Source organism: Lissotriton vulgaris, chromosome 12, assembly GCF_964263255.1.
Source record: "Lissotriton vulgaris chromosome 12, aLisVul1.2, whole genome shotgun sequence".
Classification (NCBI taxonomy): domain Eukaryota; kingdom Metazoa; phylum Chordata; class Amphibia; order Caudata; family Salamandridae; genus Lissotriton; species Lissotriton vulgaris.
The window spans coordinates 768,972,191-769,260,548 of record NC_141700.1 but is presented as its reverse complement, the minus strand read 5'-3'; the positions used below and the strand labels follow the sequence as shown (position 1 = coordinate 769,260,548).

General features: G+C 48.0%; 1 protein-coding gene across 1 annotated transcript; it reads left to right on the top strand.

Annotated features, from left to right (window-relative positions):
• The first annotated feature begins 72,398 nt into the window (after positions 1-72,398).
• On the top strand, positions 72,399-242,134 carry SLC2A4 (solute carrier family 2 member 4). Its single transcript, XM_086946096.1, has 11 exons — positions 72,399-72,872; positions 178,895-179,011; positions 195,526-195,695; positions 196,669-196,793; positions 212,957-213,072; positions 214,740-214,902; positions 216,345-216,532; positions 219,168-219,272; positions 220,970-221,071; positions 229,650-229,853; positions 240,564-242,134. The coding sequence occupies exons 1-11, from the start codon at positions 72,837-72,839 to the stop codon at positions 240,771-240,773; spliced, it is 1,536 nt and encodes a 511-aa protein (XP_086802222.1). The 5' UTR covers positions 72,399-72,836; the 3' UTR covers positions 240,774-242,134.
• Positions 242,135-288,358: the final 46,224 nt, after the last annotated feature.

Sequence of the window (288,358 nt, the reverse complement as noted above, 5' to 3'; positions counted from 1 at the left end):
TTTATTAGTTAAACATGTACTATTTCCTGCATAAAACAAAAAAATCGCTATATCTTGCAAATCCTAATTCTCAAAAACAATTTCCTACCCTTTCCCCTCCTTCTTTTGTTTTTTCATGGTATACAGATGAGAGGAAGGAGAAATAATGTTATGCTCTGTGTCATTAATCAAATCCTGATTCTCTACTCATATTACTCGTAGAATCGTCATTTCATTTCAAGACCGGAGGCTACCATTATACATGTTTTTTTCTTGTATTTTTGGGGGGAGTTTTGTATAGTGCAAACTTGAAGGTATCAGAATGCTTTGCATGAGCACCATTTGCATTACAGACTGGCACATTCATTTTTGTTGAGCACGGGGAGATTAAGTCATTTGCCCAGAATAACATGATGTTGAGCGTCCCTACGACTCGGACTGTGGGGCATATTATCAAGGATCGGGGTTAACATTATCGCCGTTTTATCGGCAGGAAACTGCGAATAAAACGGCGATAATGGGCTTGATAATACACCCTTGTTAATTCCCACTGACAATAAAGGTAGCTTATCTGTCGCAGGAGGAACATGCTACGTGGGATTACTTATAGGTTACTGCAGTTCTAGTTCTGGATTGTATTACTGTTGTAAAGTTATATTTCTTTAAAGGTGCTGCAGCAGTGGCAATTGACAGATATAATGCATAATGGTAACCTCCGGACTTCTAATTAAATCAGTCACGTGGGCACAGGCTCGGTCACGCTGTCCTCGTGACAGTGACAACAGCTGTAGATATCCCAATAGGAACGTGGCTACTTCACCCGTTGCACCACCCTCCCCCCCCCCCGCCCCCCTCACCCTCACATGGAAGGCGGCCTCCAGCTCCTGTGGGATGGGCCACCATATGATAAAGACTGTGGTGCAAGGCAGCATGGCTACCAGCACATGCCAGCTCGAAAGAGACTGCATGCAATGAGACACAGGGCTGTTGGTAGCAGCTCCGAAGAGACTGCGTGCAATGAGATACAGGGCTGTTGGTAGCAGCTCCGAAGAGACTGCATGCAATGAGATACAGGGCTGTCGGTAGCAGCTCCGAAGAGACTGCATGCAATGAGATACAGGGCTGTCGGTAGCAGCCCCGAAGAGACTGCATGCAATGGGATACAGGTCTGTCGGTCCCAGCCTCAGAGAAACTGCATGCAATAAGTTACAGGGCTACCAGCCTGTACCAACCTCTGAGAGAGTGCATGCAATGAGATATAGTTCTGTCGGTGCCAGCTCCGAAGAGACGGCCTCCAATGGGATACAGGGCTGTTGGTGCCAGCTCTGAAGAGACTGCATGCAATGATATACAGGGCTGTCAGTAGCAGCTCCGAAGAGACTGCATGCAATGAGATACAGGGCTGTCAGTAGCAGCTCCGAAGAGACGGCCTCCAATGGGATACAGGGCTGTTGGTGCCAGCTCCGAAGAGACTGCATGCAATGATATACAGGGCTGTCAGTAGCAGCTCCGAAGAGACTGCATGCAATGAGACACAGGGCTGTCGGTGCCAGCCCCGAAGAGACTGCATGCAATGAGATACAGGGCTGTCGGTGCCAGCTCCTGAGAGACTGCATGCAATGAGACACAGGGCTGTCGGTGCCAGCCCCGAAGAGACTGCATGCAATGGGATACAGGGATGTCCATGCCAGCTCCGAAGAGACTGCATGCAATGAAGTACAGGGCTGTCGGTAGCAGCTTCGAAAAGACTGCATGCAATGAGATACAGGGCTGTCGGTAGCAGCTCCAAAGAGACTGCATGCAATGAGATACAGGGCTGTCCGTGCCAGCTCCTTAGAGACTGCATGCAATGAGATACAGGGCTGTCGGTAGCAGCTTCGAAGAGACTGCATGAAATCAGATACAGGGCTGTCGGTGTCAGCTCCTGAGAGACTGCATGCAATGAGATACAGGGCTGTTGGTAGCAGCTCCGAAGAGACTGCATTCAATGAGATACAGGGCTGTCAGTAGCAGCTCCGAAGAGACTGCATGCAATGAGATACAGGGCTGTCCGTGCCAGCTCCTGAGAGACTGCATGCAATGAGATACAGGACTGTCGGTAGCAGCTTCGAAGAGACTGCATGCAATCGGATACAGGGCTGTCGGTGTCAGCTCCTGAGAGACTGCATGCAATGAGATACAGGGCTGTTGGTAGCAGCTCCGAAGAGACTGCATGCAATGAGATACAGGGCTGTCGGTAGCAGCTCCGAAGAGACTGCATGCAATGAGATACAGGGCTGTCAGTAGCAGCTCAGAAGAGACTGCTTGCAATGAGATACAGGGCTGTCGGTAGCAGCTCCAAAGAGACTGCATTCAATGAGATACAGGGCTGTCGGTAGCAGCTCCAAAGAGACTGCATGCAATGAGATACAGGGCTGTCGGTGCCAGCTCCTGAGAGACTGCATGCAATGAGATACAGGGCTGTCGGTAGCAGCTTCGAAGAGACTGCATGCAATCGGATACAGGGCTGTCGGTAGCAGCTCAGAAGAGACTGCATGCAATGAGATACAGGGCTGTTGGTAGCAGCTCCAAAGAGACTGCATGCAATGAGATACAGGGCTGTCGGTAGCAGCTCCGAAGAGACTGCATTCAATGAGATACAGGGCTGTCGGTAGCAGCTCCGAAGAGACTGCATGCAATGAGATACAGGGCTGTCGGTAGCAGCTCAGAAGAGACTGCATGCAATGAGATAGAGGGCTGTCGGTAGCAGCTCCAAAGAGACTGCATGCAATGAGATACAGGGCTGTCGGTAGCAGCTCCAAAGAGACTGCATGCAATGAGATACAGGGCTGTCGGTAGCAGCTCCAAAGAGACTGCATACAATGAGATACAGGGCTGTTGGTAGCAGCTCCGAAGAGACTGCATGCAATGAGATACAGGGCTGTCGGTAGCAGCTCCGAAGAGACTGCATGCAATGAGATACAGGGCGGTCGGTAGCAGCTCAGAAGAGACTGCATGCAATGAGATACAGGGCTGTCGGTAGCAGCTCCAAAGAGACTGCATGCAATGAGATACAGGGCTGTCGGTAGCAGCTCCGAAGAGACTGCATTCAATGAGATACAGGGCTGTCGGTAGCAGCTCCAAAGAGACTGCATGCAATGAGATACAGGGCTGTCGGTAGCAGCTTCGAAGAGACTGCATGCAATCGGATACAGGGCTGTCGGTAGCAGCTCAGAAGAGACTGCATGCAATGAGATACAGGGCTGTCGGTGCCAGCTCCTGAGAGACTGCATGCAATGAGATACAGGGCTGTCGGTAGCAGCTTCGAAGAGACTGCATGCAATGAGATACAGGGCTGTCGGTGCCAGCTCCTGAGAGACTGCATGCAATGAGATACAGGGCTGTCGGTAGCAGCTCAGAAGAGACTGCATGCAATGAGATACAGGGCTGTCGGTGCCAGCTCCTGAGAGACTGCATGCAATGAGATACAGGGCTGTCGGTAGCAGCTTCGAAGAGACTGCATGCAATCGGATACAGGGCTGTCGGTAGCAGCTCAGAAGAGACTGCATGCAATGAGATACAGGGCTGTCGGTGCCAGCTCCTGAGAGACTGCATGCAATGAGATACAGGGCTGTCGGTAGCAGCTTCGAAGAGACTGCATGCAATGAGATACAGGGCTGTCGGTGCCAGCTCCTGAGAGACTGCATGCAATGAGATACAGGGCTGTCGGTAGCAGCTCAGAAGAGACTGCATGCAATGAGATACAGGGCTGTCGGTGCCAGCTCCTGAGAGACTGCATGCAATGAGATACAGGGCTGTCGGTAGCAGCTTCGAAGAGACTGCATGCAATGAGATACAGGGCTGTCGGTGTCAGCTCCTGAGAGACTGCATGCAATGAGATACAGGGCTGTCGGTGCCAGCCCCGAAGAGACTGCATGCAATGGTGTTGGACAGGCCACATGAAGGGCCGCTCTCCCCCGGCCCGACCAGGCCCGAGCCCGGTCACGCAAGTACCACACACCACCATTGCACATCCTCCGTCCCCTCAGGGACCCCTGCCTTCGAACATATCGACCTCGTGGGCCCGATCCACTGCTGGCCCGCGCGCCCATCTGGGACGCCATCTTGGACACTCCACCACGAGGCCGCCTGGCCCCCGATCGACCTCAACCCTGGGCCTAGCCAGGCCTCAGACATCCCGGCACCACCATCCACCCAGGAGGTGAGCGGGCTACTTGGCAAGTCAATGGGAGAAAGAGGTGTCGATGGCTCTCCCCCGCCAAGTGCCGCCCGGCCATCGCCTCCCCGGGCGCTGGCTCCACCCCCCTGCTGGGTGTCGGGACACCCTCATCCCGGACCTCCCGACCTCCAGGTGCGAGGGTCCGGACATCAAAGAACATCAGCCCTATAACTGGGGCAGCTCCAGAGCAGGAGGGCAGTTGTATCTTGGAGTCGAGAGACGCAAAGAAGAACTCATCCTTGACGGACTACCGGCGCTGCCGTAGCTCTGCCTTGTGCACCTTTGTCTTGCCTGCTGGCGCTGCCGCAACCTTCGTAACCTTCCGATCCTTCATCGTCGTCGGGACCTGCTGGCGTGGCCGCGGACCGTTTGCAACCATCATCTCATCGGGACCTGCTGGCTCCGCCGCGGACCGTCGTTTCCTTCGTCCATCTCGGGACCTGCTGGCTCCGCCGCGGCCCGATCATCTAGAACGCCGAGCTCGAGGATTGAGAGCTATTTCCACCTTTTTGGTAACAAGACTGTCCCGCTACCCTTTTTCCCAAACCAGAGACCAGAATCGAGGGGACCCCTGAGTCCAGACCTCCTTGTACCATTCCATCGTACTTAGAGAATTGCCTATAAAGTCTCGTTGAACCTTACCCTTGTGTGGTGTCCGTCTGTGGGGGGGAAGTTACTTGTCTGTACGATCGCTGGAGACGGCTCTCCCCGGAGACCTCTCCCCGTATCCTCGGCCGACCCTCCCGGTCCGTCTAACATTGGTGGCCAGCGGCGCGATCCGAATCACCGCATAATCGTACAGAGAGTAGCTTACCCCACGACGAAATCACGATGACGACTAAAGAAAGCGGAGCCACCGAGAAATTCCAGATGGAGAAATTGGACGAGTACAGCCATCGTGAACTAAAACAATTCTGCATCGAACTAGGTATCGCTACCACCGGACTAAGTACCAAAGACGATTTTAAGCATGCCCTGGAATCTTGGGCAGAAACCGGGGCTGCCGGAACCCCTGATCAAAGCATCGCAGCAAAAATCACCACGGCCCCTGAAGAGCGAAGAACGGGTCTCTCGCAAGACGAGATCCAGGAACGAGAAAAAACCAGACTACACGAGCTGGAAATGGTCCGGCTCAAAATGGACATTGAACTTAAGTTGGCCGAACAAAAAATCAACTTAGAGCACCTGCGTCTCCGAGAAGAAAGAGAGGAGAAACAGAGACAAAGGGAGCTCGAGGAAAAGAGACTGGCATATGAACACGAGCGAAAACTAGCTGAGATCGACCTACGCAAGCAGAATAAAGAAATAGGGGTGTCCGAGCAACCCCACACCCCAGGGGCAACAGAGAAAAAAGTACACATCCCCAAGGATGTCGTTCGAGAATACTTCCGAGAGGACGACATCCAGCAATGGTTTAAGGCCTATGAAATCGCTATGACTGCACACCGGATCGATAGAAGCGATTGGGGAGCCGGTCTATGGGGGAGATTCCTCAATGAGGGCCGCGACGCCCTGCTACAGCTCCCGGACCACCAAATGACCTCCTATGACCATATGAAAGCTGCACTCCTCACTCGCTATGGCCTCACACCCGAGATGTACCGTCAGAGGTTCCGAGACTGCACCCGCATCCCGGGTACAACTTGGGTGGACTATGTAAACTATTTTAGCCGAGCCTTCGAGGGCTGGATCAAAGGAAGCAGGGTCACAACCTACGAACAACTGTTCAATCTTATGGTATGGGAGCACCTGTCGAACAATTGCTTCATTGAACTCCGCCAGCACCTCCTCGACAGCAAGTTAACGGATCCCCGACAGCTCGCAGCCGAAGCTGACCGGTGGGAAATCACCAGAGTGGGCCGGAATGGGTCCTACGAACAGAACCGGAACAACAATGGTCAGCACCGTCCCCGAGGAGGAGGAGGGGGCCAAGGACGAGGAAGAGACAACGCCCCGGTCGCCCCCGCTACCAGCACCATCCCCCCGGCCAACCGGGGCAGCACCCCGGCGCGACCGGGATACCGAGCCAATGTTACGTGCCATCGATGCCAACGAGTCGGCCACTATGCAAACGACCCAAACTGCCCCCAGTACCAGAGCCCAAGACCCCGCCAAGTAGCCGCTGCTGCTCTGGGGGAGGAACAGATCTCAGAGGAACAAGAGGAATATGAACAGGAACATCAAGAATGGGAGCCAGCCGCCATGGCTCTAGCCTGCTTAGGGGGGAAAGACATGGTCCCGCGGGTCCCCCTACCCGCTAACACCCAGAAGTACAGCCAATGGGTGAGCATCAATGGACGCCGGGCCGAAGCCCTTCGTGACACCGGGGCCAGTGTAACAGCCGTCCGCTGTCACCTGGTGACCCCAGAACAGTATCTACCAAACATTCTCTGCCCTGTGCGTTCCGCCGATAACTCGGAAAGTCTGTGCCGGATGGCCTGCGTCCCCTTCGAATGGGGAGGGGTCACCGGCATGTTGAAGGTAACGGTCCGAGACGATGCCCCCGTAGACTGCCTCCTGGGGAATGACCTTGAAAGCTCTCCGTGGGCAGCCGTAGAACGAAGAGAACACCTGGGGATGTTAGGCGTCCCGGACTGGGCGTGTGTCACCACCCGGTCCATGGCCGCCCGTGCCAACCCCCGCCCAGAGGAACCCGAATGGCCGGCGCCGCCGCCTCCGGTCGCCCCGGCCGAAACCACCGACCGTGACGTCCCCCCAGAACCAGCTCAACCTCCAAACCTCGCTAACCTCGACCAGTGGCCTCAAGAGGGGGGGCCCACGCAAGAACAATTTCGCCAAGAACAGAAGACCTGTCCCTCCCTCGAGGGACTCCGCCAGCAAGCACTCGCCCAAAGCGCAGGGGATACCTCCGGAACACACTGGATCTACTGGGACAATGATCTGCTGTACAGTGAGCAAAGAATCGCGGAGCTGGGGGCCAGACGAGTACTAGTGGTGCCCCTCCGTTTTAGAGACTTTCTGCTAAACCTGGCCCACGACGTCCCCCTGGCGGGACACCTGGGTCAAGATAAAACCTACAGTCGTCTGGTGACCCACTTCTTCTGGCCCAAAATGAGGAACGATGTACACCAGCATTGCCGATCTTGCCCCACGTGCCAAGCCAGTGGAAAGAGCGGCCGCAAACTAAAAGCCCCCCTGCAACCTTTTCCCGTGGTCACCACCCCGTTTGAGAGGGTCGGGATCGACATCGTGGGGCCCCTGGACCCGCGTACAAAACAAGGCCATCGATTCATCCTGGTGCTAGTGGACCACGCCACCCGCTACCCCGAGGCTGTTCCCCTGCGAACTGTGACAGCCCCGGTAGTCGGCCGGGCTCTAATGGGGATCTTCTCCCGTGTGGGCTTCCCCCGAGAAGTCGTCAGCGACAGAGGCACGAACTTTATTTCTAAATATATGAAGTCCCTCTGGCAACAGTGCGGGGTTACCTACCGGTTCACGACCCCCTATCACCCTCAAGGAAACGGACTCGTTGAGCGGTTCAACCGCACGCTCAACGAGTCAATGATCGGGGGGTTGGAAGAGCCCCTCCGTCGCCAGTGGGATGTGCTGCTGCCGTGCCTCCTCTTCGCATATCGAGAGGTCCCCCAGAAGTCCCTGGGCTTCAGCCCGTTTGAACTGCTGTATGGACACCCAGTACGGGGGCCGCTCAGCCTAGTCAAGGAAGGCTGGGAGATGCCCCCTCTCAAGAACCCACCAGATGTCTTCCGGTACCTCCTAACCCTCCGCAACCAGACCCGGCGGTTCAGAGAGCTGGCAAAAGCCAACCTAGAGGCCAGTCAAGAGGACATGAAAAAGTGGTATGACCGGAATGCCTCCTCCATCGAATTTGAACCTGGGCAACAGGTATGGGTGATGTCCCCCACCGAACCCTGCGCCCTGCAAGACAAGTGGACGGGGCCCTTCAAAGTAGTCGAGCGCAAGGGTCCTGCCACCTATCTCATCGACATGGAATCTTCCCGGAACCCCCTCCGGGTCCTCCACGCTAACAGACTGAAGCCCCACTTTGTGCGTTCAGAACTCAGCCTCCTGATGGCCACAGACGATGGGGCTGAAGAAGACTCCGAGCCCCTCCCTGACCTCCTACGGACTCGGGAGAAAGACGGCTCCGTGGATGGGGTCCGACTCTCAGAGGCCCTCACCCGAGAGCAACGCCAGGAGTGTCGAGTCCTCCTGTCACAGTTCGCCAGCCTGTTCTCCCTCACCCCAGGTGTCACTTCCTGGTGTGTGCACGATGTGGACACGGGGGACAGCCCCCCTATCCGCCACCGGGCCTACCGCGTGCCAGATCGGGTACGGGCCTGCGTCCAGGAAGAGGTAGCAAAAATGCTCACGCTCGGGGTCATCGAGCCCTCAGACAGCCCCTGGGCCAGCCCTGTAGTACTGGTCCCCAAAGCGGCCGCCCCAGGCACCACACCGGAACTCCGGTTCTGCGTTGACTACCGGGGCTTGAATGCGGTCACCCGAACAGACGCACATCCCATCCCCCGGGCAGATGAACTAATTGACCGCATGGGAGCTGCCCGCTACCTCAGTATTTTCGACCTGACGGCGGGCTACTGGCAAATCGGCCTCACACCCCGGGCCCAAGAACGTTCTGCCTTTTCCACCCCCGATGGCCATTACCATTTCAAGGTCATGCCCTTCGGCATGAAGAATGCTCCCGTAACATTTCAGCGGCTCGTCAATCAGGTCCTGGCGGGGCTCGAAGGGTTCAGCGCCGCCTACCTAGACGACATCGCTGTATACAGCCACCATTGGCCCGAGCACCTCCACCACCTCCAAGCAGTGCTACAAGCCCTTCAGCGAGCTGGCCTCACGATCAAGACCAGCAAATGTCAAATTGGTCAAGGGTCTGTAACCTACCTCGGACACCAGGTGGGAAGCGGCCTGGTGGCCCCTCTGCAGCTCAAAATTGCCGCCATCCAGTCCTGGCAGCCCCCCATCACCCAGACCGAGGTACGAGCCTTCCTGGGCCTCACGGGCTATTACCGAAGGTTTGTGAAAGACTATGGTACTATAGTGGGGCCCCTCACAGAACTCACGTCCAAAAATCAACCCAAGAAAGTCAACTGGACCGCGGATTGTCAAACAGCCTTCGAACAATTGAAAGCCGCCATGTGTTCCGCCCCTGTGCTCCAGGCCCCCGACTACAGCAGGGAGTTCGTCGTCCAGACGGATGCCTCCGACCATGGCATTGGGGCAGTCCTGTCTCAAGTGAACACCGAAGGCCTGGATCAGCCAGTGGCCTTCATCAGCAGACGACTCCTACCACGAGAACAACGATGGAGCACCATAGAGAGGGAGGCCTTCGCTGTGGTATGGGCCCTCAAGGAGCTCCGGCCCTACCTCTTTGGCACACACTTTCGGGTACAGACCGACCACCAACCCCTGCAGTGGCTGATGCAGATGCGGGGGGAAAACCCGAAGTTACTACGTTGGTCCATCTCCCTACAAGGGATGGACTTCACTGTCGAACACCGGCCTGGGCCAGATCACACCAACGCGGATGGCCTGTCCCGGTTTTTCCGCCTCGACGAGGAGAGTCCCCAAGAGGATGGGTAACTCTCCCCGCCTTCAGCTGGGGGGGACGCATGTTGGACAGGCCACATGAAGGGCCGCTCTCCCCCGGCCCGACCAGGCCCGAGCCCGGTCACGCAAGTACCACACACCACCATTGCACATCCTCCGTCCCCTCAGGGACCCCTGCCTTCGAACATATCGACCTCGTGGGCCCGATCCACTGCTGGCCCGCGCGCCCATCTGGGACGCCATCTTGGACACTCCACCACGAGGCCGCCTGGCCCCCGATCGACCTCAACCCTGGGCCTAGCCAGGCCTCAGACATCCCGGCACCACCATCCACCCAGGAGGTGAGCGGGCTACTTGGCAAGTCAATGGGAGAAAGAGGTGTCGATGGCTCTCCCCCGCCAAGTGCCGCCCGGCCATCGCCTCCCCGGGCGCTGGCTCCACCCCCCTGCTGGGTGTCGGGACACCCTCATCCCGGACCTCCCGACCTCCAGGTGCGAGGGTCCGGACATCAAAGAACATCAGCCCTATAACTGGGGCAGCTCCAGAGCAGGAGGGCAGTTGTATCTTGGAGTCGAGAGACGCAAAGAAGAACTCATCCTTGACGGACTACCGGCGCTGCCGTAGCTCTGCCTTGTGCACCTTTGTCTTGCCTGCTGGCGCTGCCGCAACCTTCGTAACCTTCCGATCCTTCATCGTCGTCGGGACCTGCTGGCGTGGCCGCGGACCGTTTGCAACCATCATCTCATCGGGACCTGCTGGCTCCGCCGCGGACCGTCGTTTCCTTCGTCCATCTCGGGACCTGCTGGCTCCGCCGCGGCCCGATCATCTAGAACGCCGAGCTCGAGGTTTGAGAGCTATTTCCACCTTTTTGGTAACAAGACTGTCCCGCTACCCTTTTTCCCAAACCAGAGACCAGAATCGAGGGGACCCCTGAGTCCAGACCTCCTTGTACCATTCCATCGTACTTAGAGAATTGCCTATAAAGTCTCGTTGAACCTTACCCTTGTGTGGTGTCCGTCTGTGGGGGGGAAGTTACTTGTCTGTACGATCGCTGGAGACGGCTCTCCCCGGAGACCTCTCCCCGTATCCTCGGCCGACCCTCCCGGTCCGTCTAACAAATGGGATACAGGGCTGCCAATGCCAGCTCCGAAGAGACTGCATGCAATGAGGTACAGGGCTGTCGGTAGCAGCTTCGAAGAGACTGCATGCAATGAGATACAGGGCTGTCGGTAGCAGCTCCAAAGAGACTGCATGCAATGAGATACAGGGCTGTCCGTGCCAGCTCCTGAGAGACTGCATGCAATGAGATACAGGGCTGTCGGTAGCAGCTTCGAAGAGACTGCATGCAATCGGATACAGGGCTGTCGGTGTCAGCTCCTGAGAGACTGCATGCAATGAGATACAGGGCTGTTGGTAGCAGCTCCGAAGAGACTGCATTCAATGAGATACAGGGCTGTCAGTAGCAGCTCCGAAGAGACTGCATGCAATGAGATACAGGGCTGTCCGTGCCAGCTCCTGAGAGACTGCATGCAATGAGATACAGGGCTGTCGGTAGCAGCTTCGAAGAGACTGCATGCAATCGGATACAGGGCTGTCGGTGTCAGCTCCTGAGAGACTGCATGCAATGAGATACAGGGCTGTTGGTAGCAGCTCCGAAGAGACTGCATGCAATGAGATACAGGGCTGTCGGTAGCAGCTCCGAAGAGACTGCATGCAATGAGATACAGGGCTGTCGGTAGCAGCTCAGAAGAGACTGCATGCAATGAGATACAGGGCTGTCGGTAGCAGCTCCAAAGAGACTGCATGCAATGAGATACAGGGCTGTCGGTAGCAGCTCCGAAGAGACTGCATTCAATGAGATACAGGGCTGTCGGTAGCAGCTCCAAAGAGACTGCATGCAATGAGATACAGGGCTGTCGGTGCCAGCTCCTGAGAGACTGCATGCAATGAGATACAGGGCTGTCGGTAGCAGCTTCGAAGAGACTGCATGCAATCGAATACAGGGCTGTCGGTAGCAGCTCAGAAGAGACTGCATGCAATGAGATACAGGGCTGTTGGTAGCAGCTCCAAAGAGACTGCATGCAATGAGATACAGGGCTGTCGGTAGCAGCTCCGAAGAGACTGCATTCAATGAGATACAGGGCTGTCGGTAGCAGCTCCGAAGAGACTGCATGCAATGAGATACAGGGCTGTCGGTAGCAGCTCAGAAGAGACTGCATGCAATGAGATACAGGGCTGTCGGTAGCAGCTCCAAAGAGACTGCATGCAATGAGATACAGGGCTGTCGGTAGCAGGTCCAAAGAGACTGCATGCAATGAGATACAGGGCTGTCGGGAGCAGCTCCAAAGAGACTGCATGCAATGAGATACAGGGCTGTCGGTGCCAGCTCCTGAGAGACTGCATGCAATGAGATACAGGGCTGTCGGTGCCAGCTCCTGAGAGACTGCATGCAATGAGATACAGGGCTGTCGGTAGCAGCTCCGAAGAGACTGCATGGAATGAGATACAGGGCTGTCGGTGCCAGCTCCTGAGAGACTGCATGCAATGAGATACAGGGCTGTCGGTAGCAGCTTCGAAGAGACTGCATTCAATGAGATACAGGGCTGTCGGTAGCAGCTCCAAAGATACTGCATGCAATGAGATACAGGGCTGTCGGTGCCAGCTCCTGAGAGACTGCATGCAATGAGATACAGGGCTGTCGGTAGCAGCTTCGAAGAGACTGCATGCAATGAGATACAGGGCTGTCGGTGCCAGCTCCTGAGAGACTGCATGCAATGAGATACAGGGCTGTCGGTAGCAGCTTCGAAGAGACTGCATGCAATCGGATACAGGGCTGTCGGTGTCAGCTCCTGAGAGACTGCATGCAATGAGATACAGGGCTGTCGGTGCCAGCCCCGAAGAGACTGCATGCAATGGCATACAGGGCTGTCCATGCCAGCTCCGAAGAGACTGCATGCAATGAGGTACAGGGCTGTCGGTAGCAGCTTCGAAGAGACTGCATGCAATGAGATACAGGGCTGTCGGTAGCAGCTCCAAAGAGACTGCATGCAATGAGATACAGGGCTGTCCGTGCCAGCTCCTGAGAGACTGCATGCAATGAGATACAGGGCTGTCGGTAGCAGCTTCGAAGAGACTGCATGCAATCGGATACAGGGCTGTCGGTGTCAGCTCCTGAGAGACTGCATGCAATGAGATACAGGGCTGTTGGTAGCAGCTCCGAAGAGACTGCATTCAATGAGATACAGGGCTGTCAGTAGCAGCTCCGAAGAGACTGCATGCAATGAGATACAGGGCTGTCCGTGCCAGCTCCTGAGAGACTGCATGCAATGAGATACAGGGCTGTCGGTAGCAGCTTCGAAGAGACTGCATGCAATCGGATACAGGGCTGTCGGTGTCAGCTCCTGAGAGACTGCATGCAATGAGATACAGGGCTGTTGGTAGCAGCTCCGAAGAGACTGCATGCAAGGAGATACAGGGCTGTCGGTAGCAGCTCCGAAGAGACTGCATGCAATGAGATACAGGGCTGTCGGTAGCAGCTCAGAAGAGACTGCATGCAATGAGATACAGGGCTGTCGGTAGCAGCTCCAAAGAGACTGCATGCAATGAGATACAGGGCTGTCGGTAGCAGCTCCGAAGAGACTGCATTCAATGAGATACAGGGCTGTCGGTAGCAGCTCCAAAGAGACTGCATGCAATGAGATACAGGGCTGTCGGTGCCAGCTCCTGAGAGACTGCATGCAATGAGATACAGGGCTGTCGGTAGCAGCTTCGAAGAGACTGCATGCAATCGGATACAGGGCTGTCGGTAGCAGCTCAGAAGAGACTGCATGCAATGAGATACAGGGCTGTTGGTAGCAGCTCCAAAGAGACTGCATGCAATGAGATACAGGGCTGTCGGTAGCAGCTCCGAAGAGACTGCATTCAATGAGATACAGGGCTGTCGGTAGCAGCTCCGAAGAGACTGCATGCAATGAGATACAGGGCTGTCGGTAGCAGCTCAGAAGAGACTGCATGCAATGAGATACAGGGCTGTCGGTAGCAGCTCCAAAGAGACTGCATGCAATGAGATACAGGGCTGTTGGTAGCAGCTCCAAAGAGACTGCATGCAATGAGATACAGGGCTGTCGGTGCCAGCTCCTGAGAGACTGCATGCAATGAGATACAGGGCTGTCGGTAGCAGCTCAGAAGAGACTGTATGCAATGATATACAGGGCTGTCGGTAGCAGCTCCGAAGAGACTGCATGGAATCGGATACAGGGCTGTCCATGCCAGCTCCGAAGAGACTGCATGCAATGAGATACAGGGCTGTCCGTGCCAGCTCCATAGAGATTGCATGCAGATACAGGGCTGTCGGTAGCAGCTCCAAAGAGACTGCATGCAATGAGATACAGGGCTGTCAGTAGCAGCTCCGACGAGACTGCATGCAATGAGATACAGGGCTGTCGGTAGCAGCTCCGAAGAGACTGCATGCAATGAGATACAGGGCTGTCGGTAGCAGCTCCGAAGAGACTGCATGCAATGAGATACAGGGCTGTCGGTAGCAGCTCCGAAGAGACTGCATGCAATGAGATACAGGGCTGTCGGTAGCAGCTCCGAAGAGACTGCATGCAATGAGATACAGGGCTGTCGGTAGCAGCTTCGAAGAGACTGCATGCAATGAGATACAGGGCTGTCGGTGCCAGCTCCTGAGATACTGCATGCAATGAGATACAGGGCTGTCGGTAGCAGCTTCGAAGAGACTGCATGCAATGAGATACAGGGCTGTCGGTGCCAGCTCCTGAGAGACTGCATGTAATGAGATACAGGGCTGTCGGTAGCAGCTCCAAAGAGACTGCATGCAATGATATACAGGGCTGTCGGTAGCAGCTCCGAAGAGACTGCATGGAATCGGATACAGGGCTGTCCATGCCAGCTCCGAAGAGACTGCATGCAATGAGATACAGGGCTGTCCGTGCCAGCTCCATAGAGATTGCATGCAGATACAGGGCTGTCGGTAGCAGCTCCAAAGAGACTGCATGCAATGAGATACAGGGCTGTCGGTAGCAGCTCCGAAGAGACTGCATGCAATGAGATACAGGGCTGTCGGTAGCAGCTTCGAAGAGACTGCATGCAATGAGATACAGGGCTGTCGGTGCCAGCTCCTGAGAGACTGCATGCAATGAGATACAGGGCTGTCTGTAGCAGCTTCGAAGAGACTGCATGCAATGAGATACAGGGCTGTCGGTGCCAGCTCCTGAGAGACTGCATGCAATGAGATACAGGGCTGTCGGTAGCAGCTCCAAAGAGACTGCATGCAATGATATACAGGGCTGTCGGTAGCAGCTCCGAAGAGACTGCATGGAATCGGATACAGGGCTGTCCATGCCAGCTCCGAAAAGACTGCATGCAATGAGATACAGGGCTGTCCGTGCCAGCTCCATAGAGATTGCATGCAGATACAGGGCTGTCGGTAGCAGCTCCAAAGAGACTGCATGCAATGAGATACAGGGCTGTCAGTAGCAGCTCCGAAGAGACTGCATGCAATGAGATACAGGGCTGTCGGTAGCAGCTCCGAAGAGACTGCATGCAATGAGATACAGGGCTGTCGGTAGCAGCTCCGAAGAGACTGCATGCAATGAGATACAGGGCTGTCGGTAGCAGCTCCGAAGAGACTGCATGCAATGAGATACAGGGCTGTCGGTAGCAGCTCCGAAGAGACTGCATGCAATGAGATACAGGGCTGTCGGTAGCAGCTCAGAAGAGACTGCATGCAATGAGATACAGGGCTGTCGGTAGCAGCTCCAAAGAGACTGCATGCAATGGGATACAGGGCTGTCGGTAGCAGCTCCAAAGAGACTGCATGCAATGAGATACAGGGCTGTCGGTGCCAGCTCCTGAGAGACTGCATGCAATGATATACAGGGCTGTCGGTAGCAGCTCCGAAGAGACTGCATGCAATGAGATACAGGGCTGTCGGTGCCAGCTCCTGAGAGACTGCATGCAATGATATACAGGGCTGTCGGTAGCAGCTCCGAAGAGACTGCATGGAATCAGATACAGGGCTGTCGGTGTCAGCTCCTGAGAGACTGCATGCAATGAGATACAGGGCTGTTGGTAGCAGCTCCGAAGAGACTGCATTCAATGAGATACAGGGCTGTCAGTAGCAGCTCCGAAGAGACTGCATGCAATGAGATACAGGGCTGTCGGTAGCAGCTCCGAAGAGACTGCATGCAATGAGATACAGGGCTGTCGGTAGCAGCTCAGAAGAGACTGCATGCAATGAGATACAGGGCTGTCGGTGCCAGCTCCTGAGAGACTGCATGCAATGATATACAGGGCTGTTGGTAGCAGCTCCGAAGAGACTGCATTCAATGAGATACAGGGCTGTCAGTAGCAGCTCCGAAGAGACTGCATGCAATGAGATACAGGGCTGTCCGTGCCAGCTCCATAGAGATTGCATGCAGATACAGGGCTGTCGGTAGCAGCTCCAAAGAGACTGCATGCAATGAGATACAGGGCTGTCAGTAGCAGCTCCAAAGAGACTGCATGCAATGAGATACAGGGCTGTCGGTAGCAGCTCCGAAGAGACTGCATGCAATGAGATACAGGGCTGTCGGTAGCAGCTCCGAAGAGACTGCATGCAGGGAGCATCTCTCAGGGAAGCCAGGAAGGGTTTCGCAGCGGTCGAAGCGCCTTGGGACCCTCCGGGTAAGTAGTGCGCTATATAAATGCCTATACAATGAGATACAGGGCTGTCGGTAGCAGCTCCGAAGAGACTGCATGCAATGAGATACAGGGCTGTCGGTAGCAGCTCAGAAGAGACTGCATGCAATGAGATACAGGGCTGTCGGTAGCAGCTCTAAAGAGACTGCATGCAATGGGATACAGGGCGGTCGGTAGCAGCTCCAAAGAGACTGCATGCAATGAGATACAGGGCTGTCGGTGCCAGCTCCTGAGAGACTGCATACAATGAGATACAGGGCTGTCGGTAGCAGCTCAGAAGAGACTGCATGCAATGAGATACAGGGCTGTCGGTAGCAGCTCTAAAGAGACTGCATGCAATGGGATACAGGGCTGTCGGTAGCAGCTCCGAAGAGACTGTATGCAATGAGATACAGGGCTGTCGGTAGCAGCTTCGAAGAGACTGCATGCAATCGGATACAGGGCTGTCGGTGTCAGCTCCTGAGAGACTGCATGCAATGAGATACAGGGCTGTCGGTAGCAGCTTCGAAGAGACTGCATGCAATTGGATACAGGGCTGTCGGTGTCAGCTCCTGAGAGACTGCATGCAATGAGATACAGGGCTGTGGGTAGCAGCTCCGAAGAGACTGCATTCAATGAGATACAGGGCTGTCAGTAGCAGCTCCGAAGAGACTGCATGCAATGAGATACAGGGCTGTCGGTAGCAGCTCCGAAGAGACTGCATGCAATGAGATACAGGGCTGTCGGTAGCAGCTCAGAAGAGACTGCATGCAATGAGATACAGGGCTGTCGGTAGCAGCTCCAAAGAGACTGCATGCATGGGATACAGGGCTGTCGGTAGCAGCTCCAAAGAGACTGCATGCAATGAGATACAGGGCTGTCGGTAGCAGCTCCAAAGAGACTGCATGCAATGAGATACAGGGCTGTCGGTAGCAGCTCCGAAGAAACTGCATGGAATGAGATACAGGGCTGTCGGTAGCAGCTCAGAAGAGACTGCATGCAATGAGATACAGGGCTGTCAGTAGCAGCTCCGAAGAGACTGCATGCAATGAGATACAGGGCTGTCGGTAGCAGCTCCAAAGAGACTGCATGCAATGAGATACAGGGCTGTCGGTGCCAGCTCCTGAGAGACTGCATGCAGATACAGGGCTGTCGGTAGCAGCTCCGAAGAGACTGCATGGAATCGGATACAGGGCTGTCCATGCCAGCTCCGAAGAGACTGCATGCAATGAGATACAGGGCTGTCAGTAGCAGCTCCGAAGAGACTGCATGCAATGAGATACAGGGCTGTCGGTAGCAGCTCCGAAGAGACTGCATGCAATGAGATACAGGGCTGTCGGTAGCAGCTCAGAAGAGACTGCATGCAATGAGATACAGGGCTGTCGGTAGCAGCTCCAAAGAGACTGCATGCAATGGGATACAGGGCTGTCGGTAGCAGCTCCAAAGAGACTGCATGCAATGAGATACAGGGCTGTCGGTGCCAGCTCCTGAGAGACTGCATGCAATGATATACAGGGCTATCGGTGCCAGCTCCTGAGAGACTGCATGCAATGAGATACAGGGCTGTCGGTAGCAGCTTCGAAGAGACTGCATGCAATCGGATACAGGGCTGTCGGTAGCAGCTCAGAAGAGACTGCATGCAATGAGATACAGGGCTGTCGGTGCCAGCTCCTGAGAGACTGCATGCAATGAGATACAGGGCTGTCGGTAGCAGCTTCGAAGAGACTGCATGCAATGAGATACAGGGCTGTCGGTGCCAGCTCCTGAGAGACTGCATGCAATGAGATACAGGGCTGTCGGTAGCAGCTCAGAAGAGACTGCATGCAATGAGATACAGGGCTGTCGGTGCCAGCTCCTGAGAGACTGCATGCAATGAGATACAGGGCTGTCGGTAGCAGCTTCGAAGAGACTGCATGCAATGAGATACAGGGCTGTCGGTGTCAGCTCCTGAGAGACTGCATGCAATGAGATACAGGGCTGTCGGTGCCAGCCCCGAAGAGACTGCATGCAATGGTGTTGGACAGGCCACATGAAGGGCCGCTCTCCCCCGGCCCGACCAGGCCCGAGCCCGGTCACGCAAGTACCACACACCACCATTGCACATCCTCCGTCCCCTCAGGGACCCCTGCCTTCGAACATATCGACCTCGTGGGCCCGATCCACTGCTGGCCCGCGCGCCCATCTGGGACGCCATCTTGGACACTCCACCACGAGGCCGCCTGGCCCCCGATCGACCTCAACCCTGGGCCTAGCCAGGCCTCAGACATCCCGGCACCACCATCCACCCAGGAGGTGAGCGGGCTACTTGGCAAGTCAATGGGAGAAAGAGGTGTCGATGGCTCTCCCCCGCCAAGTGCCGCCCGGCCATCGCCTCCCCGGGCGCTGGCTCCACCCCCCTGCTGGGTGTCGGGACACCCTCATCCCGGACCTCCCGACCTCCAGGTGCGAGGGTCCGGACATCAAAGAACATCAGCCCTATAACTGGGGCAGCTCCAGAGCAGGAGGGCAGTTGTATCTTGGAGTCGAGAGACGCAAAGAAGAACTCATCCTTGACGGACTACCGGCGCTGCCGTAGCTCTGCCTTGTGCACCTTTGTCTTGCCTGCTGGCGCTGCCGCAACCTTCGTAACCTTCCGATCCTTCATCGTCGTCGGGACCTGCTGGCGTGGCCGCGGACCGTTTGCAACCATCATCTCATCGGGACCTGCTGGCTCCGCCGCGGACCGTCGTTTCCTTCGTCCATCTCGGGACCTGCTGGCTCCGCCGCGGCCCGATCATCTAGAACGCCGAGCTCGAGGATTGAGAGCTATTTCCACCTTTTTGGTAACAAGACTGTCCCGCTACCCTTTTTCCCAAACCAGAGACCAGAATCGAGGGGACCCCTGAGTCCAGACCTCCTTGTACCATTCCATCGTACTTAGAGAATTGCCTATAAAGTCTCGTTGAACCTTACCCTTGTGTGGTGTCCGTCTGTGGGGGGGAAGTTACTTGTCTGTACGATCGCTGGAGACGGCTCTCCCCGGAGACCTCTCCCCGTATCCTCGGCCGACCCTCCCGGTCCGTCTAACATTGGTGGCCAGCGGCGCGATCCGAATCACCGCATAATCGTACAGAGAGTAGCTTACCCCACGACGAAATCACGATGACGACTAAAGAAAGCGGAGCCACCGAGAAATTCCAGATGGAGAAATTGGACGAGTACAGCCATCGTGAACTAAAACAATTCTGCATCGAACTAGGTATCGCTACCACCGGACTAAGTACCAAAGACGATTTTAAGCATGCCCTGGAATCTTGGGCAGAAACCGGGGCTGCCGGAACCCCTGATCAAAGCATCGCAGCAAAAATCACCACGGCCCCTGAAGAGCGAAGAACGGGTCTCTCGCAAGACGAGATCCAGGAACGAGAAAAAACCAGACTACACGAGCTGGAAATGGTCCGGCTCAAAATGGACATTGAACTTAAGTTGGCCGAACAAAAAATCAACTTAGAGCACCTGCGTCTCCGAGAAGAAAGAGAGGAGAAACAGAGACAAAGGGAGCTCGAGGAAAAGAGACTGGCATATGAACACGAGCGAAAACTAGCTGAGATCGACCTACGCAAGCAGAATAAAGAAATAGGGGTGTCCGAGCAACCCCACACCCCAGGGGCAACAGAGAAAAAAGTACACATCCCCAAGGATGTCGTTCGAGAATACTTCCGAGAGGACGACATCCAGCAATGGTTTAAGGCCTATGAAATCGCTATGACTGCACACCGGATCGATAGAAGCGATTGGGGAGCCGGTCTATGGGGGAGATTCCTCAATGAGGGCCGCGACGCCCTGCTACAGCTCCCGGACCACCAAATGACCTCCTATGACCATATGAAAGCTGCACTCCTCACTCGCTATGGCCTCACACCCGAGATGTACCGTCAGAGGTTCCGAGACTGCACCCGCATCCCGGGTACAACTTGGGTGGACTATGTAAACTATTTTAGCCGAGCCTTCGAGGGCTGGATCAAAGGAAGCAGGGTCACAACCTACGAACAACTGTTCAATCTTATGGTATGGGAGCACCTGTCGAACAATTGCTTCATTGAACTCCGCCAGCACCTCCTCGACAGCAAGTTAACGGATCCCCGACAGCTCGCAGCCGAAGCTGACCGGTGGGAAATCACCAGAGTGGGCCGGAATGGGTCCTACGAACAGAACCGGAACAACAATGGTCAGCACCGTCCCCGAGGAGGAGGAGGGGGCCAAGGACGAGGAAGAGACAACGCCCCGGTCGCCCCCGCTACCAGCACCATCCCCCCGGCCAACCGGGGCAGCACCCCGGCGCGACCGGGATACCGAGCCAATGTTACGTGCCATCGATGCCAACGAGTCGGCCACTATGCAAACGACCCAAACTGCCCCCAGTACCAGAGCCCAAGACCCCGCCAAGTAGCCGCTGCTGCTCTGGGGGAGGAACAGATCTCAGAGGAACAAGAGGAATATGAACAGGAACATCAAGAATGGGAGCCAGCCGCCATGGCTCTAGCCTGCTTAGGGGGGAAAGACATGGTCCCGCGGGTCCCCCTACCCGCTAACACCCAGAAGTACAGCCAATGGGTGAGCATCAATGGACGCCGGGCCGAAGCCCTTCGTGACACCGGGGCCAGTGTAACAGCCGTCCGCTGTCACCTGGTGACCCCAGAACAGTATCTACCAAACATTCTCTGCCCTGTGCGTTCCGCCGATAACTCGGAAAGTCTGTGCCGGATGGCCTGCGTCCCCTTCGAATGGGGAGGGGTCACCGGCATGTTGAAGGTAACGGTCCGAGACGATGCCCCCGTAGACTGCCTCCTGGGGAATGACCTTGAAAGCTCTCCGTGGGCAGCCGTAGAACGAAGAGAACACCTGGGGATGTTAGGCGTCCCGGACTGGGCGTGTGTCACCACCCGGTCCATGGCCGCCCGTGCCAACCCCCGCCCAGAGGAACCCGAATGGCCGGCGCCGCCGCCTCCGGTCGCCCCGGCCGAAACCACCGACCGTGACGTCCCCCCAGAACCAGCTCAACCTCCAAACCTCGCTAACCTCGACCAGTGGCCTCAAGAGGGGGGGCCCACGCAAGAACAATTTCGCCAAGAACAGAAGACCTGTCCCTCCCTCGAGGGACTCCGCCAGCAAGCACTCGCCCAAAGCGCAGGGGATACCTCCGGAACACACTGGATCTACTGGGACAATGATCTGCTGTACAGTGAGCAAAGAATCGCGGAGCTGGGGGCCAGACGAGTACTAGTGGTGCCCCTCCGTTTTAGAGACTTTCTGCTAAACCTGGCCCACGACGTCCCCCTGGCGGGACACCTGGGTCAAGATAAAACCTACAGTCGTCTGGTGACCCACTTCTTCTGGCCCAAAATGAGGAACGATGTACACCAGCATTGCCGATCTTGCCCCACGTGCCAAGCCAGTGGAAAGAGCGGCCGCAAACTAAAAGCCCCCCTGCAACCTTTTCCCGTGGTCACCACCCCGTTTGAGAGGGTCGGGATCGACATCGTGGGGCCCCTGGACCCGCGTACAAAACAAGGCCATCGATTCATCCTGGTGCTAGTGGACCACGCCACCCGCTACCCCGAGGCTGTTCCCCTGCGAACTGTGACAGCCCCGGTAGTCGGCCGGGCTCTAATGGGGATCTTCTCCCGTGTGGGCTTCCCCCGAGAAGTCGTCAGCGACAGAGGCACGAACTTTATTTCTAAATATATGAAGTCCCTCTGGCAACAGTGCGGGGTTACCTACCGGTTCACGACCCCCTATCACCCTCAAGGAAACGGACTCGTTGAGCGGTTCAACCGCACGCTCAACGAGTCAATGATCGGGGGGTTGGAAGAGCCCCTCCGTCGCCAGTGGGATGTGCTGCTGCCGTGCCTCCTCTTCGCATATCGAGAGGTCCCCCAGAAGTCCCTGGGCTTCAGCCCGTTTGAACTGCTGTATGGACACCCAGTACGGGGGCCGCTCAGCCTAGTCAAGGAAGGCTGGGAGATGCCCCCTCTCAAGAACCCACCAGATGTCTTCCGGTACCTCCTAACCCTCCGCAACCAGACCCGGCGGTTCAGAGAGCTGGCAAAAGCCAACCTAGAGGCCAGTCAAGAGGACATGAAAAAGTGGTATGACCGGAATGCCTCCTCCATCGAATTTGAACCTGGGCAACAGGTATGGGTGATGTCCCCCACCGAACCCTGCGCCCTGCAAGACAAGTGGACGGGGCCCTTCAAAGTAGTCGAGCGCAAGGGTCCTGCCACCTATCTCATCGACATGGAATCTTCCCGGAACCCCCTCCGGGTCCTCCACGCTAACAGACTGAAGCCCCACTTTGTGCGTTCAGAACTCAGCCTCCTGATGGCCACAGACGATGGGGCTGAAGAAGACTCCGAGCCCCTCCCTGACCTCCTACGGACTCGGGAGAAAGACGGCTCCGTGGATGGGGTCCGACTCTCAGAGGCCCTCACCCGAGAGCAACGCCAGGAGTGTCGAGTCCTCCTGTCACAGTTCGCCAGCCTGTTCTCCCTCACCCCAGGTGTCACTTCCTGGTGTGTGCACGATGTGGACACGGGGGACAGCCCCCCTATCCGCCACCGGGCCTACCGCGTGCCAGATCGGGTACGGGCCTGCGTCCAGGAAGAGGTAGCAAAAATGCTCACGCTCGGGGTCATCGAGCCCTCAGACAGCCCCTGGGCCAGCCCTGTAGTACTGGTCCCCAAAGCGGCCGCCCCAGGCACCACACCGGAACTCCGGTTCTGCGTTGACTACCGGGGCTTGAATGCGGTCACCCGAACAGACGCACATCCCATCCCCCGGGCAGATGAACTAATTGACCGCATGGGAGCTGCCCGCTACCTCAGTATTTTCGACCTGACGGCGGGCTACTGGCAAATCGGCCTCACACCCCGGGCCCAAGAACGTTCTGCCTTTTCCACCCCCGATGGCCATTACCATTTCAAGGTCATGCCCTTCGGCATGAAGAATGCTCCCGTAACATTTCAGCGGCTCGTCAATCAGGTCCTGGCGGGGCTCGAAGGGTTCAGCGCCGCCTACCTAGACGACATCGCTGTATACAGCCACCATTGGCCCGAGCACCTCCACCACCTCCAAGCAGTGCTACAAGCCCTTCAGCGAGCTGGCCTCACGATCAAGACCAGCAAATGTCAAATTGGTCAAGGGTCTGTAACCTACCTCGGACACCAGGTGGGAAGCGGCCTGGTGGCCCCTCTGCAGCTCAAAATTGCCGCCATCCAGTCCTGGCAGCCCCCCATCACCCAGACCGAGGTACGAGCCTTCCTGGGCCTCACGGGCTATTACCGAAGGTTTGTGAAAGACTATGGTACTATAGTGGGGCCCCTCACAGAACTCACGTCCAAAAATCAACCCAAGAAAGTCAACTGGACCGCGGATTGTCAAACAGCCTTCGAACAATTGAAAGCCGCCATGTGTTCCGCCCCTGTGCTCCAGGCCCCCGACTACAGCAGGGAGTTCGTCGTCCAGACGGATGCCTCCGACCATGGCATTGGGGCAGTCCTGTCTCAAGTGAACACCGAAGGCCTGGATCAGCCAGTGGCCTTCATCAGCAGACGACTCCTACCACGAGAACAACGATGGAGCACCATAGAGAGGGAGGCCTTCGCTGTGGTATGGGCCCTCAAGGAGCTCCGGCCCTACCTCTTTGGCACACACTTTCGGGTACAGACCGACCACCAACCCCTGCAGTGGCTGATGCAGATGCGGGGGGAAAACCCGAAGTTACTACGTTGGTCCATCTCCCTACAAGGGATGGACTTCACTGTCGAACACCGGCCTGGGCCAGATCACACCAACGCGGATGGCCTGTCCCGGTTTTTCCGCCTCGACGAGGAGAGTCCCCAAGAGGATGGGTAACTCTCCCCGCCTTCAGCTGGGGGGGACGCATGTTGGACAGGCCACATGAAGGGCCGCTCTCCCCCGGCCCGACCAGGCCCGAGCCCGGTCACGCAAGTACCACACACCACCATTGCACATCCTCCGTCCCCTCAGGGACCCCTGCCTTCGAACATATCGACCTCGTGGGCCCGATCCACTGCTGGCCCGCGCGCCCATCTGGGACGCCATCTTGGACACTCCACCACGAGGCCGCCTGGCCCCCGATCGACCTCAACCCTGGGCCTAGCCAGGCCTCAGACATCCCGGCACCACCATCCACCCAGGAGGTGAGCGGGCTACTTGGCAAGTCAATGGGAGAAAGAGGTGTCGATGGCTCTCCCCCGCCAAGTGCCGCCCGGCCATCGCCTCCCCGGGCGCTGGCTCCACCCCCCTGCTGGGTGTCGGGACACCCTCATCCCGGACCTCCCGACCTCCAGGTGCGAGGGTCCGGACATCAAAGAACATCAGCCCTATAACTGGGGCAGCTCCAGAGCAGGAGGGCAGTTGTATCTTGGAGTCGAGAGACGCAAAGAAGAACTCATCCTTGACGGACTACCGGCGCTGCCGTAGCTCTGCCTTGTGCACCTTTGTCTTGCCTGCTGGCGCTGCCGCAACCTTCGTAACCTTCCGATCCTTCATCGTCGTCGGGACCTGCTGGCGTGGCCGCGGACCGTTTGCAACCATCATCTCATCGGGACCTGCTGGCTCCGCCGCGGACCGTCGTTTCCTTCGTCCATCTCGGGACCTGCTGGCTCCGCCGCGGCCCGATCATCTAGAACGCCGAGCTCGAGGTTTGAGAGCTATTTCCACCTTTTTGGTAACAAGACTGTCCCGCTACCCTTTTTCCCAAACCAGAGACCAGAATCGAGGGGACCCCTGAGTCCAGACCTCCTTGTACCATTCCATCGTACTTAGAGAATTGCCTATAAAGTCTCGTTGAACCTTACCCTTGTGTGGTGTCCGTCTGTGGGGGGGAAGTTACTTGTCTGTACGATCGCTGGAGACGGCTCTCCCCGGAGACCTCTCCCCGTATCCTCGGCCGACCCTCCCGGTCCGTCTAACAAATGGGATACAGGGCTGCCAATGCCAGCTCCGAAGAGACTGCATGCAATGAGGTACAGGGCTGTCGGTAGCAGCTTCGAAGAGACTGCATGCAATGAGATACAGGGCTGTCGGTAGCAGCTCCAAAGAGACTGCATGCAATGAGATACAGGGCTGTCCGTGCCAGCTCCTGAGAGACTGCATGCAATGAGATACAGGGCTGTCGGTAGCAGCTTCGAAGAGACTGCATGCAATCGGATACAGGGCTGTCGGTGTCAGCTCCTGAGAGACTGCATGCAATGAGATACAGGGCTGTTGGTAGCAGCTCCGAAGAGACTGCATTCAATGAGATACAGGGCTGTCAGTAGCAGCTCCGAAGAGACTGCATGCAATGAGATACAGGGCTGTCCGTGCCAGCTCCTGAGAGACTGCATGCAATGAGATACAGGGCTGTCGGTAGCAGCTTCGAAGAGACTGCATGCAATCGGATACAGGGCTGTCGGTGTCAGCTCCTGAGAGACTGCATGCAATGAGATACAGGGCTGTTGGTAGCAGCTCCGAAGAGACTGCATGCAATGAGATACAGGGCTGTCGGTAGCAGCTCCGAAGAGACTGCATGCAATGAGATACAGGGCTGTCGGTAGCAGCTCAGAAGAGACTGCATGCAATGAGATACAGGGCTGTCGGTAGCAGCTCCAAAGAGACTGCATGCAATGAGATACAGGGCTGTCGGTAGCAGCTCCGAAGAGACTGCATTCAATGAGATACAGGGCTGTCGGTAGCAGCTCCAAAGAGACTGCATGCAATGAGATACAGGGCTGTCGGTGCCAGCTCCTGAGAGACTGCATGCAATGAGATACAGGGCTGTCGGTAGCAGCTTCGAAGAGACTGCATGCAATCGAATACAGGGCTGTCGGTAGCAGCTCAGAAGAGACTGCATGCAATGAGATACAGGGCTGTTGGTAGCAGCTCCAAAGAGACTGCATGCAATGAGATACAGGGCTGTCGGTAGCAGCTCCGAAGAGACTGCATTCAATGAGATACAGGGCTGTCGGTAGCAGCTCCGAAGAGACTGCATGCAATGAGATACAGGGCTGTCGGTAGCAGCTCAGAAGAGACTGCATGCAATGAGATACAGGGCTGTCGGTAGCAGCTCCAAAGAGACTGCATGCAATGAGATACAGGGCTGTCGGTAGCAGGTCCAAAGAGACTGCATGCAATGAGATACAGGGCTGTCGGGAGCAGCTCCAAAGAGACTGCATGCAATGAGATACAGGGCTGTCGGTGCCAGCTCCTGAGAGACTGCATGCAATGAGATACAGGGCTGTCGGTGCCAGCTCCTGAGAGACTGCATGCAATGAGATACAGGGCTGTCGGTAGCAGCTCCGAAGAGACTGCATGGAATGAGATACAGGGCTGTCGGTGCCAGCTCCTGAGAGACTGCATGCAATGAGATACAGGGCTGTCGGTAGCAGCTTCGAAGAGACTGCATTCAATGAGATACAGGGCTGTCGGTAGCAGCTCCAAAGATACTGCATGCAATGAGATACAGGGCTGTCGGTGCCAGCTCCTGAGAGACTGCATGCAATGAGATACAGGGCTGTCGGTAGCAGCTTCGAAGAGACTGCATGCAATGAGATACAGGGCTGTCGGTGCCAGCTCCTGAGAGACTGCATGCAATGAGATACAGGGCTGTCGGTAGCAGCTTCGAAGAGACTGCATGCAATCGGATACAGGGCTGTCGGTGTCAGCTCCTGAGAGACTGCATGCAATGAGATACAGGGCTGTCGGTGCCAGCCCCGAAGAGACTGCATGCAATGGCATACAGGGCTGTCCATGCCAGCTCCGAAGAGACTGCATGCAATGAGGTACAGGGCTGTCGGTAGCAGCTTCGAAGAGACTGCATGCAATGAGATACAGGGCTGTCGGTAGCAGCTCCAAAGAGACTGCATGCAATGAGATACAGGGCTGTCCGTGCCAGCTCCTGAGAGACTGCATGCAATGAGATACAGGGCTGTCGGTAGCAGCTTCGAAGAGACTGCATGCAATCGGATACAGGGCTGTCGGTGTCAGCTCCTGAGAGACTGCATGCAATGAGATACAGGGCTGTTGGTAGCAGCTCCGAAGAGACTGCATTCAATGAGATACAGGGCTGTCAGTAGCAGCTCCGAAGAGACTGCATGCAATGAGATACAGGGCTGTCCGTGCCAGCTCCTGAGAGACTGCATGCAATGAGATACAGGGCTGTCGGTAGCAGCTTCGAAGAGACTGCATGCAATCGGATACAGGGCTGTCGGTGTCAGCTCCTGAGAGACTGCATGCAATGAGATACAGGGCTGTTGGTAGCAGCTCCGAAGAGACTGCATGCAAGGAGATACAGGGCTGTCGGTAGCAGCTCCGAAGAGACTGCATGCAATGAGATACAGGGCTGTCGGTAGCAGCTCAGAAGAGACTGCATGCAATGAGATACAGGGCTGTCGGTAGCAGCTCCAAAGAGACTGCATGCAATGAGATACAGGGCTGTCGGTAGCAGCTCCGAAGAGACTGCATTCAATGAGATACAGGGCTGTCGGTAGCAGCTCCAAAGAGACTGCATGCAATGAGATACAGGGCTGTCGGTGCCAGCTCCTGAGAGACTGCATGCAATGAGATACAGGGCTGTCGGTAGCAGCTTCGAAGAGACTGCATGCAATCGGATACAGGGCTGTCGGTAGCAGCTCAGAAGAGACTGCATGCAATGAGATACAGGGCTGTTGGTAGCAGCTCCAAAGAGACTGCATGCAATGAGATACAGGGCTGTCGGTAGCAGCTCCGAAGAGACTGCATTCAATGAGATACAGGGCTGTCGGTAGCAGCTCCGAAGAGACTGCATGCAATGAGATACAGGGCTGTCGGTAGCAGCTCAGAAGAGACTGCATGCAATGAGATACAGGGCTGTCGGTAGCAGCTCCAAAGAGACTGCATGCAATGAGATACAGGGCTGTTGGTAGCAGCTCCAAAGAGACTGCATGCAATGAGATACAGGGCTGTCGGTGCCAGCTCCTGAGAGACTGCATGCAATGAGATACAGGGCTGTCGGTAGCAGCTCAGAAGAGACTGTATGCAATGATATACAGGGCTGTCGGTAGCAGCTCCGAAGAGACTGCATGGAATCGGATACAGGGCTGTCCATGCCAGCTCCGAAGAGACTGCATGCAATGAGATACAGGGCTGTCCGTGCCAGCTCCATAGAGATTGCATGCAGATACAGGGCTGTCGGTAGCAGCTCCAAAGAGACTGCATGCAATGAGATACAGGGCTGTCAGTAGCAGCTCCGACGAGACTGCATGCAATGAGATACAGGGCTGTCGGTAGCAGCTCCGAAGAGACTGCATGCAATGAGATACAGGGCTGTCGGTAGCAGCTCCGAAGAGACTGCATGCAATGAGATACAGGGCTGTCGGTAGCAGCTCCGAAGAGACTGCATGCAATGAGATACAGGGCTGTCGGTAGCAGCTCCGAAGAGACTGCATGCAATGAGATACAGGGCTGTCGGTAGCAGCTTCGAAGAGACTGCATGCAATGAGATACAGGGCTGTCGGTGCCAGCTCCTGAGATACTGCATGCAATGAGATACAGGGCTGTCGGTAGCAGCTTCGAAGAGACTGCATGCAATGAGATACAGGGCTGTCGGTGCCAGCTCCTGAGAGACTGCATGTAATGAGATACAGGGCTGTCGGTAGCAGCTCCAAAGAGACTGCATGCAATGATATACAGGGCTGTCGGTAGCAGCTCCGAAGAGACTGCATGGAATCGGATACAGGGCTGTCCATGCCAGCTCCGAAGAGACTGCATGCAATGAGATACAGGGCTGTCCGTGCCAGCTCCATAGAGATTGCATGCAGATACAGGGCTGTCGGTAGCAGCTCCAAAGAGACTGCATGCAATGAGATACAGGGCTGTCGGTAGCAGCTCCGAAGAGACTGCATGCAATGAGATACAGGGCTGTCGGTAGCAGCTTCGAAGAGACTGCATGCAATGAGATACAGGGCTGTCGGTGCCAGCTCCTGAGAGACTGCATGCAATGAGATACAGGGCTGTCTGTAGCAGCTTCGAAGAGACTGCATGCAATGAGATACAGGGCTGTCGGTGCCAGCTCCTGAGAGACTGCATGCAATGAGATACAGGGCTGTCGGTAGCAGCTCCAAAGAGACTGCATGCAATGATATACAGGGCTGTCGGTAGCAGCTCCGAAGAGACTGCATGGAATCGGATACAGGGCTGTCCATGCCAGCTCCGAAAAGACTGCATGCAATGAGATACAGGGCTGTCCGTGCCAGCTCCATAGAGATTGCATGCAGATACAGGGCTGTCGGTAGCAGCTCCAAAGAGACTGCATGCAATGAGATACAGGGCTGTCAGTAGCAGCTCCGAAGAGACTGCATGCAATGAGATACAGGGCTGTCGGTAGCAGCTCCGAAGAGACTGCATGCAATGAGATACAGGGCTGTCGGTAGCAGCTCCGAAGAGACTGCATGCAATGAGATACAGGGCTGTCGGTAGCAGCTCCGAAGAGACTGCATGCAATGAGATACAGGGCTGTCGGTAGCAGCTCCGAAGAGACTGCATGCAATGAGATACAGGGCTGTCGGTAGCAGCTCAGAAGAGACTGCATGCAATGAGATACAGGGCTGTCGGTAGCAGCTCCAAAGAGACTGCATGCAATGGGATACAGGGCTGTCGGTAGCAGCTCCAAAGAGACTGCATGCAATGAGATACAGGGCTGTCGGTGCCAGCTCCTGAGAGACTGCATGCAATGATATACAGGGCTGTCGGTAGCAGCTCCGAAGAGACTGCATGCAATGAGATACAGGGCTGTCGGTGCCAGCTCCTGAGAGACTGCATGCAATGATATACAGGGCTGTCGGTAGCAGCTCCGAAGAGACTGCATGGAATCAGATACAGGGCTGTCGGTGTCAGCTCCTGAGAGACTGCATGCAATGAGATACAGGGCTGTTGGTAGCAGCTCCGAAGAGACTGCATTCAATGAGATACAGGGCTGTCAGTAGCAGCTCCGAAGAGACTGCATGCAATGAGATACAGGGCTGTCGGTAGCAGCTCCGAAGAGACTGCATGCAATGAGATACAGGGCTGTCGGTAGCAGCTCAGAAGAGACTGCATGCAATGAGATACAGGGCTGTCGGTGCCAGCTCCTGAGAGACTGCATGCAATGATATACAGGGCTGTTGGTAGCAGCTCCGAAGAGACTGCATTCAATGAGATACAGGGCTGTCAGTAGCAGCTCCGAAGAGACTGCATGCAATGAGATACAGGGCTGTCCGTGCCAGCTCCATAGAGATTGCATGCAGATACAGGGCTGTCGGTAGCAGCTCCAAAGAGACTGCATGCAATGAGATACAGGGCTGTCAGTAGCAGCTCCAAAGAGACTGCATGCAATGAGATACAGGGCTGTCGGTAGCAGCTCCGAAGAGACTGCATGCAATGAGATACAGGGCTGTCGGTAGCAGCTCCGAAGAGACTGCATGCAGGGAGCATCTCTCAGGGAAGCCAGGAAGGGTTTCGCAGCGGTCGAAGCGCCTTGGGACCCTCCGGGTAAGTAGTGCGCTATATAAATGCCTATACAATGAGATACAGGGCTGTCGGTAGCAGCTCCGAAGAGACTGCATGCAATGAGATACAGGGCTGTCGGTAGCAGCTCAGAAGAGACTGCATGCAATGAGATACAGGGCTGTCGGTAGCAGCTCTAAAGAGACTGCATGCAATGGGATACAGGGCGGTCGGTAGCAGCTCCAAAGAGACTGCATGCAATGAGATACAGGGCTGTCGGTGCCAGCTCCTGAGAGACTGCATACAATGAGATACAGGGCTGTCGGTAGCAGCTCAGAAGAGACTGCATGCAATGAGATACAGGGCTGTCGGTAGCAGCTCTAAAGAGACTGCATGCAATGGGATACAGGGCTGTCGGTAGCAGCTCCGAAGAGACTGTATGCAATGAGATACAGGGCTGTCGGTAGCAGCTTCGAAGAGACTGCATGCAATCGGATACAGGGCTGTCGGTGTCAGCTCCTGAGAGACTGCATGCAATGAGATACAGGGCTGTCGGTAGCAGCTTCGAAGAGACTGCATGCAATTGGATACAGGGCTGTCGGTGTCAGCTCCTGAGAGACTGCATGCAATGAGATACAGGGCTGTTGGTAGCAGCTCCGAAGAGACTGCATTCAATGAGATACAGGGCTGTCAGTAGCAGCTCCGAAGAGACTGCATGCAATGAGATACAGGGCTGTCGGTAGCAGCTCCGAAGAGACTGCATGCAATGAGATACAGGGCTGTCGGTAGCAGCTCAGAAGAGACTGCATGCAATGAGATACAGGGCTGTCGGTAGCAGCTCCAAAGAGACTGCATGCAATGGGATACAGGGCTGTCGGTAGCAGCTCCAAAGAGACTGCATGCAATGAGATACAGGGCTGTCGGTAGCAGCTCCAAAGAGACTGCATGCAATGAGATACAGGGCTGTCGGTAGCAGCTCCGAAGAAACTGCATGGAATGAGATACAGGGCTGTCGGTAGCAGCTCAGAAGAGACTGCATGCAATGAGATACAGGGCTGTCAGTAGCAGCTCCGAAGAGACTGCATGCAATGAGATACAGGGCTGTCGGTAGCAGCTCCAAAGAGACTGCATGCAATGAGATACAGGGCTGTCGGTGCCAGCTCCTGAGAGACTGCATGCAGATACAGGGCTGTCGGTAGCAGCTCCGAAGAGACTGCATGGAATCGGATACAGGGCTGTCCATGCCAGCTCCGAAGAGACTGCATGCAATGAGATACAGGGCTGTCAGTAGCAGCTCCGAAGAGACTGCATGCAATGAGATACAGGGCTGTCGGTAGCAGCTCCGAAGAGACTGCATGCAATGAGATACAGGGCTGTCGGTAGCAGCTCAGAAGAGACTGCATGCAATGAGATACAGGGCTGTCGGTAGCAGCTCCAAAGAGACTGCATGCAATGGGATACAGGGCTGTCGGTAGCAGCTCCAAAGAGACTGCATGCAATGAGATACAGGGCTGTCGGTGCCAGCTCCTGAGAGACTGCATGCAATGATATACAGGGCTATCGGTAGCAGCTCCGAAGAGACTGCATGCAATGAGATACAGGGCTGTCGGTAGCAGCTCCGAAGAGACTGCATGGAATCGGATACAGGGCTGTCCATGCCAGCTCCGAAGAGACTGCATGCAATGAGATACAGGGCTGTCCGTGCCAGCACCATAGAGATTGCATGCAGATACAGGGCTGTCTGTGCCTGCACCAAACAGACTGCATGCAATAAGTTACAGGTCTACCAGCCCGTGCACCTCAGAGACACTGCATGCAATAAGTTACAGGGCTGCCAGTCTGTGCCAGCCTCAGAGAGAGTGCATGCAATATGTTCCAGGGTTGTCTGTGCCAGGCCCAGAGAGACTGCATGCAATAGCTCACAGGGCTGTCAGCTTGTTCATCCTTCTGTGAGAATACAGTGCCAGGGCTGATAGCCTGTGCCATCCTCAGTGAGTGACCGTGCATGAAGGTAGACAGCTGTCAGACTGTTCCATCTATGGAGTGGGACTGCAGTAACTTACAAGAATGCCAGCAAGTGTTTAATTTGTGTAATTCCCATAGTGTGCCACCCAAACAATAACTGTAGGAGGTCAATGTAAATGACAGGTCTACATGTTTCAGCCTATAGATAAAATCATCTAGGCTTTCGTCAGGACCTTAACAGATGGAACCGCTGCTGCAATCTATTGTGGATCAGTCCAGTCAGGGGTACCCACGGACAGAGCGGGGCCTCAAACACTGAGCAGGATGCCAGGTGAGGCGAGGAGCACTCCCGCATAAAGACGGGAATGGGTCCATTACTCCTGTGATACCAAACTACATTCAAGTTACGCAGGTGACCATAGGTTGTACTGTGCCAACCCTGTTTATTTAATTTTTTAAGACCTTATATTTAGTTGTTTCACACATTTTTCACAATAGATTGTAGTAGTGATTCCATCTGTTAAGGTCCTGACGAAAGCCTAGATGATTTTATCTATAGGCTGAAACATGTAGACCTGTCATTTACATTGACCTCCTACAGTTATTCTTTCAAAACTGTATACGCACTGTTTTTATCATTGGCATCAGGACAGCGTTTATTAAAATTGTTGAGTGCCCTGATAGTCAATTTTAATATTCACTTTTTCACAGCTTTATTCACTTGCACTGCAATTCCCATCATTTTTCCACTCAAAATTACAACTTGTGTTTCATCACACATAGGAACCTAGGGGTTGTAATCTTGAGCTACTCATAGTAGCTCCTTTCCACGTGCTGGGAAGATTATAACCTAGGACTGCGAAAAGTCTTGCAGTCAATAGGACATCCCAGATGATGATTCATACCACTAAGGTGGACTGATAGGACCTTGTCCTTCTGGTAGGGACCGTTTTGACCATCACTAATTCAGTTTTGAGGTTTCTGCTGTTGGAGTAGATTTGTTTTTGTTTCAGACCAATGGTTTCTGTTTGTTATGTACTGGTTTGCCCATACAGCCTGGAGCTGGACTGGAAACTGCTTTGGTGACAAGGTAACTTTTCTATAACTCCTTACTGGCCCCCTTGACCTACTCCCTGCTGGAGTTAGTCGCTCAAAGTGGGCCAGAGCAGCCAAACACAACTTTATGAAAGTTTTACAAAGTTGCCAAACTTTCAGCTTACCAATGCTTGTTAAACTTAGTTGTGCAAAGCTGTGATATACGATTTAGTTAAAAATGTATATTTCCGGAACCCTATAATCAATTCTGTTCACTTTGGAGTCTAAAAATTCATAAAAATGTAGATCTATATTTTATAAATTGGTGACTGATTTCTTTCGTCTTTTGTGACTTTCATATTTTGTTGTTTTGGTGCTTTTAAATGCTTTAAACGTGTTCCTTCTGACTGCACACAGCCACAGCTACCCAGGGTTGGACAACTGTTTAATAAACAAACATAACAAGAACCAAGCCAGTCTTGAGTGCATTACATTGTGAGTTCACACAACCGTGCCATATAATACACCACTTTCCTCACATGAGGTAACAGGAGTTACTGCACATGCCAGAATTATCTGAGACATTCATAATCGAATAGGCAAAATGTGATGGTCCTTGCAAATAGTCTATACCACGTCCAATCACTTTGGGTAGAATTCCAACCCACATATCAATGTGATCCCAATCACTGCAGGGTCCGAGGTAGTGGGAGAGGTTTTGCGTAAAGGGGGTGAACCTTCGTTCGTGCTCTCCTTTACAACACAGCTTCTAACAAAGAAACGAAGGGGCCCAACATATTTGCCCATTGTGCCAATCTAGACCGAGGTCCACCTCATGCAAACCAGTGCTAGGCCAGCTCTACCCCGAACTGCCTGACGAGGCCCTCTCCAGAAGAGAAGAAAACAACCAGAGACCAGTTGCAGCTTTATTAGGCCTTATCAGTAAAGTACAGCATGGATCTTGAGACAAGTGGAGCAAGGAAACCATGTTATATCAAACATACAAAAGGTGATGGGAGGAATGCTTGCAATTAGTCTAAACCACTGTCCATCGCTCTGGGCAGCATCACAACTCATTCATTCCCATCACTGTGCCGCTCTAGATAGAAGATGGCCTTATGCCAACCAGCACCAACCCGCTTCTCATGGGACCAATCCATCCCAAACTGGTAAGGCCTCCTCCAGAAGGGAAAGCAAGCAATCCCAGACCAGTTTCAGCTTTATGTGGCGTCATCAGTGAAGTATCGCTTCGGTCCTGTGGCGGAACAAGCAAGAGACTGAGTCCTGGCACACCATTGGCCACTTAGGGCATTACATCAAATACGCAAAAGCCGATGTGAGGAGTACTTACTATCAGTCTAGGCCGCTATCAGTCACTCAGACCATTACTACCCAGCGATGGAATGGAATGCGACCAAAAGCAATATCCAGTGGGTTAGACTCTTTGCAAGCATTTGTCTCATCGCCGTTTGTGTATTTGACGTAGTATTCATACTCGTAATCAGAGTTTAAGCCAGTTGTGGCTTTTGGGTGACCCACAGTCCATACACTGGCTGAATTTAAGATTTCTGTGTCTGATTGAACATCGCTTGGCCAAGCCCTGGGCTATGCGATATTGTCAGGGCGTGTACACAGCTTTCATCTCTTTTCTGAACCTATGGTGCTTTGTTAGTTCCCAAACTAGGGTGTCCACAGTAGGTCCAGGAGGGTATGATAAATGACAGATGTTTAGTATAACCACCAGCTCTGTAATGAGTTTCATTTGGCTTAATTCTATTTATATGGAGGTTAATTGGATATTCTGAAAGAATGAATGAATGATGAGTTCTTCTATAAACCACGGCCACTCAGAAAGAGTGCCCGGCGCTGATTAGGCTCTTTTGAACCTATGTTCAATATCCTCGTCCCAGAGAACTTGCCCCAGGTTGTTCCAGTGCTACATAGCTTGGGATTTAGAGTCACTCCTCTGTGTTCTTTCCACCTTGCATTGTGCCAGTTGGTCCAGTCTCAGTTCCTTCATTCCTAGTATTGAGTACCGAGCATCTGAATGTAGGTGAATGTAAATGTAAATGTAAATGTGTGTGTCTTGTAAAGCGCACTGCTACCCGGAGGCGTCCTGGCACTATAGACCGCTGGGGAACCCGTCCTGGCTTTCCCTGTGAGATGTTCCCTCCTGTGTATCTCCAAGGTGAAACCAGGCATCCCCGGCGTTTGTGGGGGGCCGTTGTGGAGATGAGGCAAGCTAATGCCTAGAGTTGCCGAGTGTGATCCCTGGTTAGAGTAGACACCGAGATGAGAATTATCGAGTCCGCTGACCCTGGTTCACGACCCTGCCGCGTCGGGAATTGAACCCTGGTCCCGGGCCGTCCTCTGCTTCCGGGTCTGCCGCCTATAACCAGTGAGCCACACCACTCCACACAGGGCAGGGAGTATGATTCTTTGATTGATAGGGTGTCAGGAACTGCATCCCATGGTTGAACCATATTTTGCTGTTCTGCCATCTCTGTAATTTCAGGGTCTGTGTTGCAGCTGAATCACATGGTCTTCCTACAACAGTTAGGGTCCATTTTGGCAGGAGGTAGGTTCTTTATGCCATGCTAGGCCCTTAGGTTACAGCCACAGCCTGATAGCCTCCTAGGGTTCCATCATACCTCCAGCTGTAATCCACTCCCAGGCCTCACCCAGCACAGACACCAGCACTTGATGCAACCTCACCTTCTCAGCATCCACACTGAGCATTATGCAGCATGACCACTCATCCCAGGCATACACAGACCCATCACCTCACGGCATCGTCCCCTTTCCTTACACACGGGACAGACCACGCATGCTATGTCGCTGCACCCTGTTTCTTGAGGACTCCAAACAGACTGTGCTGCAGTGTTAAGAGGTGGAATCATGACACTGATTGATAGGAATTGAAGTGCAGTAGTGGCGCGGTTTTCCTGAGCAGGGTGATGGCGGTGTATTCCCTTCACCGGTGCAATGACTTGCAGGCAGGGTGTATTTGAAAAAATTAGGCACACACTAGTTCTTGTCCAGAGCCAAGAAGCGCTCCACAGCCCTGTCCTTGGATGGTTGAATGGGATTTTATTAATCAATCAATCAGATTTGTAGAGTAGAAAACTGTGTCACCCGTGAGGGTTTCCAGGTGCTGAAAGACCCATCTGCCGGTTCTCCTGTTGATTGTACTTCCAGGTCATGAGGTCCTTCCTTCCTGAAATGCTGGAGGGATGGAGAGGCTCAGAAGTGCAGGGGGAGGTTGTTCCAGGTCTTGGCCGCCTGGTGGGAAAAGGAGCGGCCTCCGCTGTTCGTCCGGTGGATACGACGTGTGGCTGTTAAAAAGAGGGATTCGGGCGGAGTTTCCTTGTAGGTTGGTGGAAGTTCATTCGAGTGTTGAGGTACACTGGTCCTTCGTTGTGTAGTGCCTTGTAAGCGTGTTTGAGCAGCTTGAACTGACATCTCTTCGCGACCGGTAGCCAGTGGAGTTTCCTGAGGTGAGGGGTGATGTGAGTCCACCTGGGGAGGCCGAGGATGAGTCTGGCTGCTGTGTTCTGGATAGTCTGGAGTTTCGTCATGAGTTGGGCGGTTGTTCCGACTTAGAGGGAGTTACCTTAGTCTAGTGTTCTAGTGATGAGAGCTTGTGTGACTGTTCACCTGGTGTTGGGTGGAAGCCATCTGAAGAGCTTCCTGAGCATTCGGATGGTGACGAAGCAAGCGGAGGAGACGGCACTGACCTGCTTCTTCAATGAGACATCAAAACATCTGTAAATGTTACCCGGAATGGTGAAGTTCACATCAAGTTCTGGATCGGCATGGGTTGTACTAGACTAATCTAATCATCACACTTGCAACGCTCGATACCTGATAACGGGGCCCAACCAAACATGAGTGCAGCCTAACGACCAAGGGAGGATTCAGGTTGGTGAAACTTGATTTTAGTGAATTACCAAACTATGAAAAACAAATTTCCTCATGAAATGTTAGAAATTCGAGAAAAAATGCCAGACAAAGAGGGCACATGGGAAAACAAAATGGTACAAGAAAATAGTGATAAGAGGAAGAGGCAGGTATCATGGAGGTGATAGCAGGCAGGGACTGTTGGGGTATTGGTGGGGTATGGCTAATAAGCTATAGTCAATTGTAAAGTTACAAGGGCAAGAGAAAACAACTGACATGCTTTACCGCTAGGGTACAGCTTTAACTCCCAGTGCTGACAAGCAGGTCTCACTGTAAGAGAAGCGTTTTGTTAGACATTGCAGTGTGTGTGTTACCCCAGAAGCACTTCCAGTCCTGACCAGCAGGAGTCACTGGAAGAGCAGTATATGTCTATCTGTCCTTGCAGAGACTGTGTGTGACCCGACTAGCACCTCCTGTCCTGATCAGTGGAGTAAGGAAACTTGAGCCCCCCCCTGCAAAGTACATGGAGGGGGTCCCCCACACTCTCAGACCCGGTCAGGAGCTATCAGGCCAGGGGCCCGCCACCCGTGCATTGTGCCAGCTGTGCTGAGGGGGCCAACTGGAGCTCGGGCCCCCCATGCACCGCGGGGCTGCGGGCGCTAATGTTACACCACTCCTGATCAGCAGGTGTCGCTGAAAGAATAGTATTTGCCTCTACGTTCCTCCACAGTGTTACTCCTGTAGCACTCCCGATCCTGACCAGCAGGTGTCACTGTAAAGTAACAATTCAATGTTTCCAAATGCCCTGACCAGGATTCATTATGTGTCCACCAATTGGGTGAAATATTGTGCAGAACAAACAGAGCAATGTCTCGACTCCATCAGCCCTGAGGGCCACAGAAAACACACCATGGATAAGATATATGGCTCCATCTTTACTGAAAATCCTTACAATGGTATGTGCATTCTTTTATCACACAAATGACATTGCAGTTTATATCTTTTTGTTTTTCAGACATTGCAATTTGTTTCCATATATTTAAGAAAGAAAGGACAATTGCCTAAGCAGCACATGTTTCAGGCCTGCACCTGTATTATGAATGATTTGGGACTCTCTTCCGTCCCATATCCGAGGACTTGAAGACCTGTTCGCATTTGAAAAACGCCGTGCAGTTAACACAAGGACGGGCTGCCAGGAAGGAAGGAGCAGGGAGGCCGACTACATTGAGAACGGTATCACCCAACTGAAGAAGATTTCTCACGGGACAAGTACTGCAAGTGAGATCTTCTGTTACCCAATTGAAAAGGGTTACTCGGCATTATAATCTACACCCTGACTCCTATGGGAGGCCAGAGATAGAAGGTTCAAAACTTAGAACGGTGGCTCCTCCTGGCAGCTAAAGAAACGGTTAATACAGATCCGTATGAAGGCAGAAAATGAGAGTATCAAACCTCATACTGTAGAATTCTGGATACACTGGTCTGAAAGTCAAGGCAATTTAACGAACCAATGGCTTTGGAGATAGAACAGCTTTACGGATATTGAATAAGTAAAGCATCACGAGTCCAAATTGAAAGGCGACTCCTCATAGAACCAAGTAGTTCCATCCAGGGGGATAATAAAATTCAACTGGACCAACAAGAATCAGTCCTGATGAAGGCATACTAGAAAAAGCCGAAACGCCGCGTCGACCTTTTGATTCTGTGACCTTTTATTGTATTTTAAATTGTGATGATCATGTACACTGTGTAATGGTTTAAATTGTACCCTTTTTTATAACATTGTATTGTGTAATAAAACTTGTATTTTGTTACCTAACTTTAGTAGTGTTATGTTCTTAACTAGAAAAACACGGTTATTTGTTTGAAAATTTATTTAACAAATCTGTCTATTTTTGTTGCTAGCAATCCTACCTTGATAACGTTGATCCAATCTTCCAACAGTAGAACATTTACTTTTATATGTTATATCAGGAACAAGTATATAGTTTTTGCCTCCCTCTTGGTTAATATACCCCCTTAGATACAATTAATGATTCTAGTGTATCAAAGGAGAGACCCATTAGTCCTACACTAAAAACAAGACATTATCTAAACTGTCCAACGAACCTGGACGTTTTTTTTTTTTTCTCTCCTAAATTTTCCCCACCGTCCTCTACTTAACTAGAGTGGGGCCCTCCTTTTGGTTTACACATTCGCATTTAGGAGGGCCATTAAAACTTACTTGTTCCCTAATGTTTTTTAATCTCCCCTTTCTCGCTTCGGCCCTGCAGTTTGTGTGGTGTTATGTGTGTTTATCTGCCTGTTCAAAAGCGCCGGGACGCCCCTTCGCTGGGGCAGCTGTGCGCTATAAAAATCTGTATAACATAACATAACATAACAGATTTTGAATATTGAAACCTCGAGTCTTCCTGAGTGTTTTCCAGGCATGAGTCCTGCTCTGCTCACTATGTCAAAGGGCTCTAGCAGCACACATTGATGGCTCAAATACTCCGAAACCAGTCCTGGGTTGCTTGTGTTTCTGTTCAGAGGGCATCATGCCTGGTAGTTCAGGCTGGACTGTTCCTATTGGAGTGGAAGCAAAGCTGATTTGCATATGGCTAGTTCATGCCTGAGGTGGCACAGTGGGCAAAACAAAAAACAATGGACTGGATTGTGGCCCAGAGTAATTACCAGTGGATAAGATTAATTGAAGTAATCCATGCATCCCTTTTTTGTTTTCCTCAGTGTGACGGGTGTGCCCAGGCGTGGGGCTCATACTCAGGGTTCCATCTGACTCAAGCTGCTTATCACTGACCAGGCTCAAATAGGCCCAAACCAGTCTGGCTTGTATGTGCTCTCCTCCGAAGGGACCGGCTTAGCAGTTCAGGCTGGACTCAGAAGCAAAACTGATTACTTATGACTGGTTCCTGTCTGAGGTGCCATGATGGGTAAAAAGCACACCTGTATTACAGTCCTTCATAATTACTGGTGGCTGAGATGAATTCACATCATCAATCAAGCACTTTTTTGTTTGTCTCATCGTGGTTCCCTAGGTGAGAAGGGTATGCACAAATGTATGTTTCATGCACACTGTGAGAAAGGAGTATAGATGCACCCTACCAGCGTGGCTCAAATATGCCAAAACCAGTCTGCGGTCACTTGTGTTCTAAATATTGTATTGTCGTTTTTGGTGAAACACAACATCATAAGAATCAAAATAGTCGATGCACGGAGGTGTGTGTCGGACCTCAAGGAGCACCGCCATAGGGATACAGTAATAACGATTATGGAGTTGACGTCAGCGTATCATTTACTGGAATTGTTGCGTAAGGAGGTTGAGGTAAAGTTTTGGCACAAGATTAAATGCTGTGAATCCCAAATGAGATTGACATAATTCCAAAAGCAAACAGTGTAACAAAGGGTGTGCTCGCTAACCAACGACATGAGCGAACTAGAAGAACGCTCCAATATCGCTAAAGGAATAAAGTAGGTATATAGAGACGAGGGGAGGGAGGAGAGCTACCGGAGCTGTTGGTGGGGTGTCTAAATGGAGGTATAATACGAGTCATTGGACAGTGTAGTTGAGGTGAACGGGCCTCTTGTGGAAGCTGAAGATGGTGCATGAATGGGCATAGTGTTTACCATATGCGTTGCGAAGTAACCAGGTTAATTTTATAATGCGATTGGGATATGTGCATGCTTCTAAGGTAAGTAACCCACGCCCACCAGGTGTGGCAGGAAATCTTTTTGAAGGATTTACAATCAATTAGAATGGCTTTCAGGGCAATAGTGAGTAACATGTCAAGAAGATCAAGGTACGAGCCCAGGAGTTCGATAGATGGCGCGGCTGAGTGCAGACCAAGTGTTACCACTGAGAAGTTCAACGAGTTGGGAGTTTTGAAAGTTTTATTCAATTAGAAAGAGGCATTCACCAAGAAAGAGGCGAGGAAGGGGCATGAAAAGAACATATGTTCAATACCGCTAGTCAAGGTCCCACAGGACCAGCAAGCATCCAACTATGTAAGTTTTAGTTAAAAAAGCTTGGCAGGGGTCCAGTTGAGGAAGTGAGCTGCAAAGAACCTTGCCTGTATCAGTGAGGAGATTAGTTTGTTTTGAAGAAGCCAAGGGCAGATTTTCGACCAGGAATCCGCAGTTAGGGGTGGTGAGCCTTTAGAGGAGAGGTAAAAAGACCACGTGGTTAGTAGGGTAGGGTTTCGTGGGGATGAGGTTTTGCTAAGCATTTTATAGATCTTGTTTGCGACATTGCCTCCTGCTTGAAGCAGCTGGACCGTGGGGAGAGAAGTTGATTTCTGAAGAGGACATAACTTGGAGGAGATTTTTGCATTAATTTGTAGGAAGTCAGTGAAATCCAGGTTAGAAAGGTCTTTATTCTTTGGTAAAGTCGCAAAGGATAAGGGTTCAGAGCCCGTATACAGATCTGCTACCAGAGACACCCTTGGCAGCCCATATTGGACCGATGGGTGAGAAGTTAACAATCGCAGTTTCTTATCGTTCCATAGTGTCAAGGTGGTGGAGTAGATGAATGGACCTTATCTACAGATAGTAGGGCTGAGATTGTATCACTGAAGATCCTGATGGAGTGTGGAAAGGGCTCATGGGAAATAGTCAGAGTTGCTTCTAAAGAGAAAGGATGACTGATGGATTGTTCAACATTGAGCCACCCAGGTTTTTTGATGGGTTCAACTACAAACCAATGCACCCTTTGCACAGCCAAGTAAGCCGTTTGCTAGTGTACCCTGTTTGGGAAGTTACAACCACCCTCTTTGGGTGTCACTCTAATTTCTTAAGACTAATTCTAGTTTTTTCTTGTTCCAAAGGAAATCAGAGATGAGTTTAGCAACTTTATAGAAGTTCTGGGACAGTCGAACAGGGAGCATGCTAGATAAGATGTTATCAGTGGGGTCACCATCACTTTGACAGTTTCTAACCTGCCCCACCAAGAGATAGGAACAAGACGGAGAAGCAGCCCGGGAAAGAACAGCCTCACTACCTCGTCACAAATTATATACTGTACAAACACTTTGCCAACCTCAATGACCAGCTGCTCATTGATCAAAACTTAGACATCAATTATATACAATAAGAGAGGCAACCACAATCACCTAGTAAATATCATGAATTTAAGAGACGAGCAAGTAAACTGTTGCAAGTCCTGGTTGATGAGTTAATTTCTTTGCTGTAATTCATTAATGTTTTCTTCTTTTTTCTCACAATAGCGCAGCCAACGCGTTTCGCCTGTAAAAAGGCTTCATCAGGGCAAAAAGTATTAAAACACTCTGGAACGAGAAAGATTCTCTCCCATGTGCAGTAACGTGTAATCAACTCTTTCATGAATACTAGAGGTATTAGCTACACATTCTTCCAACAATATCAAACTTGCGAGGAAATAGGTCATATTGTGCCCTCGCACTTGTTGTCACATCCCCATACAATTCCATACAATATTGGTCACTTTCAAGTTAACGCACAGTAGTAAAGATAGTCTTGCATGCATTGCCAGTCGGGAAATATGTTTAAGAGTCCATGCAGACTCTAAGTTACTAATTATTTCGATACTCATTATGAGTAACTTATTTTGTGGTCATTACAAAAATAGATGCCCAGATATTTGAGGAATATGGATCTCCATTGGAAGTTTGAGTTAACAACACAGGTGGGGTCGCAATGAAAATGTAAAGGCAAGACTTCCATTTGATCTTTGTTTGAAGATTATCCAGAAAAGTGGGAGAACTTGTTGATAATATTCAGGAGCACTCAAATTGTTCGTTGGAGGATTCTGTAAAAGTTCAAATGTAATCTGCATATGCGGCTGTTTTATATGTCACTTCCCTGAATTATATAGCTGCAATTTTTGTGAATTCTTTTATCATTATTAGGAAGGGATAGATAGCCAAAAAATATAATACGGGAAACAGGGGGTAGTTTTGGCGAGTACCCTGTTTAGGGTCACAGGGTTGCGACAGGGCACCATTGATTTTAAGTCCAGCTGATGGATTAGAGTACAACGCCATGGCCATTTTGATGAAGGAGACCCCTGGGTTATATCTGGATAAGGCCGCTTCAAGGTACGGCCAAGAAACCTTGTTGAAGGCTTTCTCTGCATCCAGAGCTCCGACAGCTGCTGGAGCGGAGAGCGGGATAGAAGATTTCTCTAAAATATGTCAAAATAAGAAAATGTTCTCCCAGGCCAATGGTCCATTGATAGAGCCAGTCTGAGTTAGATAGATCATTTTAGTTATCACTATAGAAAGCCAGTTGGCCAGGATTTTAGCATTCATTTTTGCCTCCATATTTATTAGAAATAGGTCTAGAATTTGTAGGGTCAGAATGATCTTTCCCCTCCTTGGGGATGACCATAATATTAGCCTCAGAAGCGGTGCCGAACACTTTACTGGAGGTGGCAAAGTGGTTTAGGGCAGACTCCAAGGGGTCTATAAATGTGGGAACAAAGGTTTTATAAAATAAATTTGAGGCCCAGGGCTTTACAAGTAAGGGTAGATTTTATTGCAAGCAGAATCTCACGTCTATATATTGGTCTGTTTAAAGTTAGCTAATCATCTGGAGAAGTTAACTTTATTGGTAGGTTTCGGAGAAAGTCTCAGCAATCCTCCCCGGATGTGTTTGCGGTTGGGGTGTACGATTCAGTATAAACATTTTCAAAGACCTTAAGGATGTCACTAGTTGTTGATTGCAGTTTACCACAATGGTCTTTGAAGTTCTGGATTAGAAAGGAGTTACTTTTGAATTTCAGGTATGCAACTAAAACAATTTCTTGCCTTTTCCAGGCGTGTACCCATTGATGAGCACGCTTACTAATAATGGAATTATATTCAAATTTGAGACGTTTGACTGTGGTCATGTCTGGAGGGTCATTTGCTTGTCTCTATAGTAATTATTTTGCTTTAATTTCAGTAGTTTGTCCAGGGAGGCTTTTATAGTTTTATTTTTCTTAGACATGTGGCTTATCACTAGACCTCTGAAAAAGTACTCCAGTGTCTCTCAAAGTTTAATCAGGGAGAAGACAGAAGCTTTGTTTTGTTGCGTAAATCAGGCAAATGATTTATGTAAATCACGCACAGTTCCGTCATCATTTATTTATTTATTTATTTATTTATTTTTGAAGCTTATAAAGCGCACGGCTACCTCCGGCGGAGGTGTCCCAGCGCTGAGATTACCCGAATGCCACCCAGAGAAGGTACCAGAAGTAAATCCTACAGAAAGGAAATAAAAGAAACAGACATTATTATGAACAATTAGTAAACAGCCAAGTTTTGAGTTTTCGTCGAAAGACCGTCTCAGATTCAATGAACCTGAGTTCCACGGGTAGTCTGTTCCAGAGTTTGGCAGCAGTGACGGTGAAAGTTCTGCCGCCACATCTGGAAAGTCTGAATCTTGGGACGATCAGTAAACGAAGGCTGTTAGATCTGAGGTGCCTAACAGAAGATGAAATTTTAAGGCGTTTACTCAGGTAAGACGGGCCTGTTCCATGAGTAGCACGAAATGCCAAGGTCAAGATCTTAAACTCAATACGCCGAGCTATGGGGAGCCAGTGGAGCTTATCTCTGTACGCTCTGACTGAGGTACGAGCAGGAATATTGCCAATAAGCCGAGCCGCGGCATTTTGGACTATCTGCAGGCGATCAATCAAATACTGGGGGGCACCAGCATACAGGCTGTTAGCATAGTCCAAATGTGTGGTGATAAGTGCCTGGACCACCGTTTTGCGAGAAGATTGAGGAAGATACGGGAATATCTTCCTAATCATGCGCAATTTCGCAAAGCAAGCCCCCGCAACCTTGTTGACTTGGGATTTACCAGACCAGACATCACGAACCTCGGTATTCATGCGTTAAGTGCGACCTTTAGATTGAATGGGTAGTATTTAAAGAGTGATCAGGATGGCGGCGTGGTCTGAAATTGTGATGGGTTCGATGTGTGCAAATGTTGTGTTGTGAACGAGGGAGGGTTGACCAGAATGTAGTCAATTCTCAAGAAAGTGTTGTGTGGTGGAGAGAAAAAGGTGAAGCCATTTCCTGTGAGGATATTCAGTCTCCAGATGTTGGATAGGTGGTGCATTTTACAGAGAGAGTTCATTGCTTTATGAGCATTGAGTACTATGAACCTAAAGACAGAATATCTATCTAATACGATGTCCATCAGGAGGTTGAAGTCACCACCCAGGATGATTCAGGCTTTTGGGGGGGCGGGGGGGGGGGGGGGCGTGGGGAGTAGTGAAAGTTTCATGGATAAATTGTCCCAGAATGGTGAGTCGTCCAAAGTAGCAGCATAAATGTTTACCGCATATATTTCTGTTGTGTCGTTTTGGAGCCTTGGGATCAACCATTTGCCATTATTGTCATGTTTCGATGTTCTAGTTGAGAGACCAGAGTTCTTGGGGATCAAGGTAATCACTCCCTTCTTCTTAGAGACCGCTGCGGTGCAGGCTACGTGGGCGACCCATCCTGATCGCATGGACAGTGCCTCCTTGTAGCCAATCCTGGTTCCCTGGAGGAAAACTAGGTTGTCCTTAAGAAGGTGGCAGTAGTCAGTGAACTCCCTTCATTTCAGTGAGTGGTTGAGGCCTTTAGTGTTAAGGGAAACAACCTTGAGTAGTGGAGTATGCTGATTAGTCATCTGGGTTCAAGGTGATTATTGCGTGTGTGGTTTGAGGCGGGGCCAGATCACGTGGTGAAACAAAGGGTGTGATGTCGCAGACATATGGGTCAGAGGGAGAGAAAGTGACAGGTGGAGAAGGAGGAGTGAATTGCTTCGACTCTCTAAAACATGTCACATTTTGGCTATCGTCCTAATTGGCATATTTAACTTACCTATAAGTCCTATTATATGGTACTCCGTAGTGTCTGTAAGTTAAATGTCGCTGGTGGATTGGAATACACATTGTACCAGCACTTGAGTGACAGTGCAAACATACCTGCAGGCCTAATACTGTAGCATGTCTGTGCAGTTTTAAAACTGTAAATTCAATCTGTCAAAATACTGCTTTTGAGAGGTCTAAATCTTCTTTTCAGTATTAATACATCACCCCTAAATAGGCCTTAATGCCCAATAAGGCAGGGTACATTGTAATTAAAAGTAGGATGTGTAAAAGTTTATTGTAAAGCATATCATTACACTTACACAGTCCCAAATGTTATTTTCTCTGTAGCAGGGTTAGCTGTTCCATAGGAAAGCATTTTGATATAATAGAAAGATTAAATAATATTACCTTCACTTAGAAAACACCTACAAAGTTCATTCTTGGTCTTTTTAAAATATGTTTTATAAGCCCACTTCATTGGTAAAGTTGGATATGTACTAAATATTTTACAAAGGGTACTTTTGAAAAGTCACCCTTTTCTTTCCTATTTGTATGAACATCCAATTGTCTGAATCGCCCCTTGATGAGTTGTGAACTTGCTCCCAGAGCTGAGACAACCGCCTTGGGTTTGGGAAGGTGTCCTCTTCCTCTGACAGGTTGACTATCTAGGCTGTTCCCAGGAACTTTATTAACTTCAAAGAGACCTACCCTGTCACAGACAGATGTAGCTAATACCCGGGCCTGCCCCATCCTTGGTCCCCCTAGTCAGCCAGGCACCAATCCCAGTGGGAGAGGAGCTGCCCCCAGAATCACTTTTGAGTGGCCACAGAGAGGGATTGCTCATTTCCCTGACCACACCTCTATGATGGTCACAGAAACTCTGCATAGGGTTTAAAGGTTCTGCCATATTAGATTTATGTCAATTGTTTGCTGTAGAGCACACAGGAACTGCTGCAAAAGCATGTAGGGTTACCTCTGGGAATGTTTCACCTATTGGTTAGAAAGGGGCCAGTGCCAGGCATAAATGAAGCACCCCTGGGCACCCTCTTCAGAACACTACTGGAGCTGTGGAAAATAGAAGTAGGGCTGCACCTTCTGTTGAGACCTGTGAAGAAACCTAAAAGGCTAGACCTGCTCCCACCTGTACCTAGAACAAAGAAGTGGACTCCCAATATCACTTGGCTGATCTCCTGTCAAGCTATAGGTGCACAACAGGCTGCTGGAAGCCCTTTTACCTGAAGAGCCCAGCTGACTAGTTCCATCTGGACCTGCCCTTGATCCTGTTGGTGGTTTCTACTTGAGTGAGCCTTGTCCCCAAAGTCATGTTCCTGAGGTCCTGGGACCTTTGACTGTGTCAACATGTACTCCTCCTAACATCCTAAAAAACCTGGGGCCTCATTTATGAGGCTGTGCGTCACTTTTACGCCGCTGGTGCGTCACTTTTTGTGACGCACCAGAGGCGTAAAAAATGCGCCTTGTTGCGCCATATTTACAAAGTGACGCATCTAGGTAGGTGCGTCACTTTGTAAACCCCTGCGCCACATTATACCTGCGCCAGGTATTATGTATGCAAGGGGGGCGTATTGACGTTAGGAAGGGGCGTATTGACGTAAGGAAGGGTCGTAGAAGTGACGCAGTGAAATCTATGAGATTTCACTGCGTCACTTTTAGGATGCCGTTGCGTCAAAATCTTGCGCCTGCCTCACAGCAGGCGTAAGACTGACGCAGGCCCTTTCACATGGGGCTTGCCCCATGTGAAAGGACGCATTGCTGGAGTTGCGTCACTTTTGAGACACACTCCAGCAATGCGTCACTTTTGCGCTTACAGATACGTCAGAAATACTGACGTATCTGTAACTCCTTGCAACATGATGCGTCATACATTAAATATGACGCATCAGGAATGTCGCAAGGAGTGCGCACTGAGAAATGACGCATCGCTGCTTTCACGCAGCAATGCGTCATTTCTCATAAATGAGGCCCCTGAGACTTAAAAATGTTTTGGCTGCTAAGACCTCCAGGGGACCAGGACAAACAAACCAAGTTAATCCTATAAAGGTGCTTAGTCACTGGGGAAACGATTTAGTTTGTTCCTACTTGGAGCTTTTCTGCAGCAGCAAATCTGTTTCGCAGAGAGGCTATCTGGCCTCGTGGGGCAAAATCCAGCTACTGATTACAGTTCTGCCCCACTGCATCTGAGCTCCCAAAAACTGACTAGATCTGAATGCAAAAATCTTCACAAGGAGAAGGAGCCCAAAAGTATCCTGCCAGTGAGGGACCTTCCTTGGACAAGTATTTTGGATTTGTTCTGCTCGAAGCTTTTCCCCCAAAAGTCAACGGCTTCAAATTGACTTCTTTTGTCGGCTATGTGGCCTCATAGAGCCCTTCTCGGTCGCCACCTGCTGCCTTTCCCTGCTGAGGATTTTGGACTTTCATTTCAGAGGCTAAGTCCGAAGGTAAAACTTCTGATTCTAATGGACCTTGCTTCTGTATCCGGCACGCACTCCATGGCCATTGCGGTCTTGTTAAGAGTTCTCTGAAGTCACTTTCCCCCTACAGAACCAACCCTCTCCATACTGCATTTGTGTGGCTCCCCAGGCTCTTTTTTGATTGACATTTTCATGATGGTAGACTCCATTTTGCTGACCTCATGTTAGATTGGCCCTACCAGATAGGGACAAACTGAAGAGACCGCACAAAAGACAAGACACAAGAAAAACGCGGTGTGTCATACTGGAGCGGAACTTGTGCACCTTCTTTTTTTTTCAGGAATTTTTATATTGCGGAAACTTGACCTGAAGGCATCAGAGTGATTTACATGAGCACCAGTTGCACCACAGACGGACACATTAATTGTTTGTTAGACACAGGGAGAATACGTGATTTGCCCAGAATCACAGAATTTTGAGTGTCCCTGCCGAGACTCAAACCCGGTTCCCCATCTTCAAGAATTACCATTCTAGCTGTTAGGCCACATGCTTCCCACTTGTCTGGGTCTATATCTGCTTGAAGGCAGTTGCTTGATTGATCCTCGTTGGATTTGTGTTTTCAGCGGTCTCCACTCTCATGTTACGGCGCATCCGTCATAACTAGGTTTTTGTCTGTGAGTTCACCAAACTGAACCCTCAAGGACATGGATGCTCCTACAAGGGCAGGACTGTGTTTCTGAATTCCATTTTGCTGATTAAGGGCCTGATTTAGGATTTGGTGGACCGGGTTACCCCGTCTCAAACATTACGGATTACAGTGCATTTTATCCTATGGAACTTGTAATATGGTGGACGGGATATCCGACACATTTTTTATAGATTAACCCATCCCAAAACTTTAAATCAGGCCGTAATTCCCACTGGGTAGAACACCCAGGGTGGGGTGTAACACTAACAGCCCTTTCTCCTAAAAGACACTGGACTAAGATATTAGTTTTAGTCTTTAGGGCCATCCTATCAGTGCAGTCGATATCAGTCAAATTGGTGTCATATACCTGCATACACATTACACAGCTGGTGTTCCAAACATATGTAAACTATAGTGTCACGTGTTTCAGGAGAACTACAGCGGCTACAGAAAGAACATGTAGCTGTAGAGATTCTGTACTGCTACAAAGATACATCATCAGTGGCGGCTGCCTCGGAACGGGGGTGGTGGGGAATGGATCAAAAAAAGTAAACAAATAAACTTACCTTCGCCACTGCATGCCTCTTCTCCGTCCTCTTCAACTGCTGGTAGCTCCGGAAGCACCCAGGCTCCCCTACTCGACCAGCCAATCACAACGCTGCATGAGCACAGCCTAGTGGAGAACATGCTAAGTGCGCATGACGGCTTGGCCGCCACTGTACATCATAATGTTGTTAATTAATCTAGTAAGATTTCTGCACTAAGGGTGCCTTATATACATCTTTTAGGACCAAAGGTATTGAACCACAGATCAGGAAAAGAATGCATACCAGGGCCAGGTGAGTCTACTGAACCTGTGCTGCCCCCCCCCCTCCCACCCTAGCTCCTTGAGACCCTCACGGGTGAGTAGCGCACTTTATGAACCCCTGATTGAGTGATTGATTGGACAGACAGTGCTGCACTGAAGCCCTGACACCCTTGCAGCTAAAGAACGGGTCTGACACACAGGTTGTTCCACTTGACTTGCAGGTGTGCCTGTTAGAAGTACTTGCTTTTGCTGTGGGCTGTTACTTCAGCTGCAATCACAGCTCTGGCCAGCAGGTGTCGCTAAAAGACCATTGCTTTGATCTCTCAAGAGTTATGCAGTCAAAAAGTTGGCTTTTTGCAACATCGCTGCATCTTCTGGGTCTGGCCATGTGCTTGCTTGCAAGCACGAAGACTTGTTTTACACTGTACATTTCCACGTTCGTGAGGAACACACGTGCCTCTGTTCCTGAACATACACCTTTACCGTGAGTTGTACGAGGCAAAAAGGGCGCACGTTTCTACTGAACACGAGGAGTACTGGTGGGAACGCTCACGTTATGTTTATTTGCACAAGAATAGGACTCTTTTATGAGCACTGATTCTGGTGGTGCACTGTGCACAGACGGAAAACTGTGCACACAGGTTCTGTTGAAGTGCCTAAAAGAAGTACTTTTGTGCGCACTTAAGTTCTTTTCTGTGCACATGCAGAGTGAAATGTTGTGCTCATAATTTCTGCTTGAGTGGCAATGGGTTCTGCTGGTGGGCACGAGAAGTGCAATACAGGCGTTTGTACTCATTGTGATCGGTTTGTGTGCACACAAGGGTTGCAGTTTGGACTGAAACAAGACTCTCTCACGAGGGCAAAGCTTTGCACAGGGATTGCAGTTTGTGTGTACAGCGAATGCTGTGTGTGAACATCCTCAGCAGGGGAGGCAATGAGCTCCCTTTGTACGCACCAGGAAAGCCGTGTGTGTGCACTACAATTACTGCCTGAGTGCACATCCATTCTGTTTGTTTACAAGATGTGTTTGTATGCACTACAATTACTGCCTGAGTGCACATCCATTCTGTTTGTTTACAAGATGTGTTTGTATATGCACTACAATTACTGCCTGAGTGCGCATCCATTCTGTTTGTTTACAAGATGTGTTTGTATATGCACTACAATTACTGCCTGAGTGCGTATCCATTCTGTATGTTTACAAGATGTGTTTGTATGCACTACAATTACTGCCTGCGTGCGCATCCATTCTGCTTTATTACAAGATGTGTATGTACTACAATTACTGCCTGAGTGCGCATCCATTCTGTTTGTTTACAAGATGTGTTTGTATGCACTACAATTACTGCCTGAGTGCGTATCCATTCTGTATGTTTACAAGATGTGTTTGTATGTACTACAATTACTGCCTCATTGCGCATCCATTCTGCTTGTTTACAAGATGTGTTTGTATGCACTACAATTACTGCCGGCGTGCGCATCCATTCTGCTTTATTACAAGATGTGTTTGTATGCACTACAATTACTGCCTGAGTGCGCATCCATTCTGCTTTATTACAAGATGTGTTTGTATGCACTACAAATACTGCCTGAGTGCGTATCCATTCTGTTTGCTTACAAGATGTGTTTGTATGTGCTACAATTACTGCCTGAGTGCGTATCCATTCTGCTTTATTACAAGATGTGTTTGTATGTACTACAATTACTGCCTGCGTGCGCATCCATTCTGCTTTATTACAAGATGTGTTTGTATGTACTACAATTACTGCCTGAGTGCGTATCCATTCTGCTTTATTACAAGATGTGTTTGTATGTACTACAATTACTGCCTGAGTGCGTATCCATTCTGCTTTATTACAAGATGTGTTTGTATGTACTACAATTACTGCCTGAGTGCGCATCCATTCTGCTTTATTACAAGATGTGTTTGTATGTACTACAATTACTGCCTGCGTGCGCATCCATTCTGCTTTATTACAAGATGTGTTTGTATGTACTACAATTACTGCCTGAGTGCGTATCCATTCTGCTTTATTACAAGATGTGTTTGTATGCACTACAATTACTCCCTGAGTGCGTATCCATTCTGCTTTATTACAAGATGTGTTTGTATGTACTACAATTACTGCCTGCGTGCGCATCCATTCTGCTTTATTACAAGATGTGTTTGTATGTACTACAATTACTGCCTGAGTGCGCATCCATTCTGTTTGTTTACAAGATGTGTTTGTATGCACTACAATTACTGCCTGAGTGCGCATACAGTCTGTTTGCTTACAAGATGTGTTTGTATGCATTACAATTACTGCCTGAGTGCGTATCCATTCTGTTTGCTTACAAGATGTGTTTGTATGTACTACAATTACTGCCTGAGTGCGCATCCATTCTGCTTGTTTACAAGATGTGTTTGTATGCACTACAATTACTGCCTGAGTGCGTATCCATTCTGTATGTTTACAAGATGTGTTTGTATGTACTACAATTACTGCCTCAGTGCACATCCATTCTGCTTGTTTACAAGATGTTTAGGTATGCACTACAATTACTGCCTGCGTGCGCATCCATTCTGCTTTATTACAAGATGTGTTTGTATGCACTACAATTACTGCCTGAGTGCGTATCCATTCTGTTTGCTTACAAGATGTGTTTGTATGTACTACAATTACTGCCTGAGTGCGTATCCATTCTGCTTTATTACAAGATGTGTTTGTATGCACTACAATTACTGCCTGCGTGCGCATCCATTCTGTTTTATTACAAGATGTGTTTGTATGCACTACAATTACTGCCTGAGTGCGTATCCATTCTGCATGTTTACAAGATGTGTTTGTATGTACTACAATTACTGCCTCAGTGCGCATCCATTCTGCTTGTTTACAAGATGTGTTTGTATGCACTACAATTACTGCCTGCGTGCGCATCCATTCTGATTTATTACAAGATGTGTTTGTATCCACTACAATTACTGCCTGAGTGCGTATCCATTCTGCATGTTTACAAGATGTGTTTGTATGTACTACAATTACTGCCTCAGTGCGCATCCATTCTGCATGTTTACAAGATGTGTTTGTATGTACTACAATTACTGCCTGAGTGCGCATCCATTCTGTTTGTTTACAAGATGTGTTTGTATGCACTACAATTACTGCCTGAGTGCGCATACAGTCTGTTTGCTTACAAGATGTGTTTGTATGCACTACAATTATTGCCTGAGTGCGCATCCATTCTGTTTGTTTACAAGATGTGTTTGTATGCACTACAATTACTGCCTGAGTGCGCATACAGTCTGTTTGCTTACAAGATGTGTTTGTATGTACTACAATTACTGCCTGAATGCGCATCCATTCTGCTTGTTTACAAGATGTGTTTGTATGCACTACAATTACTGCCTGAGTGCACATCCATTCTGCTTGTTTACAAGATGTGTTTGTATGCACTACAATTACTGCCTGAGTGCGTATCCATTCTGTTTTCTTACAAGATGTGTTTGTATACACTACAATTACTGCCTGAGTGCGCATCCATTCTGTATGTTTACACGATGTGTTTGTATGCACTACAATTACTGCCTGAGTGCGTATCCATTCTGTTTGCTTACAAGATGTGTTTGTATGCACTACAATTACTGCCTGAGTGCGCATCCATTCCGCTTGTTTACAAGATGTGTTTGTATGCACTACAATTACTGCCTGAGTGGGCATCCATTCTGCTTGTTTACAAGATGTGTTTGTATGCACTACAATTACTGCGTGAGTGCGTATCCATTCTGTTTGCTTACAAGATGTGTTTGTATGCACTACAATTACTGCCTGAGTGCGCATCCATTCTGCTTGTTTACAAGATGTGTTTGTATGCACTACAATTACTGCCTTAGGTGCACTTGGAGGAGTGTGATGGATAGTGGTTGTGTTGTTACGGTCACTGGCAGCTCTAAGAGGGACAATGGGTGGAGCAAGCTGCAGTGCCCTCCTGACCAGGGCCCCGGAACTCATTTTTTTCACAAATTAAGCACTGGGAGTACCCATACAATCCCCAAATATTGTAGTCAGTGTCGAGTCATGAAGGTCAGTTCATCAAAATGCCTGGGGTATCAGGTGACATCACAAGCCATTTGACCTTTACTTTCACTTACACAAACATGCTTACACATAAACAGACTCTCCCCCCCCTCCTCCAAGCATGCTCACAACATACATTTTAAAGCATTTCTTTGTTATCTTAGCTGCCAGGGAGGGTCATATTCCAAGTAATTGTATTTCTAGCTGCTCCTATGCTCCTGACACTGATTTTGCCACCTCTGAGGCCAGGGGTCGCAAATGCAGTACTGGGGGTTGCAAAGGGCAAGCCAGGGCTTGCAGCTGTGACCCCTTGTGACCACTAAATGACGTCCATGTGTTAAGTAAGGACAGATTAAGACAAATGCTAAAACAGACACCACTTCTGCTACCAGGAAGTGTATGCCCGGTCATGGCAGAAGCATTAGAAAAGGTATTTATTCTGACTTGTCTGGAGCACACACAAGTGTTGTGTGACCATTGAACACACAGAGTTAAATAATTATAGAGTTTATTCTGATACAATATTAAGATAAACAATAGACCATGAGATGTATATTTTAACATCCAATTTAATGAAATACAGCCAGATCTATTGAACACAGCGCATACAACAGCCAAGCAGGATTGCTTTCTATGCAATCAAGGTATAAACAGTACAATGTGCTGTTGGAGCATGGAGTGAGTGATCAGCTTTTTTGCAAGTCCCTTATTGACGCATTAGACGTTACAGATACAGTCGACACGTGTTTCGTCAGATTGACTTCTTCAAGGCTATCAATGAGTTCCATCCAGTAAACTAGAGAGAAAGACCCTCCGTCGCCCTCAGTAAATCACTTCAATATTGTCACAAATCATGTGACGTCCCAGTTATGGTATATGCACCACCAAGAGATAGTCCAACAAAAATGTAAAATGTTGAACCTATTTTGTACATATAGTAGAAAGTAGGTACATATTCTACAAGCCGCAGCAATAAGTTCCACATCTGTGTCAATTTCAAAGCACCAATATTCTGACAACGGTGCAACAGTACTGGCACAGTTTTGTACATACGCGTTCCGACAACCAGTTGCAGACGAAACAGAAGCTTCTAATTCATTTGAACCTGATTGCTGCAGCTGATATGCGCATAACTGTCCCAAATCTGTAGCTGAAGGGTGTGGAAATGGCAGGAGGGAGAATACAGTTGCTCATAATGAAAAACTATCCTTTCCATCCGCTGTTATCACCCGCTGTTATCATCTGTTATTATCATCCGCTAGTATCATCCGCTATTATCATCTGTTATTATCATCCGCTATTATCATCCACTGTTATCATCTGCTACCATCCGCTATTATCATCAGCTGTTATCATCTAGTGTTATCATCTGCTATTTTCATCCGCAGTTATCATCCACTGTTATCATGCGCTACTTATCTCTGCTGTTATCATCTGCTATTATCATCCCGTTATCATCCACTATTATCATCCGCTTTTATCATGCTCTATTATCATCGCTGTGGAAATGGCAAGAGGGAGACTACAGTTGCTCATAATGAAAAAACTATCCTTTCCATCCGCTGTTATCACCCGCTGTTATCATCTGTTATTATCATCCGCTATCATCATCCACTGTTATCATCCACTATTATCATCAGCGATTATCTTCCACTATTATCATCTGCTGTTATCATCCGCTATTATCATCAGCTGTAATCTTCCGCTATTATCAACCACTGTTATCATCTGCTGTTACCATCCGTTATTATCATCATCTGTTATCATCTGCTGTTATTATCTGCTATTATCATCCGCTGTTATCATCAGCTGTTATTTTCCGCTATTATCATCTGCTGTTATCATCCGCTATTATCATCAGCTATTATCATCAGCAGTAATCTTCCGCTATTATCATCCGCTGTTATAATCTGCTGTTACCATCCGCTATTATCATCAGCTGTTATCATCTGTTGTCATCATCCATTATTATCATCCGCTGTTATCATCCGCTGTTATCATCAGCTATTATCTTCCGCTATTATCACCCGCTGCTATCATCTACTGTTATTATCCGCTGTTATCATCCACTTTTATCATCCACTGTTATCATCAGCTGTTATTTTCCGCTATTATCATCTGCTGTTATCATCCGCTATTATCATCAGCTATTATCATCAGCTGTAATCTTCCGCTTTTATCATCCACTGTTATAATCTGCTGTTACCATCCGCTATTATCATCAGCTGTTATCATCTGCTGTTATCATCCATTATTATCATCCGCTGTTATCATCCGCTGTTATCATCAGCTGTTATCTTCCGCTATTATCACCCGCTGCTATCATCTACTGTTATTATCCGCTATTATCATCCACTTTTATCATCCACTGTTATCATCCGCTGTTATCACCCGCTGTAATCACCCGCTATTATCTTCCTCTATTATCACCCGCTTTAATAATCTGCTGTTATCTTCCTCTATTATCAGCCGCTGTTATCAACTGCTGTTATCATCTGCTATTATCATCCACTGTTATCACCCACTGTTATCTTCCTCTATTATCATCCCCTGTTATCTTCCGCCGTTATTATCCACTGTTATTAGCTCGTCTAGTCTGTGTGTCCTAGAAATTCCCACTTTATCTCTGGCCCATTGCATTCTTTCAAAATAATCAGTGTTGGAGGCGAATGTGCTATTTTAAAGCCCCTATTGTGTCTGCCTCATCACTTCCTTTCCCAGCGTTTCTAGAGCTAAATCCGTGCTGGGCGCTGAATGTTTGGCAGAGTTCTTTTTATAATGTTCTCTTTTCCTATGACGTGTTCCATCAGTTTTTTTAGAAAGGTTTGAATGTAATAAGTACATGCACCAGTTGTACCAGGAGGTCTGTGATGTAACGCAGCAGGGAGGGAGGCTGCAATGCTTACTGCATCAGCACCCTTAGCTCTTGTTTAATACAGGAAAAAACTCAGCATTTTCATGCTCCCAATCTGGCAAGATTGTATTCTTACTCTTTTGCTCGTATCTGGTATGGGGCGCTATCTGATCTGCAGTTGTATTTGTCCAGTTAGAGTATTGTCATGGTGGGAGCTCATTGAAGGCAATGAAGGGACTGAGGCTGTAAAATGGCGGGTATCAGCCTTCTGCTCCAACATTCCAATGTGTGTCTTTATGTTTCACCCTTTCTGATTACGAACATTCGACCCTCAGTGTGTGGAATGTTCTAATAGCCTTATAGCCCTCCTACCTTGGGCTGTACGTTTCTTAACTCCATCAGTGCGGCGCATTGTCCCGCTGTGCGCTGAAGATTTGAAAATCCTGCGGTTCATGACGAGCTCAGAGCGTACGAGAGGTGTACTTCATGACGAGCTGAGCTCGTCATCAGCGTCGGAAGGGGTTAAAGGTACTCGCCCCCATTATAGGCCCAAGCCGCAGGTTCAAGCCGTTAACAGCCTGTACAGACCTCGGCAGCGGTCTATAAGCCTCTGTTAATATAGCATATCTGGAATCAGGGCGGGACTTGAAAACCTTGTGTAACACTTTGGCGTTAACTTTATGCCAAGCTCTCAATATAGTTACAGATTTATCAATGTAGGAATTGTTGTAGCGTTACTAGGTCCATGTCAATCCTTTTATATTTATCTAGATAAGCTTTGTCCCTGTTTCCCTGTCAATGATGAGTTCTCTCCCTCTTGGTCCTCCGATGGATCTTGTTTTGTGCCGAGAAGGGTTGGATGTAAAGCGTTCTAACAGCCATCTAATGAGGACCAGGAATCGGATGACTGAACTACAAACTAGAAATCAGACTCATATAGATTACTCTCAAAACAATACTATAAAGATACAAGATTATCACGGCCAGCCCAAATCTCCTGAAGAAACGGAGGCCAGCCAAAATCATATACACTAAGAGCTCTGTTAAAGCCGCGCAGAACAACAGCATTCGTGTTTGATGTCCCGAGATCTCTCTAATATGATCTACTCCGGTCATTAGTCCCAAATTAAAAATGCACATTCAATTGAAGAGAAAACAGTCATCATAACTGGGTTGACATGGTAAATTCAATTTAGTTTATCAAATTTAAGGTAAAAAAGTGCATCAATAAATTCGTTTATGGACAATTTGATCAGATTCTAATAAGACATTTGAAATACGATACCAAAGCTTAAGAGTTCAGGAAGAGTCATGAAGTATGCCAGTTGAAACAGTTTCCCAAAAAGGAAGAGACTGCAATGTGCACACAGAGTATGCGTCATTTGAGGAAATACGCCAGAGACGTCTGCATTTGGGCAAGTTGAGTTTGCCTCCAGGAAAGTTCAGCAAAGAATAATGAGCGCTCATCCGTCGCCATTCCATCTCCAACAGCCGCTCGTCCGTCTCTCGCATAGCATAGCCTAGCCCCTCTTCATTAAATTGAGCAATATTGTATTCTTTCAGTTCCAGGGGTGACTCCTTCGAAAATCAGCTCATTCGGTCGGACCACTCAGTCCAATGGTCTGTTCGTATACGATGGGTGTCAGGCGACATAAAGAAGACACAAAGGGGTATATTTACAAGGGAAGTGGCGGAGCACGGCGTTTGCTTTCTTCGCTTAAAGCCGCGGTGCACCACTTTGGAAATGCAAGGTACAGCGTATTTACAACAATATGGTGTAGCCCTGCGATTCCCACTACGTTGGTGCTAATTATAGCGGCCTAGCACCAACGCAGGCGCCGGGTGCTTAAGTTGTGAGAATGATTGTTTATGCTCAGGAAGGTGTCTCTTCCTGCACATAAACAATCTTAAATGCCGATTGTGCAGCAAACATAGAAGTTGCAACTCGTCATTCTTAAAATGATTGTTTATGTGCAGGAAGGCACACCTTCCTGCACATAAACAATCATGCTTTGCTTTTTCTTGTGCAGCACACATAGAAACAGCAAAAACGAGGAGAAATAAAGCATTCCTCTTCGTTGCGTCATGTGAAGACCAAGGTTTTTTGGTCTTAATTTTGGCAGCGTTTCATATTTACGCCACACTTGTAAATATAGGGCAGAATCAAAATCAATGGGTCTTGCAGCGTAATGCCCACCGCAACACCCATTGCCCTCCCCCTTCACGCTAAGTATAGCAGGAAGGGTGCCTTATTTACAAGGCAGCGTTAAGCCAAGTTTAGCGGCTTAACATTGACTTGTAAATAAGGCAAAGCCAATATCGCCACAGGAACGTCTTTCAAATTGACGTTCCTGTAGCGATAGGGGTTTGTAAATATGCCCAAAAATGCAGAAAAATAGGTGGGACTGTTACGCAGTCCTTAAGTAATCCAGTATGCGAAACATTGGAACAATGCTCCTTTGGCAAAAACACTTAGGCGAGTTCAAGAGGACAGTTTCCCAGGCTGCTGGTTAGGATTGTAACAAATATTGTAGCAAAGTGTCTCCTACAGTGCGCGAGAACTCAGGAAAGAAAACACTGTTTTGTGTTATTAGTTATATTGAGGACTTCTCTCACTAGCCGTAGACTCGGCGTGTCAAGAAACGTCATATATGTAGTTAGGCCTACATTAAATTGTGCAAATATAATGTGAAATGTATCGAATTAATAAGCATAGACTCATAAGAAATATAAAGATGTCGTGATTATAATAGGACTATGATGCACCTGAAATCATTTTGTATGGTTAGCAATAACGTGTCACTGTGACAGATTTCTGCTTTTCGAATGTACAAACGTGTAAATATATTTTAAAATAAATTTATGATCATTCGGTATGGATGCATACCATTTAGTACATACCCAAAATACAATTTATGAAAGTTTCATGAATGTATTATTTATTAGGGATGTGTAACAACTACTTTTCTTTTGTCATTTCTGTGGACAATTTACACACTTATATGGTAGATTTTAGTAAAATTCATCATGATAATTTGTTAAATTATCATTAGTTGTTCACACATAAATTATTATAAAGAATGATTAGAGATAAACTTCATAACATGAGAGTTCACCATTTACACATTTCTAGTACACATTAATGAAATATAGTTCTGTCCATTAGAAAATCACAATCTATTTTATTTATACTAATAATATTATCTAAGCTACACTTTTTCTGCATGCGTTTATGATGCAGTAACTAAATTCTCTTGTTCTGTCATGTTTTCTCAAATGTGTAGCTGATGCACAATGAATTTCTCTCAGAAGCTGTCATATTCAGTTTTCTCAATATCACTAAAGTGTAACTGCTCTCCATTCGTGATAACAGGTGCTTAGAAGTAAAGTCATCAAGGTGCTGTCCAAGGTACAGTTTTATATCACCGAGAATTACGAGGACGTTTTTATGACAAGTGAAGGCAGAAATGATGATGAAGAATTTGTGAATCGAGGAAGCAGGAGAGTTGTATGGGTGATGGATAAGCATTCTGTGGAGAAGTGTGGCTCAATGGTTAGAGTGGCAGACCCTGATGCAGAGGTCTAGCCCAGGACCAGGGTTCAATTCCCTGCCTCGGCGGGTCTTGGACTCAATTTCCCGGACCTGATCATTCTCGCCTCGGTGCCTATTCCAATCATGGAGTCCCACTCTGCAACTCTGGGCAATAGCTTGCTTAATCTCTACAACGGCCCCAACAGCACTGGGATGCCTGGCTTCATATTGGGGGTGCCCAGGAGTGGGCACTTCACAGGGAAAGGCCAGGAAGGGTTCCACAGCGGTATGTGTACAGCGCCTTGAGACCCCTTCGGGGTGATTCGTGCGCTATATAAGCACTACATCTACATTCTGGATGTAGCGGTTTTGGGTAATAAGCCAGGATGGTGGTTAGGACATCACCACCTACTAGGGTTAAATATCGAGGCCAAGATTTACAATAAGTTGACACAGCAGCAAGTGCTGCGTTGCGTGAACAGGGGACAGCAGAACTGCACCATATCGGGGGGGGGGGAATTTTGGCCCCTCAATGCGGAGTTCTGGTCAAATTCCACCAACTGCTGCAAGGTGGAGTTTTTCCGCACGCGCGCCTCGCGAACAGTAAGTTGGCGAGCACAAGCGAGATTTGGTGTCCTCTAGTATGATTTTTTTTGTCACTAGGAGGGCACCCGTCGAGATTTCTCCAACGCAGATGGTTTTGGGCCGACGGAACTGTTCGCAGTCAGAAAGCTGCTGCTCGAGTAGAAAATCTACTCGAGCTGCAGCAAAATCAACTCGAGAACCAGCGCCCTCTGGCATGTCGTGTGGTGGAGTTTCCCGCGATTTTTCAGCGCAAAACGAGCTCCCAGCACTAAATCACAGAGCAAGCAGTGCCAATTTCCGCTGTTCGCGGAACTCCATGGAATTTCGCAGAGTTTTCATGTAGCTCTGTGGAATTCCACCGAGTGAAGATCTGCGAGTTCCGCCCAGCCCTAGCCGTACCTACAAAGAAGTGGCGCAGTGCTGCTCGTTCCCTGTGCTGGCACGCTTTCAGCAGACATGCGTCAATGCTGGCACCCGTACGGCACTGTGCAAAGGCGGCTGCTTTGTGGTCAGCATAGATGAAGGCATCGCTTCCAGGAAAAAAACGATGCCGTAAAGCAATTTCTTCTTTGTATGAATGCTGTAGAACGCATCACTTAAGTAAAGAGGAAAAAACGAGGAGACATATGAATATTTCTCCTTGAACGCTAGCCTCAGGAACGCCGCCTTGATGCAAAGTAACACAAAGTAGTGCATTGTGCTGCGTTGCGTTACTTTTAGTTACAAGTCGCCATTCGCGTTGATTCGTAAATACCAAGCTGGATTTAGCACCAGGTCTGCATTAAAAAAGTAACGCAAACCCGACATAAACTCATTGTAGACCAAGGCCTGAGTGCTAGTAGCTGTTCCCCGTGGGGGGCGGGGGTGGCTGAGTGGTGCTGCACAGGGAGTTGGTGGCACCTCCTTCGAGTTTGGATTGGTGCACTTGCACGTGGCCCAGGTTGGCATTCTTCTGGCCTCCTGGGGTCATTCATTCCCATGGCTTGGTGAATTGTGAGGCCCTCTCGGATGTGTCAGTAGAACTGGCCTCTCGCTTGAATTTTTGCCCTTAATTTGGGCCCTCTGTCCTGAGTGTTTACAGTCATTGCCCATTATTTGCCTCCATGCCAGGCGATCGCCTTAACCATGAGACCCCCCCACCCACTGAAGCCTCTCAAGCAGTGGTAGAAGTGGGCGGGATCAGAAGGGCACGGCGGGCCCCTGCTTTTAAAAATTATTTCAGTCCGTTCCCCTACTTCTTTCATTCAAAAAAGCATCCCGGGACGCCAAGAATAGTCCAACTTAAAAACAATAACTTTTTCTTTCAGCTTCCAGGGGCGGCTCGCACTTCTCTGTTGAACTCCAGAGGCTGCAGCAACCCCTCCCTGAGCTCTCACACACTGTGGGCAGGCCCATTGTCATTCCGATTGAGGCGGATTATCCCCTTTTGAATGACAATGTGCCGCCTTCTGCCTTTAGCATATCATGCTGAGGTAGTGATTACAGAGGAGCTTTCCCCAGAGAGAGTACTGCGGGGAACTTGCTACCATGTGAAATTTGTCAATTTTATACACAGAGTGAACAGGGCAGGAGCAGTGACTGGACAGAAGAGGAGACAGGAAAGGAGAGGTGATTGGGTGGGAGAGGTGACCGGGCAGGAGAAGTAATGGGCAGGAGAAGTGATGGGACAGGAGAAGTGAAGGGACAGGTAGAAGTGACAGGGAAGGAGAGGCAACAGGGATGGAGAGGTGACTGGGCAGGAGAGGTGACGGGGCAAGGGAGGTGACGGGCAGGAATAGTGACGGGGCAGGAGCAGTGACGGGAGAGGAGAGGCGACAGGAAAGGAGAGGTGACGGGCAGGAGAAGTGATGGGGCAGGAGAAGTGACGTGGCAGGGGAAATGACAGGGAAGGAGCGGTAACGGGTAGGAGAAGTGGCTTGTACCTATGTTCCTTGCCTATTTATTTATATACTATTGCATGACATCCACTGATGTGTCTGCAAAGCATACCTGTGGCCCTGAATTGTTGTCCTGAATTTTGGCCTCCTGTCCTGAATTTTTGTCCTGAATCTTGACCCCTTGTCCTGAATTTTTACACTCACCAACCTGAATTTGCGCCCATGCCATTGTTCCTGCTTATATTTTGCACGCTTTACATAAACCTGTATTCCCTATGAGTATTTGCTTTTTCCTGAATTAAACCTCAAATAAACATGTTTATCCATTGTTTGAATTAAATAACGTTATAAGCTGTAACTGGTCAGTGAAATGCTAAACGTACTAAAAATTGGTATGTTTTGTGACTCCTAGCCACACCCCTGACTCCGCCCACCGATCCAATCTTCAGTTATTCCCGCCCCCTGATTCTCCACCCACAGTTCCACTACTTTTTATTCCCCACTTCGACCACTGCGCTCAAGAAGTCTGCGCAGTGTGTGTGCACGTGGGGAGTGCAGTATCTGTGTGCACATGAGGAGTGCAGTATGTGTGTGTACGTGAGGAGTGCAGTTTCTGTCTGCACACGAGGAGTGCAGTATGTTTTTTCAACGTGAGGAGTGCACTTTGTGTGCGCACATGAGGAGTGCACTTTCTGTGCGCACATGAGGAGTGCACTTTCTGTGCGCACATGAGGAGTGCAGTATGTGTGTGTACGTGAGGAGTGCAGTTTCTGTCTGCACACGAGGAGTGCAGTATGTTTTTTCCACGTGAGGAGTGCACTTTCTGTGCGCACATGAGGAGTGCACTTTCTGTGTGCACATGAGGAGTGCAGTATGTGTGTGCACATGAGGAGTGCAGTTTCTGTGTGCACATGAGGAGTGCAGTTTCTGTGTGCACATGAGGAGTGCAGTATGTGTGTGTGCATGTGAGGAGTGCAGTTTCTGTGTGCACACGAGGATCGCATTTTCTGTGCGCACACGAGGAGTGCAGTATGTGTGTGCACACGAGGAGTGCAGTATGTGTGTGCACACGAGAATTGCACTATCTGTGTGCACATGAGGAGTGCAGTTTCTGTGTGCACACGAGGAGTGCAGTATGTGTGTGCACATGAGGAGTGCAGTTTCTGTGTGCACATGAGGAGTGCACTTTCTGTGTTCACACGAGGAGGGCACTTTCTGTGTGCACACGAGGAGTACAGTTTCTGTGTGCACACGAGGAGTACAGCTTCTGTGTGCACGTGAGGAGTGCATATGTGTGTGTGCACACGTGAGGAGTGCAGTTTCTGTGTGCACATGAGGAGTGCAGTTTCTGTGTGCACACGAGGAGTGCAGTATGTAAGTGCACTTGAGGAGTGCACTTTCTGTGTGCACATGTGGAGTGCAGTATGTGTGTGCACGTGAGGAGTGCAGTTTCTGTGTGCACATGAGGAGTGCAGTATGTGTGTGCACGTGAGGAGTGCAGTTTCTGTGTGCACATGAGGAGTGCAGTATGTGTGTGCACGTGAGGAGTGCACTTTTTGTGCGCACATGATTCCAAGTCCCAAGGATCAAACTAGTCAGAATGGGAGGTCGCTCCTTTGCCTATCTGGCCCCTTCCCTCTGGAACCCTCTTCCAACTCACCTACGCACTGAACAACACTAAATTTAAATTCCGCAAAGACCTAAAATCCTGGCTTTTTAATCAGTAGTCATCCTACTCCTTTTGTGCCCAGCCTTTCATCCTGATTCTGTGTTCACAAGCGCCGGGAAACCTCCGGGTAGCTGCGCGCTGTATAAATGTACATAAGAATAATAATAATAATGAGGAGTGCACTTTCTGTGTGCACACGAGGATTGCACTTTCTGTGTGCACACGAGGATTGCACTTTCTGTGTGCACATGAGAAGTGCACTTTCTGTGCACACATGAGAAGTGCACTTTCTGTGTGCACATGAGGAGTGCACTTTCTGTGTGCACATGAGAAGTGCACTTTCTGTGTGCACATGTGGAGTGCAGTATGTGTGTGCACGTGAGGAGTGCAGTATGTGTGTGCACGTGAGGAGTGCAGTTTCTGTGTGCACATGAGGAGTGCAGTATGTGTGTGCACGTGAGGAGTTCAGTTTCTGTGTGCACACGAGGAGTACATATGTGTGTGTGCACATGAGGAGTGAAGTTTCTGTGTGCACATGTGGAGTGCAGTATGTGTGTGCACGTGAGGAGTGCAGTTTCTGTGTGCACATGTGGAGTGCAGTATGTGTGTGCACGTGAGGAGTGCAGTTTCTGTGTGCACATGAGGAGTGCAGTATGTGTGTGCACGTGAGGAGTGCAGTTTCTGTGTGCACACGAGGAGTACATATGTGTGTGTGTGCACATGAGGAGTGAAGTATCTGTGTGCACATGTGGAGTGCAGTATGTGTGTGCACGTGAGGAGTGCAGTTTCTGTGTGCACATGTGGAGTGCAGTATGTGTGTGCACGTGAGGAATGCAGTTTCTGTGTGCACATGAGGAGTGCAGTATGTGTATGCACGTGAGGAGTGCAGTTCTGTGTGCACACGAGGAGTACATATGTGTGTGTGCACATGAGGAGTGAAGTTTCTGTGTGCACACGAGGTGTGCAGTTAGTGTGTGTTCAGGAGTAGTGCAGTTTATGTGACATCTCAGCTGTTTGGAGAGCTTTCGTCGAGAAGGCTATGCTATAGAAGCAGTCTGTGTGTCTAAGAGAGTGCATTTTGTATGAGTGCACTCGGAGTGTAGTTTATGTGCGCAGCGTGCAAGAGGAGTTATAGTTTGCTTGTGCACACAAGGATGCCTTATAAGTGCACATCTGGGGTCCTTAAGAAGCCTCTCTCGAGAGCACAGAGACCTAGGAGTTCACGTTGTGTGTGCGCGAGGCGTGCAGTTGAGGAGTGGGTTGCAGTGTGTGTGTGCACACGAGGAGTGCTGTTTGTGTGTGTTTAAGAGGGTGCAGTTTATGTGCACACCTCGGTTCCCCAATGGGCCTCTATCGAGAACCCTGAGCCCTATTGGTTCAATTGCTGCATTGAAAACAAAAAGTGGGCTGCAGTGTGTGTGCGTGCACGAGGAGTGCAGTGTGCGTGTGCACAGGAGGGTGCATTATATGTGCACATCTCGGGTCCACGAGGAGTTTCTGCCGAGAACGCTGTGCCCCAGGAGTGCACTTTGTGTGAGTACACGAGGAGTGTGGTGCTGTTTGTGTGTGCACACGAGAGTGCAGTTCTTGTGCACACCTCGGGTCCTTGCTGAGCCTCTCGAGAGAACGCTGTGCCCCAGGAGTGCACTTTGTGTGAGTACACGAGGAGTGCGGTGCAGTTTGTGTGTGCACACGAGAGTGCAGTTCTTGTGCACAACTCGGGTCCTTGCTGAGCCTCTCGAGAGAACGCTGTGCCCCAGGAGTGCACTTTGTGTGAGTACACGAGGAGTGCGGTGCGGTTTGTGTGTGCACACAAGAGTGCCATTCTTGGGCACACCTCGGCTGCTTGCTGAGCCTCTCGAGAGAACACTGTGCCCCAGGAGGTCACTTGGTTGGTCACGCGAGGAGTGGGTGCAGTTTGTGTGCTTTCACGTGGGTGCAGTGTGTTTGTTTAGGCACACCTCCGGTCCGCTAGGAGCCTCTCCCGAGAACGCTGTGCCCCAGGAGGGAACTTTCTGTGTGGACACGAGGAGTGTCGTTTGTGTGTACACGAATAGTGCACTACAGCTTGTGTGTGTAGATCAGAGTGCAGTTCCTGTGCACAGCTCGGCTCGTCTAGAAGCCTCTCTCCAGGACACTGTGCCCCAGGAGTGCACTTTAGTGTGTACACGACTCAGGAGTGGTCTGCAATTTCTGCGTGCACACGAAGATTGTGCTGCAGCTTGTAGGTGTAGCCTGTTTGTGCACAAGAGGAGTGTGCTGCAGAATGTGTGAGCACACAAGATCGCCTCATACTTCCACAACAAGATCACGGACATACACAGCAGCTTCAACAACCAACCAACGCACACCACGACCGACCAGCCACCCCCCCCACACCACCACCCTCCACGCCTGGACCCCGATCAGCACCGAAGACACCATCCGCATGATGAACTCCATCCACTCCGGATCACCGACCGACCCCTGCCCTCACCACGTCTTCAACAAGGCCGACGCTATCATCGCACCCCACCTGCGAGACATCATCAACACCTCCTTCGACACCGCCATCTTCCCTGAAAGCTGGAAACACGCCGAACTCAGCGCTCTACTCAAGAAACCAACAGCGGACCCCACCGACCTCAAGAATTACCGCCCCATCTCGCTTCTCCCGTTTCCAGCCAAAGTCATCGAGAAGACCGTCAACAAGCAGATGCCCGCCTTCCTCGAGACAAACGGATCCCTCGACCCCTCACAGTCCGGCTTCCGAGCCAAACACAGCACCGAGACCGCCCTCATCGCCGCCACCGATGACATCCGAGCCCTGATGGACAATGGAGAAACAGCGGCCCTCATCCTCCTAGACCTCTCCGCGGCATTCGACACGGTCTGCCACCGCACCCTAGTACGGCGCCTCAGCAACATCGGAATCCAGGACAAGGCGCTGGAATGGATCATCTCCTTCCTCGACGGAAGAACACAGAGAGTCCGCCTACCACCGTACAAGTCAGAGGCCTCCGAAGTCATCTGCGGCGTCCCCCAAGGATCATCCCTGAGCCCCACCCTCTTCAACGTCTACATGAGCCCCCTCGCGTCCATCGTACGCAAACACCACCTCAGCATAATCTCCTACGCCGACGACACCCAGCTGATCCTCTCCCTGACCAACGACCCCGCCGCCGCCAGAGCCAACCTGCACGAAGGGATGAAAGAGGTAGCCGAGTGGATGACGACCAGCCGCCTGAAACTGAACTCGGACAAGACGGAGGTCCTCATCCTGGGCTCCTCACCCTCCGCCTGGGACGACTCCTGGTGGCCTCCCGCCCTGGGCACCGCACCCAAACCGACAGACCATGCACGAAACCTGGGCTTCATCCTGGACTCCTCCCTCTCCATGACCAGGCAAGTCAACAGCGTCTCCTCGGCGTGCTTCAACATCCTACGCATGCTACGGAAGATCTTCTGGTGGATCCCCACAGAGACCAGGAAGACCGTCACCCAGGCCCTCGTCACCAGCCGACTGGACTACGGCAACGCCCTCTACGCCGGGACCACCGCCAAGCTCCAGAAGAGACTCCAGCGGATCCAAAACGCCTCAGCCAGACTCATCCTCGACATCCCACGATCCAGCCACATCTCCGGACATCTGAGAGACCTTCACTGGCTCCCCGTCAACAAGAGAATCACCTTCCGCCTCCTCACCCACGCACACAAAGCCCTACACGACCAAGGCCCGAGCTACCTCAACAGCCGAGTCAACTTCTACGCTCCCAAACGCCACCTCCGATCAGCCAACCACGCCCTCGCCGCCGTCCCCCGCATCCGAAGAGCGACTACAGGAGGAAGGTCCTTCTCCTACCTGGCCGCCAAGACCTGGAACTCCCTCCCGTCCGACCTGCGCCTGACCCAAGACCACCTCTCCTTCAGGAAGAAGCTGAAGACCTGGCTGTTCGAGCAGTAGCGGCACCCCCCCCCCCCCCCCCCCCCCAGCGCCTTGAGACCCTACGGGTATGTAGCGCGCTTTATAAGTGTCACTGATTGATTGATTGATTGATTGTGCTGCAGCGTGTGTGTACCCGAGGAGTGTGCTGAAGCGTGCGTGCACACGATGAGTGTGTTGCAGCTTGTGTGTACATGAGAAGCAGCGTTTGTGCACACGAGGTGTGTGCTGCAGCATGTGCGTGCACACAAGGAGTGTGCTGCAGCTTGTGTGCACACGAGGAGTGAGCTGCAGCTTGTGTGCACACGAGGAGTGAGCTGCAGCTTGTGTGTACATGAGGAGTGAGCTGCAGCTTGTCTGTGCACACGAGGAGTGTGCTGCAGCTTGTGTGTACATGAGGAGTGTGCTGCAGATTGTGTGCACACGAGGAGTGTGCTGCAGCTTGTGTGTACATGAGGAGTGTGCTGCAGCTTGTGTGCACACAAGGAGTGAGCTGCACCTTGTGTGCACACGAGGAGTGAGCTGCAGCTTGTGTGCACACAAGGAGTGTGCTGCAGCTTGTGTGTACACGAGGTGTGTGCTGCAGCTTGTGTGTACACGAGGAGTGAGCTGCAGCATGTGCGTGCACACAAGGAGTGTGCTGCTGCTTGTGTGTGCACACTACTCGAGTGCAGTTTGTATGCACATGAGTGCGCTACTGCTTGTGTGTGCACACGAGAGTGCAGTTGTGTGTGCACACGAGAGTGCAGCTTATGTGTGCACACGAGAGTGCAGTTGTGTGTGCACACGAGAGTACAGCTTATGTGTGCACACGAGAGTGCAGTTGTGTGTACACACGAGAGTGCAGTTGTGTGTGCACACGAGAGTGCAGCTTGTATGTGCACACGAGAGTACAGCTTAAGTGTGCACACGAGAGTGCAGTTGTGTGTACACACGAGAGTGCAGTTGTGTGTACACACGAGAGTGCAGTTTATGTGTGCACACGAGAGTGCAGTTGTGTGTGCACACGAGAGTGCAGCTTATGTGTGCACGCGAGAGTGCAGTTGTGTGTGCACACGAGAGTGCAGCTTATGTATGCACACGAGAGTGCAGTTGTGTGCACACGAGAGCGCAGCTTATGTGTGCACGCGAGAGTGCAGTTGTGTGTGCACACGAGAGTGCAGCTTATGTATGCACACGAGAGTGCAGTTGTGTGTACACACGAGAGTGCAGTTGTGTGTACACACGAGAGTGCAGTCGTGTGTGCACACGAGAGTGCAGTTGTGTGTGCACACGAGAGTGCAGCTTATGTGTGCACGCGAGAGTGCAGTTGTGTGTGCACACGAGAGTGCAGGTTATGTATGCACACGAGAGTGCAGTTGTGTGCACACGAGAGCGGAGCTTATGTGTGCACGCTAAAGTGCAGTTGTGTGTGTACACGAGAGTGCAGTTGTGTGTGCACACGAGAGTGCAGTCATGTGTGCACACCTCGGCTCCGGGCTCGCCCTCTACGCCGGTACCACCGCCAAGCTCCAGAAGAGACTCCAGCGGATCCAAAACGCCTCAGCCAGACTCATCCTCGACATCCCACGATCCAGCCACATCTCCGGACATCTGAGAGACCTTCACTGGCTCCCCGTCAGCAAGAGAATCACCTTCCGCCTCCTCACCCACGCACACAAAGCCCTACACGACCAAGGCCCGAGCTACCTCAACAGCCGAGTCAACTTCTACGCTCCCAAACGCCACCTCCGATCAGCCAACCACGCCCTCGCCGCCGTCCCCCGCATCCGAAGAGCGACTACAGGAGGAAGGTCCTTCTCCTACCTGGCCGCCAAGACCTGGAACTCCCTCCCGTCCGACCTGCGCCTGACCCAAGACCACCTCTCCTTCAGGAAGAAGCTGAAGACCTGGCTGTTCGAGCAGTAGCGCCCCCCCCCCCCCCCCCCCCAGCGCCTTGAGACCCTACGGGTATGTAGCGCGCTTTATAAGTGTCACTGATTGATTGATTGATTGATTGTGCTGCAGCGTGTGTGTACCCGAGGAGTGTGCTGAAGCGTGCGTGCACACGATGAGTGTGTTGCAGCTTGTGTGTACATGAGAAGCAGCGTTTGTGCACACGAGGTGTGTGCTGCAGCATGTGCGTGCACACAAGGAGTGTGCTGCAGCTTGTGTGCACACGAGGAGTGAGCTGCAGCTTGTGTGCACACGAGGAGTGAGCTGCAGCTTGTGTGTACATGAGGAGTGAGCTGCAGCTTGTGTGTACATGAGGAGTGTGCTGCAGCTTGTGTGCACACAAGGAGTGAGCTGCACCTTGTGTGCACACGAGGAGTGAGCTGCAGCTTGTGTGCACACAAGGAGTGTGCTGCAGCTTGTGTGTACACGAGGTGTGTGCTGCAGCTTGTGTGTACACGAGGAGTGAGCTGCAGCATGTGCGTGCACACAAGGAGTGTGCTGCTGCTTGTGTGTGCACACTACTCGAGTGCAGTTTGTATGCACATGAGTGCGCTACTGCTTGTGTGTGCACACGAGAGTGCAGTTGTGTGTGCACACGAGAGTGCAGCTTATGTGTGCACACGAGAGTGCAGTTGTGTGTGCACACGAGAGTACAGCTTATGTGTGCACACGAGAGTGCAGTTGTGTGTACACACGAGAGTGCAGTTGTGTGTGCACACGAGAGTGCAGCTTGTATGTGCACACGAGAGTACAGCTTAAGTGTGCACACGAGAGTGCAGTTGTGTGTACACACGAGAGTGCAGTTGTGTGTACACACGAGAGTGCAGTTTATGTGTGCACACGAGAGTGCATTTGTGTGTGCACACGAGAGTGCAGCTTATGTGTGCACGCGAGAGTGCAGTTGTGTGTGCACACGAGAGTGCAGCTTATGTATGCACACGAGAGTGCAGTTGTGTGCACACGAGAGCGCAGCTTATGTGTGCACGCGAGAGTGCAGTTGTGTGTGCACACGAGAGTGCAGCTTATGTATGCACACGAGAGTGCAGTTGTGTGTACACACGAGAGTGCAGTTGTGTGTACACACGAGAGTGCAGTCGTGTGTGCACACGAGAGTGCAGTTGTGTGTGCACACGAGAGTGCAGCTTATGTGTGCACGCGAGAGTGCAGTTGTGTGTGCACACGAGAGTGCAGGTTATGTATGCACACGAGAGTGCAGTTGTGTGCACACGAGAGCGCAGCTTATGTGTGCACGCGAGAGTGCAGTTGTGTGTGCACACGAGAGTGCAGTTGTGTGTGCACACGAGAGTGCAGTCATGTGTGCACACCTCGGCTCCGGGGCCTCCCCCCTCCCTCAGGCTGTCAGCTGGCTGTAGAGCTGCTCTCCCTGCCGTGAATGCCCCCAGCGAAGACGAGCGTCAGGCAGGGCTCCTCGGGTGTCGCCTCACTCTCCGCCCCACCAATGAGGGGCGGGGTGGCGGCCCGGGGAGGGGCCGGCGGAAGGCAGGAGCTCCGCTCTGAAGGACGTCCAGCCCCTGGGAAGTCGAGCACACTCACCTCCCCTCTGCACCCACCCGTGCCAGCCTCCCCCGCCCTCCGCACCCCTCCTGCCCACTCACTCCTCAGAGGTCCCGGAGGCAGCGCCAAGAAGCCGTCCTCGCCCTCCCGGCGCCCCATCATCCTGCGAGGGTCCCTCCCTGTGCCCCATCCATGGCTTCCTGAGGACCGGAGCACTTCTTGCAGGCGCTGCGCCCGGCGGGTCCACCCTCCGCTGACCTTTCACCTTGGCCAAGGTCGAGGCCTGAACGGCGTCCCCCCCAGCTCGGAGCCATGCCGGCCGGGTTCCGGCCCATCGCGGGCAGTGAGGTAAGAATGGGAGCGAGGTATAGCGCCTCACGCCAGAGCAGGGTACCTCCAGGCGCTGGCACCGGACAGTCCCGGTCAGACACGACTTCGGCATAGCGTCGGGGAACAGGCTTTCTTAAGGCAGGGTCATTCCAGAGGGGGAGGGGGCAGACCCCTATGGGGGTGTCTAGAATACTTGTATGGAGAAACATGTCCCTAAACTGGCATTTGCAAAAATAATTTCCCTCTGCTACTGTTGCCTTCTTTTCCGGTACGTTTGTGCTTATTTTATATTAAAATACCTTTACATTTGTACTTTGCCACTCACTTGTAACTTTGTATGAAATGTAAAGCGCTCTTAACCAGCCCGTGTTCGTAACTCATAAACCACAACGAAAAGTTAAATAAACTATATATAATGTGAAGTGCTTCGAAGCCTACGAGGCGAGACTTGCTAGAGCTGTCGCTTGTGGTCCGGGGCGGGCGCTGGGACGAGCCTGACAGCTGCCCGTTATCTTGAACATGCCTGCAGGTGGCCACCTCAAGGCGCTGCCTGACCGTTCTCGGCAGGCCATGCCTGCATGGACGTGCCTGCGAGGCGTGAGGCCGTGAGATCGCCAAGTGGCCCGTTTCCTGCAGCGCTGCAATTCTAAAGTCGGAATGCGAGCATTTACAATTCTTTTCAGAGCTATATCGTTAAAGTCTCTTATGTAAATAAAGCGCTTTGAAGCCTTCTTGGCGAGAGTGCTCCAGAGCAACCGGTTCCGGCCAGGGGTGAGGCAAGCTCCAGGGGGTGAGCCGCTGAGTCAGACCGTGCCGGTGTGTTCAACAAAGAATGAGGGTGTGCACAGGATCACACTGTTTATTCAAGAGAGAAGCCAGGATCAGAAGGGAGGTGATTCCCCCGCGACTGCTTTGATTTGGCAGAGGCAACCTCAAGTCATGCGAAGCCCCCCTCCCCCCAGCAAGACAGGAATCTTTGGGGTCTTTATAATGTCATGCGAGAGACATCTTTCTCACTCACACAGCAGTGGCTGCTAAACTTATTGCTCACCGGAATTACGTCATAGCGTGCTTATTTGAAACTATTAACGTGATTACCCCGGTACTGGTAAAATGTAGATTCCAACCAATGGAAAGCCAACAATATGTTCGTTTACTGGTTAAAATGCGCATAATGATATGTAACCTATGCCATGGGTCAATAAATGCCACCTGGGGCTGCGAGCAAATTGCTGGGCCTCGGGCCTGTAGCTTATTACAATGCCAGAACCCCCTCCAAATCCCCCTTCTAGAGTTGTACCAGAGGGGTACCTTTCCAGTACAAAATACTACACTTAGACACACTTTAAAACTTTTCGAGTTTGCCTGAGGGCTGTGCAATGCGGCACACATGCAAAGTTGGAAAAGTTTGTGGAAAAGAAAACTTTTTTCCAAAGTTGCGCCTGCCTCGAGAAGGCGTGCATTTTTCTCTGGAAGTTCTGTCCACCTTTCTTTGGTAGCTAAGGCTTTGTGTCAAAATCCCTGGGTGGCTGCATGCAACACCTATCTACCCCCCAAGGTACGCTGCCTTGGCTCACAGTAGCGCAAAGTGCACCTTAGCATGACTTTAGGGTTATTTTGCAGCGCTGAACAAATAAATCGCACCTCAACACAAGGTTCATGGAGTCTGCACAAAGTGTTGGGACATCTGGGATTCTGTGTTTATCCATTTGCACAAGTATGTGTGAGAGTGTTGTCTATGTGTCCGAGTGCGCGTGTGTGTCCTTAAAGGAGACGTCTGAGGGCGGTGGTGGAGGGCTGCACAACTCACTGGATTGTTGGGGTGCACACAGAGACGTTTATCTATCACTGAAAGCAGGCTGCACTGCCAATGTGCACATCACTCGTGAGAGCAGCTGGAATTCTGTGCTCAGAGCATGTTGGGGTTGGGAGACCTGTTCCAGATGAACTGCTGTGCACACTGCTGGACTCCATGTCTTGAGTGTTGTCCAGTTCTAAAGGCCGCATCTGGAAAGCTATTTTCAGTTCAAGAGGCCTTAGGGTTGGGCGCACTTTGAGAGACCTCACGTGGAGCCTTGTGCACACTTCTGGGGAACACTTTTGAAGGGCAGTCACCCGTTCTAGAGGGTACGTCTCTGGAGTGTTGTGCACTAAAAGGTATTTCTCAAGTGTTCTGTACGGTCTGAAGTTAATTCCTGAAAGATCAGGCCTTGTTCTAGTGACTGCATATAATGTTTTGTGCTCAGTTCTGGAGGCCTCCTCTGGAGTGTTGTGTCCTCTGGAGTGTTGTGTCCAGTTCTGGAGGCCTCCCCTGGAGTGTTGTGTCCAGTTCTGGTGGCCTCCTCTGGAGTGTTGTGTCCTCTAGAGTGTTGTTTCCAGCTCTGGAGGCCTCCTTTGGAGTGTTGTTTCCAGCTCTGGAGGCCTCCTTTGGAGTGTTGTGTCCACTTCTGGAGGCCTCCTTTGGAGTGCTGTGTCCACTTCTGGAGGCCTCCTTTGGAGTGTTGTGTCCAGTTCTGGAGACCTCCTTTGGAGTGTTGTGTCCAGATCTGGAGGCCTCCCCTGGAGTGCTGTGTCCAGTTCTTTAGGCCTCCTCTGGGGTGCTGTGTCCAGTTCTGGAGGTCTCCTCTGGAGTGCTGTGTCCAGTTCTGGAGCCCTCCCCTGGAGTGCTGTGTCCAGTTCTGGAGGTCTCCTCTGGAGTGCTCTGTCCACTTCTGGAGGCCTCCCCTGGAGTGCTGTGTCCAGTTCTGGAGGCCCCCTCTGGGGTGCTGCGTCCAGTTCTGGAGGCCTCCTCTGGAGTGCTGTGTCCAGTTCTGGAGACCTCCTTTGGAGTGTTGTGTCCAGTTCTGGAGCCCTCCCCTGGAGTGCTGTGTCCAGTTCTGGAGGCCTCCTCTGGGGTGCTGCGTCCAGTTCTGGAGGCCTCCCCTGGAGTGCTGTGTCCAGTTCTGGAGGCCCCCTCTGGGGTGCTGCGTCCAGTTCTGGAGGCCTCCTCTGGAGTGCTGTGTCCAGTTCTGGAGACCTCCTTTGGAGTGTTGTGTCCAGTTCTGGAGCCCTCCCCTGGAGTGCTGTGTCCAGTTCTGGAGGCCTCCTCTGGGGTGCTGCGTCCAGTTCTGGAGGCCTCCTTTGGAGTGTTGTGTCCAGTTCCGGAGACCTCCTTTGGAGTGTTGTGTCCAGATCTGGAGGCCTCCCCTGGAGTGCTGTGTCCAGTTCTGGAGGCCTCCTCTGGGGTGCTGTGTCCAGTTCTGGAGGTCTCCTCTGGAGTGTTGTGTCCTGTTCTTGAGGCCTCTTCTGGAGTATTGTGTCCAGTTCTGGAATGCTGTGTCCAGTTCTGGAAATTAAAAGGCTCAGGGGAAGGAAAAGTGTTAAAAGATTGGAAAAATATCCAATGTGTTAGTTAGAGAAGCCCTTCACAACAGCCTAATAGTATCAAAATTATGCATTTATTTATTTTGACATTTCAAAAGGTTTTTTTGGACATACAAATAATCTCAAGCAAGAAAAACGCTGGTATACAAAACAACACAATACATATAAACCATACAAGTGGCAACAACAATACATATCACAAAAAAGGAACACCATAAACATAAATACTGGTTTCCGCGTGCATGAAGCCGGCTTCATGCACGCGGAAACCAGTTGGCGGTTTTTGAGCTGAACAGGCGCCTACAGACGATGAGTTGGTGAATAAACTCCTATATAACCACGCGGGTCACTAATTGACCAGCTGAATGTTTTGACGACTTCTTCAATATACGATCGAGTAGTTATACTTTATCATGAATTTACACGTTTTTTTGCGTTACTGAACATTTATTCCGGAGGACCTGAATTTTAAATTGGTCTATCCCTTCCATTTTTAAGTTGAAGAGCTCTCGCTCAAGAACACTTTTTGAGTCCTGAAGATGACCGCTAAATAACGTATCGGTCGAAACGCCGTCAACGCTTCTCTGTGGCTTAATTTATTATAAGGACACAGTATTTATGTTTATGGTGTTCCTTTTTTGTGATATGTATTGTTGTTGCCACTTGTCTGGTTTATATGTATTGTGTTGTTTTGTATACCAGCGTTTTTTAGGTGGAGCGTAGCGATGGACCTCTTGTATACTTTAGTATACCTATTTATTGACTTGAATATGGAACACGAGTCGGAGGCGCGCATTTTCTATCTCGGATTTGGCCTCGTGAGCGCACTTTTGCTGCTGGCTGTTTGCGTGCGAGCGCGACTCTGCCAAGCGCCTTGGAAAACGAAACCTAAGAGCCGCGCGACGTGAGCTGTCTACGGTAAAAGTTCACGCGCGCGGCTCTTAGGTTTCGTTTTGACTTGTTCTTTTTTGGATCCATTTCACATGGGTGCAAATAAAGGAATGGAAGAAAGAGAGGGTAAAACCAGTTTCTTGGGGTCTCGGTTTTTAGGCCTGACCCAGCGCATATGGCGATCCTCGTCATTCTCATTAAGCACATCGCGCACCGCCTTGAGCGCGATCACTCACTTTTGCGGCCGCATTGTTTGATGGTTGTGCGGCCAATGCTTGCTTTTATCCCAGGCACGCACTTCTGTCTCCACGCTTCCAACCCACTTTTTCGCTCTATTCTTCTCCCATTTCCCTCTCCCGCATTGCTCTCTCTCTCTCTGTCTTTTCTCTCTCTCTCTCTGCGCTCTCACTGTTAGTTTCTTCTCTTTGCTTGTCCAAGGCGGTCATCTCTTTCTTCAACAACCCCCCTCCCCTGGCAGACTCTCCCAACGCTAACTGGCGTCTTCCGATGGTTCACGGCCAAAGTAGTTAATGCACCTGCTGCTACTGAAGTTGCGTGTAAAGCCTCTTTGACGGAATGGACTTCTTTCAGCCTTTATCATTTCGAGGTCGATACAACATCCGTAAATGTTATAATTCATCTCGATAAATATTCATCAACGTTTCATCTCTTGTTTTTTTATTTCAACTATGATGGTCTCGCATCAGCTGGAGCTGGGCGAGCCAAGTGGTTGCAGGCTGGATGGAGAAGCGCTGTGGGAGCAGCGAGGAAATGAAGCCGCTTCACAATTAGAGCCCGTGATTGAGTGGGGGGCGCAGAGTGTCTGAGTGTGTGGGTGTGTGTGAGGAGTGGGCCACACGGGGGCTACGAGACGAAAATAAGTCCTGATGGGAGCTCTTCGATTTCTGCAAACCAGGCCCCTACTGTCACAGCTTCGTATCAAAGCAGCTAAAAACAATATTTTGTCTGGATTTCAGGCGCTGTACTTCTTTGCAGGCTGGCAACATTTTACAGGACGTTGTATCACTGATATTTTAAGTTGCATGTCTGCCCGAGGAGGAAAACTTGTCAGCAAATCCTAATAGCCGACCTTTGTTTATACGACACATGATACATTTTCAATACATTTGAGTGGCATGTATTAACTTCAGTGTACCTGACCCACAATAGAATGCTCGTGACCACCAGATATATTTATTGACCAACCACATACCACACAAGCCTACCAATTATGCGTGCAGAACCGAACATATTGGTTTGTTGTGCATATATGCTCATATATATCCCTTTGTTCCTCTTTTTACTCCAATATCTTGCCAATCACTGTTGTTTCTACGGACCTACTGGCCTACCTCTTTTGGTCCGGGAACATCTGTAGCGCTCTGATACCCGCCTGGGTCTTGTCGGCGCTACATAAAACTTTATATAAATGAAGCATCCTCGAAGAGAGTAACAATGGAACTATTACTTGCCTCTCTGCATGTCCAACCAACTTCTAGTGTGAAAAAATAGTGCTTTGGTTTAAAGTGAGGCGATTAATCATCACCTTTGATTACAGCACCTCCTCATATTGCAGACTACACAACACTCATTCAGAGTCCAAGTAAAGAATTTGGCACTCTCATGAACAGGTTGGCTCCATTTGAATCTAAGATCAACTGTGATTACCCTGAGGGCATCTGAATAAGCAAAATAATAAACTTTTAACAATTAGTTACAATACCATAAATTTATTGATTATTCCTCTCTGATGATTTGGAGTACACAACAGACTGACACTGCCTCCTTTTAGATGCCTTACCCCATCAGTCAGTCCATGACCAATCCGCTGGCGGAGATATTGTTTTTGTGGAATCTCAAGTAAAAAAAATAATATTTTTTTCCTTATTTATACCCCTCTCTCTTCTTTAAACAGTGTGGAATGAAACCTGCCACTCTCTTACACGCATGAACAGCTTAACTTGTTGTTTAGGAATAACTTGGCCATAGTCCTAAACCATGAAGGATAGGAGGTTTTTGTTCTAGAAAGATTTATTGCCTTGGCCTTTAAACACTAATCCAAAAGCGTTGTTGTCCCATGAACAGCACTTACATGTGCAGTTCTTCTGGGCTTTCAGTCTCTATGCCCCAGTGTAGTAACAAGCCCCAGCCACCACAGTTGATGCTCTCAAACAAAAAGTCACACATAAATGTAGCCTGTATTTTAATAAAGACTAGAGACTCTGGGAGACCATGGTATTGAAAGACCTGGGGCGTACAGAAGGGTGGCGGTTTTGGGATCAGCTGAGTATCTACAAACTAGAACTCCGCCCTCCAACTCAAACTCCACCCTCCAACTCCAACTCCACTCTCCAACTCAAACTCCACCCTCCAACTCCACCCTCCAACTCCACCCACCAACCCCACCTCCAACTCCAACTCCACCCTCCAACTCCAACTCCACTCTCCAACTCAAACTCCACCCTCCAACTCCACCCTCCAACTTCACCCTCCAACTCCACCCTCCAACTCCACCCACCAACCCCACCTCCAACTCAAACTCCACCCTCCAACTCAAACTCCACCCTCCAACTCAAACTCCACCCTCCAAATCCATCTCCGCCCTCCAAATCCAACTCCACCCTCCAAATCCACCTTCCAACTCAAACTCCACCCTCCAACTCAAACTCCACCTCCAACTCAAACTCCAACCTCCAACTCCACCCTCCAACTCAAACTCCACCCTCCAACTCACACTCCACTCTCCAACTCAAACTCCACCAACTCAAACTCCACCCTCCAACTCAAACTCCAACTCCACCAACTCAAACCCCACCCTCCAACTCGAACTCCACCCTCCAACTCAAACTCCACCCTCCAACTCAAACTCCACCCTCCAACTCATACTCCACTCTCCAACTCAAACTCCACCCTCCAACTCACACTCCACCCTCCAACTCCAACCTCAAACTCCACCCTCCAACTCCACCCTCCAACTCAAACTCCACCCTCCAACTCCACCCAACTTCACCCTCCAACTCCACCCACCAACTCAACCCACCAACTCCATCCACCAACTCCACCCTCACCATAAAACTCCACCCTCACCCTACCCCCCACCCTCTACTACTCTACTCTACTACTCTCTCTACTACTCTCTTCTACTCTCTCTACTACTCTCTACTACTCACTATCTACTACTCTCTCTACTACTCTCTACTACCCTCTACTACTCACTCTCTACTACTCAACTCTACTACTCTCTACTACTCACTCTCTACTACTCAACTCTACTACTCTCTACTACTCACTCTTTACTACTCACTCTCTAATACTCTCACTACTCACTCTAATACTCTACTACTTACTCTACAACTCTCTAGTACTCCCTACTCACCCTACTACTCAATCTCGACTACTCTCTAGTACTCACTCTACTACTCTCTACTCACTCTCTACTACTCACAATACTCACTACTACTCACTGTAGTACTCACTACAACTCTCTACTACTCACTCTATTAATAACTCTATTACTATCTAGTACTCACTTTAATACTCTACTACGCACTCTCTACTACTCACTCTCTACTACTCACACTCTACTACTCACTCTCTACTACTCACTCTCTACTACTCACTCTTACTCACTCTACTACTTACTCTACAACTCTCTAATACTCCCTACTCACTCTACTACTCAATCTCAACTACTCTCTAGTACTCACTCTAATACTCTACTACACACTCTCTACTATGCACTCTCTACTATGCACTCTCTACTACTCACTATTACTCACTCTACTACTTCCTCTTTACTACTCACTCTTTACTACTCACTCTTTACTACTCACTTTCTACTACTCACTTTCTACTACTCTCTGCTCTACTCACACTCTACTAATCACTCTCTACTATCTACTACTCACTATCTGCAACTCTACTAACTCTATATTACTTGCTCTACTACTCTCTACTACTCTACTACTCTACTACTCACTCTCTACTACTCTCTACTCTCAAATCACTATACTACTCACTCTATCTACTACTAACTCTACTACAACTATTCACTACTCACATTTGCGAGAGATTAAGCTATTATCATTGTAAATGGCACTGCCATTTTTTATCTGTTTTCAAAAACAACATATAGAGAAAAATTTGTAATTTAAAATTCCAACAGCTCTAACTTTTGCAAAGGCGAGACCGTTGCATTGTAAATGCTTGTCTTGCTTGAGATTATTTCTATGTCCAAAAAAAACCTTTTGAAATGTCAAAATAAATAAATGCATAATTTTGATACTATTAGGCTGTTGTGAAGGGCTTCTCTAACTAACACATTGGATATTTTTCCAATCTTTTAACACTTTTTCTTCCCCTGAGCCTTTTTGTTTGATATAATTAACATTTGTCCAGGGTTCGGGGTTTTGCGGACAGCCCCTGTGATTGTTAATCGTGTCCAGTTCTGGAGGCCTCCTATGTAATATTGTGTTAAGGTCTGGAGGCCTCCTCTGGAGTGTTCTGTCCACTTCTGGAGGCCTCCTCTGGAGTGTTGTGTCCTGCTGGATATATTCACAGCCCTGTCAAGTTTCCCAGGTCCATGTGTGATGTGCTTCTCCAGTTCAGGTTTCTAGTTTGAATTCTGGGGGTTGCAGCTCTTCTTAAATACATTATAAAACAGGACTTCAAGTCCCAGAATTCAAAGGAAAAAAACATGGACTGGAGCAGCACATCATGTATGGGCCGGGGAAATTGGTCAGCTAAGTAATTAGTTCAATATAGAGAAATCCAAGTGGTAGTGAAGACGGCTCTGCCTTTGCGGCCCTAAAGACTCTTGCTGAGCAACATGGCTCGCTACCAGGGTGTGAGTTGAATGTCTCAAAACGCAGGTTATTCAACCAGCTGCTGTGTGTCCTTCTGCTGCCCCTGTTGCTATGGAAGCAACATATCTAGGGGTTAAAATTATTGCCTCTGTAGATAACACCCCTGATCTGAATATCTGTCCGGTGATTCAATCTAATAATATCAAGTTCGAAAGATTGGACCATCTGCATCTCTCTTTATATGGTCGCTGTTTTGTACTCAAAATGATGAATCTCCCAAAGTTTTTGTATTTATTCAGAACTATTCCATTGGAGCTCCCGCAAGATAGCTTGGCTAGGGTTGAAAGGATCTGCTATAGGGTCCTTTGGGGATATCGTCGCTCACGCAGGGCAGCTAAGTGGATGTGTCCTAACTAGGAGTGGTGGGGGCTGGGCAGTCCCAAATCTTTTATTATATTACTGGTCGGCCATGTTGCAACACTTTGGGTTACCGCTGTTGGGAGATAGGGCAGAGGTTCCGCTCTCCAATAGACCTACTATCTATGAGATAGGCCTGGGAGAGGCTGCCAAGGGTATTTTAACGCGAAGCCTTGAGCCGAGTTATTTAAAGAAAACAAGGTTTAAAGTCATTGGGGCTATGTTCTCAGTTTGGTTGAAAATTCGGCATAAATGGTCAATTGCAAATATTAATTTCCATACGACTTTTAAAGCTGTCCGAGTTCTGCCTCCTTTTTTCAGGATCAGATTATCTTCCGATGGCAGCTATCGGGTTTGAAGGATATAGGTGATTTAGGCTCTGGTGGGCAGTTGGCCTCTTTTTTCCTTTTTAAGGGATAAATTTAATTTAAATAGTCACAACTTTTTTTCAAATATCTCCAGATCAGAAGCTTTATTGATAAACACCAACACGCCACCCCCACAGTGTTTGATAAGGTCATCGTAATTGAATTAATTCAAAGGAGGGCAAGAATAGGTACAATCTATCAACATCTGTTATCTGATCTCCCGGACGACCTTCATTTACAGAATTCTAAGTGGGAGGGTAAATTGGGTAAGATTGGGGTGGATATAAGGCCCGCACTGGAATTAGCAAGCTATGTTTTAGTTTCCGGTAGTTTACGGACTCAAAGGTATATGGCAATCTTTGACTTATACTATACTCCGGCAAAAATTGCAAAGTGGGGGGCCGGAGGGGTGATTGCTGCGCCAGGTGTGGCCTTCGAGCAGCCGATGCTGTGCATATGTTCTACTCCTGCCCAAACATGGGGCAATTTCTCTACGAAGTGGAGCGCTTCTTAAATTCGTTACCTAATATCCCGGTTACCATCTCTTTGGAGATGGTAATAATGGGGAGTGAAGGCACTGCTATGGTCGAAAGAATGACATAGGCTTCCGTTTTTTTGTTTGTAGCAATGGCTATGATTCGTCTATGGGAAACATCCTTTACAACGAAACTTTTACAACGCAGTGCTATTACAACGCAGGTTTTACAACGAAAACCATTACAACGCATTGCGCTGGGGGGCGCTCTAGGATAGGGAATAGATTTAATTTACTATCCAACACCTTCCCTAGTGTCCACGGGGACTGGAGTTGGAATAGTAAATTTAACTATTCATTATCCAGCACCCCAAAGCGCTATGCGTTGTAAAGGTTTGCGTTGTAAAACTGGCGTTGTAACAGCATGCGTGGTAAAAGCATGCGTTGTAACGTCATACATCCTTCGCCTATGTATCACGTCACAATGGAAGAGCCCCTACGTTTTTTAATTGGAGAGCTCGGATGCTAGCTCTGTACAATTTGGAATCTTCAGTGTTTCTATTAAGGGGGAGAAGGAGGCGGGAGATGACCTCTAAGATCTGGACCGCACTAGAGGAATGGTTAAAGTAGTGATCTCTTATTATTAAAATGGCCAAATGCAAAATTGTACTTTTAATGCTTTCTTTTTAGGGCTGTTTTGCTGACTGTTCTGCTGGTTGTCTGTATCCTGCCTGTTAGGCTTTACAATTGATCTTTAGTTTTGTCTGATGTTTCTCATTTTTTTTTTTTCTCTCTTTTTTTATTATTCTCCACTGCGCTCATCATGTGTTTGGTTTTCGTATTTCTTTATGTGTATTGGTTTTGCATATCTCTGTAAATTCCGCTTATCAAGACTTGTTTTGTTTCTTAAACTATCAAAATAAAGTAAAAAAAAAAAGAGAGAGAAATCCAAGTGATGTAACTAAAGCCAGCTGTAGCCATTTGCAACTGGTGAAGTGGAATTTGGACAGGGGAGGGAATCAGCTTCTGAGGCCATCATTACCTTTAACCCCTTCCATGCTGGTGACGAACCCCAGCCGTCATGCACTACGGTGCTCGTGTGCTGATGACGGCTGGGGTTCGTCATGGCCCGCCCGTGTTCTGCCGGCGGCCGCACACGGGGAAAATCGCGGCCGCACGGAAGGGGTTAAGTCCAAGGTTACCGGACGACTCCACATTACCAAGGATGTGGTGCACCAGTCCTGAGTTTTGTTTATCAGCCTAGTTCATTCTGGGAGTTGTATTCCTGGTGCACTGCAGGTGATCCAAAATGAACTAAGAACAAGCATTTGCAAAGCAAAAGGTCTCGCATTTGCAAAGGTTTCAGCTATTGGTATTGTAAATGACAATGCCTTTTATTTATGAGTTGGTTTTTTAAAACAGATAAATTAAAGGCATTGTTATGTACTCTGCCAATAGCTTAAACACTTGCAAATCGGAGACCTATTAAGACAAGAATGATTTTGCAACACAACCAGGTGTTGCAAAGCATTTAACGCGTGTCCCTGGTTTAGCGCTTGGCAGTGGAAATGCGATCGTACGTGCACTATATTTTCGCATTTTCATGTGTATTGGTGGCAAAAAAAGAGGGTGCTCATGTTAATGTGAAAGAGAGTACCCATGTTGTTAATCTTAAAGCGGGTGCCATGCTGAAACCTAAAGGTCAGCGCCAGGAGGTGGGACGGAGATGAGGGGCCATTTGCCTCGGGCAATGGTTAACAGCCATTGCAGGAAGGTCGAGTCTGCAGTAGGATAAAATAACTAAAGAATATAGTGCTCATGGTCTAAATAAACATACAGTGTAACCTCACGAGTAAAAAGTCCAGTCCTCATGGGAGATTTACAAATGCAGAAATGGTTGTTAGTAAGGAGGGACTAACAAGCCTATTAAGGAATCAGAAGCAACCATTTAGAAAGGACAGCAACAGGAGCCAATTGAAAAGATGGGCGGTGAGTGGGCGGAGCTTCAAGTCCATACCCAAGTCCAGCATGCCTCGCAGAGCAGCACATGCACTGCACAGGCTCGACCTAAAAACTTAGGGCTGGAGCATTGTGTCCTTGGTGCTATGGGGGTATCTTGTAACCTCATTTAAGCCCCTTCGTGACATCACAATTCGAAGATATGATCCTGCTACTGAAGACCTCAGTTCCGGTGAGGAGGCCATGAGATTCCGATGGCGGAGCCAGGCCGAAGGGTCTTATCTCCATGGCTCTTCACATTCCAGTCTCCTTCCGCAGCCTCTGACATGAAAGCTGGGTCTTCGTGTCGGGGCCCTAATCGAGGTAACCACTCAGAAGCTTCCTCGGCCCTTTCTTGGTGCTCCAAACCAGCCGTTAGACCCACTTGTACTTTTGATTTGTTTATTTCGAAGCACGCGCAGGTCCCCATCAACGAAATTAGCCCTCGCTGCAGTGAAATCAGCCCCCAGCTCAGCAGCACACAAAATCGCCCGGTAGCCAGTCCAGCCCTGGTTCTACCGCGCTCAAGAGGGCTCAAGCGGTGCCCAAACACGTACCTCTTACAGAAACAGCAAAGGATTCTGGGAGCAGGCGGATTGTTAGCTGGGGGGGTGCCTCTGGCACAGGCCGGTTCACTCTCTTTCCAGGGCAAGAGGGGGCTGAAAGCTACTGATTTGCCCTGTGCTATATACAGGCAGTAAACCATGCTAAGGCGCTATAAGATGCTCGGCAACAAAGTGTTGGTAATACCGACTCGGCCATAGATTTATGTTTACAGCTGAATCGGGATTACCGTATATATTGTAGTTCGTGTAAAAACAATCACATTTGCTGTAGGAACATATACACCTAAAGTAGATATTTTTGCATTAAATGTTTTTGAGTGTAATTTTCGGTTGTTTTTTTTTACATGAAATCACGATGACAGAAGGATCTTCAACCCAACCACTGTGTGAATAAGGACTATCCGTTTTATTATATGTAATTGAATAACAATAATAATCTCCAAAAAGTCTGGTGTGTGACTAGCCCTCCTTGTCCCGCGTTGGGCACGGCTGATATACGGCATGAAGAGGACATGGCATCACTTACGCAACAGGAAACAGCTGGTTGTCAGGGATCAATCAATCAATCAATCATCGAAATTTGTATAGCGCGCTACTCACCCGCAAGGGTCTCAAGGCGCTGAGGGGAGGGGGGTCGCTACTGCTCGAACAGCCAGGTCTTGAGTTGTTTCCTGAAGGAGAGATGGTCCAGGGTCAGCCGTGGGTGAGTGGGGAGGGAGTTCCATGTCTTGGCTGCCAGGTAGGAGAAGGATCTTCCTCCGATGGTGGATTTCCTAACTCGTGGGACGGAGGCGAGGGCGAGGCTGGCGGTGCGGAGTTGGCGGGTGGGTGTGTAGAATGTGAGGCGGCTGTTGAGGTACTTCGGGCCCGTGTCGTGGAGAGCCTTGTGTGTGTGGCTGAGGAGTCTGAACGTGATTCTCTTGCTGACGGGGAGCCAGTGAAGGTCTTTCAGGTGGGCTGAGATGTGGCTGCGGCGAGGGATGTCCAGGATGAGTCGTGCTGAGGCGTTCTGTATGCGCTGGAGTCTTTTCTGGAGTTTGGCTGTGGTTCCAGCGTAGAGAGTGTTCCCGTAGTCAAGACGGCTGGTGAAGAGGGCCTGGGTGACCGTCTTCCTGGTTTCGGTGGGGATCCATCAGAAGATCTTTCAGGGCATGCGTAGGGTGTTGAAGCAGGATGATGAGACGGCGTTCACCTACTCGGTCATGGTGAGGGAGGAGTCCAGGATGAAGCCCAGGTTGCGTGCGTGGTCCGTTGGCTTGGGGGCGGTGCCCAGGGCAGGGAGCCACCAGGATTCGTCCCAGGCGGAGGGAGGGGGTCCGAGGGTGAGGACTTCCGTCTTGTCTGAGTTCAGTTTCAGACGGCTGCTCTTCATCCATTCTGTGACGTCTCTCATTCCTTCCTGGAGGTTAGCTTTCGCGGTGGTGGGGTTGTTGGTGAGGGAGAGGATCAGCTGGGTGTCGTCGGCGTAGGAGATGATGTTGAGGTTGTGTTGGCGGGCGATGGCTGCGAGAGGGCTCATGTAGATGTTGAAGAGGGTGGGGCTGAGTGAGGATCCTTGCGGGACGCCGCAGATGACTTCGGTGGCCGCGGATCGGAACGGGGGGAGGCGGACTCTCTGGGTTCTTCGGGCGAGGAACGAGATGATCCACTCCAGCGCCGTGGTTTGTTTCAGGAGGGCGCTCAGCTCGGCGTGTTTCCAGCTCTCCGGAAAGGTGGCGGATGTGAAGGAGTTGTTGATGATGTTCCGGAGTTGGGGTGCGATGACGGCGTCGGCTTTGTTGAAGATGCGGTGTGGGCAGGGGTCCGTGGGGGAGCCGGAGTGGATGGTGTTCATCATGCGGGTGGTGTCTTTGTTGCTGACAGGGGTCCAGGTGCGGAGGGTGGTGGTGGGGGGCACTGGTTCAGTGGTAGGGTGCGTGGTCGGCGCGCCGAAGCTGTTGTGTATGTCGGCGATCTTGCGGTGGAAGAACGAGGCGAGAGAGTCGCAGAGGTCTTGCGAGGGGGTGATGTCGGTGTTGCAGGCGCTGGGATTGGAGAACTCTTTGACGATGTTGAAAAGGTCCTTGCTGTTGTGGGTGTTGTTGTCCAGTCGTTCTTTGAAAGCTGTCTTCTTGGTGGTGCGGATCAGCTGGTGGTGTATGCGGGTGGGGTTCTTGAGGGCGGTCATGCGTTCTGTAGTCTGGTCGATGCACCAGGCTTTCTCGAGGGTGCGGCAGGTTTTCTTGGAGTTTTTGAGGTTGTTGGTAAACCACAAGGCTTTCTTGCTGCCGGGTCTGCAGGGAGGGTTCTTCAGTGGTGCGAGTTCGTCTGCGCAGTTGGTGAGCCACTGTGTGAGGTTGCGGGCTGCTTCGTCGGGGTCCGTTGTGTTGGTGGGTGGGTTCTGGCTGAGGGAGGTGGTGAGCTGGTCGGCGGTGATCTTGCTCCAGCTTCTGCGGGGGATCTGTTGCGGGTGGTGGTGGGTCGTGGTTTTTCCTGAAGGTGAAGTGGGCGCAGCTGTGGTCTGTCCAGTGTAGTCCGGTGGAGTGGCTGAAGGAGATGTGCTTGCTGAAGGAGAAGACGGGGTCGAGCATGTGGCCGGCGTAGTGGGTGGGGGTGTTAACCAGTTGCTTGAGTCCGAGGTTGGTGAGGTTGTCCATCAGGGCGGCGGTGTTGCAGTCCTTGTTGTTCTCCAGGTGGAAGTTGAGGTCCCCTAGGAGGATGTAGTCTGGGGAGGTGAGGGCGTGTGGACTGACGAAGTCTGCGATGGCTTCGCTGAATTGTGTGCGCGGTCCCGGGGGTCTGTAGATGAGGGAAATATTTACTACGTTTTTGCGCTGAGTTGTGTCACTTTTGCGGCGCAGCTCTAACACAAAATATTTTTTTCTTATTTACTAAGCCACTTTGCGCGGCCTTGCATGAATTAGTAAATACAAAGTAACGCACCACATATTGCGGCCTTGCGTCACCTTGCATTGTGAAGGGGCTCTATGGGTGGAGCTTGGGTATTCTCATGCTTCCTCACATGGATTTACAGCCTTGTAAACTTCGGAATGTGTCAAAATGCTACACCTTCCCCAGTGAGGCGTACTGAGGAGAATATGTCTGGTTCTCCTGTTACTTCTTCTTTCTACGCGTGCTGCGTTCTGCTGCAGATATAGAAAGAGGAAAACGCTGTTAAGGGTTATTTTTGTGCAGGAAGGGATACCTTCCGTCATAAAAACAATCCTGCCTGTAACGCTGACACTCTTGCACCATGGTGCAAGGGCGCCCAAGTCAGCGCAGACAGCACACAGCGCACCAGCGCTAGGAGGCAGCAGAAAGGAGCCACATCTTAGTAGGTACAGTGCATTTCTGCAGTTTCCCTTTTACGAAACACAGCAAATGTGTTCGTAGCCCTGCGTTGCATGAAAAATTAGTAAAAATACCCCTAAATCTCTGAATGAAACTCCAGGGATGGAATGGGCAAATAATGGGGGTATGGGACACGGATTTACAGATTTCCATAGAAAGACACCGCCTCAGTGAGAAAGCCTTGTATTCCCCTATTGACTCTGTCACCCCAGAATCCCCGATAATGGTACCTATGGGGGCAGATTTTCCTGGAGGTTTACCAGGGCACCTGGAATGAGGACCTAAGCCTGGCTGACATCCATACTGGTCCCAGGGTGAAGGGGAGACAGACAAAGTGTGAATAGAGAATAACTTGGAAGCGAGGGGTGAGGGCAGAAGGCTGGATCTGTAAAGTACACCTACCACGAAGAGCTGGAGAGAGCCCAGGAGAGTCGGAAGACCGGTCTCCACCAACCAGGCCTCTCCTGGTCTCAGGGCCGAGGCCCAACAGTAAAGGAAGGTAGGGCTGTCAGAGACGCCCAAGAGCACAGCCTTGCTCGCAGGCTGCCCATAGGTGCTGGAAGAAAGGGTCCAGGGGGTGCTACAGCACCCCAAAATAACCATGCTGGAGTTCAGAAGGTGAATATGCAAGGAAGATGGCTTTAAATGTAGTTTTTATCTTGTCAGATATGGTGTGCTTTTAAAGCTTTCTTTCTTTGACTGTAAAGTGAGGGGATTTTGTCAAGTGAATTATGTGACTATCTTGCTGGTGTGAAAGGAAAGGCTATAGAATGTCATTTGTTGCCAACAATTAGGAAAGTTTAAATACCTGTAAATAAACTGTACATTTATTTCAAAATGTATCCGCAGTTCGAAAGTACAAATGAGCTCTTTTTTTGTTGTAGCTCGGAAGTAAAACAAAGATATTTAACACCTTCGCTGCGGCGGCCATTCCGCCGCAGAGCTAAGGGGGCGGGGGGCGTGTGGCACGCACATGCTGGTGACGGAACCGCTCCGTCACCAGCCGCGGTTGAGATGTGCTCATGACGGAGCTGTTCCGTCATGGCCCCGCCCGCTCAATGGAATGCCCAGCGCAGCCGCGGAATCAGCGCCGCACAGGTGCGTCGGGCAGGCCATGACGGAACCGCTCCGTCATCAGCACAGCGCCACCGCGGCTGATGACGGAGCGGTTCCGTCATCAGCACGGAAAGGGTTAAAGGCTCAAACTAGACACTTTACTTGGTGATGCGCAAATGACAAATATTCGCAGAAACACAATTTCCACACATTATCATTCATGTACTGTATAGTTTTATCAGTAAAACGGACGCCTGTGTAAAATCAGTGTCCATTACAGCGGAGAATGTGCTATCTGTAAATGACAGTACCCTACAACAGCAGCTTTTAGCAATATATTTGCGTTAGTGTTCTCCAAAATACGCCACTGTACATACACTACACCCTTACTACTCTCCTGCTGAGTGGACCTGGCTCTCTGGCTTCACTTGGATTTTTCTCAGTTCCTAGGAGTTCAGAGACGTAACACAGATGACAGCACCCCTACTCCCATCACTGAGACTGTCAGGAGAGCCTTGTCTGCCGCTGCCCAGTGCTTAATTTGAGGTAGTGGTTTCCAATGCCCGGCACCAGCACTTAATTGTCAACACCAGCTCTAGTGAAAGTCCACCACATGGTGGCAGTGTCTGTTTAATTTAAGTACGGAAACCGTGTTTATTAAGTCAAATCATATTGAAAATTAATAATATCAGCCTCAGGAAAACTTTGTTACACCCACCAAGAACCGTAAGTGCTGCACGCGTGCACCCCTCCCAAGTCCAGATGGAGGCCGTCATTCTGGCTACGAGGGTGTCTGGAGACCTTTGGGGCTCCTGGATCCTGGAAGATCTCCGGCCTGCATCGGCATTGAAGATCAAACACCAGTAGCAGCCTTGAACCCTAACTAGTTCCTTTGTCCAATGAACATCCAAACCCAGCTTAAATGGTATCCCAGGTCTTCAGGGACCAACTGATAAAATATATTTCTGTATTGAAACCAGTGGTTCCTGTGATATCGTGTCCATTTGGTTCCACGGAAGCCCCATCCAACCTGTCTACAGGAGTTCCAGGACATTCATTTGAAAGAAACATTTCGGCTGCACCCGTCAGTTCCAAGTTAAAGGCCCCTGAAAGTTGTCTGATACCACGAGCCTTGGTCTTGAGCAGAGCTGCAGTAATAAATGATGGACGGAATGCTGAATGATTCAAAAATGTATCCCCGTGAAGAAATCTGGGTTAAATCCATCGTTCCTTTGCTCACTACGCCACGCCAGTTTAGACCTGGCCATCTGCAAATCAGTCTGACCCTGTGCCTCATGGGAACAGTCCAGCCCGAACTGCCAAGCCAGGTCCTCCCTGGACCAGAAACAAGCATCCTAGGACCAGTTTCGGGGTTACACCCCTCATCAGCCAGGCTAGCTAGAATCCAGTAGCACAGCGAGCAAGGGACCCACTTCTGGGCATATCCATTCCACTTATGGCAAAAAATGCAGCAGCAACAAATGATGAACCGAATTCTGAATGAATCAAACATTCACCCCCAGTCACAGATCTGGGTTTAATCTATTGTTCTTTTGTTCACCATGCCACCCCAGTTCAGACCCAGCCATCTGCAAATCAGTCTTGATCCTGCTCCTCATGGGAACAGTCCAGCCCGAACTGCCAAGCAAGATCCTCCCTGGACCGGAAACAAGCATCCTGGGACCATTTTTGGGCTAGCACCCCTCATCAGCCAGGCTAGCTTGAATCCAGTGGCGCAGCGAGCAATGGACCCACGTCCCGGCATGCTCTCAAGTTTCCTAGTACCATGTGAGAGTAGCCGTCCAGCCCAGGTTTATTCCTTCCATTACAGGAATTGCAGACGTGAGTCTATAACGGGATAAACAAAACTACAAATCACAGAATGCAAAGAAAAACCCTGGGATGGGTGAACTGTTCTAGTAAGATCTGGGAACCTGGAGCGCTGTGCACGAGTTCCCAGTACCCCGAGGGCTATCCCTGGAGAGTGAGTCCTTGCTAACCTTTGAAAGCCGCTGGTGTCATTGGATAGCAAGGAGCCTCCACAGGGCTACCGTGGTTTCTACGGATGTCCACATGTAAACCCCGCCTGCCATAGGTCACCAGACCACTCCAGGGCTCCAGTTCTGGGCTTTTCTTTCACAAATCATTCTTTTCATGCATGCTTGATTGGGTCACTGAAGTAAATCAGGACTTCAACTCCCACAATGCACGTGGCTGTTAAATGCAAACCCACGACTGCAACACAGCTACAAGGAGTCATTGGGTGCTCTGCACAATGACCTGTAGAAAACGGCTAGCTAGTCCCACTCTCTGGTATATTTATGAATTACCAACAAGCCCCCTAGAGCAGTGGTTCTTAAACTGTGGTCAGAGGACCCCTGGGGGTCTGCAACTGGTTACCAAATTAAATGACAATAAAGTATGTACAAATAAAGAAACAAAACTGAAAATGGGAACACTTGTTCAATATTGATTGTGAATTAAGCAAAATATTTCAATATATGAGCATGTGTCTGGTGTTTACTTGTTTTTGTGTTTTAATATATGGTTTGAAAATTCAAATAATAGAAATTGCTTACTCCGGGAGTTACCAGCTTTTAATAATGACTCAGTGGGGGTCTCCAGATTCCAGGAATGATTCAGTGGGGGTCCACGGAAGTCAAAATGCTAAGAGTCGCTGCCCTAAAGGACTCTTCTACCCCTGTAGTAGTAGAGAAGAGTTATTCTGTCAGCACAATCATGAACTCACAACACCTCCAGGGCAGCAAGGCCTGCCGCAATCTATAAGAATGGTAAAAGGCTTGAATGTCAAGATAAACAAACGGAAACAGATTTATTATGATTCAGAAAAGAGAAATAAATAATAAGCACTGTTTGTTGGTGCGGTATCAAACTACTGAGGGCCGAGCATTAAGGAGAATGCTTCAATTACTTACCGGTAATTGCATTACGCCACGTCCTCCCTCGCTTGATTCATTACATGAGGGGCAGCCAGGCCTCCAGGCACCACCAATCAGCATTTGAGATTTATAAAAGCCACCCTTACCTTTACCTCTTCCTCTCAGTACACAATCCAGAGACAATTCAGTTTTCCTGGAACCTCACAGGGGGGAACAGTGGGTGTTAATGAATCAAACCGAGGAAGGATTCTGCATAATGCAATTACCGGTAAGTAATTGAAGCATTACTACCTCGTCCCCTCTCTTTGCTTAAAACATGTGAGAAGTAACAAGCCAATGAAACCAGGATAAATTAACATATACTTAGAAACTTTTATTCCCTTCACTAGGCCACAGGCACGCTATAACTTTATAGAGGATGAGAATTTGGAAGCCGACACATTATTGGGCGCCGTCTCCTGCATTATTCTGTATGGCTCCAGTAAAAGAGGAGGGTGCAGCCCATGTCACGCTTTACATATCTCAATTAGTAAAGTGCCCTGGATCTCTGGCATGGATGCCCACATCCCCCTGGTAGACCTCCCCAAAAGGGGAGAGATGCCCTGGTTCATTGTAAATGCAAAAGGAACAAATGATGGACGGAATTCCGAACAATACGAACATTTACCCCCAATCACAAAGATCTGGGTTTAATCCATCGTTCTTTCTATCGAAAAAGATGACAACTTCAGGATTAAAACAAGGGTGTGTATTAGCCCCAACACTATTCAATCTATTTATGGCCGAGCTTTCAGTTCAACTCAATGGAAGCAACGCGCATGACCCGAAGCTAGGAGGTCGCCAGCTATCCAACCTCATATACGCAGATGACTTAGTACTCATCAGTCGGACACCCATAGGATTACAATGCCTGCTGGACATTGCATCTCAATACTCAGATACCAACAAACTAAGCATCAACCAAGACAAAACAAAAGTCATGTGTGTAAACCACCGCAAAACAAAAATAAAATACAACTGGCACCTGGCAAAAGTCAAGCTTGAAATCGTACAAGACTACAAATATCTGGGGGTCATGATCGACAGCAAAGGCAATTACAAAGCACAATTTGAGGCAATAAAAAAGAGGGGATTAACAACAGTGGTAGCATTAAGAAACCTGAAAAATATAACCGCCGGTCCAAGCTTTCTCCCTCTGACCAAGGTGATACACGCTAAACTTATTCCATCAATCACCTATGGAAGTGAAGCCATGAGAGGGAGGGACGCGGAAACATTGAATGGCACCATCGCTCGCAAGATCGCTGAGAATAATATACGGGCTGCCTGGATATACATCTCCGGCGCAAATGAGGCTTGAATCCGGGATACAAAGTCAGGAGCTAGCCAGAAAAGGAGCTTTTGTTAAAACTTGGTTCAAGATCAAAAAAGGGCAGCCAGAAACGTTAAACTTCTACTTGTGGAGAGAAGTGGAAACTACAGTAACTTGCCCAGCTAGATATCTCTTGGACACTGCACTGGACCACCTGGGGTTACGGCAACTCTGGGCAACGTCCGGGACCATGGCAAGCTTCAAAAAAATCATTAATAATATTGTTAAAAAAGAGTCTATTTTACAAGAAGCTGCCTTGGTAAAACGCTCACATGGCTGGCTCACTATACAATCCTACAGTAAAGCGACTCCTCAAGCTTACCTCCTTTCTAACTTCTCCAAAGCCACCAAAGAGAAGTTTCTGAAACTTCGGTTAGGTTTATTACCATCTGCATACCATCTGCCCCCTTGGCTGCGCCCTCCAAAGCCAGCAATGTGCCGTCTTTGCGGGGAAGGAGAGGAAGACATAGTCCATATCATAACCATTTGCCCTGATGAGAGAGCACCAGTTATTACTCAGACCTATCTTCAACAAAAATCAAAATACGGTCGTGCAGACAAGCAGTGCTTGCAAGCTTCTCTGGCAAAGACACTCAACTAAGCTGCTGCCTGGTAAAAATTTTAACTGCAGCTGATCTTCGATTAAAACAGTGCAAACAACCGTAATAGCGTTTTAAGCACATAAATTCAAGCATTTTTGCACATGTAAGCCTCAAGGGAAAGCATTAATAGGCTAACTATATGATATTTTTTTGCACAAATCAGCGGATGTTGAGTCGGCACTAAGCACTTTAAATTTGCATCTTCCAACATTCCTACCCATCGTTCTTTAGCCCACCATGCCACCTCAGTTTGGACCCAACCATATGCAAATCAGTCTTGACTCTGCTCCAATCGGAAAAATCCAGCCCAAATGCCAGGCCAGGTCCTCCCTGAACCGGAACACAAGCCAGCCAGGACCGGTTCATGAGAAATCTTGGGAATCTTGTCCCTGCCGTGAGTTCCGTTGATCAACCAACGAAATGGCCCTGAGTCACCGTGCTTCTGCAGCATAAAAAGCTATAAGGTTACAAATTGTTGGCCGTCTGTGAGACTCTGGTTGCCCAATCACTCCAGCTGCCAGGACACCTGCTGCAAGCCTAGGGCTCTCCTTTTACAAATCCTTGGGGGCCTATTTACATGGAGCTGGTGTTGCTGCAGCATCATTTTTTTTATCCAGCGGCGCCACAATCAGTGCTCCACACTGCTCATATTTGCAGACTGACGCACTGGGCCCAATGCGTTCGTTTGTAGAGGCCTGTGTCACGTTATACCTGCGCCAGCTATAATGCATTCAGGGTAGGCGACCTCACTTTAAAAGTCACGTAGAACTGACAATGTGAAATATACCACTTTCACTGCATCACTCTATGACTGGACTGCGTCAAAATCCCTCGCCTGCTCTAACCAGGTGTAGGGATTGACGCAGGGCTTTCGACTTGGGATTCGCCTCCGCGGTCTGACGCATCGCTGGAGTTGCATCAGTCGTATGACCAACTCCAGCAATTTGTGACTTTAGCACCAACAGATGCGTCAGAATTTCTGACATAGTGTGTGAGTATCAACCCAGGCGGTAACAAACAAAACTTGCCCACATAATAGTTATAGTTCGCAACAACCTACTTCCGTAGAAAAGACAGTTTATTTTAATTAAGCAAAATACATAAAAATTCACCAAAGCAAATGTCTTAAAAACTTTTAAATCATAATATCAGTTCTTGAATTAATTATAAAATATCTTGTCGACGCGCGTTTCGGCGACCAGCGCCTTCTTCAAGACAAACAAGTTTTCAGGTTCCTAAATATAAAAGCATAATTACTAATTCAGAAGTACATTCATTTACTTCAAGAAATGTTGAACAACAATGAATCATGTTTAAAATACAATACAATAATCAAAACGATCATCTCAGCATAACATCCTATAAAAACTGTCAAAGCATAACAATTGGAAGTAGGTGAAGGTATAACGCGAACCAAACGGATAAGCAAGTATGTCTTATGAAATTATGATTATTGTGTCCTATTTTCTTTTAATGTGTTTCCTTATTTGACTATGTGTATTGTATTTTTTTATATATCTCTTTGAAAAAAAGTTTTTAAGACATTTGCTTTGGTGAATTTTTATGTATTTTGCTTAATTAAAATAAACTGTCTTTTCTACGGAAGTAGGTTGTTGCGTCCTATAACTATTATGTGGGCAAGTTTTGTTTGTTACCGCCTGGGTTGATACTCACACACTGCCTTTTCCCTGACCTAGGGGTTTCAATATCTTTATTACAGGGAACCCTTGTTTGTTACAAGTGAGAATTTCTGGCATATCCATGAATCCTTGCACCATGGAGCCCTGCATTGTAAATACTGTGTATCCATGGCGGCGTTAGGGCATTTGCGGCAGGCGCAAGAAATCTGACCCATCGATGCACCAGTTCTTGTAAATATGCCTCCAGATGTGCTAGTCCAATTAGTTCATTTAGAAAAAGACTGCAGCTCCAAACTTCTCAGTAAAATGCTCTTCCCAATATATCAGTGCAATATTTAAAACATTTTTAAAAATAGTACATTCTCTTGCATACGTTGCGGGAACCCAACAGTTGCATAGTGCTAAACAGACATTGGATTTTTCAAACTGGGCCAGATGCTAGATTTTAAAGCACAACTTTCCAATGAAGTTGGCTAAAAAGTCAAAGGTTTTGCAGGAAGTTCTGAAGGTGCACTTGGTAAATATTCCAGTAGTTCAGAGTCTGCTGAACATGCCTGTCCCTTAGTAAGGTAGTTTGAGGTTGCTTTTGCAGGAAGAACATTTTGAAAATGTGGGGCCAAACGGTGTCGTAGAACTGCAGTTCTTTGAAATTATTTGAGTATGCAATAATGACCCACTAAAATGTTTTTCAAAATGTATAAAGTATTACCCTTCATTTCTCCCTTCCCCTGCATCCCATTCTCCAATTTTACCCCATCACCGTAGATAATCAAATATGTACAATACCCAAGATTGTATTTGAAAAAGGCATAATTGGAAATTGGAAAGTTACACTGCTCTCATGATGTCGGGACGTAGACTGTAGGGCTATACCTCAAGTTATGAAAAAACAAAGAAAGTCCACTCTTTTTCTAGAAAAAACTTCCAGTGATTGTTCCAAAGTGACTATAAGAGAACTACTGGGTTTCCTATGTACGTTTAGGAAAACAATGGGGCATATTATCAAGGGGGTTTATCTCCGCTTTTTTGGCTTTAAAAGCCAAGAAAGCAGAGATAAAATTATCTCCCTATTACCTAGCTGCTGCTAACACCAGTTAGCGACAGCTAGTAGGAGATAGCGACCATCTTGGGCCCCGCTTTGCATGTCAGTGATATTTATCACTAATGACAAGCAAAGTGGGCGTGCCAAGATGTTAGCGACTGGAAACAGTCGCTAACATCGCTATCTCCTATTACCAACTTTTGGAGATATTCGCGCTAAGCGCGAATATCTCCAAAAGCTAACACCTGCCCTGAGCAGTTCTTAGCCATGTTATCCAATGGGAGGTGGATAACATGGCTAAGAGCATTAGCTCGGTAATGCATGAATATCGCTGACTTTTCAGCGATATTCATGCATTGCGGCCGATTTTTATCGCATTTGCGATAAACCTTGGTAATACCAAGGTTTATTTGCGATAAAAATCGCCGCAGCTCAGCGGTAAATTTTTGTCTCTAACCAAGCAATAGCGATAATTATCGATATTGCTTGGTAATATGCCCCAATATGTGTTCTTAAAATAACCCTCACCCACCAAAAAGTCCCTTAGTTGCATGCTTCATCATCGGGTTCTTCCCGCCCCGCAGCCGCGGCCGGCAGTGGGAGTACCTGCAGGGCGGTGACGTGGGGAGGGGGAGAGGCAGGGTGGGGGGTAGTAATGTATGGATTACGGAGCTTCCCAGGTAAGTAAACATGTAAATAAATAAAACGAATTTCGTTGAGTGCACTGCATCCCCAAATGAGACGCAATGCGCGCAACGAAATTCGTTTTATTTATTTAAATGTTTACTTACCTGTAAGACTCCGTAATCCATACATTACTATCCCCCACCTTGCCCCTCCCCCTCCCCACGTCATCGGCCTTCAGGTACTCCCACTGCCGGCCGTGGTTGCCGCACCGCTGCAGGACGGTAGTGCTATGACCGACGGACACATGGGAGCACTTAGTAGTGAGGTGAAACTATGTGTTTGATGTGAGAGTGGAAGCGTCAGAAAACGAGGTGAGTTAAAAAATACCTGGCTGCGTGGAAACTTAACTTTAATACTCCCTGTAGCTGGTATTAGTAAAAAAGTGGGGCAATGGAGGAAAGTATGCTGTGATAGGCTGTTTCGTCTCTGGTGCACATGTTTCAAAGCTTACCCCTAGGCTTCTCCTCAGGACCAAGGCAGTTGATCCCCAGTACCACTCTACAAGTAACCTATTCGGTGAGCCTGATCAATGTCAAGGGCTAATATGCATCTTATGGACATGCATGCATACAATGCCTCCTTGGTATTTTCTTGTAAATGAGGCCCCATGAGCTTGAACACAGGAAGGGAGGAGTGCTTGTACTCAAACAATCGTCAAGGCTGCTCTCTCATCAGTGGTTGCAGAACATGGGGTAGGTAGTGGTTGTGGGACACAGGGAGGGTGGTGGTTGCGGGATATGAGGGAGGTGGTGGTTGCGGTTCATAGGGAAGGTGGTGGTTGCTGGACATGGGGAGGGTGGTGGTTGCGGGACATGGGGAGGGTGGTTACGGGACATGGGGAGGGTGGTTGCGGGACATGGGGTGGGTGATGGTTGTGGGAAACGGGGTGGGTGATGGTTGCGGGACACAGGGAGGATGGTGGTTGCGGGATATGGGGGAGGGTGGTGGTTGCGGGATATGGGGGAGGTGGTTGTTGTGGGACACAGGGAGGGTGGTGGTTGCGGGACATGGGGAGGGTGGTGGTTGCGGGACATGGGGAGGGTGGTTACGGGACATGGGGAGGGTGGTTGCGGGACATGGGGTGGGTGATGGTTGTGTCAGTCAGTCAAAACAAACTTTATTCGGTTTGTTACAACCATAAAAGTACAATTTACCTCTTATCTTACTAAAAAGGATAAAATAAAAACAGCGACAGATACATAGCACGGCGTTATCAATAAGCATAATACTTCTTGGTATACATATGATTACTATCATTTTTAAAATCGGAGTATTATAACAATTAAATTAATAAAATCACTTAATTCATACTATACAACACCTCCTTAAACATACAGCGCTTACTATTTTGAACACTAATTGTTTCAGACTTCTTTAATATCGAGGACTTATATTATTAGATCTTACTCTGTGCAGTTGAGGAACGCCTTAACTTTTTTCATATATTTCCCTAAAGCACAGGCTATATCTAAGTTCCCCATTTCCATCAACAATTTAGTGGCTTGCATCCTGTTTGTAATATTATAATTTTTAAAAATCGGGCATAAAAACTCCTTTCGTATATCTAAAAACCAAAAACAATCTAATAAAATATGAGTAATATTGCAGGTAGTGCCTAAAGTGCAAGTGCAATTCCCATTACATCCCATCATTTGATTTCGAGCTCCATTATTAGCGAAACATGGGTTTATTCCAATTCTCATTTTTTGGACTTCCCGCCTTAAGCTATGACTTGGTAGCCGATCTACATAGGGAAAATGTTGGTCAAGCTCCCAGGCCGATGTCATATGGGCTACCGAGCATTTTTGTGAGAGGTACTCCCGGTCATAAGTACGGGACATATCGGTACCTTGTAGCCTTAGTTCTTTCTTACCTATTATTATATGGTCTTGTAGCGGGCAGACCTTCAGTTCGAGCACCCTGTAGGCATTCCTTATTGATACTCTAGACTCTTTTGCCCAGTGTAGCTCACTCGTGGTAATTTCCATTTTGGCCCACTGGGAAATTTTAAGGGACTCTTCAGCTCCCAGTCGCTGCCAAAAACGTACAAGGGCCATACAGGCAGTTATCGCCCACGAGGTAATTCCCAACTCAATTCTTGCCGCCTGTGCCATAGAAGATTTAGGCAGTACAAATAGGCTTTTTAATATATTTCCCTCCTCTCTATCCCAGGAGGTCTTGCCGCTTAAGTAAATAACTTCGGCTCCATACAAGAATTGAGGGGGCACCATTGCTTGATAGGCTTTCAGGACCGGTCTATCCGACATTTCTCCATAGCTATTATTGAATCTTTTTAAGCCTTTCACGGACGATAATGCCCTCATTTTTAATGCTTGTAAATGAATATACCATTTCAGGGTACCAGAAAACCACATTCCCAGATATCTATAATCAGCTACCTCTCAAGCAATACTGTGCCCAAATACCAAGAGAACTTTGTTTTCCTCCTACCAAAGCAAACAATTTTTGTTATCTCCATGTTCACTACTAATTTTTTGCTAGTACAGTATTCTTTGAATCGATTTAATTTTCTTTGGAGCCCTATCTCCGTCTGATCCATAATTACCAGATCATCAGCATAGAGGAGGCACGATATCTGGTTTCCTCCCAGTTTTGGGTTAGCCCCTCTAATCTCTCTTAATTTTTGGGGTAGGTCTGCTAAAAACAGGGAGAATAGTAAGGGGGCAAGTACACACCCCTGCCTTAAGCCATTCCCAATTGGGATTCTCTTCGTCAATCCTCCCTCCTTATCCAGGATTATCTGTGCCCAATTTTTAGTATGAAGTGCTTGGATTAGGGCTAGCAGGTCACCCGGTATTTCATACCCTACCAGTGTTGACCACAGTTGCTCCCTGTCCACCAGATCGAAAGCTGCACGGACGTCCACGAAACAGCAGAATAGTTGTCCCCCCTGATCGATTGACTTCCGTGCAATGGACCAAAGAGCAAAACAGTGGTCAACCGTTGAGTGGCCTTCTTTGAAACCCCCCTGTTCTGGTGGTACTATCTGTTTATCATCCACCCAATCCTTTAATAAACCCAAAATTGCTTTAGAAAAGACCTTTTCGCCTATATCCAATTGGTTTATTAGACAATAGTTTTTTGGGGAGTTTACATCACCTTTTTTATGTATAGGCCTGACAATTGCCCCTTTCCAATTATCTGGAAACTTGCCTGTTTTTAGGATCTCTTGGAACATATTAGAAAGAAACTCAGCCCACCAATCTATGTTCGTTTTTATTATGATAGCTGGTAAATTGTCAGGTCCTGCAGCCCGTGTTAAGTTTAATCTCTTTATTATACCTCTAATGGCATTTGGGGAGAAGTGTACTTTAATTTCTTCCCTTATTCCAGGCCAATCATTGGCCATTCTTTCCTCCCTGTCTGGCCATATACCATAGATTTCTTCCAGGTAGGTCACCCACTTGTCCTCTGGTACCGAGCAGTGTAGAGTTCCTAAGACTTTCCCCGTACATTCCTGAACTAACTTCCAAAAGCCTCTCACATTCTTTTCTTCAATTGTCTCAAGTAAATTCCCCCAACATTTGTCCTTAAAGGTTCTTTTTTTTATCTCTAATAGTGGCCTTATATTTTATTTTTAGTTTCTTAAGTTCTTTTACCGCTTCATCACTATCGTTAGCTCTTAGGCGTCTCTCCTGTTTTCTAATACTGGCCTTTACCTTCCGGCATTCATCATCGAACCAATGGTTGGTACTGCTGAGGTATAATTTTGCATTATTTACTGATTTATGTTTACCGTGCTTTAATTTTATCCTGAGGCATTCCACCATATCCCTTATTGTATCCTCATACCAGGTTATGCCCTCCTCTGGTGCTAGGTTATCTAAGTTCACGATTAACTGGTGTGCACTCTGTTTTTTTATATATTCATCGGTAATTCTCGTAGTTAGTCGCTTAGGGTATTCCACCTCTGCTGGTAACACTTTTTGTCTATGAGGGGAACTATTTACCTGGAGTTCTATCTGCAGTGGGTAATGATCACTACCCTCTAACCTAAGAATTTCAAATGGTTTAATTAGATAAAAATTCCAGGCCTGTATGAATGCGTAATCTATTGGGCACTTTTGATGCCCTACTTTGATGGTTGTGGGAAACGGGGTGGGTGATGGTTGCGGGACATGGGGAGGGTGGTGGTTGCAGGAAACGGGGAGGGTGATGGTTGCGGGACATGGGGAGGGTGGTGGTTGCAGGAAACGGGGAGGGTGGTGGTTGCGGGTCATGGGGTGGGTGATGGTTGTGGGACATGGGGTGGGAAGTGGTTATGAGACATGGGGTGGGTAGTGGTTGCCCGACCAGTAGTAGAATGATGCAGGTCCTACATGGTGCTTTGACACCATCTCACACTCCATCCATCTAGGTTTTCTTACCAAGGCTGAGATGGTAGGCAAAGTCTATCTCTTATTTGAATCTTTGTAGGTCCAGACTCAAATAGGGGCCTTGGGAACTCCAGATCCTCCCCGAAGATGAGCAAGACTGGAGGACCCCAGGTCTCTGTGTTGAGCCCCACTCTCCTCAACTTGTAAATGGCCCCTTTTGGCTCACTCATAGAACCCTTCGGCCACTCTCTTTCCACACTCATGCTGATCACAATTGCTTATTGTCTGACTGGTTTGGAATAGTACACGCTGGCAACCTTGGAAATTGACTCCAAGCGGTGCCAAGATGGGTGGGCTTAAACTTGCTGTCTCTAAACTGCGATGGCACCGAAATCACAGCATATGGACCAGATTCAGGATGGGCAGCTAGACTCTATGGGACATGACCCCATCCCCATCTCACACTCGTAGTCTGGGTGTAATGATTGGTACCAACTTGACTTGTACTGCACGTCTGCTCCATTTGTTCCACTGGTTTCCATCTTCTACTTACAATTAGGAAGATTTGCCCTTTCGTGCCTTCGACTGCCGGGAAGGATTTGAGGCCGGTGCTCATCTTGGCTAGAGTGGATTACTGTAGCGCCCGTCTAGTTGGCTGCCCAATATCTGATTCAAAGAGTGCGGCATCTTCAATACCCAAGAATGAGCCTAGGACTCAAACAAAGGACCACCGTCCCCACCAACAGTAACTCCATTGGACGCTAATAAACAAAAGTTGCCACTTCAAGGCGGTATGTCTTCGCCATAAAACCGTTGACAGCGCTTGCTTTGAAACTTGAATGGAATCTCTTTTTTAATGGTACGAACCTTCACGGGATCTCGGATATAAACATATATCATTGATCAAAATCCCTAAGTTTCTTAAACTCGAGCTCAAACGTTGGCTCCTGACACCGCACCGCACAAGATTGATTCCATGCCGCGCTGTCTTGACTCTCAATCAAATCTTTGGATTTTTGGAAACAGTTCAGGCTTTTTTGTTCACAAGTATTCTCAAATCTGGTAAATCTTTCAGTACCGATCTTTGAGACCGAATTTCAGGTTTGTTACCCCACAAGTGCTGGGACACTTGCGCCTGAAGGAAATGTTTGCGCTGTACAACTGGTTTCACTCACTGTAGGAAAGAGAAGCTTGCAAACTCTCAGTGTAGGCCCAGCACTGGGGCTACCTGGGAGCACCCCAAGAAAAAAATCTCTACCTTGAAGCCTTGCTGATGCAAACAGCACCAGCGGGGCCCAGGGGCCGATGGGAGACGGTTGGGATGGCAAGCACAAGAATGCTCCGCCCACATCCCTGAACTCCTCCCAGCACTGGTCGGTGTTGCTGTCTGTCAGATCCAGCCATCCAATGCTGTGCGCAGGCTGCTGTTGCTTGGCAGCTTCAACCATCCAATGAGGGAAGAGGGCAGGGACTATGGGAGGGCTATGGGAGGACATCATGCATAGGCTCCATGTCTCATGGAAGAACAGCAACAGGCTGACACGTGTGCACTGACATGTCAGAGCCTGCACCGCGGTGACTGCTGAGAAGAGGCGGCCTTGCGCCTAGAGCAGCCGGCCTTGGAACAGAGAAAGCTTTGGGCTCATGACCGTGCCTAAAAACGTGTGGCATATTCTGGCGCGCTTGTAAAACGCTCTAAGGCCTCGGGCCAGCCTCGTGCTCTATAAACTTGAAACATATATATAAGCATGACTGTGTCGGCCGCCCCTGATAACGGACATATGCGTTTCCTGACTTTCTACACCACATGGGCATCTAATACAGTGAAACTCGAACAAGAACTTCCTTTGTAGAGAAGTAATTACACTACAATGTGTGGAAGGAAATTCAAGGCTGGCCCAAAAAAAAAAAAGCAAAAAAAAACACACAAAAAAGGAAAGTCATGTAACATTTCTGATTGTGGTTTTCGAGTAATCGCTTATAAGAGACAGTCATATACATGCGCTTTTATTATATATCATATTTTTCTCCACCTTTCAGAGTGAAGTTCCCCGAGCTGCAGATTAAGAGATGAGTTGTGCGCCACAGAATGAGCGCTTCGTACAGGCCCCGAACCCCTCAAAGACATATAATTGGGGATCCCTGTTTTATTCTGTTTTTAACCTTCATTCTATTTAGCCATATCTATTTTTTCTCAGCTTATTTGTGTTTTAGAACACATTTTTTGTCTCATAGAGAATGGAATTGCAACCGGGGAACTTACATTTATTTCACAGATTGATAAAGGCTCTCCCACTGAAGTCTGTGGGATTTAGATTCTATATAGGATGAAACTGATAACGTATAATCAGCAGAAAAAAAGCATTGTAGTAGTACCACATGTTCGTATTTGGTGCTACTTAAACCGTCACCGAATCCTTTTAATAAGACAAATCTCTATGTTGACAACATGCTCTGCTATTAGTCTGGCTGTCATGATTGACGATCTAATTTCTGTTTTTTTTTTAATTAATATAAAAGGGAAACATATTGTTTTCTGTATTTATTTACATAAAAAACAAGCATTGGAAATGCAATAGGTCTCGCAGCATTAGAGTTAGTGCTTTTAGAATTGTTTATGGGTTTTTTTTGTAAATCTTTAGCATTTTTGTTTCCTGTAGCCAATGCTAAAGAATTACAAATAAAAAAAGCCATAAACAATTCTAAAAGCTCTAACTCAAATGCTCCGAGACCAATTGCACTGTGTGAGGGGTTGAGGGTGAGTGAGGGTGAGGGTGGGTGAGGGTGAGTGAGGGTGAGTGAGGGGTTGAGGGTGAGTGAGAGTGAGGGTGAGTGAGGGTGAGTGAGGGTGAGGGTGAGTGAGGGTGAGTGTGAGTTAGGGTGAGGGGTTGAGGGTGGGTGAGGGTGAGGGGTTGAGGGTGAGTGAGGATGAGTGAGGGTGAGTGAGGGGTTGAGGGTGAGTGAGGGTGAGTGAGGGTGAGTGAGGGTGAGTGAGGGTGAGTGAGGGTGAGTGAGGGTAAGTGAGGGTGAGTGAGTGAGGGTGAGGGGTTGAGGGTGAGTGAGGGTGAGGGGTTGAGGGTGAGTGAGAGTGAGGGTGAGTGAGGGTGAGTGAGGGTGAGTGAGGGTGAGTGAGGGTGAGTGAGGGTAAGGGTTTGAGGTTGAGGGTGAGGTGTTGAGGGTGAGTGAGGGTGAGGGCGAGTGAGGTGTTGAGGGTGAGTTAGGGTGAGGGGTTGAGGGTGAGTGAGGGTGAGGGGGAGTAGTTGAGGCTGAGTGAGGGAGAGTGAGGGTGAGTGAGGGGATGAGGGTGAAGGTTTGAGGGTGAGGGTGAGGGGTTGAGGGTGAGTGAGGGTGGGGGAGGGGTTGAGGGTGAGTGAGGGTGAGTGAAATTGAGGGTGAGAGAGGGGTGGAGGTTGATGGTTTCACTGTACTAGACAATGTTTGCAAGATATATTCTGCCTACCTTTAGGAGTATGACCTTACTATTGAAGATTTTTATGTAGCACCCGCATTAACTGATTTGCCTCTAGACGCGTGAGTAATTGTAAGAATGTGCGAAATTTGTGTTATTTGCTTTTACGTAATTACGCGAATTTTTGTGGCAATTATACGTGATCAAATCCTTTAGTACTATATTTCAGCGCGAAATGCATCCCCAATATCAATTTTTGACACAAAAATAGAGCGAATAAGACAATTGACACAGACAACAACCGCTTGTGTGCTGGTGATTTTCTTGGTTCCCGCCCCCTATAACTTTTTCTTCAAAGGTAGCGTAACTACATGACATGGTGCTGTGGCGTCATTTCGAATATCCGGGAAACAAGCATAATGCGAAATTCCAGAAATGAGACGAATTACGCCAGTGTGACTTCAATTTACCCCAAATATAGTAATTATCATTATTCCCCCAACTTGATATAACAATATGTGGCATGTGGGGAGGGCAGTTCTGCCTAAAGGCAGCCGCCACACCCAGCTGGGACATACATAAGCCCCGAGGCCCCAGAGCAGGCGTGCGTCCATTAAATGCACCAACTCCATTCTTAATAACGGATATCTTTAAAATCTGCCCGCCAAGAAACAAGTTGGGCCATCAGCGAGGGTAAAAACACCGCGACCTGCCCCAAATTACCAATAGATTATGAATCGTTCAATGGCGCCTTTGGACAGCGGGCCCAGGTGACGGGACTCCTGCTGGTTTAAAGGGCCAGGCCGGCTCCAAGACTCTGACACCGGAGAAAGAATGCGCCTTCCCTGGAGACTGCAGGCGCGTCCGAAGAATGCGTTTAATGGCGAACACAGAACATGTTAATGAGATGAATCCACCCCCGGGCGGGCTGCGTCACAGCAGTCATTAGAGAGCGGAAAATGTGAGAGAGCGTCTGTGAATGCGCGGCTGTGACGTCACGACACCGGACACCAGCCTTCGAAAGCAGACGGGCTATGATGATGAGAGTAAAACATCACACCCATGGGGGAGAAGGCTTGCCAATCTGAAGAAGCATTGGCAAAGACAACAGGACATTAGAGCTTTTCGCCATCATGTTGCAGATTAAAGTAGGCGGACGGGTGAAATGCACCCGTGGATGATAAAAAAAATGAAACCTGAATGAGCATGCTGCCTACTTAATTTATGTACAACACATACCTTAATCAGCATTGTGTTTGAAAAACCGGAAGTGAAGTTCAGTTTATTGGTAGCCACGGTAGCGTAAAGAAGGCGGGGAGGGGGCGGAGCGGGGGAGAGGGTGTTAAGCAGCAGGGCTGCCTGATAGAGTGGAGAGCGGGCGGGCAGAGAGAGTGAGGGGGCGGAGCGGGGGTGTGGGAGGAGTGCGGGAACAGACGGGAGGGGAGGAGAGTAGGAGGAGGAGTAGGGGAGGCACGGCCTAGCGGCCGTGCAATCAAGAAGTGAGGGGGCGGGAGAGTAGGCAAGGCAGGCGGCTGGGGCATGTGCACGCGCTTTTAAGCTCAATGCGCATGCAGTCACGGGCACTGCAAGGAATCGCCACGATTCCTTGCAGTGTGGATAAAGAGTAGATAAGTCCCAATACTCTCGCCTTGCTCGATGCGCATGCGCATCGACAGGCGAGACCTAAAAACGAAGCACGTTGAGCCTTACTTAATGACATCCTGCGGGTTTGCATTCGGGCGGGACCGTTTTTCCATTTAAAATTAAAATGAAAACTGCATTCAACGTTTGAAGCAATCAGTAGCGCCTTGAAGTTAGGGCCAGTGCCGCAATGAGTAGAAATACTGAAGTGAACGCGCCCCCGGGTATTTTTTATCAGAAAGGAGAATGCATTGTTGTGTTTGTATTATTTACACTCAGTAAGATGGCGGCAGCACAGCGCGATGGGCCTTTGTGAGAAGGTTTTGTTCAGCGCTGAATGAATGAACACTTTAACAATTGGTGTTACTATGTTCTGTTTATTTTTATTTTTCTTTAAACTTTACTTTTCGTCTGCCTCGCACAAGAAAGCCCCTACATTCTTAATGGTGTGCGATGTATATTTAAAAGTTGTAATTGTAAATTGTATACATATAGTGCTTGCAACCGCCTGACGAGCCGTTGATGCGCTTTGCAGCAAGTAGCAGGCAGCTCTGGAACTGGAGCCAGATAGGGAGTAGATTAATAATATATGCTTCCTTTTCCTTGCACTGTAAGGCTTGCAGGATTCCTTGTGTATAGTTTGTTAAACATGAGCTCTCGAGAGCTCGTCTCGTGTTTCACACACAGGTGGCCCTGTGCCTGAAATACCAAACGAACTGATTTGCATATCAGGAAGGGATCACAAAGCCTCTCTATGTGTAACCAAAACCCTTTGCATGCTGGTAACCTTTGACATATTTGCCTGGACTCCCTCAAAGCCTCCCTCTACGCCACTCCCCCTTACGCAAACTGCTGAGTTTTGACGTGTGTGTGTGACTGGGGGTGGATGTTTTGCCATTGTGCAACATTCCGTCCATCAATTGTATTTGCTTTTGTCGCCCCGAGTGGGAAGGGTATATTCTCAGACGTGAGTCCCATGCTCCCCACGTCACTGGAGTCAAGCTATCCTAGCTGAAGACGGCTGATAGCCAGAAACCAGTCCTAGGATGCATGTTTCCGGTCCAGGGAAGACATGGCTTGGCAGTTTGGGCTGGACTGTTCCCATGAGGCACAGGGTCAAGGCTGATTTGCATATGGCCATGTCTGAACTGGGGTGGCGTGGTGAGCAAAATAACGATGGATTAAACCCAGATCTGTGACTGGGGGTGAATATTTTGCCATTGTGCAACATTCCGTCCACCAATTGTTTTTGCTTTTGGACTCCCTCAAAGCCTCCCTCTACGCCCCTCCCCTTTACGCAAACTGCTGAGTTTTTGTGTGTGTGTGTCTGTGTTGTTGCAGTTTTATATAGCACAACTCGCCCGAAGGTATTAGAGCACTTGACATTAGCACCAGTTACATTACAAATGCATACATACATTTTTGGTAGGCCCTGGGAAATTAAGTGATTTGCCCAGAATCTCAGGATACTGAGTGGACGCAAAGGTTCAAAGTAAACCTGGTTTCCCAACTCAAAAGGCGGCGTCTCTGGCCCTTGGGCCACATCCTCTATCACCACACAGTCCTGAGTCGGAACTCTCACTTATGATTTTGTTTTAATAATCAGACTTTGCCGCGAGTATTCCTCCTATGGAGCAGCTTGTTTATCAATCCAAATGTACACCGGAGAGCAGCGAAGTTTCCAGGTTTGTGATTGGTAAAAACTGTGGGGCAGATATACAAGCCCCTTGCAACACTTTTACGCCGCTGTTGCGTCACTTTGTGACGCGGCGGCATAAACCATGCGCCACTTGCGACTTATTTACAACGTGACGCATCTAGGCAGATGCGTCACGTTGTAAAGCCCTGCGCCACATGAAACCTGCGTCAGGTTTCATGTGGGCGTTCTGTCGCAGGGTGGGCGTTCCCGCGCAAGAAAGCCACGTAAAACTGACGCAGTGAAATCTACAAGATTTCACTGAGTCAGTTTTACGACGCTGCTGCGTCAAATCCTTACGCCTGCTTGAATCAGGCGTAAGGAATGAGGCACCATGTTGAGTATGGGCAGCCCCTGTGCATTGCAGGAGTTGCGTCTCGCTTGCGACGTGACTCCAGCAATGCGCCGCCCGTGCGCCTCAAGATGCGTCACACATCTGCCCCTCCTTGCACCATGGTGCGCCACATTGTAAAAACGACGCATCTGTGGTGGCGCAAGGGGGGATTACGTGACGCATCTGTTCTGGTGCATCCCTGCTGATTTGCAGAGATGCGCCAGAAGACGTAAATATGACCCTAAATTCTGTACAGCGCCTGCAGAGCACACCTCCTGCTATGGGCGCTTGTTGTGGGCGTGACCAATCACAGCTGTCCATTTCAAAGCACCATTTTCTCACACTTGGCAGCCTTCCAGGCAGTCCTTGGTTCACAGTTTGGTGGGCTTCAAGGTTCTAGGACACGTGAGGATCTTAAGCTGCTGGCCATGGGCTCTGCTCTCCTGTTGAAGCTGAAACTTCCCTTCTCACCCATCCCTCGTGACCTTTGGCCCTTTCCACGAGAAGCAATTATATTTCTAGGGTTCACACTGATTATTGCCAACTTCAGTGTTGGGCCAGAGTTTTGGTTCAATCATACGTCCAATGCCAGGACCTGGTGCTCCTCTTTTGTTGCACGTAAGCCCATGGCCCATGTATCTGCCCTCTTTTTGCAGATATGCTCCACTGTACCCATGTTTCGGTCGAGCCTGGGCAATGCATTCACTGCTCTGTGAGACATGCTGTAATGGAGTATGGAATAGAATTCCCGTCCACTTTCCGTCCCTATTTGTCATTGGCTTGTGTCATTGTTCTTCGTAAATGCTGGCTTCTGATTCGTTATTAGGCTTGTTAGTCCCTCCTTAGACCCGCCTTGTCTTTATTTGTAACCTCCCACGAGGACTGGCCCTTTTACATTGGTTGTTACACAGTACGTCTTTTTTAGTCGGTAAGCACTATTTTCTTTAACGAGTTTCTCCTACTGCAGGCACAACATTCTTTCCTTCAACATTCAGCGAGCCATTCGTGATTTCATTTTCCGAGCAGCCCAGGACAATGGCGGCCACTTCTTGGAATATGTCTCGCCTTTGATTTATGTGTTAATTAGCAAAACAGATAAATCAAAGGCTGTGGTGTCCTTTACACTGCCAATAGCTTAAACTCTTGCAAATGCAAGACTCATTGCATTGCAAATGCTTGTTTTCGATCTGGTGTTAGCTAAGACTTTATGTTTTGAATAAAATGTTATATACTGTACATACTTACTTTCAGGCACTTTCAGCCACCTCTTTTCATCCAGCCAAGTCTGGTGGTTCAGTGGACTAATGCACAGTTGCGTCTCGCATGACTCGCGGGTTGGGGGGGGTCGTGCGGGGGTTCGTGCGGAGGGGGGCTTAATTGTTTATTAAAAAACGTACCTTACCTGGTCCTGTGCCGCCTCCGCTTCTGGCTGGGTCCCGCGGCTGCGTTTTCCTGGCACAGGAAGCATGCATCATCCCTCCCCTCCCGTAATCCAATCACAACGCTGCAATGGCAGTGGCCTTCTCTCACATTTTTCTCTGTTTTGAATTGTGGTGTATACACGGATGTGTTAGTTGGGACCACTGAGTTACCCAGTGTGGTTATTGACATTCTCCTTTTTTGAAATTGAGCATTACAAACTAACCAGCCCATGGATATTTCTTATCTTATCTTATCTTAAGAGGGACTTGTATAGCGCTCTGTCACCATAGGTTTCCTGGCGCTGGACTGGGGTAGAAATCTAAGAAATAATTTCCTACAGTTCAAAGAAATATACAATTGTTTGCTCTATGGTGATCAGACCCATCGTTGTTTATAATTATCAGAGTGGGGGGCGGTCTGACCTCTGAATCCCCCTGTTGCTTCTTATGTGGATGTGAGCTGCTATTAAAGGACTCGGGGACTCAGTCCCCTTGTCCTGAGGTAAAAAATAAAAAGTAATAAAAGGGGGCAGAGTAGGGATACCCTGTCCCCCTAGGCCCCATCGCGGGGTGGGGGGGACAGAGGACCACCCCCGTGGCCAAGATAAGAAAAAATCAAGAAGTTTAGCTCAATCCAGTGATAGGATCACAATAAAAATACAAAACTAAATAGCTAATATATAAATCTATGGGAAGAGGGGAATCAGTTGGACATCCTTTCCCACCCCATTTAGGGCACCGGGGACCCCATCCCCGGTGCCCAATGTATTGATTAGGAGCAGGGGGGCACTGTGCCGCTCCCCAAGATTCAAATAGGCCCTAGGGACGCCATCCCGCTGGGCCATCAGCTTAATGAAGGGGGAGGGGTTAGTGCGTCCGCTCACCCTGAGCCTCCAGGTACCTCAGGGACCTCATACCCCGGGGCCAGCTCACTTACTTTGTCCCAGAGACTACAGCAGACAGGGAAACGTGTTTGCTCCCGTCTGGCGGGAGCACACTTTTGTTTTGTTCCCCTGCTGATAGAATACATACTGCTTCCGCCAGGAGCGAGCAGCATAAATAGCCGCTCCCTCCAGGTAGGAGCAATGTCAGCTCCCGCACCATACGGAGAGCCAACGTGTTGGTTGGTGGGTGCCCTGAGTGGGCACCGAGTCACCCACCTATAACTGTTGCTAGCACTGGGGGATGGGGTCACCAGGGCAAAAATAGGCAAGGGGAGGGGAGGTCACAAGCCCTCCATCCCCTTTTTAAAAATAATATATGGCCTCGGGGATGGGGTCTCTGGGGCCCATTATTGCTTGGTTGAAGTGGAGGGGTCACGCATCCCCCTTCCTATTGTATTTACATTTTGGTCCCAGGGGATGGCGTTGCTGGGACCTAATTATGCTCAGGGAGGGGGGGGGGGCACATGCCTCTTCCCTTTATTAATTACTCAGCCCTGGGTATACGGTCCAAGGGGGCCCAAGAAGGCTCAGGAAGGGGGGCTGCACACCCTTGCCCCCTTTTTAATTTCTTTAGCCCGGGGAAAATATTACTTTATGTTAAAAAAACACTAGAAATTCACTTGAAAAAACTAAAGTCAAAGTAAAGTTATAGTTAGTGTGATAAAAATAAAAATCAGTTTTTGATTTTAAAAAAAACTTAGAAATTCACTGAAAAAATAAAGGTTAAAGTAATGTTATACTTAGGTGAATATGTCAGTGACTACATTAACATTCTAAACTAAAAAAAAACACAAATTCACGTGCCCCCCCCCCGCCATTCACTGCTTATGACCTCACATATTACATCACTCATGACATGTTCTATGAGATAAATATATATATTTTTTTTACTTTTGATTAGCACAAAAATCAGGGCAAAATATATTCATATGACACAAATATATGGCTGTAATCATAGCTTCGAGGTTATGCAACATTATATACTCCAACAAGGCCTGTTGTAACATAAACATTTCAGCTGCCTTATTTCATGTTCATTCCTATTCTCCTTTCCATTATTCGGGCAGATCGTCTGTCTCCAGTGTAGATGAGTCACAAATATACCCTCTAAACGTATCCACACTTTTCCCCATTTCCGTGGACATCCGCGGTGGGTAAAGACCGCCTTCTCCGCCACCATGGCCTCATCCATGACTTCTTACCATGTTCTATGACATAATTGATGACATCACCAATGACTCTCAATTCCTGTGGAAGCTATTTCTTTTTTTGTTATTTTGATGGAAAGTTGTGACCTATGTTTGCCATTGTTTACTCTTGAGTAACTTGTTCTCGCCTGAAACTTTGCATCTAGGTATCTAGTAAAGCTAAGTCATATCAAAGATTAAGATATATTCACCTGTTAGCTATAGCTGTCTATCAATGTGTCAGCCTTATCTAAGGAACTTATCATGTGAGCATTGAGAAGGAACTCTATGGTAGGTTGTTGCTGTTTACCCAAGAGTGAGTTTGTATAAACTTCATGTTTGATTGCTTTGACCGTGTTATTGCTGTGCAGTAGAAATAAGAAAATGTAGTGTTCAACATATTACTTGCCATGCTTTTAAGAAAGCAACCTTCAAACACGTTCGATTTTGCTTTGAAGACTGGTTGTGCGGGCTTGCCTTTCTCTTGTGTAAGTCCCTCCGCTGGAGCATGGCCTCCTTAGTTAAGTCCTTCCGCTGCTTACTTTCCAGACACTCCTTTTTGCCTAAGTACACCATGAGAGTGAATTTGTTTTCCATCTGTCTCCCTCATGTACTTCTCTTCGCTCCTCACGCTCCATTTTGCACTTGCCCTTGTGCTTCTTTCCCACGCCCCTCCATGTCATGCTTGCCCTTGTGCATTGCTTTCTTGCTCATGCGCTTCTCCCCATTACATGTTGACCTTTCTCTTGCCCCTATGCTTCTGTATCCCATGCTCCATGTTGTTCTCTCCCACCTGTGTTGTGTACTTCTCCCATCGTACTCCATGTTGCTTCCAACCCCATCATCTGTGATCCTTCCCCCCCTTCTCAGCGTTTTTGTTACTTTCACTCTCACTCTCCTTGTTGCTTTCCTCCACCAACTAAACAACAAGCATTTGCAATGCAAAAGGTCTCGCATTGGGAAAGTTTGAGCTAATGGTATTGTAAATGACACATTTTTTATTTATGTGTTGGTTTTGAAAATAGCGAAATTAATAGCTTTGTCATTTACAATGCCAATAGTTATAACTTTCGCAAATGTACCACCTATAGCATTTGTAATGCAATATGTGAACACCAAGATAAGAAGTTTTAAAATTGCTCTCTTCCCAACGGGCAGCCAGTGCAGGGACTGCAGCAGGGGACGGGATGGGGTACGTCTGGGCTTATTCAGAGCCATTCTTGCGGCGGTATTTTGCAATATCTGGAGCCTAGAGAAAAGTTATTCATGGAATGTTTTGTTTTGCACCTTATACCTATGTATCTACGATAGGGTGTTTACACTATCATTGACTAGCATTGAACTTTATTTACCTTGTACCTATGTATCTAAGACACTTACCTTGTAAAGCGCTCTGATACCCGCAAGGGTCTTGTTCGCGCTATATAAAACTTTCTAAATAAATAAATATATAAATAAATAAATAAATGTTGAATATGATGCATCATTAATGCCTTCACAGATACAACTCTCTTGGGTATAGCAAGCATGTGTTATGTACAACATTGGCCCTATTTCACACACTTCACGGGTAGCCAAGTTCACACTAAGAATCTATCACAGATTTATTGTAAACCCTTTTGCACTCTGTGTTCAATCTGTATGCAACTGTTCAGAGAAAGCCAAGTTCCCCCGGATACTGTCTGTTCCAAAATTAATGCCCTATCACGGACAGCTTTTATCTGTATCAAGATACTCTGAGTCACCGAAACTATACTGAGAAATTAAGTTGATATGAGTGGAAAAGTGTGTACTGTAAACAGTGTTTAATCTATGGAAAGAGTTTACTCTGTACTACACTGCTTGCAGACAGTGAAACTCCCATGAGGAATACACCACAGAGCATTAAAAGTATCCACTAAGAACAGTGTACCCTCTATGCAACATTTGTCAAAAAAGATACTATGCGCATAAAATAACTAAGTTCTGAAGAGGATAAAGATCATTCTATCTGCAGTCTTCGTTCTGTGGTGAAAAGTTGCATCCCATCTTCTGAAGCATGAGAAGCACATGTACATAGGTTAGTAACTGGTGCACTCAGTCTATGTTATGTAAGCTCGTCATGACCACACCCATTTCCATTACGGCCCAGCAGAGCAGAGGGATCTTCTGAGCACCCAAGGTGTTAATATGCAGCAGGTAGAATCTTGGCTCTGATGAAAACTTTTTCTGCAAAGCCAAAAAACGTGTGTGGTACCTACTACACAAAAGTTGTCAACTATCATCTGCACACAGAGTTACTCTCCATCACACAGATTTGTAACATGTTCAATACCTCTACACACCTAAGGTGCATTGGGATCATGCGTGTTGTAATAATTTACACACATCAGCGGGACAAAGGCTGAACACAACTAGGTAGAAAAGTAAAATGGTAACTACCCGCCGCTATGTAAACTATAGAGCAAACTAACACACTCATTGGATGATGTCATCGTGATGTAATTTGAGATGTCATCAGTGATGTCATAAATTATCTTATAAAACATGTCCTGAGTGATGTAATATGTAAGGTCACAAGCAGTACGTGGCGGGGGTGCAAGTTATAGTTGGCATAGCTGGTAATTTTCAGTTGGTTTTTTTTAGTTCAAAATATTAATATTGTCACTGACATATGCACCTAACTATAACATTACATTATCCATTGTTTATTTCAGATGAATGAATATATATATATATATAGATATATTTGCGATTACCCATGATCTAGAGCGTAGTTACTTCTAGTGAAACTGATCCAAATTACAAGGATGCATTGAAAACTTAGGAATCCAAACAGGTGCTGACGTGCAATATCAGGCGCCTCTAGTGCTCAAACCCATTCCATCATGCCTTCCTCTCCAGCTTCCGGTTCCTGTCACGTGTTTCCTGTTTCGGGCTGTGGAGGCAGCCTTGAAGCTGGGCTTCTGACACTGCCTGACTCTCTGCCAATCAGTTCCTCCAGTTTGCTCTTCTGATCTATAATGTTTGTTCTGCCGGGATCCTTCAGGTGACCCATCCTTTGTTCTCTTCCGCGTGCCGGTGGGCCAAGCCCTGATCTACCTGTTGAGCAGAGCAGTTGGCCTCCTCTAGATCCAGGGCCCTGGTCAAGATCCCAGGAGCCCGAAGAGCGAGCGCCATTTCCAGGCCACGGGTCCAGGTCTCAAGTGCCTGAGGGTCGAGCTCCGTTGTCACATGGACCAGAGAAACCTGGCGGGGCTGAGGTTCATTGTGATCTTCAGCTGCCTAGTTTGTGGCTGGACACCTTAGTGGTGCTGGTACATCAAGTGTCAAAGGGCACCCCCTGGTTCCTGAGTGTGTACCCCTTTGTTTCTGGTTCTTGTTCTGAGAGTGACTCTGGTCTCTCTGGTTCCTGAGTGTGTACCCCAGTGTTTCTTGTTCTGAGTGTGGCTCTGCTCTCTCTGGTTCCTGAGTGTGTACCCCAGTGTTTCTGGTTCTTGTTCTAAGGGTGGCTTTGCTCTCCCTGGTTCCTGAGTGTGTAACCCTTTGTTTCTGGTTCTTGTTCTGAGAGTGACTCTGGTCTCTCTGGTTCCTGAGTGTGTACCCCAGTGTTTCTGGTTCTTGTTCTAAGTGTGGCTCTGCTCTCTCTGGTTCCTGAGTGCGTACCTCGGTATTTCTGGTTCTTGTTCTGAGAGTGACTCTGGTCTCTCTGGTTCCTGAGTGTGTACCCTGGTGTTTCTGTTTCTTGTTCTGAGTGTGACTCTGCTCTCTCCGGTTCCTGAGTGTGTACCCCAGTGTTTCTGGTTCTTGTCCTGAGTGTGACTCTGCTCTCTCTGGTTCCTGAGTATGTACCCCTTTGTTTCTGGTTCTTGTTCTGAGAGTGACTCTGCTCTCTCTGGTTCCTGAGTGTGTACCCCAGTGTTTCTTGTTCTGAGTGTGACTCTGCTCTCTCCGGTTCCTGAGTGTGTACCCCAGTGTTTCTGGTTCTTGTCCTGAGTGTGACTCTGCTCTCTCTGGTTCCTAAGTGTGTACCCCTTTGTTTCTGGTTCTTGTTCTGAGAGTGACTCTGCTCTCTCTGGTACCTGAGTGTGGACCCCTGTGTTTCTGGTTCTTGATCTAAGTGTGGCTCTGCTCTCTCTGGTTCCTGAGTGTGTACCCCGGTGTTTCTGGTTCTTGTTCTTAGTGTGACTCTGCTCTTCCTGGTTCCTGAGAGTGTATCCCAGTGTTTCTGGTTCTTGTTCTGAGTGTGGTTCTGCTCTCTCTCTGGTTCCTGAGTGTGTACCCTGGTGTTTCTGGTTCTTGTTTTGAGTGTGAATCTGCTCTCTCGGGTTCCTGAGTGTGTACCCCGGTGTTTCTGGTTCTTGTTCTTAGTGTGACTCTGCTCTTCCTGGTTCCTGAGAGTGGACCCCAGTGTTTCTGGTTCTTGTTCTGAGTGTGGCTCTGCGTTCTCTCTGGTTCCTGAGTGTGTACCCCGGTGTTTCTGGTTCTTGTTCTAAGTGTGGCTCTGCTCTCTCTGGTTCCTGATTGTGTACCCCAGTGTTTCTGGTTCTTGTTCTAAGTGTGGCTTTGCTCTCTCTGGTTCCTGAGTGTGTACCCCTTTGTTTCTGGTTCTTGTTCTGAGTGTGGCTCTGCTATCTCTGGTTCCCGAGTGTGTACCCCTTTGTTTCTGGTTCTTGTTCTGAGAGTGAATCTGGTCTCTCTGGTTCCTGAGTGTGTACCCTGGTGTTTCTGGTTCTGAATGTGACTCTGCTCTCTCTGGTTCCTGAGTGTGTACCCCTTTGTTTCTGGTTCTTGTTCTGAGAGTGAATCTGGTCTCTCTGGTTCCTGAGTGTGTACCCTGGTGTTTCTGGTTCTTGTTCTAAGTATGGCTCTGCTCTCTCTGGTTCCCGAGTGTGTACTCCAGTGTTTCTGGTTCTTGATCTAAGTGTGGCTCTGCTCTCTCTGGTTCCTGAGGGTGGACCCCTGTGTTTCTGGTTCTTGTTCTGAGTGTGGATATGCTCTCTCTGGTTCCTGAGGGTGGACTCCTGTGTTTCTGGTTCTTGTTCTGAATGTGACTCTGCTCTCTCTGGTTCCTGAGTGTGGACCCCAGTGTTTCTGGTTCTTGGTCTAAGTGTGGCTCTGCTCTCTCTGGTTCCTGATTGTGTACCCCAGTGTTTCTGGTTCTTGTTCTAAGTGTGGCTCTGCTCTCTCGGGTTCCTGATTGTGTACCCCAGTGTTTCTGGTTCTTGTTCTAAGGGTGGCTCTGCTCTCTCTGGTTCCTGATTGTGTACCCCAGTGTTTCTGGTTCTTGTTCTGAGTGTGACTCTGCTCTCTCTGTTTCCTGAGTGTGTACCCCTTTGTTTCTGGTTCTTGTTCTGAGTGTGACTCTGCTCTTCCTGGTTCCTGAGTTCGTACCCCTTTGTTTCTGGTTCTTGTTCTGAGTGCGGCTCTGCTCTCCCTGGTTCCTGAGTGTGTACCCCAGTGTTTCTGGTTCTTGTTCTAAGGGTGGCTCTGGTCTCTCTGGTTCCTGATTGTGTACCCCAGTGTTTCTGGTTCTTGTTCTAAGTGTGGCTCTGCTATCTCTGGTTCCTGAGTGTGTACCCCTTTGTTTCTGGTTCTTGTTCTGAGAGTGAATCTGGTCTCTCTGGTTCCTGAGTGTGTACCCCAGTGTTTCTGGTTCTTGTTCTAAGTGTGGCTCTGCTATCTCTGGTTCCTGAGTGTGTACCACTTTGTTTCTGGTTCTTGTTCTAAGTGTGGCTCTGCTATCTCTGGTTCCTGAGTGTGTACCCCTTTGTTTCTGGTTCTTGTTCTGAGAGTGAATCTGGTCTCTCTGGTTCCTGAGTGTGTACCCCAGTGTTTCTGGTTCTTATTCTAAGTGTGGCTCTGCTCTCTCTGGTTCCTGAGTGTGTACCCCTTTGTTTCTGGTTCTTGTTCTGAGTGTGGCTCTGCTCTCTCTGGTTCCTGATTGTGTACCCCAGTGTTTCTGGTTCTTGTTCTAAGTGTGGCTCTGCTCTCTCGGGTTCCTGATTGTGTACCCCAGTGTTTCTGGTTCTTGTTCTAAGGGTGGCTCTGCTCTCTCTGGTTCCTGATTGTGTACCCCAGTGTTTCTGGTTCTTGTTCTAAGTGTGGCTCTGCTATCTCTGGTTCCTGAGTGTGTACCCCTTTGTTTCTGGTTCTTGTTCTGAGAGTGAATCTGGTCTCTCTGGTTCCTGAGTGTGTACCCCAGTGTTTCTGGTTCTTATTCTAAGTGTGGCTCTGCTCTCTCTGGTTCCTGAGTGTGGACCCCAGTGTTTCTGGTTCTTGATCTAAGTGTGGCTCTGCTCTCTCTGGTTCCTGATTGTGTACCCCAGTGTTTCTGGTTCTTGTTCTAAGTGTGGCTCTGCTCTCTCGGGTTCCTGATTGTGTACCCCAGTGTTTCTGGTTCTTGTTCGAAGGGTGGCTCTGCTCTCTCTGGTTCCTGATTGTGTACCCCAGTGTTTCTGGTTCTTGTTCTAAGTGTGGCGCTGCTATCTCTGGTTCCTGAGTGTGTACCCCTTTGTTTCTGGTTCTTGTTCTGAGAGTGAATCTGGTCTCTCTGGTTCCTGAGTGTGTACCCCGGTGTTTCTGGTTCTTATTCTAAGTGTGGCTCTGCTCTCTCTGGTTCCTGAGTGTGTACCCCTTTGTTTCTGGTTCTTGTTCTGAGTGTGGCTCTGCTCTCTCTGGTTCCTGAGTGTGTAACCCTTTGTTTCTGGTTCTTGTTCTGAGAGTGAATCTGGTCTCTCTGGTTCCTGAGTGTGTACCCCAGTGTTTCTGGTTCTTATTCTAAGTGTGGCTCTGCTCTCTCTGGTTCCTGAGTGTGGACCCCAGTGTTTCTGGTTCTTGATCTAAGTGTGGCTCTGCTCTCTCTGGTTCCTGATTGTGTACCCCAGTGTTTCTGGTTCTTGTTCTAAGTGTGGCTCTGCTCTCTCGGGTTCCTGATTGTGTACCCCAGTGTTTCTGGTTCTTGTTCGAAGGGTGGCTCTGCTCTCTCTGGTTCCTGATTGTGTACCCCAGTGTTTCTGGTTCTTGTTCTAAGTGTGGCTCTGCTATCTCTGGTTCCTGAGTGTGTACCCCTTTGTTTCTGGTTCTTGTTCTGAGAGTGAATCTGGTCTCTCTGGTTCCTGAGTGTGTACCCCAGTGTTTCTGGTTCTTATTCTAAGTGTGGCTCTGCTCTCTCTGGTTCCTGAGTGTGGACCCCAGTGTTTCTGGTTCTTGATCTAAGTGTGGCTCTGCTCTCTCTGGTTCCTGATTGTGTACCTCAGTGTTTCTGGTTCTTGTTCTAAGTGTGGCTCTGCTCTCTCGGGTTCCTGATTGTGTACCCCAGTGTTTCTGGTTCTTGTTCGAAGGGTGGCTCTGCTCTCTCTGGTTCCTGATTGTGTACCCCAGTGTTTCTGGTTCTTGTTCTAAGTGTGGCGCTGCTATCTCTGGTTCCTGAGTGTGTACCCCTTTGTTTCTGGTTCTTGTTCTGAGAGTGAATCTGGTCTCTCTGGTTCCTGAGTGTGTACCCCGGTGTTTCTGGTTCTTATTCTAAGTGTGGCTCTGCTCTCTCTGGTTCCTGAGTGTGTACCCCTTTGTTTCTGGTTCTTGTTCTGAGTGTGGCGCTGCTATCTCTGGTTCCTGAGTGTGTACCTCGGTATTACTGGTTCTTGTTCTGAGAGTGACTCTGGTCTCTCTGGTTCCTGAGTGTTTACCTCAGTGTTTCTAGTTCTTGTTCTGAGTGTGACTCTGCTCTTCCTGGTTCCTGAGTGTGGACCCCTGTGTTTCTGGTTCTTGTTCTGAGTGTGACTCTGCTCTCTCTGTTTCCTGAGTGTGTACCCCTTTGTTTCTGGTTCTTGTTCTGAGTGTGACTCTGCTCTTCCTGGTTCCTGAGTTCGAACCCCTTTGTTTCTGGTTCTTGTTCTGAGTGCGGCTCTGCTCTCCCTGGTTCCTGAGTGTGTACCCCAGTGTTTCTGGTTCTTGTTCTAAGGGTGGCTCTGGTCTCTCTGGTTCCTGATTGTGTACCCCAGTGTTTCTGGTTCTTGTTCTAAGTGTGGCTCTGCTATCTCTGGTTCCTGAGTGTGTACCCCTTTGTTTCTGGTTCTTGTTCTGAGTGTGACTCTGCTCTCTCTGGTTCCTGAGTGTTTACCTCAGTGTTTCTAGTTCTTGTTCTGAGAGTGATTCTGGTCTCTCTGGTTCCTGAGTGTGTACCCCAGTGTTTCTGGTTCTTGTTCTAAGTGTGGCTGTGCTCTCTCTGGTTCCTGAGTGTGTACCTCGGTGTTTCTGGTTCTTGTTCTGAGAGTGAATCTGGTCTCTCTGGTTCCTGAGTGTGTACCCTGGTGTTTCTGGTTCTTGTTCTAAGTATGGCTCTGCTCTCTCTGGTTCCTGAGTGTGTACCCCTGTGTTTCTGGTTCTTGTTCTAAGTGTGGCTCTGCTCTCTCTGGTTCCTGAGTGTGTACTCCTGTGTTTCCGGTTCTTGTTCTGAGTGTGACTCTGCTCTCTCTGGTTCCTGAGTGTGGACCCCTGTGTTTCTGGTTCTTTTGCTGAGTATGGCTCTGCTCTCTCTGGTTCCTGAGCGTGTACCCCGGTGTTTCTGGTTCTTGTTCTAAGTGTGGCTCTGCTCTCTCTGGTTCCTGAGTGTGGACCTCTGTGTTATTGGTTCTTGTTCTAAGTGTGACTCTGCTCTTCCTGGTTCCTGAGTGTGTACCCCGGTGTTTCTGGTTCTTGTTCTAAGTGTGGCTCTGCTCTCTCTTGTTCCTGAGTGTGTACCCCAGTTTTTCTGGTTTTTGTTCTAAGTCTGGCTCTGCTCTCTCTGGTTCCTGGGTGTGTGCCCTGGTGTTTCTGGTTCTTTTGCTGAGTGTGGCTCTGCTCTCTCTGGATCCTGAGTGTCTACCCCTGTGTTTCTGGTCCTTGTTCTAAGTCTGGCTCTGCTCTCTCTGGTTCCTGAGTGTGTACCCTGGTGTTTCTGGTTCTTTTGCTGAGTGTGGCTCTGCTCTCTCTGGATCCTGAGTGTGTACCCCTGTGTTTCTGGTCCTTGTTCTAAGTGTGGCTCTGCCTTCTCTGGTTCTTGAGTGTGTACCCCGGTGTTTCTGGTCCTTGTTCTAAGTGTGGCTCTGCTCTCTCTGGTTCCTGGGTGTGTGCCCTGGTGTTTCTGGTTCTTTTGCTGAGTGTGGCTCTGCTCTCTCAGGATCCTGAGTGTCTACCCCTGTGTTTCTGGTCCTTGTTCTAAGTCTGGCTCTGCTCTCTCTGGTTCCTGAGTGTGGACCCCTGTGTTTCTGGTTCTTTGTCTAAGTGTGACTCTGCTATTCTTGGTTCCTGAGTGTGGACCTCTGTGTTTCTGGTTCTTGTTCGGAGTGTGACTCTGCTCTCTCTTGTTCCTGAGTGTGTACCCTGGTGTTTCTAGTTCTTGTTCTGAGCGTGACTCTGCTCTTCTTGGTTCCTGAGTGTGTACCCCAGTGTTTCTGGTTCTTGTTCTGAGTGTGACTCTGCTCTCTCTGGTTCCTGAGTGTGGACACCTGTGTTTCTGGTTCTTGTTCTGAGTGTGACTCTGCTCTCTCTGGTTCCTGAGTATGTACCCCTATGATTCTGGTTCTTGTCCTGCGTGTGACTCTGCTCTCTCTGGTTCCTAAGTGTGTACCTCAGTGTTTCTGGTTCTTGTTCTAAGTGTGGCTCTGCTCTCTCTGGTTCCTGAGTGTGTACCTCAGTGTTTCTGATTCTTGTTCTAAGTGTGGCTCTGTTCTCTCTGGTTCCTGAGTGTGTACCCCAGTGTTTCAGGTTCTTGTTCTGAATGACACTCTGCTCTCTCCGGTTCCTGAGTGTGTACCCTGGTGTTTCTGGTTCTTTTGCTGAGTGTGGCTCTGCTCTCTCTCTGGTTCCTGCGTGTGTACCCCGGTGTTTCTGGTTCTTGTTCTGAGTGTGACTCTGCTCTTCCTGGTTCCTGAGTGTGTACCATGGTGCTTCTAGTTCTTGTTCTGAGTGTGACTCTGCTCTCTCTGGTTCCTGAGGGTGGACCCCTGTGTTTCTGGTTCTTGTTCTAAGTGTGGCTCTGCTCTCTCTGGTTCCTGAGTGTGTACTCCTGTGTTTCCGGTTCTTGTTCTGAGTGTGACTCTGCTCTCTCTGGTTCCTGAGGGTGGACCCCTGTGTTTCTGGTTCTTGTTCTGAGTGTGGATATGCTCTCTCTGGTTCCTGAGGGTGGACTCCTGTGTTTCTGGTTCTTGTTCTGAATGTGACTCTGCTCTCTCTGGTTCCTGAGTGTGGACCCCTGTGTTTCTGGTTCTTGTTCTGAGTGTGACTCTGCTCTTACTGGTTCCTGAGTGTGGACCCCTGTGTTTCTGGTTCTTGTTCTGAGTGTGACTCTGCTCTCTCTGGTTCCTGAGTGTGGACCCCTGTGTTTCTGGTTCTTTTTCTGAGTGGGACTCTGCTCTCTTTGGTTCCTGAGTGTGGACCCCAGTGTTTCTGGTTCTTGTTCTAAGTGTGACTCTGCTCTTCCTGGTTCCTGGGTGTGTACCCCGGTGTTTCTGGTTCTTGTTCTAAGTGTGGCTCTGCTCTCTCTTGTTCCTGAGTGTGTACCCCTGTGTTTCTAGTTCTCGTTCTGAGTGTGTCTCTGCTCTCTCTGGTGCCTGAGTTTGTACCCCTTTGTTTCTAGTTCTCGTTCTGAGTGTGACTCTGCTCTTACTGGTTCCTGAGTGTGTACCCTGGTGTTTCTAGTTCTCTTTCTGAGTGTGCCTCTGCTCTTCTTGGTTCCTGAGTGTGTACCCTGGTGTTTCTAGTTCTCTTTCTGAGTGTGACTCTGCTCTCTCTGGTGCCTGAGTTTGTACCCCTTTGTTTCTAGTTCTCGTTCTGAGTGTGACTCTGCTCTTCCTGGTTCCTGAGTGTGTACCCTGGTGTTTCTAGTTCTCTTTCTGAGTGTGCCTCTGCTCTTCCTGGTTCCTGACTGTGGGCCCCTGTGTTTCTGGTTCTTGTTCTGAGTGTGACTCTGCTCTCTCTGGTTCCTGAGTGTGGACCCCAGTGTTTCTGGTTCTTGTTCTAAGTGTGGCTCTGCTCTGTCTAGTTCCTGAGTGTGGACCCCTGTGTTTCTGGTTCTTGTTCTAAGTGTGGCTCTGCTCTCCCTGGTTCCTGAGTGTGTACCTCGGTATTTCTGGTTCTTGTTCTGAGAGTGACTCTGGTCTCTCTGGTTCCTGAGTGTTTACCTCAGTGTTTCTAGTTCTTGTTCTGAGTGTGACTCTGCTCTTCCTGGTTCCTGAGTGTGGACCCCTGTGTTTCTGGTTCTTGTTCTGAGAGTGACTCTGGTCTCTCTGGTTCCTGAGTGTTTACCTCAGTGTTTCTAGTTCTTGTTCTGAGTGTGACTCTGCTCTCTCTGTTTCCTGAGTGTGGACCCCTGTGTTTCTGGTTCTTGTTCTGTGAGTAACTGCTCTCACTGCCTCCTGGGTGAGCACCCCGACGTTTCTGTCTCTCTGTCTGGGTTTATCGCTGCTCTGCCAGGTTTCTGAGTGGGTTCTCTTGTGTTTCTGGCTCGAGCTCTGCAAAGAGGCGTGCAAGCCTGGCTGTAGATTGAACTAAGGGAGCACATGAAGAGGGAGTGGCGGTATGCTTCTTGAGCGAGGTGAGGGGGTGGGGGTGGGGGTAGGGAGAGTGGAGTGGGTGAGGCAGTCAGGTCACACAATGTGAAATACCTGAAGGAAGGAGAGGAGTCCGTCCTCCACCCCAGCTTCATCCGGGGCGTGTCACAGAGGCACGTCTGCTGCAGGGCGTGCATTCCAGAGAAAAACTGCAAAGTTATAACAAGCTTTGGCAGAGCCAATGCTTGTCTCACGTTCTGGCTCGGCCAAAGCTTTTTAGGTCGAGCCTGGGCAGCGCATGCGCTGCTCTGTGAGGCACGCAATATTAGAGTATGGACTTGAAGCCCCGCCCACTCTCCGCCCATATTTGTCATCGGCTTGTGCTATTGTCCTTCGTAAATGCTGGCTTCTGATTCGTTAATAGGCTTGTTACTACCACTTTGTCTTCATTTGTAACCTCCAAGGAGGACTGGCCCTATTACTTTGGTTGTTACATGGTACATCTTATTTAGTCTGGTAGCAATATTTTCTTTAACGAGGTTCTCCTACTGCAGGAATGACACACTTTCCTGCAACATTCAGCACACCATGCACACTTTCACTTCCCAAGCAGCCCGGGACAATGGCGGCTGCTTCTTTGAAATGCAATAGGTCTCGCATTTAAAAAAATTTGAGCTATTGGCATTGAAAATGACAAAGCCTTTTATTTATGTGTTAATTATCAAAACAGATACATAAAAGGCATTGTCATTTACAATGCCAATAGCTTAAACTCTTGCAAATGCAAGACCTATTGCATTGCAAATGCTTGTTTACTGATGCCATTCATCGTCAACCCCAAAAAATATATATATTTTGCTGTTGCTGAAAATTATAAAAAAAAGTTTTAAAACTGATGCACATGCTTCATCACACATGCGCAAGTATGCATCCTGATGAGCTTGGTTCCAGTGTCACAATGCATGCATGTGGGTGCATCACCACGCTTGCGCATGTACACATCATGACATGGCAGCCATTTTTATTCACCATTACAAGTCTGCGGATGCCCCTCTTGGAATGTTAAAAAAAAGCATAAAATTGTGCTGAAGCACATTGTTTGAAAAGAGGTGCAGGCGGACACCAAATTGCAACTGAAACACAACAGTGCAGTGTTCTGTGGGAGTTTAGGGGATTAAAGTTAAAAAGCAGCAGCGGGTGAGGAGAGGAATGAAGGACCTTTGTGGGTGGAGGGTTAAAATTAAGAAAGAAAAAAGAAAAATCTCCAGCAAGACTGACCCGGGAAGCAACAGGGAGATTGCAGGAGCAGACAGAGTGGCGGCTGAGGCAACAGACGAAAAGGAACGGAGGAGCAACAAAGAGAAAGCAGGGCACTGGCGGCCCTTGCGGGACAGCGCACGTGGAGGCACGGGAGAGGCAACAGACGAGCATGGACGGAGGAGCAACAAAGAGAATGCAGGGCACAGGCGGTCCTCGCGGGACAGCACACGCGGAGGGGGGGACAGGCAACAGACGAGCAGGGACAGAGGAGCAACAAACAGAACGCAGGGCACTGGCGGCCCTCGCAGGACAGCACTCGCGGTGGGGGGGAGAGGCACAGACGAGCAGGGACAGAGGAGCAACAAACAGAACGCAGGGCACTGGCGGCCCTCGCAGGACAGCGCACGCAGCACTCGTTCAATGCAGTAAAGTTCAAAGAAAGTGATGAATGGAATGCTTGAACTAATCTCAGTCACTGGAAATTACGGGCATCCCATCTCTATTTTGCACACTATACCACCTCAGTTTGGAATCAGACCCAGTCATAGGCAGATCAGTCTTGACCAGGGTCCCAAGGGAAATATTCCATCCCGAACTGCTAGACCGTCCCAGAACACAAGTAACCAAAGACTGTCTTCACCCTAGTTAGGACTCATCAGCCAGATAAAACGTAGGGGCAGTGACAGTGTGCATCGGGCCCACGTCTGAACACACCTGTCCCACTTACGGCAACACTCTAAAGTATACAAAAAGTGATGGATGGAATGCTTGAATTAATTTCAGTCACTGGTATTTACTCGGGTCGCATCCCAGTGCCTCATTCTTTTGCTCAGAATGCCACCGCAGTTTGGACCCAGTCATATCCAAACCAGTCTTGACCCTGTCCCAATGAGAACAATCCAGCCCGAACTACAGAGCCACGTCCTCCCTTCCACTTACATAATGCATTAAAACCAGCATTGGCAATGTGAATAATTTTTTATTATGTGTAGTGGATTTTATTTAGCAGAATTTCACAGCGGAATAAAGGTACAACATGAAGAGCAGCAGTGCAAACTTCCCTAACAGAAATAATAAATAAAGGGCAGGTGGCAGTAGCAGAAGAAACATCACACGATTCTCTCAAACATAGAGGACATGTACAATACAGGTACCTAACATTAAAGAGGGATTAGAGGAGTTAAAGGACTGTTTTACGCTTTTGGTAAACAGACATCAGCACACAAGAAGCACAAAACTTCTTTAAGAAATAGTCAAACCTCTTACAGAATTACAATACATTGGTATAGGCCTCGTACTCAAACAGGACGATGAACCCTCTGCTATCGAGAGTGGTATGCTTCATCAGTAGGGTCAATATCTTGCACTGTGAAGCATTCGTGAGGTAGTGTGGCTCACTGGTTAGAGGCGGCAGACCCGAGAGCAGAGGACGACCCGGGACCAGGGTTCGATTCCCGGCGCGGCAGGTTTCTGGACCAGGGTCAGCGGACTCGATAATTCTCTCGCCTCGGTGCCCACTCTGATCAGCGATCACACTCGGCAACTCTGGGCATTAGCTTGCCTCATCCTCACTAACGGCCCCACCAGACCGCCGGGGATGCCTGGAGATGGAGATACCCATTAAGGGACCATCTCTCAGGGAAGCCAGGAAGGGTTTCGCAGCGGTCGAAGCGCCTTGGGACCCTACGGGTAAGTAGTGCGCTATATAAATGCCTATACATACATTCGAGAGTACTACCGTTCACTGGTTTTACGCAAAGGACATACTTCTCTTTTTCACCAACATATTTCAGTGCTCGAATATTGCCCTGGTGGGGTCAGGCGTCTTCCCCAGGAATATAGTTATCTCTTAACAAATATTGTGAAACAGTTGCTGATTCATGTGGGCATAGGAAGTGCATAGGCCTTGAGACTGCGAACCATACCCCAAAACCAAAGCATCTCCAGGCTCGCTACCAGCAAAAAAATAGGGCAGTGGTAGTGAGGCGGTGATGGGTGGGTTCCATAATTCTCTGCCACCCTATCTATGTTGCATCCTGTCTGGAAAAACATTACCGTCCAGGATGAAGAAAACAACTTTAGCTCAGCCTGGACCTCCTGCCTGCTGCAAGTGTCACCAACTGCCCTTTTCTTTTTATAGCTGAAGTATAAACCTGTACATTAAGAAAGTGTATTTTTTGTGGTTTCTCTTTAACAGAGTATATCACTGCACTGATTAGCCTTTATTAGACAATTTTATTAATGTCTCAAGAGGCAATTTATCTTCTTGTTTATACTGTAAAAGTCTTTATTTTTAAACATGGAGAAACATATGGTTGTATGAAATGGATGCTTAACTTACAGAAGAGGATTCTATAGGTGGATGGGTTAGTGAATACGTGCGTTCTGACACCCTTCGCACTTCGATTATATTTATGTCAGCATCCCGACAGCCCTGCTGCTACACAAACAAATGATGGATGGAATGCTGAATAAATCATACATTCACCCCCAGTCAAGAGATCTGTGTTAAATCCATCATTTTGTTGCTCGCCATGCCACCCCAGTTCAGACCCAGCCATCATTCTTGACCCTGTGCCTCATGAGAATAGTCCAGCCTGAACTGCCAGGTCAGGTCCCCCCTGGACCAGAAACAAGCAACCTGGGACTGGTTTCTGGGTATTACCCCTCATCAGCCAGGCTTGAATCCAGTGGCACAGCGAACAAGGGACCCACGTCTGGGCATACCCATCCCACGTAGGGTGAAAAGTGCTGTCACCTAGAGGCCAGCTGTTTCGGTGGATTCTCTGGTTTCGCTCATATTGAGAATTAGCCATTACCTAGAGCTCCTTGTTACTTGGAGTAGCCCTGGCAAAGCCTAAGTTACTATGCTCTAGACTAGAAAGACCCACAGGTGTCCACCTCTTCGCGAAGAATTTAACTGTGCGTTCCCCAGGCTCTGTGAAATCCCAGTCCCCGTGGTGCACCCGTTCAAATCTTGAGGGCCGCCAGTGATGCAGGGAAATTTCTGTGGGAAAGCAGCACACGAGGGAGACAGAAAGAAAACACATGCTGCACAGACGGCTAAAACAAAGAGTAGTAGTAACCTGGATATAAGCAGGGTATGGATACAAATCGTTCATCTAAAAGAATGATACATACGTATTCTTCAGAAAAAAGGAAAAACACAAGAAGAGGTAAGAAAGCCATTGATTACCGCCAAGCAATGGTAAGCAGTGGTCTGGCCTAAACCCCCACTGTACCTTCTGCTTTTGTCCACAAAAGTTCTTTTGGACAATAGGCAGCTAAAAGCTGAATGATGATTGCAGTCTTTTTTGTTTCATCTACAAACATTGAACAAAATGGGGCAACTAACATTCCTTTTACCCCCCCCCCCCCACCTGAATGGCCCCCAAAGGCCCGTAGAAGGTTCTTATTCGATATTACACGACTTATCAACTGTTGAGCAAAAGACACATTTATGTTGTTAGAAGGAATCAAACAATGTAATATTGACCATATTATTGACTTTTTAAAATTTAATGGAGGAGAAATACCCTGTCCTGTCCAATTCTTACAGTTTAACAATGGGTTTGATGCCACCTCCTAGAACCCCGCCTTAATTATTAAATGGTAAGGCAGGATCAAGATCCACCGTCCAGGAGAGCATAGGGGTTGCTTGTTTCAATTTAATTACATGTCAACCCCTTCCCCCCCAACTGTCCAGATATGGCGTCTGCCCCCTGAAATTATCCACACAAAGGCTATCTAACCCACCAAGTGGATATACAATTCCTCACATTTTGCATCAGTGCAACTCCCGACAAGTGTTTCGCTCTTTTTGAAGCTCTTCAGATGAATGTAGCAAGCCAGTTTAAAATCAAATAAACATTTCTGCATACTGCCTCAGTACCTCTTCAGTAACTGACTTTTCTGCACTAATGAGGGGCCCTCCATGCACAAAAGGGTGAGATATGATGTTAGGTGCCCTTGAACAATACCCTGAGCGTTCTCTTTGGGTAAAACAGCTGGGGCATCCTTAAGTGGGCAGTAGTTTTTAAAAGCGCCCTAAGAGCGAGTCTGTAGGATTCTAATTCTGGAATTGACCATAGCCTATGCCAGAATAATAACGTTCTCTCCTGTATGGTAAAAGAAATCGGATACAGGCCCATATCCTGTATCAAGGGAAGACTGGTGTGCTCTACAGGAGATTAGTTAAGGGCCTAAGGAACCTATTCTCAGCCACAGTCAGCTCATTGATGACTGAATGGTCCCAAACTTCTGCGCTGTAAAGGGCAGCGCTTTTTGCCTTTGCTTTTTATAGCTCTAGCGCTAGTGTTAGATTATTAGATTATATATTTTTTTTACCATTTTAAGAATTGCCCCAGTTTCCTGTTGCAGCTTAAGCGCGCTCTTGCTTACCTCGGCCTTCCAGCTAAGGTTATGGACATGGTCAGCCCAAAATTAACAAAATCATACAGTAGCTCTAGTGGTGTCTTGTGAGCCACTGTTCTTGCTTGTGTATACCTATAAGGGTTAAGCACCGTGCATTTCCATCCTACTAATGTTTAACTCTAGGCCGCGGTCTGCAAAAAACAGAAAAAAAGATTTTAAATTGCTTGCAAATTGCTAGGAGTTTTCGAGATAAGGAGAGTATTGTCTGCAAATAATAATGTCGGTATTTTCAAAGTGCCAATGTTAGGGGCATCAGAAATTCTTAAATCCTCCCAGATCATCAATGAATAAGGAAAAGAGGGTCGGACTAGAGCATAGCCTGCCGCACTCCTCTCACAATCCTAAATGGATCGGATTACTCACTATTATTCCCATGTCTGCCGCGTGCATAGTTATTCTCATTCATTTCTATAAGAATATCTAAGCTTTTTCTGGCACTCCCATACTTTCCAAGACTTTCCACCGTTTACAACTTGGGACCATATCGAAAGCAGATTTCAAGTCTACGAAAAAAACATAAAGATGGCCATTTCCTAGTAAAACAGTTTTGCAATAAATTATATTAAACATCCGAATTTGATGAAGGATTAGTAGTTGTTGGCCTAAAGCCTGCTTGGAAGTCTGAGAGTATGTTGCTTGTTAGTGTCCAATCATTTCGTTTGCCTATTATGGGTAGAAAATCTTCTGGAGACCTTCGATTAGGCTGATAGGACTCTAGCTCGCGGGTTCGTCCTGCCATCCTTTCTTGTAAATCGGGATGATCTTGGCACTACACCAAGGTTTAGGTATAGGTCCCCGTCTTAAAATAGCCCTTGTTAAAAGGTTTAAATAAGTTGCCCAGATAGCAGGCTCTGAAGCATAAAGATCAGAGGTAAGGCAGTCTGGGGCAAGAGGTTTTTTGGCTGCAATTAATTGAATGCCCCAAGGGAATCCAAGCTAAATAGCTCCAGGAATTCTAATTTCCTCAAGGCAGTAATACAGCCGAAGCCACTGCAGCCGTCATCATCGCCTCCATCATTAGTTGCAGAGTACAGCTCCGCCAAATGGTCAACCCACTTATGCAGTTCGACGTGGAATGATACTGAGCTAACTACAGAGCGGATACCGTGCTCTATGAAATCCCAGAATACCTTGGAGTCTCCTGTTTTGGCCGCGTGTGTCAAATCTGCCCAAACCTCCACCTCCAGCAGGTTTTGGCTTTTTTAAGCTTTTCCTTAGAGTTTTCACATGTCTCTGGATGCCTCTCTTTCTCTTGCTTTAATAAGATCCAAGAGTGAAGGTTTTTCTATCCTGCAGAGTGCATTATATGACGGATGCTGCCTTGATCTGCTCTTTGCTATTGTCATTGGTTCTCTTGAGAGCAAATCCCTCAAAGTTACAAACCGGTCCTCATGGACATTCACTGTTTGGCTAAGAGTTGCACCTTCATCTAATAAGTGGCTCATTTCTTCCAGAGCTTCATCCACATTTGTGAGTTCTTGCTTCAGAATATCTGGCTGTGTCTGCGCAATTTTAGAGCCTTTTTACTATCTGAAAGGACTACATTACCCAGAAGGCAAGGTTATAATGATAAAATTGAGTTTCTCTTCACTTGGGAAATACCTGTTTCTGGAGTATGCCATAATGCATCTTCCTCATGAGTGGAAGATAAGACACAATTGTCACATTAAAGTCTCCAGCAGCTGTTGTAAAGGGGTCAGGATAGAAGCTACTTTGCTGATTATCTAAAAGTGCAAGAATGGAAGATTCCTTGCTCATACCCAAGGGCCTGTTATAAACATTATAAAGGTTGACACAAGTATTTTCCTTACACATCTCTAGGAAATGTCCCAGCCCCAGAGGACAGGAGTTTTGGATTTCTGTAAGTAGTACGGGCTGAGCCTGCAGCACGGATCCTGCTGCTCGGTAGGAAGCAATGGAGCTTCCCTGTTTCATGGATATTCATTAAGCCGGCCAGCTGGACATATGCCTTTGGGTCAACTTCAGCCAGTCCACAGCGCTGTGATTAGCAGTTTTATGCTCATCATTCAAGAAACTAAAGTCCCAGAATCCAGGGGGTTGACTAAAACGCACCACCAGAGCTAACGTGACCCTAATGGCATGAGACCAGTAAGCACCTCCTTCCATTCCCTCACGGGTAAATCTAAGCCTTTCTTTGATAAAAAGGACACAATGTGTATTTGTAAAGCGCACATTCACCCGGAGGGGCTTTTAGGCACTATTGATATGTAAGAAATATTTATCATTACCAAACTTAATGGTACTCTTTTACAAACTTCAAGATGATGAGAGGCTGAGTGGATTTGCCGGGATGCAAACCTGGGAGCATGTGATCAGACACGGATCGCTGCATTGGTCACATCTGTCCACTGAGGCTTTGGTACCGGCATTATCATACAACGTTACAGCGCCCTGGCTGTAAATGCTGGTACAATCTAATAAAAGCATGGCAGCCCTGCTGGGAAGTGGCGTTGTCCAATGAAATGATGGAAGCTGTGTTAGGGAGTACTGGTACTGTCCATTGATATTGTATCAGCCTGTGCAGGAATGGTTGACCTCTTCCATGAAAGGAATAGCAGCCATGCTGCAAAGTGTTGGCAATGTCCAGTAATGTAGAGAAGCTCTACTATCAAAGCAAAGAATTGTCGCTATGCAGCGTAGTGTTGGTACTTCCCAATAAATACACCACCGCCTTCTGAGGAATGCTTTATTGTGCCAACGGAAGCTCACATCAGCCCTCCCGAGAGGCGCGGGCAGTCGTAGTTAAAGGTTTAGTAGACCTCAAGATATCTTCATTCACCCGCAAAAACCCGTGGCCGCCGTAATTAGAAATGTTGGCAGCGCTCGTGATAGTATTGCAGCATTGCTAAAGAGTTGGCCCTTTGCCATTAAAGATGTGGTAACTCTGGTTAAAAGTGCCTTTACTAAAATGCTACTCATTTATTAGGCCCGTTTGTTTGCATTTCACCCACGCACAGTCACCTACCTAATACCTGCTGTTCCAACCAAGTCACCATCTTCTAAAGTGCTTTTCATTTCCAGCCTCAATAGAATAGATATGTGCTTAAACATGCATTATTTGCCAAATATTTTCACAAGAGAGCTCTGCAACCCACTATAAAGTTGTTTTTTAAATTCTGTCTTGATCTGACCAATGTTCCCCTCCCATTGAATGTACTGCAGCCTGCCTGAGAAGTGCTGGTACTCTTCCTTTCAAATTAAAGTGCAGGGACTCAGTACCTGCTCATTTAAAGCACCGCTCATGGGTTACAAAATGTTACTGCACATCACGCTTCTGGGGGAACCTTGCTGCTCGCCAGTAGACCCCTTTAATCCCAGGTCCGTGTAGAGTATGAGCTATGCCCAGGGTCACAGATGGAGTCTGCATGAAGCCGGGATCCCCGGAGACCTTATCCCTCAGGACAGACCGTACTCAGTCCGTGCACATATAAAGGTGAGTTTCTTTGTGGGGTTTGAGCACGTGCTGCCAGGGTTGGATTGGGATCACAATTCGGCCCGGGCACTGACGAAAAAAGTGGCCCACATTCAAGAGGCGTGGCCCATATTTAAGGGGCGTGGCCCACATTCAAGGGGCGTGCCCTTTCATGAAACACTATTTGCACAGACAAGGAATGAAAGTGGGAGGATACTGTTCTTGCACAGGACACAGGGCAAAATTGCCAATGGCCTACATGCTGAGCAACTAAAAAAAATAGCAAGGCCCCTTTCTGTCACAAAATTATTCCAGCCCTCCAGCACAGGAGCACCTGAAAAGCAGCAAAGCCCCTGCTATTACTAACCTACTTAGCCATCCCCAGACCTTCACATGAACAGAGGTAAGGCCCCTGCAATTAGTAAATTAATCAGCCCTCCAGGCCTCGGGAAAATGTCCTGGCAGGGGGGCACAAAACACAGCTTTCTTGGTCATCCAAGGTAGCCAGGTAGCCAGGGGGGAGGCTGAGGTGAAGCTGGTGCATGTAAAGTGCCTTCCCAGTGTGTTCTGGCAGTTTGAGTATTTACCATTTACTGTAGTATTACCCTTGTACCTGTGTATTGTACCCTTTTGTAACTTGCACACGTCACTTTTCTCTGGTGTCACACTGTATGCTACCTCTCACATTTGTTTGCTTTAGATACTTGCACAAGTGCCACCATTGCCTATGTAACGTTTGTTCTTGTGCTGGAGTGTCTGCCATTAATTGCAGTATTATACCTCTACTTGTACTTTGTACGCTTTTGTAACCTGCACACATATCACTTTTTCCTCCTGTAATGTACCGATTGCTACCTCATGTATTTTGCTTGCACACTATTGTCACTTTTGATTCATGTAACTTAACGTTTGCTTTTGTAATTTGTCCACTTGTAATTTTTCTCCTCATGTATCATTACTGTTCCTTGTGTGAAGCGCTCTGACACCTTCGGATAAAGTCCGCGCTATATAAAATTGCATAAATAAATAAATAAAATAAAAAAATTCCAAACATCACCTGGCCCCCACAGCAAGACCCATTCTTGCCCTCGCCCACTGTGCCCTGAATGTGAAGGGCTGTGGGCGAGGTGTTAAGACTAACACCGTTTCTGGGCTGCATGGGCCCCAGGGGGCCGAGGTGCAAGTGTCTCAAAGGCCTGAGAAACACCTGGCCCCCAGGGAGGCCGATTCTTGCAAACAATCACCCCTCCCCAGCCTCAGCTTGATTGCTTGGCAGGGCAGGGGTGAAGGAGAGGCCACAGCTGACAATCGCTGTCCGGCCGAGGCAGCTTTCATTTTCTCAGTCTGTCTCCGTGCCCTCCGTGGGCCGTTTTTTCTCTCCCCTTTCCTAGTCCACTCTCTGTGGACTGGGACAGGGGAGAAAAAAACGGCCCACGGAGGGCACTGAGGCACCGGCCCTTCGGCCCATTCCCGAATGCCCGCCTTGCCAATCCGCCCCTGCGTGCTGCCCTCTCAAGCCATCCAATCGGTGTCGGAGGCTGGGATGAGGCCATGGGCTCGGCACGCAGAGCTGCCCTGATTGGTTGCCAGAGTGACGTCCCTCGTACGTCAGCAAGGCACGTGCGCTCCCTCACCTGACCCGCCGTACACACTCAGGCGCACGCGGTGTAATGGAGCCGGCTGTGAACTCGACACGAGCCCCGTCTCCATGGTGAGCCCGGGGCGCGCGCAGCCACCCAGGGCGCCCTCTGCGCCAGCCCGGGGCGCGCGCAGCCACCCAGGGCGCCCTCTGCGCCTGACCTTGGGCCTGCCAGGCACTTTGCAAGGATTATTTTAGGTGCCCTCGACATTTGCAGGCCGCCTCCCGGAGCAGCTGGCACCACAGTGCTGGATGGAAAGATACACCCCCGTGTCTGACCCAAGGGGTGTTAGGACGGATGACTCTAAGGGCAAATCCAGCAGGGCAAACCTGAGAGAATGTACCCCCACAAACATGTCCACAATTCAGGAGTGCATGCCAGCAGAGCCGAGTCAGATGGGAGACTCCTGTTTGAAGCAAAACAAAGATTCCTTTCAGGTATATCCTGCTGGAAATTGCCTCTGCCCCTATAGAAGTCAAAAGGGAAAATACACACTCCCCCGATTTTGTGTTCAGAAATCCCCACCTTTGGGGATTTCTACACCATGTCCGAGTAGGTGGGCGCAAGACCCCAGGAAAAAAGTCCATCAGTTTAGACCACAAGTGGAGAATGGTGCATTCCCTGGCAAGCAGGACCAGAACCACTGGTCAACACCTGCAACAATGCAAGGGAATAGGACTTCTCCCTCAAGGGGAGACAATGAGTGGTAATTAGTGCATTTTGTATAATTTTTCATCGCTGCTGCTGTGCACATGCTGCTCTTCGTCTGCCCAGGCACAGAGATGTGTAGCTTCCATGTGCTCGGTTGCAGATATAGGCAGAGCAGTGCTTAATTTGAGCCAGTGGTTTCCAGCGCTCAGCACCAGCACTTATTCATCATTACTGGTGCTTTTCACGAGCAGCAGTTACCATTCATTTTTGTTAGGCACGGCGAGATTAAGTGATTGCCCCAGAATCACAGGAAGTTGAGCAGACGCCAAGCCTCAAACCAGGTTCCCCAGCTCCTAAGTCATCAGTTTTGGCCACTTTCATGGTTAGTAGTTGGTTCTGTTTTAGGCATCGCTAACTGGAGAAATGGGCTGGTGCCTGATTCCTCCTGACGAGAGCCCCGGCACTTATTTTTTTACAAATTAACCACTGGGGAAGAGACCACAATCCCTCACGGTACATCCTTCTCTGTACTTTTCTCTCTTAACTAATGCTGTACTGACACCTGCAGTCCGGTACCCGTAAAGTACTGTCACACCATCCAGTGGGATACCAGCGTTTAGGGGGGAGACCAGGCCACCCTCCATCTATCATGAATGACATGGGAACTTCTAGGAGACAGCGTTCTCTATCGCATGGACTGGAGGGGCACCATACGAGGGAACACACTCCTTTTCACAGGTAACAGGGTTCCTGTAGGAGTGGCTCATTCTATCTCACAGGTTAAAGAGGATACCTGTAGTCATGAGTTCCCTCATTCTCACAGGTTGCAAGGGTTCCTGTGGGAGTGGGCTCCTTCCATCTCACAGGTTAAATAGGGTTTCTGTAGGAGGGCGCTCCCTCTATCTCATAGGTTAAATAGGGGTCCTGTAGGGATGGGCTCCCTCTTTCTCACAGGTTAAAGAGAGTTCCGCTAGGAGTGAGCATCTTCTATCTCATAGGTTAAAAAGTATCCTGCAGGAGTGGGCGTCCTCTAACTCACAGGTCAAAGAGGGCTCCTGTAGGGATGGACTATCTCGACCTCACCCGTGTAAGAGAGTTCTTGTAGGGATAGGCTCCTTCTATCTCACAGGTTAGAGAGGGTTTGGGTAGAGGTGAGCTCCTTCTATCTCACTTGTGAAAGGGACATCCTGTAGGAGAGGGGTTCCTCTATCTCACAGGTTATAGAGGGCTCCTGTAGAAGAGGACTAGCTGGACCTCACAGTCACCTAGGGTTCCTGCATGTGGCTCCTATATGACTCTCCTATGAGGAGGGTAAACCTGTCTCAGTGCCCTTGAACGCCCTGGAGGAAAGACAGCTGCTCTCCCTCAGGAGCTCTCTTAACCAAGCCCAGGTACATTACTTGAGATGCTCAAGATCACTATGGAAGTCTGCAACAAGCCAAGAGTCAAAAGAAGGACCCACATTGCAATACCCAATAAAACATAATAGGCAGTGCACAATATCTTCAGTACTGCAGCTATATGCCTCACCGGCAGTACACATTAGACACAACTCCTGGCACCATCCGGCGCACCACACAGCAAAAATCAGTATAGTGTCTTAAACGCTTGCCACGCAACAGCACATCCGTAGCCCAGCTATGAGTCCTATGCACGTAGACTTACATCAAAGCCGCAAAATGGCCACAGAACTCCCAAGATCATGGGAAGCCACCTGCAGCTGACCAGCGGGCAGCCATTCACCCCAGCAGAAGAAAGCAACCATCAATGCACTTTGGCACACGTACATGCATGTAACGATCCATACAGATCTATAACAAAGCCTAGCCGTTAGCCTACATAATCCATCACTGATCAACGCGGGTCCACTCAGACCTCAAGAGTAGCTACCCAGTATTACTCACTGATAAACCATATGAAACCCCACCAAATACAATGCCAACAGACTAGTACTCCAGAACAGCACCAAGGGCCCAGATTCAAAAAGCCGGGTCTGGTGGCTCAGTGGACTAATGCATCCAGTGCAGGGGCCAGTGTTTGACCTCATGGTCACAGGTTCAAATCCCGCCGGGTCCACTTAGCCCTTCATCCATTTGAGGTCGATAAAATGAGTACCATTGAGTTGGGTAACAATAAACATCTGTTATTCAGCGCCTTGAGACCCCTGGGTGATAAGTGTGCTTTACAAATACAAGTGTTATGTTAAATGTCGCAAGTGCTATTCACATAAGCATAACTCAACCTTCAGCTGGAGAGGCTGCAATGGGTCCACGGGCAGGGCGGATTGGCCATGTAACCCACGCGAGTATGAGGTGGGGTGGCGGGGCTGGAGCCATTGGAGGCAGACCGCCAAATGCATCAGCTGGGCTCTCAAAAAGAGTCTCCAGCTCTCCAGATGTATCCCAGCTGGCACAGCAGAGGCATAAAGTAGGTTGAGAGGGAGAGAGAGAGCATGAGAGAGGAAAGGAGAATAAGAGAGAGAGAGAGTGGAAAAATGGCAGGCTGGCGCGGGGGCTGGTTTGAACATTTTTGGCAGGGCTGCGTTTTTTGGTCCCAGTCCAGCTTGGCCCAAGGGTTGGGCAGATGGTGCGGCTCTGATTGGCCAGAAGCATGGGCGCTGCCTCACCTGATCTCACAACAAACACAAGCACACGAGGGACATTCGGCTCAACTGGGCAGCGCTGGCTTTGTAAAGTAGTTATAAACAATGGAAGCCCTGTCTCCATGGTGATTGTGGAGCGCGCTGAGCGGGCAGCACTCTGGGCGGCGGGCTCCAACACTCAATGTCACTCACTTCACAGCCGCTGCCTGACCTTGGGTTTTGGAAAACTTACCAAGGATTTTTGCTGCCCTAGGCGAAGTGACATTTGTCCTCCAGGGGTGTAATGGAGGCCGCGGTGGCCCGCCCCCTACGCCGTTCACCTCAAAGATGGCCGCTTGGGATGGCCAGCTTCAAACAAAAGCAGCAAGCAATCGGGGTATGGGGGCCACCTTACGTTACTTTGCAGGGGGGCCGCTGAGGTTTTGAAACACCACTGTTGTCAGCCACCTTTACTGGATAGCAGCGCAAACGTGATGCACGAAAAGGCGCACAGGAACTGGTAGGCGCTAATCCCAAGATCCTGTGCGGTTATTCAGTATCAAGTATCTCCATGGGTAAAAGTGCACTTTACTAATACATGTTATGTTATGTTATGTTATGTTATGTTATGTTATACAGGGTGGGTCCCGAGACAGAACCCTAGAGTTGGTAACATTATTATTTCTATGGAAGTGTAGCCAACCGGCAGCCCTACATTCATTTATATCACCTGCACCAAAGCAAGGCATCGTACCCAATTGTTCTTTAAAATTTGTATCTGCTCCTGGTTTAGTTGATGCCTCCGGTCAATGTAACTTTTTTTGTTTCCATGGATACCCATTCAGCAAAATGGCAGGCGCAGCAGAAGTGACATCACACACGCCTTGATTCCTGATGACATCAGAGGTTTGACCCCTTCTCCCACCCCCTGCCTCTCAACAGCCTCCTGTATGCTGCTTAGAGGCTGCTTGAGCAGCAGAAAGTGGAAGTACTTTAAAGTGCTCCTGTTGATATGAATATGTGAAGGAACTTCAGTAAAGTTCTGATGGAACTTTGGGAAAGGAAGATGGAAAGCCTTGGGTCCTCATTCTGCCCCTCATGGTAAGACACATGGATTTCCATCTTTACTATTGAGTGAGTTAATGTCCCAGTTACTTACCAGTAATCTTCATTAGAGCGAGTCTGGTCCTCTTTGTCACAGCCCTAGCGCGTGAGGGGAGTCCTCACCCTGGCACCTTTGTTGGCACTGACTCCTGGTCTCAGGGTTCATGAAGGCACTGCCAGGGGAGAAAAAATCAACATTAATGCAGCAGCCTTCATACTTTCTGTAGTTTCCACTTTTTGCAAATATCAGGCGGGCTTTGAAGGACCAAGTTTTCTACAAGGGTCCAGACCTCTGGTGTCAAGGAGGGCTAAACGGTACGTGATGTCACTTCCCCTCTCCCTGCCATTTTGGTGAATCAATGCATGTGCATGGGCAGGGGCGTTGTGAACATGAGGCATTGCATTTCAGACTCATTGCCAGGAGGAGAGGGCACAGGAGGCAACAGATGGCAGAAGATCAGAGAATGTTTCTGGGAAGATAACTTCTCACTGAACTGACACAGATGGCAATCGGCTGCACCTTCTATGGCATAGGCGTGACGGGCAGGGCCTTTATATAATGCCAAGCTCAGCAGAGTGAGAGAGAAGGTGAACAAGCCTGAGTCTTTTCAAACCAAGGACACAAGGGCAGGGCTGTCTTAACAGCATCATAGGCCCCCGGCAAAGCACTGCACTGGGCCCTGCCTACACAACCACTCACAGGAATAAAACTGTTTAATAGAAAAGTAGTGTTAAATTCTAGTCTGCATGGGGCCCCTATGTTCCTGGGACCCCCGGGCAACTGCCCAGCTTGCCCATGCGTTAAGATGGCACCGCACAAGGGCATTCCTGAGCTCAAACAAGGAGCAGGGGGCGCCACACCTAAAACCTGATCTCAGGGGCGGGAGAGGTGACTCATACCCTCCTTTCTGATGTACAAAGCAGCCAGAACAAAGCTGACAGGCACAGACTAATCAAAGGACAAAGCTGACAGGCACAGACTAATCAAAGGACAAAGCTGACAGGCACTGACTAATCAAAGGACAAAGCTGACAGGCACAGACTAATAAAAGGACAAAGACTAATCAAAGGACAAAGCTGACAGGCACAGACTAATCAAAGGACAAAGCTGACAGGCACTGACTAATCAAAGGACAAAGCTGACAGGCACTGACTAATCAAATAGTACACAGAGAACATTTTTACAATCTTCTCCAACAGAGAACTAGCAGTCCCACCTTATGTCACACACACAGACGCACATAGGCACAGGTAATGCAGAGTGCCGACAGTGCATGGTGCACAACCTGACTCCCAGTGCAATTTCACACCACAAATGGGAATACACCAGGTTGCTTATCAGGACCCTTACTCCGCAGTCTCCATAGGCCAGATGTACAAAGCATTTTTCCGGTCGCAAACGGCCGGATTCGCAGAATGGGGCCGTTTGCGACTGGAAAAATGCTTTTCAAGTGTACAGAATGTAATTCAGTAACTTGTTACCGAATCGCATTTTTAAGTTGCGATTCAGTATGTGAAAGGGACATGTTTGGGGCGTCCCTTCCAAATACTGTATCAGTATGGTATTTATTCACAAAGGGTTAAGGTGTCACTTGGAGACCCCGTCCCCTTTGAGAATGTTAAAAAAATATTTTTTAAGTACAGACAGAGGTCCCATGGCCCACTGCGTTCTCTTAAAAAATCAAACTTGAAATTTTCATTTTTTCTTTTTAAACGCATCCCGTTTTCCTTAAAGAGAGACTTACGTTAGGATTTTGTCTTAAGTCTGTCTTAAGTCTGTCTTAAGTTGTCTTAAGTCTGTCTTAAGTCTGTCTTAAGTCTGTCTTTAGTTTGTCTTAAGTTTGTCTTAAGTCAAACTTAAGACAAAATCCTCACTTTACTACTACTACTAAATGCCTTCTGTGAATACCAAACGTAATAAGTTTAGGACTTTGTCTTAAGTTAGTTCTGTGAATCGGCCCCTTTGTGCCGCATTCAGGGAAGTTGTCTCATTTCGGGTCAGGCACTGGTACTTGCGGAGGTTGGCTTCTCCTCTGGTCCGAGGTGTAAGTCACGGGTCTCCATGTGTGTAAGGTTGAGTCAGGACAAGACCTCTTCTGGTGGTGCTCACTAGAGTGGACATACCATGGAATGTCAGTGAACTGGCTCGGCTCTCGTTGCTTATATGTAGAATCACATGGGGGGGGCAAAAGACCCGGGGGCAGACAGGTCAACTCTACCGCAAAGAGACGCTCTTCTCGGCCACCACTCTTGGGTCTTGGCAGCTGGGCTTCTCCTTCCTTGGGCAGTCAGCTTCTGCAGAGCTAGACACAAGTCTCCCTGCTGTCAGCAGTTCAGGCAGGCTCCCCGGTGACCGGCAGGCCCACAGCTCTTCCATGGTTTCATGCCAGGTGTGCAGGTTGTTGTAGTGTTCATTGCGGATCAAACTGATAGGGAGTGGTTTGTTTTATCCACAGTCAATGTCCATCTACTACTTCAACATCAGTTACGCCAAGTTATGCAGTTTATATATTGCGCAGCGTTCACCGGTTACTTGGCTGAGGTTGTACCACGCAGAGGCCTTGGCATGGAGCCAGAGTCATGATGCATTCACGGATATTTGCACAACTGCTTGGCACTCTGTTGGTGTCGGTCTGTGTATGTGGTCCCAGCAACCTCAATGGTGGTTGTTCCTGACGAGGGGAAGGGCGGTGGTCTTGGGCCCTTCCGTTGAACTCAGGAAGGTGTAGCAGTGGACTATTTCTGTAGATGCGTGGTAGATGTATTGTTATGTGACCCTATACCACATTACAAAGCGTTTAGTATCATCCAGCCAAAATATTGTATCCAGAATACCGACTACCACTACGTCACAGAGGTACGTATATATAGATCAGTATACATTTACTGTTCTTATCTCCAGTAGGTAACGTGAACGCATTCATGATATTTTGGCAGGGCAACATAACACTCAGAATTGTGGTATATAGCCTATCTGCATTCAGTGTGTTAGCTCTCCTAAAATATATAACACAGGTATTCTTACAGGAGGTGACCCAATGGGGTATTTGACCTCTTTGACCCTCCTCCAACGCGAGGTTGTTATCTCGGGTCATGTGATGTTTCAGGATGTCCGGGTCTGGTGGCTTAGTGGTCTAATGCGTCAACTGTAGGGGACTGTGTTCGACCTCTTGGTCACAGTTTCAAATCCCAGCGGGTCCACTTGGCCTTTCCTCCTTCTGAGGTCGATAAAATGATTACAATTGAGCTGGGTAGCAATAAACATCTGTTATTCAGCATACAAATACACATGTTATGTGTGACCTACTGGTGTGGCCTCTCGTCTGGTCACTGAAGTTTGTTAGACAGTACTTGTCTGCAGTGGTGACTGGTAGGGAACGGTGACGGTGTAATATGAAGGGGTTAGGAAAACAAGATAAACTGAAATAAATACTTACCTGGTGGTCGCCATCACCAGCCACCGCCTCTCTTCCAGCAAGAACTAGGAAGCACACAGCCTCCCAGAATCCCCTGACCAATCACAGCGTTGCCGTACAGCTCACTAAACATGCCCAAAATTTTTCCTCAGGGCAGCCAAATGTAGTGCCCTCTGAACAGACACAAGCAGGGAATTCAGATGTTTACAACATTACACTGGTAAACAAAATACATAACTAAAGCATTTTTACTCTTTTATCGTGTGTGTGGCATGGCATAAATAACGTTAGCTGCAGCCCATGTTACAAAAACATGTTGTGCATTACTCTGAAAATGAAAGAAGGGGGGTGTGGAACTAGCGCTTAATATATACGACTTGTTTATTACTTACTGTTTTTACTTTCTGTACTTCATTTCGGTCATGGCCATAAAAATAGTACAATTAAAATTGTTATAAAAGGACACACAATACAATAAGAGCTGTAAAATATACAAAACCAAGCATAAAATATTCATAGACCTATCCACTCTTGGCCTGGGGATACAGAACGAATGCACACACACTTGACTATCGACAAAAAAGCCTATTGTGGCCCATCGTGCCTAAAAGTACAGTTTACACATGTCATGTTGTAGTAAGGGTGTTTATAAAAGCTTCAGACCAGAATAATAGACTTTAAAAAGTAGAAAGCCCAATGAAATGCATCGCTAGGTGTGTGCATTATACATTTGAGACCTAAAACACAGAAGTTTATCAGTTGTGAAACATCGAAGATCGAGATACTGGGATACATCTTGGGTTACACACTCTTCTGTGTCTCACAGGACACCCTAGCTGAATAAAATGCAAGTTCTCCAGCTTACAGTATAATTAAAAATTCTAAAATCTTTAAAAAAAAAAAAAAATCTAAAATCATTAAAACTGCAGTCAGAGGGCAAAGAAAATGGGTGGGCCAATTTTTTGCCGATTGGCCAAATGTTCTCCAAGCATTTAGCAATGGAGAAGACAATGACCGTAGTTGTGTCTTTTCCACATAATCTTATCGCTACTTTGTATTGAGCAACACCTAAAATGTGCCACAAAGGACCAATCTAACGCCTACGCTCCTTATTAAACCTTGCGCAAAAAAATAGGAGGTGGTCATTGTTTTTTTCAGCACTTCCTCAAACAGGACATATTTTACTGCCACCTTGCGGATTATTAAATGTTGCTGTTAAGGTATCAAGCAGTAATGTACCTAACTTGAACATTATATAAAGAGCTTTTGTGAATGGAGAATCAATATCATTCAGATAGTTTTCAAAATAAGAGGTAGGCTTGAATTCAATGAAATAATCAGTCAGTTGGCCGATATATACCTGTTTGGAGAATTGAACCTTCTCAAGCTCCCAATAAATGGCCTTCAATCTCTTATTTGCGGAAAATGTAATAGTTTCAGGGGATAAAAAATAGTCATCTAGCTTCGTAGAGTGTGAGGACTGTTTTGCGTACTTCAAACACGGTTGCAGAACGCCTCTCTGTGACTTATCAATAGCATCTCTTAATCCCACCTAATAGTTTGCCAGCTCAGGCGTAGACCAAACCTGTCACCAGAACAAAATAGATTTCAGGTGCGCTAGATGAACAATAGACCGGAAACCTGGGTCATATTTAAAAATCAGTGGCATGCTTTGGGAGAATTTAAGGGCTACTCTTAAATGTTATTCTCAGCCGCCTCAAGGACTTAGAAATTACCATGTCCCCAGAGTTCTGCTCCATATGTTGTAGCAACTACAGCTTTGGCCCTCCAAACCTCAAGAAGGGGCAAAATTGGGTGCAACAAGGTCTTATTTGTGATTTTTAAGATGTCTGACACACTATGATTTAGTATGAGGGTGCTTTTAGTAACCGGAGTACCCCAGGAATTTGCACTGGAGAGGCGAATGCCGAGGTAATCAAAATCTAACACTTTCTCCTACTCCTCTCCTTCCAACTTTATTGATCCTCTTAAGCCTCTATGGGGGTGGATGGCCACAAAGGTTGTCTTACTTGCATTAATTGTCAGTCCATTGTCTAGGCAGAATATGTTAAACTTACTCAAAAGGGTCTCTAGGCCTTTGTTTTTTTTTAATACTAATAAAGTATCGTCCGTGAATAGTAGGGCGAGTATTTTGTCCCCCCCTAGAACGGGAGAGTTGTTATCACAACCCAAGAGGTAGTCAATGCAGCCATTTATAAACAGGAACAACATGGAGAGCAAGGAAGCTTCCTTGCCTGACTCCTTTTGCAGCCTTAAAGGCATCAGTGTTTTCCCCATTTGTACCCCATCTAACTTGTGCAAAACCGTCATGGTGAAGCCTGGCAAATAAATCGAGGAGAGGGCAGCGAAGCCCTAGGTCTCCTAGTGTACGGCATATTTTATCCCTAGGGACCATGTTGAATGCCGCCTTGATGTCGACAAAAGAGGCATAAAGGCTACCCCTTTTTATGTCTACTTCTTTCGACCTTATCAATTGAAATAAAAAAAACCTGGTCAACTACTAATTTTGAGACGAAATCCAGCCCGAAACTGTGCTAGCATTTTATTTTCTTCGACGCAGGTAAGGAGCTGATTTAATCAAGCTTACAGAAGATTTTTTTGAAGAATCAATAAGGCTGAGTGGGCTGTAGGCGGCTGAATCAGATTTAGAGCCTTTCTTGCGTATAGGAATAAGTGAATTTATTTATTTATTTTGATTTCTTGTATAGCGCAGGAATCAATCCCGGAAGGGTATCTCCGCGCTTTGCCAGCTAAGACAGTTTATTAGGTAGAGCAGCATTTTAAGTGGTTTATGTAGGTGGGAATGCTTCTTGGAAAAGGAGGGTTTTTAATGCCTTTCTGAAGGACAGATGGTTTATGGTGGTTCTTAGGTCAGTGGGAAGATTGTTCCAAAGGGCAGGACCAACAGCGGAGAAAGCACGGTCACCCTGTCTGGTCTTCTTTGTAATGGGGGGTTTTAACAGGGCTTGGTTGCAGGAGCGCAGGGACCTGCAAGGCTGGTACAGTTCAAGAGACTGGGCTAGGTATTTAGGGCTTACTCCATACAGACATTTGTGTACCGTACAACAGATTTTAAAGTGGATGCGTTGTCGTATGGGAAGCCAATGCAGTTCTTTCAGCAAGGGCTTGGAAGGAGTCCTGGCAGGTGCACCCATGACCAGTCTGGCTGCCGTGTTCTGGACCACCTGCAAACGGCCAACTGCATCCGTACTGGCTAATGTCAGCAGGCCGTTACAGTAGTCCAGACGGCTGGTTACCAAGGCCTGTACAAGTGTCTTTCTGCATGTAGCAGGAAGGAGAGGAAAGACACGCCTGAGTAAACCAATGGTGTGAAAACACAGACCCGCGATGTAGTTGGTGTGTTCTTTCATGGTCAGTTTTTGGTCAAACTTAACTCCAAGATTTTTAACGTGTGTTTTGGGTACCGGTACTGGGCCAAGGTCGAGTGGCCACCAGTCAGGGGTCCAGAGAATATTTGCTTTGCCAAAGAGCAAGACCTCAGTCTTTGTTACATTGCACTGGAGGCAATTCCTTGCCATCCAGTGTGACACCGCTCTCATACCCTCAGCAAAATTCCCCTTGATTTTAGGGTCAAGGGAGCTGAAAGGGTAGAGGAGCTGAGTGTCATCAGCATAGGAAACCGGTATGAACCCGTATTTTCGCACAATCTCAGCAAGGGGGGCCACATAGACATTAAACAATGTAGGGCTAAGGCATGAGCCCTGTGGCACCCCCTTCGTGAGCCCCCTTGAGATGGAACGAAAGGGGCCCAGGCTGGTAGATTGTGATCTCCCGGCGAGGAAACTCTGAATGAATGAATTAGTTTTTATTTATATTGCACAGTTACTTAAAACCATTTGCAATACTACTTGTATGCCAATTATAAAAGGTTTAAAAAAAAACTGCGATTTATAAAAGAGAACATTTATATACAACAGTCTCGAGGCAATTAAAATACAATTAATATGTGTATATTTATGTCTGTCCATTGATGACATCACAAGGGTCTGCCAATGCGTCCTTTTTACTAAGTTTCTTGAAGTGTTTGGCAAAAGTGTAATACCTTCTCCATCAGATTTAGTGGGGGACATATTACTTATTCGGAGGAGTTAACTTTACATATTGCATGAACCATCTTCTTCCGCAAGCCCTTTTCGCAGCTCTGCCATATATTTCCCAAACCTAGCCAAATCTGCTGGACGAGAGCAAGAGAAAAGTGCCGCCACCGCTTCTTTTACTGTCTGAACCCCGAGCCGTAGCCACATTTGTTTTAAATGGGTCTGACGGTGGAGAAGCATCACAGGGCAGCAACAAATCCTGTGTAACAGAGATTCGTGTTTATAGTTGCATCTTGTTTTGTGTTCAAGGGACTTCCATCTGAGGTTTAGTTCCTTAATTTGAAGGGGCTTTAGTCTGGCCCATATAATGTTTTTAAGTGCTTTCCTTCCCAGCGCGTGGCTAAGGCAGGGCTGGATCGTATGCCCAATGTATGATGTTGCCAATCCGGGTGGCCCTCTTCTTGACACATATTCTGCTAGGTCATTTGTATGTGACAGGAAAAAACATTGTTTGTTTATTGCATTTTTGATCGCCATATAGTTTACTGATCCATCCTGCCAATTTTCGATTGCTAACCCCAAGGTTTACACTGCTGTTTCCTTATAACCTTGCCACGGGTTAGTGGTCTCTCTGTACAGTGGATTGCGCATACTTTTTAAACTTCCGACTGGAGCTGTTAACACCTGATAAAGGTATTTTTTATGTGTTCCCAGGCATTCCTTACTCTGTTGCTTTAGGCCAAACTCCAATCGAATTAGACTGTTACGAGTGTATTTCGGAAGTTTAAAAATACGTTTATAAGCCTGGCATTGCACTTTGTCCAACATTGCCTCCATTTTGCCTGGGAATGCATGTTGTGCATAGCCTACAGATGCCCTAATTTCTGTTTGTAATACTTTGCTAATGGGTACTGATGTTGGACTCTGCCTGACCTCATTTCGTTGACAAATCAAAAATATTCTTGCCTGTGCTCAGTCTGGCCTTCATTTTGTGCCTATGTACTGTTGCTTTGCCAGTTTCAGTTAGCCAACATCCAAGATAATTATACGAACGCGTGGTATTGATGATCTCCGTACCCACGTGCCATTTCAGTGAGACTTTTTTGGGAAAGTGTCCGAAGACAACTACTTTAGTTTTTTGAGCGTTGATTATAAGCTCATTGGTTTCCTTGTACTTGTTTAGGGCGTCCAGACCTCTTTGCAGCCCGATTTTTGTGTGGTCCATTACCACTAAATCATCTGCGTATTGTAGAATTTGTTTTTCCCGATTTTCGGTGTTACAAGGCTAGCATTCAGAAGCTTCTTCCCCAAGTCTGCAGTGTATAAATTAAACAGCGTTGGGGCAAGAACACATAGGAATAAGTGCCCCTCCTTTCCATGAGGTTGGAATCTCGCCTCCTGCTAAAATGGCATTTAAAACGCATATAAGGCCAGATTGTCGGTTTGGACTTAAAAAGGTCCACCGGAATTCGATCTAGCCCAGGTGCCTTTCCTGCCTTCTGAGATCTAAAGGCCGCAACCACTTAAAATGTCCATTCAACGTTAACAAAATCGAATTTAAAAGGAGTCTTGCAGGATGTGGGGGACACCATAGGATCAGGGGAATCAAGGTTTGCAAGGGTTAGAGAGGAGCTACTATACAAAGATTTTAATTGGTTCACAAAGTCTTGTGGAAGAATGTGTGCTTCTGACTCCATCCTATTTGTCTTGGCACCATATGCTGTTACATGCCAGAAAAGCTACCTGGTCCCCAAGCGCGTTGCAGATCAAATGTTGTTCCAAATTGCTATATCCCATGTAGATTCTTCCTTCTGATGGGGGTTCTTACGTGGGGGACGTTTATTAAGAAGCCCATCTTTAGTTTCTCAAAGCATTTGGAAGCAGCATCCATAATGATATCAGGGGCTTCCTCTAAGTTGGCCATGTAAGACAAAATGGGGACTTCTGTACGAGTTTTAAAGTCATTTTTGTGTTCAATAGAGTCTTTTTTTTTTTTTTTTTAAAGGCCAGTCACTGAAAAATTAGAAAACAATGAACATTTGAAGCCTGATGTAACGAAAATTTAACTGATTTTGTCTCAAACGGAGTAATTTCTTTCACATTTGAAAAATTGAAATAATGTTTTTTTTTTGGATGTCTTATTAGGTCGAAGCAGGATAAAGTGTGAAACCCGCGTTCTACATCTTTTGCTCTGGATAGATATTTTTAGCTCAGACTCCATACCCTTCGCTCCATTCCCCTTTACGCTGGCTGAAACAGTTGTTGCTAATAGAGTTGCTGTGTTATATTTAGTCAAGGTTTGTGTTCTCTAATGTTATGAGATATTAGACTTCCAAGTACTTGCCCAAAAATTGAGAGTCACTGAAAGATTCCCAGAATTAACTCAACAAGTACATTGGAAATAGAATACTGCCAGCTTCCATTTTTAGGTCTCGCCTGTCGATGCGCATGCGCATCGAGCAAGGCGAGACTATAGCGAGTTATCCACACTTTATCTGCACTGCAAGGAATCGTGGCGATTCCTTGCAGTGCCCGTGACTTTTAAGGTCAATGCGCATGCGCATTAAGCTTATGCGCATGCGCATTGACCTTAAAAGTCACGGGCGCGTGCATGTACCCTCTCCGCCCCCTCCCCCGTTCCGCCCCCTCCCCTGTTCCGCCCCTTCCCCTTCCCGCCGCTCGCCATATGTTCGCTCGTTCCCTCCCACTGGCAGCCTGCGGCCACTGCTGAGAAGCTTGTTTTAACTTACAGATCCGCCTCTCAGTCTTGCTCGCCTTCAACATTCATTCTCTCCCCGCTCCGCCCCCTGCCCGCCCCTCCCGCCGTGTCGCATTTCTCCTCCCCCTCCCCTCTCTTCCTTGCGTCTTCCGGGCCGTGTCGCACCTCGCCTGCACGTTTTCGGCAAATCTCTTTTCTTTAAAATAAGGTTGGTGCAAACCCTTCTGGTGCAGGACCGTGTAGACTCGTCACTTTAGGACTACATGAGCATTGTTTTCATACCTTCGCTAGGCTGCCGTAACCATCACTGTTCCAGGACCCTCTTACCTTCCGTCATCTGCGATCTGCAGGGCCCTTCTATGATGCCGGTTCCCTTGATTGAACTAGTGGCCCTCCTTTAGTTGCTCCCAATGTACAACTTCTCATTACATGGTACGCATGACCGTCTTGAGGATCGAGCAGAACACAAATCCTAAATGCATCAAATGATGCTCAGAGCATAGTCTGCATTAAACCCAAAATTGGAGGGAAGCACACATCCCAGACTGCCCACAGTGCAATGAAGCCATTCGATTCACACCAGTGCTAGTAGCATAGCATGTCTATCCTTCCAGTGTGCGAAACTTGCTTGGTGGGCGTTGCCAGTGCACTCCTCTGGCGCACAACACTGCTCTGCGCCCTGCGGTGCTACAGAACTCAACTGCTACGACAGCCCCTCTTTCGTCTTCCTGCCGTGTCGCACCTCTCCCCTCTCCGCCCCCTCCCCTGCCCGCCCCCTCCCGCCGTGTCGCATTTCTCCTCCCCCTCCCCTCTCTTCCTTGCGTCTTCCGGGCCGTGTCGCACCTCGCCTGCACGTTTTCGGCAAATCTCTTTTCTTTAAAATAAGGTTGGTGCAAACCCTTCTGCTGAATCCCCTCTGCCTTTTGAGCGTTATGCCTAAACTCCTCATGTGGTGCAGGACCGTGTACACTCGTCACTTTAGGACTACATGAGCATTGTTTTCATACCTTCGCTAGGCTGCCGTAACCATCACTGTTCCAGGACCCTCTTACCTTCCGTCATCTGCGATCTGCAGGGCCCTTCTATGATGCCGGTTCCCTTGATTGAACTAGTGGCCCTCCTTTAGTTGCTCCCAATGTACAACTTCTCATTACATGGTACGCATGACCGTCTTGAGGATCGAGCAGAACACAAATCCTAAATGCATCAAATGATGCTCAGAGCATAGTCTGCATTAAACCCAAAATTGGAGGGAAGCACACATCCCAGACTGCCCACAGTGCAATGAAGCCATTCGATTCACACCAGTGCTAGTAGCATAGCATGTCTATCCTTCCAGTGTGCGAAACTTGCTTGGTGGGCGTTGCCAGTGCACTCCTCTGGCGCACAACACTGCTCTGCGCCCTGCGGTGCTACAGAACTCAACTGCTACGACAGCCCCTTTCCGTACAGAATTCCACCGATCAAAATGGTTACCCCTATGCTATGGTGCTCGGTCACCTGGCCAAGCTTGTCCCTGTGTCCCATCGTTGACCATGTCCATCCCCCTGCTGTAGAATAGAACCCTCAGCATTCCCGCGGCCAACACCTGTTGCGGCCTTGAACTCTCAACATTACCATGTTCCACCAGCTTCCTTGGTACAGAACTCTCTGGATTCTGTACCAGACTCATTTATTAGTCAGAAACTCACACCCACCCACCCACTCACTCTCACCCACCCACCCACTCCACCCACCCACTCTCACCCACCCACTCTCACCCACCCACTCTCACCCACCCACTCTCACCCACTCACTCTCACCCACTCACTCTCACCCACTCACTCTCACCCACTCACTCTCACCCACTCACTCTCACCCCCTCACTCTCACCCCCTCACTCTCACCCTCACCCTCACTCACCCTCACTCACCCTCAACCCCTCACCCTCACTCACCCTCACTCACCCTCACCCACCCTCACCCTCAACCCCTCACCCTCACTCACCCTCAACCCCTAACCCTCAACCCCTCACTCACCCTCACTTTCACTCACCCTCACTCTCTCACCCTCACTCACCCTCACTCACCCTCACCCTCAACCCCTCACCCTCACCCTCACTCACCCTCAACCCCTCACCCCCTCACCCTCACCCCCTCACCCTCAACCCCTCACCCTCACTCACCCTCACTCACCCTCAACCCCTCACTCACCCTCACCCACCCTCACCCTCAACCCCTCACCCTCACTCACCCTCACCCCCTCACCCTCACTCACCCTCACTCACCCTCAACCCCTCACCCTCACTCACCCTCAACCCCTCACCCTCACTCACTCACCCTCACTCACTCACCCTCAACACCTCACCCTCACTCACCCTCACTCACCCTCAACCCCTCACCCTCACTCACCCTCAACCCCTCACCCTCACTCACCCTCAACCCCTCACCCTCACTCACCCTCAACCCCTCACCCTCACTCACCCTCAACCCCTCACCCTCACTCACCCTCAACCCCTCACCCTCACTCACCCTCACTCACCCTCACTCACCCTCACTCACCCTCACTCACCCTCACTCACCCTCACTCACCCTCACTCACCCTCACTCACCCTCACTCACCCTCACTCACCCTCACTCACCCTCACTCACCCTCACTCACCCTCAACCCCTCACTCACCCTCACTCACCCTCAACCCCTCACTCACCCTCAACCCCTCACCCTCACTCACCCTCAACCCCTCACCCTCACTCACCCTCAACCCCTCACCCTCACTCACCCTCAACCCCTCAGCCTCACCCTCACCCTCACTCACCCTCAACCCCTCACCCTCACTCACCCTCAACCTCATGCTAAAGATTTACAAAAAAAACCATTAACAATTCTAAAAGCACTAACTCTAATGCTGCGAGACCTATTGCATTTCTAATGCTTGTTACATGGGGGTCTAAGTATACCGAGGTGCTTCCCTGCAAATGGAGGTCAAGGTATGAGGATTAAATATTGATTAACAAAGTATCTACACCCATCCAATATTGGGCCTTGTGCACGATACACACCGATTTCCTTTGAGTGTTTTTCAGTATTTTTGTATTTTATCTCATTGATTTGCATATCTTTGGCATGTGATTCAAAGGTCATGTTGTAGTGCTGGGAATTTAAAAAGCAAATCATGAATATAATTTCCCGGACACACTCCTGCCCTGCCCACAGTGATAGAAGCCGCTTTGGGGAGTTCTTATAATGTCAATGGGATGCCAGGTTGCATGGTGCTTGATCTTGTCCTGCATGAGACCTCGTCGTCCACTATTATGAGGGTCCTGGTGACAGCTGTGAAGCCAGAAAATGACTCTTTGAAAAAGCTGTTTTCACGGATCTTTTGAATAGTGGTACATTTGTACAATTTCTGTGGTTCGGGATAAATGAGTTCGAAAGTTGAGCGCCTCGAGTTCGTCTTCAGTGCGCCCTCTTTGTAGATCTGGATTGGTCAACTGGCTTGGCTTCGCTGGATCAGAGGTTGTGACTGGGTGTAAACTGCGGTGTTAACTTTTGTAAATACGTTGGGTCCATCTTTCCCGCCTTGAAAGTTGTGCAGAGAAGCCGGAAAGTCATTCTCTTGGCCATTAGGAGCAGATGGATTGAGTTCCATGAATGCTGGTGTGAGGCGACGAAACTCCTTCAGAGTGAGACAAGGATGGACACTTCTTTTTGTGTCCCCTCTGATTCGAGGATGTTCTTGTATTGTACTGTATGTTGGATTTATATAGCGCTTATCACCCTCTCTAAGCGCTTGCCTTGGGAACCCGTCCTGGCTTTTCCCTGTGAGATAGCCCCTACAGGGCATTCCCAAGGTGAAAGCCAGGCATCCCGCCGCGGGGGGGGGGGGGGGGGTTGTGGAGATTAAGCAAGCTTAATGCCCAGAGTTGCAGAGTGTGAACCCATGATTAGGTCAGGCACCGAAGCGAGAATTATCGAGTCCATGGACATTTTAGCCCAAGACCCGCCGAGTCGGGAATTGAACCCTGGTCCCAGGCCAGACCTCTGCATCAGGGTCTGCCTGCTCTATCCAGTGAGCCACACTTCTCCTTCTTCTTGTGCGTTCCTCAGTAAATTATGTGGTTGCCAAATGAAAGAAGCACTGGCAAAGCCAAATGGCCTTGCCCTTGACAGGCAAGTGGTGCTAAAGTGGCTGTTTTTGCCAATGATTTTTTTCAGGCTGCTGGTTCACATGCTCCTTCTTGCGCACGCTGTAGACCAGGTTTGGTGTGGTTAGGTTATGAAAGTATCTTAGTTTAGCCTAGCTTTGAGCATATCTTGTACAGAAATATTCAGAATTCCTCTGCCTCTGTGCGCCATTGGGCATCTGGGAATGGTGCAGAATGTCATCTTTAAGCAGAGCCACCGAGTTATACAAGTATGTGGCAGTGTGCTCTGCATACGTATGGATTTGCCATACTTGACACATAATCCACCATCTGCTGTATAATTAGCAGATTTCAATTAAAACATAATTTAAACTCAAACAGCTTTAAAGTTATTAAAAGAACCACTACTAAAGTGAAGTGGTTCTGGTTTCACTTTTCAGTTTGAACCTTGTACCAGGAGACTTGTCATCACAATCTATTTATTCCGGATGTATGACGTTACAACGCATGCTTTTACCACGCATGCCTTTGCAACGCGGTTTTACAACGCATGCCTTTACAACGCATAGTGCTTTGGGGCGCTGGATAGTGAATAGTTTAATTTACTATTTCAACTCCAGTCCCCGTGGATAGTAGGGAAGGTGTTGGATAGTACATTAAACCTATTCCCTATCCTAGAGCGCCCCCCAGCGCAATGCGTTGTAATGGTTTGCGTTGTAAAAGTTGCGTCGTAATGGTAGTGCGTTGTAAAAGTTTCGTTGTAAAGGTTGTTTACCAACCAGGATACCAGATTGCAGTCTCGGTTCCAGCATGGGTGACTTGGCTACCTGGCTACCCGTCCTGCTCCTGCAGACTGTGCCATTCCTCAATATCTCTTGTTGAAAGTCCTAACCTGCGTGCTGTCCCCAGGAAGCCAAAGTGCCATCACATCCAGGCCTTGCTTTATAGCCCCAAAGTCATGCCATCCCTTGCAGCATGGGGCTGCCAGTGTCTGCAGGATGCGTTTACATGAGCGGGAAGCCTGCTCAACCCAGCAAGCTGAAGAAACCATGGGGCAGACCTACAAGAAAGTGCTGCACTGCAAGCCCTTTGGCTGCGCCATGCTGCAGCACTTTCAGAGCACAGGAAAGCGACATATCTACAAGGATATGTCTCATTCCTGTGCTCTGCCCAGCGCTGGCGCAGAAACAGCTGCCATGCGCCGGCGCAGAAACCCTTACACTATGATTAGGGCTCCCGGTTTTCCGTTTTTACGGATTTTTACATATAAATACAGACGGAAAGCAAGTTTTCCTTTATCTGTATTTATATGTAAAAAACGGGAAAATACTAGTACATTTTGTTGTGCTGCAATCTGGTGTCTCCCCCCTCCTTAGAGGGTTAAGAGGTGTCAGCCCGGGCTGAGACACCTTCCTGGGCAGACACGGAGCTGCCAGCCGCACCCGAGCACTTCACAGGTCTTTGAAAGACCATTAAACTTGTTAATGAGGCTTCACCCCTTTTAGAGCCCCCTGCAGGAGTCCGATTAGGAGCCTCTATTCACACCATTGTTGTGTGAGTTGTGGCTCTTGTATCATGTGCTGAAATGACGCACTGGTGAAATCATTTGTATTTATTTAATGCACACGCACTCTGTGTTGAAACATTTAATTTCGCTTCATGCAGCCTGCCTGTTGGAATGCAACAAACATTTTAAGATATTATGAAAGCGTTTAAAACATGGTCCATGTTTTAAACTCTTTCATAATATCTTAAAATGTTTATTGCATTCCAACAGGCAGGATGCATGAAGCGAAATTAAATGTTTCATTAAACAACACAGAGTGCGTGTGCATTAAATAATTACAAATGGTTTTTCCAGTGCGTCATTTAAGCACAATGCGCGCTGTCACCAACCAATTGGATGTCCTTGGCTGGTGGATTTTAAAAGTGGTGGGGAAGTAAATTTTAGATACGAAGTGGCAATACACACACAGAAGGCGCAAGTCTCAGTCTTCAACACAAGTTCAGTGCTGATGTGTGAAGCGGTTTCAGTGCCTACTTTAATTTTTTAAAAAGGGTGCCCGGTCCAAAACTTTTGTCCAGCAGCCACAGCCGCATCTGTAGAATGTCAGGTGTGCAGAATACGAAAGCTGTGTAGTTCTGACTTAATTTCATGCCTCTTTCATACCCCACCAGACACTCTCTGCCCCTTTATTTCATTCTGGTACAAAGAGACCTGGTGGGTTACAGCCACGTCCAATTGAACAGATACTACTACATCATCCACACAAACTGCATGTTTTTTCCAAACAAAGGAAGGGCTTATGTGATTGAAGGCACTAGAAGAGATATGGTTCGGGTGTTTGTCCACCCAAAAAGTAGGATTCCTACTAGTCCATGAATTTTAGCAAACACCTCAAAGTACGCTGAGATTACAGGCCCACCTGGTAAGATTGCAGGCCCACCAGTTCACATGGCTGGAAAAGTAAAATTTCAAGTCCCAGAATCCAAACTGGTGTTGGTGAAAGTACCTGGGCTCGATGACAGTAAATATCATGACAATGGCCACGACAGTCATGATGATGATGTCCGCTTTGCAGTTTTGATAGATTATAACTGTGTGTGCAGTCTTGCCCGTTGTGCAAAGGCATGCTGTTTACATCTGGGCTCTTCCACTGCACAGCAGCCCACCAATGAAACAAAGCAGGTTACAAAATAACAACCATATTCCAATACTGAAAATTATTCCTCTGTCAATTATGTGTTTTCTTTCTTTAGATGAGCACAGCCCTACTGTGCTTCCGGTGGCAAAAATGCACCCCTGTTCTGTCATCACTACATTGAAAAACTACAGCTACCTTTTAATTTCTGACTATGAATTAATGAGGCTGGTACTAAATATACTACAGGTTTTTCAGCGTATAGTGTTGACCAATAACAACTGAGCGCATGTGTGCATTGTCAATTTAAATAAATGTGGAAAAATACTAGCTGTAGCGCCGTCTTTTGCTTGTGGCAAAAATAAATGTGGATAAATACAGAAAAAATGCCCGAAAAATAAATATGGATAAATACAGACGGAAATGGCAAAAAAATAAATACCATAAAACCGGGAGCCCTAACTATGATGCAAGGAGGCCTGCACCATAGGGAGATTGTTTTTGTGCAGGAAGGGGCCCCTTCCTGCACAAAAGCAATCTCTACAGGCATTTTCCTCTTTCAATGCGTGCTGTAGAATGCAGCACGCATTGAAAGAGGAAAAAACGAGGAGAAATTAAAAATTTCTCCTCGTTTCGCTTGGCTACGCCACCCCTATGCTGGCGCAGCAAACTGACGCATTTCCAAGTTTACGATTTCTCGTAAATCTGGAAATGCATCACTGAACATTGGTGTTGCGTGGGAACACCCACAGCAACACCAATGTCCCGCCCCTAACACGCAAAGTGCTGCGTGAACAGGGGCGATATTTACAAGCACAGGTTAAGTCACGCAGGATGACATTACCTGTCCCTGTAAATATCCCTTAGCAGGCTGCGCCGCCCGTGCGTCACGCAACGTGACGCACGGGCGGCGCATGGGGATGGTAAATCTGCCCCCATGTCTGCAAATCATTCACAGGATAAGATATGCATGTAAGGCTTTTTCACTAGCACAGTCACTTAAGAACTGTGCACAGTATACTGTGCTTTTGAATTCCTTTTCCACAATCTGCCAGAGCCCTGCATGTCCGCAGGAGAGAAGTAACTGCTCAAGGAACAAAACCAACCCTGTCCCGGATTTAGATCTCGGTGGACGGGTTACTCCATCGCAATGGTGACGAATAGCCCGTCCGCCGAAATCAAAATCCCATGGGCTATATTGGGATATATATTTAGGTGGATGGTGTATCCGTCACCTTTGTGACAGAGTAACCCTTTTCTTAACCCCTTCCATGCTCATGACGGAAGGGTTCCATCATGAGCGTCGGTTGAGCTGTGCTCATGACGGAACCGTTCCGTCATGAGCCCGTTGGCTCATTAGAACCTTCAGCACAGCGCGAAAATTCGCGCTGCGCTGAAGGGGTTAACATCTAAATTTGACCCAGTGTCCTTTCATAGCACTATCTGAAACAGGTTGCCATTTTGCACCCTGTAATTACAGGGGCCGTATTACAGAAAGTGCACCAGGGGTGCAACAGGCATTTGCACCTGCTTTGCGTGCCCCCGGGGCACTTCGGTATTACAGAAGGGACCACAGACACTTGTGCGGCCCCTTCTCTAATACTGATAGCTCAGGCGCACAGGTAGCACCAGCGCTATCAACAGAGGGGGTTCCCTCATTTGCATGGAGGCGTGACCCCATGCAAATGAGGGAATCATTTAGCCTCTGCGCCCATGCTGTATTTACAGTTGTGGGCGCAGAGACAAACATGCTTAGGAGGTGCACTGAAAGTGCACCACAAAAGAATTTGTCTCTTTGCAACGCATGCAAATACATCGCATGCCATTACAACGCGGTCATTACAACGACTGCGTTGTTACAACACGAACCAGTACATTGCAATTCGTTGCAACGACTTGCTGTAGGGGGCGCGCTGGACTTAGGAATTGTATTATTTACCATTTTTACTCCAGTTTGTGCAACAGCAGGGAAGGAATGGGATTGTAAATCCAACACCAGTGCGCTCCCTACAGCAACTCGTTGAAACGACTTGCTATGTAATGGTACGTGTGGTAACAACGGTGTCGTTGTAATGATTGCGTTGTAAAGGTACCGTGTTGTGGAGACAGCGTTGTAAATGTTGTTTCACGCCACAAAAAGGGGGCAGCCCACTCAAGGGATAAAAGGGGGGTCCATGGGACCCCCCTCCCCCCTGGTGGATGCTGACACTCACTGCACTCACCTTGCAAGGGGTTCTCCAATCCCTTTTGAAAGTGCGGGCAGGTTGCCGCCTGCACAGAGAAACACATAGCGGCTGTGAAGCAGCTGCTCCGTATTTCTCTTTAATGTGCTGCCCGGGGGTAGCGTGCGTTTACGGCTCCCCTGAAGGCAGTGTATTCTACATAATGAGTGCAATTTTGCACTCAGCGAACCTACTTAAAGTTGCGCCGTGACACAAACAGAGAAAGTGCACGTTTTCAGTAATATGGGCCCAGGGAATCTATTATGGCACACGTTTACTGTTTGTGCCAATGTGCACCTTCAAATAGATGCGCCCTGCGCAAAGGGAAAGGCACGCTATTATGATGAATGTGCTACACAGGGCAGCGCGTTCAGGTGAAATACGGAGCAGCTGCTGTAAAGCCACGAACCCGCCCACAGGGGATTGTCTGGGTCATCCATGGGACTCCCTTTTATCCCTCAAGATGGCTGCCCTCAGGGGTGCACTGGCAGTGCGCCACCTCCTGGCAGCTTCTTTGCCTTCGCGCCTGCGTTCCTAATACGGCACTGGCGCCTGAGGCAAAGAGATTCCCTTATTTGCACAGGACCACGCCCCCATGCATATGAGGGAACGCCCTCTTGAGATAGTGACAGGACCAAGCCCCCATGCATATGAGGGAACGCCCTCTTGAGATATTGACAGGACCACGCCCCCATGCCTATGAGGGAACGCCCTCTTGAGATAGTGACAGGACCACGCCCCAATGCCTATGACGGAACGCCCTCTTGAGATAGTGACAGGACCACGCCCCAATGCATATGAGGGAACGCCCTCTTGAGGTAGTGACAGGACCACGCCCCCATGCATATGAGGGAACGCCCTCTTGAGGTAGTGACAGGACCACGCCCCCAAGCATATGAGGGAACGCCCTCTTGAGATAGTGACAGGACCACACCCCCATGCCTATGAGGGAACGCCCTCTTGAGATAGTGACAGGACCACGCCCCCATGCCTATGAGGGAACGCCCTCTTGAGATAGTGACAGGACCACGCCCCCATGCCTATGAGGGAACACCCTCTTGAGATAGTGACAGGATCACGCCCCCATGCCTATGAGGGAACGCCCTCTTGAGATAGTGACAGGACCACGCCCCCATGCATATGAGGGAACGCCCTCTTGAGATAGTGACAGGACCACGCCCCCATGCATATGAGGGAACGCCCTCTTGGGATAGTGACAGGACCACGCCCCCATGCCTATGAGGGAACGCCCTCTTGAGGTAGTGACAGGACCACACCCCCATGCCTATGAGGGAACGCCCTCTTGAGATAGTGACAGGACCACGCCCCCATGCATATGAGGGAACGCCCTCTTGAGATAGTGACAGGACCACGCCCCCTTGCATATGAGGGAACGCCCTCTTGAGATAGTGACAGGACCACACCCCCATGCATATGAGGGAACACCCTCTTGGGATAGTGACAGGACCACGCCCCCATGCATATGAGGGAACGCCCTCTGGAGATAGTGACAGGACCACGCCCCCATGCATATGAGGGAACGCCCTCTGGAGGTAGTGACAGGACCACGCCCCCATGCATATGAGGGAACGCCCTCTTGAGGTAGTGACAGGACCACGCCCCCATGCATATGAGGGAACGCCCTCTTGAGGTAGTGACAGGACCACGCCCCCATGCATATGAGGGAACGCCCTCTTGAGATAGTGACAGGACCACGCCCCCATGCATATGAGGGAACGCCCTCTTGGGATAGTGACAGGACCACGCCCCCATGCATATGAGGGTACGCCCTCTTGAGGTAGTGACAGGACCACGCCCCCATGCATATGAGGGAACGCCCTCTTGAGGTAGTGACAGGACCACGCCCCCATGCATATGAGGGAACGCCCTCTTGAGGTAGTGACAGGACCACGCCCCCATGGATATGAGGGAACGCCCTCTTGAGATAGTGACAGGACCACGCCCCCATGCATATGAGGGAACGCCCTCTTGAGGTAGTGACAGGACCACGCCCCCATGCATATGAGGGAACGCCCTCTTGAGGTAGTGACAGGACCACGCCCCATGCATATGAGGGAACGCCCTCTTGAGGTAGTGACAGGACCACGCCCCCATGCATATGAGGGAACACCCTCTTGGGATAGTGCTGGTGCTACATGGGCGCCAGAGCTATCTATATTACAGAAGCATCCCCTTCTGTAATACCAGAGTGCCCCAAGGTTGCACAAAGCGGGTGCCCCGTGGCACTTTCTGTAATACGGCCCCTGATGCTCACATTAGCCAGTAATCCATATTTCATCTTCAGAGGTTGATAAAAGAGAGTAATATCCCAAGCCCAAAAGCCAAGGGGGTTGACATTAAAATGGTTTGGTGGAATAGTATTTGATCAGCAGACAGATCTTGTGTGTAGGAAATCAAAAGGGAAAGTGTGGGGCATTTTTTGCTTCAACTAAATAGTAATAGTTGGGCGCAGTTCGATGTCTGCTTGCTCCAGACCCCCAAAATGTCCTGGAACCAAAGGCCCCCTCCCTCATTGGCAACTTAAAGTAAGAAAAATACAACTCATCATAAAAACAAAAGATGTTCCAGCCACAAACGTTCGCTTTTTTGTTGTTTATACATTGTCTATTTCTAATTTGTCTATTTCTAGTAGTTTACTGAGATGCAGTTTATTCATGTCCCTTATTGTATTCGATCGACACAAACTCAGATTCAGCTCTTGAGTTTATTAACATCTTTTAAAAATATGGAATCCGGCCTATGACCTGCAAGGGCGGTGGGGTGTGGCAAGGGCAGTGGGGTCCGGCAAGGGCGGTGGGGTGTGGCAAGGGCGGTGGGGTGTGCAGTGGGAAGCACTTGAGTGAGAGGGCAACCCTGGAGGAGAAGCACAAGAGAGACCACAGCTGGAAACACATGCACTCTCATGAAATGCTTAAAAATACAAAAACATGTTTCCTTTAAAGTAAGCAGTGGAAGGTCATGAAAGCCAGCCAATCAAAGAGGTGGTAAACAAGCCATGCTCCGTGGGAGGGACAAACACAAGATGCACAAGCTGCTGAAAAGGAAGCAAGCGAACAAGAGCCATAGGTGGGCTTTAAGCGCATAGGAGCCCACAATATGTCTGTTTCAACCAGACCGCAAAAAGGCTTAACCTAAAGTTACATGCAACCTCATGGAATGGTAAAACAAAAACAAAAAAAAGTAATTCTCTAAAAGTGAGCAGTCAAAGAAAAGAAAGCCTCCCAGTCAGAGATAGAAAACAGGCTATGCTCCATGGGAGGGACAAACACAAGACAGACAAGCTGGGGGACAAGCAAAGCTAGCGAATAAGAAGCACTCTAATGCAAGTGACAATAAAGCCTGCCAATGGTAAGCAATGGGTGGGCTTTTAGAACAGGTTACCTCGCAGTAAGCTCACAATGTGTCTCTTGCAGCCAGGCAGCGTGGTAGGCTTGATCTAAAAATCCAGTGCAGCGTGAACCACTGGAAAGCTGCTCTGTGTATTATTCATGTAGTTCTGGTGCTTTCTATAGCAGTAGTCATCTTAAAACCATATTCAATGTGTTGTATTATTGTTTCACTTATCCAGAATGGCCACCATGTTTATAATCAGTTGGCGAGTGACATAGCAGCACAAGGGAGCAGGTGCCGACAAAAGCATCTGAAAAATGGATGCTACAGAAAAAAACTACAATTTTTAGATCTCACCTGCAACAGTGCATGTACAGTATGCGCTCTCACATATGAGAGATGTGATATACAAAAAGGGGCGTGCAGCCTGTACCTTGCATAACATTCATTGATTCTTTGGTACACTTATTTGTTATCCTTTAATTGGCCAGAGCGTGCTGGCATCACTTCCTCTTCTTTCGACTGGAGCATGGACCAAGTACTGATTGCTTCAGCTTGATTGCTGTACTTCCGCTGATTGTGCTGTGGTTGAGGTGCTACTATTATTTTTTCTTCTTCCCTGTCACCCTTGTTGAACTTCTTGCCATTTGTAGCTATGTTTTATTATGCACCACATACTTCAAAGAAGCCATTTTCTCCTTTGACATGGATGTTTTTTTGCCACAACAGATGCTATCTGCGTTTATTTTGAGACAAACGTATTTTCATTAAGACATGGGCATGGACACAATTTCTTTCTTCATGTGATAGGATTGTTTCCCAAATGTCATATTTGTTTTCTTTTCCACACATGGGAGATTAACTCATTTGCTCAGAATCACAGTGGCGTTGTGGTGAGACCTAAGAAGCATTGGCAAAGTCAACAGGTCTCGCCTTTGAGACTGTTGACTCTGACATTACCTTTTGATCATGCTGTACTGCATGGGCATTGCCAACTTTGGCACTTATTTGTAGCCATTCTGTATGGCAGCGTGGCTGCTGAGCAGCATGGCTAGAAATAATAATATAAAGAAGGGCTATGATGCATGCAGCGCTAGAGCAATACAAAATAAAAAAAGTGCATTAGCCTTGTCTGCAGCATATCTTTTTTTGAAACAATTAGATTTAGCCACAATGCAAAGCATTCACATAGCTGTACAGCACGGCTACACATTGTTGCCTTATTTATTTATTTTATTTGTGTCACTTTTATAGCGCACAGCTACCCCAACGGGGTGTCCCAGCGCTTAGCCAATAGCTCTCATAGGCGCGACCTCTTGGCATTGTTATTGCTTGTTTTGGTAGCATCCATTTTTCATATACTTCTGTTTGCACTCCATCGACAGACCACAAACAAGCACTGGCAAAGGCAACCACATGCCAAAGACAGGTCAAACCTATTGGCTTTGCCATTGCTTCTTTGTTTTCACTGTAGTACAATTCATTAGCCTTTGCTGTTAAAGCACGTTTTAGGGTTTGTCTGCACTGTGCCTGCACTGTGCTTACACAATCTCTTGTGTTAAAAAAAATCATAATAGGGGCTTAGAACCCGCCCAAAACTTTCTTCAACTTAAGCTTCGTTGATTCCAACGTCGCTCTAATTTACATGCTTCTGATTGGCCAGCAAGTCGTCTGCTTTCACTTCCTGCTCTTTGATATCCATGCCGTGTCATGGAGCTTAGTCCACGTACAGCTTCTGGTCATTGGCCGCCGGCTACTGGCCAGTGTCCTTCCACTGACTACTCATCCCGAAGGTACTTCTTTTTCATTTCCGAATGAGCACTTCATACGGGTGCCTCTGCGGGCCATCTTCTCTCCTCCCAGCTTCCGGGCATTCTTACATTGTTGCTTTGCCTTATGATAGGGAACGTTTATGGTACCCGCGCCATGATTCTGTAGTGTATTGCTAGCATAAGTGGGGATTTTGATTTACTGAACTCGTGGCACCAGTTGGTAAAGGCACTGTACACAAAATGTACATGCCACTGTCTTTACATGAACTCTGATGCTTTGTCGGGCCAAACTCAAGTGACTAGAGGCGTTCAGACGGAGTGCGCTGCATACGAAAGGTAAACTGCAGCTTCATATATTTACTAGCTACTGGTACAGCTGTGTGGTACCCATGGCGCAGTATAAATCAAACGACCTCAATCAAATCACTTATAAAAACCTCGATTTTTGTATGTCCTTGCTGCAGGAGACCACCCTTGCCACATATATTCTCTCTGCAGTCCCCTTGGTTCATGGATGGTGAGCCAACATGAAGGAAACAGGAGCTCTAACAGAACAACCTGTGTGCAGGATTCCAGCTGTTCTGTACAACTCCCTCCCCCATTCTCTTATCCAGATGTTCCTCTCCCACCTAAGAAATGTGGTGATGTCACAGCGCACACCTTAACTCAAACTTTCTCAAAATGTCCTGGCACTAATGTGAAACCCCAATGGTATTTCTGCCCCCTCCCCCAAACTCCCCACCTATAGCTAATGAGCTCAATCTTGGAACAACAAATCCTGCTTTATATGCTGTCGCCAGCCAACCTGTCGGCACAAGCCTGTCTAACCATGAGCAGAGCTAAGAAAAAAAGGGCTGCATTCTCCCATTGATGTGGGTTTTATTGCTACACCCCAGCCCCCAGGGCAGGGGAGGCAGGAGGGGGCAGGTAAATCAAATCTATTGGTTTTGTTGATGTTTTTTTCGACGTTATCAGGGCTGGTTCCAGGAAATTTTAACTAGATGGGCCAAGAGTGCGTTCAGGTGGGCCAATACTGGCTCAATTTCTGCCAATTCTGGAGGTAATAACAACAAACTGATAGACAGAGGGTCCCAGGGAATATTTAACGACCGCAAAGTTACAGCCCCCTAACCAAAAGTACAAATACAAAACAGAGTAACTGTGGGTCAAACAAAGTGTCTTAGTGAGATGTGTCTGGATGACTAGGTGCGTGCTAATAGGGTTGTTTGAACAGCACACAACAAGATATCGCACTATGGGGGAAGATATCCATCAGTTACTCGCCCTTTGCCGCCCTGTCATCATTTGAAACACTTCCCAAAGTGGAGAGTCTTAGTTGTCGCCACTTCAACAAGGGAAGGAAGGTGTTATGCGGTAGGGGAGGTGCTGTATACTAACTGAGAAGCAGTGCAGGAGTAATGTGGTGAAAATCAAGAAAGGAAGAATGTGCTCTATAATAAAATTGGATAATGAACGCTGAGAGACTTTATTCTGGGGCCGTTCATTTCCAAGGCTAAAAAACAATTCAGTGCAAAATAACCAGTGAGTAACCCTAATAGTCACTGGCTCGTTGTGATGGTCGACATGTTTCTGCGGTAGTTTAAAGATCACTAAGTATCTCCCGCTTCTTCAGGACCTATAATGTTTGCTACTGCTCAAGGGTGCGATAAAAAAAAAAGGATTTCTGATACAGATATCACCTGTTCAAACCTGGTGATCCTCCTATAGGGTAAGAGGAACGTGCCACTCCTCACCTGGCTACAGCTCTGGAAGATAGTGCACCGCTCTGCCCGACGGTACACTCGGCAGCCGTCTGTGCTGTTCACTAAGACACTTTGTTTGACCCACAGTTACTCTGTTTTGTATTTGTAATTCTGGAGGTAGCCTACAAGCCCTAGATTTACATCATTATGTCTTCCAAACAGGCATACAGAGCATCAAGAGAGTTATTTGAGAGTACGATCTGATGCCTGTACTCGGCAGCCCTGACCCTCATCATTCCCAGCCGCCCAGACTTCACCACAAGGTCCTGGATATCGAGCAGATTGTAATTGTAGCTGAAGTTTAAGGAGCCCCATGTTACCACAGCCAAGGCTTGACATCTTTGCATTAGGAAGACTGGCTATTTGCTCTTTGCAATTTACCCTACACTAAGGGGCAGATGTATCAACATCCAGATTTGCGAATCTCAAATAGCGATTTTTTAGAAATCGCTATTTGAGATTTGCAAATTGGTATGTATGTAGAAAATCGAATTTCTTTTACGATTTCTTAAAATTCCTTAATTGCGATTAGCAAATTGCGAATCGCAATTAAGGAATAATTTCCGCCCATAGAAATGAATATGAAGTTATTCTCAATTTGCGATTCGCAATTTGAGAATCACAAATTGAGAATAATTTCAAAGGTGCAAGGGTGTCATGAGGACACCCTGATGCACCCCTGAAATTCACATGTGTGCGCATATGGCGCACATACATGCCCTAAGGGCATGTATGTGCGCCACATGGCACCTTCACAAATGCAAAAAAAGTGCTTTTGTGAAAGAAATCCCAAATTACCACCAACTTCAAGTTGGTAGTAATTTGCGATTTCTTAATGAGAAATCGCACAACTGGGGTGCTTCATACATTGCATTTGAGGAATCGCAAAATTTGCGATTCCTTAAATGCAATCGCAAAATAAGGAATCGCAAATTTGCGATTCCTTATTTTGCACTCAAATTTGCTACATACATACCATTTAGTGAAAATGAGTTCGCAAACGCGGTTTGCAAACCCATTTGAGCTTCATACATATAGCCCTCACTTCCTTGCACACTGTGAAATGTGTAACTATTTATTTCAATGTCATTCTTTTGTGGTGTACTCTCATTGAATAAAAAAACAGCAACGCATGGAAAAGTGAAAGCAATATTTAAGTGGCAGGCCTGAGCCATTGATAAAGGGCTATTCAAGTGGGTGGCACAATGAATGCTGCAGGCACACTAGTAGCATTTAATTTACAGGCCCTTGGCACTGTGTAGTGCACCTTACTAGGGACTTATAAGTAAATTAAATATGCCAATTTAGGGACAAGCCAATATTAACATGTTTGAGGGCGAGACTACATGCACTTTAGCACTGGCTAGAAGTGGTAAAGTGCTCAGAGTCCTATGGTCAACAAAACCAAGGTCAGAAAAGGTGGAGGAGGATGGCAAAAAGTGTGGGGATGACCCTGCAGAGAGGTCCATTTTACAACACAACCCCCCTCCAGCCAAAAGCCAGGGTGGACTCATCAATATCCAGATGGACTTCCCTGCTTAGGGCGATAGAATGTGGACAATGGCCCTCTACTGCAGGGGCACTTGTAAGTTCTGCGGCTGTCTGAACTCAGTTGGATCCCTCTGCATGGTATACTAATAAGCATCAGAAAGGTGACCAGTCACCCTTTACGAAGGGCTTTCAACCACATGGCAACACGAGTTGCAGCATTTTCAGTAACTTTTGATTCATTTAAGCAACAACGTTTTGTTTTTTTAATCTGCAGATTATGTAGGAGATGATGGATTATGTGGCAAATCAATTATGTGGAAAACACCACAGCTGCAAAAATACTTAATTCCAATGGCCTTGTCTATACCCTGGAAATGTGCAATGTACTGTAACAAGATATTGGAATATGAATTGCACACGTTTGTTGCCCTGCCATAGTGGTGAGAATAAATTCAGCCAAGCACAATATCTTAAATGAGATAACACGGTTATTTATTTTACCACAGCATCTGGCAGAGAACAGACAGACACACATATAGGCATAGTAATTCCACATTTATGCTTAGATAATGGTCAGACATTTATGATTCCTTTATGGCTGCTCACCTAAAGAACAGGAGTGGCCCGTGCAGGTAAGAGCGGTGAGCCGCTTGGGGGTGGGAGGGCTCGACAGAAGATGAGAGGAAATTTAATAAATAATTAATTTTCCCTCGTCTGTGTGTTTTAAGTCTCCCCTCCGCCCCTCCGCCCCACCGCTCTTACCTGCACGGGCCGCTCCTGCTGATGAGGCATGCACTGCCAATGTCCTACAGTATATTACTGTGTGCATCATACACAGGATAAAATACATAAACACTCCCAGAACCCCCACATAGAAAAATATATAATGGAGGTGCAAAAGGGGGAAGTTACTACTGAGGCGTCTACGCCCAACCGATCATAAGCCCAGGTGGTTTGACAAAGAATATTCTAAGGTTGACCAACACTTACGTAGGGTCCTTATGGCAAAACCAAGGGACCCACAGGAAGTTACAACTCTACGTTAGGAATATAAAGTACTCGCCACTAGGAGAAAGAGGGACGCTCTAACTAAACAGTGGGACCCACTGGTGTCGGTGGCTAAAATAAAGAACAGCAGACTTTTTTGGTCTGCTCTATCTGATATGAGACGCATGAACCAGGCACTGACCCCAATTACTTGTCACATCACCGGTGAGTCATGGGAGGAGCAGGTATTTATGCCGCCATCCCAGAGGTGTCCGAAATCCGTATTGTCCCAAGCTGTACGGGAGTCCAAGTTTTATTGAGTGAAGTAGGGAATGCCATAGAACAGAGTACGGGTGGTAAAGCCCCTGGACCGGACGGGTTTCTAATTGACCTTATTAAGCATAACCCTGATTTCTGGGTGCCGTTATTAACAACCATCTTTACCAATCTTGTCCACTCCCCATTGCCGACCTCATGGCCAACCTCTGTTACTCTCATCCGTGCGGCCCCGATTTACCCCCGGTGCTGAGCCCCAATGCAAACGGGCGTGGTCATGGCGGAACCGTTCCCTCATTAGCATCGAAAGGGCTAAAGTGCCTATCTTCAAAAAGGGTAGCTGCATGCAGGGTGGTTGTTTCAGGCCTTAACAGATGCAACACAGAAAATAATAGGAAGGGTTCTGTACAATGGAATTAAGGATTGGACAGAGGAGAAGCACATTCTTTACCCTTGCAAATATGGATTTCAAAGCCGGTTCAGGACCATCGAACAATGTTTAAATTTGACCTTGATAATAGAAAAGTATACTGTGTCCAGACAATGCTCTATATATTTGGCATTTTTGGATTTAATGGCAGCGTTTGATTCTGTAAATCATTCCAAGCTGTGGTCAAACCTTCTTTTACGTGGGATGGATGAAGCACTGGGGCACCTTTTAGGAAACTTGCACAGGGACATGAAGGCACAAACCCGACTCAGCATTCAGGTTTCTAATGATATAGCAGTCTTTCGAGGAGTAAGACAGTTGTGTGTCTTAGTCCTGCTTTTATTTATCTTATATGTTATAAATCTCCACCCAACCTAACTCCTATTACCCCTGATAAGTGAAAGGCTATCCCCTTAAGACTTAAGACAAAATCCTAAACTTACTACTTTTGGTATTCACAGAAGTTAGGATTTTGACTTAAGACAGACTGAAGACAAAATCCTAACTTAAGTCTGTCTTAAGTCTGTCTTAAAACAAACTTAAGACAAAATCCTAACTTCTGTGAATACCAAAAGTAGTAAGTTTAGAATTTTGTCTTAAGTTAGTTCTGTGAATCGGGCCAGAAGAAAACAGGTTCTGCAGACAAGTCTTAGTGGTCCCCATCTCATCATCCCATTTTATTTGCCACAAGCAACAGGCCCTTTCATATATGGAAGATTTGATTAAAGCCCGACACCTCCCCTTACTATAGTTAGCAGTGTGGAAAAATGAGGAGGCGAGTCTTATGAGAGATATTATTAAAGACTGTCTCAGTTGTGGCAAAGGTCCCGCGATGCCCTGGTTATCAGGAGTGGGGGCAAGTCTACACAAGCTTGGTTATCAGCATGTATTTATGAACCCTGAGCACTCCTATTGGTGTTAGCAAAAAACATCATCTGCAAGCTACATATGATTTCGCATACGCTGAAAGAACAAATACGGAGACAAGGAAGTCGACTGTGGTAGTCCATCTGAAGATGACAACAGATAACTCAGTCACAATACATCTGTTTGGACTAAAGGGTTGCTGGGGGTGCCATTTATTGTTCCAATATAGGGCCGGAACAATCAAATACCTGCTGTCCTTCCCTTTGAGTTTTCAAAGGAATCTTGATCTAACACCTTCTCCCTGTGTGGGAGACCAGGGCAAACCACACTGCATTTCCTATTTTTGTGTGGCTTTTATTCAATGTACCCTAAGCAGTTCTTACTTCCCCCTTATAAAGAGACATAATATTAATGATTTTAAGGTAGCTTTTAATATGTTATATCAACTTTCTGATGAAGAGGCAACTGTTCATGTAGGCACTTGTTTGAGAATGGCCGCGCGAGCCCGCGGCTCTGACTACTGATTAATTTGGATTCATTGATCATGCTGCTAAGAGTTGTGAATGCATTGAAGACAAAGATCCTTTTTTAAAAGGTTTTTTTCAATACATTGCATGCTACTACGTATTTATTTGTTTTATTGTATATGTCTGTGCTTTTATGGATACTTTGTGTACCTGAATAAAGATCTTGAACTTGTGAAAATCACCCAAAGCTGGTATTTTTCCCTTTATCAGAGCATACTTTATACATGTTTATAACAACAATGCACTTTAATTATGACTCACTTATTAAGGACCCTCTAGAGCACACATTTTAATGTAAACAAACTGAAAAAACTTCCAAGATTTGGCCATCCACAAGGAGGAGGCATTTCATAGGTGCATTCTCCATGGCCTCTTCAGCTGACCCGGAGGGCCAAAGGTCATGTTGGGGTGGGCCTGGCCCATGCACTAGAACCGGGACTGGTTATTACACAGCAACGCAAGCTGCTTTACAGCATGTCTTAAAGTTAACATAAAGCGCTATCAGCCTGATTCATGTACATGCCGTTTTGCGTGTCCCTAATAGCGAATCATAGCGAATCGCTATTGAGGGCACGCAAAACGGCATTCATGTAGGAATTGCTACTTAAATAGCGATTCCTACATGTTCTTTATTTGCGAGTAGCAATTTGCTACTCGCAAATACTCCCCAATCATTCCTATGGGCCAAGAGGCCCATTGGAATGAATGGGGATTTGCGAGTAGCAATTTGCTAATCGCAACTGAGATAGCGATTTTAAGGGTGCCAGGGGTGTCCAAAGGACGCCCTGTAGCACCCCTAAAATGCACTTTTGGACAGGTGTTGCGCACACACATGTCCAAAGGACATGTGTGTGTGCTACATGCAACTTTGAATGATGCTTTTAAAAGCATTTTTCTGAGTTTTTGCTATTTACCGACAGGTCTTACCTGTCGGTAAATAGCGGCCCCAAAAGTCCAAAATCGCAATTTTGTTGTGTGTCATGAATAGCATTTGAGGAATCTCTATTAGAGATTCCTTAAATGCCATTCCACGCAAATATGCAAATTCTTACATAGCGATTTTTGCATTTGGTATCATGAATACCAAATGCAAAAATCGCACTCGCTAAGGGCCAGATTCTGAGAATCTGGCCCTTTGCGAGTGCAATTTACCTACATGAATCAGGCTGTATGACTCGATCAACACTGGGTGCGTCATAGTGCTTTTTAACAAATGTAACATGTCTACCAAAAACATTGACCAAATCAATAGATTTCTCAGAGGTGAAACCCATTGGCTTTGCCGGTTCTTGTTTCTGGTTGATGCATGCCTCTTAATAGTTCAGAATTTTATTTGATACTCGCTTTGAAGATTATAGTTTTTGCTTGTTTTCCTGATGATCTTGAAAGCATCAAGGGCCAGATGTACGACCCACCAATTTGCGAGTTGCAAATTGCGTCACATTTGCGACTCGCAAATTGGCATGCACAACAGTGTCTGAGACACTGTTTGCGATTCCCAACGGGGTCGCTAATTGCGGACCTCATGCATATTAATGAAGCTGTCCCTGGGACCACTGCCTGCCCTTAAAAAATGTTTTGAGAGACACTCACAAAGCGGAAGGGGACCCCTGGGGACCCCTTCCTGTTTGCGAGTGGCTTACCACCCTTCTGTGAAGCGTGGTAAACTGTGACTGTTTTGCAACCGCAATTGCAGTCGCGAAACAATCATACATAGCTTCAGGAGTTGCTATTAGGAAGGGACGCCCTTGGAACGCCCCTTCCTAATAGCGAGTCGGAAATCCTATTTTGCGAGTCGCAAATTGATGTGCGACTCGCAATATAGGATTAGTACATGGGCACATTTTTTTTGTGGTTGCAAACGGGTCTAAAACCCATTTGCGCCCTCAAAATATGTTAGTACATCTGTCACTTAATCGTAATCTGTTTTGAAGAGCCCCTCCCCCACAGTTCTCATTTCCACTACTGTTTTTGTTACACTTTTACCTCTGTCCCTATGCCGCTATGTGTGACTCAAGTAGTTCTCGCATTCCATCTCATATTGGCACACCAGTGACCTCACATTGCCTAGTGCTAGCGTGGCTTGACTCTAGGAATGCTCCCTCGTCATCGCTGGCCTCTCTGTATGAAACAGGACCCTAAAGTCTTCGTACGTGTCCGAGCCGGGCACATCACAGTGCGTCAAGCTCAGCTGTGCCCTTTCCTCAGCACCAGCTGTGCTTCCTTGTCAGTGCCGCCTGGGGCAAAGCGCTTCAACCAACCTAGTGATGGCGTATCCATTCACTTCCGGGTCGGCTGTTCACGTCAGGGCCGGCGCTAGGCATGGGCAGCGTGAGCAGCTGCCCAGGGCCTCGCACTCAGCCCATCAGCATGGGGCCTCGAACCGATCGTGTGCCTTGTAGTTTCACTGTCTCCTTGCAATTAGGGTCATGGGGAGGCGCCCCCCTCCCTGGGCCTCTCAGTTGGTGTCTGGAGGCCTCGGGGAGGGAGACGCTTCCCCTTGTCCTAATTGCAAGTAGACCCATTCAGAGACACTGCAGGAGGCCCATTGTACAGGATTTTAGCGCCCCCATGGTTTTAACTTTTAGGCCACAAGCAATTCTCACACCTATCAGGCTGGAGGTGTCTCTGAATAGGGTCACTTAAGTAAATCACAGGGGCCTCGCGCATTCCCTTAAGTAAATTAGAGGGTCCTCGCGCATTCACTTTTGGCCCAGGGCCTCGCAAATCATAGAACCGGCCCTGGTACACGTCATGTAAATATCATGCGTGGCCTAGTGGCGTAAAAAAGCTTCAGGTAATTGGAGGGGCCCCCTCCGGAGTCTATCAGGAGCTCTCCGGCCGAAGTGCTGGGCTGAGGGGACTGTGTTACGCCCCTGGCGCGGCCCTTTGATGTTGGACCACCACACACACACACACCTACACACATACACACACGTGTCTGCAAGCATGAGCAAAGCCTGGCAAAAACAGTTCACACGTCTTCTGCTCTCTGTGGAGAAAGGAGGAACTAGGTGTACTTTTTGGGGTAAAAAGGCAGCATTCCATCGCTTTTATAAAATCGTATAAATATAATATTTTTGTATGTTCATTCTGCTTGATCTTTTAACAGTCACAGTAGATGGACCTTCACAGATTACTGTAGGAGGCAAGGGTTGTGGTTACCCACTGTGTCCAAACAGGGATATAGAATATTTGCTCTGTAAGGTTGGTTGTTAGGTCCTCTTTGGTGATAAAGTTTGGTTAGTGCAACATCATTTTGTGTAAGTTTGTGATGTTTTGACTGTGCACACAGTGGATGCCTGGTGGGCAAGCTTACACTCAAAACAGTAGACCTGAGTTGGTTATGAAGACAAGTCAGAGGCCTGGTTGGTGGACTGGGAAAAGTTATGTTCAATGCCCTAGGCCTGATCTGCTTACTATGAAAAGTTTCGACAAAGACAGTGAGCCTTGCTTATTTATTGTGGGAAGAATGTATTAAAGCTAGCAGGCCTTTAACAGTCAGTTGTTATCCAGCTGTGTTGCAGGCTATAGACAGGTAATTTCTTACATGTAATCTGACAGATTGCCACAGTAGGCAAGAGTTTTGCTATTGGCCACGCACTGTAATAAACCCAGAGGGGTTTCACTGTCATGATTCTTGTTGGACCCTATTGAGGGGGTTGTATATTGCTCTGAAAACGAAGGGGCTGAATTACCCTGAGTGACTTTTCATGGCCTTGTAAATAGAGGCCCCTTTCATGCAATACTCTGCGTGAAAGTGGTGGTCCATGGGTGTTGCTGTGGGTGTTCCCACGCAACATCCGTGCAACTTGACACATTCCAGGTTTACAATATTTTGTAAAAGTGGGAATCTGTCAGAATCCTACACCTCCCCAGGGGAGGCGTCGGACTGGCAAAACACATTTCTCCTCATTTTTTCCTCTTTCTATGTGCTGCGGATAGTTTTTTTGCAGGAAGGTGTCCCTTCCTGCGCAACAGCAATTATCCCCACAGCGCAGGCACCCTTGCAACATGACGCAAGGGGGCCTGTACTGGTGCATGGCAGACAACTGTGTGCCAGCGCAGGCGAAAGAGCAGGGATGTGTCGTATTGTTGTTAATATGACGCATCCCTGTGCTTTGAAAATGGCGCAACACGGCGCAGCTGAATGGTTTGCGTCACCACTGCGCGTCATTTTCTTGTAAATGAGGCCCTATATTTCTACATATTTGTAATTCCATAATGTATGCATGATGGTTGGCAGTTCATGTGCATTTCAATAGGCCTTTATTGGTTATGGTGTCAACCAATGGTAAAGGCAATAGGTCTTAGCAGTTCATTGGGAAACGTTATACTCAATTCCGAATATGTGACGTTATTCTGCTGGCTTTTACAACGCAGGGAATCACAACGCGGCCGTTACAACGACCGCGTTGTGACTCCGCATACCATTACTCCGCCTGTCGGAATAACGACTTGCGAAGGGGGGGGCGCTGGTTGTTGGAATAGTATAATTTACTATTCCAACTCCAGTCTGTGCGGGCACTAGGGAAGGTGTTGGATTTTTAATCCAACACCTCCTCCTCCCCCCCCCTGCAAGTCGTGTTCTGACTTGCGGAGTAATGGTATGCGGATTCACAATGGGGTCTTTGTAACGACAGCGCTGTGATTCCCTGCGTTGTAAAAGTTTCAGGGTAAACGTTGTTTACTCTCAATTCCATAGGTTAAATCTGTTTATTGTGAAATATTATGACAAAACCATTAGGCCTGACTTGCGTCTTGTGAAAAATGTGTTAAAGGCAATAGGCATGTAAGGGTGCATTGTTATTACACTGCGCTAAAGCCTGTGGGCAGGTATTTTGTTATCTGAAATCTCACAGATTAACGTAGTAGGAGACCCTGTGAGACGTGCACTACAAAAATCCTTAGTAGGTTCTCTTAGAAGGTATTTTGTATTTTTTTGACAATTGTAATTTTATAAAAAATTGTCATTTATCATGGTAAACTTGATTGTTGCCTTGTTGGAAAGCTTATGTCTAACACAGTAGGTCTGAGGTGCTTATGGTGACAAAATCCAAACTTAAAGATTATGGGCCTGAAACATTCTAATAATGGCTGTGGCATATCTATTATGAAAAGCATATGTTAAAATCAATAGGCATTTAAGGATGGATTGTTATCGCTTTGTTTTAAGGCCTACTGATAAGTATTTTGTTAAATGGAATCTCACACCGGCAAGCGTTTTGGTATTGGTTACCTCCTCTGACAAACCTGGGATATTGAAGATTTGCACTGTGAGAATCCTTGTTGGCCCCTTTTGGGAGGGTTAGAGTTTGCTTTGCCAATTGTAATTTTGTATAATTGTGTCATTTTATGAGCAGGTCATTTTATCATTTTATACCTTTTTATACTTTTTATCATTTTATTTTATTTTTATCATTTTATACTCTTTTATCATTGTATACTTTTGACATTTTATGACCCGATCGTTGCCTTGAGGAAAAGCTTAAGCTAAGTACAGGAGGCCTGAGTTAATTATGGTGACAAGACAACGATAACTGCTACTAGCCTGTATGGCTCTCTATTGAAATGTATTTCTGGTGCCTCTAGATCTGATCTGTTTACTATAAAAATTCACTACAAAGGCAGGAGGCCTGATATATTTACTATTTAAAGGAAAGTGAATTATTATTTGGGACAGATGGTAGTTCACCGAAAGTAATAAAGTCACTAACCTGTTAGGTCCAGTCAAAGGTTTCAATATTTTAAACCTGAGCTCAACCCCTGGTAGCTACGACACAGAGCAGATAGGCTTAACTTAAAGAGAATGTGTAAATCATTTAGAGCCTAAACAGTAAAAAAATATAAAACAAACAAAACAATAAAATCCCACTCCAGTTTATAAAAAATAAAGAAAGCATTAATACGCAAAATAATACAAACATGTCTAAATTCCAATAAGGAGAACCAGGTATATGATTTTTTTTAAGATTTAAGTGGAAAAAACACCAAAAAAATAAAGTTCTGAATGTAATTGAATGGTCGCGGTACACTGGGAACAAGGAGCAATTTCAGCTAGACCTGGGTCAGATATACCAAGTGGATTGGTCCTAGTGAAAGTCTGGATCTCAAAAAGCAAATCCCACTTCAGTAAGAGACTTTGTCACTTTCTTAAATAAAAACACTGACATTTCTTATAAGACCCAGCACACTCACTTTTTTTTAGAAGACAAATTCTCCCTGCATGGGTCGCCGCTGATATTGTTGCCGCCACTGTGGAACTGACGGACAGATAGCTGAGCCAGGCTGGTTCCAATACAGAATAGTACTTCCATTTTTTCAGAGGTGTGTGGATTTTAGAGCGGGGCAAAGCTGAAGTCCGATCTGGCCCTGTGGAACTGCCAGTCAGATACTTCTTTCTGGTGAGCCCTGCTGAAGCTCTGGAGGAAAAGTTTTCAAAACTTTCCAAACTTTCTTCTGGTGCCCAAACAACCACAGGAGTACATTTCTAAGGTCCCCAGGACCTCAGAGTGTGGCACATAGAGATTCTCAGGATGTCAGGCAGTGTTCCAGTTGCTAATGGTCAGCTGGGCACTTCAGGAAAAAGGCCTCGTGTAGCTTGTTGTGTTCTTGTAGCCACACAGGAGGTCAGTCAACTGGCCCTAAGAGTCCACGTCTTTGTCCTGGGTTCAAGTGGGAGAATTTCCAGCCATCCAGGTCCCCTCAGAGTTCTGTAACAGCAGGCACAGCATGCAGGATACCTGTAGACGTCTTGTGGAACCAATGTTTGTCTAGGTTATGAAGGGTTGATTTGTAGGGTCTGGCATGTCCTATCCATGAAAGGGGGTTTTACAGGGCACAGTGTTGGTCTTGATTTGCTGAGTAGAAACCTGGTCTCCATGCCTCGCAGGGACGAAGGCAAGACGCTTGGTATCGGCCAAAGCGAGTACCTAACATCAGCAGTAACTGGAGCCATTGAGGGAGCGAGGCACGTGCTCTGATACCCTCAGGGGAACCAATTTGGACTTTGCCTGACAAATTACCCTGAAGTATTTGGCCAAAGCTGGCTTCAGACCATGCTCTAGATTGAATCAGTGTGATTGTCGCGGTACAGTGCCCACGCCTGCATTATGTATTGATTAAATCTGAGGTAAACAAGGCATTGGCAGCAGAGCATGGAAGGTCTTTTGTCTCTACCATGTTGACCCCTTACAAACTGACCTCACCAAAATGAACTCGAGGAAGCTTCGGGGGCATCTTGGGGCACCAGCAAGAGAACATCACGGGGAGGTCTGGGTAGCAGCCGACGGAGGCCGTGGGACAGAGGCAAAAAAACATCTGTAGCGCAGCACCCAAATCACCTCCAACAACATCAGTGGAGAGCTGCTTCCTCTGGGGGAAAAGTTGTAAAGGCAATCACCCCAAACTCTGTAGAGTAGAAGAGATAAAACTGAAGGATGCCTCTATGTTAGAATATACTGAGTCAGCGTAGGATTGGTAATGCGGGCATTCGGGCAATGCCCGAGGGGCCGGCGTCCGAGTGCTGCTGTGGGCCTCTTTTTTTGGAAGTCTAGGTTGGCCATTTGGGCTCTGTCTCCATTGTTCGAATACAGCCAGTAGGTGTCTGAGTGGCCTTTCTTGAGGCAGATGGGCGCTCATTACCTCAGTTTAGCAACAGGCAAGAGGTGTCACTCCCTTTGTCTCGCTGGCCGGCCCATTAATGTCTGCACATACTGAGTGGGGGCAGAGGGCCTGAGTAGAAGTGGCCTAACTTGTTTTTACCACTGTAAACTAACACGTGATTTGAGGAGTGATTATGCAAATCTGGGCCGATTTTTTTTTTTTGCGTGCCCGGGCCGATTTTCAATCCCAATCCAACCCTGTACTGAGTCATAGTCAGACAGAGCCTCTGAAACTTTGGACCTAAATATTTCTAGTCTCGAGAAGTTAGGCTGAGCAGGAGGTGGGTTAGAACTGTGAAAAGAGTAGAGACCAGCGGGAACATGGGAACTAAATGGAGGTGCGCATGGGCAAGTCGGGGCTCGCGGACTGCCGCGCATGCGTGGTTGCACACCTGCCCATTTCATTTAAGATGACAACATTTACAAGCAGTTTCGTTCCACGTAGTGGCGGCAAATACTAAAGTGGGAACCGGGACAGGTCAGTGTCACGAGAGTAGTGCTGTGTAGAGGAAACACAGGTCACTGCAGAGAGTGAGGAAAGTAGTGTCAGGTTTTTCACATCCACACCTGGCCACTGCTCTAACCCTTTCGATGCTGTGTGGTTTCTGTTTTGCAGCAGGAGCAGGTGAAGCAGAAGAGGGTGACGGGCCGCCTGGTGCTGGCTGTCTTCACAGCAGTCTTGGGGTCCCTGCAGTTTGGGTACAACATCGGGGTCATCAACGCGCCCCAAAAGGTAAGACGCTGGTGCACAGCATTTGAGGTTGATGTGAATCTACTATGGACGGATGTTTGTTTGGTAGTTCCAGGGGGCTGGATATAGTTTGGGGTCAGCCTATCTATGAATCACATCACTGGAATGTGCATTACCAAATAGTGATGTAGACATGGCCCATGTGTACCTCTGCATCCGTGGGCGCTGATTGGTCGGGAGGGCTGGGGCAGGGAGGGAGGTGCGACCGAGCCCACGCTCTTTCTTTTCAGGATGAGATGTATGTGGGTTGTTGCTTGTTTGAACTGAATGCCACTGAGGTATGCTTGTTTTTGTGGGCCATTTGTCATACTATATTTTCTGTGCACTGTAACTTCAGAAAAGTTTGCTCACTTTTCAAAGGGCTGATTGTCCGCTTAAATAATCTTTGATACGTTTGCTTGTTCGTACTCTCTTTTGGGGGTTTGACTTCTTGTTTATGTGGGGGGAATGTCTTTTCTTGTGGGCGGCAATACTTGGCTCTGAGGCAAAAGCTACATTTACACCTGCATTCCTGAATGTGTCTCTGTGGTACATGGCTGGGCACGCCGCCGGTTCTGAGGGTGCTGTGTGTGTCTGAAGGTCGTTTTCAAGGTGCAGAGTTTGTTCCCTGCTTTTTCTGGTGCTACCGGGTAGTTCTGCCTTTGCACTGCTTGGTGGAGGGTAACATTTCTCCAGGGAATATTTCCCCAAACACAAGTAAGCGAGAAGCGCTCCAAATATTACAACAGTCACCGCATCAGGGATCTGTAACTACAATTTAATTTGTTCTGGCTGTGATGGACACCAAGTAATCCATGTTCAGTACATAGATGTAATCCAACAGAACACTGGAAATGGAAAATCATGCAAATCATTCTTCTTTATGACATTAATACACAAATGATCAGCCCCGCCAACGCATTTCGGCCCTTCCTGGAGTCTTCATCAGGCATCGATTGATGGTGATGTGATATACACAAGATACTTGCAGTACAACCCATGTATGGTGCGGTGAAGTAGGACCCTTACTGGCAATCATGCTGTTGATCTGGGGCACACCTTAGTTTGTGTTACAGAATGTATTCAAGCACTCATCATTTGTTTAGGTTTTTCAGTATACATACTGCTTAATTTATATAATTAAAAAAATGTAAAATATGTGTCAGGGCCCAAGGTACTGCTAAGGAACCAACTGTATCTTACACTACTCACTGCCTCAGCCAACGCAGCAAAAGGCCAGTACCAATGGCCTGGACACTGCTATTTGAATTGCTAAACTGATGTGTCCTACTGAGAATAGGCAGACAGTGCCACCATGTGGCGGACTATCATACAACGTGCCAGTGTTGAGAAGGAAGTGTTGGTGCCAAGCACCGGCAAACACCAGTACAAATTAAGCAATTAATATGTTTGACGGTGCACTGGGATAGGGTAGAGTGTTCTTCCGAGGATGTAATGTATGTATTCACACTCCAATATCTATAAAAAAACAATGCACCCTATCTGAATTAAATCTTGGTTTTCATAAGGTATATATTTTCTTTCAAAGGTGATTTCAGTGAAAAATCATCAGCCAACACAGGATTCGCTCACTGGTGAGTCTGTTTTAGGGCCTTACCCCCAGATGCATCAAGCATCCATTTTGCAATTCCTTATTAGCGAAAAATAACGATTCGCTAATAAGGAATAGCAAAATGCTATGCATTAAGAAATCGCTTAAAAAATAGCGATTTCTTAAAATTCCTTATTGCGACTCGCAAATTGCAAGTCGCAATTAAGGAATACCTCCCGATTCATTCCTATGGACCTACAGGCCCATAGGAATGAATGGGATGTCAATCTAAATTTGCGATTCTCAATTAGAGAATCGCAAATTGAGATTGCAATTTCAAGGGTGCCAGGGTGTCAAAAGGATACCCTGTTGCACCCCTGAAATCTGCATATGGGTACATCTTGCACACACACATGCCCTAAGGGCATGTCTGTGTGAAAAATGGAACTTTAAAAAATGCACTTTAGTGCATTTTTCGAAGTTTTTCCAAATTACCATCAAGTTCAACTTCATAGTAATTTGCTCCCCCTATTAGCGAAATCGCTATTTTTTTTAACTTTAATGCATTGCATTTAACCCCTTCGATGCTGATGACGAGCTGAGCTCGTCATCAGCCACGGGTGACGTGTGCGAATGACGAGCTGAGCTCGTCATGTATCGCGGTAAATGGAAAACAGCCGCACAGCGCAAAAATCACCGCAGCAGCGATGCGGTTAAGGAATCTCAATTTGAGATTCCTTAAATGCAAGTAATCGCAAATTTGCGATATCTTAAATTACGATTTTTGCATTTGGGATGATGCATCCCAAATGCAAAAATCCCGGCCGCAAAGGGGCAGATTCTGAGAATCTGCCCCTTTGCGAGCGGATTTCAGCTTGATGCATCTGTGCCTCATAAAGTCACAGAATGTTAGGATGTTGGGTGTAATATCTGTAAAATAATGACATGAGAGGCATGTGTCATATGCAGAAGATTAGGAAAATCAAAGAACACCACACTTTACATACATTCCTGTTTGCATAGAATATTGCCACCTATGGAATTAAAGAAAGAGAAACTTCTGTGTGTCCTCATGCAAGCATTAATTATGACAGTGAAGATGAAGGTATGCAATATTCTATATTAATCACTGCAGTTGTTGCATGAAGAATCAGATGGAGCATGACAGAAACTCACATATGAGTAGAGTGCCACATGAGCCGAACATCACCAGTAACACGTCACATGCCTTAGCTGTCACGGCTGCTCCGTGTCGTGTCATACCAGAGATTGCAGTTCTTTGCAATTGGAGTCAAAACACGTGGAATGCTGCACAGGCTGTGTCAAAGTGCATTTTATTTACTTTTTCAAAAGAGTTAAAGTGTCTCTCTGGCACTAGTTCGTTTGCTACAGAAACAAGACAACGAGATAACATTTTTAGTCCTAAATTTAAATATTTGTAGTTTGTTTAAGGCGCGGGCTGGTTCCTACCCTCCTAGTTTCGTGAAATGCATCATTTACTGGCAGGGGCGGACTGGGATAAAACATCAGCCCGGTCACCTAAATAGAAGTGGCCCCATTAGCGAAGCACAGAGTTTAACAAGTGATCATATATGGGGAACAAACAGCAAGAGCCGCTCATCTGGCCATAAAACGCGCCCACGACTGCTGAAAGAACTGCCCATTGGGCGCTGCCTGATGGCCTTATAGGCCAGTCGGACCCTGACTGCAGAAGAAGAAGGGCTTTGATATTTTTACCTCACGTCTGTATTGTGTTCTTTCAATTATGTTATTGCTGTGGCAGGTCTGGTTCTCAGGTGGTGCTTTGGCAGGCCTGGTTCTTAGGTGGTACTTTGGCAGGCCTGGTTCTCAGGTGGTACTTTGGCAGGCCTGGTTCTTAGGTGGTACTTTGGCAGGTCTGGTTCTCAGGTGGTGCTTTGGCAGGCCTGGTTCTTAGGTGGTACTTTGGCAGGTCTGGTTCTTCGGTTGTGCTTTGGCAGGCCTGGTTCTCAGGTGGTACTTTGGCAGGCCTGGTTCTTAGGTGGTACTTTGGCAGGTCTGGTTCTTCTGTGGTGCTTTGGCAGGCCTGGTTCTCAGGTGGTACTTCGGCAGGCCTGGTTCTTAGGTGGTACTTTGGCAGGTCTGGTTCTTCGGTGGTGCTTTGGCAGGCCTGGTTCTTAGGTGGTACTTTGGCAGGTCTGGTTCTTCGGTTGTGCTTTGGCAGGCCTGGTTCTCAGGTGGTACTTTGGCAGGCCTGGTTCTTAGGTGGTACTTTGGCAGGTCTGGTTCTCAGGTGGTGCTTTGGCAGGCCTGGTTCTTAGGTGGTACTTTGGCAGGTCTGGTTCTTCGGTGGTGCTTTGGCAGGCCTGGTTCTCAGGTGGTACTTTGGCAGGCCTGGTTCTTAGGTGGTACTTTGGCAGGTCTGGTTCTTCGGTGGTGCTTTGGCAGGCCTGGTTCTCGGGTGGTACTTTGGCAGGCCTGGTTCTTAGGTGGTACTTTGGCAGGTTTGGTTCTTCGGTGGTGCTCTGGCAGGCCTGGTTCTTAACTGGTGCTCTGGCAGATCTGGTTCTTCGGTGGTGCTTTGGCAGGTCTGGTTCTTAACTGGTGCTCTGGCAGGTCTGGTTCTATGGTGGTGCTTTGGCAGGCCTGGTTCTTAACTGGTGCTCTGGCAGGTCTGGTTCTATGGTGGTGCTTTGGCAGGTCTGGTTCTTAACTGGTGCTCTGGCAGGTCTGGTTCTTCAGTGGTGCTTTGGCAGGTCTGGTTCTTAACTGGTGCTCTGGCAGGTCTGGTTCTTCAGTGGTGCTTTGGAAGGTCTGGTTCTTAACTGGTGCTCTGGCAGGTCTGGTTCTTCGGTGGTGCTTTGGCAGGCCTGGTTCTTGGGTGGTACTTTGGCAGGTCTGGTTCTTCGGTGGTGCTCTGGCAGGCCTGGTTCTTAACTGGTGCTCTGGCAGGTCTGGTTCTTCGTGGTGCTCTGGCAGATCTGGTTCTTCGGTGGTGCTTTGGCAGGCCTGGTTCTTAACTGGTACTCTGGCAGATCTGGTTCTTCGGTGGTGCTTTGGCAGGCCTGGTTCTTAACTGGTGCTCTGGCAGGTCTGGTTCTTAGGTGGTGCTGTGGCAGGCCTGGTTCTTAACTGGTGCTCTGCCAGATCTGGTTCTTAGGTGGTGCTTTGGCAGGTCTGGTTCTTAGGTGGGGCTTTGGCAGGCCTGGTTCTTAACTGGTGCTCTGGCAGATCTGGTTCTTCGGTGGTGCTTTGGCAGGCCTGGTTCTTAACTTGTGCTCTGGCAGATCTGGTTCTTAGGTGGTGCTTTGGCAGGTCTGGTTCTTAACTGGTGCTCTGGCAGGTCTGGTTCTTAGGTGGTGCTTTGTCAGGCCTGGTTCTTGAGTGGTGCTTTGGCAGGCCTGGTTCTTCGATGGTGCTTTGGCAGGCCTGGTTCTTCGATGGTGCTTTGGCAGGCCTGGTTCTTGAGTGGTGCTTTAGCAGGCCTGGTTCTTCGATGGTGCTTTGGCAGGCCTGGTTCTTGAGTGGTGCTTTGGAAGTCCTGGTTCTTAGGGGGTGCTCTGGCAGGTCTGGTTCTATGGTGGTGCTTTGGCAGGTCTGGTTCTTCGGTGGTGCTTGGCATGCCTGGTTCTTCGATGGTGCTTTGGCAGGCCTGGTTCTTGAGTGGTGCTATGGCAGGTCTAGTTCTCAGGTGGTGCTTTGGCAGGCCTGGTTCTTAACTGGTGCTCTGGCAGGTCTGGTTCTTAGGTGGGGCTTTGGCAGGCCTGGTTCTTAACTGGTGCTCTGGCAGGTCTGGTTCTTAGGTGGGGCTTTGGCAGGTCTGGTTCTTAACTGGTGCTCTGGCAGGTCTGGTTCTTAGGTGGTGCTTTGGCAGGTCTGGTTCTTAACTGGTCCTCTGGCCGGTCTGGTTCTTAGGTGGTGCTTTGGCAGGCCTGGTTCTTGAGTGGTGCTTTGGCAAGCCTGGTTCTTCGATGGTGCTTTGGCAGGCCTGGTTCTTAAATGGTGCTTTAGCAGGCCTGGTTCTTCGATGGTGCTTTGGCAGGCCTGGTTCTTGAGTGGTGCTTTGGCAGGTCTGGTTCTTAGGGGGTGCTCTGGCAGGTCTGGTTCTATGGTGGTGCTTTGGCAGGTCTGGTTCTTCGCTGGTGCTTGGCAGGCCTGGTTCTTCGGTGGTGCTTTGGCAGGCCTGGTTCTTGAGTGGTGCTATGGCAGGTCTAGTTCTCAGGTGGTGCTTTGGCAGGCCTGGTTCCTAACTGGTGCTCTGGCAGGTCTGGTTCTTAGGTGGGGCTTTGGCAGGCCTGGTTCTTAACTGGTGCTCTGGCAGGTCTGGTTCTTAGGTGGGGCTTTGGCAGGTCTGGTTCTTAACTGGTGCTCTGGCAGGTCTGGTTCTTAGGTGGTGCTTTGGCAGGTCTGGTTCTTAACTGGTGCTCTGGCAGGTCTGGTTCTTAGGTGGTGCTTTGGCAGGCCTGGTTCTTAGGTGGTGCTTTGGCAGGTCTGGTTCTTAGGTGGTGCTTTGGCAGGTCTGGTTCTCAGGTGGTGCTTTGGCAGGCCTGATTCTCGAGTGGTGCTTTGGCAGGTCTGGTTCTTCGGTGGTGATTTGGCAGGTCAGGTTCTCAGGTGGTGCTTTGGCAGGTCCGGTTCTCAGATGGTGCTGTGGCAGGTCTGGTTCTTAGGTGGTGCTTTGGCAGGTCTGGTTCTCAGGTGGTGCTTTGGCAGGCCTGATTCTCGAGTGGTGCTTTGGCAGGTCTGGTTCTTCGGTGGTGATTTGGCAGGTCAGGTTCTCAGGTGGTGCTTTGGCATGTCTGGTTCTTCGGTGGTGCTTTGGCAGCTCTGGTTCTTAGGTGGTGCTTTGGCAGGTCTGGTTCTTAGGTGGTGCTTTGGCAGGTCTGGTTCTCAGGTGGTGCTTTGGCAGGACTGATTCTCGAGTGGTGCTTTGGCAGGTCTGGTTATTAGGTGATGCTTTGGCAGGTCTGGTTCTTAAGTGGTGCTGTTGTTTAGAAAAAAAGGGACCCCTATAATTAGACTAGCTATAACATAGGGAGATAAACTATTGAAAGGAAGTTATAGCTATAAAGTGTTCTTAGACAAATTCTATCCTAAAGAATGCCCTTTTGTGTCTAGGATATAGACATATATATGACAAGCACTCTACAATAACATGATAAGCATAAAGCACTTATATTGATCAGTATATTTATTTATTTTTTAAACAATTATTTTTTCCTTTTTTCAAATTTTATAAAGTTCATATTTGAGTAGATAAAACAATGATTTGATTGTGTATTTGGAAGTCCAATTAACTATTACATGTGAATAAATTCATACACAGACATAAGTATATACAAATCCTTTGTGATAGACGAGAAACGTTGACTCGGGCAGTGCGGCAGATGTCTACAACGCGCGTTTCGGCAAACATGCCTTCATCAGGTAGCCATCCACTACTTAGGGAAGTTCAATTTCAAGGTATGCGTCCTAGGACTCGTGATAAAAACAAGCAATTGTCCCATATAGCTTCAGTGTGGATAAAGATATGGGTTACTCCTCAGGTGGGAGTCCCAGATGGACCGCGGAGCCAGCTTCAGTAGTTTGTGAGATAAGGCAACTTCGAACGATCAGATGTCGTTATCTGAGTCTTATACGGATGAATCTAAATGGTCTAATATTTGCCGCCGAGTATTACGTGTTAAAATTGAAGGCTGCCGTTTTGACCTCCGTCGACGGTGTTGTCCTTAGATGATGAAACAACGGTGTGGGCAGTCTTCCGTCTGGATAGTCCTGGCTCCAAATGGGCTCAACGAAAAATGATGAGACTTCTTAAGTGGTGCTGTGGCAGGTGTAGTTCTTAGGTGGTGCTTTGGCAGGTCTGGTTCTCAACTAGTGTTTTGGCAGTTCTGGTTCTTAAGTGGTGCATTGGCAGGTCTTGTTCTTAAGTGGTGCTATGGCAGGTCTGGTTCTTGAGTGGTGCTATGGCAGGTCTGGTTCTTAAGTGGTGCTGTTGCAGGTCTGGTTCTTGGGTGGTGCTTTGGCAGGTCTGGTTCTTGAGTGGTGCTATGGTAGGTGCAGTTCTCAGGTGGTGCTTTGGCAGGCCTGGTTCTCAGGTGGTGCTTTGGTGGGTCTGGTTCTTGAGTCGGGCTATGGCAGGTCTGGTTCTTAGGTGGTGCTGTGGCAGTTCTGGTTCTTAGGTGGTGCTGTGGCAGTTCTGGTTCTTGAGTTGTGCTATGGCACATCATGTTCTTAAGTGGTGCTGTGGCAGGTCTGGTTGTTAGGTGGTGCTTTAGCAGGCCTGGTTCGTAAGTGGTGCTACGGCACATCATGTTCTTAAGTGGTGCTGTGGCAGGTCTGGTTGTTTGGTGGTGCTTTAGCAGGCCTGGTTCGTAAGTGGTGCTATGGCACATCATGTTCTGAAGTGGTGCTGTGGCAGGTGTAGTTCTGAGGTGGTGCTTTGGGAGGTCTGGGTTTTAAGTGGTGCTTTGACAGGTGCAGTTCTTCAGTGGTGCTTTGGCAGGTCTGGTTATTAAGTGGTGCTTTTGCGGGTCTGGTTCTTAAGTGGTGCTTTTGCAGGTCTGGTTCTCAGATGGTGCTGTGGCAGGTCTGGTTCTCAGGTGGTGCTTTGGCAGGTCTGGTTCTCAGGTGGTGCTTTGGCAGGTATGGTTCTCAGGTGGTACTTTGGTAGGCATGGTTCTTGATGCTTTGGCAGGTCTGCTTCTTAAGTGGGGCTTTGGCTCTTCTGGATCTTAAGTGGGGATTTGGCAGGTCTGGTTCTCGGGTGGTGCTGTGGCAGGTCTGGTTCTAATGTGATGCCTTGGAAGGTCCGGTTCTCAGATGGTGCTGTGGCAGGTCCGGTTCTCGGGTGGTGCTTTGGCAGGTCTGGTTCTCAGATGGTGCTGTGGCAGATCTGGTTCTCAGGTGATGCTTTGGCAGATCTGGTTCTCAGGTGGTGCCTTGGAAGGTCCAGTTCTCAGGTGGTGCTGTGGCAGGTCTGGTTCTCAGATGGTGCTGTGGCAGGTCTGGTTCTCAGGTGGTGCTTTGGCAGGTCTGGTTCTCAGATGGTGCCTTGGAAGGTCGGTTCTCAGATGGTGCTGTGGCAGGTCTGGTTCTCGGGTGGTGCTTTTCACGGCTGGTTCTTCGGTGGTGCTTTGGCAAGTCTGGTTCTTCAGTAGCGCTTTGGTAAGTCTGGTTCTTAGTTGATGTTTTGGCATGTCTGGTTCTTAAGTGAAGCTTTGGTAGGTCTGGTTTTTAAGTGGTGCTTTGGCAGATCTGGTTCTTAAGTGGTGCTTTGGCAGGTCTGGTTCTTGATTGGTGCTATGTCAGGTCTGGTTCTTAAGTGATGCTGTGGCAGGTCTGGTTCTTAGGCGGTGCTGTGGCAGGTCTGGTTCTAAGGCGGTGCTGTGGCTGGTCTGGTTATTGAGTGGTGCTATGGCAGGTCTGGTTCTTAGGTGGTGCTGTGGCATGTCTGGTTCTTGAGTGGTGCTGTGGTAGGTGCAGTTCTTAGGTGGCGCTTTGGGAGGTGTGGGTGTTATGTGGTGCTTTGGCAGGTGCAGTTCTCAGGTGGTGCTTTGGCAAGCCTGGTTCTCAGGTGGTGTTTTGGCAGGTCTGGTTCTTAGGTGGTACTTTGGCAGGCCTGGTTCTTCACTGGTGCTTTGGCTGGTCTCGCTCTTAACTGGTGATTTGGCAGATCTGGTTCTTAAGTGATGGATTGGCAGTTCTGGTTCTCAGGTGGCGCTTTGGAAGGTCTGGTTCTTCGGTGGTACGTTGGCAGGTCTGGTTCCTAGGTGGTGCTTTTGCAGGTCTTGTTCTTAAGTGATTCTTTGGCTTGTCTAGTTCTTAAGTGGGGCTTTGGCTCTTCTGGATCTTAAGTGGGGCTTTGGCAGGTCTGGTTCTCGGGTGGTGCTGTGGCAGGTCTGGTTCTCATGTGATGCCTTGGAAGGTTCGGTTCTCAGATGGTGCTGTGGCAGGTCTGGTTCTCAGGTGGTGCCTTGGAAGGTCTAGTTCTCAGGTGGTGCTGTGGCAGGTCTGGTTCTCAGATGGTGCTGTGGCAGGTATGGTTCTCAGGTGGTGCTTTGGCAGGTCTGGTTCTCAGATGGTGCCTTGGAAGGTCGGTTCTCAGATGGTGCTGTGGCAGGTCTGGTTCTCGGGTGGTGCTTTGGCACGTCTGGTTCTTCGGTGGTGCTTTGGCACGTCTGGTTCTTCGGTGGTGCTTTGGCAAGTCTGGTTCTTCAGTAGCGCTTTGGTAGGTCTGGTTCTTAGTTGATGCTTTGGCATGTCTGGTTCTTAAGTGAAGCTTTGGCAGGTCTGGTTTTTAAGTGGTGCTTTGGCAGGTCTGGTTCTTAAGTGGTGCTTTGGCAGGTCTGGTTCTTGATTGGTGCTATGTCAGGTCGGGTTCTTAAGTGGTGCTGTGGCAGGTCTGGTTCTTAGGCGGTGCTGTGGCAGGTCTGGTTCTTAGGCGGTACTGTGGCTGGTCTGGTTCTTGAGTGGTGCTATGGCAGGTCTGGTTCTTAGGTGGTGCTGTGGCAGGTCTGGTTCTTGAGTTGTGCTGTGGTAGGTGCAGTTCTTAGGTGGCGCTTTGGGAGGTGTGGGTGTTATGTGGTGCTTTGGCAGGTGCAGTTCTCAGGTGGTGCTTTGGCAGGCCTGGTTCTCAGGTGGTGTTTTGGCAGGTCTGGTTCTTAGGTGGTACTTTGGCAGGCCTGGTTCTTCAGTGGTGCTTTGGCAGGTCTCGCTCTTAACTGGTGATTTGGCAGGTCTGGTTCTTAAGTGATGGATTGGCAGTTCTGGTTCTCAGGTGGCGCTTTGGCAGGTCTGGTTCTTCGGTGGTACGTTGGCAGGTCTAGGTCCTAGGTGGTGCTTTTGCAGGTCTTGTTCTTAAGTGGGACTTTGGCTTGTCTAGTTCTTAAATGGGGCTTTGTGAGGTCTTGTTCTTAACTGGTGTTTTGGCAGGTCTGGTTCTTGAGTGTTGCTATGGCAGGTCTGGTTCTTAGGTGGCACTGTGGCAGGTCTGGTTCTTGAGTGGTGCTTTGGCAGGTCTGGTTCTCAGGTGGTGCTTTGGCAGGCCTGGTTCTTAGGTGGTACTTTGGCAGCTCTGGTTCTTACGTGGGGCTTTGACTTGTCTAGTTCTTAAATGGTGCTTTGGCAGGTCTGGTTCTTAAGTGGTGCTTTGGCAGGTCTGGTTCTCAGGTGGTGCTTTGGCAGGTCTGGTTCTTATCTGGTGTTTTTTCAGGTCTGGTTCTTAAGTGGTGCTTTGGCAGGTCTGTTTCCTAAGTGGTGCTTTGGCAGGTCAGGTTCTTAAGTGGTACTTTGGCAGGCCTGGTCCTTAAGTGGTGCTTTGGCAGCTCTGGTTCTTAAGTGGGGCTTTGGCTTGTCTAGTTCTTAAGTGGTGCTTTGGCAGGTCTGGTTCTTAAGTGGTGCTTTGGCAGGTCTGGTTCTTAAGTGGTGCTTTGGCAGGTCTGGTTCTCAGTTGGCGCTTTGGCAGGTCTGGTTCTTCGGTGGTACTTTGGCAGGTCTGCTTCTTCGGTGGTACTTTGGCAGGTCTGCTTCTTCGGTGGTGCTTTGGCAGGTCTGGTTCTCAGGTGGTACTTTGGCAGGCCTGGTTCCCAGGTGGTGCTTTGGCATGTCTGGTTCTTCGGTGGTACTTTGGCAGGTCTGGTTCTTAGGTGGTGTTTTGGCAGGTCTGGGTCATAAGTGGTGCTTTGGCAGGTCTGGTTCTCAAGTGGCGCTTTGGCAGGTCTGGTTCTTCGGTGGTACTTCGGCAGGTCTGGTTCTTCGGTGGTACTTTGACAGGTCTCGTTCTTAAATGGGGCTTTGGCTTGTCTAGTTCTTAAATGGGGATCTGGCTGGTCTAGTTCTTAGCTGGTGCTTTGGTCGGTCTGGTTCTTAGTTGATGCAGTGGCAGGTCTGGTTCTTAGGTGATGCTTTGCCCTTCTCCAGAATGCAGAGTGTCTGATTCGATGTCCCATCATAAATGCACCCTCCCCAAACTGCACAGTGTCTAGAAGGATGATCCATCACAGATGTAACCCCCCCTCCCCACCAAATGCAGTGTCTGGTACGGTGTTCCATCACAGATGCACCCTCCCCAGACGGCAGTGTCTGGTAAGGTGTTCCATCACAGATGCACTCTCCCCAGACGGCGGTGTCTGGTAAGGTGTTCCATCATAGGTGCACCCTCCCCAGACGGCAGTGTCTGGTAAGGTGTTCCATCACAGATGTACCCTCCCCAGAAGGCAGTGTCTGGTACGGTGTTCCATTACAGATGTACCCTCCCCAGACTGCAGTGTCTGGTAAGGTGTTCCATCATAGGTGCACCCTCCCCAGACTGCAGTGTCTGGTACGGTGTTCCATCACAGATGTACCCCTCCCCAGACTGCAGTGTCTGGTACGGTGTTCCATCACAGATGCACCCTCCCCAGACGGCAGTGTCTGGTAAGGTGTTCCATCACAGATGCACTCTCCCCAGACGGCGGTGTCTGGTAAGGTGTTCCATCATAGGTGTACCCTCCCCAGACGGCAGTGTCTGGTAAGGTGTTCCATCACAGATGTACCCTCCCCAGAAGGCAGTGTCTGGTACGGTGTTCCATTACAGATGTACCCTCCCCAGACTGCAGTGTCTGGTAAGGTGTTCCATCATAGGTGCACCCTCCCCAGACTGCAGTGTCTGGTAAGGTGTTCCATCACAGATGTACCCTCCCCAAACTGCAGTGTCTGGTAAGGTGTTCCATCACAGATGCACCCTCCCCAGACGACAGTGTCTGGTAAGGTGTTCCATCATAGGTGCACCCTCCCCAGACGGCAGTGTCTGGTAAGGTGTTCCATCACAGATGTACCCTCCCCAGACTGCAGTGTCTGGTACGGTGTTCCATCATAGATGTACCCTCCCCAGACGACAGTGTCTGGTAAGGTGTTCCATCATAGGTGCACCCTCCCCAGACGGCAGTGTCTGGTAAGGTGTTCCATCACAGATGTACCCTCCCCAGACTGCAGTGTCTGGTACGGTGTTCCATCATAGATGTACCCTCCCCAGACGACAGTGTCTGGTAAGGTGTTCCATCATAGGTGCACCCTCCCCAGACGGCAGTGTCTGGTAAGGTGTTCCATCACAGATGTACCCTCCCCAGAAGGCAGTGTCTGGTACGGTGTTCCATTACAGATGTACCCTCCCCAGACTGCAGTGTCTGGTACGGTGTTCCATCATAGATGTACCCTCCCCAGACGACAGTGTCTGGTAAGGTGTTCCATCATAGGTGCACCCTCCCCAGACGGCAGTGTCTGGTAAGGTGTTCCATCACAGATGTACCCTCCCCAGAAGGCAGTGTCTGGTACGGTGTTCCATTACAGATGTACCCTCCCCAGACTGCAGTGTCTGGTAAGGTGTTCCATCATAGGTGCACCCTCCCCAGACTGCAGTGTCTGGTAAGGTGTTCCATCACAGATGTACCCTCCCCAAACTGCAGTGTCTGGTAAGGTGTTCCATCACAGATGCACCCTCCCCAGACGGCAGTGTCTGTTAAGGTGTTCCATCACAGATGCACCTTCCCCAGACGGCAGTGTCTGGTAAGGTGTTCCATCACAGATGCACCCTCCCCAGACTGTAGTGTCCGGTGCGGTGTTCCATCACAGATGTACCCTCCCCAGACTGCAATGTCTGGTAAGGTGTTCCATCACAGATGTACCCTCCCCAGACGGCAGTGTCTGGTAAGGTGTTCCATCACAGATGCACAGAAAATTTTGGATTCCTCAAACAAATCCAAGGATATATTTTCAATTGTTGAGGAACTGTCTAATCCGGTGAGAGTCACCATTGCGCCCCTCCCCTCCCAGTCCCTATGTGATTCCCTGAACCAATTTTTTGTGGAAAAAATTGTTAAGATTAAATCTAGTATCTCTGCCCAAGTCCCGCCAGTCCCCTCTCCACCCATTGTTTCCTGCCATCATCTTAACACCCATATCCTAACTCAGATTCCCCCTATATCGAAAGTCAACTTTCTTTCACTTTTGCACAAAGTCTCTTCTGGTTCACCTGGCGACTGTTGCCCCCCCCTCGGCCCTTCTGGAAGCCTTTACTTCCTGCCCTGAACCCCCCCTGGCCCTTTTAAACAACTCTCTGACCACTGGGGAGGTTCCTTGTTCCTTTAAACAGGCCGAGGTGGTCGCCATCCTAAAAAAACCTTCGGCAGACCCCTCCATCATGAGCAACTATCGCCCTATATCCCTCCTCCCCTTCCTCAGTAAAGTTCTGGAGTCGCATGTAACCCAAACCCTTAGCACTTTTGTTGAGGACTCGCGCGTCTTGGACCCCCAGCAGGCTGGGTTTAGACCTGCGCATTCCACAGAGGCAGTTATCCTCTCCGTGATGGAGGAACTGCGCAGAGGGGCCGACGCCAACATCTGTCAGGCCCTGGTCCTCTTGGATCTGTCGGCTGCCTTTGACACGGTCGACCACGGTATTTTGGTCGACCGTGTCAGAGAGGCTGGCATCCAGGGTACCGCCCTGGACTGGGTTCAGTCTTTCCTGACTAAACGCCAACAAGCCGTCAGGCTGTCCCAGTTCTCCGCTACTCAGGTCGAGCTGACCTGCGGCGTCCCGCAGGGCTCCTCTTTGTCCCCTCTCCTCTTTAATTTGTACCTGGTTCCTTTAATCCGTTCTCTTCGTGGGTTGAGTGTCACCGCGTTTAATTACGCGGATGACATTCAACTGGTCTTTACCATTGATTCCTCTGACGAATCAATCACTACTTTTCAAAACACGCTCTGCTTCATTAGTAATTGGATGAGCTCAAAGCATCTGAAGCTCAACCCCGACAAGACCGAGCTGGTTCTTGTCGGGGGACCCTCCAATCCTTGGCAACCTTCCTTTTGGCCGGCAAGTCTGGGCAGCCCTCCTTGCCCAGTCAATTCAGCCAAAAGCCTGGGAGTCGTCATTAGTAACGATCTTTCTATGACGCCCCAGATCAGCGCAGTAGTGTCCTCTAGCCACTTCCAACTCAGGAAAATCCGTAAAATCTCTTGCCTACTCACTACCGAGGCCCTTACTTTGGCCTTGCTTGCGTTAGTCATTTCTAGGCTTGACTACGCAAGCGCACTGTATGTAGGCATTCCTGACTACCAACTTAAGAGACTTCAGTTGATCCAAAATCAGGCTGCCCGCTTGATCTACCACCAACCTAGAGATCAACACGTTCGTCCTCTCTTAAAAAGTCTCCACTGGCTCCCGGTATCTGCTCGCTGTAAGTTCAAGTTAGGCTGCATTATCTCAAAATCCCTTGCAGGTCACGGTCCCGTCTTTATTTCCCTTCTCCATCCGTATGTTCCTCCTCGCAATCTCCGGTCATCCCAGATGGCCCTGCTATCAGTTCCCAGATTTAAGAGGAAGAAACACTGTGGCCTTAGGTTTTCTTTTCTAGCTCCATCCTTTTGGAATTCCCTTCCCCTTCCTCTTAGGCTGCCTTCTCCATACTCCAGGTTCAGATCCCTCCTTAAAACCTTCCTCTTTACCGAGTCTTATAATTAGTTTCTGCTTTCACGCTCTTTTTCACTACTCCTTCAGCACAAGCGCCAAGAAACCTAACGGTGTTAGTCGCGCTCAATAAATTTCTTTAACATAACATAACATAACATGTACCCTCCCCAGACGGCAGTGTCTGGTACGGTGTTCCATCACAGATGTATACCCTCCCCAGACTGCATTGTCTGGTAAGGTGTTCCATCACAGATGCACCCTCCCCAGACTGCATTGTCCGGTAAGGTGTTCCATCACAGATGTACCCTCCCCAAACTGCAGTGTCTGGTAAGGTGTTCCATCACAGATGTACCCTCCCCAGACTGCAGTGTCTGGTAAGGTGTTCCATCACAGATGTACCCTCCCCAAACTGCAGTGTCTGGTAAGGTGTTCCATCACAGATGTACCCTCCCCAGACGGCAGTGTCTGGTAAGGTGTTCCGTCATAGGTGCACCCTCCCTAGACTGCAGTGTCTGGTAAGGTGTTCCATCACAGATGTACCCTCCCCAAACTGCAGTGTCTGGTAAGGTGTTCCATCACATATGCACCCTCCTCAGACTGCAGAGTCTGGTAAGGTGTTCCATCACAGATGCACCCTCCCCAGACTGCATTGTCTGGTAAGGTGTTCCATCACAGATGTACCCTCCCCAAACTGCAGTGTCTGGTAAGGTGTTCCATCACAGATGTACCCTCCCCAGACTGCAGTGTCTGGTAAGGTGTTCCATCACAGATGTACCCTCCCCAGACGGCAGTGTCTGGTAAGGTGTTCCGTCATAGGTGCACCCTCCCCAGACTGCAGTGTCTGGTAAGGTGTTCCATCACAGATGTACCCTCCCCAAACTGCAGTGTCTGGTAAGGTGTTCCATCACATATGCACCCTCCCCAGACCGCAGTGTCTGGTAAGGTGTTCCATCACAGATGTACCCTCCCCAGACTGCAGTGCCTGGTAAGGTGTGTTCCATCATAGATGTACCCTCCCCAGACGGCAGGGTCTGGTAAGGTGTGTTCCATCATAGATGTACCCTCCCCAGACTGCAGTGTCTGGTAAGGTGTGTTCCATAAGAGATGTACCCTCCCCAGACGGCAGTGTCTGGTAAGATGTTCCTTCATAGATGTACCCTCCACAGACGGCAGTGCCAGGTAAGGTGTTCCATCACAGATGCACCCTCCCCAGACCGCAGTGTCTGGTAAGGTGTTCCATCACAGATGTACCCTCCCCAGACTGCAGTGCCTGGTAAGGTGTTCCTTCATAGATGCACCCTCCACATGTTTCTTTTAGTGGGTGTATCATTTGAAGAGATAATATTTTCGAAGTGCTGTTCCTCTCAGGGGTGCTGTTATGATTTGGGGATGCTGCATACATGTATGAATGAGTCCAACCCATGTTGTAGTGGTGCTTCCTGCTTAGGCTCTTTGCACCTAACACAGTGATTTTAATCTTCACGATAAGTTCTAGCTTAGAATAAACATTTAATTGCACTTTCCTATGGTTTGCAGATCATAGAGCAGAGTTACAATGCCACGTGGATGCGCCGGCAGGGGGCGGACCCCGAACCCATCAGCGCCTCCACCCTCACCACGCTGTGGTCCCTCTCTGTGGCCATCTTCTCGATCGGAGGCATGATTTCATCTTTCATGGTGGGGGTCATCTCAGAGTGGCTGGGAAGGTAGCTCCTTTAATGACTCCTAACCTGCTAACTTTCTAAACCTCACCCCCTCAACAATCCTCTTTTGCTAATGTTTCACTTTTCTCCTTTCGTCCCTTTATCCTTTCACTTCTTTTCTTTCCCTGTGTGCGTCTAGTCTTTCTTCTGCTTTACTTTTTTTGGTGTTCTTAGATTATTTTCTCTAACCCTTCTCTGGTTTGATCCACTAGCTCTGCATATTCTCTTGTATGTCCTTTTTATAACGCCAGGCATTTGCCCTGTTTTGTTTGTTCTCTCCTTGCCCCTTTCCTTCCATTTCATTTGTTGTTTTTTGCTTTTTAGTGTTTTCATTTGCCGCCTTCCATTTTACCTTATTTTGTTGCTTCCTGTCATTCTTGCTGTTTGCTTTCATTGCTCTTTCTTACCTCTGCCATTTTTCCTCATTCTCCCCTTCTGTAATTGTTCGTCTTTATCTGTATTTCTCCCCCTTGTTCTCTTAACCTCTTTCTTTTTCTCGTGAATTCCTGCATTCCTTTTCTATCCCCATTTCCTGTATTAGTTCTCTTTCTTCTTTTATTTTTTTGCTCTTTAGCTCTTGCAATTGTTTTGCTTTCATTGGTTCTTTGTCTTTTTTAAACGTTATCTGTTGCTCTCTATGTCTATTTCCTTCTAAATTTGTATTTCTCTTTCCTTTGAGCCTTTTTTGTTCCTTGCTATAATTTTTTCCCAACAAGTCTTTTTTGTTCTTTGCTATTTTTCCCATCTATTATTTTAATTGGTTGTTCCCTATTTCAATCGTTTGTTCCTTCTCATACTCCTTTCAACCTTTCTTTTGTTTTTCATGAACCTTTTTTCCATTTCTTCCACATTTGTTCATTTTCTGTTTCCCTTTCTGCCTCCGCCTCCCCTTCTCCTTCCCCTAGAGCACTGTCTCTTTCTCAGCTCTCTTTCTCCGCGTGTCCTGATGCTCTGTGTCTTTCTTCTCTCTCTGCAGGAGGAAGGCCATGATTTTGAACAACGGCCTGGCTTTCATCGGCGGGGGAATGATGGCCTTGTCCAAACTCTGCCAGTCTTACGAGATGATGATCCTGGGCAGGTTTTTCATCGGGGCCTACTCAGGTAATCCCAGCACCCTTGTCTCTTCCGTGTGAGGGCCCACGTGCCCTGTGAAGGGCCCCAGAACCCCCCCCCCTTCCCAGGGCAGCCTCCCAAGCTCTGGTGAATATACTCTTTATGCATTGCAAGCCCTGTTCTCTGCTCCCCCGCCAGGCCCACACTTTCCTACACACAAGCAAGTCCAGTGTTTACACCTGCAGCTTTTATGTCCTTACGGGCACCCGTAGCCCATGCCGAGGACCTCCAGCAGAAATCCATAGACAAGGGCAAGTGAGGGGAAGGGCATTGTTCCCATTGTGTTTCTACCAGCTCTCCGTGGCCAGGAGGAGGTTACTGTTCAGAGAAAGCCCCAAAAGAAGGATACAGGCAGTGCTTAACTTGAGCCGGTGATTTCCGGTGCTCAGCACCAGCACTTAATTGTCAACACTGGTACTTTTGACAGCTGCCACATGGTGGCGTTGTTTGTGTAATTTAAAGATGAACAGAACAGTAGTGGCTTTTTAATTCATTATACATTAAACACAACTAATACCTCCTCCCAAGCCATTCTTATAGCTTTGGGGGCCTCAAACAGTCTGAAATGCTAGACTTGTAGTCCTGTGATGGTTAGTAGTTTTGTAGGTGTGTCATTGGCAATGCTGGCAGGGCCAATGGGTGATGCAGGCTGCGGTGGCCTCCTGACAGGGCCCTGGCACTTATTTTTTCACAAATTAAGCACTGAATGCAGGTCTGGCCCATGGGTGTCCAGATGTGGTTCGTCCATGCAGATGTAGGTGTATCGGGCAGCTCTGATGGGGGCCTGAGAACTGCGGACGCCACCGATGATGGGCCAATCCCTAGCCCTCTTTCATCACCACTGCCACCTCTGTACCCCTGCTGTTCAGAGGGAGAGGGAGGCCAAGGGTAACAAGCGAGTGTGATGAGTCTAGGGTGAAACTAGGGTGAAAGGGCAGAATGCACAGCTGACCCCTAGTGGCACAGTGTAGGGCCCGGGGTAGAACCACCTAGGACAAGTGGCAAGAATGCAGGTGGGGCTGACAAGCTATGGAGGGCCTGGGTGAAGGTTAAGGGCTCTAAGATATAGGATTTAGAGATAAAAATAGCACATACCAAGGAGAGGGGAAGGACAGCATAGGGTTGCAGGTATTATCAGCCACTGAAATTATGTGGTTGTGCTGCCGCAGCGATTTCGCATAATTATAGATTTGCCACATTTGCCCCATGATCAGCCATTTGCTGCCTGATCTGCAGATTTTAACAACAACAAAATGTCTCTAGGTGAAATTGTTCACAAGTTACTAAAAGTGCAGCAAGAGGTGTTGCTGCGGAGTGGAAGTTCCTTTGTAAAGCTGGACTGGTCACCTTTCTGTACCTTATTGCTATATTTGAGTGTCAAACTGGTACTAGTGAAATGCAGCCAATGCCCATACAGTGTTACCAAGTTTAAAAATGAAGAAATAACGAAGTAATACAATTACAAAATGTGCCACTTTAAGCCGCATCACGTGCCTTTTCTTGCCGCATAATTTATTCAACCCTGCCACATATTTTGGCCCTCTCCTGCCACATAATTCCAGTGCCCTGGGTATTATGTAAGAATAATAACTGAAACGAAGGGACTAGAGCCAGCCCACGTAGAGCCATTGAACACTACACAAAGGATGGACCGTGAGACTGCGGCTGTGGGTGTGGAACTGTCAGCAGAAGCCCCAGAGTCCAGGAGACTGCACAGAACCAGATGTGAGGCCTGTGTGCAGAGACAGAGAGCAAGAGACTGTTCAGAGACAGCACTGACGGGTCAGGAGACTGTACGAGACCAGAGGTGAACCCTGTGTGCTGAGACAGACAGTAGACTGTCAGAGACATCACTGATTGAAATCAGGGGACAGTAAACAAGGGGACAGTAAACAACCAGATGTGAGGCCTGTGTGCAGAGACAGAGCAAGAGACGGTTTTTCAGAGACAGCGCTGACGGGTTAGGAGAGCATAAAGGGCCAGAGTTGAACCCTGTGTGCAGAGACAGAGGCCGAGAGAGTGTTTAGAGACTGGTCTGACTGTTCAGTTCAGTTCATCTTTATTTCGGTGGTTAAAAACCATCATAAAAATACACAATACATTACAAATCCACATTCAACATTTTACATTGTTATTCTGAACTTTACAATTTTAAAAACAAATTTAAAATATATATAATTATTAAAAATAATTGAAAGGGAGAGATCAATTAATTCATTTCATCCTACATCAACCCCTGGTATTTCTTAATTTGACAACAATTTTTAAAAAACTCATTATAGAACACAGAGTTCGCATGTCAGTTGCTATTTGCAAAAATAATAAAGCAGTTTTAGCATGGAAGATTTTTGACTCCTTTAAAACATCCACAAGAAATCTTCTACGTCGGAATTTATAAAAAGGACATAATAATACAAAATGAAGGGTGTCCTGCGGAGACCTATTGTCGCAGCCGCAGGCACCCTTCTGCTCAATTGTTAAGGTAAAACCAGACGGATAAGCTAAAATGTTTGGTAACAAATTGAGCCTAAAACGACACATTTAAAACCTCTCTTGTTGACTATGCATTAAAAAAAGATACGGTTCCATGCCCTTTTCATTACTCACAAGAGAGTGCGCTACTACAGATGTTTTATTAGAGTCAAGTCGATTCCTGCTATGATCACATTTATCCAATAATTGCCTTTGAATACGGTGTTTGCTAGAGCTATCAATCTTTGAGGGATCAGTAAATAACATTTGGTAGTCAATAGACTCTAGGGTTTCTTTAATGTATTTAAGCCAAGGAATTTGCAACCATCTGTCTCTCCGAAGACAATCTTCAATAATCTGTCTAGTTAATTCAGCGTTTGAATTTAGCTAAATTCGAAGCCAGGTCAAAATTGGTCTTATTCTAATCAGGTCAGAGATGTACGGGGTACCAAGCTCCTTGTGTGTGACTGCTGCCGGGATGCTCTGTGGTAGCTTTAACAGTTTCTTTAGGAATTTATCTTCCTCAGTTTGTATCTGGTGTGCATCCCTAAAGCCCCACACCTCTGCCCCGTACGTAGCTTTAGAAATACTGACCGCTCTATACAGTGTCATTACTTGTTCAGGGGACCAACGACCCATCCTTCGTGCAAAGTTTAAAATGGCACCATTCGCTGAAACAAGTTTCCTGCACCTTTCCTCCAGGCATGGGGCAAACCTGATATTTTCATCAAACAAGAGACCCAAGTATGAGAAAGTATTCACAGTGTCCAAATCATGGGTTCCTATTTTGAATGGAAATCTCTTGAGGGTTTTTTTCCCTGCCACCATGATAAAGGACTTAGTCAGATTTACAGAGAGATCTAAATTCTCCATGAACCTTGCAAAGCCACTAATTAGCCGCTGCAGACTCACTGCTGTTCGTGTGAGCAGGACCGCGTCATCCGCATACAAAAGTACCGGTATGTGACGCGATCCTACTCTTGGGCAGTCAGTCCCCAGCGTCAGCAGAACACTCTCCAGGTCATTTATGTAGAGGAAAAATAGAAATGGAGCCAGCATACACCCCTGCCTCACCCCGTTAGTGCACGGGAATGGATCAGTACTCACCCCTCCCGCGCTATAGCGGACCTTGACAGTGGTGTTCCAGTGGAGTTCCATAAGTATGTTTATCAGGTCTGGATCAATTCTCAATCTATACATGAGCGCCCAGAGCTTGGTTCTGTTAACATTATCAAATGCTGCTGCAAGGTCCATGAACCCCATATATAGGGTTCCTTTATCTGATTTAGTGTATTTAGCAGCTAGAAGGTATAAGTTGAGACATTGGTCACTAGTTGACTTGCCTGTTCTAAACCCATACTGGGTCTCCACCAGGGTGTTATGTACTTCAGTCCACTCTGTAAGGCGGTTTAGTATTACCCTACCTAGTAGTTTCGCTGAGACATCAATCAGCGAGATTGGGGTGTAGCACTGCGGATTATCCCTACAACCTTTCTTATATATAGGAACAATCACTGCAGTTGACCAAGATCGCGGGAGACCAGTTTTAATAGCTGCATTAAGTACTCTGGTCATAATCGGTGCCCAAAGATCAGTGTTACTTAAAAGGAGGTCTGGGGGGGTGCCGTCCGGGCCTGGCGCCTTGTTACGCGTCAGCCCTAGCACTGCCTTTAAGACTTACGGCAAGGAGAATTCTAGCTCAATTGCTCTGGGATCCTCCCATACTCCATCCCCGTTTTCTATCTCCTGCTGATTATACAAACTTTTAAAATGGTTAATCCATTGTTCGGGGAGTATATTGGTACTAATTACAGGGGAACTGGAGTCTTGGTAACAGGGTCTATTTATGATTCTCCAGAATTGGGCATAATCTCTGTTTTCTCCTGCTTCTCTAAGGTCTGGCCAAACTTCCTTCTGGAGTGCACTCTTTCTTTGCTTAACCTGTGTTTTATAATTGCGTCTTCATAGGGCGATTTCATTCTTGTCTCTCGAGGACTTCTTAAGGCTCTGTTTTAATTCTCTCAGTGCCCGTGAGCAATTCGAATCAAACCATCTTGGAGTGGTTAGGTCCTTAGTAGGCCGCTTAGTTTTTAATAATCCTTCAACTATCCTAGTTAAGGATTCAAATGCCAGGACCACTTCTCTACCCTCTATTGCAAGGTCTAGACAGATCTCTATATGTTCTATATATGTTCTATATATGAGCAAGAGACGGTTTTTCAGAGACAGCGCTGACAGGTTAGGAGAGCATACAGGGCCAGAGTTGAACCCTGTGTGCAGAGACAGAGGCCGGGAGAGTGTTTAGAGACTGGTCTGACTGAGATCAGGAGAGTGCACAGGACCAGAGGTGAGACCTGTGTGCAGAGACGGCGGGCGGGAGAGGTTAGGAGAGTGTACAGGACCGGAGGAGAGACCAGTGTGCAGAGACTGAGGGATTGAGAGTGTTTAGAGACAGGTCTGAGAGAGGTCAGGAGAGTGAACAAGACCAGAGGTGATACCTGTGTGCTGAGACGGAGCAAGTGAGAGTGTTCAGAGACAGGTCTGAGAGAGGTTAAGAGAGTGTACAGAATCGGAGGTGAGACCTGTTTGCAGAGACTGAGGACAAGAGAGTGTTCGGAGACAGGTCTGAGAGAAGTTATGAGAGTGCACAGGACAGGTGGTGAGTTCTGTGTGCAGAGACAGAGGGCGGGAGAGGTTAGGAGAGTGCACAGGACAGGAGGTGAGACCTGTGTGCAGAGACGGAGGACAAGAGAGTGTTCAGAGACAGCTGTGAGAGAGGTTAGGAGGGAGTACAGGGCCCGAGGTGAGACCTGTGTGCAGACAAGAAGGGCAGGGGAGTGTACAGACTGACAGGCATGAGAGCGGTTATAGAGTGTATAGAGCCAGAGGTGAGACCTGTGTGCAGACAAGAAGGGGAGGAGAGTGTTCAGAGATTGGTCTGAGAGTGGTTAGAAGAATGTACAGATCCAGAGGTGAGACCTGTGTGCAGACAAGAAGGGCAGGAGAGTGCTCAGAGACTGGTCTGAGAGCGGTTAGAAGAGTTTACAGAGCCAGAGGTGAGACCTGTGTGCAGAGACAGAGAACGGGAGAGTGTTCAGAGACCGGTCTGAGAGCGGTTAAAGAGTGTACAGATCCAGAGGTGAGACCTGTGTGCAGACAAGAAGGGCAGGAGAGTGTTCAGAGACTGGTCTGAGAGCGGTTAGAAGAGTGTACAGAGCCAGAGGTGAGACCTGTGTGCAGAGACGGAGGACGGGAGAGTGTTCAGAGACCGGTCTGAGAGCGGTTAGAAGAGTGTACAGATCCAGAGGTGAGACCTGTGTGCAGACAAGAACGGCAGGAGAGTGCTCAGAGACTGGTCTGAGAGCGGTTGGAAGAGTGTACAGAGCCAGAGGTGAGACCTGTGTGCAGAGACGAAGGACGGGAGAGTGTTCAGAGACCGGTCTGAGAGCGGTTATAAGAGTGTATACAGCCAGAGGTGAGACGTGTGTGCAGAGACGGAGGAAGGGAGAGTGTTCAGAGACCGGTCTGAGAGCGGTTAGAAGAGTGTACAGATCCAGAGGTGAGACCTGTGTGCAGACAAGAAGGGCAGGAGAGTGTACAGACTGACAGGCATGAGAGCGGTTATAGAGTGTATAGAGCCAGAGGTGAGACCTGTGTGCAGAGAAGGAGGATGGGAGAGTGTTCAGAGACTGGTCTGAGAGCGGATAGAAGAGTGTACAGAGCTAGAGGTGAGACCTGTGTGCAGAGAAAGAGGGACGCAGGTAGAGGACAAGCTTCCCATGCTTACTGGGGCCAGGAAGGTGGGCTACAAGAGCCAGAGGAGGAGAGGGGCTCATCAGGGCCCCCCTTATGAAGGCCGGATATAGATGCATGGACTCATTCTGAGCTGTGAACATGTCAAACGGGGCAGAGACAGTCTAGTTCCGAGGTTCCAAGATCAGAGCCTCCTCACACAGCGCCGTGAGATCCCTCCGCCTCGAACCCTGCCCCTCCCCCTCCCTGTCCATCATGCTCCTAATGTAAACCATGACGTCCCGGGCTCTGCGCAGTGTCAGCCTAGCCGCTGACAGGCCTCAGTGCCTATATTTACCCAAGCTGGGGCTATCGAGGCCTACCTCACCCACTTCCGGTTACCGAGAGAGCCCGGATGTCTGAACCGGGGACCGCACCCGAGGGCCGGGTGATAAAAACAATACAACGCATCTTAACCCCACGTGTGTCCGGGCGTTTTCGGTGTAACCCATGCCCTGCCAGGTTGTCGGAGTACGACTGGGGATTTTATTCTATTCAAAGTTATTTAAAGTTTTCATGGAGCTGCCACTGTTCCAAGAGAAAAAAATACCTGCCAATTGTTGTATAAAGAGTCTGCAAAGGCCTGGGCGTGATACTAAATAGGACTGTCATGAATTCACTTTTACCATGACTTTTCTGCCTTTGTTTACTTGACTTTTTAGTCAGGGATCGTTGGCTCATCTCTACAACACACTTAAAAGTGCTTTCTATTTATATCTGCTATTTGAAGTATGTACTGATAAAGGCTATAAGTACGGCCTTTCCGTGATTTTGATAATTTTTGTACCGGTCAAGCCATCAAAGCACTGGTGGTGCCGGTAGAAAACTGGTCATGTAGCAACCCTAAGTTTTCACGAAGCTCTATATGGCCAGTGGACGCTACAAAGTGCAATATAAACATGGAGAAACAAGCATTGGCAAAGCTAATGTTTCTCACCTATGTAAGAGCTATTGGCTTTGCCAATGTGTTTCCGCAATTGTACGCCAGCTTAGCTGCTGTTCAGCATGGCAAAATGTTGGTGGCTTGGAGGAAAGTAGTGTGGAGTGGCGTAGAGTGGAGTGCCGTATATACAATAGAAGGGGGTTCCACAGGACAATAGGCGATGTAGGCAGGAAGGGAGGGGATCAAAAGTACAGTTAGAAAAGAACACCCTGCCAAGGTAGATAATACGGGGTCCTTCACAGGATCCGATTCTGATTAGAAGGGAGCAATATCAACTGAATTTCAAGACCCAAGACAACAAATAGATAACATTCAATTCATATTTTTATAGAAAATATATATTTTTTTATTTGTTTTGATGCAGTCATTTTTAGAAAACAGTCAAAGCTAGCAAATTCAAGAATTAATAAAAACTATCAATAAAGTTCATTATTTCATGTAGGGAAAGGATTTTCTCCAAAAAGTTAGGTGTTCCACTCACTCCAGGGCATTTCAAGGGTCTCAACAGACATTCACATCTTCTGGGGGTCATTCACACTCACACATATTCAACCACTTCACACGGATAGATCTCGCTTGACCTGCAACAAAAAGCTGGACTTATGGTTGCATGGACGGGGGTGCAACTATGAGAGGGCAAATTAGATGGAATAATGTTGCCGTTCTTGATGGAGTGCCGTAAAGTGGAGTGGCATAGAGTGGAATGGCATATAGTGGAGTGAGGTAGAGTGGAGTAGAGTGTCGTACAGCAGAGTGGAGAAGCATAGAGTAGATTGGCGTAGAGAGGATTAGAGAGTTGTAGAGTGGAGACGTGTAAAATGGTGTAGAGTGGAGTAGAATGTAAAAGAGTGTATATGAGTATTAACTCATACTCTAAAATGGAGTAGAGTGTTTTGGAGTGGCGTTGAGTAGGGTAGAGAAGAGTGTTGTGGAGTGTTGTAGAGCTGACAAGCGTACAGTGTTGTAGAGCAGAGTGGTGTCGAGTGGAGTAGAATGTAGAAGAGTGTATATGAGTACTCATACTCTAAGATTGAGTAGAGTGGCGCAGAGTGTCTTGGAGTGGCGTTGAGTAGGATAGAGAAGAGTGTCGTAGAGTGGAGTGTTGTAGAGTTGAGAAGCGTACATTGTTATAGAGCGGAGTGGTGTAGAGTGGCGACAAGTGAAGTGTAGTGTTATGGAGTGGAAGAGCGTAGAGTGGAGTAGAGTGTCCTGGAGTAGTCCTGATTGGAGTAAAGTTGAGTGGTGTTGAGTGGAAGAGCGTAGAGTGGAGTAGAGTATTGTGGGGTAGTCTAGATTGGAGTACAGTGGAGTGGTGTAGAGTGAAAGAGTGTAGGGTGTTGTGGCGTAGAGTGAAGTGACATTGTCTTTAGTGGCGTAGACTGTCATAGAGTAGAGAGGCATTGATTAAAGGAAAGTGGTGTACAGTGTCATGGAGTGGCATGGAGTTAGGTTGGGTGGCGTAGAATGGAGCAGTGTCATGGAGTGGAGTTGTGTCGAGTGGAGTGGTATAGAATGGAGTGGTGTACAGTGGAGTGGGGTAGAGTGGAGTAGAGTGTCATGGAGTAGTCTAGATTGGAGTAAAGTTGAGTGGTGTAGAGTGGAAGAGCGTAGAGTGGAGTAGAGTGTCAGAGTGTAGTCTAGATTGGAGTAAAGAGGAGTGGTGTGGAGTGGAGGAGTGTAGAGTGGAGTAGAGTGTCGTGGAGTAGTCTAGATTGAAATAAAGTGGAGTGGTGTAGAGTGAAAGAGCATAGAGTGTTGTGGCGTAGAGTGAAGTGACATTGTGTGTAGTGGCGTAGATAGTCATAGAGTAGAGAGGCGTAGAATGGAGTAGTGTCATGGAGTGGAATGGTATAGAATGGAGTGCTGTACAGTGGAGTGGGGTAGTGTCGTGGAGTGACAGAGCAGAGAGGAGTGGCAGTCGAGAATATTGTTGTGGAGTAGAGTTAAGTAAAGTGGAGTGTCGGAGAGTGGAGTGGCATAGAGTGTCTTAGATTGGAGGTGGTGGAGTGGAATAGAGTGTCATAGAGTGCAGTGGCGTAGAGTGGAGTATGTATGGTGTGGTAACACACTGCTGTTACAGAAAGCAAATTTTCAATTAAAATCTCCTTTACATTTGCACAGGCATACAGTTTTACTGATAAAACAATACAGCACAGAACGATGATGTGTGGAAATCATCATCACCTAGTTTATTGATTTATTTTGATCATATTTCAATATTTATTTTTACCACACTGTAGAATTACAACAAATGTGCTTCACTTCTTTTTTCCTTATTCTGAAATATTTGTATAGTTAATTCACTGACATTTAAATTTTGTTGTGTGCTAGAAAATTAGAACATCCTACAGCCTTTCTTTTTACACCCCGTTCCCTTAAAGATTGTGATATAAATCGCCTCACTGTGCGGTCAAAGAAAGGAAAGTAAACACCAAGCTCCCTCAGAAGACAGAGCCTAACATTCGACCTTTGTCTTTGAACGCACAGAACACGTGACAAGATAAAACCAAAATGTAAGGGACTATGTTTGGCTCTTTCACTTCTGAACTTCAGCATGGTTATTTTGGGGGTGTTGTAGCACCTCATCTCCCCTACTTCCAGTGCCTACGGAATGGGCGTGAAACTGAGGAAGAGGATTGTTTATGTTATACTATAAGTATAGAGCAATGAGCAGAATAAACAAGTTCGTAGACAGAACATTGTTCCTCACAAGTGTGCGCCATTGATGAATGATAAGTAGAATCAGTCAAGTATAATGATAGGAGGAAGGAAACCTTTTCGAAGAAATACAGCACACTTACTGCTGTGAACTAGCATACAGGGAAGAAAAACAAAAACTCATACTCTCGTTGAGAGCATCATGAAAAAGAAAAAAAGAGTTCCCAGAAATTGAACACTCATGGAAAAGTACAAGGAGACAGCAAGAGAGGTGGCAAACAGGCTATGCTCCTCAGAAGGGACACAGATATGTTGGACAGCCTAAAGCAAATAAAGCCAGAATATAAAAAGCAAGCAAATGTGAGTTGCAAAACACAAAGTCAATGGTAAGTAATGGCGGGAATGCACTCCTAGGAAAGCTTTCAGCATGTCCATATCTGTCTTTGCAAGCAGACAGCTGTGCTGTCTGGTGGCTTCAACCCATCAACTAGAGACAGGATGAAAAGTCATTCAATCCTAAACAGTCGGTGGAATTTAAAATGGTGGGTCTCCTGTTGTGTGCAAACTGGTCTGGCATTAGTTCCATGGTGCGACAGGACCGGAGTGAGATGTCCTAATGCTGTGATCAGGAGTGGGTGGAAAGGGGTGCAGTATGTACCTTGAGTGATACTACCTCTAGATCTGAGTTTTCGTTTAGGAAATGGGGAATTACCCAGGTAACTTTTTTTTTGCACTGAATTCCATATGTATAGGATTTTTCCATGCTTTTTGCCCCTGGTAAAATTCGGTAGGTTTAATCCCTACTAAAGGGGGGGGGGGGGGCACTGATAGCTCGAGCCAGACTTGAGCCTGAGGCTTGACTCTGGCTCAGCTCGAGGTCCTGTCGGAACCTCAAGCCCATAACAAGCCGAGCTTTCATGGTGCTTCTGCCTGCCACCCTCGATGTGGCGTTATGGCCAGAGGTGCTGACTTTGGAACTGAGGAACCAGATTTGAGTCTCAGCGCAACATCCTGTGATTTTGGGCAAATCGCTTAATCTCCCCATGCCTAAAAATATTAATATAACCCTGTGTGTGTTGTGGTAAGCCTGAGACAGCCAGACAAAACTCATAAACGCACTTAGGGAGTGCAGATAGCACTCGTCTTCCCCCTCCCGTGCCTCGGCCCCGCCCCTCCCTACTGCGCTATCTCAGATCTGGCAATGAAAAATAAAACTATGCTAGAACATCGTTTTATTTTTAATTTGCTGGCTCTGAGCCAGGCAGTGGGGCGACGCTCCTCCGCCCTTGCATAGGAGCTGCCACTGTTTAATAGAATAAAGTTGCTCTATAAAAATCTGGGCCACGTGCAGGGTTCATATGACAGCTGTCTTGCTTCTTGGTTCAACAATGGCACTGCCCCCATTGCGAGGAAGGGGTCAGGAATGGGTCTAAGTTCATGTTTAAAAACTTTTAAATAGTACTTTCCATTGCAGCGCTATAACGTGACATATTAATGTCAAAACTTCCACATGTTAAAGAAAGACACTTTTTTTTTTTTAAATTTTGAAGAGACTTTATCATATTTTACATGATGTTTGTTGTATGATTTACATAGAAAATATTTCCAGGGCTCGGCTCGAGCTCGGCTCTCCCTGGTAATTTCTTGGCCCGCCCACCTCTAATCCCTACTCAAACAGGGGTTTTACGCAGCGATCTAAGTTTAACAGCTGCCCTTTATGGGGATGAAAGGCAGCTAAGCAAGTGCCCATCTTACACAAGGTAAGAGCACTGCTTTATCGACCCCAGAAGGATGATAGACTGCAAGTTTTATGCAGACGTTGAGGTGACTGTGAGCCCTCCGCTGCTTCAAACTTTGAGGCAGACGGTAGCTTGGGATGCCTCATGTGAGAAAATAACGACTTTTGGGATTAATCACCTTAAAATCTTTACTTTTAATTAAACAGGACAGCATGTCTATGTGTGTGGTCTGAAGGAAGAGGGTGCTTTAGGCCCCTGGCTGATCACAGTAATATGTTCATCAGTGGCTGCAGGAAGGCATCGCCTCTGAGTTTCTGCTTCGCCGCTTGAACCAGTCTAGAGCCTATTGAACGGCGTGCAGGCCTCCTATGGACTCAGAAATATATTATTTTATTTATTTATTACATTTGTATCGCGCATTATCACCGATTGGTCTCTAAGCGCTTGTACTTGGGAAACAGATCGTCTCAGAAAACAGGCAACCAAATTATATCGAACCCCAGGCTTCTCATAAAAGCACTGTTTTTAACATTCGCCTAAAAGGCAGTAGATTTGGTTCCTTCTGTAGATCTGGTGGTAGCTTATTCCAGGCTGCCGGCAGGGTAGTTGAAAAGGGACGTCCACCAAGGGTGGTCAGACGATAACGCGGGCTTACCAAAAGAGTGTCCTCAGACGAGCGCAGGGTTCTTCTGGGGATGTACTGCACCAGTATGGCTTTAATGTAGCTAGGGGCGTTACCAAAGACCACCTTGTGTGCGATGCACAGACCTTTGAATAGAATCCTCTGCCTGATGGGAAGCCAATGTAATTGGTATAGAAGAGGAGAGTCGTGCGTGCCTCTAGCTTTTCCAAAGATCAGTCTAGCTGCATCGTTCATCACTATTTGCAGTCTCGAGAGTAATTGCTGGGTAAGCCCAACATAACACATCTTCAATAAACGCTGCAATACATTGGCTTTCACTCATCTTCTGTTCTACGACCGAAGCAACTTCCCTTCATCCAACCAGCACTTAATTACCACCACCAGCTTGTATATTTCGCATTTGTATAAGTGCATAAAAGGTAGAAAGCACTAGTCATGTCCTTATTCTGATGCGAGCTTCCAAACACCCCAGGCCTCCCACCGCCTATGCAGCTGCCCTGTCTACAAGCCTGAAGTGTGTTTATTGACAGAAGCAGGAATGTCGAGTTATTCTCACACACAGGAAGGGCCGCCACAGGTATGTGGCAATAAAAAGGTTGGAGGCTGTGGGCGGATCCCCGCTTAGACCTTGGCTACAACAACATTAAACATGTATACGCAGCAGAACAATGGCTGGATTCCCTGTGCAGCCTCCTATGCTGTGCATGAAAAGCTCAACTCGTGGCTTTCATTGGCTGCCCACAGATCTTTGCAACAGGCGCTCAGCCCGCTGAGCTATCTTCGAAGCCGGAGGCTTCCTTTCCAAAAGCCAAGGGGCCTCATAAATGAAAAGTGACGCATCGCTGCGTGAAAACAGCGATGCGTCACTTTTCACTGCGCCCTCCTTGCGACACCAATGATGCGTCATATTTACAGTATGACGCATCATGGCGCAAGGAGTTACAGATACGTCAGTATTTCTGATGTATCTGTTTGGCGCAAAAGTGACGCATTGCTGGAGTGTGTCACAAAAGTGACGCAACTCCAGCAATGTGTCCTTTCACATGGGGCAAGTCCCGTGTGAAAGGGCCTGCGTCAGTCTTACCCCTGCTGTGAGGCAGGCGTAAGAAATTGACGCTTATGTGTCCTAGAAGGGGCACAGTGAAATCATATAGATTTCACTGCATCACTTCTATGACACTGTCTTGCGTCAATACGCCCCCCCTTGCATACATTATACCTGGCTCAGGTATAATGTGGCGCAGGGGTTTACAAAATGATGCATATACCTAGATGCGTCACTTTGTAAATATGGTGCAACGAGGCACAATTTTTACGCTGCTGGTGCGTCACAAAAAGTGACGCACCGGCGGCGTTAAGATTCCTTAAAGTGGTGAGCCCTGACCTTAGGGAGGTCACGAGGAGGTCAGCACGGGGTCACCGGCAGGCGTCAGCAGCAGGTGCGGTTCCTTTCTGACGAAGGGTATTTTTGAGGTAGGGTGGCCATAAATAGGCCTGTTGTCGTCACGATTTTTTCTGAAGTTTGAGTAGCGACTCCATGAATTCCTTTATTTTTTTTTAACTTACTTTTTTTTTCCTGAAACAGTAATGCACTCTGGCTTGAGTTGGAAACTTGCCCTATTAAGGAAAAGTTTGCTGATCACGTGACAGCCTGGGCTCAGAGCAGAGCCGGGGCACAGACGATAAACAAGGCAGAGAAGCCAAGAGCTACGGAGAATACACGCAGGAAGTGGGGTTATGTCCCCGAAATGTTTATGAATCTTGCATCTTTCCTCCTAAAGTGCTTTCTTTTAACTACCTCCTATCTCACTTAGGGCCTTTTCTCTCACAACTTCCTTGCCCTGGGTTATGTACTATCATTTTTGTTGCCTTCACAATTTCTGCCTCTTTTGTTTATTTCACAATTTTTTCTCTGCATTTCAATTCCATTTTGTTTGTGCTTGGCAATATTTCTCACTACAGATTTCACTGTTTTCCGCTTCGTTTCTCTTTTGCCTGCCTTCACCTTCATTCTCACGCATATTTTTCTCGTGTTTGTGCGCTCCTGTTTTTAGGTCGAGCCTAGTACCCAACGCATGCGCTGTCTGTTGCAATACATATTGTTGCTTCCCAAGCACATACAGGGACCCATTGTTTACCATTGGTTGGTTTTCCTTTCACTCCCACTTGCCTGCTTCTTATTTGTGTCCCAGCTTGTCAATCTTCTGCTTGTCCTTCCTTAGGCCTGGGCGGTGTTTGCGGAGTTCCACGTAGTGACCCCAAAAAGTACTGCGAGCTACTTAGTGCATGCTGATTTTTAGCATCAGGTGTTTGTCCCCCACTGGAAAATCAGCACGAACGGCATCATGCGCTGCGTAAGAGGGCGCTACTCCTTTCTGCCTACTCGAGCGGCGCCATTTTCAACGTTGAATGGAAGGTTTCTCAACGCGAGCGGTCCCGTCAATCTTAATCGTTGAGAATGGTGCCGCCCGCGTTGACAAATCCCTCCAGGAGGTGGTCTGCAGTAAGATTTTCCATGCTCACCAACTCAACGTTGGGTTAGCTAGGAAAAAAGTTTGGAGCTGACTTTTTCGGATCTCCATGCGCTACGCGGTGTGTGGAGTGGGAAAAACTCTGCGAGCGGAGACAAATTTCACGCCCAGGCCTACTTCCCATGGAGCATTTCCTCTTTACCATCTCTTTGATGGGCTAACATCTCTACTTCCACTGCTTTCTATTTAAGCACTACTTTTTTCTTGTGTTAAGCACTTCATGAGCGCATGTGTTTGTGGGCTGCCTGCTGTGTACTTCTCTTCCCCCGCACTCCGTGTTTCTTTCTGTTATTGAACCCGCCAGCTCCTCCCCATGGCTTCCCCACATCCTCCGTGTTGCTTCCCTCACCTGCGCCATTCTTGTTGCTTTCCCCTACCCGGTTGTTGCTTCTGCCTCTCCTCTTGCCCTACCGCTTGTTGCTTCTGCGTCCCGCGTTGCGTCTGCACGCCTGCCTTTCCCCATGTTTAGTTAAAGATCCAAATTTAACCAATAACTAGAAACAAAAAGTACGCCCATGTAATTTCGTATGCATGGAGTGCCAAAGGCTTTTATAGTTTTTAAAACTTTAGCCATGCTGCACAGTATCAGAGATGCTTTGCGACCTGGCTAAAAACCTTCAGCAAAGTCAAGAGCCCCAAAGGCGCGATCTATTAGTGTTGCCAATGCTTGTTTTTCTTGCTTGCTGGTCTCATTCGTCTCCTCTTCTGCTTCTTCTTGCTTTTCCGCCTGCCTTCCTGCTCGTGTCCAGTCGCCCGTTTTTCCTTTTGTCGCACTGGCTCTTAACCTCTTGCATTCTTTTTCCCCTCGTTCTTGCTGCATTTGTCTTTCATTACCTGGTTACCTCGCTTTCTTTTTTGCTTTTACCTTTTCTCATGCACTTGCTGTTGTTCTTGTCGCCTTACTTCCTATCTCTTTCAATTGGGTTGCTGCTTTCTCTTCTCACCAACTCGTCTCATTTTCTCTCAATTGTTCTCTTTAATTTGAAGCTTCAATTTCCTTTTAGATATCTCTTGTCATCTCTTGCTTCATTTCTCCTAACTTGTTGGTTGATTTCTGCATCTGAAGTTCTCTCGTTGTTGTTTTGCTCTCTTACTCTTTTATTTTCCAATCATGCTTCTTTTCCACTTCATTATCTGGCCTAATTTTGCTCCTTTGTTTGAATCAACCTTTTTCTTTTTTTATTAAGTCCCTTGCATTCAGTGTCTTTTTCTGTCATTCTATTTTCCTTGCCTTCCTTCTTGTTATAATGTGAATTTTAGCCTGCTGATCCTTAAGAGAAGAGTTGTCCATTATCAGAAAGAGCAAACTGAGCGCTGACGACCTGCTTCATTTCACTGAACCAGGTCTTGTTTTTCTTTCCTTCCTCTGACAGGTCTGGCCTCCGGATTGGTCCCGATGTACGTGGGAGAGATCGCCCCCACTAGCCTACGGGGGGCCCTGGGGACCCTGCACCAGCTAGCGATCGTCATTGGCATCCTAATAGCACAGGTATGTCTGTCCACACCACAGCTGTTTATCACCATCAACAATTGTTGACAAATAGATGCTGCAAAGTCACTTAACCCCTTCACGGGGCAAATTTGGCGGCGGGCCGGGGGTGGGCGTGGCGCTGTCATGCTCACGACGGCTCCTGGCTGTCAAAAATCACGGTAGGCGTGTGCTCATGACGTCCGGGAGACGTCAGAACTCTGCCCACTGATTAATTCGCCCGCACAGGCGGGGAATTAATAGCGTGTGGGCAGAGCGGCAACGTTCTGACAGCTCCCGGCCGTCATGAGCACACGACTACCGTGACTCCGGAAGCCGTCATGAGCACCGAAGGTGTTAAACAAGCAGAACACATGCAACACTGCACCACGCTCCCATTCCACTGATGTTACTACTACGGCATTACTTCTGACTGTCACTGTTCGGTAAGTTCCGGGTGCATCACAACACAACTGCTGTTCTGCGAAGTCCAGGGTTTAGGACTGACCTGGCTCACAAACATTTTTGAAGGAATTCTGAACTTATGATGACTTGACTCACACATCACGTTTACTTTTTCCATACAGTCCGGGTTTGATGCTTAACCTGGCTGATGCCTGACCCTGCTCACTCAGAATGTTTACTTTTTCAATACAGAATTGGGATGAGGACTGAGCTGGCACACACACTATGTTTACTTTTTAGATCTCGCCTGAGACTGTGCATGCGCTGTCGCTTGCAAGACATTTTGTTAGTTTAGAGCCCACCAATTGCGTCACTTTCATTTCTTTGCTTCTCCTTGTGAGCGTGTGCCCCTTCACTTCCTCTTCATGTGTTTGTTTCACCCTGGGAGCATAGCCCAACTATTGCTTCCTTGCCAAGTGAGTGTCCATCCTCCACTCATGCTTTTGGGTCCAGGCTGCTTTTTATTTTTTTGTTGTAGCACTCCACAAGATCGCGTATGCTTGGAGCATGTCTCCCTTCTGGCCGTCTCCCCTCACGCACTCACCATTCCAACTCTGTGTTATTGCTTGCCCCTCCCACTCCTTGATCCAGCTGCATGTTGTTGCTTGCCAACTCCAACCTGTTACTTTACTTTTTACTTTAAACTCATTTGTAAGGCACACAAATCATCCCCGAGGGGAACTCTCGTCCCTTTCTGCATTTTTGCTTCCTCTCTGTGTTGTCCTACTCATCTGCACTGCTGTACAACATGGCTAAACAAAAACATTGACATAGCCAATGCTAGTTGCATACAGTCTTGGTCTGAGGCCTGACCTGGCTCGTACACTTAGTTTACTTGTTCAATACAGTCTTAGGCTGAGAGCGGGTCTGGCTCTCACATAATGTTTCCTGTACTGTCTTGAGACCTGACTGATGCACAAACCATGTTTACCTTTTTACATACTGTCCTGGACTGAGAACAGGTCTGGCTCTCACAGCAATGTTTACTTTTCTCATACTGTCCTGGGCTGAGGCCTGGCCTGACTCACACACTATAATTACTTTTTACATACTGTCCTGGGGTGGAGCCCCGGGCTCCCTGACTTGGCTACCACAACATACTTACTTTTCCAGCAAGTTTCAGGCTGACAGACCTGGCGCACACACTGTTTCCCTCTTCCATAGTCTTTCTGCCCATAACTGACTTTGCTCACACAGTTTTCTATTTTTTTTACTTCCTATAGGTTTTAGGGCTGGAATCAATCCTGGGGACGGCAGAACTTTGGCCACTGCTGCTCGGCCTAACTGTCATTCCAGCCATGCTCCAAGTCACCCTTCTCCCTTTCTGCCAAGAAAGCCCTCGCTACCTCTACATCATCTGCAACGAAGAAGCGAGGGCTAAAAAAAGTGAGTGGGTGACTGAATGAAAGGGTTCTTGGGGGAAGCATGTCAAACGTAGTTCTTAATTTGTGAAAAAATAAGTGCCGGGGCCCTTGTCAGGAGGCCACTGCAGCTTGCACCTCCCATTCCCCCTGCCTGTGACAGTACCAACAGAACTACTATGCAGCACGCTTCTCTAAGTGTGATAACTCAGACTATTCCAGGCCCCCTCAGCAATAAGAATAGCTTGGGAGGCAGGTGTTGGTCATTTTTAAAGTATTTCGAATGAACAAAAAACTGTGTTGTGATTGTCTCTGAATTATACAAGCAGCGCCACCGTGTGGCAGAGTATGGTAAGACCCGGTGTTGACAATTTTGTGCCGGTGCCGAGCACTGGAAAACTCTGGCACAAATTCAGCACTTCTCAAATGCGAAGAGAAAGTTCTCGTCTCCAACCCATGCAAAGGCGGTCACCAACTGGTCTTACCTGAGAAAGGAAGAACACTTTCGAAATTGTTATTAAAAGCTTCTGCGCGCTTCCCATAATTTGAGAGCAGATTGTAATCTCCACCATGGGTTTGTTTACATGAGGCAAAGTAGCGTGTCTCTCTTTACAGGAATTTTGGGATGGTGTGACCAAGCTAATATCATCCAACTTAGGCTTTGAAGCCCAACTTTCTCCTAAAGAGATACTGATGGGAGTTAAGCTGCAACACGATTGGGGTATCAAACGTTTGCTTTCAATAATAATAGTCTGTGCTCCGCTCTGTATTGCTGGGTCATGGGTTTATTCTTCCCCTCCAAAGCCAGCTGAGTAATGGGCTTCTCAACCTCATATTTATGACTCTGAACTCACTTTGGCCAAAGCTAGAGGTTTCTTCTCCCTTAAAAAAAATGATTGAACATGGGTAGGTTTTAACTAGGATCCTAGATTGCTGATCAAATCAATGTTTATCTTTCGATATTTGATGTAATCATGCTGTTTTAGGCAAGTTTCTATACTCTAGACGAAATCCTAAACCCTGAATGTTGAGCTTTGTTTTTTCTCTATAATTGGGGTGATTCCCCTGTTTCAAATCTACATTTATATGCATTAAACATATCTGACTTGGAAAATAACAAATAATAAAAAAAGAGGCAAAGTAGTGAATAATCTTATCTAATCGGGTCACTCAGAACTGGCAGAATGATCCTTTATTTGGAAGGACATGTTCCTGCAGATCTGCAGCTTGATCCACAAGTGGCAGCAAAGGTGGGAATCTGTTCCTTCATGTTATGTGATGGGGTGGGAGGTCATTCCTTGGGGTCTTGGAATCTCTTGGGTCTTGGATTGAATCTCACATAGAACAGAAAATCCTGCAAACAGAAGATTTGTACGGATTGGGAGATGAAGTTGAGCGGGTCCCACAGGGGGGGAAACAGTTCTATCTCTAGAAAGGAAACAGACCAGTTCTGATTCTACTCCACAGACTTGAAACTCCTGACTGGAAAGGACGATGTGTCCGAGGACCTGACGGAGATGAAGGAGGAGAAGAGGCGGATGGACATGGAAGCCAAAGTGTCTATCTTAGAGCTGTTCCGCTCGAAGGCCTATCGGCAGCCAATCATCATGGCCATCATCCTGCAACTTTCCCAGCAGCTCTCCGGCATCAATGCTGTAAGTAAAGTTTGAGAAGTGTGATGTTGAGAGGAAAGGGCCTGAGAGCAAGAACTCTAGGATTGGCTTCAGTAGACTGGACCTATAAATTACTTTTGTTTTGGGTCAAATGCATTACGTTGTGGTAGGAGTTAGTGGGAGATTTTTGTTGGATTTCTAGGCATTTGCTTATTTTGTATTATATTGACTAGTTTTGATTTTTATTCATTGGTCTCCTCTTCTGTTGGGTGTATTTGATGTCTCGGGGTGGAGCCCATTCATTCCTTGGACTTGGTTTTGATTGGAATATGCAACTTCTATGAGAATTAGATTTAATGCGCCATTCTTGACCTGGATTCAAAGGTTTACATTTATGTGTTGGGTCTATTGGACCTGTTTTGGTTTTAATTTTATGGTTTACTAATTGGTTGGATTTAGTCGATTTTGGTTTGTCTTATCCTAGTAATTGGTCACATATTAGTATTTGTTTGTATTTAATAGATTACAATTGACTTTTTAGACTACTCTTAGGGCCAGATGTAGGTAGCCCTTTACCGATCGGAATCGGCCGAAAATACCGATTTTCGGCCGTTTCCGATCGGTAAAAGGCTATTGAGATGTAGGGGCACATTTTCGGTAATTTTACCGAATCGGTATCATTACCGAATCGGTAAATTTACCGATTCGGTAATATGTACCGAATCGGTAAAATAATTACCGATTCGGTAATATTTACCGATTCAGTAAAATTACCGAAAATGCAATGTAGGTAGGCAATGTACCTTCTGCACATGGCTTACAGAATCGGTATTTTACCATGGAATACAAATCCATGGTAAAATACCGATTCCGGTGTGCATGCACATGTGTGCATGCACACCTATGTCATGTGACAGGCAGACCTGCCCTTAGGGCAGGTATGCCTGCCACATGGCACCTGTGCCTGTTTTGGGGGTGCCAGAGGGTGTGAAAGTGACACCCCCTGCACCCTTGTGAATTCTTTAATTACTGATTCGGTAAATACCGAATCGGTAATGCCTAATCATTCCTATGGGCTTCAAAGCCCATAGGAATGAATGGGCATTACCGATTCGGTATTTACCGAATCGGTAATTAAAGAATTGTTAAGGATTCGGTAACGAATCCAGATGTTGGGACCTACATACCATTTACCGATTTTGAAATACCGAATCGGTAGGATTCGGTATTTCAAAATCGGTAAATGGGATTTACCTACATCGGGCCCTGAGTTTGTTGTCATTGACAACTCATGTTGGTTTAATACATTACTCCTGGGTACGTCCCAAAAGATTTAATGTACTGTCTTCTCTAGCCTTGGGTGTAATGGATTACACCTTGGTTGGGTTCAATGGAATGGGTTCATTGCTGCTTATCCTTTTGGGTTTTGTTTTATTGATTGTTCCTGTTAAATTTACTGGACAATGCTCGAGTATGTTTATATTAACGACACATGGCTTCGATTTATGGATTTACAAATTGGCTGCCATTTCGGATGGCGCAATGGATTCGCCAAGTGGGACTAACTAAACTAGGCTTGGGCTGGCATTCTATGCTGCACACTCCAGTTGAAATTGATACATTACTCATAGGTTGGAATCAAAGAATTGTATTTATTGCTACAGCTCGTTTGGAACAAACTGAACGCCATTTGCGTGTACTTAGTGAACTCTGCCAGACGGCGTTCTCGGATTTGTGTTGGATTAACAGGTGAATTACACATAGATGGAGTTGAAAGAATATTCTTGGGTGGGTTGGTACATTTAATAAATGAAATACTCCTATCTTCCATCTAGAAGATTATTTTGAGAGAATCCATACCTGCTTTGACATTGCATAAGCTATGTCTGACATCTAAGGATGGCTAAGTTGGTGTCAAATTGTGATGGGGCTCAGCATACAAGACATTCTGGGTGAATTGGTAGTCTTGGGGGCACAAAGGGGGTGCAGGGAAGAGACAAGGAATTGAGGATTTTGATTTACCAATTAAAATAGAATTTCCTTTATTGTCTTTAGCAATGAAACAATAATATGGTACATACACCTTAGGAAGTTGAAACAGAAATGTTGCAGAATGAGGGACACGTGTGTGTGTGTGTGTGTGTGTATGTGTGTTAGTGTGTGTGTTAGTGTGGGGAAACATCCTTTACATCGCAGCGATTACACCGCAATGCATTTAGAACGCTGCCATTACAACGCAAGCGTTACATCGACTTGGACTGGAGGGCGCTATAACCTAAGGAATAGTAAGATTTACTATTCCACCACAATCCCTACTGCACGTAGACTTGTGTTGGAATAGTAAATCTTACTACTCCTAAGTCCAGCGCCCTTCAGCGCAAGTCGTTGTAACGACTTGCGTTGTAAAAAACTGCGATGTTACATACCGCGATCATTTTGATCATGTTGTAACATCACATATTCATTAGTGTGCTATTTCCTAAAAGATGGGAACCCACAAAATAGAATCCAGAAACAGTAGAAAAGGCAAAGGGAGTGATCAACTTAATTATATGAGAGATGGTCAGATCCAGAGATGGAACTCCAAAGTCTAACAGGAAAATACATATTTGGTTAATTAACTTGTGAATTACTTCCAGTAATGATTTCTCAAGCCTTTTTTATTGTCTTCCCACAGATATTTTATTATTCCACCAGCATTTTCAGCAAGGCCGGCGTGGAGCAGCCGGTGTACGCCACCATTGGAGCTGGAGTTGTTAACACCATATTCACTGTTGTCTCTGTAAGTTTGGCGGTCTCTGCAGGAGTTGGTGGGATGAATGTGCTTTCATAGCTGGGGTTCTGTACTCCACTTGGGCCATTCAAATGGTCACTGCAGGTGGGCTGGCGTAACCGCAGAGTTGGAGTTGGGTGGTGGTTGTGCTGGATACAGAAGTCCCTCTGGAGTTTGGTGGGTGGTTGTTTTGACGTAGAATGTTCTAAGTGAAGTGATATCACACTGCTAAAAAAGAGAATAGCCCCTACAGAATTTTTACCTTAGGCTCATAAATTGCTTTCTTTCTACTACTATTCTTTAATGACCTCTGCCACAGAACCTTGCCTCTGGAATCCCCACATATTAAATTGTTCTCCATAATTCATGCTAATGCTGGACTTTTCCCATGCATTTAATTTGTATTTTTATCGACCTTTGCCTCCACCATATCATCCTCTGCCTCTTTGAAGACCGTATCTTGCTCGTCATGTGTTTGATCTTATTCGTTCTTACACCAAGCTTTCCTTCACCACATACTCATACTGCAGGTAGTAGCCCTTTAATATTCCTTACCCACACGTTTACTCTAGTAACCTGGACACTGACTGATCTCTTCGCCTAGTGTTGCCCTTTCGGAGTAACATACCCAAGTCTACTACTTTCTGATTCGGGTAAGGTTTTGTGGGCATGTAAGAAATCTAAGAAAGCCACATTGGATGCCTTATTGTCAGTAGGACTTAAAGAAAGGAAACAGAAGCACTCGGGGCATATTATCAACAAAGGGCGTTACATTATCGCCGCTTTTATCGGCAGGAAACTGCCGATAAAGCGGCAATAATGGGCTTGATAATATGCTCTATGAATTCCAATCGAAGCCCATGTTAGATGTAAAGACATTTAACATGGGCTTCGATTGGAATTCAATAGAGCATATTATCAAGCCCATTATCGCTGCTTTATCGGCAGTTTCCTGCCGATAAAAGCGGCAATAATGTAACGCCCTTTCTTGATAATATGCCCCCGGGTGTTTCAGGTAGTGTGCTTTGGGCTTCTGTGAAACCCATGAAGGCAAGCAAGGAGACAAAGAAGAGGATGCTGTAGTGAGCAGGTTTTACTCACTGTCCGACTTAACATGCCCGTTCTCTGCTTGCAGGTTTTGATCTTTAAACTGAAAGTAAAAAGCATCCTGCTGGGGGAGTTACCCAGGTTCTTTAGACAGCCTGTGGGTTGGAACGGTGTTACATAATCATTTTTCTGGCTCTACAATTGCTGACTTTGCCCCGAAACCTTGAAATAGCTGAAGACTGCCTGTAACCTTGTATTTAACTTTACTCTATTGTACTTCCACTATTCCAAGTCACTGGCCACTCTAGTGCGCAGCTTTCCAAAGGTAAATCCTAACAGGTATTTGGAGGCTAATTCATATTTGTCTTTAGCTGTCCTTCCTTTCTTGCTTTTAAAGCACCCAAATTTACTCATCGATACCCAGAACCAAGAAGAAAGGAATTTAGTTGCCAGTGGTAGCATTTGGGTCAAAACAGTCCACACCACTGGAATTCAGTGATGGGGATTGGTTGTCGCCTGTCGGAAGATGGGGGACCCTAGAACCGGCGGGCGGAAAACTCAATGCCGCTGGAGGAGAGGGGGACTGTGTTTGACTGTCATACTCTTGATAATTGCTCTGAATGGTATGGTGACTCCTGGACCTTTCTGTCTCCTCACAGCTCTTCCTGGTGGAGCGGGCAGGCCGTCGGACATTACATCTACTGGGATTGGCTGGCATGAGCGGGTGTGCAGTCCTGATGACTGTAGCGCTGGTGTTACTGGTGAGTCACAGAAGATCTTAACTAGCTGGTGGATGAACATTGCTGGGCTCCACGCGGTGCCTGACTTCTGTGAGTTGTCTCAGAGCAGCCCCTGGTGGCTTGGATGGGAATCACATGCGAAGGTTAGGAACAGCCTGTAGAGACTGGGTTGAACACAAGATGGCGCTAGGGTGCAAGTTCCACAGTAGTGGTGAGGCAGGTCTCACCAGTTCACACAAGACACATATATTCAGTTAGTCACATTTATGTTCCAGGAGGAAATAGTAGGATGTAGGTAGGACAACAGGGGACACCACCAGTAGGAAGCTTGCATCTGCTCAGCCTCCGACCCCAGCTGACTCGCACAGGCCACATCCCGCTCCAGAATTATCATACTGCAGGCTGAGCAGTAACACATAACACACAGCATAGATGGAATAAATGGTGCATGGGCAGAAGCTGCTGGATAAGCTGGGAGGCACTGGAGATGAAACCTGAGCTAATCTCATGCCCTCTTCTCAGGCCAGATCTCACCTCATCCTCACTAAGGCAGGGTCTTCCTGGTTCACAACCTCTGACTTTTAAAGGTGTTTGCAATGTTTTTGCCACATTCAATGATGTAAAATAAATCTGCCTTTAAGTATATGTTCTACGCACATCAGAAATTCTGTTTTCATGCGTTCAGACGACAGTATCTCTAGATCAGTACCTATGAATTGATGAATACATCAGTAACGATGGAGGTGTTCTTGTCGATGGGAAGTGTGTGACAGGTTTGTCCCGCTGGAGCCTTTCCTATTGTCTTATGTCATATCCTGCAGGTGAGCAGCAACCTAGGGTGTCCCCCTGCACCCCTCCGCCCAATCCCCACGGTGCACAGTGCCCCCGCGTGGGCGAGTACCATACATTGCCAATAGACCCGATTCAGCCGGGAGACTCCCTATTTGTACAACCAAAATGGCTTTCTTTTATCTGTCTCCTGCCTGAAATTGCCTCTGCTTCAATAGAAGTCAATGGGGAAAATACTTTCCCCCCATTTTCCCCCAAAATCTCCCACTTTCCTGCTCTTAAATGTTGGCATGTAGCCACGTTTCCTGTGGAAATCCTGTCAGCACACCCAGCAGTGCAGACGGCCTGGCAAGGACAGTGTCATGGCGGACAGATTACAGAAGCGTTCCTGGGACAGCGCCAGCGGGCCTGTCCTTCAAAGACAGACAGGTGCATGGATGTCTGCTGACCAGGCCTCGCTGTGCCTCCTGCTGCCCTTCGAGTGATGGTATCTTTTACCACTTGGTGGGAGGAAAGGGCGGGATCTAAGGGCCGGGGGTGTCACTGAGGCGCTGCTCGTCACGGAATCACTTTTCTGGCGTTTAGGTTTTGTTGGTATTTTCAATGTTAAATAAAGTATTTGGTGGTGTCTCTAACCTGCTTTGGGCCAACTGGCACACCTCTAGAGACTTCCCTGCATCTTCCCCTCTGCACACTTCACTCTTCTCTGCACTGCCATTCTGTTCTCTGACCTTCCCTCTCTGCACCTCCCCCTCTACTCTGCATCTCCCTTCTCTTTTCTGCACCATCCCTCTCTTCTCTGCACCTCCCCTCTCTTCTCTGCACCTTCCCTCTCTTCTCTGCACCTTCCCTCTCTTCTCTGCATCTTCCCTCTCTTCTCTGCACCGTCCCTCTCTTCTCCGCACCTCTCCTCTCTTCTCCGCACCTTCCTCTCTTCTCTGCACCTCTCCTCTCTTCTCTGCACCTCTCCTCTCTTCTCTGCACCTCTCCTCTCTTCTCTGCACCGTCCCTCTCTTCTCCGCACCTCTCCTCTCTTCTCTGCACCTTACCTCTCTTCTCTGCACCTTCCCTCTCTTCGCTGAACCTTCCCTCTCTTCTCTGCACCTCTCCTCTCTTCTCTGCACCTTCTATCTCTTCTCTGCACCTATCCCCCTCTTCTCTGCACCTCTCCTCTCTTCTCTGCACCTTCCATCTCTTCTCTGCACCTATCCCCCCTCTTCTCTGCACCTCTCCTCTCTTCTCTGCACCTTCCCTTTCTTCTCTGCACCTCTCCTCTCTGCACCTTCCCTCTCTCCTCTGCACCTTCCCTCTCTTCTCTGCACCTCTCCTCTCTGCACCTTCCCTCTCTCCGCTGCACCTTCCCTCTCTTCTCTGCACCTTCCCTCTCTTCTCTGCACCTTCCCTCTCTTCGCTGCACCTTCCCTCTCTTCTCTGCATCTCTCCTCTCTTCTCTGCACCTTCCCTCTCTTCTTTGCACCTCCCCTCTTTTCCCTGCACCTCCTCTCTCTTCTCTGCACATTTCCCTCTCTTCTCTGCACCTCCCCTCTCTTCTTTGCCCCTACCCTCTCTTCTCTGCACCTCTCCTCTCTTCCCTGCCTTTCCCTCTCTTCTCTGCACCTCCCCTCTCTTCTGTGCACCTCTCCTCTCTTCTCTGCACCTCTCATCTCTTCCCTGCCTTTCCCTCTGTTCTCTGCACCTCCCCTCTGTTCTCTGCACCTCTCCTCTCTTCTCTGCACCTCCCCTCTCTTCCCTGCCATTTCCCTCTCTTCTCTGCACCTTCCCTCTCTTCTCTGCACATCTCCTCTCTTCTCCCTTCAGGCATGTCGCAAACATAGCACAGGGGAGAACCAGTTGGTGAAGAGCCAGTGGCAAGGTGTAAGCGACAGCCTTTGTGGATGTGTTTGCATCATACAGCTCATGGTGCCTCACTATTGTGCCTTGGTGGCTACTTGCATATTAGTTAAAGAGTACAAGTCCTGTCTGTAGATTCCCATTCATGCTAGGGTATCTGAATAATGCACATACCCGGTGGGTGATTCACAAGCAAACATCTTAGGTAAGTTTGTTGTGTGCCTATTTTACTGTTACCGTGCTCGGTTTATTCTGTAATTATATACCCCTGCAGAAAAGTGCTTTTATTCTCTTAATTAAAAGATTTGTGGTCTCTGCATCCTGCCACCCAAGCGCGTGTTACTGGATGGACTGTTTTGTTTACATGCATGAATACATACATTTTTATTTATACATACTTTTGTGACCAGGGGTGTGCATAAAGGTGGTGGCAATTCTTCCTTTCTACAGAAGGAAGGCCTCCTGCTCCTTTAGTCCGTCAAGTGTCTCTGTCCTGCAGGTTAGTGGGTGCAAGTGGCAGGGCTCGGTCCTCAAGGACTGGGATCTGGTACCGGGGCAGAAAGTAACTCTGGAAATTGACTGTAGCTCTGCCTTGCATTAGAAGCACTTGTTGAGAAACCGTGTGTTCCCAGGGCAAAAGAGCCCACAACGTGGTTCATTCATAAATAACAGGCTAGTTCCTGGAAGTTCAATATTGCCTCGTTGGGGTGGTCGTTGTGAGCATGAAGTTTGGAACTGCCAAGAGCCCTGTGCTCCCATCATAATCAATCAGAGTACTTGTAAAGCGCTCTACTTACCTTTGAGGGTCTCAAGGCGCTGAGGGGAGAGGGGGGTGCTGCTACTGCTCGAAGAGCCAGGTCTTGAGGAGTCTTCTGAAGGCGAGTAGGTCTTGGGTCTGCCGTATATGGGTAGGGAGGGTGTTCCAGGTGTTGGTGGCGAGGTAGGAGAAGGATCTGCCGCCGGAGGTCGTTCGTTGGATGCGGGGGACAGTGGCGAGGGCGAGGCTGGCAGAGCGGAGCTGACGGGTGGGGGTGTGGAAGCTGAGTCTGCTGTTCAGGTAGGCTGGTCTGGCGTTGTGGAGTGCTTTGTGTGCGTGGGTGATGTGCTCCTTTGCTCTTCATTTTCTATAGCACCACTCCACAGCTGGTATTTTGTATATTCTCGGGTACCATATATCCAGCAATTGTTCAGTGTCCCATTGCCTTGTCTGCAGAGTCTTGGGATGTTCATCCCTAGATCAGTGAAGATTCGATCTATGTAAGTCCAGTTGGCAATGCGTTCCTGCTTATGGGTCTTGTGTCTTCCCAACTAACAGGCACCTGAAATTGAACGTTGGATGAATTTGCTATGGTGTCGCGAATATGGGCCCGGTGTGAAATAAAGGGCACTTAATTGTAAATGTAAATGTAATTTGTACTTGTAAAGCGCACTAATACCCCAACTGGGGTGTCCTGGCGCTGTAACGCATACCGCTGTGGAACCCTTCCTGACTTTTCCCTGTGAAATGTACACTCCTGGGCACCCCCAAGGTGAAGCCAGACATCCCATCGCTGTTGGGGCCGTTGTGGAGATTAAGCAAGCTATTGCCCAGAGTTGCAGAGTGGGACTCCATGATTGGAATAGGCACAGAGGCAAGAATGATCAGGTCCGAGGAAATTGAGCCGAGACGGGAATTGAACCCGGGTCCCGGGCCAGACCTCTGCATCAGGGTCTGCCACTCTAACCATTGGCCTTCATAGGTGTATAACTACAGATTACCTGCCTGCATTCTCTCTATGTCTTACAGTTACTGTTAGTTGCTGTTAAGTCTTTAGTTTAGGTACTCATTGAGTAGTCCAGTGTACCAATAACTATCATAGTGATCGACCTCATAAGAAATGTGTCTGGCTGAGTAATCAATATTCACTGATGGATAGACATTCAATTAAGTTAGTGAGGGTGTCAGACCCAATATGATTTCTGGCTATCGTTCCAGCAGTTTTGGCGAGTATGTCCTCCTCTTACGAGACACAATTCTTGGCAGAGCCGGCTGAGCACATTCCAAAATAAAGATTATCAGCATTGTGAAAAGAAACAACATTTATAAAGCATCTGCGGTTAGCCAATCAAAATCACTAAACAAATGGAACTCAGACAGTTGACCACCAAACTGGAAAAAAAAGGTCTTCAAGGCTTTCCAGAAGGACGCCACGGCCTGACTTTTCCTTAAGGAGTCTAGTTGAAAAAGCAGGGCCCCCACCCTAGCTTCATGGAACTTGGGACCACAAAGGAGGTGGGCAGGTTCAAGGCCAATGCGGCGGCCGCCTGAATGCGTACCAAGTACCAAGGAGTTTTAAAAAAGCTACAGTTGGTGCAGAATGCTGCGGCCAGATTGATCACGGCTACCCCCAAGTATACTTCCATCTCTGGCACTATTGAACAGCTTCATTGGTTGCCAGGGAAGACAAGAACCAAATTTAAAGCACTTTGCATTGCGTATAAAGCAATTCACTCTCAAGGCCCTGCCTTTTTAAAGGACGCACTCTGCCCCTACAATCCTGTCAGATCCCTCCGATCTTCTACTGCCGGTCTGATGCAGGTTCCCGGGACTAAGAAGGTCTCCTGGAGAGACAGGTCCTTTATAGTGACCACTATCAAACTACGGAACAGTCTTCCAAGCCACATCAAAACCTGTACCTCCCTTCTTTCTTTCCGTAAACAGATAAAGACCTGGCTGTTTAAACAATAACTACTCATGGATTAGTATAGTGGACACTCAGCGCCGAGACACCCTCGGGTATTTGTGCGCTCAACAAAATCTCCTAAAATAAAATAAATAAATAAATAAGCGGGGTACACGCAGAGTCCCTTGGCATTTCCTCTACAGAAATACATCATTTTGTGATAGAGAGCATTGGAATTTAGGCTGGCTCGCTGGAAAATACTAGTATGCAAAGATTCCATATCCAGACACATCATTGGTTGATTCTCAGGATCATAGTCGATCCCTTTGGTAAGATTTAGGACATATCTGGTATCATGAAGGCATGTTGCGTTTTCCTAACCTCAGGTTTTAACAACAAATGGTCCCAGAAGAGGGACGTTGCTTCTTGTGCTAATGGCTGTACGATGCGACTGCCTGTGAATTGGGTCCAACTCTTGAAACCTTAAAGAACCTAAAAAAAGATGGTATTCTATGGTTAACCAAGGGGAGGAATTCCGCTTCCCATTGGTTTTCCAGTCTACAACCTCTCCTTCTGTGAGCGAGGTCTGGATTTTGCCCCTGATCTCTGGGGTAGGGTCGCCGGTCAGTTCCTTACACCCTGTCATGTCAGCCAGAAGCTCTTGGCATTCCTGATAGTGGCTGTTTTTGTTTTGAACGACTATGTGACTCTTTTCAATGAGACCCCAAACACTTTCCAACTGTCTCAGAGAACAGAAACCTCCTTCTTTCCCGATTCATCCATTCAATTCCACATTGGTCACAAGGAAAGTTGCTTGATCGTAAAATCAGTTCATCCTGAGCTCCTGATTGGAAGTCACAAACACAGATTCGCCTTGCCTGGGTGCAGGATCCTGAGAACTTAACTAGTCGCAGCCTTTCCCAAGATAACCCTATACATACGTGTACAGACACACACAAGCTCACGAGTAGGGGGGTTGGGTAGGTCTGGAATGGAGGTTCTCATGGCGAAGAAGCACGGATGCAAGTAAGCACGGAATCTTCATTCACAGTTAAATACTGAGTATAAAAGCCACCTTGGTCCCAGAAAATGTGGCAGTAGGGAAGGAGAAGAACGGGTTCGAGAAAGGAACAGGATCATTCTACATACACTAGGCAAAGGCCCCTTGGACCACCGAGACGACTGCAATGAACTCTGAGCAAAAACAGCATCTCCTCTTGAATGGAGGAAGGGGCCTCCAGGTGGCTGCTCGGCACATTTTGGAACCAGGAATGAGCCACTGGCTCTAATGCCAGGGGGCTGTGGTACACAATGATACATTAGACAATCCAAGTTTGTTTGGAGGACGGTAGGTTTTTCCTGAGTAGGCTATATTGACAAAAGTTGATTCGCTTTTCTAATATATATCACGTTCTCCAGGTAATATTTAGATTCAGCCAAGCGTGTAGGGCGATTTCTCTGACGGAGAGGTTGTGTTTTGAAAGAAAAGTGACAAACATTGAGTGAGTTACACGGAAAGGAAGGATGGGTCGCCGTGACGACAGCATTTCTGTGAAACAGAAAATAGGGATAGCCAATTTTCTCTCGTCACTCTCAGTGTAGGTATCATTACAGCGGGACTACTCTGATGTGCTCAGCCAGGATACCAAATACGACCCATAAACACATTAAAAGTGAAATGTAATAGTACAGACCGTGCTGTCCAGTTTTGTGGCATAAGATAACATTCCCTACAACCAACACATTCACATGGGCTGTGTTTGCAGGATCCACTCCAAAGAAACAATCTTGGCTTTCTCTTGAAAAAGTATTTTTAGTGTCACTTTTTGTGGGTAGGGCAAAGAGCCATATTTGTGGGTTCTGGAAGACTAGGGGGCTCGGATCATTGTTGTGCGAAAATCATGGCCTTTCGTGATAGCCACACTGCCTTGTCCTGATCAGAGCGATTTCTTCAGCACCCAGTAGGTTTGGCAGGTCATCGAACCAGAGGTGCCTGGCTCGGCACACCTCGACCAGGTACAGCCGACGAGTAGCACTTGCTGGCTCCAACTGTGATGCAGGTAAACCAGAGAAAAACAAGTGACGTAAGGGAAGCCAATCTTGTATTAAACGCCCCTTAGTCGCTTTCTTATGTTTTATTACAAAATGCCTGCCGCTTGACGTGGGCTCTCACTCATTCTCCCTGAATCCTGGAGTCCATCCTGGATCAGTTTTAGCTGCTGAGACTGATTTTTGATCCAGTAAAGTTTTAAACTGCAAATGCGCAGATCCTCTCGTGCTGTAACAAAAACTTTTAGACAATTTCTTGCCTATGAGGGACCCCGCCATCAGTCACATGGGGTCAGTGTACCTCTACTTTGACCCTTTTTATCACTTTAAAATTTAACTTTCCCCGATGGGGACCATGTTCCGATGCACAAAATGGCGGCAGCAACTTTCAGATTGCTGCTAGCCAATCACGGCATTGCTGTTGGCACGTGGATCCGCGATTCCGTCTGTATCCTCAGCAGATTCATGTCTCTAGATGTACATAAATCGTTTTACTTTAATACTCCAAAATCACTGAACAGATTTAAACCAAATTACAAAAGGCACTCTTTCTGGACCAAGATCTATCTTTCTGCCAAATTTGGTGTCATTTCATTCAGCGATTCAGGCTGTAGTTGTGTCTAAAATACCTATGGGAAATTGCGAGGGGAAAACACATTTTGGGACTCCCCTTTATCGTGGACGCTTGACGGATCACCCCAAAACATTCCAGCCAACAGCTGAAGTGACTGGCACACTATTTTTTAAACGTTTGTGTAGATTTGTCAAACGGCGCCAAAATTATTAGCAAAATAAAAAATGTTTTACCTATGGAAACTAGGTCCTAACTATGCATACTGGTGACTGCCAGTAGGTATTATATTGTAAAGCGTGAACTAATCACCCCTAAGGTCTCAAGGCGCTGGGGGCCATCGGGGAGATTAAGTGAGCTATTGCCCAGAGTCACATGGTGCTGAGCTGAACCGCGAACCCCGCTGCTGCGGAGTCAGTCACTCTGGCAACTGCGCCACACTTCTGTATGTATACGTATGAATGTATAGTTTAAACAAAATGGAGAAAGCAGGCTTTGATAATTGTTTGCTTTTAAAAAAAAGGCTTCTTTTCAGAAAGTATCCTGAAGGAGTATAAAAAAGAAAACTAAACTGGTGGCAGATATAGATACCAAAAATGGTATGGAAGAAAGCGTGTGGCTCTGGACTGAAGGAGTATGTACTGATGAGGTTTACTTTCTTCTCCTTTCTGTGCAGGACAAGGTGCCGGCCATGAGCTACGTCAGTATGGTTGCCATCTTTGGCTTTGTGGCCTTTTTTGAGATTGGTCCTGGCCCCATTCCTTGGTTCATCGTAGCCGAACTGTTCAGCCAAGGCCCGCGGCCAGCAGCCATGGCAGTCGCCGGATTCTCTAACTGGACGGCCAACTTCATCATCGGGATGTGTTTCCAGTATGTGGCGGTAAGTGTTGGAAAGATGGTCAATGTGTACAGACGCAGAGGGTGATGGAAGCCAGATTTTAGTAGATCATTAGCAGGTTGAGGTGTAGTTTTGGCATAAGCAGAGACAACGTTATTGAGTGCACAGACTCCGCTCTGGAGCAAAAGACGACCAGGGCATGAACAACAGAAAGAAACTTAGGGACCGGAAGCAAACAGTCCTAGGCACATACGTGGAATTAGGAATGGTGGTTGCTTGTAATATGCTCTATGAACTTGATTGCTTAGACAATGAACTCCTCAAGGGGTGACCTTGAAAGTAGAGGGTGTGCTGGGCCAGAATATGGGCATTGCTGAGAGGGACACCCCTCATTTCAACAAAGACAGTGTTGTAATAGTTGCAGAGACTTTGTGGTTGCACTGAGACCAAGGAAGAATCAGTGAGAGGGTCCACCGCTGCTTTCCCAGGGTGCCAGAGACAAGCGGCCAGCAGTGTCTAGCCTCCTCCAGGCACCCTCAGACCCCAACGAGACGAGGGCAGAGCAGCAGATCAGGAGCAGACAGGAGAGGAGCATGGCTCAAGGCAAGAAGCAGGCTTTTGCTATTAATTACAGACCTTTTGCTGCAGATCCAAACAAAGCTGCCAAGCTTGACATGTCAATACAGATCTAAAGATACATTGGGAGATGCCCCAGGCATGACTAGCAGAGCCTGGACTGCATGTAAAGAGGGAGGTCCTTCAAGGATGAACAGTCAGGCACGAGCAATCGATAGATAATCGCTCAAGACACGATATACAGTTTGACATGGAGATCATAAGATGACGTGTAAAGTCTACGTTATGGGCATTACAACAGGTTATAGGTGTGACGTAAAGCCTGAGTTATGGACAGAACAAGATGCCATTGGATGACGTATAAAGTCTGAGTTATGGAGAGCACAAGGTATGGCACATTAATTGGACATTTTATCAAATGCATAGGCTTTGCAATGCAGCCCGCATGAACCTCTGTAGGGCGTCAGCAGGACAAGCCGATTCCATAACCCCAGCAGCGTTGAGCCAGAAATAGAAGAACTGTGGCGCGTTTCAGAGGGAAGTCATGCTGGGAAGACAAGCCCTGTGAGAGTTTGCTAGGGAGGTCACTATGTAAACAAGCATTGGAAATGCAATAGGTCTCGCATTAGGAAAGTTTGAGCTATTGGTATTGTAAATGACACTTTTTTTATTTATGTGTTGGTTTTGAAAGTAGCAAAATTAATAGCTTTGTCAGTTACAATGTCAATATTTTTAACTTTTGCAAATGTGACACCTATAGCATTTGTAATGCAATGTGTGTTGTATTTACGTGACTTAGATGTATTGATATTACAAATAACAATGGCTTTTCATTTTGTAAATAATTAATACTTAAATAAAAGTTATTGTAATTTATAATGGCAATAGCTTAAACGTTTGTAAATAACTTTTGTGAAGATTATGTTCAGTATATTTTATTGTGACGACAATCCAAGAACATTGCATTTACACCTACACACACAGAGCCACACACATGTAGATGTGGTGGTGGTGGATCTGGGGGATATGGTGGTGGTGGATGTGGTGGTGGTGGTGATGGTGGTGGATGTGGGGGTGGATGTGGGGGTTGTGGTGGATGTGGTGGTGGTGGTGGAGGTGGTGGTGGTGGTGGTGGGGGTGGTGGAGGTGGTGGTGGATGTGGTGGTGGTGGTGGAGGTGGTCGATGTGGTGTTGATGTGGTGGATGTGGTGGTGGTGGATGTGGTGGTTGTGGATGTGGTGAAAGTGGTGGTGGATGTGGTGGTGGAAGTGATGGTGGTGGGTGTGGTGGATGCGGTGGTGGATGCGGTGGTGGATGTGGTGGTGGTGGATGCGGTGGTGGATGAGGTGGTGGATGAGGTGGTGGTGGATGCGGTGATGGATGTGGTGGTGGTGGTGGATGTGGTGGTGGTGGATGTGGTGGTGGTGGTGGATGTGGTGGTGGTGGTGGATGCGGTGGAAGTGGTGCATGTGGTGGTGGATGTCATGGTGGATGTGAAGGTGATGGATGTGATGGTGGATGTGGTGGATGTGGTGGTGGATGTGGTGGATGTGGTGGTGGATGTGATGGTGATGGTGGATGTGGTGGTGGTGATGGTGGATGTGGTGGTGTTGTGGTGGATGTGGTGGTGGTGGATGTGGTGGTTGTGGATATGGTGGTTGTGGTGGATGCGTTGGTGGATGAGGTGGTGGATGAGGTGGTGGATGAGGTGGTGGATGTGGTGGTGGCTCCCTCAACATCCACTAGCTAAGGTCTCTGTCTGTTTAACTCTGTATCTAAGCCTTCATTACATCTACTACATTTCTCTGGACTGCCTATTTATTTTTTCAACCTTTTCATTTCAAAATACTTTATTCGGTATTTTGCAACCATAAAAGCACATGACAGACAAATATAAACTCAATAAATAAGTTAAAATACAATTAAAAAACAAAACTTTAACAACAGCCCTTTACAGATTCAGAATGGATAAGAATATAAATAATAGGAAGCATTTTCTAACAAAGACTAACTAGTGAGCTAGTAACCCTGCATCTGAACTTCCAGCGGAACTCCCTTTAGAAAGTTACATAAGGAACACTGAAAAGTTTCGTTAACAATACATGCTCTTTAAGAAAATAACCTATTCCTGTGCCCGTGAAAACTGTGGGGAGAGAAAACTCCCAGGACATTGCTTGGGAGGGGGTAATGAGCAAGAGTAATTTGAACAGAACAAAAATAGCATCCATTTGAATAAAATGGTCTCTACACAAAAGTGACATACCTAAACTTCGTTAGTAAACACTCTTAATAAAATTGTGCAACATTAATTAATCAGTTGCTTCTATATTCATTAGAAAAATCATTAAATAATCAAAAATCTGTCTGTCAAATTGCACATATAAAAAAAGCTTCCACAACTGATGGCAGGTAGCTAGCACAGATTCATCAGGGCTCCCAAACTGGCTGGGGTAATGTCCTTACCACATGGTGGTGGTAATACTTCAAGTGATTTAAAAAAAAATTTACATTCAAGTTTAACTTCGGGGAATTGGTACTAACAATTGGAACAGATCTAACTGACCAGTATTACTGTGCAGTGTTTGTGAATAATTGTGGGACGTGTGCTGCGTACAGGCAGGAACGCCACCCTTGTGGAAGTGCAATTTGCCAACTACTCCGAATTTTAATTCAGGTGGACACATCTCATGCACTTGATTTCAAGTTAACGGCAGCCGTTTTGTTGTACTTGTTATATGCACACTTTCTGCACCGTAACAAACGCCCTTGATAATGTAATTTGTGAGAGTGGGGTTACATCATGGTGCCCGCGGAGGCAGCACACGCAGCCTGGTGATACGAGAGACAAGGAGAAACACGGCCGTCAAAGTGAAAGTACGGCCGGCTGAGGGCATTGCTGTGGGGAGGGGGGATGAGAAATGCGACAGGCGGGCAGGGGAGGGGGTGGAGCGGGGAGAGCGGCATGAGGGTGTGAAGCAGCAGGGGAGGAGTGCTGCTGGCGATTGACTGGCGATTTGATGATGTGCACGCGCATTTTAGGTCAATGCGCTTGCGCATTGACCTAAAAGCGCACGGGCACAACATCAAATCGCCAGTCAATCGCCAGTCTAGGTAAAGCTTATTTAAGCCCCTATAGAGATTGCCAGCTATGCGCATGCGCACAGCAGGCGAGCCCTAAAAAGGAACAACAATTCACTTAGGGCCAGGGTCTCCCACTTAACTCCCCTAAGACTACAGCTAGAGTCAAATCTAGATGTGTTGACTGAGCAGCAAGCCTCAGCAAACCATGCAGTTTTTTTTTGTTGCACAGTCTATTTTTGTGTCCATTGGATTGTGTAGTATATACTATTGCTGTGTTATAAAAGATAAGCACTGGGCTGGCCTTTAGTGTACTGCGCCTGCTTCAGTGTTGAATTCTGAGGTCTTCCCTCCACACTACGGGGTATATTAGCAAGAACCCCGTTAAAATTACCGCCGTTTTAGCGGCAGGAAACAGCAGTTAAAATGGCGTTAATGGGCTTGCTAATATGCGTTATAGAATTCCAATAGCACAAGGCGTCTCATATCCAGACATGAAGCAGGGACAGGAGATGTTTCACTCTCCAGACACAAAGCAGTGACACAAGGCGTCTCATATCCAGACATGAGACAGAGACAGGAGATGGGTCACTCTCCAGACACAAAGCAGAGACACAAGGCTTCTCATATCCAGACATAAGACAGAGACAGGAGATGGGTCACTCTCCAGACACAAAGCAGAGACACAAGGCTTCTCATATCCAGACATGAGACAGAGACAGGAGACGGGTCACTCTCCCGACACAAAGCAGAGACACAAGGCTTCTCATATCCAGACATGAGACAGAGACAGGAGACGGGTCACTCTCCCGACACAAAGCAGAGACACAAGGCTTCTCATATCCAGACATGAGACAGAGACAGGAGATGGGTCACTCTCCAGACACAAAGCAGAGACACAAGGCTTCTCATATCCAGACATGAGACAGACAGGAGATCAGTCAATCTACTGACACAAAGCAGAGACAGAGGGCGTCTCATATCCAGACATCAATCAGAGAGACAGGAGATCGTTCACTCTCCAGAAACAAAGCAGAGACACAAGGGGTCTCATATCCAGACATGAGACAGAGACAGGAGATGGGTCACTCTCCAGACAAAAAGCAGAGACACAAGGCTTCTCATATCCAGACATGAGACAGAGACGGGAGATGTGTCACTCTCCAGACACAAAGCAGAGACACAAGGCTTCTCATATCTAGACATGAGACAGACAGGGGATCAGTCAATCTACTGATACAAAGCAGAGACAGACGGCGTCTCATATCCAGACATCAATCAGAGAGACTGGAGATCGGTCACTCTCCAGAAACAAAGCAGAGACACAAGGGGTCTCACATTCAGACATGAGACAGAGACAGGGGATGGGTCACTCTCCAGACACAAAGCAGAGACACAAGGCTTCTCATATCTAGACATGAGACAGACAGGGGATCAGTCAATCTACTGATACAAAGCAGAGACAGACGGCGTCTCATATCCAGACATCAATCAGAGAGACTGGAGATCGGTCACTCTCCAGAAACAAAGCAGAGACACAAGGGGTCTCACATTCAGACATGAGACAGAGACAGGGGATGGGTCACTCTCCAGACACAGAGCAGAGACACAAGGGGTCTCATATACAAACATCAATCAGAGAGACTGGAGATGTGTCACTCTCCAGACACAAAGCAGAGACACAAGGCTTCTCATATCCAGACATGAGACAGAGACAGGAGATGGATCACTCTCCAGACAAAAAGCAGAGACACAAGGCTTCTCATATCCAGACATGAGACAGAGACAGGAGATGGATCACTCTCCAGACAAAAAGCAGAGACACAAGGCTTCTCATATCCAGACATGAGACAGAGACAGGAGATCGGTCAATCTACTGACACAAAGCAGAGACAGACGGCGTCTCATATCCAGACATGAGACAGAGACAGGAGATCGGTCAATCTACTGACACAAAGCAGAGACACAAGGCGTCTCATATCCAGACATGAGACAGAGACAGGAGATGTGCCACTCTCCAGACAAAAAGCAGAGACACAAGGCTTATCATATCCAGACATGAGACAGACAGGAGATGGGTCACTCTCCAGACACAAAGCAGAGACACAAGGCTTCTCATATCCAGACATGAGACAGAGACAGGAGACGGGTCACTCTCCCGACACAAAGCAGAGACACAAGGCTTCTCATATCCAGACATGAGACAGAGACAGGAGATGGGTCACTCTCCAGACACAAAGCAGAGACACAAGGCTTCTCATATCCAGACATGAGACAGACAGGAGATCAGTCAATCTACTGACACAAAGCAGAGACAGAGGGCGTCTCATATCCAGACATCAATCAGAGAGACAGGAGATCGTTCACTCTCCAGAAACAAAGCAGAGACACAAGGGGTCTCATATCCAGACATGAGACAGAGACAGGAGATGGGTCACTCTCCAGACAAAAAGCAGAGACACAAGGCTTCTCATATCCAGACATGAGACAGAGACAGGAGATCGGTCAATCTACTGACACAAAGCAGAGACAGAGGGCGTCTCATATCCAGACATCAATCAGAGAGACAGGAGATCGTTCACTCTCCAGAAACAAAGCAGAGACACAAGGGGTCTCACATTCAGACATGAGACAGAGACAGGGGATGGGTCACTCTCCAGACACAGAGCAGAGACACAAGGGGTCTCATATACAAACATCAATCAGAGAGACTGGAGATGTGTCACTCTCCAGACACAAATCAGAGACGCAAGGCTTCTCATATCCAGACATGAGACAGAGACAGGAGATGGGTCACTCTCCAGACAAAAAGCAGAGACACAAGGCTTGTCATATCCAGACTAGAGACAGAGACAGGAGATCGGTCAATCTACTGACACAAAGCAGAGACACAAGGCTTCTCATATCCAGACATGAGACAGAGACAGGAGATGGATCACTCTCCAGACAAAAAGCAGAGACACAAGGCTTCTCATATCCAGACATGAGACAGAGACAGGAGATGGATCACTCTCCAGACAAAAAGCAGAGACACAAGGCTTCTCATATCCAGACATGAGACAGAGACAGGAGATCGGTCAATCTACTGACACAAAGCAGAGACAGACGGCGTCTCATATCCAGACATGAGACAGAGACAGGAGATCGGTCAATCTACTGACACAAAGCAGAGACACAAGGCGTCTCATATCCAGACATGAGACAGAGACAGGAGATGTGCCACTCTCCAGACAAAAAGCAGAGACACAAGGCTTATCATATCCAGACATGAGACAGACAGGAGATGGGTCACTCTCCAGACACAAAGCAGAGACACAAGGCTTCTCATATCCAGACATGAGACAGACAGGAGATCAGTCAATCTACTGACACAAAGCAGAGACAGAGGGCGTCTCATATCCAGACATCAATCGGAGAGACAGGAGATCGGTCACTCTCCAGAAACAAAGCGGAGACACAAGGGGTCTCACATCCAGACATGAGACAGAGACAGGGGATGGGTCACTCTCCAGACACAGAGCAGAGACACAAGGGGTCTCATATACAAACATCAATCAGAGAGACTGGAGATGTGTCACTCTACTGACACAAAGTAGAGACACAAGGCTTCTCATATCCAGACATGAGACAGAGACAGGAGATGGGTCACTCTCCAGACAAAAAGCAGAGACACAAGGCTTGTCATATCCAGACATGAGACAGAGACAGGAGATCGGTCAAACTACTGACACAAAGCAGAGACACAAGGCTTCTCATATCCAGACATGAGACAGAGACAGGAGATCGGTCAATCTACTGACACAAAGCAGAGACACAAGGCTTCTCATATCCAGACATGAGACAGACAGGAGATCAGTCAATCTACTGACACAAAGCAGAGACAGAGGGCGTCTCAGATCCAGACATCAATCAGAGAGACAGGAGATGGGTCACTCTGCAGACACAAAGCAGAGACACACGGCGTCTCATATCCAGACATGAGACATAGACAGGGGATGGGTCACTCTCCAGACACAGAGCAGAGACACAAGGCTTCTCATATCCAGACATGAGACAGACAGGAGATCGGTCAATCTACTGACACAAAGCAGAGACAGACGGCGTCTCATATCCAGACATCAATCAGAGAGACAGGAGATCGGTCACTCTCCAGACACAAATCAGAGACACACGGCGTCTCTTATCCAGACATCAATCAGAGAGACAGGAGATCGGTCACTCTCCAGAAACAAAGCAGAGACACAGGGCTTCTCACATTCAGACATGAAGCAGATACAGGAGATTGCTTATTCTCCAGATTAAAAGCAGAGGCACCAGACTTCTCACACGTTCACTTGAAGCACAGAGAGGGGGTGGATGGGTCTCCAGAGACATACCAGAGGCGTGTTCTCATTAAGCAGCAGCTGTCTGTCGGTGGTGATTTACTGCTCTGACTGCAGGGGTGAGTTGTTCTCTCATCCTGGTGCTGGGCAGAAGCCTCCCTGCTGAACTCGGGGCTGCTTCCGAGGAGCAGAAGTGAATTATGTAGCCCTGTACATAAGGAAGTCCCAGAGTGTAATCTTCGAGGGAACTAGAGATTGAACTTTTGTCCAAAAGTCTTGCTTATTTACAAAATATTTTATTTTTTTCTTGTGTTCAGTAGTTGCCATTGTTTCCTTTTTGCTATGTTGCAAATGTGTCTTTGAAATGATAGTTTTCCAACTAGGAGTAATCCGAGGTTAGTTTCAGACTGGGTCTGTTTCTTGTAGGAAGATCTTATTCAGAGGAGGTTATAAAAGGCAGAGTGTCGTCAAGGTCCATTGCTGGATATTAACGCCCTGCCCCCTAAGTTCTTTCTTTGTAAATGTAAATGTAGTAGTATTTTTATAGCGCACCGATCCGACCCCCGAAGGGGTATTTCAGGCGCTTGTACGCATACCGCTGTGGAACCCTTCCTGGCTTTTCCCTGTGAAGTGTCCACTCCTGGGGCACCCCCAAGGTGAAGCCAGGCATCCCAGCGTTGTTGGGGTCGTTGTGGAGATTAAGCAAGCTATTGCCCAGAGTTGCAGTGTGGGACCCATGATTAGAGTAGGCGCCGAGGCGAGAATTATCAAGTCCGCGGAAATTGAGCCCGAGACCCGCCGAGGCGGGAATTGAACCCTGGTCCCGGTTCAGACCTCTGCATCAGGGTTTGCCGCTCTAACCATTGAGCCACACTTCTCCACAAACTCGCGTCTTCTCGTGTTTAGGGTCCCAACAGAGGTTAAACAGTGTAGGAGTCAGAAAGGAGTGATACCATAGGTGAGTCGAGGAAGTAAATCTCCCTTCTGTGTAGGATCTGTCATGAAGGCCGGATCTGAAACACTGAATGATAGCACTGTATGGCCCTGGCTGGGTAACGATCAAGCAGTCGACTCTAGTGAACAGTACCATAACATCGAGCAACATCAAAATACAGGACTCACCACTGCCTGATTTTTTATTGTATTGCCTCAGACCATTCAAGTGACAATTTCTGTGCTGCCTCCTGCTCTAAAACCAGTCTAGTGAGTGTGCATCAGGTGGTCTGTATTGATTTGTCCTTTTGGTAATGGCAACGCTTGTAGGGTTTCGCTAAAAACAGTCGCACTGCTGCACGGCTGAGACTATTGAGTTTGTCAGTGGATTTGCAGTGTCTTGTCCAGTTTTGAGACAGTCTGGGAATGATACTGTTTCCATGAGAAGAAGGTGATTAAAGCCGACATCTCCCCCTCCGGCTGTGGAGCACAGCAATGGCTCACACTGCAGACAACAGTTGTTATAAACACGACAGCTCACAATCGAGCACAGAAACTAAAGATGCGTACACTACACACATGAAATGTAGTCAAGAGGCGATGGTGGGCACTCCATTCAGGGCGCTTGTAGGTAAGACGCAGCTCAGACTGTAGATGAGACAAGCGTTGGTTCAAACACTCAAGAGGAGAGATGTCTCCCCCTGTGGCAACGGACTAAGGGGCCTATTTACGAGAGGCTTGCGCCACTGGAGCGTCACTTATTTTCATGCTCCGGCGGCACTAGCCTATTAATCGGATGTATGACGTTACAATGCATACCATCACAACGAAACTTTTACAACACAGGGTCCATTACAATGCAGATGCTATTACAACACTTGCCATTACAACGTAAGTATGGGTAAGTATTTTTTTTTTAATTAATGGGAATGTAATAGTAGGGTAAGTGTTGGATAGTGTAGGGGTTAAAATTAAATCTAATACTTACGTTGTAATGACATGCGTTGTAATGGCATGTGTTGTAATGGATCCTGCGTTGTAATGGATCCTGCGTTGTAAAAGTTTAATTGTACTGGTAGTGCGTTGTGAAAGTTGCATTGTAATGGCTGTTTCCCCGATTAATCATATCTATGAGGTGACGCAATGCCACTCTGCGGGGCTGTGCATGGCCTCACAGATACAGAGGAAGACAAAGCTGTGCAAGTCGCTGCGTTGCCTTACTCTGCGCCAGGCGGCGTTCCATGGGTGTTGTGGTGGGTTTCACACCAAGCAACACCCGTGGATTTTTGATACTCTCCAGATTTACTTAATCCCCTAAACGTGGAGCAGTGGCAAACCTTACACCTCCTCAGAGCAGGCGTAACGAGGAGAAACATTTTTATTCCTCCCGGTTGTTCCTTTTTTCCAATCTGCAGCACACATGGAAAGAGGAAAGGGCCTCACTGGATTGTTTTTGTTCGGGAAACTGCCCGTTCCTGCACAAAAACAATCCTACATGTAACACAGACACCAATGCAAGGGGGCCTACGTTGGCGCTAGGCTGCCGAAACGACGCCAGAGCAGGGGGAAAGGACTGGAATGCACTGTATTTCATAAATACAGTGCGTCGCTGCCCTTTCACTTTGGTGTAGGGCAGCGCATCAAGGTGTCTTGCAGCGCTGCCCTTTGCCAAAATCCCATAAATGAGGCCCTAAATGTAGACAACCTTTACCTTAAAGTAATAGAATGTGTCACCTAGCTGCGGAAAGGAAAGACAGACTTCCAATAACCAGAGCTGAAGGGAGATCTTGAGATGACTGACCATTGACAGCCCAACCTCCCCTAACCCAGTTTTCTCTTGCAGGACCTGTGCGGCCCCTACGTCTTCATCATCTTCGCCTCGCTCCTGGTGGGCTTCTTCGTCTTCACCTACTTCAAGGTCCCCGAGACTCGGGGAAGGACATTCGACGAGATCTCCAACATGTTCCGCCGGCGCAACCCCTCGCTGCTGGACCACGAGATGAAGCCGGGCACCGAGCTGGACTACCTGGGCGACGCGGACGCCGACGCTTGACGCGCCGCTGGAGCGGGACAGGCCAGATGCAAAGGGACAGCCGTGAACTCACTAGCACTTTTCAAGCAGGGTTAGCAACTCACCAGCCGAACCTGGGTCAAGGGCAAGGACAGGCCCAACTTTTACGTAGTTTTTGATTGTGTGATTTTCAGTTGTGTGCAATACTCTTACCCCTGGTCCCCGCCATCTTGGGTTGGGGAGGACTAGAAACTGAATGCCGGGTACACGACAACTTAACACCTGCCCTGCTTGCCGTCGCAGACGCATGGATGCAGGTAAGGTGTCCCCTCAGGGGTCGTTCGCAGTCCCTACATTTCATGATACCCTCCTATGAGGGGGCTGCAAGCACAAAGATAGGAAAGCAGGCGAGTCAACAGCACAGAACACTCCTTCACTCCAGCACATGGCTGGCACAGCTGCCTAAGGTCACAGGGCTGGAGGCACAAGAGGGCGCCGCCTCAAGGCTGTCTCTAGGCAGGTCACAGCAGTGGGCCGCCAGGAAACACCCAACAACATAAACACACTCCGGCAGTTTCCGTGACTAAAAGCACCGCTCTCCAAGGCGCCATTTAAAGCAACAGAACAAACTGCAGGCAGAAGCAGTTTTTCATTTATACACCGACCTTCTGCCGCCTTAAAAGGAATGAGCCGCTCCCATTTTTATAAACAAAAAAAAAAACAGTGCTCTGTAAGTTAAACACGGACTGGCCCAAAAACAAAAGCCTTGCAAACTCATAAAAATAATTAGTCACGGTCTGCGAATTTAAAAAAAAAATCAGAGGCTTGCCAAAACATGAGCTACAAATACGACGGAAAGGTGCGAGCGCCCTCTGGGGGACAATATGTGCAATGCGCTTGATTAGGCAAAGTCAGAAACCCCCACAGAGGATCGACCGGAAGTGGCAGCCAACGAGGTTAAATATCCGAAAGGGGGTTTTCAAATATGTCCCAAAATGATCCGTAACAGCTGTGTTAAAGAGCTGTGCAGCCATCATGCCCTTTTCAAGTTTCGCAACGGAGAACTTAAGCAGGGTTTTTCAAACTCTGTTTTGGGCTTATCTTGGGGACGGGAGGGGTGGCGTCTCTGGCCCAGAGCAGCGTTTACAATGCTCCTGGGAGAGAAAGACACACCTTGTGCTGAAAACGGTGCTGTTAAATCAGTGGGTTAATGCATATGTTGCAGAGCGTTGCGTATAAAATGGAGGACAACGCATCACAAGCATTTGCAATGCAGTAGGTTTCGATGTTTCGAATTTGCAAGAGTTTGAGTTATTTGCATTGTAAATGACAATGCCTTTTATTTATGTGTTTTGAAAACCTGCAAGCGGTGCGTAAACACACACTTTTAAAGTATAGTCCTTGCTTACGAGAATCAAGGCTGGCAGTAAAAGAGGCACAGTTTCTACCAGTCTTGCTTCTCGTAAGCAACAACTATAAGTACAAAGTGCGTGTTTATGCCCCGCTTGTTGGTTTTCAAAACACATAAATAATTCATTGTCATTTACAATGTCAATAGCTCAAACTCTCGCAAATGCGAGACCTATTGCATTGCAAATGCTTGTTTATATATGGAAAAGGAATGACAGGGACCCATCCCATATTAGGTCGTCAGTAACTTATTTTGTCATTCAGGAACTGTAGATGTCAAAGTTGGGGTTTCCTAAGTAACCCTAACCCCAACCCCCCTTTAAGATAAAGAATCAGTCTGAATACTTTTAGGTTTTTTGGGAGACCGGGCTGCCCACAGAATTTTGTCAATCTTGTATTTGAGTGTATTTTTAAAAGGGATAACTGAACGTAACTTCCATGTTCGCACTGTTAAATATGTTCAGAGCTGTAGATTTTATAGAATAATTGTGTTAAAATTGGTTTGTCATTCATTGAGCGTGGTAGATTACTACTTCTTTATTTTTATTTTTTTTAACAACACTGGGTCATTAAAAAATATAAGGACACCGGGCTCAACTAAGTCGTCTGGGAAACCTATTGTTTCCAATACTTTAACATCTTCTAGAGTGGGTTTTGTGTCTTTCCTCTCCTCATGACTGGGTGGGTTTTGAACTGTAGGAATCAGCCTTCTCTTGCAGTTTGTGGGGCTGCTCCCTGCCTTGCCTCCACATGTCCGTTCACACCGTGGAGCTCTTCGTGACAGAAGATGCATTTGGAGTGGCCAGCCTCTCCCTGTCGCGTCTCCAGATGTCTGTTCACAGCATGGAGCTCTTCTTGACAGAAGTTGCATTGGAGTGGCCAGCTTCTCCCTGTCGCGTCTCCAGATGTCTGTTCACAGCATGGAGCTCTTCGTGACAGAAGACGCATTTGGAGTAGCCAGCTTCTCCCTGTTGCGTCTCCAGATGTCTGTTCACAGCATGGAGCTCTTTGTGAAAGAAAACGCATTTGGAGTAGCCAGCTTCTCCCTGTTGCGTCTCCAGATGTCTGTTCACAGCATGGAGCTCTTCGTAACAGAAGACGCATTTGGAGTAGCCAGCTTCTCCAGATGTCTGTTCACAGCATGGAGCTCTTCGTGACAGAAGATACATTTGGAGTAGCCAGCTTCTCCCGGTCGCGTCCCCAGATGTCTGTTCACAGCATGGAGCTCTTCGTGACAGAAGACGCATTTGGAGGAGCCAGCTTCTCCCTGTTGCGTCTTAAGATGTCTGTTCACAGCATGGAGCTCTTCGTGACAGAAGACGCATTTGGAGTAGCCAGCTTCTCCCTGTTGCGTCTCCAGATGTCTGCTCACACCATGCCCAGCTTCTCCCTGTCGCACCTCCAGTTGTTTGTTCACACAATGTAGCTACTCGTGACAGGAGGTGCACCTGGAGTAATCAGCTTCTCCAACCATCTTTCTGCCACACATCGTGGATACGTTAAACATGCAAACAATTTCACTGCAAAGATACGCTTTGTAGCTTGATAAAATAAGTCAAACTGAACATAAACTCAGGGGGGAAACAGATTATATACCTGGCAGAAAAGCATTAGGTCTTTCTTTTCTACAGGATGCAAGGGAGGCGAGTACGAAGAATATGAGCAAAGGCGATGTTGAGCTCATCGAATGAAGTGGGGCTGATGGCAATCCCTACAGGGACACTGTGAGTAACCGGTGACATACAGACCCCCCCCCCCCTCCACTCCACTGCAGCCATCACACATGCTGAGATTCCATGCACGGGGGCACAGGCGGCTGTAATAACATGATGGCTACTAAAGATTTTTGTAGCCAGCGTTACCCAAACTGGGCACCAGCTGTTAGAGAAGGCTAGACAATGGTAAAGAGGCTTTTCAATAAAAGAGAAAGTCAACCATTTTGTCAGGCTTCTGCCATTCAGAAGGACGTTTTTAGACGAGCCGCCAGGGCAGAAGTTGGATCCTACCTGATCACATACTTAGATGAGGACCTGGTAAGTGACATTAGAGTCTGAATCTGCAATAGATAGGTTTGCAGCTTTTATAGCTGCCATGGTCTGCCGACTTCTGCACTGAACTTTTGTACAGGGTGGCCTGGGCATTTTCCTATCGCCTAGCCGGTAGCACTAGGGCATCGTAATAGGTTCCTGGACAGATGTGTCCAGCAGCAGAGGAACCAGAGGCGAGAGCCAATGAGCTCAAGCTTGGATGTGTATCTTCATTGATCAAGATTGGGAACAACGTCTGGAAATCCCATAGTAGCCTGGATCCAGAGAGCTCCTTCCAAGCAGATCATTGTGGCAGTAAAGCCACTGTGAGAACTGTTCATCTGCGACAAGTGTGGCCCTGGTGGTCTTAAATCCAGCACCGTCATCAAGGGCTAAAATGGCGAGCTCATGAAGACCTGGAAGACCCTGTTCTGTGTGCCACAGTGCGCCACAGCTCCGCCACCCATGGTGCGCCGCATTTACAATGCGGCGCACCATGGGGCAAAAACAGCAAAGATGCGTCTGTGCCGTACAGGAGGCGCATTGCTGGAGTTGCGTCGCAAGCGCGACGCAGCTCCAGCAAGGCTCGGGGGTGCCCCATCTTCACAATGCTGCGTCAAGACCTACGCCTGCTTCAAGCAGGCGCAGGGTTTTGACGCAGCATTGGCCTGAAAGTGACTGAGTGAAATCTTATAGATTTCACTCAGCCACTTTTAGGAGGCGTTCCTGCGCAGGAACGCCCCACCCTGCGCAGGAACGCCTCCTAATGGCGCAGGGCTTTACAACGTGACGCATCTCCTAGATGCGTCACATTGTAAATAGGGCGCATTGTTTGCGCCGCCGTTGCGTCAAATAAAGTGACGCAATTGCGGCGCTAAGAGGCGCAATGGCCTCATAAATCTGCCCCTAAGCTTATAGGATAATCAAACGTGACAACTGGCAACTTTAGGTAGCACTAAGCTCACATGATGGTAAAAAGCAGGGCAGCCTGGGCTGGACAATAAGCTGCGAAGGGTATTTACAGGAGTGATGGTTTGACACCAATTTGTCGTCATGGACAACCAGCCCACTTGTGAAGAAACTGTGGCACATGAAAGAAACCAGGTGGATTATTTACAATGTAGTGAATGCAAATTCTCCAGGATAATGCATAGACTGTACAATGTCCGCAATAACGGGGTTAAATCCTACAGCTCTGTTGACCAACGATTCCAAGCAAAGAGCCACAAAGAATGTTATGAACTGTTAAGGTTCCTGGATCTGGCACACCTCTCCCCTGGGACCATTCAGCACGGTGGCGTGTGTTCCTTCAAAACTAACCGCTTGATGCAAAAGGACAAAAAAGGTGTTCGCTGCTTCATCAATTCCATAGTCTGAGAACTCAGCCTGAATGTGACGAAAAGACAGGCTGAAAGCAATTTTCTGAACCTTGATCAACAGTTCAGGTTCACCACTGAAGCTAGAAAGAGGACATGCTACCCCTGACCTGAGTTGCCATGTTAATACTAGGAGACGAAGGGTGGGGTTGAAGCGGAGAGCCGCTGAACTTAAACCAGAAGCAAAGCTGCTGCCATTACACGATAACCATTGCAAAGTACATGTGGCAGCCCCATGCCTAGTGTTATCAGCAAGCAGATACCTACTTTAATTTGTTCTTGCAGGTGGATGTCTGACACCGGCACTCCTGTTTTAACAAGCAGCTTTTTACCAGCCTGCCTGCCACAAACAGTTCGATCTGACGGAGCCTCAAAAGCGGAGCCATTGACCGCACATAAAAAAGGCTGAACAGTGCCGAACCATAGGAAGGCAGCCTAAAAAAAAGGCGGAATAAGATGTCACACCGACTTTAGGTTATATTTCTCGACCCACTCCTAGATAAGTTGGGAGAGGTTATAGTAAGTGGAGGGAAAGGTGTGAGTGCTTGCACCAATCTGGGGTTGCTCTACCCCTCCAACCTCTACATTAATAACCAGAGAGGGATTGTTCTCAGCATCTGCTATTGCGGTCTTGATACCCATCAGAAGACAAGGCCAGTGGGGTGAGTCTCTGCAGAGTACCTAGTCCCAAAAGAGGATCGCCCCTTTCACTTAATGGATGCCAGACCGTTCGCTTACCTGTGCTATTCTACGATTAGACGGCCTTGAAGGCTGAGCTGTGGTTTACAATGCAAGGTATTTAACGGTGTGTTATAGGATGTTATGGCCACCCCTGGGATGAGTCCTCAGCACGGCAGAGTCCCAACAAAATCCCACTGTCATTCTTGGAATATCTGAAAAACCTTCACCAGGTAGAACACAGTGTCCCCATCGGAGGAACCTTTAATCGTTTATAAACCCTCACGGGCGATTAGCCACGCTCTATAAATCCTGTTTGATTGATTGATAGACTACTGTAGGATTTCTACTTATGGGAGTTCATCTAGACTGTCAAATTCATCAATTCTGGTGGTCGATCCTGGACTGTAGCGGCCTTACCCTCTGGAACGCACTACTGACTATCATCACAACCACAACCAACCTCCCATGTTCAGGGACTCACTGCCGAACTGTCGCCACAAACACAACTACATCCCGGGGAATCGCTAGTCACACCTCGTTGCCATAGATGCCTCCTCTTGACCAGACTCTCTGATAAACACCCCTTCAACGCCCACCCAAAACAACTACCTCATTCTAAGATCCTTGAACTTCCCTCTTAACTCACCCAACCCTCACCTTCTCAAAATGTGCCTTAATAATGAACTGTTAGCTTTTTGTAATCTTTATGCTGTTTTTTAGCCCACTCATACACCGACTGCGGCTGAAACCCCGAGTTAAACCGTAAACAACAATAATCGTACAGATGTAAGACAACACATCAGCCTTTCCTCCTACCCATCAACACCCTCCTGTATCTGGCATTACTCGGTCACTCAAGTGTATTACTATCAAGTCAACACGCCCTTCCTCCGTAGCACCAGGTAGAATGCCGTAAACACGCATGCTCACACAGGGGGGGGGGCTGGAAGGAAGCTGTGCTCAGGAGAGCCTTTAACACATGCTCAGTGCATTTACTTCAAACCTTGAGCAGTCCAGTGTCTGCAGAGGAATGTGCAGAATGTTTGCACCTGGAGGCATGGAGTTCCAGGGAGGGGCACCACAGTTAGGACAGCTCCTACCTCATGTCTGAACACAAGCTGGGCGAACACAGCACACCACCACCCCTTGGACGTATTGTAAGAGGCTTCACCGAACAAGCCCACAGCCAGCTCCAACAGGCATCAACTGGTTCAGCCAGATCAGAGCGCACAGCCAGGCTGTGCAAAGTCACGTGATGACCTTCACAACGCGTTCTTTCGCAATTATGTTTCACGTAGCCTCTAACGCAGAACCCTGAAGAATTACTACATATCAAAATATACATTTCTGAAGAAAACGTTAAATGTTGCAGCTTTCTGGACTGCAGAAGACCCCTTTTTAACAAGAAATAGGCCAGTTCTTACAGTGGTCCTTATATTTTTTTCATCTGCACAGAAGTTTTATTGTACGAAAATCCCATCAGGAATAAGATGCGCCAAGTCTAGTGAGGAGCTGATGGGCATGAAACAGGATTGGTATGTCCACACAGATTGTTTAATAAACTTGGCAGCTGTCGCTTCCCACACTTGGTCAGCCTTGGACGCGAAGGTCTCACAATGCAAAGTTACCTGTTGGATGTAGGGAGCACAGCACTGACCCGACCCACAGTTACGTCTCCTGAATGAACATATGAGCACGGTTGTTTGACATGTGAATGAAAGGTGAAGCCCAGGTACCTCAGACGCGGGCGAGGGAGTGGGAGGTTGGACTTCGGCTTCTCTAGCACGTTGCGGGTTTAAGTTTGGACCTGTGTCACCTATCCCAGTCACTCTCTCCCATGTACCACAGCAGACCCATGTGATTGCAAGTGTCACTCTGTAACGTTTTTGTATTTGTTCAAAGCACAGAAAGTAATGTATTATATAGTATTTATATATAAAGATGAACTTCAGAATCCCAAATGGTGCCTTGTTTTGAAATGGGTAAGAGCCCTTACACACCCATGAGGGGAACATTGTAAAGCACTGAAACACTAAAGAAAAAGTTATTCACCTGTAATATATTTTCTCCTGCATTACTCGCTTTCATAGATTTGCATGCTCTGAATGTATTCCAGTCAGGTTGGATTATTATTAATACATTTAAAGAGCAGTATTAAAAGAATGACATGTAATCCGGCAGCCTTTCCCTCATTCAGCAAGCAGCAGGGTTGAAGGGATCTAAATCTTGCTCCCTCACCACCTTCAGATTCTAAAGCAGAAATGCTCCAGGGACGACACACCGGGAAGTAAGGTAGGTCGAACGTATGTCGGACGTAAACATAAGTCACCACGGATAGAGAACTATAGAAGCAGATAAAGAACATTCTTCTTTCTTATTGGCTCCTTCATAGAGAACAAGTAGTATACAACAGGTAGGCGCAGAGTCGCCAAAAAGCTCTGCAACACAACCTTTTGCTTCACGCCTACATTGGAAGTCCTTGCACTTCTGTAAGGTAAAGGCATATAGTGTCTGCCACAATGGTGTTTGCATAAGTCTTGCAGTTGTATCCCTGCACGAAGAGAAGCAGCGGTTCCTATGCTTCTCAAGAAGTGGGTAGTTGTTCTTCCTTGTGGCAAACTACGCATGGCATAAGGCATGTGGCAGACTGCAGCAATCGATTGGCATTCCACGGCTTTGATTCCGGAGCCCTGGGTAAGATATAACGGATGTGTGTTTTTACCAAGTCTTTTGTTCTGTCAATAACAAGGTGTTGATGTCAGATAAGGCGGGAGAGACTGTCTAGAATACGCAGAGGCATTTGTGACTGAGATGTTGGGTCCCCATTGAGTGTTTCACTGGAAGTTACACTGTAGGATCTGGAGCTTTAAGGGAACATTCAATATGGATTTAGGATTGGTACCAACAACTGACTTTCTCAAGAATTCCATGCCTACTTCCTCATTCAGACAAACATTAACAAAGCCAACATGTCTGCTTGAAACTGAAAGTACCCGGATGCTTGCATCTATGAAGCCACTCACCACTCATGGAGGCATCCCTTCCGTCCCTGCATTCAGTTGCTCGTCATTGTATAGGTGCAACTAGACCACCTCTATGGCTATCCAAACCACTCACACATCCACAATATCACACACCAACACTTATCAATGAAGGGAGATACGGCCCTACTAGCTTGGCTGCTAGCCAGTCAGGTGTGTGAGAGTGGTGTCGGTGGTGTGAGACTGCTAATCTGTGAGTGGCCCGGTGGTGGTGTGAGACTGCTAGCCAGTGAGCGGTGTGAGTGTGGTGTCGGTGGAGTGAGACTGCTAATCTGTGAGTGGCGCGGTGGTGGTGTGAGACTGCTAGCCAGTGAGGGGTGTGAGTGTGGTGTTGGTGGAGTGAGACTGCTAATCTGCGAGTGGGGCAGTGGTGGTGTGAGACTGCTAGCCAGTGAGGGGTGTGAGTGTGGTGTCGGTGGAGTGAGACAGCTAATCTGTGAGTGGCGCGGTGGTGGTGTGAGACTGCTAGCCAGTGAGGGGTGTGAGTGTGGTGTCGGTGGAGTGAGACTGCTAATCTGTGAGTGGCGCAGTGGTGGTGTGAGACTGCTAGCCAGTGAGGGGTGTGAGAGTGGTGTGAGGGGTGTGAGAGTGGTGTCAGAGGTGTGAGACTGCTAATCTGTGAGTGGCGCGGTGGTGGTGTGAGACTGCTAGCCAGTGAGGGGTGCGAGTGTGGTGTCAGTGGAGTGAAACTGCTAATCTGTGAGTGGCGCGGTGGTGGTGTGAGACTGCTAGTTTGTGAGGGGTGTAAATATGCTGCTGATGCTGTGAGACTTCTGGTCTGTGAGGGGTGTGAGAGACCTGCCATTAATGTGCAACTGCAGGTCTGCAAAGGCTGTCAGAGTGCTGCTCTGATGGGCGTGCCATTTGTAACACGAGCATGCGAGGTTGTGCGACTGCTGCTATGAGAATGTGTGAGTGCTTCCAGTAGTGAGTGACTGCTACTGCGTGAGAGTACAGTCAGTATATAAGGTGTTTTGCTTTTTTCCTAGAACGGTTTTACCACTTTCGACTAGTGTTCTCATCAAGGCCAGGCAGAAGACAGACTGCATAGACTTCACTCCCTCCGCTTGTGACCTTTGACACCTGCCTCCCCTAAGAAGGCTACTCGAACGTTGGAGGGTGAGGCAATTAGTGGACGAGGAGGTTTATTTACTTTGGAGAACAGTTGCCCAGTTACCGCTGGCAGGTCGTCCCCATCCACTAACACTCCCCAAACAGATCCCTGACCACCACCTCATGTGTGCAACTGTTTGTTTAGATTGAGCCTAGGCAGCGTACGTGCGCTGTCTTCGAGACGTGGCATTCACTTCTATGGCCTTAGAATACATCCAGCACTTTCCATTGGTTCTTTCATCTGCCTTTACAAATTCCTTTGTTTTCAGTGGTGAATAGAATACATTTGTCCCACCTTTTGGCTATATTGTTCCACCCTGCAGACTGCCCCTGCAACATGGATCCTTTCACTATTGGCCATATGTTTTAGAGTGCACTACTTTTACTTTCCGCTCTCTCCACACTGGTGCATGGCACTGCTCACTTAATCTCCCTGTGCCATTACCCCCAACACCACCTCCCGCCCCTCGCAGCTTGTTTCTTTTCCCAGTTTCATTTGTGAAAGAATCGAGTGGATACTAATCTTTTTTTTATTATATTATTATGAATTGTTTAGTGATTGTGTCTTCATTGCCTGTTCAGTGTTGCTACTTGGCACACTGAACGCCCTCCCAAAGACATGTGCAAAATGGCATGGATGTCACAGGATACTAAACAGACCCTCCAGTTTATCGCGATTTCGCGATTCACGAAAAAAATTGCGAAATCGGCAGATTACTGCGATGGCCGCGATAATAACCATATTGGCTGCGATATTTACAAAAAAGTGTCTCTACCGGGAGACAGCAAAACAAACAATGCCTTTTATTGGCTGTGCGCCCCCCCACCCCCACTCGTGTGTGTCATCAGCTTCCCGGGACACACACAGACAGTCAGTTTTCGAGCTGCCAGCCGCACCCGAGTACTTCACAGGTCATTAAAAGACCTTTCACTTGTTAATGAGGCTTTGTTTTACAACCCTTCCTTGACCCCTCTGCCTAGGGCTGGAATAATTAGCCAATAATACTGGAAAGCACATGGCACACACATTCTGTAGACAAGATCAGCTTTTATCTCGGGTTTGTTTTTTCTAGTGAATACTGAAATCTTAAACTGGACCCACGGACACCATAAGCACGAGCAAGTGTTATGTTCTACCGCGCTAGAATCTAGCGCCATCTGTGGGATGTGCTTCATTTGCGGCCTCAACATTTATAAATAGGCAGTCTTAATTGAAAATGTATAAATCAGTTTCGAAGGGCCTTTTCGAGTTTATGAGTTGCTCCTTTAGTTTCACATTGCCTTTGCTCCTTATCAGCCTGAATTCGGGAGAGCTTACAAACGAGCAAAAGGCTTTTAAAAGGGAACATGTGTATTGCATAGAAAAAATGCCACAGGTGAGATGCACACAAATATAATACACTCTCGAAATACTGTTATAAATCTATGGTCTACATCTCTTGTGTGTTATCAAATATAAGTCTAGAAAGGGGGCTGGACAGGCAAATTGGCAGATTATATGGTTTACGCTAGGCACTCCAGGTGCACTGCTGGATATTGTAACCATAAATGAGTTGACACTATCACTGGATTAGGTTAGCCAGGATGGCCAGAAGCATTCAGTAAATTATAATAGCAAAATTTACAAAAACTTAGCGTAGGGGGAGCGACGCAAGTCTTTTTGATTCGCTGCATTACGCCGCCAGCCCATGAAGACGTGTCAGGTCGGGCTGACACACACGACGGGGGGGGGCTAACGCCCTGTGCGCCCAATGGGTGTTGCGCGCCTGACCATCCATCACGACGAGGCATAAGTAGGGCCGTGAGCCAAAGGGTTTGCATCACGGTGGACTCGGGTGAACTCTGCATTTGACATCTCGCTCGGTCACGCCATCACCTACTCCAGGTCTGGTTCGACAACAAGCAGAGCATGCACTTCAAGAGACCAATGGTGCGGACTGTCCAACGACGTCACGCCCCTGGAATACTTCACCACTTCATTTCCCCACGACCAGCACCAGGATTTGACAAGTTGAGAATTCCCAAACCATATCCAGAGATACACTCGAATATCTGTACATGCTTTTCGAGGGAAACAAAGGGTCTACATTGTAAATAAACCAAATCTACATAGCTTCATGTTGTTAAATAACTAAAAAAACTAAGATATCTGTGTTTGTTGTAGGAAAAATGGCCAAATAAAATGCAGCTAAATTTCCATATTTGTGCCGCTAAATTTCCATTTTTGTGCCGCTAAATTTGCTAATCCATGCCGCTATATCCTGGGGGGTCTGACTAAAGGGGCGTGGCTGGTGTCAACCGCCTTACTCAATCTCTTTCGGAATGCCCCCCAACCCTTCCACAGAATTGATGCTCAAATGTGTTCTTTTCACCCGCCTCTTCTGCCGCTGCAACACATGCTCAGTGCTTCACCCCTCTATTCTTGGAGTCGAGCTCCCCCAATCTGTGCTATAATGCAGATGAAAAAGATGACCAGACTTCTTCTGGGCTTGACCAGGTGTAGCGGGCCCGCATACCACAATATATGGAGGGCAGCGGAGCATATTCCGTGGAACGAGCAGAAGATCACGCCTAAGCACTCATTATGTTCATTGGTTTATTTTGAGCTCATGTCCTGTTTGAACAGCCACTAATGAAACTGCATCAGGTAAAAGGTGTATCCTGTGTTGGGCTGTTTTTTTAGGGACGGGGAGGTGAAGTGATGTGCCGACAATCACTGGCTAACGAGAAAACATGCTTTAAATACAGCAAAACGACAGTGGGGACTTAGGAGGGATCTATTAGCATATATTCTACCAAGGTTACTCCACAAGCAATGCCCTTCACTTGTAAGTAATACATTCATCCACTTGTCCATTAATTTATTCATGGGACCCGCTGAGCTCACTTATGACATTTTGCACCCTGCAGGTATCACAAATAAAATGTGCGTGTCTTTTAATCAACACTCTTAGCATCCGTTTGCCATATTTTTTGTGTGTGTAAGAGGAGGGGGGCTTGGTGTAAAGGTTTGCTTTTACTGGAAATAGTCACACTGTATTACCACTGTTCTTGAAAACACAACGTGAGTGATTGGGTCACACGTGCCCACTTTCATCTTCACAAATTAACCCCTCCCATGCTGGTGACGAACCCCGCCCTGTTCTTTTGTTTACCGCACAGCGATAAAATCGCGGCCGCAGCGAAGGGGTTAAAGTGCATGTGGAAATGAAATCTCTCTACAGGGTGTGCGCCACCCGCCAGCTTATTCGTGTTTCATGCTTGTAGCCTAGTACTGTTAGCAAAGGCTGGTCACCGAAGCCTTTAACCCCTTCAGCACGGCGCAAATTTTCGCGCTGTGCTGAAGGTTCGAATGAGCCTATCGGCTCATGACGGAACGGTTCCGTCATGAGCACAGCTCAACCGATGCTCATGACGGAACCGTTCCGTCATGAGCATGGAAGGGGTTAAACGCTATTTTGCATTCTTCCTGCTTAGGCTCCATGACAGTCATGCATAGTGAAGGTTTACTGCTCTCCTCTCAAATGTTATTCAAGAGCCCAGAGTTCACATTTCTGGGATTCCTTAGATTCCCAGAGACAAAAGGAAGGGGGCGGCCGGCGCATGATACCAACTTGTAGTGAAAAGAAAGGCAGTGGCTCCAATTTATTTGTTTTTGTTTGGGTTTTTCAAGTGATGTGCAGCTTGTAGTTTGTCTGCTTCATAGTCAACCTGATCTGGTTGCATGAAAAATCTTGACTCCACAGTTGTATGTATGTTTGCAAGTTCTAAACTGCCATCATTTGTAAATATGGACTACTTTTTAGCAATCTAATGCACTTAATGTGCCACTTAAGCTCCTAACATACTACCAAGAGTCAAAAATTCAGGTCTTACATATGAAATTATGAAAAAACTTTCTTTTGAAAAATGATTGAAAGACTTGCAAAGACAATGATTCCAAAAAGGTGTTCAAAGCTAAATATATAATGTTATGTTCATTTTTTTTATAAAGCGCATGTACACCAGATTGGTTTCATGGCGCTGCATAGGGAGAAGCCAAGATCCAAGGGATTTACTCATAGGCTTGTCTTAACAGCCAGGTTTTAAGGGGATTCCTAAAGCTCAGAAGGTCAGTTCAGGAGCGGTCTTCGACAGGGAGAGTATTCCAGTATCTAGGAGCTAGGTCGGCGAACCCGGCACCACCCAGACGCTTTAGTTTAAAAGAGGGAGTGGACAGAAGGTGTTTGTGAGCCAAGCGCAGGTTGCGCATAGGTGTGTGCTTTTGGATAAGGCGGTCCATAAATTTGGGGCTCCTTCCGTTGAGGGACTTGAAAATAAGGCAGCAAACCTTGAAGGCGCAGCGCTGCGAGCTAGGGAGCCAGTACAGCCTCCTCATGAGGGGAGTAACATGTTGCCTAGGTTGCTGAAAAATCAGTCTCACTGCCTGATTCTGTACAAGTTGTGATCGTTTGGCTAGGTATAGTGGGATGCCAAAGTAGAGGGAATTGGCATAGTCAATGTGGGACATCACCATGGCAAGGACCACCTTGATCAGAGCTTCCTGCAGTAGGGAATCTTCTGATCTTTCTTATTTTCCTCAGTTGGAAGAAGCAGGGTGATCCCACCATGAAGTCCCAAATAGGGTCAGTGAAATCACAACTGATTGTTACTCGGAGACTTTTGGCTGAGGGAGAAGGAGGTTGGCCCTATTCTATTGGCCAAAAGTGCGGGGCTCCTTAATCCAGATAAAACTGAGCTTTTTCTAAGTGGTTACTGTTTATCCACTCGCTGATAAACAGCATGGTGGTCTGAAAGTTGAGGACCAAGTCGAGGGAGTTGCTGATGGAGAAGATTAGTTGAAAGTCATCAGCATAGTTAAAGGTGCAAACTTTTCTTTCTTTCAAGGCTCGGATTAGAGGAAGGAGATTGAACAGGAGGGGGGAAGTCATGAGCCCTGGGGGACTCCGAGTAAGTCCTCATCTAGGGAGCAGTGAACTGATCAATACGAACCGACAGAGCGGTTTTCCAAAAAAGAGCTGATCCACCAGAGGGCTAACCCCAGAATCCCTGCGTCTCTGAACCGGTCGACCAGTATGTCACAGCCAACCGCGTCGAAAGCTGCAGAAAGATCAAGCAACACCAGTGCTTGCAGGAGACCCCTGTCCGTCTCCATTCGGAGGGTATCCAGTACTGACAGTATAACGGCCTCAGTGAAGTGTGCTGGGCGAAAGCCTGCTTGATGGGGTTCAAAGTACTCAGACTGTTCGAGGAAAACGGCATCTAGTCGTATAGGCTTCCAAAACCTTGGCCAGGTATGGGAGTAAGGATATAGCGCAATAGTTTGTCGGGATTTGGGAGGTCAGCTCCTAATTTCTTCAGGAGGGGACGACGATTGGCTCCTTGAAGGTAGCAGGAACGCAGCCCTGGGACAGTGACTCATTCAAGAGAGAGAGAGCTGGTCCAGGAAGGGCAGCGATAACTTAATTCAAATTGCTAGGAGGGCAGCAATCATTAGGTGAGCCTGATTTTATTTTGGGTAGAAGATCCGAGAATGTCTGATTACTTATTATCGGAAATTGATTAAAGATGCAAGGGTTTCTGGGTGCAGTGGGGCTGGCCGCGGGTAGGTGACGTTTTGGGATGCTAGCCTTAGTTTTCGTAATCTATTCAATAAAGAAGGTATTCAGGGAATTACAGGTGGTTTGCGAGGGGGTGGCTTTTATTGTGATTCTGTCAGGCTTGGACAACTCATTAACAATGGAAAGAATTTCTTTGGACTTATTGGTGGTGGTTAAGATTTTAGAGGAAAAATAGGTGGCTTTAGTGGCCAAAACTGTTTTTTGTAATTTGTCATCGCCTCTAGGAAGGTCTGTTTGTCCTCTGATCAGTAGTTGCTTCTCCACCTCCTTTCAAATTTACGGAGAGCTAGTTTCTGATCTTTAAGATCAACAGAGAACCATCTCCGAGCTTCATGACGTCGGGCAAGATTTAATTTCTTTAGGGGTGCATGTCTGTTGCTGGCAGCTGATAGCCAGGTTGTTAGGCTCTCATCACGAAGGTTGACGGATGGTTGATTGGGCAGGACAGAATTGGCCAAAGTATTAAGGAATAGGGTTTTGTTGATTTTATTCCAGTTCCTTGCTGTTCCCCCATCAGTAGGAGGGGTTTTGATCAGAGTGACGTTATCGATGGTGAATTGAATTAGGTGGTGGTCGGACCGTGTTGAAGGTGAAATCGACAGAGAGGACATGTTGAGATTGGCTGTCCAGACTTGGTCCAGTGTGTGCCCTTTGATGTGTGTGGACAATAAGGTCTTATTATATACAAGATAACAAAAATGCTTTTAATACTTTATTGTAACTTTTCAGCATGCTGCATAGCACCCACACTGCTCTACAACATAGCTTAAAGACATTGGCAAAGCCAATTGCTCTGGCTAAATACTTACAAGCCCCAAAGGTGAGGCCTATTGGCCATGCCAATGCTTGTTTTACAGTTGGCACCAAACCAAGTTACACCTAAGGGCACAACCAGATCCAACTTTCGGGGGGTGGGGGAGTGCCAACTCTTCAGTCAGTGGGACAGAACAAGCATTTCAAGCAATGTAGGCAGAGATATCTTTATAGCCAATATTAGAACATTGGAATGTTGGGGGCTCTATTGCAGGCAATGGAGTGCTCCCTGCTTCTACGGGCCGGTAAAGGCCCGCAGAGCAACATTCCAATGTTCTTCAAAGGCTTCTCGAAGCTCGAGGGGATTTATATCCCCTCGAGCTTCGAGAACCCTTTGTTCAATTTGTTAGAACATTCTGCCCTCTAGTGGCAGAATGTTCTAATAGCCTTCTAGCCCTTCGTAGCAGGGCTATACCGGCTATTAAAGTCCCGCTGTCTCGTTAAAGTCCCTCGCTTTCGGCTCGGGCCTTTAACGATTCAGCGGGCCTTTAATAGCCGGTATAGCCTGCTACGGCGGGCTATAAGGCTATATTAAGGTAAAGAAGTGCCAATTTGCAGTTTAAACGTATTAGAAAAACATAATTTTATTAAGGGTGACAGAATGTAATCCGTATTTATCCCTAGATTCCTCACTTGGACTCAGTTGTTTGGTGGTGGGCCTCGCGGTGTTTTATCCATTTATTACACATTGATATTTCAATTTGCGATGTATTTATTTTGCTGTGGTTAGATATCATCAATTATTTGACTGAGACATTGTCCGATTGAGTACGAGCCAAAGTCAGATAAGTTTTCATACTGGAGTATGATTGGTTTATTATCTGCTTAACAGTAATACTCAAAATTGAAGAAGCAGATTAGGTGCTGTAAAAGATAAACCGGGGGTGAAGATGTGTGGTACAATAGTTGTGAATTAATGGAGCTGGCATGAAGGGAGCAGCGAGATGATGACTGTCTGATCGCGCCCTGCACTCTGTTGTCGATTCTCTGTAGAAGCTGGGGATGGTGAGCAGTATCAAAGGCAAGAGAGGATTCAAGTAATGGGCGCGCCAGTACTCCAGTTTTAGTCAATGTGGAAATCACTGCTGCTTCTGTGCCTCAGTCATGCTAGGATCTGTTTTGGTAATCTTAAAGGAGGTTATTTTCTATGAATGCAGGTAGATGTTTTGAGGCAGATCTTTCGATCGCTCTATCTTTTTGACGAAAGACAGTCTATTAGCCATCAGTTAGAAGGATCTCGGTGCCAAATCCTGTTTGTTTCAGGGAGGGTTTTATGCAAGGTATTTGTAAATTGATTGATACTTGTATAGCGCACTACTCACCCGCAAGGGTCTCAAGGCGCTTGTACGAATACCGCTGTGGAACCCATCCTGGCTTTCCCTGTGAGGCGTCCACTCCTGGGCACCCCCAAGGTGGAGGCCAGGCATCCTTAGCGTTGTGGGGGCCGTTGTGGAGATTAAGCAAGCTATTGCCCAGAGTTGCAGAGTGGGACTCCATGATTGGAATAGGCACCGAGGCGAGAATTATCAGGTCCGAGGAATTTTGAGCCCAAGACCCACTGAGGCGGGAATTGAACCCTGGTCCCGGGCCAGACCTCTGCATCAGGGTCTGCCGCTCTAATCATTGAGCCACACTTCTCCACTTAGAGTTCCTTTGGGAAACTACCTCTATTCAAGGAGTTGTAGATCGTTCCAACTGGATTGGCTGAAGAGCTAGTCGTTGGCATGGGTCTGCAGGCGATTCTGCTGCCCCAAAGGCATTTGGAACATTGTTTTAGGAGTGATGAAGCCGTAATTAAAGGTGTGCGACTGTAGATGTTTTTCTGTTTTGTTATCTGGTAAACTGTTTTAATCTTCTGGAATTGTGGTTGAGCAGGGGGAAGGAATGCAAATAGAGTGAAATTGTTAGGTGAAACGCAATGCAGGTTTGTCTTTCAAACAGCAAGGGCCAGTGGGGAGGAGGCCTGCAGATGTAGTGCAAAAAGACCAAATTATGTGGCAGAGATGACTGAAATATGGGGCAAAAAAACCAACCAGATTATGCGGCATATTGCGTTACTTATTATGATAGTATTACGTCACTATTTTGCCTTTTTTACACGTTAACACGGTCTGTGCAAAGATTTCACCTTATTAGTACAATTTTAACATCCAAAAACAGCAATGAGCAATTAAAAGCTGACCAGTCTTCTTTTGTGAAGGTGTGTTATATTCAATGCCTGTGCTGCAATTACCTTCTTTTCCCTCCAATTGTGAAGCGCTCCGATATCCTTCGGGATCGTGTTTGCGCTATATAAAACTTTATAAATAAAAACATACAACAAAAGAAACAAACAGAAAGCAGAAAAAATGAAAACACAATTTTTGTTGTTTTTAATAAATATTTTTATTGACATTTACATGATAACACTTTTCTGAAACAGGCATATTACAGCATCTACAGTGTTCTTGGTTTCAGTCAATCAAGATATATAATCATTTAACAGAGGTTATTATCACTATTGTGTTTACTTAGGGCCAAAATCCACATATCACATATGTCGTTTTCACAATGTTAAAACACTGGTAATAATAACTATAAACGCACCCCCTCCCCCCACCTCTCCCTCCCCAGGGTCATGGGTCACGACCGCCACCTCGAGGCTTGGAGGCCATATGTTGTTATGTACCTCAACTATTTATGTTATCCTCTGGCATATGGGGGACTTCAGGTATGAATAACGAGCCGGTCCCTCCCCGAGTGGTGTACAGGTAAAGCGCCTCCCCCTCAGAGGGATCTTTTTCATTGGTTAAGCCAGTGATCATTAGGTACCAAGCCCTCGCATCTTCCTCCAGCTGATCATCCCTCGAACGTGGGTGGATCCCGACTCAGCCAATGAATTGCGATTCGCCTTTTCGCCAACATGAGGCCTAGCTATATGAACCTCCTAGTGAGTTTCTTGGCTTTTGGCATGGGTAATAGTCCCAACACCACACCTTTGATAGTGGCTGGTATGGTCCATCCCGTGACCCTCTGCAGGATATCTATAACCGCCCCCCAGTAGCGCGCCAACTCGGAACAGTCCCACAGCATATGGACAAAATGCGCGTCTGAGGATTTGCATCTGGGACATGTCTGCCCGGTCCAGGTATATTTTGTGCAGTATTCGGGGAGTGAGGTATGTCTGATGTACCACATTATATTGCGTTAATTTAAAGCGTGTTGGAGCTGTTTAACCCCTTCATGTACTTTAGCAGGTGATGCATTCTGTGACCAATGCATTAAATTCATACTTATGAGGAAAATGCAGTGGCAGCAGCAGAACATCATAATTCCAGAAACCCTGCCCTGGAAGAATGGAAGCTACTTCTTCTTAGAGACATGTGTTCTCCCCACACATTGCTTTCCACTTATTACTGTACAAGGCTGAACTATTAATCATTTTACTTACCATCACAGATTGTGAAGCTAGAATAGGGTCCAAGTGAAGGAAGCCTTGCTTACATTATGTCCTTCGTCTGCTACTAGTAGAACATGGGTTGCATAGGCCTCATCTGACGGGGAACCAGATAACCGAAATCCAGAAAAGAACCAACAGCAGCTTGCAGAATATTGAAGGGAGAGCTTTTGGGAAGAACTGAAAATAACTAGGTCTTAAGCTTCGTTCTAAATGACATGTCATTGTTGGCATGGACCTCAGAAGGAAAAGAGTTCCAAATGTTGGCCACTTGATAGGAACGCGCACGGCCACCCTGGAGTTGTTGCCTTTTAATCTTTTAGACTACTTGAAAATGAGCCGCTGAGGAGCGAAGAGAACAGTGGGACGGCACCAGGTAAAAACAAAATACATATAAATGAAAAGCCTTTGTTGACAATTGTTTTAAAACAAGTACAGACACTCCTAATAATGATACATTTTCAAATGGCCAACCAGTGCAACTTACCTACATAAACAAAGATTGGAGCTGTCCCTGGCAATTTAAGCAAAAGATATGCAATTGCATTTGGATGAGGGGACGGTGGTGCATTGTGTCACCGGGAAGCCATAAATACAGGACGTTGGCCTAATCTAGACAAAAACAACAATCTGTAGGATATTGAGATGAGTGCTCTGAGGGGGAATCTGCTGACTTAATCGAGACTTTTAGGTGAAAAAACAGATCAATAAGATCTTAGAGACCTGGTTTTGGAAGAAAGCATGTCGTACAAGTAAACCTTTTAGCCGTTCTCACTGGGGTAACACAGTGTCCTAATAGATCAGGTCACTCAGATGATGACCAAATAGGGTGGGGTCCTAACTCCACTACTTTTTTTCAACATTCCATTCTGAGCATGGCTATGGACATGGGCAACGGCTCTATATCATTGGCAGACTGATACAACTGCTGTCCAATCGAATGCCTGTAAAGAAGACCGACACAGGGTCATAGCCAAAGCCCTTCCCCTCCACACTTCTTTGGGGAGTACATGAGCTCTGGTAGGCAGCTTGCAGACCCCCAAAAGCATGTAGTTCACAAACACACAGGCAGATGTTCCCAAGATACAGGCGGTGATGGCTAATGCTACCTTTATGATTACTGGTTCCTCTGTCTCGTGTGTGCTTACCAGACCACCCACTGGCAAGATTGGCTTCTCACCTGTGGAAGATCAAAGCTCTGCACAGCTACAGTCCACGCAATGCATGGCCACGCCCACCCGAGGGCTCCCTCATCTGCTCCTTCAGTAATAAGGGGCCTGTGAGTGTGATGGTCTCATGGGGCTAGGGAGCAGGCATGAGGGTGTTGAGCTGGGGAGAGCCACTGGGCTAAAGTTACTAGGCACCATGCAGGCGACTGCTCTGATGTACTGAAGCCTTTCCATTTTCACCTAAGTTGCAGATTGAGTTTATTTATAAAGTTTATTTATTTATAAAATTTTATATAGCGTGAACTTGATCCCGAGGGATATCAGAGCGCTTTACAATTTGAGGGAAAGGCAGGTAACAGTTCAGTACGTGAGTCAAAGGAGAAAATCAGTAATGGGCAGTCAGTGATGTAAGCAAATAAACAACGCTAACCAACAAAGACACCCAATGACTTAAGCACATGTATTGTTGTAGTCAAGAAATACACCCTATAGGCATGGCCAGCAAGCACACGTCTGATCGATGCGAGTGAAGCGACTTTGGCTTGGCCGTAATGCTCGCGGACATTCAATGGAAGCGAGAGCGAAGCTAGGAAGAATCCATCTACTAACAGTGGTCTTGGCGCCCTGCCAGAACACCACCAAATAGTGGGACAAAACCATGGTCGGAAGAATCTAGTAGCCATTAGTTACCTATGTTAATAAACACATCGAGAAGGTATCCTGACCCTTGAGAGGAAACAACTTCCTACAATCTTTTAAGTTTGGTTAGACATTTGTTTTCCATAAAGAGGAGTACATTTCCGAATTTTCTAAAGGGGAATAGATTTCTTGCATCTCCCACATCAATACCCCACTGAAGCCACAAGTGAAAAACTCATTTTCATAAAATTGACAAATCTACTTCATACCCATCAACAGATACCTCACTACATATTTAAGAATCCCAGTACTCAAAACGGATCCCTCCATCAGTGGCAGCTTTCCTCTGCCATCACAGCGGTCAGGCTGGCTACATAGCAGGATGCGCCATAATAAACATTAGTAAAATATATACATTTGAAAGCCCTTGTTTTATCCTAAACATTAAAGGTCTGATTTAAAGTTTGACAAACAGGGTACTCAAAGCAAACATGATAGAGGACCCTGCCTGTCAAACTCTTGGTTCTGTTTTTTTTTCGGTCACCGCCAGGAAAACCCTGGTGGAGAGGGAAAGAGAAACAAAAATGATTATATACCCCCCTCACTGGGAGAAAACTCCCAGGTTGTGGAGATCTATTTTAATTTTTTGGGCGGGCCAGGAGGCAAATTGCTGCTAACCCCTCTACCTTATTGAAAGTGCTTTGGTATTAGCAATTTTTTTATTTTTTTATTTACCAATCCTTCATGGATCAGTAAATGTACAAAAAATGGCACCTGCATTATTTCGCGAGTATGTATGTGACCCCTGTGCACACCGACAAAATGACGTGGCCAGCACATGCGTCATCGTGGCTTTTTGTCTTTTGTTTGATGCTGCACAGCAGCACAAAACAATGATGACAAAGCCAATAGGTCCATAAAGTGAGACGTAATGGCTTTGCCAATGTTTATTTTGATTTGCAGCACTCCATTCGAATGCATATGCCTTTTTGGTCTCTTCCCCATTCTCCTATGCACTTCTTCTCTCCACTTGATTTTTTATTTACTTATTTATTTTATCAAACACTTTTGGCAAGGGTCCGGCAGCCTCACACTGCTACAGTGAGTCTCCTATCTTGCTTTCCGCACCCACCGTCCCCCCCCCCCCACTTCAGCTGTGCCACTGTCTCGCGCCCCTCCTCGATCATTGTGTTAAAAAAAATATGCAGATTTCTGCCAAGGGACAGGCAGCTTCACAGTGCTGCTTAGTCACTCAGGTCTTTCTGCCTGGATGTGCATCCTCATACAGTAAATTAAACTTACAATTCCCTCATTCCAAAATGTCCGACTGTTTTGTGACACATTCGCTTTGAAAAATGATGTTTCTCGAATAAAACTCATTCCAAAATGACCACTGTACGTGCACACACAAAGGGCTCTTCTTTAGTAAAACACAGTCAAAGATGGCCGCCTTTGCATGCAAGCACCTGAGCAGCCATTTTAATTTTATTACACCTGCAAAAGGATTGGCAAATCCAACAGTTCTCCATTTGTTTTTACAGGGTGAGACCAATTGGCTTTGACAGTGCATTTCCTTTCTCCGTTATTTGCTTTCTCCCTTCTTTTCAGCTGGTTGTGAATCTGCTGCCACAACTAAAAAGTCTTGTGAGAGGCCAGATGAGGCTTCAAACAGAGTGCAATCATTCCTGGCCAGAAGTTACAGCTTTACAGGAAAGGTGATCCAGTGAGTAATGCTAAAAAGCCATATAGGTATTTCAAGTAGCTGCCCAGCACTTTTCTGCAATGCCCACATGACGCTGGAAAGCAGGGATGCCCCCTTACGTCTGATTAATTAAGCGTACACTCTGGGAGACAGATGAACCCTGCTCATGTCATAGGCACTGCATATGCATAAGACTATAGTCCAGGCATAAGTGCTGACATGATGATCAGACTTACAAAAGATAGCGGTTCCTTCCAAATCCAAATTGAAAGTTCAAGAAACATCCAGGTGGACTACCTTCACCTTTGGTCGGGGGCCTTGATTGAAGGACTGGTTCCATAAAGCTTTAGGCATATACACCGGACGGGTCTCTTACCACTTTTACTTTCTTGAAAATAAACGCATATGCTCGCGCGACAGCTTGACGCTCACTAGTTACGCAAGCACTTTCCCCATCAAGAGATCAATGCCACTCGTCTGAATGGGGTTTGCATTAAAGCGGTAAGAACCAGTTTGACTCCATTTATGTGATCCAGTGGGTTCCTGTTCTTCAGTGGAATCTCAAAGTGACCCCTTACAGCTCAAGTGAAAAAAAGCAATTACTTCCAATGCTGTGTATGAGGCAGAAACAGAGGACAATGCGATATGGAGTCAACCAAGTGTCCTGAATCAGCTTTCATGGACAGGATTGTTAAAATGACATTGACAGAGGCCAGCAAAGGGTGAGGGTGATGTTCAAGACTCCAATGGTAAAAGCACAATTATGTGCCATGATCCGGATGCGGAGTCGATTCCTTCCTGGAATTGTTTTAGTATTCCATGTTTGGACGTGCCGGCTTCTCTAAACCAGGCTCACAATTCAGCCATGGTAAGGGGCAAGGAAGATTCGTTCCCTCCTGCAGAACTAGGAGTCAGAGCCTTGGAAACCTCCTTGACAAATGGTTGGAGAGCAGAACTAGGTCAGAAAACCTGATCTGTCTCTGCCAGACCAGCCCATTGAAGATTCAGGAGTGGAAGTGGGGTGTGGGGAGTGAGCAGAAAGTTCAATTTATCATCTTCCCATGTTACTTTCAATTCCAATTAACCCTCAATGAATGGACTAGAAATGTGGTTTGCTCCCCAAAGAACAAGCTGCTTTCCCTGGTGAGGCTTTTTCTAATGGACACTCTATGTAACCACAGATTCCACACCTTTAGAATACCCAGAGAACCGGGTTGGAGCCAGAGAATGCTTCAGCAATGCTCCTGTGTTCCAGCAGGTGGCACTGTGTGACCGCAGCAGCTCCATACTGCCTCAAACATGATAACGCAGACACACATACACAGCTTGCCTCTGCAGCGATGCCACAAACTCAGACGCAGAGCATAGAACAAATTGTCTGAGATACTGTGCAGATTCCTAACATGGGACTGTTTTAAATGAGAAGGCCAGTCAACAGAGTGGAGAGGGGGGAGGACCACGGGGAATATGCGGTCAGAGTATCAGCATTACTGAAAGTAAGTGCCTTGTTCTTCTGATGGATACTTCTAAATGCAGATTCTAGATACCACAGCAGTATCTTCCAAAGCTGGAGGGGCTGGTGAGTGGACAAAAGGGGCTGCAGAACCATGCAAGCAAAGTCACCTTCCCACCAGACCAGACTGTCACGCTGTGGTGTTTCTTGAATGCATGCACACATTTCAACGTTGCAGCCTGGCATATGTCTAGAAAAGGTACCACTCTTGCCAAATCCATTGTTGTGGCCTTAGCCCTGTATAAATGGGCTTGGAGACATTCAGGGGACTGCTTCTTGACCAGTAAATAGCAGAATTCTTTGCAGAGGGCAATGTACCTTGACGGGGCCGTCTTTTGCACTGCCTTGCCTTTCCTTGCACCAGAAAACCCTACAAAGAGCTTATCCTCCACATGGCGGTCCTGTGTGCTGTTCATGTAAAAACTCATTGCCCTCTTAGAGTCAAGACAATAGAGTCTCTTCCTCTTTTGAGAAGTTATGTGGGGCACAGAAGATGCTAATAGAGGAATCGACAGACTAACATGGTGTAGGTCGTTTGCGCAGGAAGCACCTGTAGTTCACTTACGTCGCACACTAAAGGTAGTGGCAATGAAGAAGGTTTTAGGTCTTACAAGTCTTTAAGGAGCAGCGGTCCACAGGCGCGAAGGGCATGCACATGAGACATGTTAAGACCAAGTTCAGGTCCCATTGAGGCATAAGGAAGGCTTTGGGGGGGGAATGCAAGTTGAGCCTTTTACGAAACATCACAACCGATGACTTAAAGGCAATTGGTTAGGTCAGCACAGAAGGGTTGTAAAAGGGTTCTCTTGCACTCTACCAACCACAAGACCTTGCTGCTGGGCTAATGAAAGAACACACAGAAGAATATCAGAAAGTTTGACTTGTAAAGAGTCCAGAAGCCAGCATTTACGAAGGACAGTGACACAAGCCAATGACAAATATGGGCGGAGAGTGGGCGGGGCTAAAAGTACTTACTCCAATACAGCATGGCTCACAGAGCAGCACAGGTGCTGCCCAGGCTCGACCTAAAAGGAGGAATTGTGGGGCTGTGCTACTGGACTCTGGAAACAGGCGTCTTGTAGCTCTATTGCACAAACATTCTTCATCTAAAATGTGGATAGACTTGATCTAGGGCTAACGATTTAAATTTTTCTTTTTCAATAAATCTGTGAACCGTAGGTCTAATATATGCCTGAATTCTTTTTTCAGAACTAGAAAATATCTATAGTAAACTCTTGAGTTTTCTGCGCCGATGAAACTGGTTCAATCGCCCTTTAACAGGCCTGCGTTTTTTTTCTCCTGGGGATGGACAGGGGCTTTGATGTTTCGGTCAGGCTGGTGGTGGAGTGGGCATAAAGATTCGAAAGTATCCCCCTCCAACATATAATATTTAGCACTCATTGGTCTCTTAGTCCCCTGCCAGATGCATGATACCACTACCCCTTACTGGTGTGAGGAAGAGAGGCAGGGGGTATTAACATGTCACTGTCTCTTGCCAGAAGACGGACTACACAGGAAGAAGAATTCACCTAGGTTGTTTTTACTTTTGAAGATCGCTTCTGATAAGAATACCTCTGACCTTCAAAGTATTGAGGAAATTGCCAACCAGGGGGTTGAACCCTATGTTTTTCCTGCCCAGTGATGGACACTTCACAAAGGAGGCCTTTTTGTGGAGATATTCTGTCAGGAACCAGCAAACACTGCTTCTCATTTTCAATAAATACGCAACTCGTATTCCACTAACAGGCATTTTAGACACATGGAGGGCTCATCTTACCTGAACACCTCTCCATAACATCCATCTGGACAATATGTCAAGGAGCCCATACTTCTATAAAAAAAACAAAAGCTAACCTCAAAAAAGCAATGTCTCGCCTATTATTCTCAGAGAAACACTTCAGTATGACATTCCAGCTGATACTATACCTAATCGCAGATTCCTCACCCTGTGAAGACCCCCAGATGCCAGACTGGATCTAGAGATTTGCCTGCATTGTCTCTTCTGTTGCGGGGTTAGGCAGAGCAAAGAAGGCCAAAAGGGTGATGGATTGCCAGCCATGAAAAGGAATCCCAACTTTCATCAGAAACACCACTGTAGTTTGCAACACCAGTTTTCCCAGAAAAAAGATGCTGTACAGCAGGCGAATGGACAGCTTGTAGCTCACTCATGCGACAAGCGGAGGTTATCGCTGGGAGAAAGAATGTTGAGAATTCCTACTGCGCATGCCTCCTACCACTATGATTTATACAGCGCATGGCTGTTTCTGGGCAGAGTGGCTTGAAGTGCGGCATTCTTCAATTAAGGGAGAATGCCCAGGCAAAGGGAAGTTACATTAAGGTAGGCAGGCGGCTTCATTGGGGTCACTGCCTTTCCTCCATCCTGCCACGGTCTGCCTCCTAGTTAGACAGGGGCACTGGCCTGGTTTGAGGCCTTCCATAGTTACGTTCCTCACCCCTACCACGGTCAGGAATGTTATATGAAACCTCCTGGGTGGGCAAGCCTTCCTCGGTCACCCACAGAGACCCTCCAATCGCCTGAGACCCCAATAACTCAGTCAGGGACGTAATCAGAGGCTTTCTGGATGGGTTGTCTGCCTCTATTACCCACGAAGACCCTTCAACTACCAGCTGCCTAAAACCCCAGTGGCTGTGTCAGGGACGTTACCCGAGGACTTCTGGACACTGATACTATGTGCAGGCAAAAGACCGCCAGGAGCCAATCCTGCCCACCCTCACTGGCGCCTCGAACAACAAATCAGCTGGAATGTGGTGGCCTGGTACCTCCACACTCACAAGATAAACTAGACACTATATTACATGCAATTGAGACCTCACGCATGTCTGTCGAGTCCCATATAGAGGAAATCTGAATGGAGTTCAGACTTCTCCGTGAAGACCAGTGGAAATTGGTCTCTAGGGTCACTGAAGCGGAGTCTCGCATATCTGAGATGATACCACAATTGGCAGGTCAAGATAAGTCCACACTGGATTGCTGTGAACAAATGCAAAGACTGGAATATAGTGCAAATAATGCAGAGGGGAGGGCCCAGCGAAACACATCCAAGTGGTGGGCCTCCCAGAGGGTGCAGAGGGACCCCAAACAATGGTTGCGTTCCTGGAGGAGTACCTGCACACCAACCCAATCCCTCTCCCCACATTTCCCAATGGAAAGAGCACTGGGTAACCTCCCACCTGGGATACCCCCATGCAGTGGTGGCAGATGCTCCACTACAAAGACAGACGCTATCTATCCTACAAAAGGTTAGACTGGAATATGAAAACGGTCATATCAGTATTACCAGACTACACGGAGCTAAATCAACGGCAACGCACTTCCTTTCTCGCAGTGATGCGCTGCCTCCAGGTCTTGGATGTTCAGTACTCTACTGTTTGCAGGAAAGTTGAAGGTAATGCATGACCAACATACCCCCTTCATCACTGAGTTGCACTCAGCCTTCAAGGTGGGTTTTCACCCAGTCCCAGGCTGCCATCGCCCTCCCACAGATAATACCAACCTGTCCCAGCCCAGCAAGTGAAGAGGCAGGAGAAACAGACATCAAAACAGGCCTGGGTGCTCCCAGAGTGCCCTAACACTCATGCACTTTGCCAAAATCAACGATCAGCAATAGACTCATTTGATCTACAACAATCCTTGCAGACCCAACATACTGGCTCCAGTGATACCGTGAGGACGACTTGGTCCAGAACAATCTACAGTATGAGGGACTACTGTCAGGACCGGTAAAAAAAAAACATTTGGCAGACAATCTGCTCTAAAGGCTCCCCGCCCTTTCGCCTCACGGTTATTAAACAGGAGGCCCCATGGTGCCCCAAGCTCTTCGTCTATCTACACCGTTACTTGGATTGCAAGTCTGAAGCCTCTTTTTCCACCACTTTTCCAACTTTAGCAATACTCCACCATCACCCATTTTATGTACTGGCTCATAGAGTAAGGGTTTGGGCTTGTGGACCTTGACTGAAGGCTCTAGTTTGCATTATGGTTTTGTTGTTTTCTACCTGTTTTTATTCCCGTTGCGCGAGCGACGGGATTCCTCTTCTGGCAGGCTGTAATAGTAAAATGACAATGGTGTCCGACTCCAACTCCCCCTTCACTCCCCACACACATGGCATTTCTCGAAGGCCACTAGACGCACCATACCATTTCTCATACAACGTACAGGGGATACATTCAGCACACGCTGTAACTCAGTATATGCTTACATCAAAAGACAGCAGGTGCACATTAGTTGCTACAGGAAGCAGCGTTGAACTCCAGTGCCTTCGCAAGAGATGGAGAGGGACAGTCACAGCACGGAATATTCCGAATAAACCTGTGGCGTACTGCTATGGATACACCGGGGGGGGGGGGGGGGGGGTACCGCTATGGATACGCCTGGGTACCCTTGTTCAAACCCAAAAACTAGTCATCGATAAGGAGAGCAGATCTGGATTTGTTGAGGGACGGTTAGATGGTAAGCCCATCCTCCTAGGTTGTATTTATGCATCAAATTCAGAGAAAATACCATTCTGGACAGCCATCAGGAGTTCTAGCCCACTGGGTAGGTATCCCCCGGATACTAGGTGATAATTATAACAACGTACAGGATGCCTCTCTTGGCCCTGCTCAATGCCGCTCCTTCATGCCTCAGCTCACCAACATTCCAAGCTGTTCTCTGGATGGGCTCAAGAGTGGTCCCTTCTCAACGCATAGAGAGCCCGTAACCCACACCCAAGCCTTTACTCTCTTTTCTCGGCCCCACACAATCTTTACATCAATTTAGACCACTTTGTGTGTTCCCAGGACCTAGTTCACAACTTCTCCACCGCGACTACCTGGATCGTGTGATTTCAGACCATGCCGCACAGACATTGAGCAGGATATTCCTCACCCACTAGTTCCTACCTGGAGGTTATCCAAAGATACACTAGACAACCCGGCATTTTGTGATACTCATTTAACCCACATAGCCCAGCACTTTGAAGGAATCCCATTCAACAGCACGGCCAGTGGCTGTGCCATCATTTTCCTCAAAGTGGTCATTAGGGGCTTCTGCGTTCAAAACATAGCTGGGGTTGACATGGAATTGACCAGGGCCCTCCGAGAGTCAAATGAAGCAGTGACTGCATTGGAGTAGGGACTTGACACGATGTGCCATGCCCAGATCGATGGCAAGAAGCAAAAAGCTGAAATGGAAAGCCTCCGCTGTTATAGTTTCACAGAGCCTGCATACACGCCGCAGGGGACAAACCCGATCGACTACTGGTAAGGGTGGCCTGACAGGAAACACTTCCTCAATCACAGAAATCACCCCTGCCACGGGCCCAATTTTGAGATCCAGCTATACCACAAGCATTTCGCAGATACTATGCTAAGCTATACAGGGCGCCTCCCACCCCACCCCATGCACAATTAGTCATTTCCTAACCCCCCATCCATCAACGCTTTGCTACAAGAGCAGCTAGACACTCATCACTTTGGCGAAGGTAAAGAAAGCAAGACATGACCTAGCTCGAAGTAGGACCCCAGGATCAGATTGGCTTCCAACTGAATATTAAGATCGGTTCACAGTCCGCCTTACCCAACGTTTAGTGGAGGTGCACAATGAAGCCCTTACCGCCAGCGTGCACCCAGCTTCCCTCCGGGAGTCTCTTCTATGGTCCCTGCTGAAACCTAATAGGGAGTCCACTTGCCTCGCCTCCTCTCACCCGCTGGTCTTACTGGCACAGGTTATACACTAAAATCCATATGGTCGCACACTGCTCCTCCTACCAGCGGGTTTACCCCTGAGCATTATGGTTAATGCAGTTTGTTCCAGCATGTGCGCTTCTCGGAAAATGTTGAGTATATCCACCGTTGTGCTGGCCATCCCTGGACACGTGTTTCTAGGTCGTTACCTTTCATCAGCAGGGAATAGGCGTATGTATGGGGCTGCTGCGCAGGCTGCCGAAAATGTTCTCAGTACTGGAGTACTTTCTGTCCTCATCCACCTGCATCAAGATAGATTTGTTACCAGGACACAAGTCTAATATTAGACAACTCTCCCATGCAATGGATCAGTCCTCGCTGCGATACAACAGGCAGCATGCATCATATTGGCACTTGAGAAAGCATTTGATTCTTTATCTTGGGAGCACTTCTTTGAGGTACTCTGGGCAGCCGGCCTGGCCGCTGTTGTGAAGAAACCCATCATTTAGGGTCCACATTAGTCGCTTGATTTTTTCTTTTCAATTGGCCACGGTTCATGTCAGAGCTGCCCTCGCTCCCCTATCCTATTCACAGTCGCCATTGAAGCCACAGGCTCATTGCCTTTTCTTGGAGGGCCAGCAGTGGGGGATCCCCATAGACCAAACCTCACATGCTGCGCTGCTCTATGCCAAAGACTTATTATATATCCGAGGCGCCTCAGCAAACATGACTAATACAGACTACTTTCCGAGACTTTGAGGAGGCAGCTGGCCTAAAGATGAACTGTGCCTTTCCATTTCACGATACACCCTGCCCCCAGCCCCCAAAAAGGTAATCCAAATGGGTGATACACCACTAACCTGGAGGAAGCTGCAGTACCTTATCTAGAGGTTCATTTATATCTTTCCTAAAAAGACCGGCTTGAGGGCAACCTGAAACGTGTCTACATAGCCCTTCCATCCCAAACCTGTTTCTGGCTGCGGCTCACGCTCGCCCTCACAGGCAGGACAACACTCTTCAGAATAATCATCCTACTGTGTCTCCTATATTATTTTGGGAATGTTCTGGTGTCTCCTAAACGTCACTTCTTCTGCAATTTCGATCAATTGTTGGGGGGCCCGTTGCGGTTCCTCATCCCCCACTGATATACGAGGCTGAGCGCCCCCTATGGCACCAGCCCTTCCTTTAGGCTGCAGCTACCTCCAATCTCCTGCCCAAGGATTTCTACAGCAGAGGGGACAAATCGGGCCTGGGCCGGCCCCCCCTCCCCTTTGGTTACACATGCAGTGGGTGATGGGTGGGGGCCCATGGGGCAATCAGACCTAGATCCCTGCTCGCACTGGAGCTACAAGATCATCGCGGGCCCCTCCTCTTCGATATATGGAGCGGCCGAGACTCTTCGGCCCAGCCCTAATTTTTAAACAGTAGAAGTCTGCAACTCTCCTGCCCACAGACCTTCACTGAAGTTTGGGGCGGTTTGGGAGTCGTGTCGGGCCCAGACTGTCCCCTCCCCTGTTGTACGTGCAATGGGGGATAGGCAGAGGCCCGGAGGTCTAATGGACCTAGGCCCCTGTGCACATCGCAACTGCGATCACCGGGGGACCCATCCTTGCCGATAATCAGAGCAATGCAACTCCCCCAACACCAGCCATTATCCTGATCTTCAATAATCTAAACTCCTTTACGCACGGTCCTTCGCCATAACCGGGGAGACCCCGGGGTTGTGCTGGACCCAGATCGCCCCCTCCTTTGCCACATATCTTACCCCCACAACTCTCCTCACGCTCCTGCCCTCTGCTCTTAGTGACAACTACCTGGGAGAGCCTACACCCTTCCAACCCTGCGGTGGCCATAGCCAGTTGTACCCTCAAAATCTTGGCCCATGCCCTACACTGGAGCCCTGCTGGTCTATCATTTGTGAACCTCTAAGCTTATCCACTATTCCATCAGGGTCACTTGTTAATGCAAGGCTGTAGGGGCCACATATGACTCTACTGCTTACCACACCTACAACTAGAGGCCTTAACACCATCCGTGGACACCAGACACTCCCCAATCCTGTTGGTGTCCCCTAGGACATCGCCCATTGGCACACGCATGCCCACCACGCAAAAACATACCATAGGCCGCCTGCAATCTAATAACCCTCACGCAGCAACACATCAGGAAACAGGAGACACTGCAACCAGTATGAGATAAACCCCAAGAGCCTCATCACTCAACACAGTCTACCACGTAATTAGGCCAAACACGCACATCTCCGGAGTCCAAAATCGACAAAGTAGCATCAGATTTCATGCTCCTGAAAGCGGATCACCAGACGCTTGCCGAGAAGGTCCAGGCTAATGAACTCACACACGGACCGCATCGCTCAAGTCAATCAGTGAAGATGACTATACCGAAATGGCCTGGGGACCCAGATATCTGACAATCTACAAAAAATAAACAAGTGCACCATATTGTTCATCAATAACTAGTTTTACAACTGACTCATTTGAATTCTAGGAGACGGTTGTCATCTAGTCCTTTACATAATGGATGGGCAGGTGGCACTGAACCCTCCTGGGAGGGCTGGAGCTTGCTGGGTCTCCATCCAGACACTAATCAGGTGCCAGGCATAAATCTTACTCATTTATATCACAGGGTATCTTCAATACTTATCCAAGCTCACTAAAAGGGGTGGACAACTGACCACAACACAGCGCCCAGTTCCCCACGATCAATCATTGATCTGCACAATTGTTGTCATGGTTAGGCGTTCCAGTTTGGGAAACTCATTGCAAGTTCGCTCATGAGGTTACTTTTCACATAACCTTGCCCCTGCCCCATTTAATTCTTTCAATCCCCATGAAGCACCAATCAACCACCTGTTCTCTTGGTGCACATTTGCATCACTAGCCAGTCACAGACATCATCATTCTCTATGTCACACATGAATGCCATCACCTGGAACGTGAGGGGAATACACTCACCGGCACACAGATATTCCATCTATTCAAACCTACAGAGCAGATCCACTAGCATTGCCCTACTCCAGGAACCTCATCTGACCAGTCTGGAGATAGACTGTCTTCAGCGCCGCTGGAGGGGGCATGTATATAGCACCAACAACTCCTCCCACGCTAGGGGTACCTTAATATTGGTGGAAGAGGGAGTTCCTTGTGAAGTGGAAGTAGAGGCCGATACGGAGGGCAGATATGGAGCGTTAGGCTATTTAGTTTACCCCTGATAAATACATATCGGCTATGTCTTCATTCCTAACGTAGAACAGAGTTCTTTTCTTTGCAAATTGTCTGGGGTGCTAACGCGTAGGAACGGCATACCCTGGCTAATAGGCAGCGACTTCAACTCCGTGCTTGATGTATCTCTAGACCGCCCCTTCCCACCCCTATCGCGCCCACCTGCTGCATCTAACACACAAGCACTATGTGCATGACTCACCCACTGGTCCCTCAGATGTATGGAGCGACTGCAACCCCAATACACACATACTCCTACTCTCTAGGACATGGACTCCATGTGCAACTAGATCCAATGGTAGGGTCTCCCTCCCGGCTTCCTCTGATCAAGGATATCGAAAACCTGTGTTGCACACATTCCGACCATAACCCACAACTTTGGCAACTTAACCGGGATGTAGGACCTCCACCGGTCCCCACCTGGCGTCTACCACCGGCGGCGTAGGAAGATCAGGCATTCCAGGGATCCCTGGGGACCGTGATTGCAGAATACTTTGCGCTGAATAATGACTCTACTGGCTCCCTGCTATTAGAATGGGAAGCTTTCAAGGTAACGACCTGAGGGCAATGTCTTGGTCTTACTTGGAACATTCCCAAACAATTAAATGACTCACTCAGTATCTGGATATGAGCTTCTCCGTCACAAAACTGCCACACGACAGGACCACTAGACGTCTAGAGGAATTACATAGCAAACATGTAGCTTTGCTATGTAATTATCTTGCACACTTGGCGCGCACACCATGCCTCATCGGACAGGGCTGGTACTGAGGTTAGCTTGGCTATTGTGCCAAGAGCAACCTCACCAGACCCTGCATGCCATATGCAATAGTATGGGCCACATGCAATATAGCCGAGATACCCGCCACCCCCTCTCAACACAATCCCCAAAAGGAGTGAAACCGGAAACAGTTCTTGAAGTTTTTGGAAGTGGGATGGAGTGACCATCCCGGCCGTATTTATTAAAACAAAATTAAAACATTAAACGTTTCATGTTATGTACAATTTCATTACCATATTGCGATGTTTGGCTAACCTTAACAGATTCTCTAATACAGAGGTTCTCCTAGCCGAACTAGCAACCTACAAAACATTTCTTGACATATTGAAATTGTACAACCTAACGTTTAAGGGCCAACAGCAAGGTCATAACCGGTGTCAAGATCCCTAACCGGACTTACCCCTCCCACTTGGGATGGGCGACAGCACGGAGGCGTACCTCAAGTGCAACTACTACCAATTTCCCTTGACTTGACGGGGGCACCTAAAACTCGACGCCAGTTAAAGGTCGTTCGAATACTCGTGTGAGGTATCTAGAAGGTATCGTGGCCCTTATCCCAACCCCACACAACTTACCGCATCTGCCGTCGCAGATGTCACTGGCCCCGGGAAATTCCCCAGGAGGGGGCTGTAACCCCTCCTACAAAGGAAGGGGCCTTGACCGCCTTTCCTTTACTTCCGGCGACCCATCCTTAGAAGGGACCGCCTCCCCATTGAGGGGCCAATGGCCACCTCTCCCGAGCGCTCCCATCCGTGTTGGGTGACGCCCACTCATAGGGATCTACTAATTAGTGCTCACCGATCATGACCTTACCGCCTACCAAAATAAATACGACAGTGCAAATTAACCTAAGAATACAGTGGCCACTATGGCCGAAAGAGCATAGATCAAAATTCGACACTAACTGAATATCTTTAATGGCAAACATACTCAAAACGAACATTCTTTATTAACTCAAAATCAACATGGCACTACAACCTGGAAACGAAAACAAAAACAAAATTAATCGACTTTATTATACACAACTGGCTGTCTTCAGGGGCTGGTGGGTGGGTCAAAATTGGCTCTTCGTTCTGTCCCGAGCTCACGTGCAGCGAGGAGGTGCAGCTTCAGAGCACAAGAACAAGAGGATGTCTTCTGGTCTTGCGTCCCTTTTTATCCGTCTTCAGGGCGGGCGTATACCCGCCCCTGCCTGCCCCTGAGGGCGTGGCTGGCTGCGTCGGTGTCTAGGCCAGCCCACTCTAGGGCGGGAACGAGCGCGCCCCAGCTACGCCGCTTCGGGCATACCAGCTGAGACGCGCCTCCCGCCCAAAATGGCTTCCCGGGGGGATCGAGGCACTCGGCCATAAGTTCGGGGGGACCGATTCGGTCGCCCCTTTCCATATAGCCGAGATACCCGCCACCCCCTCTCAACACAATCCCCAAAAGGAGTGAAACCGGAAACAGTTCTTGAAGTTTTTGGAAGTGGGATGGAGTGACCATCCCGGCCGTATTTATTAAAACAAAATTAAAACATTAAACGTTTCATGTTATGTACAATTTCATTACCATATTGCGATGTTTGGCTAACCTTAACAGATTCTCTAATACAGAGGTTCTCCTAGCCGAACTAGCAACCTACAAAACATTTCTTGACATATTGAAATTGTACAACCTAACGTTTAAGGGCCAACAGCAAGGTCATAACCGGTGTCAAGATCCCTAACCGGACTTACCCCTCCCACTTGGGATGGGCGACAGCACGGAGGCGTACCTCAAGTGCAACTACTACCAATTTCCCTTGACTTGACGGGGGCACCTAAAACTCGACGCCAGTTAAAGGTCGTTCGAATACTCGTGTGAGGTATCTAGAAGGTATCGTGGCCCTTATCCCAACCCCACACAACTTACCGCATCTGCCGTCGCAGATGTCACTGGCCCCGGGAAATTCCCCAGGAGGGGGCTGTAACCCCTCCTACAAAGGAAGGGGCCTTGACCGCCTTTCCTTTACTTCCGGCGACCCATCCTTAGAAGGGACCGCCTCCCCATTGAGGGGCCAATGGCCACCTCTCCCGAGCGCTCCCATCCGTGTTGGGTGACGCCCACTCATAGGGATCTACTAATTAGTGCTCACCGATCATGACCTTACCGCCACAGGCCCGGATAGTTGACCGGCTATCCGGGCCCCCCACCAAAACTCCTAGCTAAAGGTCATGTTCCAACGTTTTTAACCATGCTAAGAAGTCTCCTATGAGTAACTCATTTCCCACCCGAGACAAATGCACACCATCCCCCATATACATACTGTCATCATTAATACAACCGTGCGAGATAGAATGCAATGTCCTGGAACGGAACAACCTACTCATTTTGTTATTAAGTTTCCTAACAGAATGGTTCAAAGCAGGGATCGAAATAGCCCCCCGCCACACTTTTCGTGGGATCATATGAGACCACGCAATTATGCACCCCGGAACTCTCCTCGCCAACCAACTTACGGTGGAAAGCATTGCCTCCAGGAGAAGTCGTCTACCGGTGGTGACCAAATCATTGCCCCCTAAATGTACTATGACTATTGACGGCGGTGACCTCATCCGCCCTAACAAACCCTCAAAGTAAGCTTGAAACTGGTCAATACAGAGACCGCCCCTTCCGTAGAAGGACATCCTGTACCCGTATTCCCCAGCTACGTGAATCATGTCACCTGCTTTGAATACGTCTGCGGCACGCCTCACGTATGAGTGGCCCACGACCCACACCTCCTTTCTCACAGCCGGTGACGTCTGACCGCTGGCCCGGTGTTGGGTCGACTGCATAGTCCGCCCCGCCTCGAAGGCTTGCGTAACTGAAAACCAAACAAAAGACAAGAAGCGTGAGTACATTGTTACAGCTTCACAACATGTGCAACCGCACATACCTCTTATAACAATTGGAGGACCAACGCCCCACTCGTTTTACTTGTTCCACATCAAGACCCCTGGCTGCAGCTTCGGTGGCAGCCCCTATCCGAAAGGAGTGGGTCCCAAACTCACCCGGGTCCAAGCCTGCTGCGGCAATTGACATCGCGAGCACCCGCTGAAACTGAAACTTTGTCAGTGGGGTGGCGTCCGCGTGTCTCAACATTGTCCCCCCCCATAATGCCACCCTTTGTGCTAGGTAATCCTCTAAACACCTCACCGGACACATGGAGGACCCTGGAATCCTGCGAATGACTATGCAGTCTCCCACCCCATTTTGATCGGTTTTCGACTTGACAAAGGATACCGTCATAGTCTCACCCCTGATCTGAACGTGTTCCCGGCACAAACCCCCCGCCACATCCCGCTTGCCCCTTGCCACCAGCTCACTTATCCTCATAGCCCCGTGAAATGCAAGCGTAAAAGCGGCTCGGAACAAACAGGCCTCGAACTGAGACGAGCATATGTCGGGGAGTGTGGCCAGCAACTGGGACAACCTATCCAGACCTATCGGGCGCCTCTCATCTACTCTGCGACCCTCAAGGCGTTGCCACCCACGCAGCGCTTTCTGTACAGCAAAAGACGCTGTCGGGTCCTGGATATTATGAGCCCTGGCAACAAAGGAGATGGCAGCACGATGCCTCTGGGCTGTAGCCACCGACTTCCCAGCCTTACGCAAGGACATCAGAAAATGTACTACCCAATCCTCATGCCCCCAAAGTCCCCCTCTCTCAGTCCCCAAAAAGGCCAAATAAGCCCGAAACGCCCCTTCGTATGCCTTCCTCGTCCTTGGTGCTAGACTCTCTCCCACGAGGTAACGAAGTTCGGGGCACCGAGAGACCAGAGAGCTTCGGGAAAGGGTGCTGGCTCGGGGTCCGCTGAGGGAAGGAAACCCGAGAAAGCCTGCATTTGAAAACGAGACAGTGCATCAGCAGCCTGATTCATCACCCCCGGGACATGTTTTGCTCTGAATACCACGTTCAGTTGCATACACAGTAAGACAATTTCTTTAAGCAGCCTCAAAATCATTTTACAACGTGCTGCCTGACTATTAATGCATTCTACAACGGTCATATTGTCAGACCAAAATATGACAGAATGATTTTTGAAACCATCGGGCCAGGGTCTGAGGGCCACCAAAATAGGAAACAGCTCAAGGAAAGCAATATTACTCGTCAGCCCCTCATCGTGCCACCATGTTGGCCACTTTTGTGCCGACCATTTTGTGCCGAAGATGGCGCCGAAACCCATGCTTCCCGCTGAATCCGTCCATAGACCAAGCTCTTCAGAGGACAAGGCCGGTTTGTTCCAGACGACTCGACCATTGAAATCCGCCAAAAATGCTAACCAAATACGCATGTCTTGGCGGACCTCGGCCGATAACCTCGTGCGATGGTGACCCTCTTTTAGGCCGACCATCGCCTGTGCAATCGAACGGGAGAAGGGGCGGGCCATCGGGATCACCCTTAAGGCAAAATTCAACTTCCCCACCAATTGCTGCAATTGATGCAGCGTCACTTTAGATGCAGTGATACACATTTGCAGGGCTGTCTTGAATTTCGATACTTTGGAAGCTGGTAAACGAAAACAACCCTCACTAGAGTCCAACTCGATCCCGAGGAACTCGAGGCAAGTCGTGGGACCCACAGTTTTACCTGGTGCCAACGGCACGCCAAATTGATTCATTAAAACACAAAATTCAGTCAAGGCCCGGGCACATTCATCATCCCCAGCGGCCCCAAGGAACAGAAAATCATCGAGGTAATGCATCACATTCCGAAAACCTGTTTTCTTCGTGTAAACCCATTGCAGAAAACTACTGAATTTCTCGAAATAAGCACAAGATATCGAGCACCCCATTGGCATACACCTGTCCAAGTAATACAAACCTTGAAACATGAATCCCAACAAACGTTGATCATCCGGGTATACCGGGAGCAAACGGAACGCTGACTCGATATCTGATTTCGCCATCAGCGCCCCGGGCCCCAGGCGATTTAAAATGGCTACGGCCTCATCGAATGATGCGTACCGCACCGAACACATTTCTGGATTAATTGCATCGTTTACAGAAAGGCCATGAGGGGCTGATAAATTGTGAATCAATCGAAACTCACCCGGGTCCTTCTTGGGGACCACCCCTAAAGGAGAACAAACAAAGTTCGGTACCGGGGGGACAGGAAACGGGCCGGCAACCCGACCTCGGGTAACCTCTTTCCGGATCTTATCCTGTACTACAGTAGTATGCTGCAAGACGGAAAGTTGATTTTTGCACGACCCGACACCCTGAAAGCTACCCACCGGGATGCGGAAACCATATGAAAAACCGTTTCGTAGCACCCCAGCAGAAGTACGATCTGGGTATTCGCTGAGCCAGGGAATCATCGCCAGGGTATCAATCGGGGTTGGTAAAGGCGCCCCTCGGACTATATCAGACCTGTTTAGCGCCTCCTCTACCCCCATTTTCACCCGATTTGGCTCTGCACGAGGACTCAGGATGGGGTGCCCCACAACCACTACATTCGTGTTTGAACTTACAAGACCCCGGGGGCCTAGTACATTTGCTTCTGTTGAAATTGAAACAGAACCCCCTCTTCCCTGTATTGCCGGCGGGTCTCGGGTAATCGTCTGTACCCGTACCCGACCGAAAGGGCGTCCCCCCATTTTGGCGGGAGGACTCACTAACAGCACTCCCCACCAATGGCACTTTCAACATTCCCGACTCTTTCATTTTATTCCATGTTAAAGAATCGTAACAGTCCCAGGTTAAACTTTTGTTATGCTCCATCGCTTTCCTGAAAAGGTTGTCATAACAGAACCATTGGTTACCTTGGTGTGATGTCGAGTACCCCATAATTCGTGACTGATATACTGGAAATTCAGGGAGCAAATCAGGCCTACGTTCCCCTAAAATTGCCGTGAAAATTCCCCAAGCATTACCCCAGTTACCAATATTTTCATTCACTTTAAAGGCGGCCATTTTTGCGCGCCAAACACTCGGATGCATCAGATCCTTTTGACCCTTAACAGTTTCGACCTCATAGTGATCAACGAGCAGGGAGAAAATGTTAACGTATTCCCCCGCCCAAATCTTTTCCTTTATTGGCAAAGGAACATGTTGCCCCAATCTTTCTCTACGAGAGGGTGTTGACTCATCCCTTGCAATCGGCAATGGCCGCTTACCTGCACCGGACGCTGCTTCCGTCCCTCGTGGCTTGTCTATCGCCGCATCCGGCGCGGGCACCTTGGCTGTATCACGTTTCTCGCGCAACTGCTTTATGAGAGCTTGCGCTTCGGTAGCCATGGCGCCCCCATTACTGTCCCCCAACCATGCTGCTAACTGTGCCGCCAACTCGGGAGGCATATCTCCGGCAGACGTCGGGGTAACTATCACGGGAATCGGATTCCCCTCATCCGGTACCGGGGCCGGTACCGGGGCTGGCGCCTCGAGCGGAGAACAGGGAACCGGGACGTCTCCCCCGACCGGCCCCCTTCTCGGCCTCTTTGGCTTCCCTCCGGCCGGTGGACGCCCCGATCCCTCCTCGCCGTCTTGCTCCGCCAACCGCTTCTTAATTTCGGACATGTCCTTCATGAGTGCCCGAACCAACTGGTCAGTCGACATTCTCTTTGCTCCTTTCTTGGGCATCCTTTCGACGAAGTATCTAAAAGACAAAGAGAGAGATTAAAACGCTCAAAATTGGCTCTTCGTTCTGTCCCGAGCTCACGTGCAGCGAGGAGGTGCAGCTTCAGAGCACAAGAACAAGAGGATGTCTTCTGGTCTTGCGTCCCTTTTTATCCGTCTTCAGGGCGGGCGTATACCCGCCCCTGCCTGCCCCTGAGGGCGTGGCTGGCTGCGTCGGTGTCTAGGCCAGCCCACTCTAGGGCGGGAACGAGCGCGCCCCAGCTACGCCGCTTCGGGCATACCAGCTGAGACGCGCCTCCCGCCCAAAATGGCTTCCCGGGGGGATCGAGGCACTCGGCCATAAGTTCGGGGGGACCGATTCGGTCGCCCCTTTCCATATATGCAGCATGACATTCATACGGCTATGACTAGACACTACGCAGTGCTTTACAAATCCTCTGTCCACAGGGACCACAGGCAACTGGGTGCCTTTTTAGACCCAGTGGAACTGCCCATGATCAACCCTGATCAAAATAAGGCACTTACATCCCAATAACCTCTGATGAAATACGCAACACGATTACTGCATTGGCGAAAGGTAAAACACCTGGACCACACAGGTGATCAGCGTACGCCCCCACGCTGATCCTGTAACTACACAAGCTCTACACCACCACACCAGAAGAATCTGCTCTACCTGAATCAATGCGCAACGCCAGTTTAGTTTCCCTATTGAAGCCCGATAGAGACCCTACTAACTTAGGCTCCTATAGACCCTTAGCCATTTTGAATGTTGACTACAGAGTCCTGGTGAAAGTGCTCACTGACTGCCTGGCACCCTTCATCCCTACACTAGTTCACTCAGACCAGAATTGGTTTGTCCCTTCTCGTATCACTGCCCTCATTCTCAAACGCTTCTTCAGGGTCACAACTTGCATGACACCGCTGACCACACTCTAAACGTTTGATATTAGATATTGAAAAACCTTTAGACTCCCTTGAGTGGGAACACCTGTTCACTACATTGGCCAATTATGGCCTCAGGCCACATTCATTGGCATGATTAAATAGCCTAAACATCCGACTACTCAAGCGTAGAGAGGCCCATATATATCCAAACCTATTTTAGTGAGCCGGGGAACCAGACAGGGTTGCCCCTCATCTCCACTTTTTCCTCAACTATAGAGCCCTTCGCAAAAGTCATTCGCACCCAGAAAGATGTAGGAATCCCCATAGGAGACAGGATGCACACAATCCCACTATACGCAGATGACATCCTTATGTACATGAGATATTCGCTCTATTGCCCCCCTCACTAGCACACACCCTTAGGGTATTTGCTGATATATCAGGGCTACAGGTAACACCTTTAAAATGGGAGAACTACATCCTTACAGCAGCAATAAGAGGCATAAGGTGACACTCCGCTTTCTAGACCTAGGCCTAGCAGCCTCTAAAAGGTTGATAACTAAGATGGAGGGCCTCCAAAACCCTCCCCCCCAAAAGACCTGGCGTGGCAATGCTCCCTGCTGATACGGGCCAAAGAAGAGAGCATTGCACTACACTGTGAAGACATGTTGGGACTTCGCAGACTCCCTATGGCCGCTAGCTGGGACGCAATACTGGCAGATGTGCAAAGCATTCACAATGCTGCTGTGGATGGGCTGGCTCTGGGAGATGGGTCAGTCACTGAACACAAACAGACTGATGCATGGCTTGGGAGGGACTGCAGCATGATGTCACTAACAATCTTATATATTCAATCTGAGACTAGACATATTCCTGACTAATTATTGAATCACTAATGCTTACAACGCATGCACAAGTAGGACAGGAGGGCAGTCTGAGTGGACAACGATGGTGTCACAGTTCTAGATGTTAGCCCTAGATTAGGTTTGTCTCTCGTATTCCACCTCCCTTGTTCACAGACTACTGCACAGTGGACACCTGTTGAAATCATCAGCGAGGTGTACTCAGAGGCCCGGAGACGTACTCATTTGTAACAAACTGCACTATGCTCCAGTCTTCTCCACCTCTAACTCTCCCATAGTGTCCTACATATACAGCTTACCCCCAATGTTGGGGACAGTCAATGAGTTTTATTGTACAGGTCTATGTTATCAATTGAAAAAAGTAAATAAAAAGATATATATATATATATATAGTTAAAGAGTAGTGTCAAAAAGTGTCACTGGTGATATTACTCCATCATAGGTAGCATTCTGTAGAAGGGACAGGCGCATTCCTAGTCATTGTTTCTGGTGCTCATGTAGAGGTTGCAGGATCATTTCTATCAGGATAAACCACTGGGGCCTGTTCTAGATGAAAGTCTAAGATGTCAGACACTATGCACCAGAACACTTACTTTGGTAGCATTCACTTTGCAAAATGTGAGCAACCAGTGCTCTGAGTTCAGAAGCATGTAGCATGCCAGAGTCTTTGCAACTATGTTCGGATGGATGTCTGGAGCCCCTGGTGACCCTGCTTCTCCTCAAATTGTATCACAAATAGCTCCTGTTCTGATCCCTGCCTTAACGAAAACTTTAAATCAGTCCTTACTACACTCCTCTGTCCCATTACATTGGAAGGAGGCCGGAATAAGACCTATCTTAAAAAAACCTTCAGCCGATCCTAAATCACTCCCAAACTATCGGCCCATCTCACTCCTTACCCTCTTCGGGAAGATTATGGAGTCCCAAATAAACAAACAACTTAAAATACATCTGGAGACTAACAAGCTCCTTGACACAGTCGGGCTTCAGGGCTTTTCATAGTACCGAAACTGCCCTGCTCGAAATTGTGGACAATATAAGAATGACACTGGATTCCAACCAGTCTGCCATACTGGTCTTGCTCGACCTATCCGCTGCCTTCGACACCATCTCGCATCTCATTCTTTTAAACCATCTTGCTGAGATTGGTGTTGAGTGCTCCGCATTATGCTGGATAAAAAGCTATTTGACAAATAGGCGGTCCAAGGTCCAAGTTGGTGTCCACTCCTCCAAATTTTATGACAACGATAAGGGTGTACCTCAGGGGTGTATATTGAGCCCTACGCTCTTTAACCTGTATGTGTCCCCTCTGGCAAAGGTAATACGAGCACACCGTTTTGGGACCGTGTCCTACGCTGACGACACCCAAATATTGATCACAATCAATCAGAACCCAGACGTAACTAAACTGAGGTTCAACAATTGCATGGTAGACATTCATGACTGGATGACCAGGAACTTTCTAATGATGAACGCGGGAAAGACGGAGGTCCTGCTGTTTGGAAAGGCCGATAAAATCTGGTCCAATGATTGGTGGCCAGCCTCCCTTGGTTCATGCCCCTCGCCCAAACCCTCAGTGAAGAATCTTGGGGCAATAATCAACAATAAGCTGTCCATGTCTGATCACATTAGCAAAATAGTAGGCACCAGCTTTGGCCTCATGCGTAGTCTGAGGAAAATCTTTAAGTGGATTCCCCTCTCAGCTCTAGTGCAGGGACTCATTGTCAGCAGGATTGATTATGGGAACGCACTTTTAACCTCATCAAATACCACCCTGCTGGCCCGCCTACAGGTCTTACAGAATACCGCTGCAAGGCTGGTGCTCGACCATCCCTCCCGCACCCCTTCACTACCCTGCTTAAAAACCCTACACTGGCTACCAATACAAAAACGCATTAAATTCAAACTATGTTGCCTCGTCCATAAATCCATCAATGGGCATGGCCCGGCATACCTAGAACAAAAGCTTAAGGTCTACCACCCGGTGAGAACGCTTAGATCATCCAACAAATCCCTCCTAAGTGTTCCCAGGGTACGTACAGCCAGAAACTGCGACAGGGCTTTCAGCAAAACAGCTCCTGAAGCCTGGAACTCCCTGCCCCTCCAGATTAGAACAGATTCCGCAGACAGTTAAAAACATGGCTCTTCCTAGACCTGCCTTTGCCCTGCCTGGGTCTCTGCTAGGATGTTTCTCTGCAAGCGCTCTGAGACCTTTGGGTGATTTATGCGCTATACAAATGTAAAAATGAAATGAAATGGATATGGGTACTCCAGATTGTGGATTTCCTTGGCGGAACAGGAGAAAGATGATACTACTGCCGTTAGCAGTATTAGGATTAAGCATGGGCGAATTTTGCGAATCTCGCGTTCGCGAATTTTGCGGATTTGCGAACTCGCAATCCGCGGATTTTTTTTTGTGTTCGCGCGGGTTTCTGCCAGTTCGCGAGGGTTTTTGTACAATTTCGCAAACGCGAACTTACCTGTCGGGTCGCAGGTTTTGCGAACTTGTTGTTTCTACGTGTCCAGCCTGTTTGGGACACTCTTCTTCATCACTGCCACCCTCTGTCACCACTGCCACTCTCTGACTACTCATGCCACCCTCTGGCCCACCCATGCCACCCTCTGTTTCATCACAGCACCCTCTGGTTGTCCAGTGTACATTATTGTGGCAAAGCAAAGCACACCTTCCCTGCCTCAAGTGACCTGAATTAATTTGGGGCTGATTAATGTGTCACAGAATATTTTAGCTGGCACCTGCTTCCTTGGTGCTTCCTGATTAGTGATCTTTTGCACTTGCTAAGTGCTTTCATTGTTGCAAAATTAGTTACAACACCTGCCCTGCCCCAACTGACAATAATGAATTAGGGAATGATTAATGTGTCACTGGATTTGAACTTCCAGCCTGGCTCCTGCTTGTCTCCCTTAGCTGTAATTCAGGACCTTTGTGGCATATGTGTAACTATTCTGAGGGTCAGAGCAGGGTCACATAATAGTTGCAAGTAGGCAACTGAACTCTGGAGGGGCCCCTCAGGAAGCACTACAGGAAATGGCTACTAATGATGAGCTTGAACTTTTGAACCTGGTAAGTAGTTTCAGTTTTGCTAAGATCGTATTTCTGCAATTTAGCGCTTATTCGCAGGGCGCGAAGTTGAACTGGGAAGCCGCGAACTCACGCGAACAGTGCGAGCAAGCCATAAAATCCGCTGCTCGCGGATTTAGCGGGAAATTCGCGAATCTCGCGGATTGCGAATTTACCGAAAATCCGCAAAATCCACGAGCGGAACGGATTTTCCGCCCATACTTAATTAGGATCAGAAATCCTTCAAAGAGACTGGAGAACAGAGAATTAATAAAATGACAATTAGTCCTAATACTGCTTTATATCCAGTCACTAGACCAGATTCAATGTTCTTAAAAAGATGCACAACACTAGTTGTTACAGAAGCATTAAATATCATTTGCACAATATTTGCAAAATGTGTCTAGTATTGCGAGTAAAACAGTAGCTGAATTTCTAAAGCAGTCCTGGCTGTCTGCTGATTATGAACTTCAACCGCTGAAGTCAAAGGGACTTTTTTTTATCAGAGAACAGTTGGTTCAAATCACCAAGACTCAGATTTAATGCCTAAACTTGGTCAAGGGATGTTTCTAATAACATTTCTAGGTGTAGGATAGAACGCTCTTCTGCAACACTATTGTTTCTGAAACTTATGTGCGGCTGCCCAGGTTCCACCCCACAAGTGACATTTGTAAAAAAACAAATAAGCAGTTATTTGAAAGATCATGATATATGAGAATAAAAGCAAGAGCGGAAACCGATCAGATACAACTTAACCCTGGCATCGTAGTGCTACACACCCTCTGTAAAAATATGGTGTCACAGAAGGTAATGTCCAAGAGGATTTCTCCAATTTGCTGTATTGATCTAGGAGTGTCATCCTCCTTTTCATTTAAGCCAATGGGGGCAAATGGAAATTTCCATGAATGGGAAGAGTTGTGAATTTTGCATCGTTTCATACCAACCAACAGATTTATATTTTTGACAATCATGAAAATGAAAGTTTGTTATGGGTAAGGAAATGCCATGTATTCACCAGGTAATAGCTGGTCTTTCACTGACTGTATATGGTGCATCTTCAACTTGTTCTATACTTTAGTGTGTGTGGATTCTTTCTTGTAAGAGTGTCAAATTATAAAGTTCAAATGAGGCTGTTGCATTAAGGAGTTGTCAAGGAAAGAAACATGACCTAAGTATTTACAATGCCCAATTTAATTGTAGAATTGTTCTCAACTGAGCCTGCCCGCGTTGAAACAATTTCAGATCTCCTTTCATGATGTCTAATGCTGGGGACAAAATGTGGTTTAACTAGTACGCTCTTAGAAAGTGTGCATTTGTACGGTCAATAACTTCTAAAACTGTTGCCATGTTTTCTTAATCTCTTTGCCTAAATCTTTCTGCAGCTTCTTTTTTAGAAAATGTAATTCATTATAGATGGCATACATTCCTGTAGCAAGGAATCTTATTTCTTGTGGGACATGGTCACAAAAGAAAGTCAGAAAAGTCCATGATTTCATTATTGAAGAAGTGTTCTTTGACTGCTGAGACTAGTGTTCTCGCCGTCAATGGCATATCTTGGTCTATACTGTGTGTAGTAACCACTACAGACGTTTGTGCATTGTAACATGGATGTGGACGATTACGTTTGGGTCCAGGAGTGTAGTAACGGAAATTCTGCATGCATCTTTTAGAATGATAAGCCATCAGGCTAAACCTTCAACAGAAAATTGTGTTGAATTATAGACTCCATTCTGTATATTATTTATATTCGAGTCAGACCTTCCTTTTAAGTTGCCCATTATAGAACAGTCAAATTGACTTTTGGACTAAAAGGTTTCTTTAAATCCTTCATTGTTCTGAATCCCAGACAAGTAGTCTGCAGGACAGTTTGTAAGAGATCATTTCTTTTGGTATTATACATCCTCAAGATAAGGCTGCTTTACCTTGAATCAGCCAGAACTTGGTTCCCTAAATGCTTGTCATCAACATTTT

Bases quoted from the DNA above. Each gene is read 5' to 3' on its own strand.
- SLC2A4 (XM_086946096.1), top strand. From the start codon at position 72,837: ATGCCGGCCGGGTTCCGGCCCATCGCGGGCAGTGAG. The intron at 219,273-220,969 runs GTAAGTTTGGCG...GTCTCCTCACAG, and splicing joins CCATATTCACTGTTGTCTCT to CTCTTCCTGGTGGAGCGGGC. The intron at 221,072-229,649 runs GTGAGTCACAGA...CTTTCTGTGCAG, and splicing joins CTGTAGCGCTGGTGTTACTG to GACAAGGTGCCGGCCATGAG.